The 243,793-nt window shown below is 33.0% G+C and overlaps 3 protein-coding genes and 2 long non-coding RNA genes across 17 annotated transcripts; 3 read left to right on the top strand and 2 right to left on the bottom strand.

Moving 5' to 3' along the window:
* Positions 1 to 28,061: 28,061 nt before the first annotated feature.
* Positions 28,062 to 53,152, bottom strand: LOC143222669 (uncharacterized). 9 transcript variants are annotated; one of them, XR_013012410.1, is made up of 8 exons: positions 46,485 to 47,186; positions 44,854 to 45,072; positions 44,293 to 44,495; positions 37,296 to 37,491; positions 36,647 to 36,784; positions 36,309 to 36,453; positions 36,051 to 36,106; positions 28,062 to 31,620 (listed from the first exon to the last, which is right to left on the bottom strand). It is a non-coding gene; the product is annotated as an uncharacterized LOC143222669 (long non-coding RNA). The 9 variants fall into 9 exon arrangements; XR_013012408.1 differs by having other exon boundaries at positions 36,051 to 36,453; XR_013012409.1 differs by lacking the exon at positions 28,062 to 31,620 and having other exon boundaries at positions 34,229 to 36,106.
* Positions 47,462 to 51,281, top strand: LOC143222670 (uncharacterized). The gene is made up of 2 exons (XR_013012415.1): positions 47,462 to 47,521; positions 50,978 to 51,281. It is a non-coding gene; the product is annotated as an uncharacterized LOC143222670 (long non-coding RNA).
* Positions 53,153 to 57,663: 4,511 nt separating the features above from the next.
* LOC143222672 (phosphoribosyl pyrophosphate synthase-associated protein 2) lies at positions 57,664 to 98,887 on the top strand. Of its 4 annotated transcripts, none has more exons than XM_076449488.1 (11): positions 57,665 to 57,957; positions 61,215 to 61,267; positions 61,895 to 61,961; positions 64,270 to 64,442; positions 65,925 to 66,040; positions 74,755 to 74,842; positions 78,074 to 78,193; positions 86,945 to 86,986; positions 93,090 to 93,160; positions 94,185 to 94,331; positions 97,313 to 98,887. In XM_076449488.1, the coding sequence occupies exons 1-11, from the start codon at positions 57,884 to 57,886 to the stop codon at positions 97,469 to 97,471; spliced, it is 1,110 nt and encodes a 369-aa protein (XP_076305603.1). In that variant the 5' UTR covers positions 57,665 to 57,883; the 3' UTR covers positions 97,472 to 98,887. The 4 variants fall into 4 exon arrangements, with proteins under 4 accessions (XP_076305604.1, XP_076305603.1, XP_076305605.1 ...); XM_076449490.1 differs by having other exon boundaries at positions 57,761 to 57,957; positions 64,372 to 64,442; XM_076449489.1 differs by lacking the exon at positions 86,945 to 86,986 and having other exon boundaries at positions 57,664 to 57,957.
* Positions 98,888 to 114,858: 15,971 nt separating this feature from the next.
* Positions 114,859 to 197,521, top strand: Pms2 (mismatch repair endonuclease PMS2). Of its 2 annotated transcripts, XM_076449487.1 has the most exons (24): positions 114,900 to 115,190; positions 115,660 to 115,738; positions 116,996 to 117,189; positions 129,355 to 129,441; positions 134,371 to 134,473; positions 136,133 to 136,235; positions 142,684 to 142,853; positions 150,087 to 150,165; positions 152,131 to 152,231; positions 154,905 to 155,004; positions 159,525 to 159,609; positions 159,720 to 159,799; positions 160,379 to 160,445; positions 171,778 to 171,848; positions 172,792 to 172,879; positions 173,742 to 174,620; positions 175,275 to 175,380; positions 179,284 to 179,320; positions 181,080 to 181,210; positions 184,148 to 184,317; positions 185,074 to 185,111; positions 186,384 to 186,488; positions 196,527 to 196,562; positions 197,380 to 197,521. In XM_076449487.1, the coding sequence occupies exons 3-24, from the start codon at positions 117,039 to 117,041 to the stop codon at positions 197,443 to 197,445; spliced, it is 2,853 nt and encodes a 950-aa protein (XP_076305602.1). In that variant the 5' UTR covers positions 114,900 to 115,190; positions 115,660 to 115,738; positions 116,996 to 117,038; the 3' UTR covers positions 197,446 to 197,521. The 2 variants fall into 2 exon arrangements, with proteins under 2 accessions (XP_076305601.1, XP_076305602.1); XM_076449486.1 differs by lacking the exon at positions 115,660 to 115,738 and having other exon boundaries at positions 114,859 to 115,190.
* Positions 197,501 to 237,029, bottom strand: LOC143222674 (cytosolic Fe-S cluster assembly factor narfl). Its single transcript, XM_076449496.1, has 11 exons — positions 236,875 to 237,029; positions 233,631 to 233,723; positions 226,842 to 226,999; positions 221,245 to 221,363; positions 219,868 to 220,002; positions 214,262 to 214,398; positions 206,311 to 206,422; positions 205,778 to 205,850; positions 205,422 to 205,559; positions 203,144 to 203,301; positions 197,501 to 197,817 (listed from the first exon to the last, which is right to left on the bottom strand). Exons 1-11 carry the CDS (start codon positions 236,938 to 236,940, stop codon positions 197,576 to 197,578), a joined length of 1,431 nt encoding a protein of 476 aa, XP_076305611.1. The 5' UTR covers positions 236,941 to 237,029; the 3' UTR covers positions 197,501 to 197,575.
* Between the last annotated feature and the right edge of the window lie 6,764 nt (positions 237,030 to 243,793).

A 243,793-nucleotide genomic window follows, 5' to 3' on the forward strand; every position in this document is an offset into this window, starting at 1 on the left:
ATACTGGTACATCTGGATCTTTATTAGAATATACACTTGTACTTCATATGAACATCATTACAATACTAGTGTTAATAGATATGTATCATCATTAGAATATACCCTCGTACTTCACATGACTATCAGTATGAGTATGAGAGAAGGAATTTGGCTAAATTAATTCCTTGTACTTCAATATAAAATTCCCTTGTCGTATTTCTATAGCAAATTTTCAAATAAACATCAACTTCTCTGAGGGCTGTCATGTAAATCACTTTAAATACTTACTTAAAGCTCGGCACTTTTATATATATCCTTCTTCTAGAATAATCAAGTCAGTTCAAACCGTTTATTTTCAAGGTTTTATTGTTAATACTTCATTAATGATGTGCTTGCATATATTAACACTTACAAAACAAATTAAAAATACATCAAGCTGCAGTTGAAAGTTTCGAAAACCACTGCATGTGTAAAGTCACAGGAACGTGTCCGAAACTGCTATACCAGCGAGCATTAAGTGATAGTTTTAACCCCAGGTCTATTAAAGCTGTTAAAGTCGCCAGATTTTAGTGATGTTCTCTATATACTGATTTCATCAACGTTCTAAACGTTTCCAGGAACAAACATAGTTCCAGTTCTGCATCCAGTCGGAGTTCTGGATTTTAGTACATCCCACAAAGAATTTCATCCAAACCACTTGACTGAGAGTTTTTGGTGATAATAACTTCCTTTTATCTCATTAAAGTTATAACTATCAATGTAGAGAGAACACTACATGTGTGAAAAAGTGTAAATTTAAAGAGGTCAACTTTCGTGAGGAAACCCAACTTGGTCAGTTTTAACATCAGGAAAATCGTGAAAAACACAGCAACGTCGAAAGTTGTCTATATCTCTGTTTGGGACTTGTAAGAAAAATTATATGTGTACCAAATCTTATTTACATTGACCGAAATACGGTGGAATAATCGTCAAACAACCCTAACATTATGTTCTTTGTGACATATTGACCCCCTACAATTAATAAAAATAGGTAAGTCCATCATTCGTGTTTGTGGCACCTGTAATAAAGTATCATTGTGTCAGATCTCATGTAAAGCTTGTCAAAAGTCCCCCACTCATACAGCGCTCGGTCTACGAATTTACAACGCTGAAATCAGGTGTTCGATTCCCCTTGTTGAACTCAGCAGATAGCCCCGATTTGGCTTTGCTATAAGAAAACACACACACACAAAACTTGTCAAAATACTTCCAAGTAACTGAACAAAAACTCCATCTTTATTTTCTTTTTTTTGAGCTCTAACCTCTTTAAAAAGCCTCAAAATAGGAAACCTAATTTTTTTATTTTTCTTATTTGTATCAATGAATTGGGCGCATCAAATTTTTTTTTTTGCAAATTTTTATTTTTAGTGATGTAAATATGACTGCAAACGAGCCCAAAATACACATTTTTGGGTTGTTTGACCTTAGATCCCTTAAAATCCTTAAAAGGCCTAAAAGAAATTGAAAAAGGTGTCTGGGCGTATTGGACCACAGTATTATCTTACAAAGTTTACGTGATGAAATATAAGTTTGGGTGAGTTTTCTATGTGAATGAAGATAATTTTCAACAGAAAAAACGTTGAAAATTTGAAGAAAACAAAAACAACAAAAGACATTAAAAAGTTATGCTTTCAGCCTTTATTGTTAGCAAAACGACTTTAATCAATCAATGGTGGAAGGAAAGTGTAGTGAGTGTTTAAAATAATACACCTAGAATTTACATAATTTACACCTAGAAGGAAGCACTGAACGTTGAAAGTAAACCATGCAAAGCTTTGTGGGAAAAACAAGTGGTACTGTTTAATCCATTAAGGGTTTCTAAAATCGTTAAAAAGTAGAGTAAGAAAAGATGGAGTACAAGCAAGTAAAGATAGGTTAATACCTCTCTTGACTTACGTACGAACAAAATGGCAACAAAACTGTAACTTTTGTTTGTTAATAAGCACATAACTACCCATATGGCTGTAAGTGCCCACTGTACGTTTCGAAACCAGGTTTCTTGAGTATTAGTTCTGCAGGCATACCGCTGTGTAAATGATTGACTTGAAACTTTTTATTTCACATGAATACAAAATAGATGTTACATACTGAACTAGAAATATTGTATTAAAACCACAAAGGCGCATAGAATAGAGACAATTTACAATGAGTAACAAAATACTTTAGGTTCACAATCACGGAACAGTATTCTTCCTAATAAGTATGCAAAAGTTATGGAAATAATTTTTAGACGTTAGAAATTTGGGAAAACTTGTGAGTCAGAAAAAAATGAAAAGGACAAATACTGAGAAGTAAAAACAGAAGAATTGAGAGCGAAGTAAGGGAGTAGAAAATGGTAAAAAAAAAACTGTATATTGACCATTGTCGCTGAAGCTGTGCTGTTATAGTATTGCTGTCGAAACGGTTAGAACAGAAAAAAACTAGAATAATTTTCGGAGAACTGCTTGAGGGTATGAAAAATTATCTTATTTCTTGTAAAAATGTGTACTTCTTTTTCAGTCTCGTAAATAGAATATAACAATATTCTTTAGGTTAAGCAGTTTCACTTACATAACGAGTCCGGCATAGTTAAGTGGTTAAGGCACTCGACGTATAATCCGAGGTCTGCGTGTTTAAATCCCCGTGACACCCAATTGCTCGCCCTTTTATCCGTGGGGGCGTTATAATGTCATGGTTTCTATTAATTGTTAAAAGAGTAAATCAACAGCTGTATCTTTGTACAAAATTGATAAACAGAATAAATTATTTATATTTTCAGAGTGTACGTTAACTTCTGGAAAAATATGTTTGTTTGTTTTTTTAATTTCGCACAAAGCTACTCGAGGGCTATCTGTGCTAGTCGTCCCTAATTTAGTAGTGTAAGAGCAGTGTAAGACTAGAGGGAAGGCAACTAGTCATCGCCAACTCTTGGGCTACTCTTTTACCAACGAATAGTGTGATTGACTGTCACATTATAACGCCTCCCCGGCTGAAAAGGCGAGCATGTTTGGCGCGACGGGAATGCGAACTCGCGACCCACAAATTACGAATCGCACGCCTTAACACGCTTGGCCATGCCAGGCCAGAAGAATGTGTCACATGTGATTATATTTTAAGTTTATATATATATTGCAATAGTTTTTTTCAAGAACAATTGCTGAAGTTTCCGATAAAAAATACAATTGTTAATAATTGGTCTGTATCTTACATTACCAATTCATCAGTCTCGCTTCTTTTGGTCTTTATTCCTATTAGATTTGTCGTCCAAACGCTTAGTGTAAAAGACCCTGTATTAACATTCATATTTTCATTTGCTATCTTACTATCCTTGCGTTAATTTTGTTTTACTGAATATATGTATGAATGTTGTATATTTATCGATTTTAATGAATTAATTAAGTGTAAAACAGATATTTTAAATTGTTGTCATATAGCAACAAACTGATCCACAAAAAAATAAAAGTGAGAGCAGTTAGCCTAAATCATCCGTTGTTACCAAATATGTGTTTGAACATTTGGCCGAATAAAGAAATTAATTGTCACTTTTATAAAGCAACAGAACAGAGACAAACTATTGTTTAGCACTAAGAAGCCCAACAATAAGCCAATATTCTATATTTTACACGTATAACAGCGCTCATGAAAAAAAGGTAAGTTAATGTAGTTAACTCGGAATCACACACTGGGTTATTACCGGGTTTGAGCTGTAAAAAGATGCTTTTATGTTTAGCTTTAGCATAAAAAATGTTTTATTTGTGTTTCGGCTTATGAGAAAATATATTCAGGGTGCGTAAAACAGAAATGTACGTTTGTTCACTAAAGTTGTTACAAAAATGCTTGTAACACTTTGGGACCATCGATACATTAAAAGAGCAACAATGAAAACAAGTAAACCAAGAGTCTATAGGTTCGACATTAAGGGTAACTATACATCGATATCCCTTTTGCAACAGTGTGAGAATTTCCAAACAAACAAAATAATATTTAAAGATATAAAAACGTCAAACTTCTTTTCCAGCAGTAACACCAGGAGAGAACTTTTTACCACATACAGTTATGTGTTTCTGGTGCAAGGCATGGGTTTTATATTGAAACTTAACAAAAAATAATGTATCTCTGGAAAGTTCTCTTGTCTTTTAGTGGCACAACGATATAACTACGAATTTCCAACGCTAGAATCCGGGTTTAGATACATGTGGTGGGCATAACAGAGATAGTCCATAATGTAGATTTGTGCTTAACTACAAATAAAGAAGAACTAGAATATTTTTATATGGAACAGAAATATATTTCCCGAAAAACAGAAGAAAAAATCACGTGATCCTTTTCTAGCCTTTCAGAACCTTCTTCTGATAGTCATAAACCATCAAATGTAACAAAATATATAAAAAGAAAGTTGTCAGATGTTTTTGAGGTACACGCTGTTCACCTAAACACAAGTAATTAACACATTTTAAATATGTCATCTTGCTTGTTGTTCATTTGTTGGATTTCTCAAAAAGCCACGTCAATGCTATCTGCGCTAAATCTGAAGAGACAGCCTAGAGTGAAGGCAGATAGCTCTTCTATGTAAAGTGTTTTCTCAGCCCAAACGAGCCGTTTTTGCATATAAATAGAAGGCAGATAGTGCTCATTGCAACCCTATTCCATTTCTTGTCTGATCAAACAGTAGGATTTGACCTTCACTCTTATAATGGAAACACGTGCCCAATGTGTGGAGCACAGCTAGTCTGGACGATGTCTAAATGAATATCACAAAACATTCGTTTCAGACATCGTCATCATAACCACCATGGGTCATTTTACTACTTATAGCAAGGCTAATTCATTATTTTGTTCCTTATGGAAGTAAGATAATATTCAAACGACTGTCATATCTATCAGCTTTAGGCCCTGCAATATATATATATACATAAGTGTTTCTTTAAAGTAAACTGTATGACAAACTACATTATTAGAATACATAAAAGTAAGAAAGAAATAAACGAAGAGACGAAAGTAACAAACACAACGTTCAGTCAGTCAGATCATTATGGTGAAATACAAATATTGGTTGGATTGGCTCAACAGGTTGCTCTGAGACGTTTGAGTGTAAATAAACATGAACTTCATCATTATAAATATATATATATACAGATTGAAAACGTACACTAATATACATTTACTGTGTTGAGCCCAAACAACAACAACAAAAAACAACTCAAAACACCATAAATATAATTAATTAGAAGATATTAAACCTTCATTTCTCAATTGTCGATGTTTTAGAACACGTTATTCAAAAGATGTATTCTATCATTTTAAACACTACCTCACGTTAAGCATCATTTTAATCACTGTCTATGAAAAAAACAAACAAAAAAAAACATCTTTCCCTCTGGTGGCTCAGTAGTAAGTATTCAGTCTAATGACATTAAAAACCAGGTTTCGATGCTCCTGGGGTGTAGAACACAACTTGCCATTTGTAGGTTTCGTAACAATCAATCGAATAAACCCAATTATCATATACTTGTATTAGTGATATTATGTCTTTTAATAATGAACTTTATTGATGAGCTCTGGACTGAGTGAAACTCGTCGTCTTCAATAGATACGACCGAATCAGTGTGATTTGAATACTATTGTTATATATCCTTCTAACTGTTGAAACTTTCTAAAGGACTAACTATAGAATATAGTATTATAAGTGTGATAGGTTTAACATTCATGTCTGATGACAAGTATATTAATTATAATCATGCTTTGCTAATAAATAAAAACATGTGAATGTATAGATGGCGCGTAACTGATAATTTTTTTATGAATTAAGTCTTTGGTTAATAAGAAAAAACATATATGTCCATCCATGTGAATAAATATGTAATGAAACGAAGAGTTTCTAAGTACTTATGTAGGAGAGGTAAAACGATGAACAGGTAGTTATGAAAACCAGTACTGATTGTGAAGATAACAGGATTTTAGCAGATATATCATGAACGTAATTTATGCAGGAAGAGGCATCAAATGGGGGGTGGGGGTAGGTAATGTCGCGCTTCCTGTATTTCAAATGAAGCTCATTTGGTATTTACATTTTTATGTATAGATGAAAACAAACATCCAAATCTATCCAATAAAAATTACCAATTAACAGAAACGTTTGGTCTAGTAGAAGAAACTGCATAATATAATTTATGAATTACTTCCTTCCCCCCACATAGCAGTAAAATTCGATGCTAAAATTGAACTATATTTTTATAAAAACCAAGACCGACACCTCTAATGATAGTTAAGGGTCTCTACGTGTTATTAGTGTGCCCTGAGATATATCAGAAGGACTTTCAAGTTTTTGTTTGATTATTTGTTTGTTGTTAAACACAAAACTGCACAATGAACTATCTGTGCTCTGCCCACCACGAGTACCGTAACTCGGTTTCAAGAGTTATAAGTCCTGCAAACATACCACTATGCTACCTGGAGATGGGCTTCTAAGTATTGACAGAAATGTCCCTATACACTGAAAACAGAATACAACCACTTAACCAAGTAACTGGAACAAAGAAGCAAGTTCTCTGGATTAGATCAGATGTATTCTAGATGTTGTAACACTTACAAACCTTTATCAACTGCTGTAACACAGCTAAATAATAGGTGTAATTAAATGTTAACACGTGAGGCAGTAAAGTAAAAGTTTATCCGAAGAACTGTGGCACCATACATGATCAGAATATTGGAACAAGTTGTATACATATATGTAGATGCTGTCATTTTGAGTAAAAAAGACAACCATCAACTGTTCAACAAGAAACAAACTGTGTGATTAAACCATGTCTCATTGAGTTGGTTATCAACTTTCAAAATTTAAATGGGTCGATGATTCAATGTGATATGTTACAAAGAACGTTATCGTGTTTATATAAAAATAGATATGAGGTTTGAAAGAAAAGTATTAAAGTACTTTTGTTGTAAGGTTATGTTTTATTATTAAGTATGTAATTAATAAGTAAATACATATGTACTTGTGTAGGGTTAAGTATCAGTTTATGGTTAAGTTAAGAAGTGGTAGTAAAAGTACTTATGTAAGTATTTGGTATTTTCAATCCTGATGACATCTTATACAATACATGGGTGAAAGAACTAGGATAGATCCCCAAAACTTTAGTCATAGCTATCACTGGCTTGTAAATGATTACTAGATGAAGGGCAGCCAGACAGTAGTAACCGCTTTCCATTCAGTTACTCTTAACCGAATATTGGGATTGTATGTTTCTATCAAAACGTATCACAATTGAAGTTTTCAGCGTTTAGTAATATGTCGTAACATGAACCTTGGATCTTCCAATGCACAAGCTGATCTCTAGGTCGTAACCGGCTCGACCTCAAGCAGGACTAAGTATGACTGTACGAGTCACATGTGAATATTCAGATATTTAGAGCTAAAAGATTAATAGTGGTTTAAAAGTATCTATGATTTTGATCTGAACAGTATATTAAAAATTGTATCAAGCGAGACAATTTATCATTTTATAAAAAAATCAGAGAATTCATTTACGTGTGGCAGTTTCGGAAGTGATCATAGTTTAATTTGATATGCAACTTATAATAAAAAACAAAATATGAAATATCATATGCATATATATGAACATAATAAGTACAGCTAATATGAAATATTTTAGGTTTAACATTACACAATACACATGCTGTTTTGGTTGACATAACTTTGGCATTAAAAAACAATGTCACTTGGATATTTTGAAACGTATTTTTAAACAAAGTTACTACAGAATATTTTAATAGTAACCTTATAAAATTAGGTTATTATAATTATTTTATACGTTCTGTGTTCCATGATTCAACTTTATTGTCTCTTTCTCGACATGAACAGAAAGGCCTAAGTTCGGCTACTTCCATAAAATTTCGACTTTCTAAAATGATGTGTTGTAAACATCTTAAATGATTATCACCTGAATTATATAATTTAGTGTAGGTATACTCACAAAAGCACCGACTACAGAAGGTACTGGTATAAACACATAATAACTTATTCTTAGGAATTATTTCAGCACACGTTAAGAACTATGAAATAAATTTATTTAATTTCTGTAGTACATACCTAACTATAGAAAGTATTAATACTAGAAATAACTGACCTTATAAGACCAAAATATTGTTCATATTTAATTAAACAATCAACGTTTCGCTTTACAACTTCTTCAGGAGCGTTTACCAAAACACAAACCGAAATTGGTAAAAAATAATAATTTATTGTATTGATGAAACAAATTTAACTTATTTTTTAACAATGAATACAACAGTCGCTATTGTTGTGTACAAACTCACAATGTTTATGTAAAAACATCATTGGAGCAATAATCATTCATCAGCACTGTAAAAACAACTTTTTTTAATTAAAATTGTTTTTGATAAAAAAGGTTAGTAAAAATGGACTATTTTAATAATGTACAGTTCACAAAAATTTGATTATAAAGTAAGCAATATTTTGACTTAATATATGTGTGTGTGTGTATATATATATATTATTTAAGTGCAAGTTAGCTTTTATACAAGTTGAAGAACATGTGATAAACCAAGCAGCCTGTTGATACTTAAAACTTTATTTATTGTTCACTTTATCTTGTTTTAACTTACTAAGAACAAAGCTCTTTACATTAACAACTGCTATTATGTGAACTTCGTTTCTAAGCTGGCAAACACAATTATAATTTATTACACTTGTTGTAAGACATTAGTATTAGATCTATTATATTTTGTAACGCTACATTTTTATTCGGTCTTTAGGGGGTTTAAAGAAGAAAAAGAGTGTATAACAGTATTTTAACCTTGTTAAATCTAAATAATATTTATGTGTGTGTGTTCTTATAGTAAAGCCACCTCGGGCTATCTGTTGTGTCCATCGAGGAGAACCGAAACCCTAATTTTAGTTTTGTAAATCAGAAAACTTACTGCTGTCCCAACGAGGGAAAGTTACGTTTCTGACCGAGATGGATTAAAATACACTAACTATTGAACAACATCGAAGGTAATATTTCTGACAGAGATGATTATTACAAGTCTGTCAAATGGTTAATACCTTTCAAATGTGCATCATTTAATATGGAAATGATAACTCATCGAATTCTCACCGAAATATCATGTCGTTTTACTTATTATGTATATAAAATCTGTAGTAGAATATTATTTCTCTATTCACTGTTCCACCTTTTAAGTTAACAAAAGTGTCATAGAACTACCCTGCTTTATTTCTCCGAGCATTGGTGTCAAGTATTTGTAATCGAACAGCTGCTTTGACCCCATTCCTGCACAGTTGACCAGAACATCAAACTGTCCAGCTAGCTGTGATTAAAAGTAATTAATTCCGTCAATTTATCCTAACTAGTAAAACATTATGCATCCATAAATGTACAGAGTTAAAAATAGCTAAGAATGATAACACAGTTAAACCTAGGATTAAAAAATAACTCACGGAGTTATCATGATGACATTTAGAAGCTGAATATTGAGTAACATATCGTTGGTTTGTTGGTTTAATCCAACATTTGTCACTTGCAAGGTGTCTTAATTATCTGCTGTTTAATCTCTATTCAGAGTAAATTTCGCAACATCCAAGGCAGCATGGACAAGAAGGACTTTCGCCTGATTTTCCTTTACAACTTGGACGAAAAGCTACCGAAACTACACAGGAGCATCAATCAGACATTCAGCCATGGATCTGTTACTGAATTACAATTCAGCATTGGTTTCAAAGGCTTCGACACGGAGATAAAAGTCTTGAAGACCACGAAGGTTGTGGAAGGAAGCCATCCTTAGATAAAAACACATTAAGGGAAGCAGTTGAGACAGACCTTTGCACAACAGTACGTGATTTAGAAAGGCCAACACAAGCAAATCAAGCATTGCCAACAATCTTAGTACGATTAGAAAGACGAAAATGTTGGATAAGTGGGTTACGCATGAACTAACTGAAAGCCAACAAAATCGGCGTTATAAGATCTGTCAAGGATTGCGTTCCAAAAATTGAACGAATTGGTAATCGAGGTTCTGCCTCATCCACCTTATTCCCCAGACCCTTACCTTACAAAATTTAATTTTTCAAGCACTTTGACAATTTTTGAACAATAAATGCTTTCAAAACCAAACAGCTGCAGAAGAAGCTTTCAGGGAGTTCATTGGCTATAGAAACTCTGAATTGAGCAGCAGGGACATTAACAACAAAAGTGTGTTGAAGCAAATCGCTGTTACTTTTATTAAAGCATGTTTTACAACAATGATTTATACTTTTTCAAACTTCGCAATTCAAAAACGGCATTTATTTCCGTACAACCTGATATAATAACTTTATTCGTAGAATATAAAAGAAACTGATAGATATAACAAGGTTATCACCAGGATGAAAAAATACTAACAGTTATAATAGAGTATTCCTCGGCTGTAAAATAATTAATAGTTATAATAAGGGTTCTCGTAAGATAAATAATGGCTACAATCATGATGTGCTAAAAACACGTAGATCCAAGAAGTCTTGATAAAACTGAAATAGAAACCCTTATTACGCGAGCGCTTTTGAGAGGTGGACCTTTCTTCTTCATGAGCACTCTGGGAATGCCCAGAATAATTGAACGAGTAATATATGAAGATTTAGTTTAGTAACATCATAGAAAGATATTGGATTACCAAGCTAAACACTGTTCAACGTTTCTGAATTAATCTAGATCCAGGAATCAGTGATCTCCGGCCATTAGTTTCATCTCTCTCACTAAAATAACTTTATTCTTCACTTACTTTTTAATGAAATAATTCTTGTTTTTAAATTGATTTATGCAAACATATCTTTATTAATCACTCTCCAGGTGTTATCTATACTTTTTTTACTTAAACACCTAAACACAGTTCTTGAAAACACACACATATTTTATCTATTCCAAAGTTACAATATCACCAACACCTTTTTATATACAGTATCGCCATCAGCCACACAGCACGGGAAATGAGACGCTTACAACACTACACAGAGAAATAAACAATTCCCGGAAAGTCCGATGACCGCTATGACGTTACTAAACTAAATCTTTATATATAACTCGTTCAATTATAATAAGGGTTTCTTTTTAAGTTTTACTGGCTATAATAAGTTATCCCCATGATAAAAAAGTAACTAATAGTTATAACACAGATATTCCTGAGCTAAAATGTAACAATTAGAATACAGTAATTTCTTATATAAAAATAATTATTATCTATTGTATAGTTATTGTTAGGATAAAAGTAATTAATAGTTCTAATTTTGAAGAATGCTTTAAAGTAAGTATGTGAAAGAATGAAACAGTTTTTAATTGTAACATTCAACTAATTAATGTGATTAATTATTCTCTTTTTGTAGCTTTCGTGTTAAGATTTAAAGAAATATTTTTCTAGTTCAGACTGTAATGATAAGTAAGTGGTAATAATTTTAAATATTCTGAAATAGATAGGGAGAGTGTTGATAATCTAGTTTTGTAGGTGTCTGCAACTTTCTAAAATACAATCTATTTCCATTTTCTATTATGAATTATAAGTCGAATAGCGATGATTGACATTACACGTAAGTCACTTTAATTGATGTCTTCTGAAAACATCTTAAGTTTTTGCTTGAATTGGTAAGTACAACTGCACTCAACTGTGTGTTTATTGATGCTAGTGTTGTACTGTATTTCTATTTTCTGAGTGCCTCTGTGAAGCCGTCTGGCGGTGGAACCAATGTAATCAAGTTTGCAAATTATATGAGCATAACGAATAGAAATACACTAAAATAACAATATAAAAATGATATTAAGAAAAACTTTAAAGAAATTATCCACAGGTAGAGCTTAACGTAATCTTTAAAACCATAAAGCAAACTAAAATTCATATTTTCTCTTAAAGTTTTCCTCCAGAGAGAACTATTACTAATTCACACCAATAGATAACACTAAAGCATGAATATGTTATATTTCAATCAGTCAGATGATCCAGTTTAAAGGCGAAGCCGATGTACAGTACTATCTCTATTGCATTGATAAGATCTCACGTGACACACATGTAACTAACTCTACCTATTAGAACTCGCTTGCTATTTCGAGTTCTGCTCAACAGTTGGTCAAGCTAATGTTTAGGGATGCATGCAAGCCAATTATAGTATCCCATAAAAAGTAAACTAATTTTCTGGAATGGAAACAAGGCTATCATAACACCCACGGAAATATAAAACTAGTAACAATAAAAATAATTGCCACTAATAAACAACACAGTCAGATTGCTAATCCTCATGTTTATTAGTGATCTACAGATAACTGTCCAGTAATATTGTTTGTATTGTTGGTTTCATTACATCATGATCTGTATTATCTGAAGTATGAGTTTCGGTTTTATATATTTTGTAGTGTGTGTTGTTCTTTATAATAGATATACTTTATCTGCAAAATAAATATTATATCATCAAGCTAAAGTTATGTTATTGAATTACAAATTATCTTAGCTGAGTACATAAAAAGAGAAACTAACAACTCATATTATTTTCTGAAATTTAGTTCAGCGATACATGAGCCTACACAACTTCATCAGCACACAAGATACTGTACAGTCACTTTGAATATCATAAACTTGTATTTTTAGATGGATCTTATAATAGAAATTCAAAACGCTTCAAATGAAGAAAGTTAGTGTAAAATTCTTTACTCATAAAAGGTATTGTTGTCTGGTAAGCAATTACCAACAGAGTTTGTTACCATGTAGAAAACGAAGCCTATGTTTAATTCCTTCTTAGTTGTATTCACACACGTTTTCTAACTTTAGAGTTATTGTGCAATAAAAACTATTATTTTTATTATTGCATATATATTTACCTATGTAAAAATGTCAACTTTGTGTGCGTAGTGCGAACACAGTGATTGGTGATATTGGTTTCATTTTACATATTACAGAAACACTATCACCCCTAGGAAATGCCACATTCCACACAGAATTAGGTAAAGTAATATGCCATAAAATACTTATAGATCACTGGAAACTAACACTATTATAGATAAACGTAAAAAAGTTCAATTTTCAAGAGAAATATAAATCTGGACTTGACAAACAACACATAATTAGGTACGTAATAAGTTGTTTTATGAACAATAACTTTAACTATATCTGTCGTATATCCCTACCCTAACAGCCTAAGAAACGCTCCAGGAAACACGAAACAATTACATGCATGTGTTATTTAGAACAAATTAGTTGGTAAATAAGAAGGTTTTTCTGTCCGGCATGGCTAGGTGGTTAAGGTGCTCGGCTCCTAATCTGAAGGGCGCGGGTTCGAATCTCTGTAACACCAAATATGCTCGCCCTTTAAACGATGGAGGCGTTATAATATAACGGTCAATCCCACTATCTGTTGGTAATAGAGTAGCCAACTAAATTGGCAGTGGGTGATGATGACTAGCTGCCTTCTATATAGTCTTAGACTACTACATTAGCGACGGCTAGCACATGTAGATTGCGCGAAGTGCAGAAACAACCAAGCCAAGTTTCTAGGAAAAGCTCCGCTGACGTCACTGAATCAAATAAGTTCAAAACTGATCGAAAGTTGCAATTTTTCGTGATTATTTATTTATAACATAAATCTAAACTGTTTGTGAGGTTGAAAGGTTGAACTATGTAACTTTGTAAAATATATCAGAATAAACAATATAGCCATGTGTGTTGTGATATAATATTGTAAACTCTGATAAAGTGAAAAATCAATTATTTTTTAAAATTATATTTACACTAAAAATACTTGCATTTATAAACAACAACAAACATTCGTAACGTAAAGATTGATTCATAATATAAATATATAAAAATATAACTTGTTTGAATCACGCACAACAACAAAAGGAAATCACAAGGCCGGTGATGCTTTACAACTTAAATAAAACAAGACATATATATCGAAACGCAGTTTAAAAGACACCTTCTAGCATCTGTTTGCCACCGATAAAACTTGTCACAAGAAGCATATAAGTCTCTGCTAAATTACTTGTTGAATTACTTATCAAACGGTGAGCTTTTCTGACTAATGCATCACCAGCAGTCATTATTCAGAATATCGTTTTATAAGGTGTGTTATTCAAATACCTTGTTTTGATGTCAGTTATGTTTTCATGGCAAGAGTAATAGGATTTACACTTCCTATGATTTCCAAATATATGGTAGGGTGCATTTTTTAAATATTCCTTCAGCTCCTCTAAAGAATTACTATTTTGTGCATTATGGCGAACAGCTCCATGAGCACATTTTTAAAATCTCAATATTCTGTTTTTGCTCAAGTGTTTGCAGTTTTCTGCACTTTTTCCTGCTACTTGGAATAAAGTGTTTGTATATAGTCTTACAGCATAATTAGTGTACTCTATTTTGTCTACACTTCTGTCATAAGACACACAGTCCATATTTTTTTCTACGTACCACACTCCTGTCATAAGACACACAGTCCATATTTTTTCTATGTACAGATGAATCACCACCACCAATCATTTTCTTATATCGGAGCTTATGCATCTCTTCTGACTTTTGAAATCCTTTTACAATTATGTTAGACTCCATTGTACTAGAAGACTTGTTCCAATTTCTGTAACAAGTATACTTGATCTATTCTCCTTTCCTTGCTTGTACATACACAACAAAATTTATTTCTTACATCTGAGAACAATAGTTTTTTTGTCTTTTGACCAGTAATAACAGCTATTCCTGAGTTCACTGTGTATTTGTATCAATAGCATATCTTACTTCATCCTCCATCAATATATGGAGCTCCATCCATGTCCACATCATCAGCTTTTATAGCAAGATGTTTTTATTCACAACCTGCTGTTATAAGTTGCTTATGAAGCAGTGATTCCCATTTCTAAACCAAAAAAAAAGCTCATATTTAGCAACCAACTTCATCAAATCGTTATGTAATTTACACTGTTTAGCTTATGGACAAAACTATGACTTGTGTATATGTACATGTACTTCGACTCTTGTTATATGTATGTATACGAGGTCTGTTCAAAAATACGCGGACTGTTTGAATTGCGCGGCTCCAGTTGGTTCCAGGGGAATCCGCTTGGTGTCGCTAGGTTCGCACAGATCAGCTGATTACGACGCCATTTCCCGATTGCAGATATCTTCATTTGTGTATGAGTTACGCGGTTTTAAGTGAAGTGCGATTTTTTGGCGGATTTCAGAATGAATGACCTGAAGAAGCAACGACTTACTGTGAAATTTTGTGTTAAACTTGGAAAATCTGCGACTGAAACTTTTGCTATGCTTAACACGGCTTACGGTGATGTTGCTATGAAGCGTACGGCATGTTTTAAGTGGCATGAACGTTTTAAGGATGGTCGACAGTCCATTGAAGATGATGAGCGTCCTGGACGTCCTTCCACGTCAACTGACGACCCACACGTCGACAAAATCAACACCCTGGTGCGAGAAAATCGACGTCTGACTGCCAGGGAGCTTGCTGAAGAGTGTGGGATATCAGTTAAATCTTGTTACGAGATTTTGACCGAAAAATTGAAGATGCACCGCGTTGCTGCGAAATTTGTGCCTCAGAACTCGTGAGTTTTTGGCCAAACACTCGATCCCTGTTCTTCCCCACACCCCCTACTCACCTGACCTTGCTCCTTGCGAGTTTTTCTTGTTCCCCAAACTCAAAAGACCCTTGAAAGGAAGAAGATTTGAGACGATTCCCGAGATTAAGGCAAATGCGACGAAGGAGCTGGAGGACATTACAAAAGAAGCATACCAGGACTGTTTAAACAAGTGGAAACACCGTTGGGATAAGTGTGTGCGTTGGGGAGGAGAGTACTTTGAAGGGATCCCAGACCTGTAACTTCTAAATAAAGTACATTTTGTTTTATGACGTCAGTCCGCGTATTTTTTGAACAGCCCTCGTATTTATATCTAAACACGTAATAACGAACGTATACAAAATTATGAACCTTTCTTCTGTAGGTGGAAGGTGAGAATAACTTCTTATTTATCCCTGTAATGATAATAGGTAGAAGTGCAGAACTCTTTGTAAGTAAAAAGATCAGACCAGATCGATGCAAAAGAGTAGTCCAAGAGTTGGCGGCGGATGGTGATGACTAGCTGCCTTCCCTCTAGTCTTACACTGCTAAGTTAGGGACGGCTAGCGCAGATAGCCCTCGTGTAGCTTTAAGTGAAATTCAAAACAAAGAAACACACTCTTATAGAAAATTGTATTACTTAAAAAAAAATTATGATTTTAAGAGTAAATCATAAATATTATTCAAGTAGTTAATCTTTTAGATGTGAGTCTATTTACAATTTATTTTATTTTATGACATCTTAAAATTACCACAAAATTGCATGTTTAAAAAGTATTACATTGCAAAATCGAAACAGATTAACAACTCATATATGATAATGAGTAACTATGTATAAAAACTAGACACTTTAACCACATAGTTTTTATGCAATAACTGAATTTCATGTTGAGAAAATAACTTTTTAAACATTCATTTAATAAAAACAACTATTCAATAAGTAGCCTAATTTCAACCTGTAATTAACTCTTTGATGCAACATTACAACAAAACTGTGATAGTATTTTACCTGGCAACCATGAACAGCGTAATGAACATATTACCGTTTTTAGTTCGAAAGATCTATTGAAATGTTATTAGTTTTGAAGAACAAAATGTTTGATACATCTAATTGTAGTCATTAATCTCTGTATGGCACTATGGAATGCAGTATTTGTCACATAAGTTACATATTTGAATAATCTTTAATTGAAGCGCCCTTTGTGGTTCAGCGGTATGTCAGCGGATTTACAACGCTAAAAACCGCGTTTCCTTATCAGTGGTGGGCAGAGTACAGATAGCCCATTGAGTTGCTTTGTGCTTAATTCAAAACAACAACTTTAACTGATATTTTAATTTAAATATTGATACAATATTTATACATTTATAACTACTCAATTATAATTTCTATGTATCATGAAACATTTATTAGCGGTCTTATTATGGTTGATGTCATAGAACTTACTAAGACTTGTATTGGCAAAAGAAATTGCAAAATTTCGTATAAATTTTATTTGCTTTTACCTAAATTTTAAGTTGAAATCTCAGGTAAGTGTTGTTATTGTTTATTAAATCTAAACTACTTGAGGTGATACTGCATAAGGCCCGGCCCGGCATGGCCTAGCGCGTAAGGCGTGCGACTCGTAATCCGAGGGTCGCGGGTTCGCGCCCGCGTCGCGCTAAACATGCTCGCCCTCCCAGCCGTGGGGGTGTATAATGTGACGGTCAATCCCACTATTCGTTGGTAAAAGAGTAGCCCAAGAGTTGGCGGTGGGTGGTGATGACTAGCTGCCTTCCCTCTAGTCTTACACTGCTAAATTAGGGACGGCTAGCACAGATAGCCCTCGAGTAGCTTTGTGCGAAATTCCCAAAACAAACAAACAAACAATGATACTGCATAACATAAACATGATTATAATTTCTCAGTTCAGGCGTCTTTCACACAACAAAAAACAATAAACTTCACAATCGTTATTGTTAGTAAAACGTTTTTCCACCTAACAATGTTACGTCAGTTCATGACGTCATTCAAACAAGAATACTTTGTGTGCATAGTAACACTGATATTTCACTTAGAAACAAAACAGAAAGTGAATTACAAAGCGTACAGTGCAGAGAAAATTCAATGGCTAATTGCACTCAATTATTTTATATTTTCGGTAGTTTCCTGCTTGTTTCAGGTTTTAAATTAGTCTACGAAACTGAACGTGGTTGTACTCTAACATTATTTTGTTCAAAACAAGCTTAAAAAAGAGCGAGAGAAGAACCAGTTATTTGGTACTCAAATCTCAATGAACAAGTTATTAATAGTGAGAGAACGCAAATAAAATACAGTGCCGAATTAGTGCTAACTGACGTGCAATTTGAAGACGCGGGAATTTATACATGCAAAATTCGTGAAGGTGAATACAAACATGATGTCAGAGGTAAATTCAAAGTTTCTTTTAGACCATATTTTCATTTATTAAACGATACTAATTTAACAGAAATAACATCTAAATCGAAATCGCCCATCTTGCTTTTAATTTTCTTTCAGCTATAACCTCTTCGTTTGATATTTCACTCACCATGGTATTGATTTAAAAAATAATTGCCTGTGTATACGTAAGATTACACTATGTAAGAAAATTTTTACCTTTTCTTGTTCCTGGGCACAAAATGTTATTTCCTAATTGCTTATGCCTAAAGTAAATGGAAAAGATCTATTCTTCTCTTCAAACTTTGCTTTTGTGACCTGGGAGCGTATAACGAAAATATGATGGGAGAATATATTTGGGGGCTGATATGTGAAAGTGATTTACATTACAGTCGCAAATCTCGAAAAACTACTCACTTCTAAACATTTTTGTATAACTTTAGAATAAATACATGTACATCTTGATTTATATGTTGATTTATTCAGACCTTATGTTAGTGAAAATGTTCAAATTTGCCCGTTTTTAAATGTGTATTGACTACAAATTTATACAAATGTATACGTAGGATTATGATGACAATAGTATCACTTTTAACTCAATTATTTCACAATAAAAATTTTATATCAATGTGTTATGTTTTAGTAAACAACCAAACCGGATGTTCATACAAAGAAAAAAGAAAATTAATTCTGTCATTAATTATCGTTTGTAAAGCATTTGAAATATAGTTTAACTGCCACTAAAAATTCGATAACCAATATTTTATCAAGCTTACTGTAGGTTTGTGATATTTATTTGTATTCATTGGTTAGAGGTATGGAATTCCTGATTTTTCTCTTACAGAGCTTGGTAGTTAACGAAGTTAAAAATAAACAAGATATTCTCTGACAAATTAGCCTTAGGAATCTAAAGATTTATAAATGTAAAGATATCTTACTGATACACTACACTTTCAATCGGTTTAAAGTTTCTGTATTGTAGTTTCAAACTGTTAATACCACTGCCGTTCGATCTTCTTTTTTTTTTTTTCTAGGTTAGCTCTATCCCCGCTAGTACAGTGGTAAGTCCGTAGTGTAAATCCGTAGGGATTTACAACACTAAAATCAGAGGTTCGAATCCCCTTGGGGAGCTCAGCAATAGCCCGACGTGGCATTGATAAAAGAAAACACAAACATAAATAATTTAGCTCTACATTTATTTTTACGTATACAAATTAGATATTTTCATTCTAAACTTCGTTCTTACCATAAACGGATGTTTCTTTAATAGTATAAAGTTTTGATTGAGAGTGCAGAGGCTAGTGAAGCCTAATAATTATGTTTAACGTCACATTTGCTCGCAAAAATTTCTGCCTCATTTTTCTCAATTTGCTCATTACTGATTTTAAGTCAGTGGTGTGCGAAACTCTCGTTTTAGGAGATTACTTTAATGTTAGAATCCGTTAGTCGGTCTCATCTATAGCGATCAAAAATATTTTTTTCTTTGCGCGTTGTAAAATATATATAGGATGGGTAGAAAATGTTTAAATTGGCGAAGCAATTATATTACACGCCCGATGATTTAATGTTTAAACTGGAATAAATGCGACTAAAGAATTTCTTTGGTTTAAAGGAATTTTAATTAAAACTTCATTTGTTAAAACTGGTGTTTTCTTTTTTGAACTGATTCTCTTCTCTTGTAGTTCAATATTTTCAAATGACTTGCAAATACGTTGTTTTTTCGCATTCTTTATGAATATATTTAAATCCAAGTCTTATAAGTATGTGTTTAGTTCAAGTATAGTGCATATTTACAAAGAAAAATAGAAACAAAAACTCACAGCTTAAAATCGTGTAGTATAATCTACTGTACCATTTAATCATTCATTTAAAGACTTTACGATTATAGACTTATAATCAAAATGATAAGCAACCAGTTTTGGACTGACAACAGATAAAGTCAGTTAACATTTAACATTAAATAACTATGTTCATGGAGTTATTGTTTCAATGAAATAGTCTCCCCATGGGACAGCGGTAAGTCTATGGATTTACAACGCTGAGATCAGAAGCTCGATTGCCCTCGGTGGACACAGTAAATAGCCCGATGTGGTTTTGCTATAAGAAAAACTATGTGTGCTTGATCATTCGAAAAGCTTTTCATTCTCTACAGTTAATTAGTAAGTTAAGTTCTTGTTTTCTACTCTAAAAAGTTATCAAATCTATTAGACAAAAGTGAAAGAAGATTACCTCACACTTACAGTTTAAGGTCCCTACATATAGTTGTCATTTTTCCATATATTACACGTGGATTGATATTAATACAGCTACAATAAATACAGTTTTATGTAATTTGTCTAAACATTTTCAAGGTATCTCTTATTGTAGCTGTACTAATATCAATCCACGTGTAATAAATAAAACCTGATAACTATGTGTAGGGACCACAAATTGTAAGTGTGAGGTAATCTTTCGCTTTTGTTTGATAGATTTGATAGCTTACTTAGAGTAGTTTGTTTGTTTGTTTTGGAATTTCGCACAAAGCTACTCGAGGGCTATCTGTGCTAGCCGTCCCTAATTTAGCAGTGTAAGACTAGAGGGAAGGCAGCTAGTCATCACCACCCACCGCCAACTCTTGGGCTACTCTTTTACCAACGAATAGTGGGATTGACCGTCACATTATAACGCCCCACGGCTGGGAGGGCGAGCATGTTTAGACTCGGGCGCGAACCCGCGACCCTCAGATTACGAAGCGCACGCCTTAACGCGCTAGGCCATGCCAGGCCACTTAGAGTAGAAAGCAAGAACTTAACTTTTTATTTGCGGTCACATACAGTGCTTGTACTAACTCAGCTAACTCCGATCTACTGTTTTTTGCTGTAAAATGTAATTACTGTCAATTATTCTGAATTTTCTCATTGAAAACAAACATCTCAGCTCTTGTTTTATATATTTTATTTTGTTTTTCTCTGACATGTATTAATATATTAGTGATACTTACCAATGATCTGGATACTTCTCTGATCATGGTATTCAGTTGGTTTAGTCAAATAATTCATATTATTCGTTTGTTCACTTACAAAGTAAATAATTTCTTTAGGGATTTGTCTCTGCTGATCGAACTGTTGTTACTGCACCAAATAGGAATTTTAAAATACTCCTATCGACGTTAGTTAAACTGTATTTTTATCGATTTCTTTAATAAACCAAGACGTTATCTTTTATATCATTTAATAATAATGATAATTGAACTGTCTTATCTTGATATGATAGTTTTTAACAACCTTCGTGTAATTTCCTATCAACACTAACTGCGTTACTCTTAGTACTCTCAGAATATTTTATAAATTATAAAATCTTATAAATTAAAAGTATCATCTTCAAATTATAATACATCGAACAAGATTTATTAAAATTTATTAATATAGATATAAAAGTGTATCTTTATGTTGGTTTAACATGTGTTTGCTCTTGTATTACATGGAATTATTTCATTTATCGTCTAATGATGTTGGATTCTCTATTTGGAATTTAAATGTTAACTGTAGTATATTTATTTGAGTTATAGTGTTAAATTTAAAAAACGTGAGATTCTGTTTTTTGTTTTACATGAATGTTGTTTTGAGTTTTGGGCTTCTTTCTCCGACGTAAAATACGTGGAAGTTACCATAAAGTATTTTATAAATGATATTAGTATTGTATTTGCTTTATTTTTAGAAGAATTTAGGTATTTTGTTTATTGTATTTGGGGTTTTTGACTGGGTAAGTATCGCGTTGTTGACTGAGGTTTCTCAATATCATGGTTATTTCAAATATCCTTCCTCATTGCTTTATAACCTAAAAACGTCGAATTCAGGGGCGTAGATTTTTACACCCGATGGGGGCGGGGATGATTTTTGCAACCATTTATGTGGACTGTTCAATTTGCAAATTGATAATCTTTGATTATATGAACCTGAAAGCTGTAAACATGCAGTCACAGAGTAATCTTGTTGCCACGATACTTGGATATATACTTAGGCCTACTGACTGATACGAAGTTACGAACTATAACTTAGATAGAAAAGCTTAGACGCACGTCTATATTAAAGATTACATTTCGGCCTAATTATGTGATTCGATTGGTTAGAACACGAGAATTTCAAGAACAAACAAAATTTGTAGGCCTGTAATGCAGTAAAACAATTCAACAGACCAAACTGTAGGGGGAAATGATTGTATGCACCATACCCCCCACCTAAAATGAAGGGGGGATGTATACCCTCCACCCACACTCTAGGATCTACGCCCCTGGTCAAATTGTATATGACTTCTGTAATAAAAAGCTCTAAATTACCCATTGTAGAATGTCTGCAAAATTTATTAGCTTCAAGTGAGTTCCTCAGAAATATAAATGCATAAAAGAGATTCTTACAATAATGTTATAAGTACTTACAAGGAATTATTACTTTAGAGATAACATGAAATCAGTTTTTCTTAATTTTCATGAGAGGAAATGTCGATGTTGGAGTGTGGTATGAGCAGGAATAAGTATTGGTAAACATATCGACATATAATTACTTTAAATGTTACCATCAATACTACACTTTCTAAAGATAAACCCTACGACCCTTTGTTCGTCCATATACTGGTCCAACTAATCGGGACTCCGATAATGGGTGATATTGCCCAACTCCAAGGTGCTAAGTGGGTCGACATATTATTTGAAGATGTTGATGTTGACAGCTATAATATACTCTTGGAACATGCATCACATTCCACCAGTTGATGCTAAAGATTCCCCGAAAAGAACTATTTCAGGGTAGTGATGAAGACGAACTCGTAATCTTATCGGTACTCGTGTAATAAACGTACATGATTAGTTTCATCAGTTAACTCAGAAACTAATAAAGAAACAAAAGTCTACTGTTAAGAAACTGTGTTAAAGTACGACGCGTTTTATTTTTCTCACGAAAAGTAACATTTATGTTGTTATTTTACAGAGTTAGTCATAATTAATATTATAACTAGTACGTCGTGCTCATTGTGAAAACCTTAAAATTCCAACGGTAACACAAAACTTGCTAAAAATATTAACGCTCTGTTGTTTTACGCGGTTTATATTCCAGCCGAGAACCTCAACTGCACTCGAGGATACCGAAGAGATGCTGACAGGTGCTGTAAGTATATATGATACTCAATTACTTTAAACTGTTCACATTAAACACAAATAGAAGAAAGACTTTTAAAATATGGAATTTTAGTTCAACAAATACGTTTTTTGATACTAGAGACGTTGTTAGAACAATAAAAATTAACACTGGGTAAATAAATGCTTAGCTATGTACTTTTAACACTTTTAGATCCATGTCCTCCTGGTCACTATGACAACGGATTCCAAACTTACTGCCTGCCGTGTCCAGGAGGGACTTACATGACATCTTTTGCTGCTGACGCCTGTGTAGCTTGTCCTGAAGACGAAATTACTGATGAAGAAGGGGCTGATAATAAAGATCTTTGAAGAAGTAATGGAACAAAAGGGTTTTAAAGTTTCCTTTTATTGTTTCCTTAACATTTTAAAAATGTTTATTTTTGTTCAAATAGATTGTTATAATAAGGCATTTCTTTATAACTATCATGGTTTTTAATGCATTAAAAGGCTTTGCTTTTACTGGGAAATCCTACTACTTGTTTTTAAAGATGGGCTCAAACATTTACGACAAATAGCATTGAATAGCTGTCTTACCACCAGTGTATCATTTCAAAATTAGGAACGGCTAACGCTGAAAGCCCTCGTTCAGCTATCCGAGAAATTGAAAAACAAACAAATATAACGGTGTCTCGATAGCACGTCTGTGTGCGTCACATTATTACTAAAAAACGTAAAGATATTTAACTAAAACAGTGTATGTCCCAAAACATAACTTAAATCTATCTTTAATATGTTTATTTTGTGTACATAATGTCGTTTTTGTAATAAAATAAAGTAATTTGTCCAAATGCAAAACAAATATTTTAATATAAGATTATAATAACATTGGTTTATCAAGACGTTTGTACCGTCTCATAAATTCTGAACAAAACTATTAGAAAGAATTGTTACCAAGTAAGCGAAAAACTTCATGAGCACTGACGTACGACGTTCAGTGTTTGTGGTCGAAATGGTATCGTTCTTTATTTGGGAAATTCACAGTAAAGAGAAATTTGTAAAAATTACTGTTTTTAATAGTGTTATAAAACGCAAAAACTACCATTCAGTGGATACGATTCGATAGCAAAAACGAATTATGTACCATTAATAGTGAAGAAACTAATTATAAAACTTAAAACAATAAGTGAATAGCGATCAAACTGGCTTTATTAAGTAGTCAATGGAAAGACAGTTTGTTTAATTTGTGTTATATATTCTTACAATTTAAGTAAATCGAAGTTAATTTAACTTAACTGTATCATACTGAGTTGTATAATATGTGAATTATCGTAAAGAAAATGTCGAGATTTTTCTTATATCGTCTGATCACGTGTGTTTGGAAGGGAAAGTTAGTAGGTTTCTTGATATATTGTCTATTAATGTAAATATGTTGGAAAACCTGACTGATTTTATGTTATATAACTAGATAATTGTTGTTATTACATAACTGTACTACTTGTCTACTAGTAAGGAGCTCAAATAATATAACAGGCGTCATTTTTCTTTGCTAATTATCTGTTTAAACTGTAAAGAAAATAATATATATATATGCAGTTGGCAAATTGTAAAGGTTGTTATCAATGTTTAATATGAAAATATATTATAAATGTAAGAAATATCATATTTATTTAATTAAATGTTTAATATGTTAAATCAAGTTTATTTTTAGTTTAAAGAATTATACATTTTCTTATTATTATTAAGTTACATTTGAAGTTTTCTTTCGGTTTTTTGTAATCGATACAGTGCGTAAAACCGTTTTAAAAACAACTCTCTCTCTCTTAAGATCCAACTGAAGTGGTTCTGAAGGCAACGTTCCCCTGGGCTTCCAAACCTACAGTTGTAAGATATCCTTGGTGGATGGAAGAGCTAACACTAATTTCGATTTCTGTTATTGCTTTGTGGTAAGTTACATGTTATCTTCCAGTTCTTGATAATTAAAGTATGTGGAACAGGGGTGAGAGAGCATCTGACCTCAATACCCAATTATCTTTTAATTGAATAGTAGGTTTGGATATTTGAAAATGTCAGGTGTGTTCAGTGCCCCTTTGGTAGTTAATAATTGAAAACACTAATATGAACCTAGTAAAGCTGAATATGTTTAATTAACCTTACGAATGAGGTCAAAATAACTTTTCTGTTATAGTTAACACCACTCACCAAACTTCTATATGGTGATTTATCAAGTGTTTTTGTAGATATGTTTGCTTACGAAAAAAAACAACAAAAAAGACAACTATTTGGAGTTAATCTTTATTAGTTGTTTATGTAGAAAAGTGTAAGAAAAAATCGCGTTTTTATTCCTCATTTATTTTTTATTATTATTTTATTGTTTAGCGTTCTTTGTTGTTCTGCAACGCGAATGAAAAAGCCCGGGGCAAATGGAAAGCCCTGAAAAACCGCGTCCACGGGTCTTGTGAAGTTTTTGCCTATACAAAGCTGGAAGATCAGGCGCTTGAAACTGAAAAATCACCCCTAGTGAATTAGACATTTTGGAAGCTGTTTCAATGATCCCTGAATGTGAGAAGGCCCCGACAAATAAGTTTAATAAAAGAGAAAATAATATGTTAAAGCAAAATCATACAGAACCAACCATCTTGCAGACAATACATGAAAATTACCCTGTAGAAAAGAAAACAGAAAAAGCGGAAAACGTGAGCAAGCCTGCTTCAGGTTCTGATAAAACTAAATCAAAGAAACGAGTTAGGATAATTGTGAATGATGACAAACCTGAAGAAACATTAAAATCTGATTCACTGACAACGGTTCGTATACGTTTAAAGTTCTTTTTCTTTATAGTACTCAGTATTATACAGCATAAGTATAATAACAAGGATGTGCTCTTAATATTAAACTTTCACTTCGTACAAGTTTATTTCTACCTACATATAAATATATATTGCATGGAGCAACTGAAGTATAATGGAATTAATAGTACATTATTAATGTTAATGTTAAATTAGTTATAAAATAATTACAACTATTCTCATATTTAATTTCTGTGAATATCTGACATCTTATTATCTGTATCTGGTTCAAAATTCAATTGATTTCTCATTCATCTTACGTTTATGATTAATATTTAGAAGAAGTGAATTCATATTTTTAGAGTTAAAAACAGTTCACTTTAATGTAGTGTATACTATGTCAAACTGTGTGACCAATATCATATCGATGTTGCATGCTTACAATAATTGTTAAGAGCCTGAGCCATCCACAGTTACAGAAAAACATGCATTCAGAGTCATTTGAATAATATAATTCTTCTTCCAAAAGAGACCTATATACTTCTGATGTCCGAGTTCGATACTACTGAGGTCTGATAAGTCTGTATCCTAGTTTAACTGATCAATCACCTCTTCTTCAATATTATTACATGTGGAAAGACAATTATCATCCATTCAACTGAAGCCAGAACCAAACATTACAATATATGATAGCATAAGAGGTACTTCCATTGCTATTATGTATAGCCTTAATGACATCTGGAAAACATAAAGGTCAGAGTGTCCGTTCGTGATTTTTCACTTCCACACATACTTCCACTAGTGATATTAAAGTGAGTTGTGTCTTACTATAACTATAATATATCTTTTGTTGTTAATATTGCCAAGTTTCTTGTGTTTTTAACTGTATGTACACTGAAATGACGATCTGTTGTAACTACAAACATCAGATTCTGTTTTTAACAGTTATCACATAATTGCTGCGAATCGTTAGATAACAGTAACTTACTTAAAATGTGGATTTTATTCTTCTTAGTCCAGTACCAGTGTATTTGTACCATTTGGTTACAAGTGATTCCACCGTATCTTGTTAATAACAATTTGAGACATTTTACAACAGTGTTTCTTTTTATAGTCAGCCAACTTTCATTGGTCTGATAGACATTTAGTGAAATATCCAGTTGTCTTCTTTTGGACTTTACTAAGATTATTGAATGTTTTAAAGTACTATAAACTCCATGATTTACTTCAGTGTTACAACTATGATAAGACAGTTTGAAAATTCTTTCTCTTTATAGTCATTTGTAGTTCAGATAACATAACTTTTCAAGCTTAATTTATATAGCAATGAAATTAGAAGAATAACTAACATTTATTTATAACAGTAGATTTATCTTGTTTTAGCAAATTAGTATTTGTGAACGTACAAAACATAAATGTAAAACATTATTTAAAGCTATTGTCTGCTGTATATTACTTTCCTCACTATTTGTGACAATGCTTGAGATATATTTCGTAGTTTCAAGAAAACGTTTATCAGATATCTGAAACCAATTTCATAATTTACAATTTTCTTATAAACACTTATTTGGTTTTACTCATATTATAGTAAAATGATTGCCATGTATAGAATAAATTATATATTTTAAAAATGTTTATTAACTGATTATTGTTATTAAAACATTTTTTTCGATTGATGAGTGTTGCCTCACTAATTATGGTTTACCTCTTCAGGCAAAAACACCAGCTTCAACAGAAGTAAAAGATGATGAATGTATCCAGAGCGAGGTGCCAAACAACATCAGGCCTCCATCTACTAGACTTATCTACAATGCTGATACAATTATCACTGTAAGACTTGGCAGTAAACCAGAATATTACCAGAGACACGTTTTTATTGCTACTGAAAATGCTGAAAACCGAAACAAATTTATTATTGGTAGAGCTTCAAAATTAACACCCACGTGTCAATTGAAACGTTGACAAAACAAATATAAACTTATTGTATAGAAACCTAAAAGAATAATCAAATTAAACACGTTAACAGCTCTCACAAGATTGTTTTACAAGAGATCCGAAACTGAAACCAAAACCCAAAATTAAATAACCCATGAGCTGCATACAAGCATACCATATTATAAAGAATTACTTTGCTTTATCTTATAAGTTACTATTTTTTACATTTTACTCAGTGATATAAATAATAAATAAAACACACTCATGAAAAACAAAGAATATAATATTCACCTGGGTCTTCTCTTTTTTGCTGTCAACTGTCATGAAACTTAAGCTCACTTTTTAATGTACTAAAGGTATTGATACAATCAATAATGCTTTTATGTAATTAAATGATACAATAAGAACAGAGAATAATAATACACGTGCTTCTCAAGTGGAACCGTAATCATGGCTGGGTGACCAGAGCAGTTTAAAGAAACGAGGAATTGTCATGTTACTGTTCTATGATATTAGGCATTCTTTATTTATAACTTTACATTACTTTGAGTGGGTAAAACATATGGGTTTCTTCTTAATTCTAACTGATGTGTAAAGATCGCTTTAGAAATTTTAACTTCCATTTGAAAACAATACGCACCTCACTTCAGATATTTCCTTATTGCAGTTTTAGGAGGATTTTGTAACAATTTCACAGATGTAACTATCCAAATCACAAATGCATATTTTATTTACGACTTCTGGCGCAATTTTAGGTTGAACACAAATTTCACATATCATATTTACAAATCTGCAAAATTTGACCTAAAACATAAAAAAAAACTAAAGTAAAAAAACACTGAAAGGAATTTTAAAGATAAAAGACTCTTAAATATAAATTATAGAAGTCTACCCAAAGAACCAATAATACAGAGGAATCGAAATGAAAGCCAATCATATCATCAAAGGAAGAAATCATTGGCCAAATGTAAGAGAATAACTCACCATGAACTAAAGCTCATGCTTACCCAGCAGTTATAACTGATCTTGAAATCCTACAACTTGTATCTGACCCACTATTTACTTACACAGAAATGTCTTCAACTGCCACATTAACTCTGTCGAACAAGGACTCGCTCAAAATGAATGAACATGTGACCACTTTGTACTCAATTAAAAGTATAGATTTAATATCACTAGTTTTCAAAATAATGTTTATTTTCATAAAATTTGGTAGACTTTTAGAAAATATAAATCTTTCACATACAAAACGTTGTTTTTTTTGTGAAGTATTTTTAATAAACTAAAATAAAGATCTGTCCAAAATATAATGAATATTTGTTTTGAATAGTCTGTGTGTAAAGTAATTTTCATGTTAAGATTAAAAATTGTTTTCCTTACCTCATAAACCCCAAATTTCCTTTGTGTAATCCCTAAAACTTCCTAAATACATTTCAACCATCTTTCAAGAAAAACTCTACATTTTATCTATTACGTTTTCTACCCTACTTCAAAATGGTCAATTTCACCAATCTCATAAATACCAAAAATTAAAATAAATCTAAATTACTTTTTTTCTTTTTAGAATTATTTCAAATTGTAATATGAAATTACACTTGTATGTCATAGGTAGCTTTAAGCTCATTACAGTATACATATACTTACAATTAAATTTTAAACTTCTGTCCTTTCAATGACTCTAGGATCTAGCTTCTATTTGTGCCATTATAAGTTGTATCACTCAGTGCACAGGCAGCTTACATTACGCTATTGAATTACACTACCCATGAGCTGCTACGAAGTATTTGCATTCTTACCTTGTAAAACATTTTTTATAATATTATTATTACTATTTATTTTACCTGATCTAATCTTAAATAACCTCAAAATATCCTTATTTTCACATTTAAGTTCCTTTTCTAGCATTAAATGAAAAATAAACATGAAATAAAGTACTTACTCAATCTTCTTTTTCTTGCTGACAAATGTTGAGGTTACTTAAGCCAATTTTTTTCATAAATGGGTTAATAAAATAAAATAAATATTTGTCCATTAATATAATGTGTATTTGTTTTGACTAATCTGTGTACAAAGTAATTTTCACGTTAACACACTTAAAAATATTCCTCATTTCAAAAATTGTAAATTTCCTTTGTGTAACTCCTTATAGTTCCTAAATGCATTTGAAGCATATTTTTCTCAGTAAAACTTTATAGTTTGTCTGCTATTTTCTCTACACTATCTCAAAATGGAATCGGTCAATTTGACGGACCTCATAACCACCAAAAATGTTAAAATAAATATATATTACCCCTTTTTTTCTTTCTAGAATAACTTCAAATTGTAACACAACAATATTTGTTTTTCCCTAATAGCTCGTAACAGGATACATCTATTTATAACTACATTTTACTGCTTTATTGTCCTTTGAACCATGTCTAACTATGGTCCATGTCATTGTATGTTGTAAATCACTTGGGGCATGTACAACTCATGTTATGCGATTGAATTATGTTACCAATGAGCTAGAAGATGTAGCTTGTATGGGTGCCTCATAAAACATGTTTATTATAAGTTATTTATTTTTTTAATCTTATGTTATGTAACCAAAAAATATCCCAATTTTTACATTTTAGTTACTTCTATAAATATAAATAATGAATAAGAATGAAAAACAAGAAACAGCATACTTATCAAATATCGAAAGGAGTTAACCGTAATTTTTCATACTACCCATCGTTCTGCACTTAATAATTTTGATTTAATTAAATAATGCCCAAACAATATAGACTAATAACATACAAAGAGTAAACAAATTCCCTTATCTCTCAAAACCTTATTTGGCTTTCTCATCCAGCAACAAGAGTCATTACAAATTCATCCAAGCTGGTCATTAACATTTTCATGGTAATGATATTGGTGTGCTGAGTGAAATTGACATTTAACTGTTCAGAAGATAACTTTATACATCATTTCTTAAATGAAAATTGTGAATTTCTGTTGGCTACAGGTGATGTATACAGGAGGTAGACAAAATAAAAGCAGCTCCCCTTGAAAATGTTAATTTGTTAAATCTTTTATAACAGAAAAAATACATAAAACTACATGTTTTTAGAATGCACTCAGAGAGGTCTGTTCAAATACGATCTCAAATTCCAATTTTAATACTGACATTCATAAATACCTAAACTTTTAATGATTTTAATTACATTTTCTCATAAAAAGTGTTGAGCACCTGCTGTAGTTTCTTAGATCTTTTTTTATTCCAGTTAGCCTACTCATTAGGCTTGGTAACAGCAGTTTAATCTGTGTCATTTTTGTTGAACAGTAATTGTTGTTTAGAAGTGGTACTAACTGTATGTCTAAAGTTTGTTAAACAAGAACTGGTGTACTTATTTTTTTGTAAGTCCACTTTTTGATTTTAGCAATTTTTCATTATTACCTAAATATTCAAGTACACCTTATAAATAAAATTGTTTAATACTTTTATAACTTTTTTTAACAATTTTGAACAGTTTATCACTTCAAACCAGGAAAGAATCCCCAAATTATCATAGGTTGTTTGCTTCTTCATATACATATAAATATTTACACACATACACACACACTTGTCTGTATAGTAACTACAATAGTTAAATGTTTCCAGTACATCAACTCGTTAATGAAAAAAAAATTCCATATTAACTTGAACCAGTGAAAGCCTAAATATGTACCTTTCCTCTCTTCCAACTCAATATTTTCATCATCTTGAACTTTTCTAGTTAAATCCAATTTCATGTTATGCCTTGTCAAATGGCAGTGAGAATCTCCATCATTTTACTCCTTCCTCTTTCAAGTGAAACAGATTAAAAATAATAACATTATATGGTCCAACCTCACTTATGGGAAAATTTAGGAAACATTTCAAAATAGGATCTAAATACAACAAAGAATCTCGCACTGAAGTGTTAAATTTTACTCAAAAGAGTTACACTCAAATGACTAAACAATTCATGATCTTATCAAAAATAAGTTAAACCTCATTACAATGCTTTGTGAGGTCCATATATATATATATGTGTATAATATAACCAGCTCTCATAGAGATTTCACAATATTCAAAACACTTGTAAATATAATTTAATTTCAGTAACTTCAAGAAACTGAATTGATTTTTACCACACTTAACAATGGTTACAATTATCTAAGTCTGAGATGGGTAGCCTCGATATTTTGAATTACTTCCACATTGTACTACAGCCATTTAATAACAAATTCGTATTAAAAATCATATACTCTTCACTTGCTAAAAACATATTTGAGTGTGCCCTGGTGGGATACCAGGAAGTCTTCTGATTTACAACGTTAATATCAAGGGGTTCTATTCACCTTGGTGGACACAGCAGATAATCCAATGTGTCTTTGGTATAACAAAACACAACTATATATTTCTCCGAGTAGTAACACATATTGCTTGGTTATATATTTTCTTTACTGATAATGAAATGTATGTTTTCGTCAGAAAAATAACTTCACAAATAAGTAGATGCTCATTTTGTTACATGCGCGTGCAGGTGCTCATTTTGGTACAAAGTTTCTTGAGCCGCTTTAAAGCAGCATTGATTCTGGATTCTTGTCTTCAATGTTAACCATCTAATAATGATGATGGCAGTAGAGGTTTAGTTTCTAGGATAATTCTTCCAGCTACAGCTTTCTCTGTATTCTTGCCAATTACGTTTAGTAATGATGATTCGATAATGACAATACTCCAATTGTGACCTCGACAGGTTTTTAAGCCCACAACGTCCTACATCAGAAACATGTTTATTCCTAATAACGTAGCGATGATGATTAAATGTAACTAAGAAAAGCAAGTTATTTTATTCAAGCTCAATAATAATCTCATACTGTGTAAGCAATATAAGAGAAGTGTATCTGGATCACTTATTGCTAATATGTTAAGAAAGATTAAAAACTGATTTAATTAATACCACGACAACTTTTAATGCACAATAAGTGGCTCTATCTCTCTATTCAGTAATTGTGCTCGTTATAGCCAAGTGGTTAAGGCGCTCGACTCGTAATCCCTGTCATACCAAACACTTTCAGTCATGAGGGCGTTATGTGACAGTCAATCCAACTGTAAAAGAGTGGCCCAAGAGTTGGCGGTGATGACTAGCTGCTTTCCCTCTTGTCTTACACTGCAAAATTGGGGTCGGCTAGCGCAGATAGTTCTCGTGTAGCTTTGCGCGAAATTCAAAGAGAAACAAACATTCTAAGGGATATTTTAACAACGTCAAATACACATTAAAGTGCAGCAAACAGGATGCAAACGTGAGTTGTTATAATCAATGTAATTTTTCAAAGTCTACGTTACTGTGTTGTAAATTTTACTACCGTCTCAATAAAACAATGTGGAAACTAATTTAATAGAGTGAGAATTGGCCCGACATAGCCGAGCGTGTTAAGGCGTGCGACTCCTAATCTGAGGGTCACGGGTTCGCATCCCATGCTCGCCCTTTCAGCCGTGGTTAACCTTATTTTACATTATCTTTTAAGATGCATGTACAAATTATCATTTATATACTGAATAAACCTAACCTAACATGTGAAACTGAGAAAACAGTACGGCTGTGATACATTTCTCTGATGTAGTCTCGGTGGTTTATGATAATTTTTTGTTCTAGTTTCACTGTAGTTACCCATACTATCACAATTTTTTTAAAATTTCTCCTGTGGACAAAACTACGTAATCAGTGCAGGCAGAAAATAAGTAATAAAGTGTGCTGATTTAACAAGTCTAAAATGTATTGTCCAATTAACTTAATAAAGTTATTTTTAATATCTTTTATGATGTATTTAGTTTATTTACACTAAGTCTTTGATAATAAGCATATCAATTTGTAACCATGGAATAAAACCTGCTCATTTGAAAACCCATGATTACATTGTTCACAAAACTAAAGTGTTAGTTAAACTTAAAATGGTAAACTGACTCTAGTTGTTAGTCTTATTCTTGGATTTTACTCATTATTCAAATAATGTCACAGTTAATAGTGATTATAAATATCTGCTGGCAATACTGTTAACAATAAGTTATGATAAGATAACCCTACAGTTCCAACTACAAAATAGAGATATGAGATGTTTCAATACTAGTTAAAAAAATTGTTAATGTTATTATCATACAGCAAATCACTTTTCATTTTGTAATGTTAATAAAGACTATACACATGTATGGGCTCATTGCATAAATATAAAGCTTACATAAGAATGACAATCAAAGTGAATAAGTTGAAACTGACTGAAAGTGAGTTTCATTAGTAAAAAAAGGGGCAAATATGACACATGTTCAATCTTTTTTTTTCTAAAAACTATACACTGTGAAATTTAAGGGGTTAAACTATTTTGGGCAATTCCCTTCTCTAAACATTCTTTAATGACCACATCCTCTGTACATAAATCAATGCCATTTATTGATACAAAATACTTAGACTTACAAAGAATAATTTTTTTCTTTAATTTTACAACTTGACCTTTATATATATATAAAAGCCTTGAAATGATTTCACAAAATTCATTGTAATTTCACGTTATGACAGCTCCCAAAAGCATTCAAGATATCCCATATGTCACAAAATCCAAATGTAAATGAAGAACAAGTTAGCAATCATGAAAAATCAATTAAGGATATGAAGCTGAGTTAAATACTCATAATATCTCAACACCTATTAATAGGAAAAGTGGAAATAAAGTATTTGTCATAATCTGGATTCTGCTATGGACAGACACAAACTTGTAAAATGTATATTAAAACAAATTTTTGAATTAAAAGTTCAAAACTTAGTTCATTTTAAAATAATTTTAAATACAATTTTTAAAACATTACTTTGTCATCTTTTTAGAAAAGGGTGGGGGTTGGAAGTAACTTATGGATGAATTATTGAGGTGAATTTATTATTATTATGTTCTACTTTAGAAACTATTGGAACTTTTATGGGTAGATAATGGAAGAAACATTTGTTAAAAAGACATGTAGGGTAGTTTTATTTTATTTCTCTTTTTTTTTATATCAGTAGAACTTTCAAGGATAAATGACTTCCCACAACTGGTTGTAGACAGTGAAAGGCAATAGAAGTTGAAATGTTGTGGATATAAGCACTCAACTCTGCATCATTAACTGATGTTTCATGATTGCTAACTAGTTTTTTGTCTGTGTTTGGATTTTGTCTGACAGATGAAATATCCTGACACCTTTGGAAGCTGCCACAACAGGCAATTTCCATTATGACTAGAAATTACAATAGACTTTATAAAATAATTTTAAGGCTTATATTAAGTTCATTACTGTTTTACAGTGCTGATTTTAATTGCCTACTAATGACCATATACGTTTACTCATAGCAAAACAACATTGAACTATCTGCTGTGTCAACCAAGGAGAACTGAACCCCTGATTCAAGCATTCTAAATTTAAAAACTTAACCTGTCCCACCAAGGGACTGTTAAAAACTAATATAATTAATCTAATAATGGTTTTGAATCTATTTCTTTCATTTATATATAAAGTAACACTTGTTGAAAACATTATTCTGTCAATTTTTTCAAAAGAAGTGTTGCTTGGTATTTCATTAGAAAGTAGATTTAATTGTAAGTAACTTTCATTTTGTTATGAATTCAAAATTTTGAAGCAAAGTAGATGCACAGATGCTCATTTTGTCACATCTGAGGGCATGTCCATAAATTTGGAGATGCGCACACAGGTGCTCCTTTTGGTAGATTCGTGCGCACGTCCATCTTTTGTAACAAAAGGGGCACCTGCATGCGCATGTACAAAAATAAGCACCTATTGTGAAATATATGTAAAAACAGCTGGTTTGGGTTGAGAAAATTTTTTTTATGTAGAGGAGTGAACAACGTTTCGACTTTCTTCAATTATCGTCAGGTTCACAAAGAAAGAAAGAGGCAATCAAATATCATTTCTTAACCTCAAAATTACAAGAACTGATACACAATTTAAAACAGAAATCCACCAAAAAATCACCCATACTGAACTATACATTCCTTGGGACTCAGCACATGAAACAAAACAAAAACTCAACATACTACAAAACCAAATAAACACAGCCATAAAACTACACTGACAAACACCACACCAACATTATTTATAAAATACAACTCAACAGCTGGGTGGGTGCATGAAGTGTTGTAAGCATGGATAGTCACAGATGCTCAACCTCTCTTTCTTATCAAAGCCAAGTTAAATGTTTTTTACTTACCTGAACACCAACTTAGTTACCCACAAGAGTTTGTTGGAGCTTTTTTCATGAGATAACTGTCAAAAACAGAGTTAACATGTATTAAATATATATATATATTCAGTTTAAATACAATTTAATGCCTCCTGACAAATATCCCTACTACTAGTCATACACAATAATTTTTATTATTTAATAAATTTAATGATTCACAGAGAGCAATATTTTCAGTTCTCAATTGCTGACACTCTGTCTGTAAAGCTTCAATATCAGTCATACTAAGATCAGTGTGTATGGAGATCTCTGGCTATGTCTGGAATTTGAGGTCCACCTTCCTGTTCATCAGCAACTTCCACACAGTACTCAGCAGGAGCAGAAGCAGACATGGACAGCAGAGACTGGTCAGTTTCACTCTGGGACACCACTGAAACAAAATGAAAACTACTTGTGATTGATTTATATATATTCATGTTCATTAAATGATTATCAGAAACCTAAACATAAAGTTACAATGGACATTTTTATATGAAAAAATACTCAAAAATCAAACACATCATAGGTTACTGAAATAAACATTTTTTATGGTTTTAACAGAAGTTTAACAATTAAAAACCAACCACATCTTCTTCGCTTTTTGGAGGCTGATCTTCTGTTGAATGTTTCCAGAGTGACTTTTGACTTTTTCTTCTGTGCAGAAGACACATATTGGAACTGTGAAGGAACGTAGTCTGGGGAAAGTGGGTCATCACTCTTACCTGTAATACAAAAATAAACATATTACATAATTTTGTGACAATTAGCTGATTTCATATATATAAGTTGACAAATAAACAGGTGCCAGTATATAATAATATATTTAAATAACTTGCAGCCTAATTTTTTTTATTTAAATAGAAGTGAATAACAATGAACTGTTATTGATTAAAGAAGAAGACTGTAGTCCAAGAGACAAGAGTAACCGAGTTGTTTACATGAAAAGTAAATTTTATATAATACACAGTCGTGATGCATGTTAAGCTAAAAAATAATACAGGGATAGAATTTTATAATTTTTTTTGTGACCTGTCATGAACTATTTTGTTTCTGACCGTTTATGCAGCCCCCTTTTTCCCCATCTTTATAAAATTAAAAGAATATAATATTATATATGTACAGCATCAACACAACTATAGAACGATTGTATTTCGTTTCTGGTTTCAGATTCCTCCTATATTTGTAATCTAAACTATATATTTATTATCTCCTGCAGAAATAGCAGTTACTTACTCAGAATGAAATGGTCTCTGCAGATACGACTCGCGCTGGTAGGCTGCCAACCTTCTGCCTTTACTGCAGCAATCCATCGAGATCTACGCTCAGGATCCGTCGGAAAACGGCGAAAGCTCTTTCCTGAATCTCAGTCTTGTCTGTTCTGACAACCAACAGCTACGCACGTAGTCACCATGGTCAAAATAATTCAGAACTGTAATGAGAAACAAACTGCTGACCAGCTAACTGAGGCGCACTGATGCGGCATCTAGCCTACCATCATGGAGGCATAAGTTTATATCACGTGATTGCGTGACGTAACTGCAACTCGTCTATTAATAAATATATCCAACATCTAAGCACGCTCTCTACATTTCTACACTCAATTACACAACCGCCTTCGAACATGTGGTCAGCTATCGGTCAGTAACCATTTCTTTCTTTGTGAACCAGACGATGACCAAGAAGGTCAAAATGTTGTTTGCTCCTCTATATAGTGCTTTCTCTATTCATACCAGCCGTTTTTACATATATAATTTTCTCTACAAGTGGCTTTTCTCATTATCAGATGTGTTGTTTCTTTTCCAATTACCGTTAAGTTGCTATTATACAGTGACACTTAAATTTCTTTGACTATCAGTTACTGCACTTTGCACGTGTGGTAATTGTTGAATTATATACATTTATTGAAAGAGCAGTCCTAGAGTTGGAGAGGGGGTTGATGACTAGCAGCATTCCCTCTAGTCTTACACTGCTAAATTAGGAATGACTAGCATAGATAGCCCTTGTGTAGATTTGGGCAAAATTCAAAACAAACAAATTATAAATACAATGTTCAATGGAGTGCCAAGAGATAGAAAGTGAGTTGTTTCACGGTAGAATGAGTTAAAAGATATAACATAGATAACTAAATTTGCAGTATGCCTTTGTGAAGTATTTTGATATCTGTTTATTATCGTGCTTATTATGTTACTTTGTACAGATAAGTTGATATATTTTGGGTTAATTAATGTCTTTTGTTAGGTTAAGTGCAAAGCTGTGTGCACCAGGGTATCAAAACTGGTTTTTAGTGTTTATAACTGTGCTACTAAATATCAATAGAAAAATCTGACTGGAGGCAAATAAGATTTATAAAATTATTAAAAATGTACAGAAAAATTACAACAAGATTGACAGATTCTAATGACAGAGTTGAAAAGTAAAGCAATTGATAAAGTTAAAAAGAACATCAGTAACAGAATATCTGAAAAATGAATTATTAATATGAATACTAAATCAACAACACCTCTTTCTGCATTGGCTCAGGAATTTCAGCCTGGAATGCCTTCTGCTACAAAATATGAAATAGGAGAACTTATTTGTTTACACCTATTATTACCAGTGCTGTGCAACTCTTTATTGAAAGATCCTTCTGGACTACTCCAAACATAGCATTACTACATTTAGCCCCACAATTTAGCTGGCCAGTTCAGTATCGGTCAAAAGAGAAAGCTAATGCACTATGATGGAATGGACTATGAGAGTCATACTTAACACAGTTTGAAATAATTTCTAAAATGTTCACGTGGAATAGTGAACAACAAGCCATCCATTATGCTGGCCACTTAAAAGGACCAGATTTAGACAACATTGGATAGCAACTACAAGTTTAGAGTACTGCACAAGAAAAGTGTATCTAGGACAAAGTTTTGGAATATAGTACAGAGTAAAGAAGGAAGAGACCTTAGTCAAACTTGTGGAAAATATGGAAATAATTACCTACATATCCTATCTTGATGTTCCTCATAAAATGTCTGATTTCAATTTATAGATAACATAGAAGAAGGTGATGTTAGTAGCAGACTGAAGCAAAATAGATATGTCTTTAAAGGAAGTTCTGCAGTTGGCTACAAAACTATAATCCATTAAAGTTGCAGATGAACTACTAAATGTATCATACAAAAGTTAGAAGAATATGAGATCCTGCAGTATTTAGACATCAACTCTTCCTAGAAGAACTGAAAGGCTTAGTTAGATGGATATATAAACCAAATAGAAGAAATAAGTAACAAAGGTGTTTCAAATACAATTTAAAGATACATACTGCTGAAAATTTCAGATAAGGAACTGTATGGAATGAGAGCTCTGAAAGAATACCAAAGAGGAACTGCAGGAACTTAAGATGTTGTTAAGGCAAAGAGACAGAACCCAATAAGATGAAAGTATCAACATAGAGCTAACAAAACATCAATGAAACAGAAATTAGCTGATTTATGAGATGAAGTTAAGGGAGAAATACTTCTTACACTACAAAGAAAATATCATTATTTTAGGAAAATTGTCCATGAGCTAATTAACGAAAATTCTTGTGATACACTGGTTCTACCCACAAATGTTCATACCAAATTAAAGTGAGATGTTTCTTTGAGAGATAAAGAAAAAGAGGGGATTGGTAGAAACAGCATGTGGACTAGTTCTAGCAAAAGTAAACTGGAAGTGACCTTTAGAGTAGAAAGTTTTTCTTTGCCTTATGATGTGTGAGTAACTGAAATCAAGAAAAAGTATATATTGGGAATTGACTTCATGCCGAGATATGGAAGTGAGGTCAGGCTGTTGTCTAATAGTTTCACTGTCTAAAACTAGAGAATATCTATGTAATACATGGTAATTACTATATGGGAGAATGAACTTCCAGTGGAAGCAAGGATGGTTCTTATTGCAAAACCAAGAAATGAGATATTCATATCAGTAGCTTAACAGGAATAATTCTCTCTAATGACTGAAGTGTAATGGCCAAACACTCTAGCATGGTAACTGAAAACTTGTTCTATTTCATTTAACCTAATAAAAATTACAATTGTTTCATATAAACTCTTTATCTTGTTCAGTAATACATAATAATATTTCACGTTATGTCATCCAAACCTACCACGTTCCTAACTCAGCTTTTATTTTTCTTGCCTGGTTCTAATCAATGAATAATTTTCCAACATCAAGAAAATCTACCCTGTCAATATATTCATTCTGAATGACTTAAGTTCATTTAATATTTTATGGTGTATTAAACAATTTAATTAAACTTTAATTTGGTATATTTTAATAATTCTTTACTATTAAGAAGTCTCCAAAATAGATTATTTTTTTGCATATTTATCAAGATACTTTACAACAGTCTAGAATATAAATCAAATAATTCACAACAATGACTGTGATTCTTTGAACAAGAAAATGCAACCCATTATTATGCAACAGACAGGTATTTCATAAAATTCTAGAAGGATTAAAAGGAGCTTACGAACCCATCACGGACGTTCCTTCCAACTCCCAGCTATAACTACACTTTACTACTCATGTATTCATTCAATCTTTTCTTGAACTCAGTTAAATTTTCTTCATCCACTACCCTTGAAATCAGCCCATCACAAAAATAAGCACTGTGTTTGAAAAGTGATTCTGTCTAAACTGCAGACAACTCCTATGTTGCCAAAGTTTGAATGTGTGCCCTCTTATCCTATTGTTTTCACTGTTAAACACAAATACATTTGATAGATCTGTATTATCAATACCTTTAACAACCTTAAATACTTCAATTAAATCCCTACTGTCTTTAGACCAAACAAAATCAGAGATTTCAGTCTCTCATCACAGGACAATCCCACCATCTCAGGTATCACCCTAGTAGCTCTTCTCTGAACCCTCTCCAAGAATTCAATGTCCTTCTTGAGTAACATAGCCCAAAACTGTACACAGTATTTTAAATGAGGCCTTACAAGTGTTTTATACAGTGAAACAATAATATTTACTGTATTGTATTCAATATTTCTGTAGAAGTTACTAAAAATCCTATTAGTTTTATTGCTAGCTACAATACACTGTTTATATGATTTAAGTGAATTTTTACCACAACACCAAAAATCTTCTTCAACCACAGTATTTAATGTATTTCAGTTTAAAATGTAACAACAATTTGAATTTTAAAAACCTACATCATCTTACATTTTGGATAGTTAAACATCAAAAGACAGTTTACATTACAATGCAGCATCTTTGATATAATTAGCCATTCCAAAAATCTTAATGCCCTCTTCAAACTTCAAACCTTTGTTATTCATTACAGAGTCAATATCATCAATATAAATCACAAACAACAAAGGACCCAACACAAAGCCCTGAAGAACACCATTTACAACAGTAATCTAGTCAGATATAACTCCATTTCTTGCTACTCTCCAACCAATTTTCTAACCAGTTTAATACCATTTCCCCCACACCCATACAGTTAGTTTTTATAACAAGTCTTTTGTTAAGCACTTTTAATCAAATGCTTTCTGAAAATCAAGGTAAGCTATATCCACATTATTTCCTTCATAAATTCTTGCATTAACATTCTCAAAGAATGTTAGAATGTTTGTTAAACAAGATATTCCCTCAGTGACACCACACTGGCTCTGACATTATGTCAAACTACTTTAAGTGATTCTGCAATGCACCTTTAATCACAATCTCCAAAATCCTTCGAACCACTGATGTAAGGCTAACTGGCCTATAATTGCTCGGACAATGTGCATCACCTCCTTTAAATATTAAACTAACATTGGTCAACTTCCAGTCTTCTTCCACTACTTAATGATCTATAAAAACTATTAGCTAGTCATTTAAAAATAAATTCTTTACATTCCTTTAAAACTCCAGAATAAAAGTTGTCTGGCCCAGGAATTTAACAGTTTTGAGGTTTCCCAACTTTTAGTACAATTTCAGAAAGAAAAATTAAAACTCTTACTTCAATACTTTTCGTACTCTAGTTGAGGCATAACACTTTAATTTTACTTTATAAAAACTGAAAAGAATGTATAATTTAACAAGTTTATGATCTTATAATTTTCCAAGATCAGCTTCCCACTATCACTTTTAAGATGCTCAATCCCCATTCTAACATTTTGCTTACCAATCACATAAGTAGAAATTCCTTATTGTTTGATTTTAATCTCTCAGCCAATGCTCTTTCATATAGAGATTTTGCTCTTCTATTTTCCTTTTTAACCTGTTCTCTTGATATCCTACAGTCTTCCAAGTCCATATTATTTACAGTAAGTTTGAATTTCTTGAATTTTTATGTTTATCAATAATATGGTTTCTTAAGTCTATACTAAACCATAATGGCTTGTTCTGCTTTACTGCCCTATTTTTTCTGTAGGGAATATGTATGTTCTGCATGCAAATGAATGTTTCCCTAAATGCTTCCCATATCTGTTCAAGATCCCAACTTTTAGTCCAATCTGTGGATGCCAGATCATGTCTCATTCCATAAAAATTGGCTTTCCTGAAATTTAGAAGCAGGGTTAAGTCGTTTTTAAATTCTACAAGCAGTAAAATTCCAAACCTAATAGTGCAATGGCTGCTTGCACTTAAATGCTCACCAGTCACAATTTCTGTTTATCATATTAACATAAGATGATAATATCAAATCTAGCTTCCTCATTTGTAGGTTCTGACACCAGCTGGTATATAAAAGTATTTATAAGTTTTCAAAAAACCTATCCCCCTCACTGTCAAACTGAAAATTCTCCAATCAATACCCCTAAAATTAAAGTCTCCCATAATAACAACATCTTTTTCAACTACCATTCTGATCTCATTATACAGTTTCTGATTAACTTCTACATTCTGATATGATCTATAACAAATCTCAATTACAAGACTTTTCCATCTATATCTACTAACTCTAATCTCAATTGACTCAACCTTATCATTGTTTTCTTTAATATGATCCAACTCAACAGGATGCAATTCACTCCTCACATATAAAGCTACTCCCCCCCCCCCCTGTTTTTCATACTCTATCTCTAGTAAATAATCTGTAGTCTGGTATTTTGAAAAAATTCCATAATCAAAGTTGTTAATATCCAACCACATTTCGGTGATACCCATAATATCAAAATCGTCAGTTTCCACAACTGGTTTATTTCTAATATATCTAGCATTGCAATAGCAACAATTAGTTAAATATTTTATGTCTGTTGTACATGTTTTCCTATCAATTATATTTCTAGTTTTACTAATATCATAGCCCACACCTCTGTGTAACCCTAGTTTAAATTTTCCACTAGAGCTGAGTTAAGAGCCTTTGCTGACATGCTAGCTCCTGCTTTTTTATGTGTAAGCCATACATTCCAAAAAAGATTAACCTTCCCATTAAAACAACCCTACAAATTTAGCCAACCTATTTTTTCATCCCTACATATTGACCAAAGCCTGGCATTCAAGCATAGTGGCCTATTTAGTACCTTATCCACACAATTTATTCTTGACAATATCAAGCTGACACCTTTTCTTAAATTATACTCATCAATAAGCTCTTTAGATCCATTTTTCCTTACATCACTATCCTCAACATTAACACTAAAACTGTGCTGCTACTAGAATCCTTAACTATCTGGCTGTATCAACTTTTTCCTGTACCTCCTGCTCCTGGATAACATAAGCGTTTTTTTTTTTTTGCTCCTATTTACTACGCACACTACTTTTTCTAACTAGAGATTTGTCTACAACTATAACTTTCCTATCCTTGACAAAAACATATCTTGTGATCTCATCGGTTTCCCCTAGTACTTGTAAATCTACAAAAACTCCCAGTTATGTAAAAACTACACAATGATTTACCCTAAACTGATTAAAAATAATAATTCAGTTTTGAAGTTTAGCTCATGGTAAATCTATAGAGGAGCATTATAAAAATGATTAATGTTAAAAATTATTTGTTGCTTGATTAATTTATTGCATGTTATATTTTACAGAATAACAGTGTATTTTGTGTTTAACCACCTGTGAAACATTATTTATTGAGATTTCATGAAAGTTTCCATCTCCTTATTTAATGAACATTAAATTCTGTGATGGTTAAAAATTAATAACATTTATTCATATAAGACAAAAATTAACTACATAAGAAACTAATAAAGTTATTTATTTACTTAGTTCACCACATGACAACGTTTCTAAATGCCAGAAGGGCTTTCTGTAGTGAAATGGTACTAACTCTTAACTTTAGTGTACTTTTGAAGCATCAGCCTTCTTTCTCTCCAGATCTGCTAACTTCATTCCCACCTCTTGCAGTTGACCTTCAAACTGTTTCTTCTTACATTCATTTTCTTGTTGTGTTTCTGTGATGGTTCTGAGTTCAGCAGTTAAGTCATTATTACCACATAAGTTGGTAACAATTTTATATAATAAATACATTGCCTGTAAAATACAACAGGGGCTTCACTACAGTAATGTCATTAACGTTAATAAATACAAAGTAAATGTATATGTTTACTTTAACTTTCACAAAAATACTTAAACTTTCTCAATAAACAATCATCAGACTAGAAGATTAAATCTTATTGCTATAGTTAAAAAACTATATAATTAATTGATTTAAGTGTTTCAATACCTTTAAAATAAAAAGTGAAATGAATGAATAAAAATACGAGATAAAATAGAATTTATGTAAAAAACTCAATAAACTTAAAATATTTATTTACAAAAACAAGGTTTCAAATTTCACCTTTGCTAAAGAGAAACAAGGTACTATTTCTCATATTAAATCAAAATGTACCTTACTGATGCTTCCAATTGGTCATTAGGTTTTCTGTGGCATGATTGTGTTTCTGTCAGATAGCACTTAGCTGGATTTCATGAAAAGAAGATTTATCCTCAAGTTTTTCTTTTCAACATTCCAACTCTTGTTCACATTTTGTTTCAAGATCTTACTGAGTAGCATCTATGTTCAGTAATGCCAGCAGCTTATTCTTAAAAACTTCCTAATGAAACATGTCTGTAGGAAAAAAAATCTTTATTTAAACTTGTATTAATAAGTGGAATTCTTTGTTTATTCTGTCATTGGTATGAAACTTTGGTGGGTACAATACCAATCAGTTTCATTTTCATAAGATCAATAGTAATGATGAAACTAATAAAAACTGACAACTGATCTTGTTGAAAATAAATAACATCAAGTAGTGCTTGTATCTCTGTGTTGATAACTAATAGTAGAGCTTCAGTAATTTTTAAGTGCAGTAATTTATAACAAGCATATGTAAATATATTCAAGTACTTATACTTGGTCTGGTAATGCAGAAGTCATTTACAAAGTATTTTTACAATTCTCTCTTGTGGCAGTACAAAACACTAATTTTTTTAATGGTTTGAAATGTTTTCAAAACCAGGCTGCAGGGTACTGACATCCATAAAAGTTGCCTACTGCTTCATTTTATGTTGCATTATAATCTAAACAATAGCTAAGTAGAATTTTAAAAAATTAGGACCATGCATTTTGAATTAGTTATGGCTTTATAAAATTACAATGTTGCAACAATTTATATGAAATATAAAGTTTAATAACAAAGAATTGTTAATAAATAAATTTGCCTACATTGTAAAAGAAGTTATGTTTTCTAATTCCATATGTACTGTGAAAACTATACCAACCAGTAACAGTATTCTGTTTTAATTGTATCAGTAAACATACTAGAATCCCTTTCTCTTATTTACATCATAACACCTAAACACTTGCTAGTAGTCTTGAATCACTGTGATGTTGATTTTTATTTAATACAAACAAAATGGTTATCCATTAATTTTTAGATCTTGCTACATCAATTAGTTATGTCCTAAATATAAAACATTAAATGTTGAGATACATTATGGTGAAGATAATTAGGAAATTGGATTCAGTTAATATGAGGTAATGTTAAATGTCAAGATCCATTATGGTGAAGGTAACAGGACAAAACATGAAAAGTTGAGAACTAGTGTGGTGAAGGTATGAATTAACTACGATTCAGTTACTTGGGGTACATAATGGTGAACTGGGATTCAAATATTTAAAATACTCATAATAATTACCCATCTTCCTTTTTTTCAAAAAGTAATACATGTGAAGTGAATGGAAATTTAAATATCATTAGTGATTTTAACCATTGAAACCACTGAAAAAAAGAACAAAAGCAAACTGTGGAATATCTATTTGTGTTGTTGAAAACAAAGTAATGTTATTGTTCTGGGAAGGGAGGGGGAGTTTCACTTTTAAGCTTAAGTTACTTTTGCTAATTGCCATTAAGCTTTTCAAGATACAGCTTTTACTATTTGGAGAGAAAGACATTCATTGAACTTTATAAAGTAAAATTTAGACAACCATAATGATAGTGGTATGATTACAGCAATATTAAGAAAATTTTTAATACATACAGAAACACAGCAAAAAATTGGCTCAATACATCGTTTGTTTCAGAATGATGCCTTTTCCTTGTCTAACGCAGGGAACGAAACACACTGTTTGAGTTTTAAGTCTAACCTATCACCAAGACAAAACATTCAACCCACGTTTAAATGAACACGATAGGGCCTTTATAACATGTATTCACAAATTGAAATTAATTTGCAGATATCTTACGTGAACTTCTGTATTAATGAATTGTTGAAATGAACTCTCGAAAGTCGTTATCTGAACATGTTCGATAAACATTGAAAGAAAGATAAAGTGGAAAAGGGATAACTTTAGAAAGTGCGCTGCATATAAACAGCGACTTATGAATGACACCACCAGTAGTTAAAGAAGAGGCAGTATCTTGACATTCATCCTTGTGTAGTTGCCATAGATTGTGTATTATGTTTATATGCCCCCCGCCAGTACAGCGGTATGTCTTCGGATTTACAACGCAAAATCAGGGGTTCGATTTCCCTCGGTGAGATCAGCAGATAGCCCGACGTGGCTTTGCTATAAGAAAACACATAACATTATGTTTATACTCATATAAGAAATGAATATATATTTCTTTCACGCCCTAACAACTAGAAACGGCCTCGAGAGGAAAATTGTACCACTGAATTAAAATAATGTGGAAAATAAACTTTCATTTGTATTTCCAAACATTAAAAAACTTCAGTTTAACATCTATCAACATCTTTTTGATTTATTCCATTTTATACATATAAATGAAAGTCACGAATTTTTATTTTAGTTTTAAGTTACAGTTCCAACGCAACTAGTAATGATTGTGAATTTATTTATTTATATGAGTGTTATATGGCACCCTTAGCCACAAAGCTGGAAAAGCACAATAGTTTGAAATAAAATGGAAACAATTTGCTCTTCTAACTTAAGTAAAGAAAGAGTTTTTATTGATTTTAGCCAATCGCTGTTTCACAATCTCGGTTGTCGTGATGTATACCATTGCAACTACTTACCTTCCAAATACCACAGTCTACTGATGAAAACGCGTCATGTAAGTTTTCCATTCTATCTAAGTGTTTAAATCATAGAGGAATTTATTTCAGTAAGAATATGGTTTCAGATATATGAACTAAACTGAGAAGTACAAACTCACCCGGGGCCTGGCATGGCCAAGCGCGTAAGACGTGCAACTCGTAATCCGAGGGTCGCGCCCGCGTCGCGCCAAACATGCTCGCCCTCACAGCCGTGGGCGCGTATATGTTTCGTCAATCCCACTATTCGTTGGTAAAAGAGTAGCCCAAGAGTTGGCAGTGGGTGGTGATGACTAGCTGCCTTCCCTCTAGTCTTACACTGCTAAATTAGGGACGGCTTGCACAGATAGCCCTCGAGTAGCTGTGTGCGAAATTCCAAAACAGACAGACAAAAACAGACAAACTCAACTGATGATACGATATTAGAAGAAAAGACGTTTGAGAACAATTTCTGCAGCAACTATAGAACTTTTGTTTTTTCAATTTTGAAAAGAATGATTTATTATTTTGTATTTTATTTGAATTACGAGGCTGAATTATGATAATAGAATACATATTATTTTATGTAACAAGATAATGTACGGTTAGATAAGTCATTTCACTTTCGAACAAACGAAGTTTCATTTTGCCATCAAGACCTTTGCTTTCTTAAAATCCAGTATGCCCCGAATGGCACAGTGCAGAGGCAAACTGTGTACTTTGTTTTTCGAATCAAAACAAAAACAAAATTTGTAGTTTTAAAAATATACAATAATCGGTATACGTTTTAAAACGATTTAGGAATAAATAAAATCAGTATTTAAAATCTACAACAAAGACAGGCATATCTAAATATTTTTTAAAATCATTACAGTGAAATGTTTTGAAAATTTCATAGTTGAGAATCCATGTTAATATCACATATATACGAGGTCTGTTCAAAAAATACGCGGACTGACGTCATAAAACAAAATGTACTTTATTTAGAAGTTACAGGTCTGAGACCCCTTCAAAGTACTCTCCTCCCCAACGCACACACTTATCCCAACGGTGTTTCCACTTGTTGAAACAGTCCTGGTATGCTTCTTTTGTAATGTCCTCCAGCTCCTTCGTCGCATTTGCCTTAATCTCGGGAATCGTCTCAAATCTTCTTCCTTTCAAGGGTCTTTTGAGTTTGGGGAACAAGAAAACATCGCAAGGAGCAAGGTCAGGTGAGTAGGGGGGGGGTGGGGAAGAACAGTGATCGAGTGTTTAGCCAAAAACTCACGAGTTCTGAGGCACAAATTTCGCAGCAACGCGGTGCATCTTCAATTTTTCGGTCAAAATCTCGTAACAAGATCCAACTGATATCCCACACTCTTCAGCAAGCTCCCCTGACAGTCAGACGTCGATTTTCTCGCACCAGGGTGTTGATTTTGTCGACGTGTGGGTCGTCAGTTGACGTGGAAGGACGTTCAGGACGCTCATCATCTTCAATGGACTGTCGACCATCCTTAAAACGTTCATGCCACTTGAAACATGCCGTACGCTTCATAGCAACATCACCGTAAGCCGTGTTAAGCATAGCAAAATTTCAGTTGCAGATTTTCCAAATTTAACACAAAATTTCACAGCAAGTCGTTGCTCCTTCAGGTCATTCATTCTGAAATCCACCAAACGAAAAAATCGCACTTCGCTTAAAACCGCGTAGCTAATACACAAATGAAGATATCTGCAATCGGGAAATGGCGTCGTAATCAGCTGATCTGTGCAAACCTAGCGACACCAAGCGGATTAACCCTGGAACCAACTGGAGCCGCGCAATTCAAACAGTCCACGTATTTTTTGAACAGCCCTAGTACGTTGGTATAAAATTAAGATAGAAGGTTTGCTTAAGTTAAATATCCTGCAGAAAGTAATTATTTACTACATAACTATTTTGTTTAATAGTTTTTATAGAATTCAATAAACCACACAAGTACATCGAATAGATACAGTAAGGTCTTGTAGAAATATTTAAATAATTTAAGTAGTTAATTTTCCAAGCGGGGGGGGGGATTAACGCTTAGTGACTCCTCTTTGTCTCTTTAGATATACATAAACAGTTTTTATACATCCAATGTCTTTTGTCCATAATATTAAGAAGCGGAACCCCTCATGCCCAGTGTTTGTTGTTGTACTATAATCCTATGTAAGGTAGGAAAACATTTGTGAGGTTTACATTTATATATATATAAATTATGAGGTATCACCGCAATAACGTAGTGTTACGTGTTACAATTTGAAATAACCTATAACGAAAATCTGAATTTATAAGTTAATTAAACGTCGATATGTATCAAATTTATGAGATTTTGCTAACAAGATTAATACACACAATTTTCTTTCTTAATGCAAATGTATTGTAGTACACAAACAACAATACGATTTATAATTACGGTTTTGCAGTTACTTGTTAAAATAATGATTTATATACAAACATTTACAAACTTCAAACAATATGAGTGAGTTATCTATCTGTTATGAAACTGAATACCTTATACGGTTCACGATGAGCGAATTAATATGAGCACAATTCAATGTGAGCTAGCTAGTTCTGCGTTCTCCCCTTCCCCCGCTGGTCACACGTCGACTTTTTCCACCAATAAAGTTATATATTGATTATGTAAAACACTAATTTCCGAAGTGAATCAACAGAAGTTAAATGGTTTGTAATGTTCGAAATTTATAAACGTTCCTGGTCAATATATCTGAAGTTCCCAATTAATAAGCAGTAATCACAGTTATAGCTTCCGAGGTTTATAGTATAGTGGTATAGCTTATAGTAAAGCAAATCAATAATATATACTGTTTTCTGGTGCATCGCATTGGTTATATTTATAGGTGTGAGGAAAGTTTCTATAAATTTCAGCTTGCACAACAATATTGACGGAACATACATACACACATATATTGTTGATTCTCGCACCCGAGATCCTTTTACAACTTCAGTGAATAGAAGGGAATTATTGCATTACAGATTCAACAATTTAAGACATGTACATTTCTAAATATAAATCTAACTTAAACACACATCGATTTTAAAATAGATATATCATAGTAGACTTAAATGAGGTGGAAGGTGCGAGCTAGTAACTGTCCAGTACACTATCCTTGTCAAACTCATGGCAGATTAAAGAAACACTATAGCAAACAAAAAAGTTATAAATGTAAAATTATAATGCATGTTCAGCAGTTTTGTAGTGTAATATCTAGGTGTATGATATGTCTTCTACCTGCTTTAGTTATACGGGAATTTTAAAAATCGTTTACTCTGTTTTTAGGCAGTTCTAGTAAAAACACGTGGTCCAGAAGTCATTGAGGTTACCTTCTTCAAGTTGCTTTGTTTGTTTGTTTGGCATAATAGATAACGCCTTTTCTTCCTGTGGTTATTTTGCAGTAATATAATATTCGCGTTGAAAATATAGGTAACTGTAATATATTTTGTTTGCCTAATTTACTATGCCTGTATACTACAGCTGACCAACGCTGTAAGATAAAAGAGGTTACGAGGTGACACTGTCGACTGGTCAAAGAAACTGAGTTTACATGATGGATTTAGACTGCTTTCTTAGTTCAGTTATAGTAGGAGGCCATCGAATGAAGACATGACTCAAAAACAACTGAGATCTATTTCTACAGAAGCAGATCCTGAAACAGTGAAAACTCTGGGATTCAAAACAGACTAGTGGAAGTGTCAACTGCAATCCAATCTGTTTGGCCATGCATGTTGTGATTTCATTTGGTTTTATCGTAGTAATAAAAATTTTGTTGATTTCACAACACTTCTCTTGTGTCCTAATTTTATCTACACCAAGAAATTCAGTCAAATTATTAAACAAAGTACTTCACACCCTTTCTAGTTCAACCTACTGTTATTAGCGGGCATGTCTGGAATTTGTAAGGAAATGTTTTTAATTTCAAAATACTGTAGTAGCGCTATATTTAACTTAAAGACTTTCATGATAAAACTGCTCTAAACTAAACTATCATACTAACCATCGTTACAAAAGTTTATGAATCAAAACACGTCATTAGCTATAAATAGAAAAACTCTGTAAACTATGCCAACATAGTGACTGTGAGAGAGTTTGTTTGTTTGGTTTGTTTCTGAATTTCGCGCAAACCTACCCGAAGGCTATCTGCGCTAGCCGTCCCTAATTTAGTAGTGTAAGACCAGAGGTAAGGCAGCTAGTCTTTAATTTTATCTCTTAATCCCTTTGTGAGGGAGCCAGGTTTGTTTGTTTTTTTACTTGCAGCTACCCTTTACTTGCTGTAAAGAATATATTTGTTTTGAATATTGAAAATACTTTCTTTAAAAATTTTTCATATTTGCTTAGTTTCTACAAATAATTAATCTGCCCAATTTACAATAGATAATTATTTTTTTTACCTCTTCAAGAGTTCTTTTTTGAAATTTGGAATCAAAATATTGTTATTCCTGATTTCCATATGCAGCAAAATATCAACCGTAATACAGCAACAATCACTTGCACCTAGGTGTTCTCCAGTTTCCACCCTCTCAACCATTTCTATATTAGAAGATAACAATAAATCTAAAATAACATTATTTCTTGTAGATTTCCTTGACTAATTGGTAAAGAAATCCATCTTTACAGTTTTAAGAAACCTTTCTTCCTCATAGTTTGACTCTAGCATTCCCCAAATATGTCTGAAATTAAAAATCACCCATAATTATGACTCATTAACACTGAAATCTTAATCTTACTGTAAAGTTTCTCGTTAATTTTATCAGTTTCATCTGGTGGTCTGTAATAAATTCCTACTAAGAACTTTTTCCCTTGGTATCCACTAACAGGACCCAAATGACTGCAGTCTCTTTGCTATTATCTTTAATATTTTCAAATTCAACAGGATGTAACTCACGTGTAACTTACATAAAAAGCCACTCCTTCCTCTCTTTTTACTACCCTGTATCTATTAAATAACCTGCAATCATATGTTTCAAAATTCATCTACATTTAATAATGTTTCAGCTATTCCAGTTTTATCAAATTTTTCTATTCCTACCAGTGTCCTAAAGTAATCTGTATTATTTCTTATACTTCTAGCATTGCAATAGTAAAAATTACTAAAATGTGTAAAATTAACTCTTTGACACAGATTTCCTATACTAAACTTTCCTCTACATGTCAGTTTTGTTTCATGTAGTTTATATTTGTCTTCACTACTACTTAGTCCTAGTTTAAAACTTCCCTTACAGCTGAGTTTATAGCCCCTGCAAACATGCCAGACCCCTTCCTACTCAAGTGTAAACAATCCATTCCAAAATGTTCTTTCCTCCTACTGAACTGACCTCACAAGTTGAAACAGCTAACCTGCTTATCCTTACATATTAATTTCAGCCTAGAATTTATCCCTAGTGACCTACTCAAAATTTTATTCTTATAATTAATTCTTGGCAGTATCTCTGACACAATTAATTTATGGCCTTTACCTTTAAATGCTTTCATCAAACCTTTATACTTATTAACTAGTTCCTTTAACTTACTCTTCCTTGTATCGTTAGTCCCTATGTGCGCAACAAAGTTTGTGTAGTTGCCAGTCCTCTTCATTATATCTCTTGTTCTGTCAAGTACGTCTTCCACCCGTGCCCCAAGGTAGAATAATCTAACATTTTCCTATTTGTCCCGCAAATTCTTCTATCGTCATGCCGTGCCAAGGAATCATCTATAACTATAATCTCCTTAAATTCATAATCCGTATCCTCCTGTATTCCTTTTGCTTTCCCTCCCTCCAACAGTTCCTCACCCACATAAGCCAAGGGCTGAAATTTGTCGCTCAACAGAATAGAGTTTTTAAAATTAATTCTACTACTTTTAACCACAATACTTCCATTTCTAACTCTTTGATTATTATTGTTAATCTCAGCTGATGCGTTCCTTGCTTAAGCTTCTCTTTGAAGTCTTGCTGTCATTTCATACAGTTTATATTTATACTTATCTATTTTATCAACTTTAATTAGGATAACCTCCAAAGTACAAACTCTACATATCAATTGATATTCTCACTACTAGCTTCCTTACAAGTGTATAGTACTCCAAATTCCCAAATAAAACCCATTCATTGCACTCATCACACCTAACAAACAGAAAATGTTTAACTCCCGAACTAGTCTTAATCACTGTATTATTTGTAGAATTAAAATAAACACTCGATACTACGAGTAAATATCAGTAACCTGTTATCATAGGCCCGGCATGGCCAAGCGTGTTAAGGCGTGCGACTCGTAATCTGAGGGTCGCGGGTTCGCATCCTCGTCGCGCCAAACATGCTCGTCCTTTCAGCCGTGGGGGCGTTATAATGTGACGGTCAATCCTACTAATCGTTGGTAAAAGAGTACCCCAAGAGTTGGCGGTGGGTGGTGATGACTAGCTGCCTTCCCTCTAGTCTTACACTGCTAAATTACGGACGGTTAGCACAGATAGCCCTCGAGTAGCTTTGTGCGAAATTCAAAAAAAAACAAACCTGTTGTCAACACTGTTAGGTCTAAGTATGACAATTGACTAGATGTTAGACTTTATTTATTAAACTACGTTTTGTATAATAACAGATGGCAGGGGAGAAAATGAAGCAAGGTTCCAGCATAGCTGTGGACTATCTCTATAACGATGACATCCTTAGAAAAGGCAGCTAAGGTGTGTAATACATAAGACGCGAGAATACCTTTGTCAACCTAACTGTTCACAGGTAATAGGAATCATGTTTTACAGGCAGGATACATGTGAATACATGTAAGTTTGTACATACAATGCTTGGCCTCTTATCATAAGTTTAATATTCTGACTCTAAGAATTTTAGAATATAATATTTCTGTAATTATGCTGTTACAATTTTAACACAAGCTTTCGATTGAATTTTTTCTAACCAACTGGAGTTTATTTGATCCGAAATTTTCAATTCTGCTTTTGCTGTTTAAAGTTAACATCTCAACCCTATTGGCTATCTTTGTTTTTAACTAGACAGTGTAGGAGTAGGGCTCTTTGACGTAGCTCTAAAGACCAACACAACAGTGGGACAGTAGATGAACACTGGATAATTTTTGTGATGTTATTAATGTTCTGGAATACTCTGCCCTTCCAACAATTGCAGAGGATGACTTTGACTTAGAGAAGCCTATAGATGAAGAAACATTGATAGAGTAGCCCTGAAATCTCTAAGGCCAGTGAAATCAACCAATCCTAGTCCAGTGATGCATTTGAGATAAATGAGGGTTCAGTTAAGCCTTTGAAGCTTACTTTCCAGCCATTAAGCTGGTGAATCCTATGCCAGATCCAACATCTCTAGAGCTGAAATTCAAGTCTAAGATGAAAACTACAGAGAAAGTAAAGTGCCGGGAAACAGCTGCAAGTGTCCCATCAGAGGATATGTCCCATGTAGTTGCGCCTCTAGTCAGACAGTTATCTCCTTCATTCTGATAATACCTTCCTAGAGCTTCAGTCTTCTAGGAGGCCCACAAAGAAGTAGGAAAGTCAACTGACTGTCACCACCAATCCAGGTGAAAAGTTTATATAGCAATAGTAGCAGATAAAGTCAGTGCCTGGGTGTTCACTTCATCTCCCAAATCTTTTAACATCAAGGAACTGCACACAGAGAAGTTGGAAATACCACCAGGCTCGTGAGTGAAATCAAAGAGTAGCTCACAGCCAAGAGCAGGTAGCCGGATAGAAGAAAGCCTGGGCATTATATAAGCACAAAGAATTTAATCTACTGAAGCATAAGGAGCTATTAACACAGTTGAAAAAAGACATGTGCTAACTCCAAAAAAATCTGGTTTGGACTCATAAAACTCTTATAAGAGCGAGAAAGATCAATCATCAGACAGAAGTCATAGTGCATCACAAATCTACGGCTGTTTTGAAAGACTCGCTTTTGGAACAGGTAAGCAGTTATTCAGCCTAACTTGAATATATGTTGTAATGATTTATTTATTTATTTGTTTACTTTCATTGTGCAATTATTTTTTACATGTGTGTGTGTACTGTCTTTAAAATGTTTTTATTTTGTAAACATATATGTATGCTATAGCGACCAGCATTAACGATTTTATTTATTTTTTTATACTTGTATATTTAAAATAATTTATTTATTGGATCTTATTTTTGTATTCTATATGTAAATATTTTTTTAATTGACTATATGTATGCATACATGTAGATGTGTATACTTGTTGGTTATGTTGTTTAATATATACTTTTTATTGTACTTTAATTTTTCATAGGGTTTATTTTTGTTTTATACTTTGTTATTTTTCAATGGTTTAATTGCTATGTGATTTTTAAAAGGTTTACTTGTTCTATTAATTTGGATACATTTTCACAATACTGTAGAAAGTTATTCAATTATATAATTCATTCACTCCTTACTTTAATTGAGAACAGAGCTAGGGTCAGTCTCACTGCTTATTAAGCAGGACAGTTGGCTATTACTTCATTTATTATATCCCAAAATAGACAACTGTATGTTTGTTGGCATATTAGGCTTTAGCCTGAAGCTTCCCTATTACTTTACCAAAGCAAGAGTGTGTTTAAAGAATGCTTTGTATTTAATATTTAAAAACCTGGCTATCCGCTTTTATACAAACATTATCAAATTTCTAAATTGATATTCGATTTCTACCCAGGTGATATGTAGCTTTTATATTTCAGACTTTGTAACATTTTAGCAATGTTTAACATTCACGATTTCTGTAGAGACGTCTAGAGTTTCTTTACTTAAGACTATTTCTTTTAACTTTTAACCTTTGTTTTCCATATGTGAGGCTCATACTGAACTAGTAAGAAAAACTAATCAATATTTCCTTTCATACACACTCTCTCTCTTCAGTTACATACACATACGTCCCCAGCTGGGACCGTAGTAACTCTACGGATTTACGTCGCTAAAATTAGGGGTTTGATTCCCATCGGTGGACACAAAAAATAGTCTTTGTGGCTCTGCTATAAGAAAACACACATATACACGCAGCAAACACTTGCCCATGTTTTTTTTGGTGACTTTTTTGTTAATAAAAATTTTATTTTGTTTTTCATTCCTTTTTCCTTTTCAATTATTTGTTTGTTTATCATTAAGGACAAAGCTAAACAATGAGCTATCTATGCTTTGCCCATGACGGGTATCGAAACCCGATTTTTAACAGTGTGAGCCCGAAGGCATACTGCTATGTCACTAGGGGCCTTTTCAACGAACTCAGTGGAGACCAGATAATAACAGACCAATGTTTTCTAATAAGACTGTTTAAACTGAGTCACTGTGCTCCATTAATTGAAACCGTCTCTTTTAATGCTGTTTAATTTCCACCCAGCTTTTCTTCTTCTTCTTCCCCCCCCCCGTTAGTACAGCGGTAAGTCTACAGATTTACAACGCTACAATCAGGGGTTTGATTCCCCTGGGTGGGCTCAGCAGGTAGCCCGATGTGGCTTTGCTAGAAGAAAACACGAACACTTCTTTTTTTTTTTTTGCATGCTCGAAGTTCAACTGAACAATACCACAGGAATTAGTTGTTATTAGCTCTATAACACAGTACTAACATTTTTTATCACAGAAGCGTTGCTAGGTGCTCAAAAGATTCGGGTTCGGACCCACAGAGTCAGAAAACTTCGACGTTTCAGTATGATATCGATCATGGGTTTCTATTATGATATTTCAATACACCAACTAAGTATTCGGGGCACGAGTCCGTATGCCAGTGTCTAGTGACACCTCTGATGAATCATACTCTGTTAACATTAAAAAAAAATTGGAAAATTATCCTTAACCAATCACGAATTTCTTGTGAGATAGTAGCTACCAGCAACAATTGTGTCATATCTGTGAGAGGTTCTTTAATATATCTTATTGATTTTAAAGACTTATGAATTATTAAGAATAAAATACAGAGATTTAAAACAGTAATTGTGTTTTAAAAATTGTTAAATTCATTGCTTTAAATGTGCTGTACCACGGGCTGCCCGCAATTTGAAAAATATGGAGAATTAAGCTCTAGATTTTAAAATGTAAATCCATAAATTTACTGCTAACTCATTGGGGTACTACAACATTAGTACAGCGGTAAGTTTATGGATTTACAACACTAAACTCAGGGGTTCTATTCCTCTCGGTGGACTCAGCAAAGAGCCTGATGTGGCTTTGCTATAAGAAAACACACCCACACCACATTGTAACATTTACAAACTTCGAACGTTAATTTTACTATTCATTAGAGGGCGCAGAAAAATAGCTTGTGTTTTGAGAAACTCAGTCTTTTCGTGTTGCATTATGGGTATTAATGTGTAAAGCTTGTGATGGAATTATATAAACAATATTAGTTTATTTTTTCAGAAGGGTACGGTTGAATGAAAGCGCGAGTATTGTGATTGTTACAAATGGATCGAGGTTCAAGTGAGATTGTCCTTATAGCTGGGAATTCCCATCCTGATCTTGCACATAAAATAGCAAGGTAAAAAGGAATGTGATATATTACTATCGTTATTAATTAATAAGTATGCTTTTAATGTTATTATAACTAACAGTATAATTCACTCAGTACGTCACGTGGGGTAAATGATTCGGACCTTTACCTTCGTTCGAGTGAACATTTAGTAAATTTTCAAGTTTAACTTCACACGGTTATAATATGTACAAATTTAGCAGGGTACTAACTTTGCTATTAATTTTGAAATTTAAATATAACAATGAAGCACTAAACAGAGTAGTTGTTAAATGTAAGTTAAATTTTTCCTCATTGTTTTAATTTTATTGAATCGCTTAATACATTCATGTTATGAACCTCATTAAATAATTTATGATTTAAATTGCAATGCTCGTGTTACCCAAAACATGAGTTTTAAAGATGTCCCACAAGTACATTTTTAAAAATGTAAAGAATTGTTGATATAACTGGAAGGATATCTATACCCATCAGAGATATTTTTTCATATTTTATTTTAATTATTCTTTACAGCTATAAAAAGTAAAAATAATTAAAACGCATTAAACTTACTAAGCATTAAGTTATATCTGTTATGTTAACTTTTTTTTTCTTTTTCTAATGGACTGCCTGAACCATTAGGGGGAAGTTGCTTCAAATGTTTAAAAGGAAAAAACATAATCCAAACTAAATAGAACCATATATAATATGTGTCTTTAAACTTAATGCAGCAAAATCTTCAAGGAAGTCAAGTCAGTAATACAAATAACATCATCAGGCAAAACTTTCTACAAGCTTGTAACTGGCTGAAAGACAGAATTGAAAACTTGGCTGTAACTGCGACTTGGAGTAATGTTGTTTATTTAAAAAACAAAAAGTTTATCTAAGTTATTAGTATAAACAAGTTCTGCAAACAAACCCAGGAAAACATCATCAGTCACTTGTAACAAATTTAAATCTCTGTTCATCATTCTTTACTAACTTAAAGCTAATTTCACTTCTTAACAATTCCATCAACTTCATTGGTATTAAACGTGTTTACTATTATCTTTTCATATTCCTTATCAAGGACATTATAACAATGCAACACATTGAGTGGAATGCCCTCTATGAAAAAAGAAATTATAGTTTTTTTGTAAAACCCTATAGAGATAACTTGGTAAGGCAAGAAAACATTTTTCTAAAAATTGTGCTGAAAATTCCTAATTAAATGTTCTGTCTTAAAAAAATAGAGATATTATCCAGAGGATTGTTCAGATTTATTTGTGCTATACTGTTGGGACAATAGGCTATGGTTTACCAGCTGTTTTTGTTGGTTTTTTTCCAGCGGTGACTTGCTTATGAAAAGAAATGCCATGTAAAGTAGTGAAAGTAGGTTTTTTACAAAAGCTAAAACCAGAACTGGTGGTTAATATAGGGTGTTTGTTTTACTTGAGGATGAGCGTGGATAGCCTTTGAGGACCAAATGGTCACTTGTTCTTCTTATGTTGTGTTAAATGGAGTAGAAGCATTCTTTGTAAATGTTATTGTAATAAAAATAATATGTTGGAACAACTTGGAAATATTATTTCATCACAACTCCATTAGGTTTAGCAAGTGGCATCTTGCTGAGGTTTGACTAGATTTGGAGTTGGCACTATCCTTCTATTTTGACAAGGCATATTAGTGATCCAAAATTAGATCTGACATTCAAGAACTTTGTGAGATGTAACAATAACATTTTTTCACACACATTGTATTGGTTTGTACAACTGTGTCAAGTCACTCCATGTGAGGCCTGCATTTCTAAGAATGCAAATGCCTCTGGACCTCTGAGTCAAGATGATGACTCACAGCCATGTGCAAGTAATCAAAGGTTTGAGATGTGATGGTGAAGTGTAGTTTTACATGTTTCATATTCCTGTCAGCATCATCATGAAGGTGAAGTGAAACTGATAACCTGTCGAGGCTTAATGGGATGGAAAAGGGGATTTGGATAATTTCTGCAAAAGCTAAAACTAAGTTGTTGCTAGGGGTGGATGGACTCTGGGATAGATGCTTAGCCTTGCATCCAATATGATTGAAAAAACTCGTTGTCCTGTGTGAATACTCCATAGGTTTCTCACAACCACTAAAGCTAGTATACTCAACATTTAAACAAGGAAACTGGCCAGTTTGATAAATAGACATCATGCACAATAATCTTGAATAAAGATATTTTTCTGTAACTGAACATTTTTATTGGGCATGAGTATGTGGCTATCTAGAGATAAGAAAAGGAAGAAACGTCATGCTTCGCATTCTCATTTTTCTTTTCTTTTTAATGTATCATTTATCACATTTTCAATAAATGATAATTATGGTTTTAACTATTAACCTTTTCACATCAATTTTATTTTGATTTTATGGCTTTATTGCTTAACATATACCACAATACATAGTTTATTCTTCCATGAAAGCTAACATGTCACAGCAGGAATGTATTAACAGATCCTCACGCATGGGGGTAATGTACAGCATAAAACTGCATGTGAACCCATGACTAAATAAGTCCTAACTTCTTGCTCTTGAGCTCTTCCAAACCAAATTTCACTTACCTTTTTCAAATGTATTTTCAAACACAAAATGTACATCAGTCCCTAGAAAATAGTATCCCCAAATTATTACCATTTAACTTGCTTTCTAAATGATCTATAGAAATGTTAAAAACATTGTTACTCTTGTCATTTTTTTTTCAATCAAGTCTGTTGCTGAAAACTTTGAAAGGATAACCGTAAGCAATAAGTTGGAGAAAAAACCACAACTCTAACATCAAATAACAATATGGTTTTGAAAATTGTTTTAAACATATCTTTAAACATGATAGTTTTTAAAAAAAAAACTGTGTGTGTGTGATAAGTAAATGGCCTTAATATTTTTTGTGATTGGTAGGATCCTAAAAGTTGTCTGCTATACTACTATAGCTAATTATAGTGTAGCATTATGATTGACGTTTAAATGCATCATGAATTTTTATATCATTTGTATATAAACTATGGAGAAAAAATAAAAGGATTGAAATTTTGTATTCAAATGGCTTGTTAATTGTTCTTGAGATCTTGAGTCGGGTAAAATTAATCAAATGTTGTGGAAGGGGGGGGAAAGAGCAATATGCACATTCACCGTGTGTGTGTAAAAGACTGACAAGTTTGATAAAAATTAAAGATTTTGCACAATGGGAAAGCAATTTTTTGTGTTGTTCTATGCAGCGAATTGACTTCTACATTCAATCTGTACATGAATACTGAAAATATTTTGTATTCTTGTAGCCTACTTGGAGTCAGGGTTGGTAATTGTTCTGTGTACCATTCATCCAATAGAGGTAAGTTTTATTTGTTTTTTAGCTTATTGTAATATGATAGCTTTCTGTTAATAGTTGAACTTTTTTCTTTGGGTTTAACTGAGGTTTATGAATTACATAAACTCAAACAGAATACCATTATCAATTTTAAACATTCGTGACAAAAATAATATGGTTGTACATGTAGGCACCTTCTGTGTTGGATATTAGAAATCTTTCACTATAAAGCAAATATAAACTAATATTAAAATGAAAGAAATGTATAATGTGAAAAACATCATGTGCAACTGCTATAAATACTTCCACTATCTTTGATATTTGTCACCTGTTTTCAAATACTTTTCTTTATTATGCCTCTTGTCATTAGATACGTTCTCTTAGATGCACATTCTTATTACATTTTAAATCATTTGCCTAATATTTTAGCCAGCATGAAATGTTTCCTTCATTTGCCATATTGCTATTAGTTCTCTCCATTTTATGTTCTTGCTTTTAATGTAACTTTTTAAAAATATTTGTATCTGTTTATTAATAATGGCCATTATACTCTACAATAAATGTTTTCTTGAACAAGGTGTTTGTAAAATCCTCTAAATAAATAGTTTTTTATTTAAATCCCTTATGAGTTGTCTCTAAATGCATTTGCAGAAACTGTTGTAGACATAGGTGAATCTGTGCGTGGTAGAGATGTATACATCATTCAAACTGGTTCCAAGTAAGTTGTGCATGTGTATTTTAGCTGTAAATCTGGTGAAAGAAAAAATATAGCTCATTTGGAAATTAATTGAGTTAAGACTCTGAGGTATGTGAGAACATGTGAAATAAGAGTAAAGTGTATGCTTTTATAAGCAAAAATAAATGTAATTAAATAGTTATATTAATATAATGTTTATTCCCTAGATGCTCACTTTTAAAGTGGAACAGTATTTACTTTTAATTTCTATTAGTAATGGCATATGAAATTATTTTGATAGAGCTGTATTTTTAGAAAATTCCATTTTAATTTGTAAATGTATTTTTTATTAATTGGAACTTGTATAAGAAACATTAGACTACAATTAAAATTTCCATCAAAGAATATATATATATTTTTACCATAATTTTTTTGTATGTTGAGATTAGTGGAATTTCTGCTTTAATTGAAACTGTTTGTTCATTGTGTAGCATTTTAGCATGCAAAACATGTAGGTTAATGTTAGCCCTAATTCTGTATAACTGGTGCAGGTAACCCTCATGTAGCTTTGCACAAAATTCAAAACAAACCAATTTGTATAACTGTTCCATGAAGTTTGTGTACAAGTTTTACCACATAATTGGGAAGGTAAGTTCTATATCGTAAAAAAAGTATTGTTTCGTTATTGGAATATAAAATGCCTTAACTGGTGGAGCATAATGTTAAGTAGTAATGTATGTGTTGTATATCACAATAAAACTGATAGTAATTTGTATATACTTAATATTAGCTAGCTATGAACTAACTTCATTAGTTTTCTTAGATTGGTTTTATATTTACTTTCTCTACTACATTGTGTCTACAGTATGGAGCAACACTATTTTATTTATTGGCTCATTGAATACATTGAAAACTGCTTATTGCTTCTTCCAGTTACCTCAAAATGTTTGTAGAGAAAACTGTAATTGTAAGAACCCATAAATGGGAAGTGGGGGGGACAATGAAATGTTAAGGCTAATGGGGAAAGATTTCAGATAGACTACATACTAAACTTAGCTAGTTGTTTTTGTACTATAACATTTAGTATTCTACTGTTCTAATGGTAAATTCTGGTGTTTTATTTGTTTACTTATTTGTTATTCTACATTTTGTGAACATTTTTGTTGTAGTATGGTAGGGTTTTATAAAATTAAGTGATTTTAGCTAAAACCATGTGGCATTAATCATTGCTGACATTTATATAGTGGTGTTGTACTGAGTTTCTTTGGAAAAGGTACAGTGCAAGAGAGAACGGGTTTCCAAAGAAATGTACATTAAAAATGTTTTTGAATAGAAACTGGTTTTAGGGGGTTGTCTATATGAGGTAGGCTATGTTATTGTTGCTTTCATTATTAATATTAGTTACACAAGTTACTTTATTTTAAGTATTTACATATGTATCATTTTAAATTTAGTTCATAATTACTTTTATTATGATGATTTAACTTGTATTATTAACACAGATTTTGTATTAAGAACTAATCTAAGTATCCTAAGCTGACAGAAGTGTCATGTATTATTGGGTTTATAGCTAAAAAACGATGGCTTGCATTGAGTGTATCCATTTGATGAAATCATGCATTCTAATATTTGTGTAAGTACATAAGAATAGTGTTAATAATTAACTGTACTGATGGTCAGGTAGATGTTTAGTTTAAGCCTGGGTGTGTAGCTTTCTCTCTCTGCAATTATTTTATCATCTTTCTTTACTGGGCTAATAGTTTTCCAATAAGCTCTTTAAGATTTTATACTGTAGTTTAACTGACCTAGTGAGCCCTGTTTTTAAATAAAATATCTCTTGCAGTGACATACAACAAACAAGATGCAGTTAAAAAATGTACATTTACCTTAATTTCCAAACTAGTCAAATAGAAAATATTGTTACAAATTATTATCAGTCTTGTTTTTATAATATGTTACCCATAAATTATTAATGTTTCACCATCAGTTATGAACTGCAGGGAAGCTTGATGTTGTTAATTATGCAAGTTTGCCTGCAGGATAACTCCTTTTGAAGGAGTTTTTGATATCGTCTTTACTTGTAGTTCTGAAACATTCACCTCCAGCAGTAAAACTTTTAAAGTTATTTAAGAATATTGTGTTATTGGATGATATTTAATAAACCATTAGTTTAAAGCTAGTTTTTAGTTAATTATATAATGTATTTTGTAACCATTAAAATTGAATATCCATTCACACAAAAATTCACTAATGGAATTAGTTAGTTATTCTTCTGTACTTAGTATTTTAAAATATTTGTTTTTGCAAATTAATATTCATTATATGACTGTAAATAATTGGTATAATATAGGGATATTAACAACAGTATCATGGAGTTATTGATTATGACCTATGCATGCAAGACTTCAAGTGCCCGAAATATTGTTGGAGTGATTCCCTATCTTCCTTATAGCAAACAAAGTAAAATGAGGAAAAGGGGGTGTATTGTTTCAAAACTTCTGGCAACCATGATGTCTAAAGCAGGCAAGTAATATATTTTATATTGTAAACAAAGATTTGGTAGTTGTGGAATAAATGAAGTGAATGATTGTACATTTATGTACAAGTCAGTGAAGCAATGAGTATTCATTTCAGTTTAAGTGAATGATTGTACATTTATGTACAAGTCAGTGAAGCAATGAGTATTCATTTCAGTTTAAGTGAATGATTGTATATTTATGTACAAGTCAGTGAAGCAATGAGTATTCATTTCAGTTTAATGGTTGGTTTTATAGCAATAATGGATTTTTAAAGCTGCTTTTAAAACTAGGAGGGCATGAAATGGAAAATAGGAGCCTCATTTAAAATTAGCCATTAAGCTACCCCATTATCTAAAAACTTCTAAAACATCTAACTGAAATGTTCAAGCTTAAAATTTCATTGTAGTAGGAAAGTATTTACCATTATGCAAACTGTAAATGTAAACTAGTTTATATTCATGGATTTCTTGTTCTACAGGAAACTTAAAAGGTTATCCTGTTGTAACTATAAGATAAGAAAGTAATAAACCAGGTAAAGGTGACAGCATGTTATTTTAACCTGGTCATTTAAAACTACCATGGCACAGTTTTTAGTGTGTCTTAGGCAGGTATAAGAGTTCAAGATATTGTATTATGGCAGTGAATATACTGTCAACTGTGAGGATACTAAACTGGTAGTTTAGTTCATTATAATCAATATATTTTAGTTTTGTAATGTTTTTTGTTTCACACTAATAGCTGTTTGTGCTCCATTTATGAAATGGGACTGTCATAATTTAACTTTAAATTCTTATTTCTAATCTTAAATAATTATAAACTTCTATGCTTAAATATCTTAGCTGCAAGTAGCTTTGTGTGTAGTTAAGTGGACCAATTCTTTTAAAGAATACATATCTAATATTTAATGTTTTATTAATATAAAACCTAAAGTTTATCAAGTACTGAGTAAAGGATTCTCTTTCCAGCTACAAGATATCATACAACCTAACTCTTCATCTTTCAAGAAATAAGACATTAAAACTGTCAGTTCTCTTTACAGTGAGCTTTGTTTCAAAGCAAATATGTAATCTGTAGTTTTTTATCAACAGAAATGCAACAAGTCACTCTTAACCTATTCAAAGTATTTCAGAATCAAGTTAAAATGTTTTTTAAATGTTTTATAATAAAACTAAATTTTGAACATATTATAATTTTTAATGTACAAAATCCATGGCAGTTTATACTAATAAAATGTTATTAGTCACCAATACTGTTGTACCCACAAAATGTGTTAAATTTAGCAATACCAATTGTAAACTATTTAAATTTCAATGCAAAATAGTTATTGTTTCAATGAAAAATTACTAATTGCAACAGTTAAAATTTTCAAGTTTATAAATTATTAAATATTTTTAAAACTTATTTCACATTTAATGTTTTTTTTTCCTGGTGTGTGTGGATATACTTGCTTGATGTTTTTATGCATATATTGATTTATTACCTCCAGGTCTAACACACATCATTACTATGGATTTACACCAAAAAGAGATTCAGGGCTTCTTTAATTTTCCTGTAGACAACTTAAGAGCATCTCCATTCCTTCTGCAATATATCCAAGAAAGTGTAAGCTATATAAACATCTTTACTTTGTTTCACTTTAACCTTTTAGAAACTTTTTCTGAAGCCCTCATCCTGATTTTAGTTTTCTTCTGTTCTTAGGTTGTAATATGATATTGTTTTAAACTCTTGATTTTCTATTCATCAATTTTGAAAGTAGTTAAGTACATTGTATCTTGTGAAAGCTTTCACTTTTATCTACTGCTCTTAACTTTAGCTTAAAACAGTCTGCCAGAGTTTGAACCATTTTTAACATTATACATTCTAAAATTACTTGCATGCATGTGCACTTAATACTTAACCTCCAATTTGTTTATTGTTAAATAAGTTTCAAAATGGAGTATCTGCTTAGCAATTGCACTAGCTTTTTTGTTCAAATTTTCTAAAAGGTATGTACTAAAATATTTGCACCCCCCAATCTTTTAAGTTGTGTTTTAAATACTTGATTGCTATTTGTGTGCACAAAATAGATAGAATTTTGTTATTTTACCAACATAACTACTTTTTGTCATGTAAATAACACCACATTTTTGTTTTAAATTTGATAGGTATTCAAACTAGATCACTCCAAACTGTGAATCAGTCAGGATTTGTAATGTTTTTTTTAACAGACTTGGAAAGTACAACTTCTTAAATATCTAAAATAAAATTTTACTGAAGTTTAATTCTTAATGGAAAAAACATTTCTAGGATCAGTATCATATTTTTAATTTCTTAAGACTTAGCTTTGTTTTATTTTGAATTTAGACTTGATTAGAATAAACACTGTGGCAAGGTTGTGATTATTAGTTGTAACAGTTGTTTTATAATTTTAAAACAAAAACAAACCAGGACTTCATTATAAGATATGTAACAATATTACCTTGGTTTTTTATTTTCAGTCATACTTAACTGAGAATCAAAAGCTGGAGTAAAAAGTAGCATGTTTAACTTTGCCAACAGCATTTATTCATTGGATTAACCCCATTTCTATAAAATCTTAATGTTTGCTATAACTCTAGCTTAATACATGTCTTGATGAAAGTTGGAAAGCTTTTAGTAAACAGTACTAGTTTGTGCACAAATTAAATTGAGGCTTTGAATTGGGGCCGTTATAATGTGACGGTCAATCCCACCATTCGTTGATAAGAGTAGCCCAAGAGTTGGTGGTGGGTGGTGATGACCAGCTGCCTTTCCTCTGGTCTTACACTGCTAAATTATGGATGGCTAGCACAGATAGCCTTCAAGTAGCTTTGCATAAAATTAAAAAACAAACAACCAAAGCTATAAACAGGCTTGGTTAATTTTACTGACCTTGTAATTACAAGATAATGACAAAGGAAAATAAATAATTATTTTATGCTAAAATTGCTACATATTTATAACATAAATATAAATTTTTAGTTTAAGTAGCTCATGTCCCATAATATTTATTTTTTCATATTGACCTTTTTTACTCTTTCATAGCTCACATTACATAACTTGCATTGACACAGTGCATGTCCAATAATATAAAATTGACCTGGTCTTAGCTGTTTTTGTAACATTTTAAATTGTACATTATACATCTAAAGAGATTATTATTGTTTAGAAATAAGTTATGACTTATTTTTCTTAATATATAGAAGAATTAATAAAGTAAAGCAAAGTTATCTCTTCTTGCTGTGACCTTTTGACGTGATTGCTACTGGATGTCAGTTTCTAAGCTTTTAAAATTTTGCACATGGAAGATATCAAACACTTCTTAGTTGTTGTTTTTGTATATACAGTTGAATAACCAAAAAAATTGTAAATAACTGTTGAAACCATAGCATTCTATTTGGTTGTAAATAAACCAGTAACACATGTTTCAAGGAATGTCTTTGAAAGACAGGCTATGGTACGAGAGCATGGTATGTGAGCTAGAATTTCTGGTTTGTACCTCCAGTAAAATAAAAATATTGGAAGTTATAAATTTATATCATGTTTTGGGGTATCAATAGTAAGTGTAATTTATGTTAAAATCAATCTAAAGTTAGTGTAGGAATAATATCTAAAATCAGCAATTCAGATCAGTGTTCAATGGTACAGCCCCTCAGTGTGGATTCCTGTACGTGGTGAGTGGACCTCCCAGGGAAGGTTCTGTTCTGTCTGGTTACCTTCTCTGGGATCTAAACATCCACCCACGTGTTTGCCGTGCGTGGCGACCTGTGAAGGGGAGGAGAGGATCCTGGTTATTGAGGGGTCCAACCCTAACACGCCACTTTAGCCTCATAGTGTACCTTTTCCTGTAGATGGGCGGCCTTTGGGTGGCCCCCCTTGGGTCAATCGGCTGGTCCACTTGGGCTAGAGTCAACCAAGTACCAGTGTTGGAAGTTCTCAACGGGTGTTGTGGACATTGTGCCTGATGCTGGTGTATGGGTATAGTGCTCATGAAACCCTGGCGTTGCTGCATTGTCCTTGCATGACTTTGTAGTGCATCCCCTTGTAGGGCTCCATGGTGGGTGGGGTCAGTGGGTACTGAAATTTTTCCTTTTTCCTATGGATCCTCCAAAAAATTTAAATAAAATAGTGAAAAAACAGTCAATGGGTAAGCGACCACGTCTTGAAGACTCTGAACAGCAATCTTCAACATCAGTAACACACGTACCTGATTTTCTCATATTACATTCTCTTTCAGAAAAACCTTTGGGGCAAATGTCCCCTTTTTTTTATTCAGAAGGGACTAGAGGGACTTGCTGGCTCTCCAAAGTCAGTAAAGAAGCTTTGATCTGGTGACATATTGGTTGAAACATCCACATTCCAACACAGTGAACTCCTCTTGAATTCAAAGGCAATTGGGGATATACCTATTGAGGTTACACCTCATGCTACTTTGAACTCTTCACGAGGAGTTATTGTTGAAAGGGATTTGAAGAACGTTCCCAAGTCAGATATTGTCGCTGGTCTCTCCACTCAAGGAGTTTCTGCAGTGAGGCGCATCTCCACTCGCAAAGATGGAGTTACACTGCCAACAAATACCCTCGTTTTAACATTTACTTCACCACGTGCACCTGCCACCATCAAGGCAGGTTATTTCATTTGCAGGGTTCGGCCATACATTCCAAACCCTTTCCGATGTTTCCAATGTCAGAGATTCGGCCACTCAAAGACATCTTGTCATGGTTCCCTGACATGTGCTCGTTGTGGAGGCAAGGACCACGATGCCTATGACTGTGACATGAACCCACATTGCATCAACTGCAATGGTTCTCACCCCTCTTACTTTCATTCTTGCCCAAAATGGTTGGAGGAAAAAGAGGTGCAGCGTTTGAAAACGATACATAACATTAATTATCCTGAGTCTCGGAAATTGCTGTCCACCACTCCATCTCGGACATATGCTGCTGCACTTCATTCCACAACTACAGTGGGAGTGCAGACAGATTTCTCTGTGCCTCCAAGAGAATCGTTTTCAAAACAAATTAAAAGCATTTTGACCTCCGTGGTTAAAAAGGTTGATGAATCGACTTCCCCACCCATCTCTGTTCCTTCCAACAAACCTCAAGATCCACGTCCTTCAGTTTCAAATACAGGCATTTCTTCTGATACATCTTTTTCTCCCACCACAAGAGACAAAACAATTATTCGTTCGCGTCCTCAGTCACTGGATTCCCCTTCCAATAACAAAAGCCTGCCCACTCGACCCAGGACAGGATCCATGGAGGTTGATAGACCTCCTCCGACTAAAGACAGTAAAGAAAAAAGACGTGGTCGTAAACCGAAGGTTTCTCCAGCCACTTCACCTACCCGTTCTTAAAAATGGCCACCTTGATACAATGGAACTGTCGAGGTTTACGTTCTAATCTGGATGATATCAAAACGCTGATTGCTTCCTACTATCCTGTTTGTCATTTCTCAAAACTGCTGATACTGTCTCCATTCGGCAGTTTTCTCTGTACAGAAATGACAGGTTGTGTGATGTTAGAGTACATAGAGGGGTGGCACTGTTGGTTGATCAGTATGTGCCCACCCTGTCTTTGTCACTCAACACACCCTTGGAGGCCGTAGCCATCCGTGTTTCCTTGGGTCATACCATCACTGTTTGTTCTCTGTACCTGTCCCCTGGAGAGACATATGATCAATCAGACCTTGATGCTCTCGTTGAACAGTTGCCATCTTCATTTCTAATCCTGGGGGATTTTAATGGACATCATCCCCTCTGGGGAAGTGCTGTTATTGATGGGAGGGGTCGATCTGTAGAGCGGATGCTCTCTGATCACAATCTTTCTCTTTTCAATACCGGTTCTTCCACTTACTTTCATGCACCTAGTCAGTCCTATACTGCTATTGATCTCTCGGTTTGCTCCCCTTCATTATTCTCTCATTTTTCATGGAGGGTTGACAGTAATCCACTAGGCAGTGATCATTTTCCTATCCTTTTGAGAGAGACTGGTCGTGGTCAATGCCACCCTACCTGTGTGCTCCGGTGGAAGCTAAATCAGGCAGACTGGTCCACTTTCACTGCTGTCGCAGAACTTGATCCTGCCATCGTAAATCAGCCATTAATAGATGACTGTGTAGCAGCGGTAACTGACTGTATTATACAAGCAGCTGCTCAGTGTATTCCTAAAACCTCAAAACGTTTTCCACGATATCCTCGTCCGTGATGGAATCCTGCTTGCCACTTAGCACGGTAGGCTCAAAAACGGGCCTGGGATACTTTTCGTAGATATCCCACACTTTCAAACCGTGTTGCTTTCCAACGGGCCCGTGCACATGCTAGGTTGGTAAGACGTCAAAGCCAGAAGGAATCTTGGATTAAGTTCACAACTAGCACATCTTCTACCACCAGTTCCAAGATCATATGGGACAGGATTCGAAAGGTTAATGGGCACTACAATTCTGTCCCCCTCTCAATCTTACTCTCTGATGGTCAGGAGGTGACTGATGTCTGGAGCATCGCTGACACTCTAGGTGAAAGCTTTTGCCGGGTATCTAGCACTTCTGCTTGTTCCTGCACCTTCCTGGCCATTAAGACTCGGGCAGAGCAATCACTTCTTTCCTTTCGAACTGACTGTTTCTTTGACTATAATTGTCCCTTTACCCTGGTGGAACTGAAAATGGCCCTTCATTGGTCTGCCAGTACGTCTGTTGGACCTGATGATATTCATTATGACATGCTGCACCATCTATCTCCTGCTTCTCTTGATGTCTTTCTGATTGTCTTCAACCGGATCTGGCAGGAGAATGTTTTTCCTGATGCCTGGCACCAGGCTATTATTTTACCTTTCTCTAAGCCAGGGAAAGATCCCCAAGATTCCTTGAAACTACCGTCCAATTGCTTTGACAAGCTGTCTCTGTAAGACCTTAGAAAGGATGGTTAATGCTTGTCTTGTTTGGTTCCTCAAATCAAACAACCTCCTCTCGCCCACCCAGTGTGGGTTCCGTCGACAGCACTCCACCACAGACCACCTAATTCGTCTTGAAACATCTATCAGAGAAGCCTTTCTCAACCGCCAATATCTTGTATCAATATTCTTTGACATAGAGAAGGCTTACGACACAACATGGAGTTATGGCATTTTGCGAGACCACCATACATATGGGTTATGTGGCCATCTACCCATGTTTATTAAAAATTTTTAAATGGACAGGAGATTCCAAGTTCGTGTGGGTTCGACACTTTCCCGTTCTTTTGTACAGGAACTTGGAGTCCCTCAAGGCTGTGTATTGAGTGTCACACTTTTCAGTATAAAGATAAATGCCATCACTGAACAACTCCCTCTCACTGTTGCGAACGGGTTGTATGTCGACGACTTTCACATCTCATGTCAGTCATGAAACATGAGATATATTGAGCGGCAACTACAAACTGCCCTCAATCATGTACGGAAGTGGACTCTGGCAAACGGCTTTAATTTCTCTCTCTCTAAAACCGTATGCATGCACTTTTGCTGTCGATGGGGTATTCACCCTGAGCCTGAACTTCATATCGGTGAAGTTTTGCTGCAAGTGGTCCCAGAGACCAAGTTCTTGGGGCTTATCTTTGATCGTAAACTGACCTTTATACCACACTTAAAGCAGCTTCGGGTCAAATGCACAAGAGCACTGAACATCCTCCGTGTCCTCTCTTCTACCAGTTGGGGGGCAGATTGCTGTTCAATGTTAAAGGTATATCATGCTCTTATTCGATCGAAACTCGACTCAATGGTCTATGGCTCTGCCAAACCCTAGGCCTTAAAGATGCTGGACCCCATTCATCACCAAGGACTTCGACTCTGCACTGGGGCTTTCCGTTCCTCTCCAGTTCAAAGTATATACATTGAATCTCATGAACCTTCTCTACACATTCGCCGTTTGCAACTATCTTTACAATATACTTCGAAACTTCGTTTCTTACCAAAACATCCCACCTGGGAATGTGTTTTCCTTCCTCGGTGGGCAGTACTTTTTCAGAACAGACGATCTGTCATTGCTCCGTTTGTCCTTCACATGTGGGTGCAATTGGATGAATTGGGTCTGTCCTTGGATAACATTGCAGATTCCACAGGTCAGCCCATCCCACCATGGCTTATTACAGCCCCCAAATGTGACCTTTCTTTCAGTCACCTAAAAAAGGCAGATACTCCAGATTGGAAGAACCGCCTTTTATTCAATGAATATCTTTCAAACAATCATTCCATTCCCATTTATACAGATGGTTCCAAACCAGGTAATTCAGTGGGCTCTGATATGGTTTGCTGTGGTTCAGTAGTTGCGTGCAGAATCCCCTCTACAGCTTCTGTGTTCACTGCTGAACTGTATGCCATATCTCTTGCCCTGGATCATATTGCAGCTGATTAGTACTCCAATGCACTATTTATACTGATTCGCTTAGTTCTATACTGGCCCTGGAATTGCTACACGTTGGCTCACACCCTGTTCATGCTGATATTCAAAACTGACTGGCCCATTTCTCATTAACAGCTACTTCAATCCAGTTTTTCTGGATACCAGGCCATGTTGGTATTCACGGGAACGAGATTGCATACATGGCAGCTAAATCTGTCTACTCCAGCACCATCACCCCTGTGCCTATTCCGTACATGGACTATGGTCTTGTCTTCAAGGCTCGGCTTCGTGCCAGCTGGCAGTCCACTTGGAGTGAGCAATGCGACAAGAAACTTTTTCAAATCAAACCCTATATTGGACTTTGGCCATCTAGCTTCCGTAAAGTTCGGAAGGAGGAAGTTGTTCTCGCTAGGCTACGCATTGGTCACAGTTTTTTAACTCATCGTTTTCTTTTATCTGGAACTGATGCACCAATGTGTAGTTTGTGTAACACTCAAATCACTATCAGCCACGTTTTACTTTCTTGCCATCGTTACAATTCTCAACGACGGCAATATTTTAAACATATTTTTTCCCAGGGTCAATCTGTAACATTGAACAGTGTTATTGGTGATGGTGACTCTGTCCACCTTCATAACATTTTTAATTTTTTAATGGCCATTAATCGTTTTGATCTCATTTAAGTGTTGCATATTTATTCATTACACCTTTTTAATTGTGGTTCCTTTTTTAGTTTTAATCTCTCTCATTCAATTTGACATTGGAAAATGGCCAGAACATTAAATAACTCGACACCAAGACTGGAAAGGCCAACTTCAGGTGACTAACGCTACTGTTTGAACTATTCGTTAGTCGTCCTGGCGAGTTATTATACTTTTGCTGCATATCATTTCACACTTTTACTACTTTACCTTTTAGTACTGGCCATATTGACTCATAACTCGGAACCAGGACTGGAAAGACCAACTTCAGGTGACTGACTATGGTTTTTATACTTACCTGTTAGTCTTCCTGGTGGGTTATGATCATTACCATTCTGCTACAGGTAGTCCTTTACAACTTTGTTGACTGGATGTCAACATTGGTTTTTGCACAATTTTCTGTTTTAATTGCTGTTTTGTTTTTACCTTCATTTGCTTTTACAAATTTTACTCCATTTACTTGACTTTTATCTTTTAACTGGACATTTGTCTACTCATTATTGCAATTTTGCTGTGTCTTTTAAAACTTCTATTCTTTTACATTTTGATAATGGTTGCTATGACACTTAACCCAGAACCAGGACTGGAAAGGCCAACTTCAGGTGACTGATGGTGGTTCTTGAACTTATCTGTTAGTCTTCCTGGCAGGTTATGATCATTACCATTTTGCTAGAGTAAATACCTTACAACTTCTTATACTCTGCTTTCTCTCTTAACGTTGTAGACTAGGTGTCAACATTGGTTTTATACTTTTTCGTTTTACCTTCATTTCCTTTTGTCTTTTACTACTTTACTTTATTTTTACATTTGGCACAAATAGCCTCGCTGCTTTGTGCCATAAAACACTAAATCAATCAATCAATCAATCAATCCCATGGTACAGAGAAGTTGAAGACTGAGAATTTATTTTATATCCTCTTGAATTTAAGAAGTTAACTTAGGTTACAATTCAAATTTTTATTTGTTAATGTTAATGAACTCTGGAATTAATCTGTTGGCAAATTCCAATTGTCACCCAGCTTTGAGTGGTTTGTTAGAGAAGAAAAAATGTCTATGAATGTAATAGCTGTTTTTAGTTTCTAGATTAACATGCATATGTTTATATATGGCTTGATGTATATACACTTATTTCTCCCATGCTCCCAAATAAAATTGTATCTTTTGTAGAAGAAAAATGTATACTTTATTGTGTAACTGAGAATTGGCAGACTGTTCTATTCTACATTTCTTGTTTTTTCACAATGTTAGATCCCAGACTACAGAAATGCTGTTATTGTTGCTAGAAATCCAGGCTCGGCTAAGAAGGCCACTTCATATGCTGAGAGACTTCGTCTTGGTAAGTTTTATTGTGATAAAAATTGCTATGATGATAAAAATAAAATGTTTTAGCATAAGTTTGAACACTTAATTTATTCTGCTTTCTATAACATAATTATTTATTCCAGTACTTAAAACAGTTTCAATGTTTATTTACAAAATACATAAGTTATTACTCATTAAACAAAAGAAAATAAACACTTTTTTCTTTGGCAGTTTTTTTATGGGCAAGATCCAATATTAAGAAAAACTTAATATGAACAACTTTTTAATATTGAATTTAGTCATTCACATTACTTTTTCTAAGTTCTAATAATTTATTAATTAGTAGGTGTGATATTACACACCAAACATTCAACATTTTAATGTTCATAAGAACAAACTGTATTGAAATTGTGAAAAATTTTCTTTTTTTTGAAATGAAAAAGAATATTTAGTCTTAGCTTTGTAATATTTGGTAATGATTATATGATATGGATAGTGGTTAGCTTGTTTAAATTTACTTGTGTATAATTAATACTGGCTCATTGCTAAATTATCTATAGTGTAAACACTTCATTTAATTGGAAAGTATCCAGGTATGTTAATTCAGTGCATCTGTTGTGTGTTTTATTGCATTGCAGAAAACAACCTCTATAAAATTAGAAACTTTAGATGGACCTTTTATGTAGCTTCTGGAAAATTAAAATATTTTTATATGTGAAATATGTACAAATTTGCAGACTTAGTTTAATAAGCTTTGTGATTTATGGTTAAGAAACAAAAATAAAGCTTAATTTGATTTGTTGTAATGTAAATTTCAAATTTTTCTTTTCTTGCAGTCTTGTAAAATTTAAACAAAACTTACAGCTTTATAGAATAAACATGTTTTAATTCAAGAAATGTTACATTCAGTTTCACTGTCCTTACAACCACTGTTGTGTAATTTTTTCAAAATGCCAAAATTGGAAGTAAGTTATTTTTTAAAAAATTTGTAGTAAGATTTTATTTAATGTTTAAAAGGTTTTATATTGAGTTATAAATTTCTTTTCAAGTTTGTTTATTTTTTCCTATTTAAGCCACTACTTTGTTTGATAATGCCTAATGAAATGTGGCCTGACAAAGAGTGATTTTGTTGGCAAAATATAATGGGGTAGGGCAAAATGGTCTAACTAAGCCTAACAATTCTTACTCTGATCTTGGTTCATGAAAATAATTTTTCTAATCAAACTTCAACATGTTTTGAATGAAGTAAGCCTTAAATTATTAGTATAATTGTCACAAGTTGTTCACAAACATTTCTTCTAGCAACATATTGCCAAACTAAGTTTTGATCACTTTATTTTGATTTGTACCCCATTATTTATTAACATTAGAACCATATTGGCTTATACAATGGAAAAGGACAGAAGAAACAACTTTCATGTCTTAACATCATACAATAATGAAACTTTCTTCTACATATGAAACTGGAAAAACTTTTATAACCTGATGTACAACCCCCAACTTCATGAAATTTTAATCCTGCATGCATGTAGATTTCCAATAGGGGTCAAGATTTTCTTGTTTTGTTTACATTTCCCATCACAGGAAACTTTTTTTTTTTTTCCATTCTCAGGGTGCAGGTAGGATGACATGTGTTGCATGCAGATCTGATGCACTGGTGCCATTGGTAGCTGGCTAGTTAAAATAACACCATTATAAGAGACTGAAAAATAGTTTGAGTAAAGTAAAAATGCACATCTGTCAAAAATACAAGTTACTGATATTACTAAAGTATCGATCAAATCTTTATTCACTTTCCTCTGATAGGCCTATGACTGCCCTATTACTCTCAGAAAATAAAATTTGGGAAATTTGCATGCAAACACTAATTTCATTTGAAGCATGCTGAAATCAACATGTATTTGCTGTTATTCATTAACTGGAAACTTCTTTGTTTTGGTTTTTTTAAATAAATACTTAATTTCTGACATTTTTTGTTTGTTTAATGTTTAGAAAACCAACTACATATTTTAATTCAGTGGTATCAGTTACTGTGGAAGTAGGATTTGTCCATCCTTTTGACAAAGTTTAGCTTTACCTCTTTCATCTCTTGATGATGAGTTTGCTTGATGTGACAACAGTTCAAAATTGTGATTGATTTTTGTCAAACTGATAGCTCATTCATTATTAGGTGTAAAGCTCATTACAAATAAAATTAGATTTAAGCGTGGAGTTTTGTCCGTGCCCAAACTTCTTTTAATATTTATTTAATAAAAACATTTACATGTATTTGCATACTCTTCCACTCCTCCAACCCCAGACAATTGTATTTTACTTTCTTTATTATTAATAAAAACTGTTAAATTTTGATTTATGTATATACTTTATTTTTGAGATTAAATAATTACATCCAAATGAATAAACAAAATCATGAGGAAGAGCCATCAGAAACAGCAAATCCCAACCTCTGATTAATTATAACCTTAAACATGTAAGCCATAAACAAAACACGTTAACATGAAACACAATACACTGCATGTTTTTAAAAAGGATCCTAGTGTAGAAGTTATAACATAGGATTATAAAATATATCCTAGGTTTTGGAGGTGACTGTGGAAGAGGACCCACATTAGTGGGGATACACCATCTATCAGTCTTAACCTTGCATTCACTAGTCTTGCATAAGATTAGAAACTAAGAGAGAGATGTGGGTGCACAAGGTCACAACATCCCACATCTATATCACCCTTCACTGCCTGCAGACAGTTGTGGGAAGGTGATTGTTCTCCCAAATTAAAATAAGAAAGATAAAACATAAGATGAAAAAGAAAATAAATAAATAAATAAATAAATAAAAAATGATGAATGCTTGACTACCCAGTGAGTTTCTTCATCATTAATTTCTTTAATGATTGTCCTCCCTATTTTTCTCTGATGCTGACACATTCTGTCATACTTCAAAGTGACAGTGAAATGAGAAGTGATAGCTAAGTATATTGTAGAGGATGTAACATACATCCCTTGAGTATGTCGTACTCCTGTTGGTGAGGATGTTACACATAATGATGTTTGAATCATACAATTTCAATAGGATGGAGTGGAGGGTTTGCCATATATAAAGTATATTTATATATAGAAGGCAGCAGTGAATGGGAGTGGCTAATTTTCAGTACAGGAAAATTATAACTTTGAAATTACAGATTGATAGAAAAAATCTGAAACTGGGTTTTTTCATCATAAATTAGGTAATTTGGAATTGAGTTCAATGGATTGTTTTGTTTTAAAGGAATTGCTGTCATTCATGGAGAGCAGAAGGAATCTGAATCTGATGAGGTTGATGGCAGAAATTCTCCTCCCGTAGTACCTTCTTCCAGAACAATGGATGTTGGTCTCGACTTAATGCCAGGTATAACGGTTCATGATGATTGTATGTCAGGCTTTTAATTGTTTTCACTTTGGCTCTTGTATGTGAAATGTTTAAGGTAAAATATTAATTTATAATCAATGGTAAAATTATGAAAAACAAGATGTTTATGTACTAAATTTTAAATAAGAAATTTATACTCATAAATAAAATAACATTTTAAGTTTGTACTAAAGTGTATTATGGTCACATATTTTATGCATTTAGTCAAATCATCACGTGTGTTTCATTTATAGCAGTTATTTCAGTGTGTATCCTAGCTTTCTTATGTTTTTCATTACTGGGAAAATTTGTAAGAAATTTTAGTTGAATTTTCTGGATATTTATAAATATTATTAAACCTTTCATTTTGAGTAGACTAAAGTACACATGCCAAGACCTTTTTATAGAATTCCATTCAAAATTTAATAAACTAAGTTATTAACATATACAAGTGAACTTTACATTGAAAGTAGTTAAGTCAAATTTTAATACTTATACAAATTTTCATTTCTGAATCTTAAAAGAAAATATTTAAATCTTCAATTTCCTCTCATATGAGAACTGTGATATTTATTTATTGTTCACACTTGTATATTCTGATGTTACCCACCCCTCCATGAAATAGTTTAATATAAGCTACTCATTATAATATAGGTATCACTAAAGTCTAATTTCTTATAGCCTTCAATCATTTTTTTTTTGTATACAGAGGTGTAAAGTAGAAAATCAAACTTTCTTTTCAGAAGTTTCCAATAATTCTATGAAGTTTCATATATTTTATAACCCCCTAGAAAGACAATTTTAAAGTATGAAATGAATGTATTATTACATTGATTTCAGTCCAGAGTATTGTATATTATCTTCAGTGTGAAAAATAAGTTTTACACTGATCACATCAATAAGCTTTGGGGAAATATTCTTAGGGTCTTGTGTCATAATTAGCAACATGAATATTAAAAACATAATATAAATAATAATAAAAAAAGGTAGGCTTAAATGACACTGGCAAATGATAGCTAAAAAAGAATTCAAAGGTAAGTACTGTATTTCTGTTTTTCAATTCTTTTACTTGTTGTTATAAAGGTAAAGTGTAAGTTACAAACTTGTTAACTTTAAAGTTAGGAATAAAAAAAAATAAATTCTCCATGAGATATGTTCTTGAGTAACGGAGGGAGAGGGGGACAGAGAGAGCAGGAGACGGATGGACGGAGAGAGACATTAAACCATAAAATGTGTTGCTGCATGTTTATATCTGTCATGTAGAATAGTGTACTAAACAGAGGCTGTAAAGTGTCTGGTAATTTGTCTAGTAGAATACCAGTACAGAATTGGACCAAAAGTCGTAAGTCATTCATTTGTACAAAATACATACATGTGTAATTGTGCACAAGAAACCTTTTTCATGAATGTAGCAAACCATATCATTTGAGCATGAAATATTCAGAATTGGTGTTACACGAACTGTTAATAATATACTTTCTAGGTGATGTTTCTCTAATTTAGTTAATAGTAAAGAAACAAGAGTTCTCATGGTTTTCCCATTAGGTTTAAAATCAAACTAGTTAAGAACCAAAGTATATAAAGAGCAAGAGAAACAATTATACAAATAATTTTTAGTTTTAAAAAGAAACATTTATTTAATGTTCATGAAATGCCAAGTTATAGAATCTCTTTTGTATATCTATATACAAGACACTTATCAATGTATGGAAACAACAAACTACATTAATCATAGGGCTAAATATGAATTCAAGCGTTGATGCTGTTTTTAATGCTTCTATTAGTTAAACTATAATAGTAATTGCATACAGCTTCTTGCCCCAATTCAAGTATGGTAGACTGCTACCACATGCAAGATTTTGACACAGGATCTGGTATTTTGTTTCTTAAACATAACATGTTTAAATGTTAAAACATTAAGTTTTAAAAAGTATTGGCAGTAATGTCAACAAACTACTGACTAAGCTAAAATTATAAAACTTACAGAATATTTGGTGGTATTGGTAACATTGATATTTATTGTATTTGTGTGTTAAATCTGTTACAAGTACATAAAACATAGGGGAGGGGGATGAATAGCTAGGATGCACACTGTATTTAACCCTTTGACATCCAAGCATTGCATGATACTTTGAAATGTTAGTTTTCTGAATGTATTTATTGGACGTTCTTAGCCATGAAACTTAAGATATTTAGTTCATATCGTTTTCAGTATATTTTTAAATTTTAATTTGGTTTATTGGTAACTTGACAAATGTTATCCTTTAAATTACATACAAAATGTTTATTTTGTTAGGTTAAAAGAAGTAATAGTACTAACTTTTATAAGCTATATAGTGATAATGTCAAGGGAAACACTTCGAAAAAAATGTTTGTCCACATTACCAGAGTGTTTTGCATGAGCATGGTATTCTTGCACTAAAGAAGAAAAGAGAAACAAGTATGTTAGCAATTTCTGTTGTACTTTCAAAACATATGTAAATTATTGTATAAGACAAAGAAGTAATTTAATTTTATAAAATGGGGAAAAACCTGCTGTATTAATTCTGAAGAAATTTTACTATTTTCCAAAATTATAAATTTATCTCCGTAGGGCAAGTTTTGAATATTTCTGAATTTCACAAGATATTAACTGACATATTTATTTAATAAGAAATGAGAAGTAAATGATAAAAACATTAAAGTTCAATATGATAGTAACTAAAAGGGATGAGTTCATTCTTTTTGTATCTTGGTTCACTTGTGTAAGCTGATTTTATGGAATTATTTCTCATGGAAATCAACTTAGTTTGTTAACTATGCATGTAGTTAGATTTTTATTTCATATATTTAAGTATAGTTTAGATCATGGTAATTTTAATGTAGTGTAACTTCTCCATTGCTATATTTATCTCTAAAATAAAATGATTATATTGTACACGTTTTCATCAGTTTAGTTCCTATTTAGCTACTTTGTTTATTTGAGATTATTTTCTGAACATAACTAGTTTTCAGTTGCATAATTCATTATTTAAGTGTACCTGATTCTTTAGCTAATTTCTGCCTTTTATTTTCAATATTGTGTGGGATTTATGTAGTATTGCCATAAGTTTGTGCTCTGCACTTTGGTGTTATGTATGCATTATTTGGTAATTTTAGCTCCACATAGTAGGTGATGTTGAAGAGCTGCTTTAAAATTAGGAATAGTTAGTACAAACAAGTCTTTTTATCTTTATTTTTTGTACTATCTGAAAGACAATATTAAATCTAGACTTAAAAAATTTATCTTAGGCTTTACATGCAAATGAAATTTAGTTAAACAAATTTCCACTTAGGTCAGTCAAAAATGGAGAATTTCATTAATTTAAAAAACAAAACAAAAACAGTCTGTAAAATAAGAACAGTGGTATTAAATAATATTACATGTTATGTGTAGAGTATATTTTCAGATAAAGTACTAATCTTAGGTTTTCTTAAATAAATAAATTACTATTAATAGTAAAGAAAGGCAAGAATTTAATTACATAAAGCATCTGTTAAACATCTTGAAATGCTAAGATTTCTATTTTCAGTAATCTAGAAGTACAAAACAAACAAATGGTGATTTATAATATATATATATATATATGATGTAATTTGTAATATATAATAAGTAAACAATTTGAATACAAAAGAGTAGAACAAGAGAAAAATAAATGTAGTGCAAATGAAAGTTTTTTTTTTATGTTGCAATAATTTAAATGTTTCTGTAAGTAATACACATTCTTCATTTGATTACTGTTGTTTGTTTTGTATGTCTAGAATACTGAGGTGGAATATTGTAGATTTTGAAATGTTTAAGTGCTTAATGTCTTTTTTTTATTAATAAAGTGCTAAACCTGTATGCAAATAACATGATACATTATTAATTTCATTAAAATTAACCAGTGTTCTACCATCAAAACTTTCTGCACTTATTACTGTTAATATAATATATTTTATACAAAATGTGAAATGTTTCAACTAATTGTTTTGACTAATTCTTTACACTGAATAATGCAATAGGTAGGAAATATATGATTATCAAATAAGGTGCAACATTTGGACCCTGCCAAAAGTGAAAGATACAAAATTAAATTGACAGTTAACATTTAGCTTTTAGTGTTTGAAAGCTCATGAGATTTCATTTAGCTGCTGTTTTAATTAGTACATCTTTGTTCTATTTTTCAGTGTATCATGAGCAGTACTACTGCAAATGAACCACTTCCATTTTTGATACCAACTTTTAATGCTGTATTGTTTGACAGTTTGTTTTTTTATTAATTAACATATTTCACTTTCATTTATATACACAATAACATGGTATGTAAAAGTGGCTGAGATTATTTACAGAAGGAGTGAGGTCAAATGGGTTTGTGCACTGTATATTTTAAAGAATTTTCTTGAGTACTATTGTAATTCTAAAAATGAAGTTACATACATAGCACAACATGTCTCTAGAAAAAAGTGCTGTTTCAAATTTCAATGTTGAGCAAGGCATTTTTAAGTGGTATTAGGTTTTTTGAATAAGAAACTAAAACTATATATTATGGGACATTTTGTGTGACTTACCTTTTTAAATAGCTGTAACAAAGTTACAAATAGACACATGGGAAATTTGGCTTCACTGTATAGTTCATATTTTTTAAATTTCTTGCCTTTTTAAAACCTAAAGTAGCTTTAGGTGAGAGCAATACAATAATGATGGTAATAAGAGCAAATTTCACATAATTTTATTATCTTTGTATTTTTGTGCTGGTTGTAGGGCACCAAGTATTTGTTTTATGCACTGCATTAAAGCCTTGATACAAGTACTCTTTAAAATTCAGCTGGTGTTCTTATTTAAAAAAAAATATTACAAGATAGGCCTGGTGTTGCCTGAAACTTGTCTGTGGGTCTCAAACTACATGGAAATAATAGAATACAGGTAAAAATTGAAGTTATTTGTGGTATTTCATGTTTTCATATGAACTAACTAATGGTTTACATTTTATCTAAATATAAAATGCTAATGATTTTACAGTAGTCAATCTTGGGTATGATTTGTATATCTGCCATGATTAAAAAAAAACTGAAGTTATTTAGAGCATCAGTAACCATGAGTAATTGAGTACTAGCTATGCCATTCAATATTGCTAAGGCTTAAGCATAATGGTTTACATGCTGTCTAGTGTAAATGGAAGGAGTAACTATGACTCTAAGGTAGCCAGATGCCTTTTCATCTCATTAGTGACATGCATGAATGGATTAATGAGATTCCCACTATCCCTATCTACTATCTAGCAAAACCACAGCCAAGGGCTTGGAGAAATCAAGGATTACATAGCAAATTGATATTATGATGGTTAACAGGTGAATAAAGGTAACTTAGTTATTTTTTGTTTTATATAAAATATTCATTGATCACATTTGGTAAATAGAACATGACATATCTATTTCATAGAACAGTATTGCTAAGGCTTAAGCATAATGGTTTACATGCTGTCTAGTGTAAATGGAAGGAGTAACTATGACTCTAAGGTAGCCAGATGCCTTTTCATCTCATTAGTGACATGCATGAATGGATTAATGAGATTCCCACTATCCCTATCTACTATCTAGCAAAACCACAGCCAAGGGCTTGGAGAAATCAAGGATTACATAGCAAATTGATATTATGATGGTTAACAGGTGAATAAAGGTAACTTAGTTATTTTTTGTTTTATATAAAATATTCATTGATCACATTTGGTAAATAGAACATGACATATCTATTTCATAGAACACACATGACATTATTTTATACATATAAAATATGACAAATTGACACTAAATTCATTTCATTAAAAACAAAAAATCCCCACCATTATTTGTTTTGCCCAGTTAATCAGGGTCACTTTCAATGTTCACGAGTCTTAAAATTTGATATTGATGAGTGTTTTGTTGTTGATTTTCAGTGTGTGAAAGTAAGGGGAGATGTTTACTTTTTTTAAGCTATTATGTTACAGTCCATCTTTGTACAAAAATATAAATTTATTTAGATTAAAATTTTAAACTTGTGAGAGGAATTTGTTTAAAAAACTTTTAAACTTCAAGGAAATATTAGGATATGAAGACAACTTGAGGTGATCAGAAACTTTTGTCTTCACACTGCACAATGAAATAGTTGAAGATGACAATTTTTGATTTAGCCACTAGGCTTAGTGATTTATTTGTTAATATTTGCCATATTTATATACCAATCAACAATTTAACTACTCACTAGAAGAGTAGCTTATGTACTTCATGCTTGATTTGACATCATGTAAAATGCTCATTCTGACTGCTGATTGCAGGTTAGTTTTTTCCAGCTTGCATCATAGTTTCCTTTTAATGACCAGTTGTACATGACTCATTAGAACACTTGTATGTTAACTGGTGTTATTCAAGCACTAAGAAAGTAGATATTAATTTTTGAAGAATATTACATAAAATATTAAGTTTGCAGCTTTTATATTAATTTTTCATTGTATGATATGGCATATAATCACTTGTCCATTGAAAACTTCAATGTGCATTTAAATCATTACCTATCCAGATTAAAGTATATATGTGCACTAAAATAAATGAACACTCATTGACCCCAACATATTTGTTTTTATTGAAATGAAGAACAGTCACTATAGAGAAGGTCATTATCCAACCTTCTGCCCCAAAATCATTGTTATATGTTGCATCTGTCAGGAAATCATTTGTGAGGTTAGATCAACATAAAATTGTTCTAAGTACAGGTGAGAAAAAAAAAAGTATCTGAAAGGAAGTCATTATTGGGAAGAGCCGTGTGATTTTTTTCCAGTTGTAAATGCTGTCTTCAGCAATATGGCAGCTAAATTTTGAGCTTTTTATTCTTTGCTTACTCTGTAAGACTGGTTTATACAGTCCTCATATGTCTTTAGGGTGAAGCTTTAAAAATAATTTTAATCTCTTTTAAAGCTTGGTGAGAGTATAATGATTTGCCAAATTATCACACATGGAGCTTAAGAATTTGCAAACATTTTATTTGCTATGTGGAAGATAAAAATTTGTCTTAACTGTCAGTTCTTACTAAGTTCATGCTCACAAACTACCTCAAGGTATACTCTTGCAAATTTGCCAATGAGGCAGTGTTGTGAATTGGTAATGATTATGGTATTTGTAGGCACAATTTAGGAAATTGTTAAATAAAAGTGGCTGTACAGTCTACATTTTTTTTTTTTTTTTTATCCTGAGATGAAAAAAACTGAATGAAACTTTGCAAAGCCGCTCCTTGCGCCTCTCTTTCTCCAACTTGTACCTGTGCCTCTAGAAGCATAGTGAGATCGTATTATCAATAAACGTTAAGAACAGGATATGCCAGAATAGAAAACATTTATCCTGGAAATATCTCCCTTTATTAATACAGTCCAGCTGAATTGTTGTAATTAAGTTAGAAACATTATTTATGTGAGGTAGTTGTAAGATAATTTTTGTCTTGCTTCTCAGATTGATAAACCAGTATTTTGCAATTCAGCTGAGATGTATGATTGAGACAAAATAGGCTTATCAGATTTCAAACAATCTAGAAGACTTCATACATCAATAATCACATTTTAATTTTTGAAGTTTTTTTTTTTTATTTATAAACCATTAGAGTTGCTCTTCTAAATTAGGATTTGACACTCATTTGTTTAAGAAAATATTAAAACCAGTAAAAATAGTAGTTTTCACCAAAACAAAATCAAATCATTTAATTGAATTTCTTATTACAGCAGCATCAAGCCCCATACATTAGAACCAAATGAATAAGGAACTTGTGATTAAATTCTTGTCTCTGGAAGAGCTGATGTGTAAATAACCTTAGTTGGAAGCTAAAGAACATTTACAAATTTTAAAAAATATTTTCACAAAACATAATAGGACTTCAATAGAAAACTATGCCTTTTATGTAACTTGGTATGTTAATGCCACATTTTGTTTTTACTCCAAGTTTACCTTTTGTTCTGTATATCTTAAAATAACTGGAGTAAGTTTAACTAAAACAAGAACACAAACTTTTGGTAATGCAACCCATTTTCTTATTGAAATGGGTAAGAATATATATATATTTGGAATCATATTAATTATGTGTTTTTTTTTTTTTTAGTTTCAGCTGTATCTTTTGTACTCTTGCATAATTGAACTGTTATAATCAGGCTTATTATTGGCAGAGCTTTGTGGATTGTTCTTGATGACAAAAAGAAAATGGTATTAACTTTTTCAATATAATTTTAAGTTTAAAGGAATTATTATTCCAAAAATTATTGGTATTTTGATATAAGAAACTTACCTTTGCTTTTATTCTTGACGGTCACTTATTGTGTGTTTTCAACACAGCATCAAGACAGGGGAAAAACTTTCTGTGAACGTGTAGACTTTGTTTTATAGACTAATTGGTTTGTATGTTTTATGATACGTGTTTTAATTTTTTTTGTAACATGCAAATTAGTTTCAGACTTGGATGTCACTGGGTTAAAACTTGTTCTGAAATGATTTTATTGCACACTATGTAATTTTTTTCTTAATCACATTGTTAAATTTCAATTTATGTTTGAGTTGAAAAATTGTAAACTGTAAAAATTCTTACCTATGTTTAATTTCACAAGAAATGCAACATATTTGTTGTGTAAAGTGTAAATACTGTAAGCATGATTTGAGCTAAATATACTCTACTGGCTGGGGTTGGACCAGTAGTCATGTAATTTTAGTCATGAGGCTGATCTTTTTTCAAACTTTCTGCAGGCCAGCCTTGTAAAAAGGACTGTGATGGCAGCAGAATGGTTGGTATGTGGTGAAGTATTTTTCTGTCTGCAGCACAGCACTTTCTTTCCTCTGTATACTGTACTGTCTTGCTTTCTGGCTTTCAGATAGCATGTTAACTACAGTTTCTGGTTAATGTAGACAAATTTCTTATATGGGATTTATCATTATTTTAAATTTATTCACAAGTCATGTTGCATAATTTGTTTTTATTCACAAAATGAATTTAAAAAAATCACTCTAGAGTCTTGGTAGTTTGATAGCTAATTTTATTTTTCAGAATTTATAAATTTAATTATATAGAAAAACATACTCCTGTGCTGAGATTCACTTCTTTATGAACCTTTAACTTAATTTTGTAGTTATTATTTATGATGTTACTTTAAATACTACATTGTCATGAAAAATTACAAATATAAATCAAATATTTAAAAACTTGTTGAAAGACTGCACATGAATACTCTGAAGGTAAGTTCTCTTATTTTTGGGTGAATTATTGTGAAAGCAAGATGGTATGGTAATTTATGGTACTTTGAAATTATGCTTATTCACCCACATTGTAGAGAGCCATAACTTTTCCAAAGTGTTGTGATATGTTTATGCACTTCTTGTAAACAGTTAGAACTCTGTCATTTTGTAAAAGTTACACAAAATTTTGTAACTGTCTTTACAACATTATAGATATTATTTGGTTGTAATGGTTTCTTAATTTCCACTATATTTCTCATGGTCAGATGAAACTAAACCCACATGGGTATATTGCAGATGCTCAGGGAAAACAAATGGATTAACAAATATTTAGTTTTTAGAAGTGCTTTAATGACATTCAGTAGAAATTAACATGTATAAATATATCAGTCTGTTACAAGTACTTAGAGAAGTGAACACATTGGTATAAATAATCCTTTTTACAGATGTATAACTTATACTTAAGGAAGATTGACATGTAGGGTGGTGTTTACTAACTGCTTTCCCTCTAGTATCTCCCTTAAGTTAAGAAAAGTACAAATATCTCTTAGTTTTGCTTAAATTTAACAGTGACCAGTTAATCCCAACATTTCATTGGTAAAGAGTGGCCTAACAGTTTGTGATAGGTAATACTAAGTAGTTACCTTCTATTTCATCAATACAAAATTAGGAAAGTCCAATTCAAATAGCTCTCGATTAGCTTTGCGTAAAATTTCCAAAACAAACTTGTTCAATATCAGTTGTTCTTTACAAAATATTATGTCATCAATAAATGATTCTATCTACCTGCTTTGATTAAGTATAGTCTTTTATTTGTTTATGTATTAGAACTAATAAAATATATAAATTGTGAAACTATTAACTGGGAAGTGCAAGAAATGTTTGTATTGTCATAAATTCATGAGGAACAAATGCAGAACTTAGTTTGTCATTCATATTAATTTTATAGTTCTTTTACACATGATTAATAGTGTTAATTAAATAATTGATGGTATTGTTCTATATGACTGTCTGGTGGCTGATCTATTTCCCAAACTTTCCTCTTCTAACTTCTTGCTCGGTTAAACTTGCCTAATGCATGATGCTTTTTTATTCTTTTAGTTTCTCATTTAGGTTTACTATACAATAAATTTTAATTCCTTTGTTAATTATTTACTAAATAATAAAGCAGGATATTAGGATTAATTTATAGTGATAAATTTCTAAATTATTGCATTTAAATGTTTTTATTTGTATATCAACTTTAAAAAAATGTGTAAAAGAATTAGTGTTTGTCACTTTAATAATAATTAGTTTTGAGTGTTTTGCATTAAATATTGTTTAACATGCTTGTTTAGCTAATTATATTTACCATATGAATTGTGCATTGAAAAGTAATAATTTAATGAATTGTTAAAATGAACATTTTTCTTACATTACTGTTTATCTTATTATTTTAAGAAAAGGTTTAGTTGACATAAATCTTTTACGTTTTTAATTAATAATTGTCACATGTTCCAGTATTTATATTATCTGGCTTTAATTCTAGTGAATTTTAGTATTTTTCAAATAAAATAAAATTAGTGATTTGATTCACCATTTGATTATATCTGAGTATAAAGGTATTAAGTCTTAGCTAATGGGAAGTGTCTTATTCAATAACAATAGTTTGTTGAGGCAAAATTTAATATTCTGCATGAAACTAAATATATTGCAAGTTTTAAAGTTTTGTCTGTATACCTACTGTTTATTTTTAGTTTTATATTTATTAGTGCACATATTCCATTAACATTTCTTTAACTTTTGAAATTGCTTGGAAGTACTTGTTAAACTATGATTTTTCATTTTGTGTCAGTAAACTTTGAAAATATTGGAGTCTCTAATGATTTGAAACATTAAAATCAATAACTTAAGGGAATAAGAAACTATCATATTTATTTAAGTGACTCTTAACACTTCATATTAATAATGAAATTCAAATCTAAAGGTGTATACATGTTAATTAAGGTTTTTTCTTTGTTTACTAGCATGCAAAAATGTTTTTTCATTATGTTTTTAGAACACATTACACATACTTCTGTATGATATATAATGCTCCACTGAAAGGAAGTAAAACAAAATAAAGATATACTTGTAGATAAAGGACAAGACTGAAATTAGGATCAGTGAATAATTTATATCATACTGTATGTAAAGTTAACTGGATGTTGTAAAATCTGTAATGACAGAAAAACAAAAGTTTACCTATATTGATATTTCAAGAAAAACTAATCATTAATATAAAGAATGTGAATGGATTTAACAGTAAAATTAGACTCCGTGTGAACTTGTTTGTGCTAAAGTTAAAATGTTTTTCTCATTTTAATGTTTAAACAGTCTCTTCTGTTGGCTATCTAGCTTTAAAAGATAAAACTTTTTAAACAAAATCTGATCCTTTTTGTGTGGGAAGTGAAACTGATTTGAGGTAAAAACACTAAAAATTAAACCAAAAATGATTTAGATACTGAAAGGTTGTTTTTGATTAATAATAATAATAATGCAAAAAAAAAAAAAAGATGGTACTTGTTGGAAAAGTGAACTTTCTCTTGATTTCATGTTCATAGCATATTATTGATCCTAATTTATATATGTTACAATTGGATGTTTTGATACCATAAATACATAGTAAAGAAAAATCCACATTAGTTATAATGTTCTAGAGTTTTGTTTAGGGAAACGTATATTCTAATTTTCTAAGCTAATGCTACATTCTGAAAATCCTATTTTTAATGTTTATAAATGTTGAAATAAACATTTGAATTGCTAAATGTTATTCTGAAATTGTTCAAGAAAGACTGAAATTTTTTCTTCTGTATTCAGTTATTTCAGTTTTCCTTAAAATTGGTTTATTATCTAATTTTTGTCCCTAATCACAAATTTTACACACTTAAAATTCTTAGGTTTACTATAGTATATTAAACCTATTTAGTTTTTGAAATAGAATGTGGCATATGTATATCAACATTATCTCTATAAACTTGTTAAAGCAATATATTTTGTTTTTAAAAGAAAAGTACCATGCTATAATAGATGAGTACTGTACACTCAATGTTTAAATAAATACCACTTCACAGTGAAACTATTGTTGAAAACTGCAGGCACTTCAGTTAACAAGGCAGGTGCACTATAAAAACACAAGTTATGAAATTGTTCTTTTCAAGCCAAAGAAATTGAAGTATAATAACTAGATTATGATTGAATCATAAATGACTAAACTGGAGCATTCCAGTCTTTGTAATTAAAATTATGCTGTTCTGAATGTGTGTGTGTGTGTGTGTGTGTGTGTTGCAATATCTGAGTAGTTTTGTAAAATCAGACTGTAGTGGTATTTCTTTTTACTATTATCATCATCAATGGAACTAATCTCAGGTTATGTTAGAACACTCAGCATAATGAGACTTGCTTTAAAGTCTTGTTCAAAGTACAACATGCTAGTTTTTGTACTTGAATTAGAGAGCTTTGAACTGGAACTGGTTAGTTTACAAATGATAGTGAGCTTAAAGTCATCAGTAAAGTTGTATACAGCATATACTGATGACTAGAAATTTATCCATAAATAAATAATTAAAAAAAAAAAACAAATTTAGTTTTCTACATTGTGTATAATCTTCTTGTTGTGGAAACAACTAACAAGAGTTTACGCTTTACTTTTCATACATAAATAATAAGAAGCTACACTATAGTTGTATTGAACTGCTGCAATTTATTTATATTTTTGTAAGTCTAAAAGCATCTTATTCATTCTAAAGTAAATGTAATAAACACAAGATATTAAAACGTATGTTTCCTGTATCAGGAATGAGACTGTTTTTCTCTAGTAAATAGTAAGGTTCTTGGTAAAACCAGTTAGTCTGTGTCCAGTCTAATGGCTGTGTTCTCTATTCAAGCCACTTAAGGCTTCTTGAGTTTGTCACAACATGATTCTTCTATATCTGTTCTTCAGGATTTAGTACAAGTCCATTTGGTGGTACAAGCACATTTATATACATTATTTCAATAACACATTGAAACTGATACTTTAAAAGCATCTAACATTCAAGAGTTGAAATTCAAAATTGTCTGGTACTTTATTTATTGTAGAATCTGATCTTTACATCTTTTATCTGGTACTTTAAACAAAGAAGTGAAGTAAGAGGTCATTCAGAAATGATTTCATGATGCAGTTAGGAAAGTGAGGTTATGTTTGAGAGACCTCTTTAACAACTTTAAAATTATAACATCAAATATGTCCAGAGATATGTTTGCATTTTGTTTTGTTAAAATATATAAAAAGTTTGAAAAATAAATCATTCAGTAAGTGGATGTGGAAAACTGAAGTTGTGTACTGCATTGATTATAAGAGTTAAGAATTAAGTTTTTTTTTTTTTTGTGTTTGCAAGGTGTTAATGTTGAAAAAACCTGAAATTCAGTATTACTGAAATAATACAGATTAAGGTCTGTAGGTGGAAAATGAGAAATACTACAGTAATTATTCTTGCATTTTACCAAGCTCCTTTATAGTTGAATGTGTAGATTTAATATTTTTCAAGATAATGATGTTAGAAGATTGGATTTGATGGTTTATGGTTATATCACATTGCCATAAGAAAAAGAATTATGCTTTGCACTTTGTTGCTGAAAAACCTTATAAGGATAACAGTTGTATTCTACTAGTTGATTGAAATATCTCAAATTTGCAATGGATACTGTTACCTTGCTACATTTCCTCTTGTCCATTAGTTCAAATTCAAACAGCCACCACAGGTAGCATTGGCATTACTTTGCATGAATATCTAAAACAAAACTTGATATTTTATGTCAAATGAAAAAAAAAATTATTTTGAGGTCTTTATTAAAATGTTTATGCACCTGTAATTTATCTTTGCTTTGCTGACCAGTGCACAAGTTTTAAATAATAACTCTCTAAACTTGTATGTTTTAATCACAGTTGGTTCCTAATTATGGTATAAATCATCATCATTGTGGTTAATTGTATAGTGTAGATCAGTGATTCCCAATATCCCAGGAGGACCAGCAAATTTTGATTCCTAAATTTCATGATTGTTGTTGGACAATATTAACTTTTTAAATATAATTTTGTATTATAAAACAGTATACTTCAGTAGATACAACTTAAAACGTTTTTCAACAAGCTGAAATCTCCCTTTTGACTGCAGTTTGAAATCACTTGTTTAGATCACAGCAGTTCAAGAACCAGCAGCTATAGATGAGTTTTCGATGGATTGAAAATTGTTTCTTTAAAACTTCAGAAAATCCAAATGCAAAAAAATTATTAAACAACAAACTGTTTATAGTTTCTTCAAATATGACAGACATTGTTAAATACAAATATTTCCTGTTAAAGATTCCATGAAGAATAATGATGCATAGTTCACTGAAGCACTTTTATGAAACAACTTGTTTATATTTGCATAAGAAATGGCTTGGAATATGTGATTACTAGCTTAATTCAACTCTCATCACTAATATATTTTGGCTACAGTGTGGTGTTGCATATATCCTAAGTAAATTATTGTTCTTGTTGAAGTTAGAAATAATTTCTAGTGTATTCTTTCTTAGCTGCTATTAGTTTAATGTATTATTGAGATACATTGAGATGATTTAAGATTGAAAACATATTTTAGTGTTTTTTATTGTGCAGTTCCTGCAGCAAAGGAAAAACCCCCAATCAATGTTGTTGGAGATGTAGGTGGACGAATTGCAATCATGGTGGTGAGTTTTGTAGACTGCAAGTGAAATTGTTATGGCTTCTAGTCTTTTTGTTTCTGTTAACTGTGTGAAAAATGTTTTTCTTGTTTTGGTATCTTTGGAAAAACATAGTACAATATTAAAATATTGTCTGATTGTCTTCCTCTGTTGGCAGTGTTATTTTGTACAATTCTTTTTTTCATTAGAACATTCACAGTTGTGTGCTCTTCCTTTATTTTGTCTTAAAATATGGCACTATGTCCAATACCAGTTTAAGGAATTAATTGTCAAAGATAAGAGAGACACTTTCTCATCTACATTTCTTTTATGTTTCCATTAATCCAAATATAATTTGCTGTAAAGATACTTTACAATATCATTCACAAAGTAAAGCAGGCATATTTTAGATCTGTACCTCTTTTACAATTGAACAGTGCTAGAGGTAAAAGAAATGGAGCTGGGAAACTAAAGACACTGTCTGTGTGTGTAAATATTATGATATTTTATGCACCACATTAAATAATGGGTACTATTTGTTCAAACTTAACCTTTAAAGTTTTTGTTATTGTAAACAACTCTTATGCAGAAACTGAAATTTTCTGAAATTAAACCAGGGGAAAATTAATTCCAGTACACATTAAATATTGTAGTTTACATTCTTAAACTAAGTAGTAAGTGATAGTTATCTCACAATATCAAGCAACATAAGGCTTTGATTTTTTAGTGAAAATGGACATCTGTTAGCTTGCTTTATAAAATGTAATTTATACTGGTGATCATATTTCTGCTCCTGTAAACTTACATTAAAATATTTTATTGTGGTGTTTTCTTTCAAGCAGTTTAAACTTCAGAATTATGTTGAAAATGTAGTTCTGTCTCCAGCAGCACTTATTGTTCCTATTTATTTCTTAAAATCACAAATAGGGAACAGTGGATATCTTATGTGGTGCATATATACATAGAGCAAAAAGTGTATTTGTAGAGAATGTTGAATTTATTTTTATAACATATTTTGAAATGGTAGACTTTCGTTTTTTTATTATTTAAGGATGACTTGATAGATGATGTGGAGTCTTTTGTGGCAGCAGCTGAATTGTTGAAAGAGCGTGGGGCTTATAAAATCTATGTACTTGCCACTCATGGCATTTTATCAAGTGAAGCCCCTCGCTTGATTGAAGACTCTGCTATTGATGAGGTGAGCTTTGACTTGCAAACATGTCACTACAATGCTATGTAAACTGATTTAAGTTTTACAGTGTGACTACTGTGTTTTAAATTCCTGAATAAGTGTATCTGCAAATTACAGATTAATAACTTTAAAATGTAATATTGATGTTTTTGAAAACTTGTACAGTGGAACCTCAACATTAAGAACCACCTTCCAACTGTGTGCAAAAGCAAGGTGCTCTTAATATCAAAAATGAGCCACACAAAGCTAGATTCCACATTGACCATACTAAATTTCTGAACTTTAACATTCCCTACTATTTTATTTGGTGTATGTAAGATGTGGATGTTCACAAGTTGTATGTTGCGAAGATGTAATGTTGTCAACAGGTCGCAGGAGTGAACTAGCTGTTTTTTCCTTTTATTATTGATCAAAGTTTCATAGTACTTCTCTCTGGAGTTTGAAGTGTTAAACATTTCACATTTATTTTTTGTTTATTTTACTGTTAACACCTGAAGTAGAAATCTTCTGAAAAATATAAAACAACAAATCACCACTTATATCACTAGACTTTGTGACACTTTGATACAGTAATCTCAAGAGCAACAAAGAAATAACCCAGCATGACCCTTGTTCTGAAAATACAGTGTGGAATTTACAATCTTGTGTACTATACAAAATTTACAGTAAGAATTACCCAGAGTAATAAGATTGCCATTTGAATCTATGAAAACGTTTATTACAGTTGGGGTTTGGAGCCAATCCTATGTGCCACAAATGTTTGAATGTTGGTAATCTTTCTGCTATGTTTTGAAATCATTGGTATAGTGTATGGGCATATAAAGATAACTGCCCTTTTTGTTGAGTACCCATGTAGATAACAAGACAGTAGATACTGCCCTTAACCCAGAATATTGAGATGTCCCTTAATTCTAGATTTATTTTGGTTACAAAAAGTAGAAAAGATAGTGACAGACAAGATTTGTCCTTAATGACACACAGCCTGTATTTTTTAGGAACCCATTGAACAAGATTTTTCTGTAATTTCCATTTGATATTTGTGAATATTTTTAACTTAAGAAATTTTTACTTTGTACCAACACAATATTTTCAGTGTTTTTGAAACCTGTGATATGCATCCATTTCTTGTAAAGAAGCATGCATGTACAAGTTAAAACAGATTCTTAAACATTACCTGTTTGTCCATAAACTTATAATAACAATACCTAAATATTGTGTTTAGTTAAAATTGGGTTTGTGTTCAGTCAGTAATATCTTTAGTGCATAATGTCCACTTGTGAAACTTTTATAATGTTGTGTTGTCACTGATTAATTACATTACCCTGTGATGCCATGATGTACAAGTTTCTTATACATTCCTTGTACTGGTACCAAGAGTTTAATAGAATGTAGTAACAACTAGTATTGTATCTTTTCATGAGTGAACTAGATATGTTCTAAGGGAGAAATCAAATTGTTGATTTGTGATTTTTGGTCATTTTACTCAAATTTCTGAACTGCATTTGTCAGTAGCATTTATTTCAGATACTGTTGTTATACTAATGCATTTAATATTATTCAAACAACTTGATTTTATAAGTAATAATAATAAAAAAAAAACTTTAATCAAAATTTAGGCTAGTTAGGTTTGAATTAACAAATAAATTCTAAATCTTGGAAACCAAACCAAAATTGCAAACTGAGTAAAAGTACTTACTATTGTAAGTTCAGAAAACAAAACCATATCATTGAATAAACAGTTGAGTTTTTTAACCATTTATCAGACAGACATGAAGGTTTAATGATATTCAAAAATATACTGCTTTTGCATTGAACATTTCTTTATTTGGACATTTTAAATTTTGCAAATTCCTCCCTTAGCTACAATTTGTAAATTCCAAAACCCTTGATTAAGAAATATTTGTAGCTATAACCATGGTATTTTTGTTAATTCTCAGTACTTTATACTTTTTTGTTTTGCTTTAATCTTAAAAATATCCCTGTTCTGCAATTGTCAATTTTGGTAAGTCTTAATTCAACATATTAATTAAATGGTGGAAAATAACCTTTGTGTATTTGAATACTTATTTTTAAAATTCAACTTTTCATAACCAATAATATTAATTATAAAAGATGAAGTCATTTCTATCAATAGGCTTATTACATATAAACGTTTTAAACTGTTAATTAAAGAGGGTATTTAAACAAATAGCATACTCAATAAAATATAATTTTATAGACCTAGATGTATCTTATTCTTTACTGCAACATAAACTCAAAATTAGGCTGAAAGGTCATATGCTAACATAATACAATTCAGTGTTAGCCATTAAAAAGTAAAAAAAAAAATGAAATTCCTCCAATTAAATGGAAAATCAAACCCAACATGTACATTCTGTTATGACAGTGTTTCATTAGACATATTTCTTCAAGTGTATAGTGAAATTGCTAATCATTGTCATTTATTAAAAGTGCACTTTTAATTATCTTAAAATATTGCAATATTTTTGACTCATCATGCTTATCCAGCATGTTAAGTTTAGTTTGACTTCTGTAAGTCACAAGATGGACTATTAACTTGAACCACAGTAGAATAGTAATTCTAGTTCTTTGAATGAAACAGGAAAATTGTTTTTGATAATAATGATGATAAATTGTTAAACCTATGCCTGTATGCCAAAATTGCTGCATGAACTGCTGTTTGCATTTGCACATTTTAAACTGTTTTCAATGAAAGTTCATTTTTGACAGCAATAACTTTTATTTCAGTCATTGACAACTGTTTTTGTTTTTCTAAAAATGGATAGGAATTCTTGTTATCAAGCAGAAAATTTGCTAAGCTTAATGCTTTTTATTTTTTCTACAGAAGAGTAGAACAGAACTTGTTCATTTTTAAGGAGTTTTATTGTTTTAACATATGTTATAGTATGTTTTTGATGGCTTTAAGGGTCTGTATACAAATCATATTTGTGGTGTAAAATATTTCATTTTATGTGTATATTTTTTAGGTTGTAGTAACTAACAGTATTCCTCATGAAGTGCAAAAAATGCAATGTCACAAGATCAAGACAGTGGATATCAGCATTCTTCTTGCTGAAGCCATTCGAAGAATTCATAATAAAGAGTCAATGTCCTATTTGTTTCGTAACGTGACCTTAGAAGATTAGAACACATTCTTTGATTTTTCAAAATTACTCTTAACTGCATTGGAATAAAAACCATTCTAAAGCTGTTATCAAAAAGGATTTGGAAATATTGAAGACCATTTGTAAGATAACATTTGTTAATAATGATTGTCTATATAAAGGTGTTGTAAGAAGTATCTATCTTTTAGAAGAAACTCTAAGCCAGTTTATCTGTTTTTAAAAAGAATACATAATGGTTTTTCTATCACTTTGTTACTACATTGAAGTAAGTTTTTTCATTTTGTCTTAACATAGGAAAGTTAAGTATAAAAAAACATACTTTTGAGTGAAACAAAATGTTTAAGAAATAAATGCAGCTTTTGAAAGGTCAAACAGTAAAATTAATGAAGTTAATGGCATGTGAAACAGGTATTTATTGCTGTTAACTGAAATTAAAATACATTTTAAGAATAGTTAAAATTCTACAGTTGTTTAGATGTCAGTTTGGTTTGAATGTGAAGAAGAGTATGTAACATAATTAGAACCTTAAGGTTATGAAAGTTTTTCTAATTGCTTTAGACTTTATGCTGTAGGTATTCATGGTGGAATTTTAGCTACAAAACTAATATTCTATAATCATCTTTTCTTTTCTGCTTTATATAGTTTTTTTTCTATGGGTACTAAGCATTTATTGAATGTTGGCATGCTATCCTTTAAGGATAAATTAAATAGTAAATACTATATTAAAATCATTTTGAATGATAGCTAATTTTGAAAGTTATTAAAAATGTGACTTTTTTTTTTATCAGAATAGATTCTTGTGGTACTATTTTACATGGATCCATTTAACTATCTAAATTATTCTAGATGTAATGCTTATTTAGACAATGAACTAAAAACCAGTAAGAATAGTCACATTTGAAATATATTTTATTTTAGAAAGCATGCTATATTATTTTAGCCACAAGGATATTTGTGCCATATTCAAAGATTTGAGGGGAAAATTGCTAAGTTTTAGAACTACTGATGTTTTTATTTTGTTCTATTAATCTATTTAACTACAAAATAATCTTCCCTAGTTCTAGATTGCCTTGTCATAACCATATATCAGTTGGCACCATATATTTTTGAATAATATCAAGACTTGTTTTTCTGCAGTAATATGGATATAAGTTTCTTTATATAATGACTGTTTGCTCTGTACATTGTAGGGTAGAAGCCATTTAAGCTAAGATTGTGTATTAAAATCTTAGCACTAGATTATAAGTAAAGTACAAATCAATTTGGTTGCTCAGTAAAATGCATAGTTTTGCCTAATTCTAAAGTTGGTAAAATTGGAATTTTTGTGTTAGTGAATATGTATACTTGATTAAAAAAAAAAAAAAGTAATAAAATGTTTACACTTATGTATCTAAGTGTTGTATTTGTAATAAAATGTTTTTAGCACTTGCAGAAGAACTTTAAGTGTTCTTAAACTTTTTTTTGTATAGTACAAATCCATAATTTTGCCTTAGAAATTAGAATATCAAAACTAAAGGTCTATATGATAGATATTTTTATGTTCACTCAGTTTCATAAAGTATCTTCCTCTTTCTTAAGAAGAGAGAAAAAGATAACTCATTGTATACTTTAAAATCTGAAGGGTAAAAATAAGTTAAGCCAATAAAACTATTCACCACAACTTTCTGGTATGCTTTTGTAAAATTTCTCACATTCTTTATCTCTTGGAATTGTTTTCAATATTTTAATTATTTCAGAGTAGTAGCTTCATAAATTTCAATGGCTACTAAATAATGCATCTTACCCATGGGATTAATTTAAGAGATGGATGAGAGAGGAAGATTGTGGTAATCAGTTGTCATACAGTTAATAACTTAAACAATCACCTAAGCTAATTAATAATTTGTTTTAATTATGACAATAATCTCTTATAGTCTGTTTCTGATGCTACTCTGCTGTCCTCTTTATGAGAAGAATAGATTCTTGTGGTACTATTTTATGTGGATCCATTTAACTATCTAAATTATTCTAGATGTAATGGTTATTACACAATACATAAAAATGTATGGGTTTTCTTGGTAGAAAAGTGTATATAATCCACTTCTCTGGGGTCTTCACCATTATGTTGTGACTGAATTGAATTATTCCAAGTAGCATATAAAGGTTTTGCTTACTTTTTTGCTAAGTTGGACAATGTGATATCAGTTAGACTTAGAAAGCTTCTAATGACTTTCTTTATTTCGTTTCTGGTTGCATTATATTTGTATTACTTGAGTTTATAATATGGCCTTTTATTTTACCTGGCATAACAGTCTGCAGATAGATCAGTATTGCTGTCTTGTATATCTTATGTTCCTGAAATATAACTTGATGTTTTTGTTTCCCTATTATATTGGAGTCCATGTTCACAAAGGAAATTGTAAATGTTTTTTTAATACCATTGGTTTTTAGGTTTGGTGTGTTACCAATATTATTTTGTAGTTCCTGCATACTGTTGTGACATTATGCTGTTTGTATGTCCTCTGTATATCATGAGAGATGTTTGATATAGGAAATATGGGTGAGTGGGTGTGTATATAATTTTTTCCTGCTTAGTTTTGGCATTTATCTTAATTTATTTTTACTGAGAGTATTCGTTGTATAGAAGGGTTGTAGTTATACATTTTTCCTTCCTTCCTTAGCAATTTCTGTATTACAAATTTTGTTCATTCTAGAAAGTAGGCAATGTGTTAACTGTCTTTAAATTGTTGTATTGGTTTAGTTTACAGTTCAACTATTTACCTGTGTCTGTGGATGGCCTGTAAATTTTTACAGTATACAAATTGTCTTGACATCTAGAAACTGTATTAACACAGCATACTTTTTAAACTCCTGTCACCTTCAATCATGTACTCAAAACAGCTGACCTAAAACTCAGGGTCTTGGTGAGATGTATTAATATTTGAGGGATATTTTCAGATGATTTGTTTTCCCAAAAAATGAAATATTCTCATTAATAGCAGCAAGTTCAATCAGGAAATAACAAGAATTGATTGCATGATGGAGGACAGGTTTCTTAAGTAACTTATCTTGGGTGGATGGAAAACTCTCAGCTGAGTTTTATTCCTTAATATTAGCCAATTTTTGTTTTTTCAGTGTTTAACTACCTCTTTGTTGTTCCTTCGATTTGTTTGGGCTTGAAGGCTTAACCTTAAAATATTTCATTGTCTTATTAACAACTATTGATATGGCCAAGTGGTTAAGGCGTTAGACTCGTAATCTAAGGGTCGCGTAATGCGAGCCACGTGAGTGCTATCTATGCTAGCCATCCCTAATTTAGTGGTGTAAGACTAGAGGGAAGGCAGCTAATCATCATTACTCACTGCTAACTCATAGGCTACTCTTTTGCCAACAAATAGTGGGATTGACCGAAAATTATAATGCAGCCATGGCTGAAAGGGGTGAGCATGTTTGGTGTGAAGGGGATTTGAACCCTCAGATTATGAGTCGTGTCTTAACTACCTGACCATGTTGAGCCACAAGATAAGAGAGTAAAATATTAATTATTTGGCAATTCTCTTTCAATTTTTCACAAGTATTTTTCTTAATAGAACTGTTTGAAAAATATATTTTCTCTCACGGCAATTACTAATTTGTATATCTTTTACAGTTTCTTTGAAAATTTACAAAGTATTGTTTAGTAAATAAATTATTGTGAATATTCATTACACTTTTATATAAAACATAATATATTTCAGAGCATAAAAAGTCATTACATATTATTGCTTATTTTTGGTGAAAAGCTACATGATGAGTTACTTGTACTCTATTTTATATCTTTGTAAAGCTTACTATCAGGGGGTATTTTTAAACACTGTACATAGGGTTAAAGTACTATTTAATTCAAATAGCATTTATATTTTATCATTTTGAATGAGCAGTAATGCAATGAGACATGCTTTGAACAAGATAGGTATCATCCTATTAATACACTCTATAGAAAAATTATAAAATTGTTGTTGCTGAAATAACTGCTGATTTCATCCTTTCATAGCTAGTTTAGAATGTTTCTGCTGTCAGGTATATTTAGGTATTTTTAAATTTTTATTTAGATATTCTGTAAGTCGTTATGACATTGTCATGTGATGCCAAAATGTTGTAAACATGGTAATTTTCCTCTTCAGGTAAAGCTAACATGCTTGTACCATTTTGGCCCTGTGTCCATGTTTGTTTATTTGGGTGGAACATTTAAAGGGGTGACACAGATATTTATACAAAGTGTTATGTGTTGGTGGTTTCTTCCCAATATATGCCAGAGATATATGTAGCTTAGGATTATGTTATACTTCCTGGAATCTTTTGTCTGGCTTGAAAGTGCAGTAAAATATAATTCTCGATTGTCTTTACCCTGTTCAGATGTGTGTAGAGATCTCTCCAGCACCAGCAAATAGTTTAAAGTTTATATACATAATGATGCAGAATCTTGCTTCTATATTTCAATTTTACCTTTGATGTTCGAATTCGAAATTATTCTATGTAGTACATTTTTATTGAGGATACTTTAAACTTACCTGTTTGACATCAGGGTACATGAATACTATAGACTAATTAAACGTAGAAACTGATATTGTGGTCACATTATTTGCTGTAGTGGAGCTTATTTCAATGTTCTACTTTTTGCCACTCAGCGATATGATTGCAGACTTGAAACCAAGTTTCGACACTCGTGGTGGGCAGAGCACAAATAGCTCATTGTGTAACTTTATGCTTAAGTTCAAACAAAGAAACAAAATATTCTATTTTTTCTTGACTTTCTGGTGTGCGTAACATTAAATAATTGTAATAATCGAAAGGCATTATTTTCTGAGACCTCGTAGAAAATACAAGAGAAAGGAAGTAAGTATGGTTAAAGTGATGACTAATTTTTAGAACACACTAGAAGAAGCATTAGACACAGCTTCCACTAGCAATGATGAGAGCTATATCTGTATTCTCGTTTTATACTCAGAACTGAGAGGTTGATAAAGGACTAGGAGGTATCAGGGTTGCTGCTGCACAAACTTTAATATCCACATTTCGTAATGAGGATCATAGGGTGACACAAAGTCGTGTGACATATAACAGATTTAAATATCCTGAGACATATTGTGAAATTCTCTACAAGACGTTAGAGTGGTCAATAACAAACCAATGGTGAAAAAGTGATTGCATGTGCATATTGGCTGAAAGTCGACACGAAACTTCATGATGCCATGTAGCAGAATTAGAAGTTAGTCAGAAGCTTTACAAGCTGACATGACATAATTGCTCTGAAACTGCATAGAGTATTTACAGTCAATGTGCAATATGTCAACAAGACTGTGTTTACTTACATATCAGGTATTTATGGTGATGCACATTTAAACACATTGTTATTCTGCACAATATTGTGTCCAAGAATTCTCAAAAATTCTCATATATTCTGACTCTCGAATGGAGGCAAGGACCTCCACTAGAAATACATAGCAGTAGAGAAGCTGATAACAAATAGCTTACTGTGACAGCATTTGCGCATTATACCAATGTGAAAAAGGTGGTCATCAATGATTAAAAAAGATGGATAAGGTGGATTTGGACTATTTTCTCAAACGTTTCAAGCAAATTGTTATTGAAATAGATGTATGCAGAAAAAGAACAGTCCAAAGGGTCTAACTTAAAGTTCGAGCCAAGGACTCTTAAGAAAACTTAGGTAGATGAGTTGATAAAGTTGCATGAGAAGTATTTCTGAGGATATCTTTCAGAAATCACAATGTAAAACTGATTGATAATTTTGTTGAGGTGATGACGATTGTACCCACGCAGCAACACACAAGTTTGAGAGATATATTGTCTCTCATGGAGGCATTTTCTGTGGTGATATGGTTTGAAATGGTCACATCAAACTATGTGCAAAATGTTTATTAGACAAATGCTTTTCTACTTCAACTGTGACACAAATGCAACTAAAGATGACATTCCAAAAGCAACAAGAGTGCAAAGAAATACTCATTTGCAGTGTCTTTCTGCTTGACTTTACACTAATACCACGCGCGTACGCAGGGTGTGGATATGACCGAACCCCTTATTTTTGTGATGTAAAAAAATATGCTTAATATAATTATAGGATGAAATACTCTTATGCATTGGCTTCTGTTGTTATTTATTAGTTATATATCTATAATATAAAACACGTTGTAGATTTTTACTGGGAAGATTTACAAAGTTCTGATATTTTTACGAAGAACTTCATCAATAGAAGACAAGATAGTTTTCTTTATCTCTCCAGGACGGGTTGTAACGAATTTACCGTTATACGTTTATTTTGATACGTACGAATGTTTTAGCTTAATGTACGTGACGTATATTGTTGGATGTATATTGCTGAAGTCTCACCTGTTCTCTAAATTAGAGAAGGTTCTTGAGAGTAAGAATCAACAACATTTGTTTTAAGAAAACGCTAGTGTGTTCGAACTTTGTTGAACGTTTTAGAAACTCACATTAAACTATATAAACCAACGCGCCAGAACAAGAAGAATATTTGTCAGCTACAGTCAGTGTGCTATAGGCTTCGGAAGCTATTATTGTAATTAACGGCTATTAATCGAAAAGCTACAGAATTTGACTAAGAACATTTATAGATTCCGAACACTACAAACCGTTTAACTTCAATGAATTACCTTGGACATTATTATTTCCACGAGGACATTAGATATTGTCGCCAAAGAAAACTTACAGATGCTTCAAGCTTAGCCAGCCATCAAAAGAAGTGCATAGGTTTATCAACAAAGAATTAATTTGCTCTCAATTAACGCCAGTAAAAAATTTAGTTCCAGACCAGATGTAAGACTCGGTATTCTTTTTAAGTGTGTAAAACTCTTGTATATAAACTAGCATTTGCAATGACTATAGTAATATCCGTTATTATGAATTATATTGTTTTTTGTTTGTATTTTAAAATATATTTGTATTAAAAAAGAAAATTGTGTGTATTAATCTTGTTGGCAAATATCATAAATTTAACATATATTAACACTTAATTAACTTCTAAATTAAAATTAAAGCTTCTATTTATTTTAAATAGTAATACGTAACTAACGTATGCAAAATAATAAATCGGAGACTCTTCCGAAAAAATTATAATGCGTAACAAGGCCCTAGATAATGGCTGACTATTTAAAAGAGGCCCGGCATGTCCAGGTGGTTAAGGCATTTGACTCGTAATTCGAAGGTTACAGATTCGAATCTCCGTTACACCAAACGTGCTCGCCATTTCAGCCGTGGGGGCGTTATAAAGTAACGGTCAATCCCACTATTCGTTGGTAAAGAGTAGCCCAAGAGTTGGCGGTGAGTAATAATTATTAGCTGCCTTCCCTCTTGTCTTACACTAGTAAATTAAGGACGACTAGCGCAAATAGCCTTCGTGTAGCTTTGCGCGAAATTCAAAACAAACAAACAAACCTATTTGGAAGTGTACTACAGTGTACCAGATATTTTATACTACTGAATATCTTTGCCACATTGCCACTAAGTTCATGTTCATGTGAACGTTTGACATCTACTTTCCGCCAGTTGAATAAATACCTGAGGTGTACACAAACAGAAGAAAGACTGAGTGCTTTATCTTTAATACATAATCATTATGGCACTGATATCAAGAGTAAAACTGTATTTAAGTTATTTATGGAAAAGCAACGCAGAAGAATGGAACATGTTATTTCAGTAGTGCATATACATACGTATATGATATGCAATGATTGAAATAACTAATATATAACTGTTGTACAGAGTTGTTTAAATTAGTAATATAATTTAACAATTAATAACAACTCCCTATGTATATAGTACAAGACCTTGTTGTAATAAAACAGAGATTTATGATAATTTTTGAGTAGCTTCCCGTGCAGTGTTACAACATATTGAAAATTTGTTGACTTTTCGATGGATATTGTGGATTTTACGTGAACAGCCATACAATTGTTTAAGCTGTATTCATGCAAAATTGCTACAAGATTCAGTCTCATAGCATGTATTTTTTACAACATTTTTGGTGGGAATGATCCCATACAGTAACAGCATGAGCATGCTTTGCATGCTGATTGTACTCCGCACAAAATGTGTTAACTGTTGATCATGCAAATTAGAACTTCTCTTTCAAATACTGTGCGTATGGGTCTGTACATAGTAACATGTGGTATAACATTTATTTCAGATGTCAGGATCCTTTAAAGTTGTACTGTTGGAACAGTTTACTTGCTCAATGAGCATTAACTCGCATTCATAATATTGATTAGGATGTTTAAAATATCTTGTGTTACGGCAAAAACTATCGTTGCCAGTGATGCTACCCAACTGATGAAAAGATGTATTCTGATTTTCATAAGTAAGAACGGAAGAATGTTATATTTATCATGTATTGCCAAGTTAAATTTGAGTTTTACTTGATATAGGTAGCTTGCTCTGATGGAAAGTTAATAATAACATTTATTATAACAATTATAAGTAAACACCGTTTCCTTTGTATGAAGATTAACATTATTATATTTTATGGACGATTCAGATATTGTTTTAATTTCTTATTCATTACTTTTTACTTTCGTTAACATAACATTTAGGTCGTACTATAGGTAAAGTAATGCAATTAGTTCGAAACAGCTAAAACAGGAACTTATGTGTCACACCCAGTGGTACAGTGATATGTCTGCGGGTTGATATCACTAAAAACCGGGTTTCGATACACATATTAGGCAAAGCACAAATGGCCCTTTGTTTAGCTTTGTGCTTCATACAAACAAGCAATAAACTTATGTGTCTTCGTAAATTTTTCACAGTTATCACCTTCCTTTAAAGTTATATTATTCAGTGAGTGGCTTATTTTTTTTTAAATAAATGTAATTCTAAGACAGTTATTCACGTCAACAGTCGAGGTTTCTGTGTTCCATAAATAAGGTATACTGCATTACGTATTTATTGATACTTTCATTAACAGTATTAGTTAGACTCAATAAAATGTCGGATGTTATTGCTTTTTTTTTTAATTTTATGCGGCGTTATTATACATTCACTGTAATGATTGTTTTGTATTTTTAACTTGATATATGTATGTGTATTTAGGACAAATTTAAATTTCCTAAACGCCACCCAATAGCACGACAGTATGCTTGTGGACTTACAATGATAGAAACTGAGTTTCGATACTCGTAGTGAGCAGAGCACAGATAGCCCATTGTGAAGTTTTGTGCTTAATTTCAAACAAAAACAATTTCATATACTGGTCAAACTTCGATAGATATTACCAGGACCATAGTAGAAAGTATCGTTGGTAGTGAAGGTACTCAACTGGTGAAACAGTGCATCATAATTTCGATAAATAAAAACAAAGTAAAAGCATATTTAACTAGCATTGATGATTGTAAGGTTGATTTTAATTTTGCTCCAGGCCCGTCATGGCCAGGCGGATTAAGGCGTTCGACTCATAATCCGAGGGTCGCGGGTTCCCATCCCCGTCGCGCCAAACATGCTCGTCTTTTCAGCTGTGGGGGCGTTATAATGTCACTGTCAATCCCACTATACGTTGGTAAAAGAGTAGCCCATGATTTGGCGGTGGTTGGTGATGACTAGCTGCCTTCCTTCTAGTCTTACACTGCAAAATTAGGGACGACTAGCACAGATAGCCGTCGTGTATCGTGTAGCGGCCCAGCATGGCCAAGCGTGTTAAGGAGTGCGACTCGTCATCTGAGGGTCGCGGGTTCGCATCCCCGTCGCGCCAAACATGCTCGCCCTTTCAGCCGTGGGGGCGTTATAATGTTATGGTCAATCCCATTATTCGTTGGTAAAAGAGTAGCCTAAGAGTTGGCGATGGGTGGTGATAACTAGCTGCCTTCCCTCTAGTCTTTCACTACTAAATTAGGAACGGCTAGCACAGATAGCCCTCGAGTAGCTTTGTGCGAAATTAAAAAACAAACAAACAAACAAGCATCACAACTTGCTGACGATGTAGCGGTGTGGAAAAGTGTCCCCACTCCTTCAATAGCAGCAAAAAACCTCCAACCAGTCCTGAATAGTTTACATGAATACTGCCAGACATTTAGAATAAAACTAAATATTCCCCAAAAGCCAAGTAATATTATTCAGCAGATTAAATAAACTGAAAAAATAGATCCAGACTACTACTTCGGCTAAATTTTTAGGATTAACTTACGATACCAAATTAACGTAGAAGCAGCATACCAACAATATCTAGAACCTGGAAAAAAACAAACAAATTATACAAGAAGTCTGTCAGATAAAAATCAAGGTACATCACCTGACAATATAATAAAAATCTACAAAACATACATTAGACCTATAATAGAATACTCCTGCCTGGATAAACAATTACACAAACTGCAAAAAATACAAAATTCAATCTTAACTTCAGTTTATAAAGTACCACGTAGTACTTCATCCACATTCATGCACAAGTATGCAAACGTAAAGACAATATCTGAAAGACTCTTGCATAATACACTAAATTTTTATAATAAAAATTTGCATAAAATGATTTATTGTGTTATCTCGACAGATACTACGTACATGACCTAAGTACCTCTCTCCTATGAATATATATTTAATAAATATAAACCAAGCTGGCCACCATGCACTAGACGCTTAAAACTAGAATAATATTCATACTTCTTTTTTTTTTTTCATGTGTGTATTATTATTAATGTTGTTGTTTTTTTTTCCAAGAAATATTTATATATTTAAGAATAAATTAAGAAAAAATAAGTAAAATAAAAAGAAAAGTAATAATGAAAAAAAAATTAAAAAAAGAGCAAATCAAGATAATACATGGACATTGCCCTGAAAAGGGCCGGAACACTGAAGAATACTCTGACCCAAAAGCACTACAACAACAACATAGTAGTACCCGACCTGAAAGTTAGGGATGAAGGAAGAGGTCTTGTGCACCTGACTATCCTGGGTATTTAAAGATTCAAGACACCCAAGTACCCACAAAGAAGAAGCGAACGATGATCTATATAAATATCTTGTTTTTATCGGAAATGAATAATTTGTTTTTAATTTCGCGCAAAGCTTCACGAAGATCATGCACTATTTGGAATTGACGTCCATTACTTTAGACTTCCCTTGTCATCCATCCCCAAACATTTTCAATAGGGTTCAGTTCGGGCGAACACGTTGGATGGTCCAAAGGAATCGCATTATTTGTCATGAAAAAGTCATTTGTCCGGCAAGCATTGTGGATTGCAGCGTTGTCCTGCTAAAAAATCCAATCATTTCCACACAAGCGAGGGCCTTCAGTCAATTAGGATGCTCTCTTCAACATGCCAATGTAGCCAGCTGCTGTTTGACGCCCCTGTATAACCTGTAGTTCCGTTGTTCTATGAAAGGAGAAAGCACCTCAAATCATGATGGAACCTCCTCCACTGTGTCGTGTAGAAAATGTCTCCGGTAGGATATCCTTATCGTGCCAGTAACGTTAGAAGCCATCTGGACCATCCAGGTTAAATATTTCTCATCAGAGAATAAAACCTTCGTTCAATTTTCTACGTCCCATGTTTGGTGCTTCTCAGCAAAGTTTAACCGAGCTGTTTCGTGGTGCGGAAGGAGGCGCGGCCTTTGAAGACGTTTACGGTTTTTAAAGCCTCTCTCTCGTAGATGCCGTCTTATTGTTCTTGAGCTGCATTCTGCGTATGTAAGGCGTGCGACTCGTAATCCGAGGGTCGCGGATTCGCGCCCGCGTCGCGCTAAACATGCTCGCCCTCCCAGCCGTGGGGGTGTATAATGTACGGTCAATCCCACTATTCGTTGCTAAAAGAGTAGCCCAAGAGTTGGCGGTGGGTGGTGATGACTAGCTGTCTTCCCTCTAGTCTTACACTGCTAAATTAGGGACGGCTAGCACAGATAGCCCTCGAGTAGCTTTGTGCGAAATTCCAAAACAAACAAGCGTATGTTGTCTGTGATAGGTTCTGTGATTTTAGTGCCGTCGTTCGCCTTGCCCGTTCCGGGAGTTTGTGTTGTTTTTTACCGTGTACTGTATCGTGTTCGGCTTTCTCAGTGAATCGTGGTCGTGTGTTGTGTAATATCCGTGCAGTTTCGCAGTGTTGTTGTTGTGTGTGTGTGTGTTCGCACAGTGTAGGTAGGTATGGCTACGACCATCCGGCCGCGGTCTATCCGCTTTGTGGTACCCGCGGCCACGCTATCCCCGACAGCGGCATTCACGGCGTTTATGACCGCAGAGGTCCCTGGTCCAGCAGGCGACGGGAGACTTTCCCTTGGGCGACCAACGTGTGTCTGTGGAGCCAGCTGGGCAGAACATAAAATGGGTCACCCTCCAGTCGACCCTCTATGAACTGTCCCACGACGTCGTCAAGAACGTATTATCGGCGTACGGGACTGTCAGGAAGGTCGAACATGAGGCGCACCAGTTGCGCCATAATGTGTGTACCGGGAACCGGCGTGACTGTATGGACATGAAACTGCCGGTCCCAAACTTCATTGTAGTGAAAGGGTTCCGGGTAATGCGTAATTACCTAGACATGCGACGACTGTGTCGACGCTCTGGCCTCGAAGGCCATCTGTTGCAGGCGTGCCAGACACCGCAGTGCGAGGTTTATCTGGCCTACGGACATCTTGCGACTGCCTGTACTCTCAAGTGTGATGTTTGTAGTGGTGGCCACACGACCTCGCGATGCCGGAGGCGTGTGGAAACTTATGCTGCAGTGGCTGCAGAGCCGCCGACGGTTGCGTGGCCCAAGAGGGCGAGGGCAAAACGGGCGGGAGCGGCAGCTCTTCCACCAGCGTCGTCTGCAGTGATGCTTGCCCCGGCGGCTGCCGTGTCCAGGGAGGGTGATTCTCATACCCTAGAGGAGGACCACGTCTCGCTCGTCCAGGTCGTGGAGGCTGCGTCCTCTGGGGTGGAGAGTGGCACTTTGGGTGCCGTTCAGGTGGGGGTGCCTCTGAGGAGGCTTTGGCACGTCCTTTGGGCCCTGGTTTGGATGAGGCTCCTGTGAAGATTCAGGGCAGACTGGGTGTCTCTGCAGCATCCCCTGTCTCCCTGGAGGCTCAGGCCTCCCTGTAGGGTGGTGTGGGTGTTGGAGGCTATGCGGGCGCCCACGATCCTGCCACCCCTGTTACTGTTGGGGTGGGTCCCTCTGAGGAGGGTCCTGTCCTCCCTGTATGTGTTGGGGTAGGACCCTCTGAGGAGGGCTCTGTCACCCCTGTTCGGGATGGGTCGATGGGGTTTGATGGGGACTCTGTGGAGCCCATGTCTTCCCCTGCTAGCGTGGTAGTGGCTGGGGTCCTGAAGGACCCTCGGCATTGGCTCTGGGGTTCGTGGATGTTCCAGCTCCCTCTTTTGTGGCAGTGCAGGCTCCGACCCCGACACTGGACGAGCTGCCATCACCCGGCTCGTTTGCCAGTTTCCTGGACTTCCCCTGTCTTCCCTGTCTCTCTGGACTGAGTGAGGACAGTGGGGAGGTGTGGGGGCCTTGCAGCCCCGTTTTGTTACCGGACTTTGGGCTGGATGTTCCTGTTGTACAGCAGCAGTGGTCAGATGTTGGCAGCTGTAGCTGCAAAGAGGCGGTGGGGTCTGGTAGCCTCAAGAGGCCGCTCGCCCCCTGCCTCCATCAACTCAGTCAAAGCAGCAGCATTACTGATTTTTCCCCTATGACTGGTTGATGGGTTTTTCTTGCATTACTCTAAACATCCAGGGGATGTGTAGCATTGCTAAGCAATTCTACATGTTCTCTCTCTTCAACTGCTTTGTGATTGATGCTATATTTTTGCAGGTGACCCATTTTGCCTCTCAGAGGGACCATTTTTCGTGTTCTTCTCGGAACCCTGTTCGTGTCTTCTGGTCGTTTGCACTGCACGTTCGCGTGGGATAGGGATCCTCTTCCATCCACATTTTAATGGGACTATCCGTGCATCACACAGTGATGCTGAGGGGCGGGTGGTGTACGTTAATGTTGTTGCTGGGGGTCGTAAGATTCGGCTTGTCATTGTCTATGTACCTGTCCGGCCTGGGGAGAGAAAGGCCTTCTTCTCGGGCTTGGACAGGTTCATGGTTACACAGGCCGATATCATCCTTGGTGACGACTTCAACTGCATTTTGGATTCTCACCTCGACAAGATTGGGGGTGATCCTCTTTCTGGTGATCAGTGTACAAGGTCTCTGCATGCAGTGCTGTCAGATTTCAGCTTTTCTGATGACTGGTGTACACTGCATGGGTCTGCTTTTGTGGCTACCTGGACCAGTTGGGGCGTTTCTTGTCGCCTTGACAGGTTCTATGTGACACCTGGCCTTCAGCAGAACCTCGGTGGGGCTGCTGTTCATCGGGTTGGGGATGTTTCGTTTTACGTGTCTGACCATCGGACGTTTCTCACCACATTCCGAGATTTTCTCCCCGTTTTTCGGGGCTCTGGTGTGTGAAGGCTCAACATCTCCCTCCTTGCTGAGTATGAAGTTGGTGACGATTTGATTGCCCTTGTTCGGGAGCTCTGTTCTGTCGAGTCTGTCACTGGATCTTGGTGGGCGGGTCTCAAGGAAGCCTGTGCCTCCTTGTTGCAGCAAGCTGGCAAGCGGCATTCGCGAGCCAGCCACCTGGCCTTGTGGGGCAAGCAGGACACCTTGGCTGCCTTGCTTCACGGCGGACTGACGGATTGCTGGGTCCTCTAGAACATTGATACACTGCATAAAGACATAGGTTTGGACTATTCCAAACTGTTCTCTGCTGTGAGCGTCTCTAGTCTGATCGAATCACTTGATCCCAGAACTACCATTAGGGTTCTGCTGTGCAAGGCACGGGAGATGGCTAAAACCAGACACATCTCCAGTCTGGTGTTGGAGAATTGTCAATCTTCATCTAACATCTCCAACATTCTAGATGCGTGCTTCGGCTATTACCGCCATTTATATTCGGCTTCACCCGTGGACGAGGGGTTGTGGGATGACATTACTCGGTTTTTGCCCTCCCTCGACCCTTCCTTTTACGACCAGCTGGTGAAACCCATCAGCTTGGGTGATTGTTGGTGGGCCATTTGGTCCATGCTGCTTGGAAAGTGTCCTGGGCCAAATGGACTACTGATGAAATTCTACCGCCACGTGTGGCATGTTGTCGGGTCATATTTCGTCAGACTTTTTAACACCTGTCTGACCACGGGGTCTGTGCCGCCGGGAATGCTGGATGGGCTCATTACTCTTATCTGTAAGGATCCCACCCAGTCTGAAGATCTTTCCTCATAGCGACCAATTTTTCTTCTGAACGTGGATGCAAAGATTTTTTCTAAGGTTCTGTGTGCCAGTTTGGGTGTAATTATGCCTTCCTTGGTTCACTGCACTAAACATGCAGCGTGTGGGGTAGACGTATCCAACAAAATCTGGTGCTTCCCAGGCATTTGTTCCACTACATCATGGATTGGGATATCCCTGCTGTCTTTGTGTCCCTCAATCAGAGCAAAGGTTTGGATTGAGCTCACCACAGATTTCTGTGGTTCGTTCTGGGAAGTTGTGGCCTTCCTCTAGTTTTGTCCAGTACGTGCAATCCATGTATGCGACTGCTTCAAGCAGGCTCTTGGTTAACGGGTACCTGACATCTTCCTTTCCCATCTTACAGGGGGTTCATCAGGGTTGCCTGTTGTCCCCATTGCTTTATGCATTGGTTATCAAGTGCTTGCTCTCTCATCTGTATCACTCGGTCTTGGTGCGTGGCCTTCAGATGCCAGGGGGTTTGAGCATGACTTACGTCGCGCATGCAGACGATGTGAACCTGTTTCTTGAGAACTTCACATCATTAGCTTCAGCGTTGGCCATTATCCATTGATACTCTCCGGCCAGTGCTGCCCAGCTAAATTTTCCCAAGTCTTATGTACGGGGGTTTGGCAAATGGGCCTCGTCTGCCAACTCCCCATTTGGTCTAGACTGGACCTCCTCCCCAGTCACTTGCTTTGGGGTTTGTTTTCTACTAGGCCCCAGGGTTGCTTGGGAGGGGGTGGTGCAGCATGTCGGTTCGACAGTGCACAATTACTGGTACTGTTCTGTTAACCTGTTTGATAGGGCAGAGGTGGTGAGGAGGCAGACACTGGAAGAGCAGCATTGCACGGGCCATTGAGTGCCATGTCTTTGCCTTCCTGTGGGGTGTCAAGCCTTAGGCTGTGTCTCGACTTGCCTTGACAGTGCTGCCTCACAAGGGAGGTCTGGGTATACCATGTGTCCAGACCCAGTGTCTTTCTCTTCTTCTGTCTACTACCTTTTGCTGCCTGTCCTCGAAGGGTCATCCCTGTTGCTACCTCACTAAATTCTTGGTTGGCACGGGTCACAGGCTCTTTGGTGATCCACTGAGCCTGCAAACACCAATGTGTTTTGACCCTCCTTCCTGGCATGTTGCCGCTGCTCCGGCGATCAGGCAATGTCGTACCGTGTTGGCCGACGTACCGACGGACTCCCGTTCCCTCTACTGCCTGCTGGTCCCCAAATGTACCCATAGGATCGAGCGACACCACCCTGCTCTCCCGTGGGACGTTATTTGGGGCCACGTAGCGCTGCACCATGTTGGTAGCTAGCTCCAGGCTTTCAACTGACGCTTTGTGCACAACATCCTTCAGGTGAGGGAGCGTGCATATCTTTGGAATTCTTGTGCGACTGAGTTGTGTCCCGTGTGCCACACTCAGGTGGAGTATGTCTTGCACAGGTTGGTCCTCTGTCTGAAATTTTCTTGGGCCGACCACTTGAAATTCTCGTTTCGTGTCCGTCAGGGTCTTTTTTAGAAATTTGCAACAGCAGTTTTACTTTGCCCAATCTCACCAGCGATGGCACGTTGAGAGAAACCTTGCTTTTGTAGCTCAACAATTCTGCCACGTTCAAACTCTGTCAACATTTTAGCCTTTGCCATGTTTTTACCCAATGTAACACAGGAGATGTCATTGGGAAATGTTGACAATGCCAATGTTTGAACACAAATGACTAAATTTCGTTACGTGTTTACCGATTAACGCTTCGTTTCAGTATGGTCTTAAACTTTTGACCAACTAGTATTTAGGTTAATTTCATAGTGTTCACATTTTCCCTATTAAATGCTGACCCGGCATGGTCAAGGGTGTTAAGTCGTTCGACTCGTAATCCGAGGGTCGCGGGTTCGAATCGCGGTCGCACCAAACTCCATGGGGAGTTATAATGTATGGTCAATCATACTATTCGTTGGTAAAAGAGAGTAGCCCAAGCGTTGGCGGTGGGTAGTGATGACTAACTGCCTTCCCTCTAGTCTTACACTGCTAAATTAGGGACGGCTAGCGCAGGTTGCCCTCGAGTAGCTTTGCGCGAAATTCAAAAGACAAACAAACCCATTAAATGCTAAAAAAGTTTTTTATTTTTATTTTCCCTTTTCTTATTTTTATCTTTCGAACAGCCTTTGTATATTGATATTTAGGAGTTTTTGTTGTTGTTTTTTTTGTGGTTCATATCTGTCAAAATTTTACCGGAACTAGTAAGATGCTTAATAATAAGTAACCGGGAATTTCGTCTGTAAATTGAATTTGTAATATTCGTTGCAGATTATGTAAGGTAGCAGTAAAAATTGCGTTGTTTGTAAATTTCTATCTCTATTTGTTATGACGAATATTTGTAGTATTTCAACCTATTTTACTATCATTTTTTTTTGTTGGCAAGAGAATACGCCAGAAATATAATGCTGATACTACTGAGGATATCCAGCTGATGAAACAATGCTCCTAACAGATTTTCTCAAACCAACAATTTATATAGGTATTACTGTTAATTTTCTTCTTTTTTTTCGTATTTTCATTTATGTAACTATTGTTTGTATTTACATTAATGAAATTAGTGAATTAGTAAAGCTTACAGAATCCATTAAGTTTTGGGTATTTTTAGCTATGCTGAGAATTCTGAGGTACAATTTGGGAAATAGCCTTTAATAATAAATAATAATAATAATGGCCTTTAGTAAGGGCAAGACATGTATCCAGTTATGATGCTTGGACCACTTATTGTAAAATATTTGGAGCACACCCAGAAGCATTAATGAAGAAAATTTTGATATAGTGGCAGATAAATCACTCTAGCTGTTAATTTAATGCTCTCCTAGTAATAGAATTTGAGGATGCATTTATAGACATATTAATTAAAAATCTTATTGAGATAATTATTTCATTGTACAAATCACTAGTTAAGCCTTGCTTGGAATCCTGTTCATGGTTTTCTTCTCTTATCTAAGGAAAGATATTGACATATGTGAAACGGTTTGGATAATCCTACAGATTGAATGGTTAACTGATAGAAAACAAGAGTAAATGGTGATGTTGCTGAATTTTTTATCTTATTAATCCTTTTGATAAGTCTTTTGATTCATTGTACTATTTACCGAAGACAACAGGACAAGATGAAATAAATTTAAGATTTTGAAATAAGGGGCTAAGTTCCAGTGTACAGTTTATTTTTATAACAGTGTGAGTGGTTTAAAGAATGATTTGCCATGAGCAATAATGGAAACTAGCACTACACAAGAGTTTGAAAGGGAAATCGATAACTTTCTAAAAATAAAGAGTGGAATATCTTTTTTTTTTTTTTTTTTTTAAAAGGGTGGATGTGCAGGGAAAGGCTAGAAAATTTAAGTTGTCCCTTGTAGTTCATACATCACCATATCAGTTTAGAAAAATCTGGATTAATAATAAGTTAAGAGATGTTGAGAAATCATTTCTTCCTTTTGCCCACAGATTCATTAATCTTGCAGTGATCATTTAGTTACTAAAAATAACAGAAAATGTATGCGAACATTATTTTGTTAATAATTAGGAAGTAACTGTAATAGACTATTATGTTGTTTTTTTGTTAATTAGAAAGTGACTGTAATGGGTTATTACAGGGTTCACATCCCTGTCGCACCAAACATGCTCGCCTTTTCAGTCATGGGGTGTTATAATATGACAGTCAATCCCACTATTCATTGGTAAAAGAGTAGCCCAATAGTGGGTGGTGGGTGGTGATGACTAGCTGCCTTTCCTCTAGTCTTACATTGCAAAATTAGGGAAGGCTAGGGCAGATAGCCCTTGAGTAGCTTTGAAAAAAACATATTATTTAATTCCAATACACTTTTTTAATTCTTCTTCTGCATTTGTCTATTTTGAAATGAAATTGAGTCTGTTACATTGTTGTATGTGAAGAGTTTTTTTAATCTTGACTTAAGAGTAAATATGTTATTTATTTTTCTTAAAGTCTGTGTTTAAGAAACTTTGTATGTTGGCAGTCATAGTACTTCTTTTCATGTACATGTTTATTGTTAAATCATAACCACCTAAGCCCAGAAATTCATAATTAACATTCAGTGAGCAAGCAGCCTGTGTAAATGCTAGGTAGGCATGATATTAAGGTTACAAACAGCAGATATAATTCTATTGTTTGTGAACATTTTTCATGTTGCATAATTGTGAAAAATGAAAAATAAAGGATTGGTATTAGGCATATGTCTTGGAATTGTAACTGTATGGTTTATATTTGATTGTATTAAATACCTTTTGGGCATATAAGCTGAAATGTGCAGTTTATTCTCTTAGGCATATAAAACTATTGTGATCAACGTAGTAAAGATCTTATGCAATGGCAGAAGAACTATCATGTCCAACTAACATTCGGCATGTGAATGGTGTTACTGTACATAAAATATGCTCTGGGCAGGTAATTCTTAATTTAGCAACTGCTGTGAAAGAACTTGTTGAAAATAGTGTGGATGCAGGGTCTAACAGTATTGGTAAGTATGCTCAAGCTTTATTTTATAATTTAATTTTTATGAGGAATGTACAAATAGTAAAAAAAAGCACACAATAACTGGATAATGAAGGTTAATTAATGTATCAAGGTTAATTATCAACACCCAAAACAGAACTATAAAGTTGTGAATTTAACTAACAAAGCCAGTACTAGATTTTTTGTTAATAACTGATATGACTATTTTAAACAAGTCAAGTCTTTGTATGACTTGTGTGAAATTAGAGGTAGGAATATAGAAAAATAATACTAAGTTATTGACTGTGGAACTACGAACATTCCCATTAAAATTAAAACAAGTGAGAAAGTATGTGGACTTATTACAAGAAGAGATAGAATGAATTATTTATGAGTTATATGCTTAGTTTATTATTTCTTCTACATCACCATATAAATTGCTTAAAGAATTAGAAAAAAGTAACATGTTCAATATATTATAAAGCTTGTTGTTTACTAATATTGGATTTTAACAATTTCTGTTTTTGTGAATTTAAATATATTTGTCATGCATACATTACTGTATTAGAAAGGAACAAAATTATTCAAGAAATGTATGGTCATTTATAACATTTATTTTGCCTCAAGTCATAATTAAGTAAGTAAGTCTTTAAGATCTATATAAATTTTCAAATTATATAGACACCATAACTGTGATGGAACTTTCCTTAACTCTTAAGGTAGGTATTTGACTTGTGTATTGTTGCATTATAAAATCAAAAATTGTAGACCTAGTTTCTCTTTAATATTTAGGTATGCATTTTACTTTGATATGAAGATTGTTATAGTTTTTACATGTGAAGATTGTTTTGAAGAGAAAGTCCAAATCAAGTTTAAGAAAAGGGTGCTATCATGTACACAATAGTAAATGTATTGGAAAATTTTAAACTTGTTTGTTACTTAATCACAGGAAGCAAAATTTGAGTATATAAAAAGTGGATCAAGTTTGTTAGAAGTGTTAAGATGGATATTAGAGTAGAAATTTAGACCTACTTTGCAGCTGGGCCAAGATGCAGTAATGTGAGATGAAGCAGAAGTGACATTAATGGGAAGTAAGCGATTTAATGCTCAACTAATGTGAATATCTACTGTTATTGCTTTGATTTCCCTCTGTTCTGTTTTTTTAACTTTATTGCAACTATCAAATTAATTTTAAACCTTTTTATCTGTTTATAGTAACTCAGAATTTTGGACTAAAAACTCAACTACAGTTGGGAAAATTATAAAAATATTGAAATACTGGGGGAAGGGTAAAGACATTGCCAGCTCTGACACCAGTGTGCTCACAAAATGACAGGAAAAGTACTTGACTGATTTTAACATAGCTTAGAACACATTTTTATGTTTATGTAGATACAGTGAAAGTGGAGGTTTCATATTGTTTCACCTAGAATTTTTACACAAATTACATATGTTTAAAATACCATATTGATTGTATCCTCTTATTTTGTAAGTGAATTTTAACCAAATTATAAATTTAAACTCTCTGTGGATAGCTTGAATTCATCCTTTGTCTATCAGCCCTTTTGCTAGTGCTCAGTATAGTATACTTGAGTTTGTATACATATTTGCACACATTAAGTATTTACACTATAATTTTTGATACAGCATGAAAATTTTCACAAAATTTGATGGACTTTCAGTAAAGATTATAAGTATTTTGTATACAAAACATTAGATCTTTTTAATGAATGTTCTTACTAAATAATTGTTTGTCAAAATGGAATCTGATTCATTACTATTCTGAGTGCAAAGTGTTTTCATGATTGATTAAAAAAACAAACTATTCTTCTCTTCATCCCAAAAAATCTCAAATATTATTTATGTAATCTCTAAAACCTGCTAAGTAAATTCCAAATGTTTGTTTCAGTAAGACTTTATATTTTATGTTAATTTCTGTACTCTAACGGTGTGGGGTCTGCCACTTGACCAACCTTGTAAACATCATAAAAATTAAGAAATAAATATAAGTTATGCTTTTTTTGTGCTAGAATGACTACATGTTATAACACAAAAATACAAATGTTTAGTCTAAATAGCTTGAGTCTTGTAACTGTACATGTTTACATATATATTTATTATCTTTTACCTTGTTGACCTTTTCATAATGTCCAGCTAATGTTGCATAACTTGCATTGATGAGGTACACATGCACTCATTATTTATCCAGTAATGTGAAACTGACTTTTAGTTTTCCCTGTCTTGGCTGTTTTAGTAGATTAGTATTTTGTAATATGCAGTCACATTTCAGTTATTATACATTATATGTATATAGATAATTACTATTCAGAAATAAATAATTAAACTTATTTTTCTTAAAATGTTGAACAATAAATCAAGAAGTAAAGCAAATAATTATCACTTCTTGCTACAACCTTTTTACTTTATTACTGCTGGATGTAAGTTGCTAAGCCTTTTAAGATTTCACACATGGAAGATATCAAACAAATTTTTTTTTTGGACTTGATATAAACCAAAAAAGGAATAATTTTCCAAAACTGGGAAGAGGTGAACAGGCCACTGTGTTTCATTCAGTACATAAGCCATATCTCAGCAAATAAAAAAGATATGAGATTCTTATTTTATATTCTAGCTTGATAATATTAGTAATTTGAGTTTCTAATTTGTAGACTTGGTGTTTTGACATCGCAAACATATAATTTTAAACATGTGCTGCATTTAATATATCACAAGATTTACCAAAATCTACATTTGGAAATGTTCTTTTAGTATTTACTTCTAAACTAAGAATTAGCTCATAAACAGCACTGAAGTTTGAATTCTACTCTTCAATTTGATTCCAAACTTATTGACATAAATTCATAAGATAACAGTTCAATAAAATTTTGAATGCAAGTCTGTAAACATGATGACATGGCCTTTGACACTTGACCCATTGTGAAAGTGTTAATCTTATTCTAATGTTTTAAAATGGAGACCTACTTGCAGCTTTACTTATGTATGTCTGCTGCATGTATGGGTAGATAGAATTAAAACAAGTTTAAAATATTTGCACATGCATTTGAATGGCATATTTATTAATCCTAATTAACATTACTTCTTTTTATTTGCATTAAAATTTGGATCACTTAAAATTGTATTTCGGGTAATTACTTCTGCTGTATATGTGGAAATAGGCCTCCATTGTTATTTCTTATAAATAACAAGTAGCTGCATTTATTTAACCCTTATATAGCAGGAATTGATGATGGCTACTGTTTAACAGTTAAAAACATTTTCCCTTTGTTATTGGTTGAAAATGTCTTTTTTTCTTTTATCTTGTTACAATAATCAGATCAAATAGCTGATATCTCGCTACATTGCCAAGAGTAGTTTCAAAGCTGAAACATTGAGTGAAACTTCCATCTTTCATGCATAAATGTAGACTGTACTTATGATGTAATCATAATTAGTCTATTCATGTCTTTTAACAGAAAGACAACACATTCTCCAGTGCAGTAAACCCATCAGCATTAGCATTGCAACACAGGCTTTTTTTTTTTCCTTTGCTATTGCTTTGTTCATGTGTGTGTGTTTTTTTATGAAGAATTAGCAGAATTTTTTACTTATTATTTTAAACATTTTTCAATGCTGATGAGAAAACCTACTTGTAGAGAAAAAAATGTGTGTAAAAATGGCTGGTTTGGGTTGAGAAAATTTTTATGCAGAGGAGTGAACAATGTTTCGACCTTCGGTCATTGTTAGGTTCACAAAGAAATAAAGAGGTTACTTGATGATGACCGAAAAAGGTTGAAACGTTGTTTGCTCCTCTACATAAAAAGTTTAAACATTTATTCCATTTTATTGTGTGGTCTTTCTTCTCTTGATTTTTAGAAGAAAAAAGCCAAATTAAAACATTTCAGTCAGAACATTTATTCAAATTATTTTGAAATAGATGATTACATTTTAATCAAAGTCTTTATATTAGGACATGTTCTAGTGTCAGTGCTAAGGCTTATTTGGTAGCATTATTATTAAATATTTAAACCCATTGTATGGCTTGTTTACATCTTTTGCCATGACCTAGGCCTGCATTCTTTAGACATATTAGGACCTTTGTTATGAATTCTAGCCAATCAGTAAAAAGTCTGTCCTGAGGTCCACTGTCTTCTCTTGTTTCCCCCCTCCTTTTGGTGGTCTCTCAACCCTACACAATCTTGGGTATTCCCCTTCCCTCTCCTTACCTGTACTTAAATCCTCTTGAAGCTCTCAGTGATAAGTTTAAGAGTTTATAATGTTCAAGTAATTGTCCAGTCTTCTCATCACAGCCCATCTAGACATCTCCTTTGTTGATTCTTCTCTTTAACAACAGAGGTACTTGCTCTAAAGACCTGTGATTTTTTTGTACTAGACTTCCTGTTTCGGGCCCAAGATTCAGTTGTCTGCCTATCACGTTTTGAAAGCTTAAGCCCTGTTGGCAGATTTTATGCATTGCTTAGACAAGGCCCTTTCTATAAAGTGATTTCTTTATCCTCTAGTATTTTTAGTTTTACTTCCACTTTTGGAGTTTTGGCTTCATTGCCTTTTGAACTACTTTCAATACTTAGTTCCCACAGTTTTGGTTTCAAAGTAGTTGACAATCTCTTTTTGTTGTGGGATACTTCTGTTAGCTTATATCTTTCCACATTGACCTCTTGGGTTACATGCTTCACCTGATTTTCTTTTTTATGTATGAGTAATGACAATTTTCTTTTTTTAATGTCTCCTCCATCAAGTTTATAATATCCTCTTTTCTCTATTTAGCTTTCAGTGCTTCTTGTATGAGATATTGCAGACAGGAATGTTGACAACCCCAACACTTTTGTAGCAGGTAACTTATATTGTGGTTTCATCCCCCCCCCCCTTCAGTGTGGATTCCTATACATGGTGAGGGGACCTCCCAGAGAAGGTTCTGTTCTTTCACTTTACCTCCTCTGGGATCTAAACATCCACCTACATAGTTTGCCATGTGTGGCAGCCCATGAAGAGGAGAAGAGGATTCTGATGGTTGAGGAGTCCAACCCTAACAAACCACTGTGGCCTTGAATTCCTGTAGACACGCAGCCTTGGGGTGGCCCCCCTTGGGTCAATCAGCTGGTCCACTTGGGCTAGGGTCAACCAATTACCAGTGTTGGATGTTCTCAACAGGTGTTGTGGACATTGTATCTGATGCTGGTGATTGGGTATAGTGCTCACAAAACCCTGGTGTTACTGCAGCATCCTTATTGAGCATTGTAGTGTGTCCCCTTGCAGGACTCATGGTGGGTAGGGTCAGTGGGCACTGAAATTTCCTTTTTTTTATTATGGATCCTCCAAATAAAAACTTAAATAGTGAAAAAAACAGTCCATAGATAAATGACCACATCTTGAAGATTCTGAGCAGCAGTCTTCAACATCTGTAACACCTGTTGCACTTCATTTGCTTATACAACATTCTCTTTCATCCATTGAGTTTACTCCCCATGTTACTTTGAATTCATTACGAGGAGTTTTTGTTGAGAGGGATTTGAAGAAAATCCCCGAGTAAGAGATTCTTGCTGGTTTCTCTATGAGACATATCTCCACTTGCAAAATGGAATTATGATGCCGACCAATGTCCTCATTCTGACATTTACATAACTGCATCCACCTACCACCATCAAGGCAGGTTATCTTAATTGGATGGGATAGCCATACATTCCAAACCCTTGTATGTTTCCAGTGTCAGCAGTTTTGAATCATTTTCAAATAATGCACCTCTTTTTCTTCCAACCACTTAGGGCAAGAATAAAAGTAGGAGGGGTGAGAGCCATTGCAGTTAATACAATGAAGGTCTGTTTCACACTCGTAGGCATTGTGATCCTTGCCACCACAATGAGCACACTTCAAAGAACCAATGGCTCTCACCCCTCCTACTTTTGTTCTTGCCCTAAATGGTTGGAAGAAAAAGAGGTGCAGTGTTTGAAAATGATTCAAAATGTCACTTACCCTGAGGCTCGAAAGTTGCTGTCCACCACTTTATCTTGGACAAATGCTGTTGCACTTCATTCCACCACTACAGTGGGAGTGCAAACAGATCTCTGTGCCTCCAAGAAAATCGTTCTTAAACCAGATGAAAGGTCTTTTGAATTTCGTGGTTTAAAAGTTAATGAATCAACGTCAACACCCATCTCTGTCCCTAACATACATTCCAGCAAACCTCAAGATTCACTTTCTTTGGTTCCTTGTACGGGCTTTACCTTGGGTACATCGTCTTGCATCCCAAGATGCAAAACGATCATTCATTCATGTCTTCAGTCACTGCAATCCTCTTTCAACAACAAAAACCTGCCCAATTGACCCAGGGCAGGATCCATGGAGGTTGACAGACCTCCCACAAATAAAGACAATGAAGAAAAAAGATGTGGTTGAAAACAGAAGTGCTCTCCACCCAATTTACCTACACATAAATAAAATGGCCACCCTGATACAATGGAACTGTCGAGGATTATGTTTATGACATCAAAGCACTGATTGCTTCTTACCATTCTGTATGTCTATCCTTACAGGAAACATTTCTGAAACCTGCTGATACAGTCACCTTTCGGCAGTTTTCTTTTTACAGAAAAGACAGGCTGTGTGATGGATGAGTACATGGAGGGGTGGCACTATTGGTTGATCAGCATGTGCCCACCCTGTCTTTGTCACTCAACACATCCTTGGAGGCCATATCCATCTGTGTTTCCTTGGGTCATACCATCACTGTTTGTTCTATCTACCTGTCACCTGGAGAGACCTATGATCAATCAAACCTTGATGCTCTTATTGAACAGTTGCCCTCTCCTTTTTTAATCCTGGGGGATTTTAATGGACATCATCACCTTTGGGGAAGTGCTAATATTGATGGGAGGGGTTACTCCGTAGAGCGTATACTCTCTGATCACAACCTTTCTCTTTTCAGTAGTGGTCCTTATACTTATTTTCATGCACCTAGTCAGTCCTTTACTGCCATTGATCTCTCAGTTTGCTCCCTTTTACTATTCTCCCACTTTTCATGGTGGGTTAACAGTAGCCCATAAGGTAGTGATCATTTTCCTATAATTTTGAGAGAGATTGACCGTGGTCGATACAACCCGACCCATGTGCCCAGGTGGAAGCTGGATCAAGCAAACTGTCCCTCTTTCACTGCTATCACAGTGTTTGATGCTGCCATCATCTGTGAGCCATCAGTAGACAACTGTGTGGCAGCAGTAACTGACTATATTATACAGGCAGCTGCTCAATGTATTCCTAAAACCTTGATATGTTTTCCACAGTATCCTTGTCTGTGGTGGAATCCTGTCTGCCACATAGCATGGAAGGCTCAGAAGCTGGCCTGGGATACTTTTCATAGGTATCCCACACTCTCGCACCACATCACTGTCCAGCAGGCCTGTGCACGTTCTTGGTGGGTAAGAAGTCAAAGATAGAAGGACTCGTAGAATAAGTTCACAAAGAGCATATCTTCTGTCACCAGTTTCAAAGTCATATGTGAGAAGATTCGAATGGTCAGTGGGCAATATAATTCTGTCCCACTCTCGGTCTTGCTCTCTGATGGCCAGGAAGTAGCTGATATCCAGAGCATTGTTGATACTGTAGGTGGAAGCTTTTTTCAGGTATCTAGCACTTCTGCTTCATCTTCCACCTTCTTAGCCATCAAGACTCGGGCAGAGTGATCACATCTTTCCTTTCAAGTTGATTGTCTCTGTGATTATAATTGTCCCTTTATGCTGGTGGAACTTAGACTGACCCTTCATAGGTCTGGCAGTACATTGGTCAGACTTGATGATGTACACTATGAAATGCTGAGCCATCTATCTCCTGCTTCTCTTGCTATTCTTGCAATTGATTTTAACTGGATCTGGCAGGAGAATGTTTTTCCTGGTGACTGACACTAGGCTATTGTCCCACCTTTGTCTAAGCCTGGGAAGTATCCTAAGATTCCATCAAACTATCGTCCAATTGCTTTGACAAGTTGTTTCTGTAAGATCTTAGAGAGGATGGTTAATGCTCATCTTGTTTGGTTTCTCAACTCAAACAACCTCTTGCCCATCCAGTGTGGGTTCCAATGACAGCGCTCCACCATGGACTACCTGATTCGACTTGAATTGTTGATCAGAGAAACCTTTCTTGAGTGACAATATCTTGTATCAATATTCTTTGACATTGAGAAAGCTTACAATACAAAATGGAGGTATGGCATTTTGCGAGACCTCCATTTATGTGGGTTACGTGGCCATTTTTATTAAAAATATTTTAATGGACATGCGATTCCAAGTTTGTGTGGGTTCGACAATTTCCTGTTCTTCTTTACAGGAACGTGGAGTCCCTCAGGGGTGTGTTTTGATTGTCACACTTTTCAGTATAATGATTAATGTCATCACTAAACAATTCCCTCTTACTGTTGCAAATGGGCTCTAGGTCGATGACATTCCCATTTTATGTCAGTCGTCAAACATGAGATATATTGAAGTGGACCACAGCAAATGGTTTTCACTTCTCTCTCTCTGAAACTGTTTGCATGCACTTTTGCTGCCAACGGGTATTCACCCTGATCCTGAACTCTGTATCACTGAAGTTGTGGTACCTGTCATTCCTGAGACAAAGTTCTTGGGGCTTATCTTTCTCTGTAAGCTGACTTTTATACCACACATCAAGCAGCTACAGGTCAAATGTACAAGAGCACTTAACATCCTCCATGTCCTCTCTTTTACCAGATGGGGAGCAGATTGATGTTTTATGCTACAGATATATCTTGCTCTTATTCGATCGAAATTCGACTATGGATCACTGGTCTATAGCTCTGCCAGGGCCTTGGCTTTAAATATGTTGGACCCCAATAATCATCAAGAACTTCTGCTTTGCACTGAGGCTTTCTGCACTTCTCCAGTTCAGAGCCTCTACACAGTCTCATGAATCTTCTTTGTATCTCCGCTATTTGCAACTCTCTTTACTAAATGCTTCTGAACTTCATTCCTTAACAAAGCATCCACCTGGGGTTGTGTTTGTTTTTCTCGGTGGGCCACACTGTTTCAGAACAGATGATCTGCCATTTCTCCTTTTGGCCTTTGTATCCAGGCACAGTTGGATGAATTGGGTCTGCCCTTGGATAACACTGCTGTATCCACTAGTCAGCCCATTCCATCATGGTTTCTTACAGTCCATAAATGTGACCTATCTTTAAGTCATCTTAGAAAAGCAGACACTCCTGATTAGAAATACTGTCTTTTATTTGCTGAACATTTTTTTGAACCATCCTTCCATTCATATTTTTACAGATGGTTTGAAATTAGGTGATTCTGTGGGCTCTGCCATGGTTTGTTGTGGTTTGGTGGTTGCGTGCAGAATCCCCTTTACAGCTTTTGTGCTCACTAATAAATTGTATGCTATTTCTCTTTTCCTGGATCAAATAGAAGTTAAGCAGTACTCAAATTGCACTATTTATACTGACTCGCTAAGTTCTCTACTGGTCCTGGAATAGCTTCACATTAGTTCTCACCCTGTTCTTGTTGATATTCAAAACCAACTGGCCCATTTCTCTTTAACATCTACTTCTATCCAATTTTTCTGGATACCAGGCCATGTTGGTATTTGCGGGAATGGGCTTGCCGACACACAGCAGCTAAATTTGTTTGCTGTGGCACTATCACTGCTGTGCCTGTTCCATACATCGACTATGGTCCTGTATTCAAGGCATGGCTCTGTGCCAGTTAGCAGTTGACTTGGAGTGAGCAACGTGAAAACAAGCTTTTCTAAATAAAACCTTCTATTGGACTTTGGCCATCTTGCTTCCATAAGGATTGGGAAGAGGAAGTTGTTCTAACTAGACTATGCATTGGTCACAGTTTTTTTAACTCATCATTTTATTCTATCTGGGACTGATGCACCAATATGTTGTCTGTGTAACACTCAGGTCACAATAAGTCACATTTTAAACATGTTTTGTCCCAAGGTTTATCCGTAACGTTAGACAGTGTTATTGGCGATGGTGACACTGCCCACCTTTGAAATGTTTTTAGTGTTTTAAAAGCCATTAATCTTTTTAATGCTATTTAAGTTTTTGAATTTGTACATTAGATCTTTTTTAATGTGATTCCCTTTTAAGAATCACAGTCCATCTTGTTCGATTTGAAATTAGAAAATGGTTGTAACGTTAAATAACTCTAAATCAGGACTGGAAAGGCCAATTTCAGGTAACTAATGCTACTGTTTTAACTACCTGTTAGTCATCCTGGCAAGTCATTATTAAAATATTGCTACAAGTATTTAAAGTCTTGTATTACTTTACTTTCTGTAAATTGCTGTAACATCAAATAACTTGAAACCAGGACTAGAAAGGCCAACTTCAGGTGACTAATGGTAGTTTTTGAATTTACCTGTTAGTTTTCCTAGCGAGTTATGATAATTACAATTATGCTATGGAAAATCCTTTACAACTTGTATTACTGTAGTTTTTCTCTTACTGCTGTATATGAGATGTGATAATTTGATTTAATGCTATTTATATTTCAAATTTAAAAGTTAAAATTTGCCTTATTTTACCTTAATTTCATTTTATGAATTTTAATAATTTTACTTTAATTTTAACTTTTTACTGGATGTTTGGCACATTTAGTCTAGTTGCTTTGTGCCATAAAACACCAAACCAACCAACCAATCATTTCCCTCGAGTTGCCATTCTTGAAACTTTCCAATCTCTAGTGAGGAGAGTTGTTGATTATTTTATCTTATCTCTCTCATCACCAATAGAATACATTTGTGTAACTTACTGGAGATGATAGAGCCCACCATGAATCTGGTGATATCCACAGGTAATGCCTCTCTCTCCCAAAATCCACAATGAGTGAAAGGTAACAGAAAGCATCTTTCAGCTGTACTTCATTGAAAAAATTATTGCACTAGGTTTAAACTTGTTCTCACACTTGACTAGCCTGTGCTGTTATTGTTCTTGGTAACCTGTTGCACAGTCTATCAGTGTGGAAAAAGATACAGATTATTGAAAATTCGTGTTAAGTATGTGCACCTCTCCATTTTTTTCCTCTAAGTGAGTTTTTCCTCTCTTATTCTTTTGGCTGAGTAACAAGATAACCCTTTCTTACTCAGTCGCGAGCCACTTAAGATCTTTATGAAAAGAGAGAAAAGGGTAATATGTATTTTTTTTTTTTTTTTGGGAGACTAACAATTGATTCAATGAAGAACATTGATGTTGTAATCACAATTTATTTGGTTAAATTGTGGTTATAGGTAATAAAGTAATCTTGGAGGATAGCAAATCTTATTTGCTACCACATTTTGGCTTCTGACTAATTATATTTTAGGTTTTAAAGTGAGCTGTTTTATTTTTTGAAATAAATGCTAATTTTTGTAATTTCAAAACAAAAATTTTTTTCTGGAACTGTTTTCATGCATTTTATTTTAATAGAAATGTACAATAGAATAGTAATATATTTTTGCTGATTTTAAATAATTTTGTATCTTCACAATTTTAACTTCAGTTAAATACAATGTCAGTGTTACAATTTTATTATTATTGTGTATTATGTACTTATGCCATTAATCTTCAGTGAACCCAGTATAATAATGAAAAGAAAATATTAAGTATGATAGTATGAGGTGTTTATTAATATAAACACAAGGCAAAGTACTCAGCCCCTAATGTTCAGTTATCCTTACTGTTTAATGGTGATGGTTAAAGCAAATGTTATTTAATATATATATTTTGGTAGGGTTAAATACTTTTTTTTAAGCATGTTGAATTTTTTTCAGGTTTTTATTTTAAATTACATATTATTACTGTAAAATAATACAATAATTAAGTTTCCATTAAGAATAGGCTTTATGTGTAGAAAATTATAACTTGTGCATTGACATAATATTTATATAGATTACTTAGCACTAGCTTCTGAATTACTACACACAAATTTTTATCTCTTCATATACTGTACAGTATTGTTTTAGGATGTTGCTGTTTAATGTTTATTGCTTTGCATAGTCCTGTAAAATGATAATATAATTTAAAAACTAATTTTGCACTCTTTCATTAAAAAATCTAATCAAAATGCAAAGTGTGCATTTTAAAGGTTTTATTGAAAGTCATGAAAATTAATATACATTTTCAAGTTTTATAAGTGGCAAATAAGTTAGTGTTTACTACTGAAAATAATATTTTTGACAGAGGTTCGACTCAAAGAATATGGTAGTGAACTTGTAGAAGTTTCTGATAATGGCTGTGGTGTTCATGAATCAAATTTTGAAGGGCTGAGTAAGTATGATACTTTATTTGAAAGTAGAAGTAGGATATTGAATATACATGTGTGTGTGTGTATATATAGAATATTAATACTGAAAAGTAAAATAAATCAAAAGGAAGGATTGTGTTAAAAGTAGCAAATCCAAACCTCTGACTAATGTTTGTTATAAACAAAAGCTAGCCAAAACAAAAATAAAAAAAAATGCTACTGCAATTGAAAGGATCTCCTTGGTACAGGCTGTAATGTGGGATATAAAATGTACCCTAAGTTTTGGAGATGACTGAAGATGTTGGACCTACATTGCAGTGGGAGTACACCTTCTATCAGTCTTAACCTGTGTTTACAAAACTCACATGAAGAGTAATTAAATAATAAAGTAATCAAAGGAATAGAAATTAGGAGAGCAAAATGTGAGTGCTCAAGCTCACAATGTCTTACATCTATATCACCCTTCATTACCTGCAGACAGTTGTGGGAAAGTGACTGCTTTCCAAAGTAAAGAAGAAGAAATAAAAAAAATAAGATGCTTCCACTTGGTGGTGAGTAAGTTGAACTTACCTCCTGAAGTTGGCATTCCAACCACAATTATTATTGTAAGACACTAATTAGTAAGCCAGTACATGAATGATACTAGTATGAAGGGTCCAAAACAGGAATATAAACTAACTAGTATAACTCCCAACCACCACCCATTAGGTCTACTGCAACTACCAATTTTTAGACTTTAAACACGTCTTAATATGCAATAAAGTGCCAAGCTGTTTAGCTCTTAAACATCAGGAATGGTGTAGGTAGTAGCATCAGTTGATGATGGCTGCAGTTTAACGGTTAAATGACCTTATTCCCAACTAAAAGTAGTTATCAAAAACTTTTAGTAAAATATTCTTTATATTTATTTAATATACTCTTATATTTATCACAGAATATTCTAATAATTGTATTTAAAGTTTCTTTATTAAATCCATTAAATATTAAGTTTTTGTATTAATAATGGAATATTGTAATTTATAACTAATTTTACAAAATCTGAATAATTGTGAAGTTATAATGCTTATAACACAAGGGTATGGTACATTTCTATTGAAAGAGGGTAAGCCATATATTGGAAGAGCAAAATATATTTTTTTTATCAAAAATGTTTATATTCATATCACTATCAATTATTTTTAATTTCTAAATCTAAACAAGGTTCCTCTACATTTTATATTGAAGTGTTTTCAGTTTCTAATTCTACAGGATAAATTGTGTTAATAACATTATTTACTTCATTTTATTCTTACTTCAAATTATCTTCAGACACTTTTCAGGATTGTACGCTCCTCAGCTTGCTCTTGTAACTGTATTTTTTCTTCTGTATTATACCCCACAACTTTCAATACTTGGCCTGATGCAGACCTTCATTAACAGTTCAAAATATTCTCATCTAAACAGGTAGAACAGTCCATAAAATTTCCTTGTCCAGAACAATCTTACAAGTTATTTTAAGACTGCTTTACAATTATTCATGGAGTTTATTCATCATAGTTTATAATGGAACATTTGATTTTGTTTTCAGTCATAATGTATTGGGTTGCTTTAGTATACTGTGGATGTATACAGTTGGTGATGTTTATTTCTTACACTTGTATTAGTTAGACTGATCGTATTTTCCTTGTGTGTTCCAATGTGGGGAAAAGACCTTCATTAATGACTCATTACATCACTCTGCCAGATGACTGCGTCACTACCTCAGATTGATCAGAATTGACTGAACGAGCTAATCTTCACATTTTTTTTTGTCCTTTTGATATTTTCCACTTGTTAGAGGTTTTTACATTCTTGGTATACAATATTTTGAAAATAGCTTTCAAAGTAGGTGCAATTACAGTAAGTACTTACTGCTTCTGGAAACAAGTATCTTGATTACTTTATGATGATTTACTTTCTTGTTCTGTGTTACATGTCCTGTGGTTTCATTTCTTCCATACAAATAAGAGGGATCTTCATGGTTTTTTTCCAAGTTACCCACACCTGAAGCTGGCTGCAATAGAATAATATTAATAGAAGATACATGACACACAGGAGCAACTGCACAGGGCAAGGGAGCACTTGCTTCCCTGGAAAATCAGAAATATATTTCTTTCTTTCTTTCTTTATTCATTCAGTGTGTATATTATATATACAATATAAACATTCATGCAAGATTACTAAAAATTGTTAATTTAAAAAGGTAAAATAAGGATTGTGAAAAAGGTATGAAATAAATTGAATCAAACTGCAAAAATTATATTTTTAAACCTTACAACTTGGGAATAATAAAACGTAAGCATATAAGGCTGGAAAAAGTGTTTACATTACTTCTCAAGCTACAAATCCTTATTATGACTTGAGGAAATAATGTTGACACCATTTTCATCCTTGTTAGTTTATCTTTTTAGAGCCCTTAACTGTAGACTTGAAAATATAATCTTTGCATTTTGATTCAATTTTTCTATATACTTTTTGAAGATTTCCATTCCTCCTTTTTCAAATTAACAATTTTTAATAATCTGTTTCTTCAGTTTTTATGTCCATTTATGGAGAATATACTTTAGGCTACATATGTGTGTATATGCATTCATTTTAATGTTATGTTTTTTAACAGTGTAATGTTGCATTGGTTTTTTTCCACACTAACCTTATTCAAAGTATATAACAAATGTGCTCTAAAGAATGAACAGATACACTGATATGCAACTACAACAAACATAATTAAAGTAACAAAAGGTGAGCAGCAAAAAAGCAGTCTTACCATAACTTAACACTCCTACAAAAAGTGGGGCCTAATAGGCCCCAGAGCAACTTGAAAGGTTATTAATATTAGGCTAATAATTTTGTATTTAAATGAAATTGCCATTTAAATCCATTAATGCATGGATTAACGAGATTCCCACTGTCCCTATCTACTATCTAGCGAAACCACAGCCAGGGAAACGGGCTTGGAGAAATCAGGACTAGAAACGTCTTTTCGTAGGAGTGTTAATAATGTTTCTTCTAATATAATGTAACACAGACTAATGCAATGTAAACAAATGCAATGATGTGCTTACTTTGTTAGGTCTACATGACATGTATAATTTCTTTAACAGCGTGCTGTGCATAAGTGGTTACTAGAATAAGGTGACACAATGTATGCAAAATAGAGAGTAGTGATACACTTAACATTAGTTGCCACTCAGGAACATTTACAACTATTGCCTGAACACCAACTATTTATACATAACAATAGATGTATAAAATAATGCTATATCTGGTGGTAATAAATAATGAATCCACACTCAAAATATTTTCCAAGTATAAGAAACAGTAGGTTGAATCACCACTGTCATATGAGTAGGAAAAACAACTATAATAATTGTTTACTGTTAAAAACAACAACTGAAATATAGTTGGCAAAATCAACATAGAGACAGAAAACTTTAGTATTGATAAACAATACTGACTCTAATAATGATATGCAATAGCAAAATTGGGAACCTTTCATAAAGTAGTTTCCAGTTTGTGGTGTAGTTTCTGATTAATGTGCATGCTAGGAAAAGACTGAATTTTTTGATGGCAGAAAGTGAAGGACTTAGACAATTTTGCTGTGCAACAAAGTTGAGGGCAATTTTGTTTAAAACTATTAACTCATATTTTTTGAAAAATGTCTGTGCAATTCCTTCTACAGAAAATATCATTTGCAATAATTTTATAGTGGAGTCATAATAGGGATTTCTATTTTGAACTGTCGGCAGTAAATCTTTAATCTTGTTTGCTATTTTATGCAATCCCTATTTGTAGGTTTTAAATTGTTAATTTTTAGTTATGTTTGTTGCTTTTGTAATGCACAGCAATAGGCAACTATATAATTAGAGTAAGAAACAACCCTTTAAACATATACAAGTTTTTACCAGCAGAAAAACAGTTTTTCAAATAACACAAATATATTTAAAACATTACTTTAAAGCTTTGTGTCTTTTGAAGTAAGTATTTATTGAGCCAGATGGCATTGTGCCTGAGGTTTTGTGTAAATGTGTTTACCATGTGTTTAGTAGAAAGGCATGAAAACATTACAGCTATGATGTACTTATAAGCACGTAAATCAATTTTCAGTGAAAAATAATCACATTTTAAATACGGCATGGACATTTGTATCATTTTTTGGTGTAAAATATCTAGCCAGTTTTGTTGTAGATGTGTAAAGCAATAATATTACTAATAATAATATGAACAAATGGACAAATATAGATTTTAGATCCACAATTATAAAATCATGCATTTAAAGACGTTTGGTATGGCTATTAAAACTTTTAATTGAAATAAAGTACAGAACAACATTTTGGCTTTCTTAGTTCATCTTCAGGTTACCAAAGAGAATTTGTGGATTTCTCATCAGCATAAGTTTTACAATCACTTATTTTGCTTATTCTCAACATTTGGATTGCTTAACCATTGAAAAGGAAAATTTTGAGAGTTGTGTCCAGAATAAATGAGCTTTTTAAGGTTGTTTTTGCCTAAATGTTCTATTGGAATTTTGAGTAAATTTTTTTTATTTGATCCATAATATGAGCCATTGTTGTAGTTCATGATGTAATACTATTTAGACTTTGTCACATCTTCCCCCCCTCCCTGGAAATATTCCTGTGAATGCCCATGACAACATGTATCTAATCGCTTCAAAATAGATTCAGAGAGATTTGACATATCATGTAATATTAATAATTGATCAGTAGAAAATATTATAAATTTTAGAAAGTACAAATATATATCTTTCCTGTTAGAGGGGGATAATACTGATAAATTGTGGTATATGTAAGATAAATTTTTGTGTTTCATTGTAAAGTAAATGTTTTCTTACTAAACATAGTGTTTAATAATAATCTCTGAAGTATATTCTTTAATTTACAAGATATTGTGAGAAAATTCTAATTGTTTTGCTTCAGCTTTGAAATATCATACTTCTAAAATTTTGGAATTTGATGATTTGGCAAATGTTGGGACCTTTGGTTTTCGTGGAGAAGCCCTCAGTTCTTTGTGTTCTCTCAGGTAAGGACTTTGTTGTTGAAGATAAATATCTTGCCCCTATGATGGTAATATATGCAATCATGTTATTATTTTTCTATTTAAAATATAATTTTAGGAAATATTTTTCCTACTTTAGGCTTGAAAAGATAAATGCTTTCACTCCAAATTAGTGTTGTATGTGTTTAATAAACACAATGGAATATTATGAATCGATGAAAAGGCCTTGAAATTTGCTTGGACATAGGTCATATTCATTTTGTTCTTTAGGAATCAGTCAGTTCTAGAAAAGTTTCTGCACATCTTGACAAATCATTTGATTGTCTTGTGAAATTAATTATAAAAGTAAATGCACTTCTTGAACAAGGTAATAGTTATGCATAGGTAGAGTAAGCAGCTGCTTAGAGCAGTAATTTTAAGAAACATTGAATGAAACTGGCAACAAATATTTGATGAATTATTAGTTAATTTTGTAATGCCAGTACACCACAACCAATTACATCAGATCCTGATCACTCAGAAGACTGATCATGTAATTAATGATTTAACTAATACAAAGGCTTCATTTCTGGAGTGAACATATAGAGAGATAGGAACAAGAAAAAATATCCACCTATGGCAGCACTATATCTTGATATGGTGCTGTATTTGAATGAAGTAGTCTGATTATCATATGAAATTCCTCATGTAGTAAATGTAGTTTTTGGTTGAACTAGTCCAATTGTCATGCAGAACTTGTCTACTGAGAATCTATAACATAGTTACTTTGTTTCCAAGACTATTAAGATGGAATCCAAAAGATAACTTTCCATGATGTGATATTATTGTCTTTTTTATTGTTTTTTGGTTTGTGGGTTCTCATAAATGTTATCAAATAATCAATTCCAGAGAACTTTTTTGAGGCTGGGATACCAAATAATTCACTTGTTTTCATCATATAGAATATAAACTGCTGTGATGTTTTTCATGTACTTTGTTAAGCAATTTAACACTTGGGATGTTTTAAAGCAAGATTTTATAGTAACTTCACATGACTATGAAGCTTTGTTTTTTAAGTACTAGTTCTAGAGGCTGCTCACATGCTCACTTATACTTTGTACAGATATCTGTAAGTTTGCAAAATATATTCTAGGTGTGTATCATTTGAATTATTTATACCATTATTCATTGGGTACTGAAATTTTTTCTGTGTGAATTGAAAAACACCATTTCTAGCAAGTTCTTACAAATTTGAGGTCTCGTTTTAACCAGCATATCATACATAAATCATTTTGTAATGATTTAAAGTAAAAACTTCAATCTTTTAGTGTAGAACATAAAGGCATAGTTTTTTAAAGTTGTAAACCATATTTACACTGCAATAAATCCCCAATTTAATGGACTTGCTTATTTTGAAACATATTAATTTAATTATCTAAAAACTGTGTGTGTGTGTGTATATGTCTAGAGGCACAGTTACTGTTCTTTGGGTCATTTTCTGTGTCTTTGCATGTATTTATTATTTCATGCTTAGCATAGTCTCTGTTTAAGGTTGACATATTGTTTTATTTATGTAATGTTTTCTCTGTTTCACATTATAATGTACACATTTTGTAGTTGTGTTGAATATAATTGTATATTTTATCAGATGTATATTGTTTTCAAGCAACCCAGTTTACAGATTCCATATTCTTGTTGATACAGTGATGTGGTAATTACAACTTGCAACAAAGATGCATCTTCTGGAACAAGACTGGAGTTTGATCACGATGGAAAATTAACAAAAAGAAGTCCCTGTTCTCGACAGGTAGTAAAACACTTCATGTGTGACAGATTTTTCACGGAAGCCATATAAAGTTGTGCTTTTAATGTGTTATTGAAACTTGATTGTATTATATATATAACATAGACGCACAAATTTTATGTAGTTACTGATATTGTAATTTTTCAATCATGAGTTTCACTGTATATAAGCTGCATCTTATACAAGTCAACATTACAAAATAAAACTTATATAAACTGTAATTGTAGCATAGCTGCTGTTTATATAAGTATATAAAATTAAAAAAACAGTGTGACTTTTGTATTTATTATTTTCCAACAAGTTTTTTAGGGATAATGGAAGACAACTACACATACATGACAGCAGTACAGTGATTTCAAATGGCAGTTTCTCTAATGGCATGATGACGTTTTTTGAAAAATTATCACTGGAGGGAAATTTGATACCATGAGCTAAACAAAAAAGACAACAGTGAAGTGTGGGTTATTACTGTTCTCGATGTTTCTCTCGAGTGGTCACAGTACAACAATATCAGTGTTATGATGTTGTCAGCTAATGTCTCATGTAATTTAATCAAAAAGTTGTCAGTGGTATAAAATTTAGTGTTTCATCTGAAAAATTTATACATTGGTCACATTTGTATAAATTGCATGATATAGTTTTGTAGACAAAATAAGTGTATGAATCATAGATTATGGTTGGAAAATCACAGTAATTGGTATTATAGGTGCTACTATGGGAAAAACAGTAGTTTTGGTTTTAAACAAGTACAGTTAGCTCTTGCCATTTGTGAGAAGTAGGTTTTAGAAACTCCCACAAATGCCAATATCATGAATAACATTATATACAGTGAGCACATTTTATAATAAAAATCAGTGGAGAGTAATGCAGATTAAAACAACATTTAAAGAAATATAGTAATGTAAAATATCTTAAACTAAAATATTTTTCTTAACCTTCCTTTAATAATGATAGTATTGACGGTGATGTTAAAGATGATGATGATAATGAAGTTTTTGGTATGGTGGATCAGCATTCATCTGGCAGGTCATCCAGACAGCTTGTGGATGATGAGATAGGGCTTGCAGACGAGTTTGTGGTGTGGCAGAGGAAGCAGGCAGAAGACTTGAATAGGTTACACAGGATAGTCTGCACAGAAATATGGTGATAAGCAGCTATTTAACAATTTTCTGTTGGCTTATATAAATCTCCCAGGAAAGAATCATTACAGTCTCAATTTCCCTCTTAGCTTTAAGGCTGCATTCCAAGGAGAGATCATATTAAAAAAACTTTATTGGTGAGTTGTTTGGTGCATCTGATCTCTGCTGGTGTTTATAAATCTAAATTTGATTTTTTGCTTCTTCATATTCATCATCATCATGATTATTGTCACAAGTTTTAAACATGTAACTCAATCAGTTCTTTTCTTCCTCTTGATATGGATTTCTGTATGTGGTTCTGTATTCTCAGTTTACCTTCTCTACAATCTGAACATCCTTCCACCCATGTATTTGTTGTGTGTGGTGACCCTTGAAGGGGAGAAGAGGATCCTGGTGGTTGAGGAGTCTAACACATTACTTTGGCCTTGAATTCCTATAGACAGGTGGCCCTTTCAGGGTTAATCTGTTGGTCTTATTGGGCTTGGGTCAACTGAGCATTAGTATTCAATGTTCTAAGTAAGTGTTGTGGACATTTTGTCTGATGCTGGTGTTTGGGTATAGTGCTCAAGAAATTTTGGCATTGCTGCAGTGTTCTTGTAGTGTGTCCACTTTTAGGACTTCATGGTGGGTGGTGTCAATGGGCACTGAATATTTCTCTATTTATAATGGATATGCCAATCCTTGAAAAAAATAGTAAAGAAAAACAAACTTACAGGTAAATGACTGTGCATAGACAACTCTGTTACACAGTCACCACCATTATAAGATCCTGTATCTTGATTTTTTAATTTTTCATTCTTTATTTGACAAATCCTTAGGGAAGATGTTTCCCTTTTTTCATTTAGGAGTGATTAGAGGAGCTTTCTGGCTGTCCCAAGTCCATCAAGAAGCTACGTTTTGGTGGAAAGATGTACACCGAAACACAGCGAACTCTTCCTGAATTCTAATGCCTTTGGGGATATACTCATTGAGATTACTCCTCATGCTACTGCGAATTCTTCCTGAGGAATGATCATTGAGAGGGATTTGAAGAACATTCCCAAGTCTGAGATTGTTGCTAATTTTTTCAGCCAAGGCATTTCTTCTGTTCACCATATCTTCACTTGTAAGGGTAGAATTATGATGCCTACCAGTCAGTGATGACGAGAAACCCACTTGTTGAGAAATTTATATGCAAAAACGGCTCGTTTGGGCTGAGAAAACACTTTACATAGAAGAGCGAACAACGTTTCGACCTTCTTCGGTCATCGTCAGGTTCACAAAGAAAGAGGTAACTGACCGGAAGCTGACCACATGTTTGAAAGGGGTTGTGTAACTGTGTGTCGAAATGTAGAGGGCGGTATTAGATGTTTGAATATATAATTTTATTTATTATATTAATATAGGTATAAAGGCGTTCCTTTATATTGGTTTATTTTATACGCCTTTATACCTATATTAATATAATAAATAAAATTATATATTCAAACATCTAATACCGCCCTCTACATTTCGACACACAGTTACACAACCCCTTTCAAACATGTGGTCAGCTTCCGGTCAGTTACCTCTTTCTTTGTGAACCTGACGATGACCGAAGAAGGTCGAAACGTTGTTCGCTCTTCTATGTAAAGTGTTTTCTCAGCCCAAACGAGCCGTTTTTGCATATAAAATGCCTACCAGTGTCTTAATTTTGATATTTATATCACTATGTTTGCCTGTCTCTGTTAAGGCAGGTTATCTGAACTGTAAGGTATGACCAAACATTTCAAATGTTCCCAATGTCAGCAGTTTGAACATTAAAAGGCATCATGTCAGTGTTTATTGACATGTGCTAATTGTGGTGGTAAAGACTGCAATGCCTACGAGTGTGAAGTGGAACCTCACTTCTTTAACTGTAGTAATTTCCACTCTTTTTATTTTCATTCTTACCGTAAATGGATGCAGGAGAAATAGTTACAGCATTTCGTACCATAAGGCTCAGAAGTTATTGCTCCCAATTCCATTTTGGACATATGCTGCTACAGTATGTGCCATTGCTACAGTGAGAGAGCAGACAGATCTTTTTTGTGACTTCATCAAAGTCATCCTTCAATCATGTGAAGAGTCCTATGCTCTTTATGGATAAGGTTTCTAATTTTATCCCTCTCTTTATAACCACATCAGGTATCAAAGCCAAAAGGAATCTTGGATTAAGTTCACGACTAGCATCTCTTCCATCACTAGTTCCAAAATCATATGGGACAAGATTTGGAAGATTAATGCAGTATGCCTCCCATCCATTTTCCATCTTGCTTTCCAATGGCTAGGAAGTTGCTGATGTACAGAGCATTGCTGATACTCTTTGTGAAAGCTTTTCTTGTGCATCCAGCATTTCTGTGTTTTCCCTTGCCTTCATGGCTATCAGAGTTCAGGTGGAGTAATCACCTCTTTCTTTTCAGGCCAATCTTGAAACAAACAACCTTTTCTTACCCACCCAGTTTTGGTTTGGTCAACAGTGCTTCACTGTGGACCACCTGATTTGACTTGAAACATCCATAATGAAAGCCTTTCTCAAAAGGGATCATCTTGTTTCCATGTTCTTTTACCTTGAGAAGGCCTATGACACTATATGGAAGTATGGTATTTTATGAGACTTCCACTCATTTGGGTTGCATGGCCATTTATCTATTTTAATTCAGAACTTGCTATTGGACAGGCAATCCTAAGTTTATGTGGGTTCCACACTTTCCCATTCCTTTACACAAGAACTTGGAGTCCCTCAGGACTGTCTTTTGAGTGTCAGACTTTTCAGTGACAAGATTAATGCTATTACTACACAATTGTATGGGCTCTGTGTTGACGACTTCCATATCTGGTGTTGGTTGTTGATCATGAGGATTATTAAGTGGCAGCTTCATACTGCCCTCAATTGCTTGTTAAAGTGGAATACAGAAAGCAGTTTTATCTTTTCTTTCTCTGAAACTGTTTGCATGCACTTTTGCCACCAACTGGGTATACATCCTGGCCCTAAGCTTTGTCTGTGTGATATTCTTCCTGTGATCTCTGAGGCAAAGTGATTGATGATTTTCTTTGACTGTAAACTGACTTTCATTCCTCACATGAAGCAGCTCCATATCAAGTGTGTGAGGGTACTGAACATCCTCCGTGCCTTTTCTTCAACCTCTTGGGGAGCAGATCGATGTTCTGTGCTCAAGATCTATCATGTCCTCATTTGATTCAAACTGGATTATAGGTCTCTAGTCTATAGTTGTTCCAGGACCTCAGCCTTGAAGATGCTGCACCCAATTCACCATCTGGGGCTTCTGCTTAGCATGGGAGCCTTCAGCACTTCTCCAGTCCCATGAACCTCCTCTTAACCTCTGCTGATTGCAATTTTCTTTGCAGTATGGTTCTAAACTTCAATCCTTACTACAGCATCCCACCAGGGGTGGTTTTGGTTTTTTCTTTGCTGGGCTATGCTCTTTTGGAATAAATGGTTAGCCATTCTTCATTTTGGCTTTTGGATCTAGGAGCAGCAGGTTGAATTGGGTATGTTCTTGGACAATGTTGCTGTTTCCACTTTTCAGCTCATCCACACATGTGACCTTTTGGAACTTTGTTTTTTAACTTGATTTATTTTTGTCTCTTATAGTATCTTCCTTTTGTATTTTTACAACTTGTTTGGCACAAATAGCCTCATAACAATGCATCATAAACCATCAATCAACCAACTAACAAACTGGTCAGTTCTTCCACTTCTGTGTTCTCTATATTCTCAAACCACTTTCCTCCAACTTTACCAGTTAACTCCATGATCTTCTTCATTTCTTCATCAGCTAATGAAAATTATAACTGAAGTTATTGACTGTCTCCTTCCACAGCTTCTTACAACAGGCTTTAATAGCTGATAGCTTGACTTGATCAAGTAACTCCTTGATGCAGTCTGTGATGTTGTAAGCCTTCCAACACTGTATGATATCAAGTGTTTACATCATCTTTCATTGCATAACGAAAAACAGATTGAAGGTGCACCATGTGTTGTAAGTTTTGAATGTAGTAATCATGACCTGGTCGAGTGGCTGGATGACAGAAGTTATGTTGGGTGGTAGGAAAAGCACTTTCACTTTGGGATGGTCAAACTGTAAACCAGATTCTTGGCTTGAAGAGATGTCCAAGACTAAAAGTACCTTGAAAGGTAGGCTTTTTGATTCAAGGTATTTTATAACTGAGAGATGAAACAATGGAGAGGAATGTTCTTGTTGCCACTTTCTTCCAAAACAAGGAAGTCTCATCTGCATTAAACACTTGGTCGGGCTTGTAACTGTTTTATTCAATTATCTTAAGAAGCTCTAGTGAATAATTCTGCACTGCCTTGTGGTCTGCTGTTCCCAGTTCACCATCAAACTTCACATTTACATATTTCATACTTTACTTAAGTTCTCAAACTATCCTGTACTAGCAGTAAATGAAGTAGCTCTGTGCCTCACCACCGTATAATTGTGCAAACTAAGAGCTTTTTTGCTGATAACCAGGCTGTTCACAGGCACTTTCCTTTGTACCATATCTTCAATCCAAAGATTTTCTCAAATTTTTTTTATTATTATTGAATCACAAATCTTGCAATACACTTTTGCTTGGATGGGACTCTTCCTGTGGTGATATCTTTTTTTTTTTTTTTTTTACTGTAATGTTGTGCGGACTATCAATGCAGCAGCAACACCTAATCTACTACCAGATGTATCTAGTAATTCAACTTTTTTTTCTTTTGTTTCCTATAACTTTTGATGCACTCGCTGCACTATAATTTGATTTTTTTCTTTGTCCCATTATTGTAAGAATGGATAAACACCATGGTTAAACAAAGATTGAGAAGACTTGAGATGCTGTGGTGCATAGTATAAGAACATGGGATGTGCAAGAAAGCACAGTGCAAGCCTCACACCAGTTTTGGGAGTTGACTATGGTTGTATTGCAAATACTTTAAACCATGATTGTCAAGGAATAACTGTATTGTGTTCTTGAATAAGTAGTATTGATGAATTTTTTTTCTTTTGAAAATAAGGTTTGCATTTGACAGTTTTTGATGGAGAAATGTTTTTTGCAATAATACAAGTATGTGATGATGTGGTTTTAGTGTATTATATTTGGATGTGAGTTTATTCATCAATCTCTCAAATTTTTGAGAAGTTGTTATTATCATCAGAAAAAAAGTATTCATAAAAAACATGAAGTTGCTTCTACTTTTTTTTTTTTTTGTTGGCATGAAACAAATATTTTGATGTATTTTTCCTATTCATTTATTGTAACTTTCCTTGATTAATGCATTAAAAGAAGTGTTGTTGGTTCTTCAGGTGGGCACGACAGTCAGTCTTCAAAATTTGTTTTCTACCTTGCCTGTACGACACAAGGAATTCCTGCATAATGTCCGACGGGAGTTTAATCGAATGGTTCAAATACTCACAGCATATTGCTTAGTCAGTACAAAAATTCGAATTACATGTATAAACCAAACCAAGAAAGGGTGAGTTTCTTATTTTATTAGTGTAATGAGTAATTTAGTGCTGGGAAAATGTCCAACAAGAAATAAGTTACAAAGAAGTTTGAATTTTAAAAGTATCAAAAATTATACTTGAAATTTGTAATAAAATATTAAAAATAATAACTTTATTTTTTTATTTGAATAAATTTTGTTCATAATGTTAAGCAAGGAGTCCTTTGTAGTAAAAAAAAGATTCAAACATTTATTCAATAGAAAAATTGAAGAACATGTTCTATTTTACATTTTGTAACAGAAAATTTATTTTGTTAATTACATTTACCATTTTATAGGCATAATGAGTTAGAATTTAGAATATTCAACTAGTTTTTTTATCATCAATGACCCCTGGTGGGATAGTGGTAAGTCTTCAAAGATATAATGGTAAATTCAGGGGTTTGATTTCCCTTGGTGGACATAGCAGATAGCCAGATGTAGCTTTGCTGTAAGTATACACACACACTTATCAAAAATCATACCAAATAAGATGTTTTGGAAGTGATAATGTTATAAATATTTTTTCCAATAAAATCAGTGGAATTTTATAAAAAAAAACACACCCAAATCTGTAGAATTTCTATCAATCCTTAAAAGAAGTAATTTCTAACAGTAATTCTTTTAGGAGTCATTTGATTTTAATTCATTGTGGCTTTGTTTTTATAAAATTTTGTTTTCAATTTAATTGTTATTTTTAACAGTGAAAAATAACTTCAAATTAGGTGAATTTGCTTTTTGAACTTAAAAGTAATGCAAAACAAGTTTTGTGGGGTTATAACATAACCAAATCTCATATTAGGTTTTCTAATAAAACATAATATAAATTTTAAAAATGTTAAAATCAATGCAAGGTAGTTGCATTGAATAAATACTATAGTACAGATTGGTACAAATTATGGACACTGTAACCCAAGCAAGACTTATTGAACCTATGTGTTTTTCTAAGATCCTGAATGATAAGGAGTGAAAAAAACAATCCCTTTCTTGTGTATTGGGTCTCCTCAGAGCCCTTTTCTAGATACATGTAGTTTGTTTTGTTTTATTTATTTTTGATTTATACTTTCCATTTTCTAGGACATTCATGTTCATTTTATGTAATTTAGTCTGCTGTTATCCATATCAAAAGAGTTAGGCATTTTTGGTGATAAAAATTGGCAAAAATTCTGTTCATAATATATATTTCTACTTACGATTTCTGCCAGTACTAGCCTTCTTTTGGCTATTTTTACAGTTTAACTTGCCAAGAGGGATTCTTTGGGAACAATTGAGAATTGATACATTTTGTTCTGTTGATCCATTTCTCACATATTTTGTTTACCCTAAGCTGTGATTTGTTTTTTTTCTGTGGTTGATTTTATTCATGTCTAATAAGTTTTATGATGAATGGCACGGAGGTGAAGGTTGTAGTTTTTCACTGTTAAATTAATTAGAGAATTTTGCAAACAAATTCTGTTGTGTAGAACTTTGTTTGAAATTACTAAGTTAACATGAAATACAAAACTTGTTTCTTTTATGGCTTGTTCAGTTTATGATATATTTTACCTTTTTTTAATAAATGTTTTAGGCTGAATTATTATATTACTTCATAAACATTTAAATACAAAAAGTACCATTCTGTTTTATGTACTAAATGTTCATTTGAAAGCATTGACATCTAACATTTAAACCATTTATAAAAAAGAGAATAAGTTAAAATTCAAATTAATTAATGTGCATCATATTAAAAAAAAGCTTGCTCAAACAATCTAAGGTATATTTTGCTCAATGTTGTTAAATGAAACAAGAAGAAATGAAGTTAACAAAACATATTACTTTTTGGACATGATTTAATTGAAGTTGGGAAGCTGGCATAGCCAAATGACTAATGTGCTTGGACTGTGACTCCAACAGTTCTTGGTTTAGTCAGATGAGAGTATAGTTACTTCTAGATGCTTTCAACAAGCTACTTACCCTCTAGTCTACTAGTTGAAAATTACAGACTGCTATGTGCAAATAGCCCTGTTTCAAAATCTTTGCCCCTTGATGTGGATTCCTGTACGTGGTGAGGGGACCTCCCAGGAAAGGTTCTGTTTTTTCAGGTTACCTCCTCTGGGATCTAAACATCCACCCACATGTTTGCCATGCGTGGCAACCCATGAAGGGGAGGAGAGGATCCTGGTGGTTGAGGGGTCCAACCCAAACACACCACTTTGGCCTTGAATTCCTGTAGATGGTTGGCCCCCCTTGGATCAATCAGCTGGTCCACTTGGGCCAGGGTCAACCAAGTACCAGTGTTGGTAGTTCTCAACAGGTGTTGTGGACATTGTGTCTGATGCTGGTCTTTGGGTATAGTGCTCACGAAACCCTGGGGTTGCTGCAGCATTCTTGCTTGACATTGTAGTGCGTCCCCTTGTAGGGTTCTATGGTGGGTGGGGTCAGTGCACACTGAAATTTTCTTTTTTCTTATGGATCCTCTAAATAAAAATTTAAATAAAATAGTGAAAAAACAGTCAATAAGTAAACGACCACTTCTTGAAGACTCCTGATCAGCAATCTTCAACATCTGTATCACCAGTTGTACCTCATTTTCTCATCCTACATTCTCTTTCAGAGAAACCTTTAGGGCAAATGTCCCCCTTTTTATTCAGAAGGGGCTGGAGGGACTTGCTGGCTCTCCAAAGTCAGTAAAAAAGCTTTGATCTGGAGACATATTAGTTGAAACATCCACATCCCAACACAGTGAACTCATCTTGAATTCAAAGGCAATTAAGATATACTTGTTGAGGTTACACCTCATGCTACTTTGAATTCATCATGAGGAGTTATTGTTGAGAGGGATTTGAAGAACATGCCCGAGTCAGACATTCTCGCTGGTTTCTCCACTCGAGTTTCTGCAGTGAGATGCAGATGGAGTTACACTGCAGAAACTCCTTGAGTGGAGAAACCAGCGGAACCACGACATGGCGTCTTTGAGTGGCCGAACCTTTCACATTGGAAACATCGGAGAGGGTTTGAAATGTACGGCCGTACCCTGCAATTTAGATAACCTGCCTTGATGTTTCCAATGTCAGAGGTTCGGCCACTCAAAGACACCATGTCGTGGTTCCCTGATATGCTCGTTGTGGTGGCAAGGACCACGATGCCTATGATTGTGAAACAGACCCACATTGTGTCAACTGCTATGGTTCTCACCCTTCCTTCTTTTGTTCTTTTTCTAAATGGTTGGAGGAAAAACAGGTGCAGCATTTGAAAACAACTCGTAACATTACTTATCCTGAGGCTCGGAAATTGCTGTTTACCACTTCATCTCAGACTTATGCTGCTGCACATCTTTCCACAACTACAGTGGGAGTGCAGACATATCTCTCTGTGCCTCCAAGAGAATTGTTCTCCAAACAACTGAAAAGCCTTTTGACCTTCATGGTTAAAAAAGTTGAAGAATCAACTTCTACACCCATCTCTGTTCCTCCCATACATTCCAACAAACTCCAAGATCCACATCCTTTGGTTTCAGATACAGGCATTTCTTCAGATATATCTTTTTCTTCCACCCCAAGATGCAAAACAATCATTCTTTCGCATCCTCAGTCACTGCAGTCCCCTTCCACCAACAAAGACCTGCCCAATCGACCCAGGGCAGGATCCATGTTGGTCGACAGACCTCCCACAAATAAGGACAATAAGGAAAAAAAACTTGGTCATAAACAGAAGGGTTCTCCAGCCAATTTGCCTACACGTCATTAAAAATGGCCACCTTGATACAATGGAACTGCCAAGGTTTACGTACTAATCTGGATGACATCAAAACTGATTGTTTCCTACCATCCTGTATGTCTTTCCTTACAAGAAACATTTCTGAAGCCTGCCGATACAGTCACCTTTCGGCAGTTTTCTCTGTACAGAAATGACAGGCTGTGTGATGAACGAGTACATAGAGGGGTGGCACTGTTGGTTGATCAGCATGTGCCCACCCTGTCTTTGTCACTCAACGCAGCCTTGGAGGCCGTAGCCATCCGTGTTTCCTTGGGTCATACCATCACTGTTTGTTCTCTCCACCTGTCACCTGGAAAGACATATGATCAATCAGACCTTGATGCTCTCATTGAACAGTTGCTGACTCCCTTTCTAATCCTGGAGGACTTTAATGGACATCATCCCTTCTGAGGAAGTGCTGTTATTGATAGGAGGGGTCGCTCTGTAGAGTGTATGCTCTCTGATCACAATCTTTCTCTTTTCAATACTGGTTCTTCCACTTACTTTCATGCACCTCGTCAGTCCTTTACTGCTGTTGATTTCTCGGTTTGCTCCCCTTTATTATTCTCCCATTTTTCATGTAGGGTTACCAATAATCCACGAGGCAGTGATCATTTTCCTATACTTTTGAGAGAGGCTGGCCATGGTTGATGCCACCCTACCCATGTGCCCCAGTGGAAGCTAGATCAGGCAGACTGGTCCATTTTCACTGCTCTCGCAGAACTTGATCCTGCCATTGTCTGTCAGCCATTAATAGACAACTGTGTGGCAGCAGTAACTGACTGTATTATATAAGCAGCTGCTCAATGTATTCCTAAAACCTCAACACATTTTCCACTATATCCTTGTCCGTGGTGGAATCATGCCTGCCACATGGCACAGAAGGCTCAAAAACGGTTCTGGGATACTTTCTGTTGATATCCCACACTTTCAAACCTCATCGCTTTCCAGTGGGCCAGTGCACATGCTAGATGGGTAAGATGTCAAAGCCAGAAGGAATCTTGGATTAAGTTCACAACTGGCATATCTTCTACCACCAGTTCCAAAGTCATATGGGACAGGGTTTGAAAGATCAGTTGGCACTACAATTCTGTTCCCCTCTCGATCTTACTCTCTGTTGGACAACAAGTAGCTGATGTCCGGAGCATTGCTGATACTCTTGGTGAAAGCTTTTGCCAGGTATCTAGCACTTCTGCTTGTTTGTCTACCTTCTTGGCCATCAAGACTCAGGCAGACGTTCACCTTTTACCTTTGAAACTGACTGTCTCTATGACTATGATTGTCCCTTTACACTGGCGGAACTGAAACTGACCCTTCATTGGTCTGGCAGTACATCTGTTGGACCAGATGATGTACACTATGACATGCTGCACCATCTGTCTCCTACCTCTCTTGGTATTCTTCTAATTGTTTTAAACTGGATCTGGCAGGAGAATGTTTGTTTTTTATGATGCCAGGTGCCAGGGTATTGTTCTACCTTTCTCTAAGCCTGGAAAATATCCCAAGATTCCTTCAAACTACCATCCAATTGCTTTGATGAGCTGTCTCTCTAAGACCTTAGAGAGGATGGTAATGCTCATCTTGTTTGGTTCCTCGAATCAAACAACCTCCTCTTGCCCACTCAGTGTGGGTTCCAACGACAGCACTCCACCATGGACCACCTAATTCAACTTGAAACGTCAATCAGAAAAGTTTCTCAAATGACAACATCTTGTATCTATATTCTTTGACATTGAGAAAGCTTATGACACGACGTGGATGTATGGCATTTTGCGAGACCTCCATATATATGGGTTACGTGGCTATTTACCTATTTTTATTAAAACTTTTTTAATGGACAGGAAATTTCAAGTTCGTGTCGGTTCGACACTTTCCTGTACTTTTCTACAGGAACTTGGAGTCCCTCAGGGCTGTATTTTGAGTGTCACACTTTTTAGTATAAAGTTTAATGCCATCACTGAACAACTCACTCTCACTGTTGCAAACGGGCTCTATGTCAATGACTTTCACATCTCATGTCAGTCGTCGAATATGAGATATATTGAGCGGCAACTACAAACTGCCCTCAATCGTGTACTGAAGTGGACCATGGCAAGCGGCTTTATTTTTTTTTTCTCTAAAACTATTTGCATGCACTTTTGCTGCCAACGGGGTATTCATCTTGATCCTGAACTCTGTATCGGTGAAGTTTTGCTGCTTGTTGTCCCTGAGACCAAGTTCTTGGGGCTTATCTTTGACTGTAAGCTGACCTTTATACCACACATTAAGCCATTACGGGTCAAATGCACAAGACTACTGAACATCCTCTGTGTCCTCTCTACCACCAGTTGGGGAGCAGATGTATGTTCTATGTTAAAGATGTATCGTGTTCTTATTCAATCGAAACTTGACTATGGATCACTGGTCTATGGCTTTGCCAGACCCTCGGCCTTAAAGATGCTGGATCCCATTCATCATCAAGGACTTCTACTTTGCACAGTCATCTTGAAGTGAGCAACACGAAAACAAGCTTTTCCAAATAAAACCCTATATTGGACTTTGGCCATCTTGCTTCCGTAAGGATTGGAAGGAGGAAGTTGTTCTACCTAGACTACACATTAATCACAGTTTTTTAACTCATCATTTTCTTTTATCTGGAACTGATGCACCAGTGTATAGTTTGTGTAATGCTCAGATCACTGTGAGCCACATTTTACTTTCTTGCCTTCATTACGACTCTCAATGACGGCACCATTTTAACACTGTTCGGACCCAAGGTTTGTTCGTAATATTAGACACTGTCCACCTTGGTAATGTTTTTCGTTTTTTAAAGGCCATTAATCTTTGTAATGTCATTTAAGTGTTTTAAATTTATACATTAATCCTTTTTAAATGTGGTTCCCTTTTAAGAATCACAATCTCTAGTTCGATTTGAAAAGCAGAAAATGGCTGTAACATTAAATAACTTGACACCAGGACTGGAAAGGCCAACTTCAGGTGACTGACGGTGGTTCTTGTACTTACCTGTTAGTCTTCCTGGCGGGTTGTGATATTTACCATTCTGCTACAGAAAGTCCTTTACAACTTCTCTTACTGTAGTTTCTCTCTTAACATTGTAGACTGGATGTAAACATTGGTTTTATGCTATTTATGTTTTTAAATGCTGTTTTGTTATACCTTCATTTCCTTTTATTAATTTTACTACATTTACTTTATTTTTACCTCTTTTTCCGGACGTTGCTTTGTGCCATAAAACACTAAATCAACCAATCAACCAACCAAAAATGTTGCAAAAAGTTAACAAAACTGTACTTAGCTATGCATTGAAACAGAGGTAATCATGTTAATTTCACTTCTGACTTGTTATATATTAAAGTTTGAACTTCATTTCAGATATTTGTTTCTCTAAAGCTAAAGTTGTATTGTGTTATAACATTTTAAAAGAATTTATTTAAAGTTTTATGGGGTCCATTTTGTTTCTTAAGAAATTTCATTTTGTTCTTATTTCAGCAAGAAAACAGTAGTACTTTCTACTCAAGGTAGTAGTACAGTTAGAGAAAATATAGTCAATGTTTTTGGTGCTAAACAGGTAAATGTAATTATACTTAACCAAATATTTTAGATATGAGTTAAAATGCCAAACTTTTATTCATAAAATTTTAAACTTGTGTTAATTATATTGATGTAATAGGTTATAATGCATTGTAAAGTGAATTATATTTAATAGTAGACTTATTTTGTTGACAAAAAAGAAAGCCTTGTCTTATGCTGTATTATTAACTCTCACTTCAAAATTTTTTTGTTTATAAGACACTTGGTTATTTTGAAAATTTGGAAGCATTTTTAATGTTTTTATAATACTAATTTAACATTCTTTAAATTATTTCTTAAACTTTAAGTCAGGCAAACAAATGACAGTGGCTTTTAATTATAATAAATGCAAGGTAATGGAGATGAGATATCGTAATATAAGTTATAAGTTTGATTATACTAATTTTAACTGTTATGGAAGAAAAGGATCTTGGCATTTTTTGTCAGTCACTTAAAAGGCTTTCAAGAAATGTTCTGTTTCCAGTGGTACAGTATATATATGATTTTATGTTCTATCTATATAAATATTGAATACAAGTCTAAAGAGGTTATCATTTCATTGTATATTTTGCTGGTTAGGCTATATTTCAGTCTTGGGATCCTTAGTTTAGAAAGGACATTGAATTGTTGTAAAGAATTTAGAGGACTACTGTGATTATACCTGGGATGGAAAAATTATCACATAATTACAAGATCTCTGAAACTGTTTTATCTTGAAAAAAAAGAAGTTACAGAGTATCTGATTGAAGTTTTTAAGATTATTAAAAGAACTGATAGTGTTGATGAATCATCTTTTTTGTACTTAATGGTGAGAATGGTAGGACTAGAGATCACAGATATAAATTTTAGCAAGGTAGGATTAATTTTCAGCTAAGGCAGCTTCATTTATCTAACAGAGTGTTTGGCTATTGGAATGGATTGCCTTTAGATGTAATGGATGCAGTCAATTTGAGGAGTTTAAAAGAAGGCTTGAGAAATATTTAAATGATGACATCTAACTTCAGATCCCTTGCTGTTGTCAAACTATATGCACACAAATATGCATAACTAAAACAGAGCTTTATAAAATAATTGTAAATCACTTGCAATACAAAAGAAAAAATGAAATATCTGCCATAGTTTAGTTAACACTTATTGTGGCAAACAAGTCAACAAAATTTGTTTGTTCGTAGTCAGGCACAAAGCTACATGGGGTGTATGTGCTCTACCCACTATGGGTACTGAAACCTAGTTTTTAGCATTGTAAGTCTGCGGAGATACCTCTGTGTCACTGGGGTGTCAGTTTACAAAGTAAATTAATTTATTATTACAGTTCCTTTTATTCTAGATTGGTAAATATACCATGTGAGCACTAAAGTTAGAAATATTTTAGCCCAATAAAATTCAAACTCCCAGTTTGCCCCTGAAGAAGAAAGGTCCATCTTTCAAAAGTGCTTGGATTATGGGATTTCTATTTGATTTTAGTCCAATAAAAATCATTTATCAATAGATGAAAATCAAATATGCTAGGTTAAGCCTTGCTTTAAAGATACAGTTGGTATATTGAAAGAGATCAATAAAGATGGTGGACTTGCAAAAAAAATAACTTTTTTGCTATTTTACTACTAAATATTAGAAGCTTAGCTTTTGAAAGTTTAACATAATTGCAAGGCTTTTAGAACCAGCAAATGCCACTGAGAGTCTATCAAGGATATTAATCAACAGCATGCAATCTAACTTGTTACTTTTGTAAATAAAAAGCTCTTCTCTTTAACAAACGTTTATCACAATGCAAGGTATACAAATAAGTAATTAAGTTCCCAGAATTGATAAGACTGAGAGAAGGGTTTCTGTTTTTAAAATGTACAACTAAACTGGAAGTTTACACCTAAATTAGAAAGTGTTGAAAGAATGATGTTATTTCTCATTCATGTGTTTACGTTTTATTGTAGTTATTTAACAATTAGCATTTTAACTTCTTCAGGCTGCTAGTTTGTTAGGCTTCCAGCAGGTAAAGCCATCTGAAGAAGTTCAAGAAGAATATTCTTTATCATCATCATCTATGTCCAGTGCTCTTCCATTCAGGTAAAACAGATGTTGTCATTTTTTTTTTTATTGTTTTAAAATAAGATTCATAAATTTTATGTGGCAAAGATCCAACTTAAAAATGCAGAACAATATGTTGTTAGATATGTTTAACTTTTTTTTTAAAGTTACACGTACTTATACTAGTCTTAAGATAGCTTTTGGGGTTTTGGCTGCTTGTCCTCTGATGTGACAGCAGTAAGTCTACAGACTTACTATGCTAAAATTGGATGCTTGATTCCCTGTGGTGGATGCAGAAGATAGTCTAGTGTGGCTTTGCACTAAATAAACAAACAAGGTTTGGCAACAATTGGTATTAACTTCTGATTATAGCAAGCTATTTACTCAAAGAAAAAAATTAACACAGTAATAGGTATAACTAGTTAAACATTATTTTCTTGCATTTTTACTCATTGAAACCAGAATGCACTGTTTTATCAGTTGGTTACCTTCGTTGTTAACAGTATTTTTGGCTGCAATTCTTGTAAATAACTCCTAAGATTTGGCTACCTTAGGAGAGTTTGTTTAGTATATTATAATGAATCTGCAAGTCTACAAGAAGTTAAGGTACTTGTACTTGTGATTGTTTTGAAAAGTGAGAAATGATTGTATTTACCAGTTTCAATAATTTTTCAGGATTTGACCATGAAAACTTGTCATCAGTAACCTTAAAGTTTACAAATCATATTTATTTATAACTGAAATGCAATAGAAATACAATAGTCCTTGTTAGATATGACTGACCTATCTGCCATGATAAAAAAATTTGCATATGATAGGAAGTTGTCATTTAAAAGATCAATAACCAAATAATGAATAATGAAGTTCAAGCTGTGCCAGTTGCTATTTCCAGGAATTGAGCATAAAGATTTATGTACTGGAAAGGTAGTCAGATAGCATAGCAAATTGGTATACTGTATAACAATAATGATGGATAACAGTTCAATAAAAATGACTTAAAATTATTTTGTGTGTGTTTTATGTAAAATAATTTATCAATCACAATTATACCATAAACATCCATGTGTCACATTTGTATTATGTGCATATAAAATATTACAAACTGATGCAAAATTTAGTTCATAAAATAGCACCCATCTTTGTTGAGCACACTTAATGCAGTTGCTTTCAATGTTTATAAGTCTGGCAGTTTTTATATCAAGAAGTGTTTGTTGTTAGTTTTCAGTGCATGATTTTAGTATCCGTTTATAAAATAACATGCATTAAATGTCCAGAAGTCTAAATCAGGGAAGCAAGAAGAAAATTAGAAGCCAGATTCACCAAACATAATAAAAACATCCTTTATTTATCATCATTGCAACTAAAATATCCACAGTATACCTATACAAAACACTGTGATTTTAAACAAAACACCAAACATTGAAAGCTTCATATTTTAATTAAACAAAACAGATCCACCCTAGACCAAAATTTTACCTTGAAAATTGAGTTGTTTGGTTCCAGCTCTGAAAAAAGACCATTCTGCAAATTTAAAAGAACCAGCAAAGAAATAAGAATAAGTATCTGAACTAAATTATTACTAGACTTTAGTCAGTATTTAATAAGTTAATTCCTTTTGAATTTAAATACTACATAAAATGTAATATTTTGCATTAAAACAATTTCAAAATGACTGAAATTTTATAATTTGTGTTTTGCTTATTTTTTTTGCTTTTGTGACAGCTTTGGTCTACACCAACATTTATGTTACATTTCTGTATCAACACTTTAGGTGTCATCCTTTCTTCAAAGCAACTTTCTGTTCTCAACTTTTCTGATTAGTTGAGTCTGACACCCAACAAACTACAAGTTCATAATCTTCACACGCTGGCAGTAAATCCTAATTAAATTACTTAATATCTAGGCCACTATCTCAAAATCTACTACATTCACTATAAGAATAAACCATAATTCTGTGAAAAGGGTGAAGGCAAACAACAGTTTATGACCATTCCTCATTACCTTTCAGAGCTTGAAGGCTTTTAAATCAAAATACATATGTGTATGTATAAGGAGTTTGACTTGAATGCCACAGGGTACTAAGATGTATATACTAAGCTGTGAATCTGTTTTTGGTCATGTAACCTCTTTGTTCCATACTATATACAAAGAAAAAGTCATTATAGAGAGGTAATTATTTCACCTTATGCCCAAAAATCACAGTTGTATGCCATTTGTGAGAGGACAAATTAATGTAAAATCATTCTGTGCACAGAGGAAAGTTGTATTTGAAAGGAAGCTGTTATTGGGAGGTATCATATTCACCAGGGACTACTGCATGCCTTTTGATTTACAATCCACATACAGAAGTCATCTAGCATTTATTCATTCTGTCAGTTTGCATAATAATTTGTTGATAACAATAGTTACTGATGGAACATACTTTAGGTTTCCATTTTGAATTCCTGTATACATCATTTACCATATACAGTATCAGAAATTAAAATTTATGAGATTTCAGAGGTTACTTAAAAATGCTTCATAATGTGTATATTTTAATGGCATATTTAAGCAGAATATTTAAAAGTGAATGACAGAACTGTAAGTTTGTTTATTTTTTACTGGCCTAGTGTAAAAAGCAGTTTGTTACTTGGAGAATCTTGAAGACAAGTGTACAAAACTAGAAAAATATATATATTTACAAAGAAATATATGTTTTTTGTTTGTTTGCAGACTAGAAGGTTACGTGTCATCTTGTCAACATGGGCTGGGACGTAGTTCTCCTGACAGACAGTTTCTTTTTGTTAATGGTAGACCTTGTGATCTCCCCAAGGTGTGTGCAAATTTTAGTATAGATAGTTGTAATTATTATCAATTTCTAAATGATAATGGTCATTGGTGACTTTTAAGTAGGGTTTTTACTTCTATGAAAAAGTATTCATGTGACACAACTTGGAACTGCAAAAATTAAAAAATATTTATTAAATTCATGTGTTTCAGCTATCCTTTGGTGAGTTATGCAGCATTTTAAGATATTCTACAGACCAGTAATATCTATAGCTGGAACCTTAATACTTTCACAACTGTCCTTAGCATTGGGAAAAAATTAACAAACTAACGTTTTGGGAAATACATCAGTTATGAAGTAGTTGAAGCCTGTAATGTAGAAAAATTCCAGTAGTTAGAAAATCATTCAGCTTAGAAAACTGTATATGATTATGTAGTCTCAACAACAACAACAACAAAAGTTGAGGCATGAGTGACTACCAAAACTTATTTTCACAAATTTCTTTTCAAGAGCAAAACATGTAACTGTATTACAGCAACATTTGTGTCCACAAATATGTGCTAATGTTAGTTCCTCATTACTATTCAATCATCTGGGGATATGTTTCTTGCTTAAGTCTTTGTCCTTATCCGTTTGTGGAGGGTGGGTTAACCAACTCCTTTCTCCATTTCCACCTGCAATTTTAAAGTTCTAATGAAAGATATTAAATGTTATCTATGAGTTGAAGGAAATGTATATAATGTTTTAGTTTCTGACAGTTGATATAATTTTATTGTAAACTACAAATCTTACAGTTAACAGTGATCTGTTTCTACTGTCTTTTTTTCTTTTAAGTGAAAAAAGAGAAATATTGACCTAGGTGTGAATGAAGCACAGATGTTTGAATCAAAGCTAATTTTGGTTTGAGTAATAGTTTTGTTTTTACCTTTTGTATGGCACTGTTTTAACTGAAAGCTTTTCTCTATTTGAAGTTTAGCATAAAGTTTAAAATGCACATTTATAACTATGCAATAACTTCTAGCAGGAGAGTTGCCAAAATTCTACAATAGTAATTGAAAATAATAAGTACCCTTAGTTATGAATAACAGGCAAACTAAAAAAAAACTTCTATGACAACTTAGTTCTAGGTTGAGTATTCCCTCTTTAATGTTATAAATTAATATAACTATTATAAGTAACTGAAATACATATTATTTACAAATAATATAGTAAGTTACAGAAATACAAACATCTTATATTGTATGTGGCAAGTTCCAGCTAGATGCCCATGGGAAAACAGTCCAGCCTGTATGAATATATGACCACTAGTGTGACTGGCCAAGTTCTACCTGTTTCAGTCCATCACAGAGCTAAAGAAGGTCCATAGTAGGTCAGCAGCAGTGTTCCTCTAAGTTGTGACGATATGTGAAAATGCAGTAATCTGGCATGTATCAGGGATATAAAACAATAGGATTCTCACATATTATTCAGTTAGTAATAGTTTCTTTGTGTGGAAGACATAGGTCAGGCCTACAGTTTGAAGAATACCATGTCCAAATATAAGACAGGAATACATATGCCAATGGCCACCCAAAAATTGATGGATAGAAAAGTAGAGCTCAGAGAAGTTTGTACTCTACTCAGTATAAATAATTATTAAAGGGGACATTGATCAGCAGTAATATTATGGACTTACAGTACAAAAATTTGAGGTTCAGTTCCCTGTGATGAATGGATTACAGATAGCTAATTTGTATGGCTTTGTGCTAAAACAAACAAAAATTAAGGAATCCCTATTAAACAGTCAGACTTGGAAGGGGGTTGGCTTATAAAGAGAAAAAATAAAAGATGGCCAGTTATTAAAAGTAGAAAGAAAATTTGATCAAAGTTTACATATAACTTGAAGAATGTTTTAGGTAACAAATATAGTTTTCAATCTGTTTTTGTGTGAAATACTCTTAGACTTGTGTTGAGAGATGTAAAGTTAAGATTATAAAAGTTCTTTACATCCTATAGTGGGCATGTTAATTACTGGTTTTTACTGAGTTAACAGTTATGTCATGGTGAATGATTCATCCAGCATTTTAGTATGTAAGGCTAGAATAAGGAAAACTCTTTACATTAATAAACTAGTCACTGCAGAATGTAATCTTTACTGCATCAACAATCAAGTCATGGTGAATGATTGACCCAGCATTTTTGTGCAGTTAAGTAAGATAAGTAAGAAAAATTAAATATATAGGCCTATTTTGGAGTATATAGTAAAGAAAATTATTTATATTCTGTATTGAAATTGTTAATTATGCAATTTATACTGATTAAATGACCACATAGTGGAAAACAGTTGACTCAACATAGCTTATATAAAATTGAATAAAATTATAAGTTCAAAAAATGCCTTGAATAATTTGTTGAAAGAAAAAAGCCTCTTTTTCCAAAGGTTTTATGTTAGTAGTTGAGCTCACTACTAAATTTTCCAAGCTACAACAAACAACAGATTCTAAAAAATTCAGTGAGTTGTGATAGGTAAATGTAATAGCGTATTTCTCTTAAAATGTTTGTGCCTAGAAATGGGAAATTTATAACTTTAAAATTAGAGTATTCTGTTTTATTGTCAGACATGAAGGATAGAGTGTGACTAATACATTAATGTTTAAATTGAAGTAGTATGTTTCATTTATATTTGTTCAACTTTTTTTTACAAGTACTGGATTTAACAGTCAGGTATGCTTATATATGCTAGGAAAATGTGATAGGTTTCCTGCTGCTGTGTCATCATGTGTCTGTATGCTTTATTAATTTCTAAAACTTTATGGTATTCTTCATTGAAAAGTTGTTTGATGTTTTGGTATTAAAGTTAAAAAAACCAAATAAACTGCAGGTTATAGACTCAAGTTAATACCATCCACTGGTGTGTATTGTGTCAATTTCAAATGTGTGCTCCTTATCATACAAATGTGTTAAGGTAAAAAAATTGAATTGCATGATTTAATTCAGTGCAAAAACAGTGATAGTTTTTATTGTGAGTACCATAAAAGAAGACTTTATGCAAATTATTAATTTCCCAACATTTTTAAAATGTCTGTTAATTGCAGTTTGAAGTTTTTTGCTGATTTACTGATTTCTTGTTAGGGTACACAGTTATAAAGGTTGCTGATATTGTTTAGTGTAGTAGTTTTATAAGTATAATAAAAAAAAAGAGTAGGCTTATGTTTCATTGACAGTCAACAGCAAATAAAAACACAAGTAAGTACTATATATTGTTTTTTTGTGTATTCTTTATGCAAATGTAAAAATTAGAAACTTGTGAGGTTGGATAAGGTTAGATTAGGTAAGTTGAGAAAAACATCCATGAAGTGTACTTGTGAGAAGCTCAGATGTAATATGATACAATAATGTGAAATGTACATTCACAGAGTAGTTTATTACTGATATTTTGGGATATTATATGTAGTTTAAAGGTCAGTCAAACAATAAAATTAATTGTAAGATGATGTATACTTCATGAGCTTTAAGATATTTAGGATAAACAGTTGGGGTTTACTGTTACAATTTACTGTCATCCTTAAAAGAAAAAATAAGGTAATTTAGATTTGTTTCCTAATTTTATATGGTAGTTATGAGATTAATCAAATTGATTGATCTTGTATAGAGCTATAATAGAAAAAGTACATAAAATATAAGATTTTTTGAAGAAAAATTTGATGTTTATATAGGAGATTTTTGATGTTATGCATATAAAATTTGAAAATTCTCAGATGAAGAAAAATATTTTTCATGAAAATAATTTGTACTTGGGGCAGTCAACACTTTGACTCCATATATGTTTATAGATAATATATATATCTATAATTAAAAATTGTAGTTTTTTTTCTACAAAACACTTGTGATATTTACTGAAAGCTTACCAAATTCCATGAAGATACATTATGCACTTTAAGAGTTAAAGTATGTGTATTGTCTTAGTTACATGGTGATTACAAGTTTGTCTGAAGTACGTGAACCTGTTGCAAAACAGTTAATATGCTTAAGACCTCTATTTGTTAAAATAGATAAATCTTTTGTGAGTTTTTTTTTTGGTTCCAGCTTTATAAATCTGTATTTATAGAATAACTTGTGAAGATTAGGAATTTTTAGAAGCTTTGGAGTTATAATATTCTTAATTGTACTAATTGCAAATTCTTTTAAAGTATTATGTTGTTTGATAATGTTGTATGCATTTGTTTTAACATGAGCAAAAATAGAATTACCTTGAAAACTTTGAAAGTTTCAGCTGAGCTCCTTAAAATGTGTAATAATAATATAAAATTATTTTGCAAATAAAAACAAAGCTATTGGCCACCTTCTGTGCTGGTATTATGACATTCTTTTATGAAAATATTTTAAAACTTCTTTACAATCTTTTTATTGAAGTATTTGTGTGAAAATAATAAGTGTAACCTTTTTCCAAAAACTGATTCTGTTGAGAATTGCTATTGATTGCTATTCTGTTTTTGTCATTTTTTCCTTTTAAATATTATTTTATAAAAGTGGCATTTGACATTATGGTACATACTGCCATTTAAAATAACTTTTTCTCATTTTAGGTAACAAGGCTGATTAATGATGTGTATCACAGCTTTAACAGACATCAGTATCCTGTTATATGTCTAAACATTTTACTGGAAAAAGGTAAATAAACAATGGAATATCTCAGAATTTTAAAAAATGTTTTCTTTATTAAGATTAACAACTTTCTTTGTTCTCTCAAACTTTTTATTTCATTTTTGTCTGTGTTTTAGAGGAAGTGGATATAAATATAACACCAGATAAACGCCAAGTGTTTGTGCAGAATGAAAAACTGCTGTTGGCAACAATAAAGGTCAGAAATTTCTGAATATGTTTAAATTCTCATATGTGTGGTGTCAAAGTAAGATACATTTATAATAAAGTGATATCTTGTTGTCATTTTATTAGCTCTTGTGAGGCAAAAACATTAAAAGTGTAATGAACTTTGTGGCTTTGTGTATTTTATAGTGTATCAAGATACTTTTTTGTTATTTGCACAACTACAGCATAAAATGTAATTGAAATATAGAATTAATAACATTTTATTTGATTAAAAATGTTATTTAACTGTAGGACACAATGTAACCTTGTTAATGATTGGTAGAGCATGCAAGAGTTAACTTACAAATGTACTTTCATTATGGAAATGTAACCTGTTTTGTTTATAAGTATTACTTTTAAAATTATTACATTCCTAAATGGAGCTGTGCTGTTCTTGGCTTAATTAAATTTTCATACTTTTTTGTATGTATTATTACATGAGATTAACAAATTAGATTAGCACATTGTATTTTCTGTGTGTACATCTATTGTGTAGACTCTGTATTAATAATAATTTTGAATAGAGTACTGAAAAAATCTGTAAGGTAGTTTTGAATATTTTTTCTTTCAGACTTCATTATTACAGTTATATAGTCCACTTTCTTCTATGCTTGAACAACAAGGATGTTCTTTTCAGAGTAAGTTGATTGTGTTGTAAATCTGATCTCTACCTGTTAGGATGGGAGTTTTACCTTGTTTTTTTTTTTTTAAATATGCAGAAATATATATAACCAAAACACCAACAAAAGTGACCTGTGGATATGAATAAAAAACACTGAAATATCAGACTTTTTTCTTTTATTAATTATTTCTACTAGTTTTATAACTTCAAAGGTCACTTTTCAGGAAATAGTTTTACTGAGAATATAACAAAAAAACAAACACTGCTTTCCTCAAAACATAACTTGTGTAAATCAAATACATATACTTTCCCTTGGAATCCTTGAAGTATGGAAGTAGAAGATAGATATGTTCAAAGTTTACAAAAAAATTTAAGGACAAAGAAATTTCAGTAGCATTGAAAGTATGACATGGAGGAAGAAGAGAGCAATTATAAAAATTTCCATCAATTTTAGGAAATATGATAAAATTCCAGAAACTTGGATAAATGGGATAAGAATTTTTTGACAATGGTTAATTTAACAAAAACTAATTTGAAATAAATCATCAGCAAAAGAATTAACATTTTCTCCCACAAATAAACTTAATGAAATACAACTAACAGAAGATATTTGCATATGTATGAATTCAGTAGGAAATTAAAACTTAAAAAATATTTTTTGAAGGTTCAAATAAAGATGAATCCCCAGTAAAAGGTAAATTTTGATCCTGTTTAAGGAAAAAACCTGGAATTACAGTTAATTTGTCAAAAAATTGAATTGTATTTCATTACTGAAATTCAAGGGAAGGATAATTTAACTTTAAAAAGAGGGGAAAATTGCTCAAGAAACTTAAATTTTAATTTAATATGTCAAAAAAAGCAGATAGATAAATTATGGGAAATAATGTCCCACCAGTTTTATAGTCAGATGGTTCATGAACATTTAAATAATATAAATATTTACCAAAAAATGTGAAGTTTAACTAAGATTCATAACTTTCATAAAGAAAAATAATTTAAAAAACTGAGTACTTTTAAAATCCATAAATTAAGAGAGATTAATGAATTATTGTTGGAAATAAGAAGTAAATACATTCATATTGGAAAACCTCTCCATATTTTAGAAAACTGAATGTAATTACAAAATTACTGAACATTTAAGTAACATTTTGGACATTTTATCTCATATTTGAGTATTATAGGAGAAGATTTTGAATTTATTAAAAAATTGCCAAAGAAATGAAAATAATTATTTCTTCAGATGTAGTAGCTCTGTATCCAAGTGGTGGACAGGACTACAGACTAAGATATTTTCCAGATAAATTCAAAAAATTAATTCATCCCAGGTTTAATAAAGTTTTTATCTTAAAAGGTTTAGATATAGTTATTTTTTTTCCTCATAAAGAACAAATCTTTTACCAAATATCTGGTACAGCAATATGGACAAAAGTTGCTCCAGCTTGTGTTAATATCACTATGGTGTTGTTCAAATTACAAGTACTCAGTATACTACCTAATTATTTTAAGGTAATTTTGTAGCTCACATAAAACTTTGTGGAAAAGGTTTTTAGATGAATTTTTTGTAATATGGAAAAATACTCATGGTATTAATAAATTTGTTGGAATTTTAAATTTAAGAAAGAAGGAAATTAAGTTTACCTTGAGTAATATAGGTTTGTAAAAAGAAAATTGTAATTCTAATTTTTTTTATAAATCCACAAATTCTCATCAATATGAACATTTTTTAGTAATTATCCCAAATATATAAATTTAGATATTTTTATATATCTTTCAAGTACTTTGTTGTTTGATTTTCAATTAAGAAATGAAAAGTAATAGATTACTAGAAGTAAACAAATTTGTATTTCAATGGCACTATCTAGAGAAATTTATATTAAGATGGTTTGAAATTGCCAAGAGTAACTTTTTAATAAAAACATTTATACAGAGGAATTAGTGAATAGAAAGAGAATATTATATCTTTTGTTGCAACTAATTGTTCAGACATATTAATTTTTTATTTGTTAATACACAATTAAAACAAATAATTGATGAAAAACTGAAAGATGTATTAAAAATAATGAAATTATTTTATCAAGAAGCCAACTAAATAACTTGTATAGATTATTGGATAAATCTTAAAAAACAAACAGAAGCAAACAAACAAAAAATTATTATAAAAAGGTATCTTCAGTTGTGACAGAAAGAACTGTGCTTTAGATAATTTAGGTTATGAAATGTATCAAAACAATAGAGAATAATAACAAAGAATTGTTTTGATAATTTGTTTAATTGCAATTCTAAGAACATAATATTCTTTTAAAATGTGTAAATTGTGAATTGTATAGTGGTGAAATGGATAACTTAAGGTAAGGATAAATTTATATACATTTCTGATTGAATATCCTGAAAAAAGAACTATTATATGCTAGTAAACATTTTAATTAACGTATCTTGAGAAAAATCTAAAATTCTAAAGAACCATATTTTCACGTTTTCTCTTTTGGAAATGTAGAATAAAACATAAAAGACTAATTTTTAAAAATGTTTTATAAATTGTTCTAGTGCCATAGATAGTTGTAAGATAGCAGAAGTAATTGGTTGTGTAAAGTGAATAATTTACTACAGGCTACAGAACAGAAAAAATAAGTAAAAATATGAAATTACAGGATAAATGAAATGCATTTCCATTGTAATAATAAAAATGTATGTAATTGGAATAAAATTTTAATTTGAAAAGAAAACTATATTGCCTAACTTTATTTATTTTTAGTTAAGCATTTATTATATACTTAATTTATACATGAATCTATATTTGTGCATTTGGAAAGTATATTTATTTAATTTAGATTATTATGTAAAGTTGAAGAGCAGTATTTATGTTTTTTGTTATTAGATTCTCAGTAAAACTATTCCTTGAAGCCACAAAACCAATAGAAAAATTAGTAAAAGAAAGAGAAAAAAACTGAATTACCAGTGTTTCTTTACATACATTTACTGTATGCAACCTGCAAAACTTTTCTGCTAGTTTTCATTCTCTTTGCTTGACATTTCATGTGTGCTGTTTAGACTGTACTTTCTTGCAGGCATTGTGTTAGATTAATAAATCCTAGTCTGTTTAGAAAAAAATTTATGTTGTTAGACAACTTGACTTAATAAAATGCACATACTGTAAACAACACAGTAATGGTATGTATAATAGTGTACAGAGTAGAAACCAGTTATGAACATTCAGTGTATGACATGGTTTTAAATGATCTTCAAACTTTAGTTATAAATGTACACATTTATATGCATCATCACACTCCATATACTATTTACTCTAAATTACCAAACCACCTTAGTATGGTATTTTAAGTAATACATTATATAGTAACACATGTATACAATGTAAATGTACTTACAGGAAAGCTTTCATGTTAAGAAAATTTGCACCTATAACTTTCTGATGTTAAACTTTGTACCCAGTTAAATATACTTGCTCCAAAATATTCATATCTGTACATACTATATAAACACATTTCTAAAAGTTTAAAACTTTGTAAGTATTTTACAGTTTTATAAAAGTAAAATGCAGTCACTTTTAATATTTTTAACATGTATCATTTAAACCTTTTAGGTGCTTATACTATTTAAAGTTATATTCCAAAATATATTAACCACCCACTGACAATAGCTATTCTTTGACTTTGTCTACCTAAGCATTGGTATTGCATGCTTTATACTCCTGTTAAATGGCCTTGGCAACATTTGATGCCCCCAGCAGCTAAGCAGTATGTCTGCAGACATATAATGCTAAAAACTGGGTTTTGATACCTGTGGTGGGCAGAGCACAGCTAACCCATTGAGTAGCTTTGTGTTTAATTCAAATCAACAACAATATCTGATTTGCAAATTTCTCCACCCTCATCAATGAACCTTCTGTTTTGGTACTGTATATAAGCATCTCACTTAGGTAATGTAAACATTTTTTTCTCAATAAAATGTTTGTCCTCTGACAAAGTGCTATGCATTGTCCCATTATTAATTGCAATTTTTGTACCATCTTTTGGATTGCAGTATAATTATAATTAAAAACAAATTGATAAAATTGCAGGTATGTCAGTAAGGTGGCTAATCCATCCTTTACATACTTCTCCTTTGTTGTATAATGTTTCTCTGCTGAGAGTTGGAGACATTCATTTGGCCTGGGGTGTTTTTTCCTAGGGCTTCTGAAATTGCCTTTTTAGTTGATCCTGGGAAAATTTTGGATTATTTTTTCTAACACTTCATTACCAAGCTTTTTATGAGTCTAATTTGTATCTTATTCCTTTTCTTCAATTAATCATTTGGATTTGTGAGATTTTGGAGCTTTTCTTTGTCTCCTTTGAGTGTTCTTCCCTTGTTGGTGGTTGGGGGGTGGACTATTTAGTTTCTCCTTCTTGAATTTTTGGTTCAGGTTGGGAGATTTACTTTTTTAATATGTAACAAGATAGTTACATATTAGATTTTACAAATCTAAATTTTTGGACTATTTAGTTTCTCCTTCTTGAATTTTTGGTTCAGGTTGGGAGATTTACTTTTTTAATATGTAACAAGATAGGGGGATTTGTACCCACTTTTGTCTGTTTGCTTGCCTTGGTTTTCACCTCCTGGTGGAAGTATATTTTTTGGCTGTTGACATATTGATGTCATAAGCTGGTGTTCTTGGCATTTTTGTAGGACTTCCTTCTCTTCTTAAATCCTGCTATATTCTGATAGGTCCTTTATTTCTAAGTCTGGCAATTAGAGAAGGAGATATATCCATCTCTGGAATATTTTTGCCATCTGTTTCTCATCTCTGCAATCGATTGTAATCTGATAATTTGTTTTGGCCTGTCAATCCTGGGAGTGTTGTGTGACCCACTTTACATCTTGACTGTGTATTGATTGGGTTCTTTCAGTTTCCCTTGATTTTACTTATTTCTTTAGAGGTGGATTCTTAAATATCCATTTTGCTTATTTTGGTCTTTACATGTGAGATATCGTCTGAGCCAGATCTCATGAGATTCAGCATTTTTTTTTGCTGCCTCTGTTATTTATCCAGGAGAAGGTAGTTTATGGGCTGGTATTCAGACTTCTCCCATTTCTTTTCTATCTCATTCTTTTCATGCTCAGTTTTTAACAACACCTGTTGAATTATAAGGAGGAGGAGTTACTTATTTTTTTTCCAAGGTCCCTTATACCTTACTTTCACTAGATCCCATTTTGTGATGAGTATTGCCCAGACTGGTGTGCTTCTCTCAATCCATTCCACACTAGCAAAAATTTAATTATTCTTACTACTGGCAGCAACAGGCTCGATAGAAATGTGCTGTTCCATAAGACCATATAGGCACTTACCAAAGGGTATTACCATATTATCTTGGACTGCCACTCATGGACTATCATGAGTAAAGCTAAAGGAGATCTTACTCATCTCTGCCAATCATAGGATTCAACAAACCTGGATTGGTTTGCTTTTAAAAAGTTAGGGAACTTTATTCACTTATTGAATTGTTTCCAGAGCACTGCTCCTCAGAACTCTCTAAGTCACATTACCCTACAGATTCTACTGTTGAAACCTTTGAGTTCTTACCAGTTTTCAGTCAGAGGCTTTTCCTTTAGAGTGTTCAAGTGTTCTTCCACTCTTGGAGAAGAGGGTGAAGGTGGGGGCCATCCTGTTTGAGTACCTAGATATTATCCTCAAATGTTGGTAGGAATGGCACCTGTCTCTGTGGAACCTAATCATAATTTGTTTTGGATTTGACATAACTAAAGCATGCTAGACTAATGCTTAGATAGGCATAGTTGATGTCAAAGAATAGCTATATTGTTAGTGGAGGTTGATATTACTGGAAATACATTTTTAGCTTAGGAAAAAGTCAATTTATGTTGGGTATGTGAATATTGATGTTATAGTGATTCCAACATATTAGGACTTTTTAACAAATACTCAGAAATTAGGTTTAGAAAATTAATTAGTCCATGTACTACTGGTCAGTTTTCTTGTCTGTGAAACAAGCATCCATTCAAATCTTTGTACATGTTGAACTGGATATAGAGCATACTTAGAATTTAATAGAAAATGCTTTTGCATTACTTAGATTACACAAAGGTTTAATATTAAAATACACAAGACCATGCACTGTAAAGCATTCATCAAAAATAATACTAGTGACAGAGTATTCACAAATTTGTGTTACTTCTGAATGCTTTCTTTAAAAATTATTGCACATTTAATGTGTGTGTAAAATTACCTTGTATATCATAAAAGACTTTTTAAAGATTCAGAATTGTAAGATAATACAAGTAAATAGCAGTTTGAAACAAATTAGCTTCTTTCAGTAATTTTATCAAAGTTAATGTTATTCCCAAGGCTTATTTGTTTCTTTAGTTTTTTTTTAACTTTTTGTATCTACAGAAATGTCCTCAGAAGTAATAGCCACTTACTCTTAGCATTGCTAATACTACAGATAGGTGTAGCCAAATTAACCTTGATAGTATATAATAAATAAGTTAAAAACCTGACCTTAAAATGATGGTTGGTATCCTTATATTTCAACTGTATACTGAGTTTTTCTCATATACGTGAGAAACTGAAAGACAGTCACCTGACTCACAAATAACTTATTTTTTTATACTATCCTTAGAAAAACATGCCCACTAACAAAAGAACAATTTTATATTTAAAATATCTGTTATTAAAATGAATATGGTTCATCAAAAATTATCATAAATATTTAAACTGTTAATAATTTTTAAATTATGAATTTTTTTCATCTTAGGTACTATTTAAACAGGTTGATACCCAGATAGTTTTTCTATAATTTTTGACTTCATAAACTCTCAAAAAGTCTGAAAGTAGTTACTGTCTTTGTTATCATCATCATTACCAGTGTTGTTTTTCATTAATACATATTTGTGTTACTCGTAGAGTTACTTAACAGTAGCTACTGTCTTTGTTATTATTAACAAGCCACAAATAGTATTTTCATGATCTTTGCCTGTATTTTCCTTTTTTATCATCATTTTTATGCATGAAGTTTAAGCTACAGTTTTTTTTGCAGGTATTATGTCTTGGATCAACATTTTAAAAACTTTTCCAACTTGGGAGTGGCTTATTTTTATAAGTTTTCATGAGGCCTAGTCTCCTCAAATACCTAATTAGATATACTGTTAATACATGGTTAAGTCTCAACATCAAGCTGGAAGCAACAATCCTCGATTATAAAATATACAAGTGTTTTATAGAGCTACTGTGTAATATATATACTTTATTGTTATTTAATCCTCACATTAATTGTATATTTATTAATGCTCTTTTATGAGTTAACTTACTTAATGAGAAGGATGATGCTGTTTTTCATCACACAGCAACTTCAAATCAGGATGAAAAGAAGTCAGTTTGATCCTTAGATCTGGTTGGACATTTAATCTGTTCCTGTACTTGTTTTTTTAAGAAAACCGATGTTGAGAAGAGACTGATTTGCATTTATAAGTTGGACAAGGGAATAAGAAATCTCATGTTTTTTCTGGTACCTTTGGATACTCAGCATGACAGCTCAGCCAAAAATTAGTTAACAAGACTTGATTAATATGGTCTTTCAGTGCAGTGTCACAGGACAGTTCAATAGCAGAATCAATTTCTGTTTCACTGAGTTGTAATCCTTCATCATTTTCCATGTCTACCAGTAAAAGGTCTTCTGATCCACATTTTACTGCTGTCAATTGGATGAAAATATTCTTCCAAGCATGATTTTAGCCCGAAAAGATATTCTTTGATTGATGAGGAAATCTTATCTGGAATATTACCTTCTTCATCTTGGTTTTGTAATTCTGTTAAAGTATAGAAAAACTTATAATTTCTCTTCTTAACTCAGTGTAGCCACATGTTAATGTTTTTAATAGTTGCTTTTACCTTTTCCTGGACTTTAAAAATATTTATGTTAGCACCTTGTAAATTTAGATTTTAAGCATTTAAGAAGCCAAAAATGTCACATAAATAGGCCACCATAATTAACTAATGTAAATTATGAAACCTGTTTCTAAATTTAAATATTGCATCCTTTGCTGATGGAGCATGTTGCTCCAAAAATAAAATAAATCTATTTTTTATTTTATGTGTCTTTTCAAGACATTTCTTTTTGATAACCACCAAACTTCACAGGGTAATAGGAGATACTTTTGTTCACTTCCTAATTTTTTGCACAGAGCAGTAAAGACTGGAATTCAATGATCTAGGTTTTTAAATATTGTTTATCTATTTCACACCTTTTTGTGTAGATAAATTCAAAAGTAAGGGCATTTTCTTCATAGCTAACACCTCTTTGTGAATGCTACAATGCATCCATCCACAATTTGGTGCCACTGCTTGGATCCTCTGGAAAACTCCTGTATGGGAACCTGCCATGGAGTGAGCACCATCAGTACTCAATCCAACACTTTTTTTTTTCCAATGAATGCCACTCTGAGTTATAAAATTGAATAAATTAAAAATTTTATCGGATGTGCTTTTTGTTGGAAGTGATTTATAAAACAATATATTTTCATGAATGGTGTCCTTTTAATCATATCTTACAAAGCACATTAACTTGGCATTATCTGCTATCTCTGTGCTTTTATCCACTTGTAGTGAAGAAAAAAGTGACTACAGAGAACTCTACATATAAGAGTTTCTTCAATATTTTTTACCATATCCACAATTCTAGGTTTCACTGTATTACTAGATAGAGAAGTAAATTCAACTGATTTTCTTGTTTTTTATAAACAGAATATGTACTTATTTTTACTGAAGGAAGTATTAACGTTTCACCATTAGTATGTGAATAATGCGTCTTGGTTATTAGTTTTGATATTTCATATGGAAAAAACTATTTCATATTTATTACCTATGAAAAAATCTGTTGGCTTACTCAAGTATTCTGGATGTCTGGTATCCAAGTGGCATTTCAGTTTTGATGCTTTCATGCTCTCATTTGATAATGTTGAACAACAAAGAACAGAAAGTGGAAAATCATTACTGCTACCACAACTTATAAAACCGTACTTTATGTGTTCACAATATTGTTGAGTCCAATAGGTCTTTGCTTTCTTTTCTTTGCTAACAAGCTGCATATCACTTAAACGTTTATAATTAGGCATATTATTTTCACTAACTTTAGTTTCACTAGAACTAGGTTGCATTTGTGCATCACTTGAGGTTTTCTTGTATGATGTATGTTTTTTCAGCCAGCTATCCATATTGGAGAGGGGTTTTCTTAAAAATGAACAACTATAAAAATATTTTTAGTTGGTATAAACTAAGTCACAAACAATTCTCTCTTCTCAAAACAAACTGACATTTCTAGCACTGGCCACTAGCAACTTGTCTGTGGCACCTGGCACTACCAGACATAAGAAACTGGTCTCACGTGCCTGTCAATTTCCATTAACAGAGTAAGCAAATTTAACACATTTGGAATAACATTCCTGAAACTTTGGTGTCAAAGAACTGGTTAACTTCATAGAACAAATAGTCCTTTTATGTGGGACAAAATGCCTTCTTTGATCTTACCTGCAGACAGGAAGATCAGCTTTGACTCTGCAGGATACGTGTCTAACTAACATGGGGTTTAAATTTATAGCATTTCAAAGAATTTCAAGGTTATCAACAGAGTAAAACTTAATCATAGGCTCTCTAAATTGCACTAAGTAAGAACACTTAAATTCCTAAGAGACTGAAGGTATAAAGGCAACCATCAACTTGTGAATTCTATAGTTTCATAGCCTTAAGCATAAACTTTCACTTTTCCCTCCTGTTACATTAGCTTAGTTGAAATACTGAGAAATCCAAGTTAGATGAAATGAAAATTTAAATTATAATGTGTTTGAAAATATTAATTTTATTAGAATATATTTATATTAAGTGGTTTAATTACATTTTTCTTTAACATACAACAAGGGCTTGGAGAAAGTTTAAAAATGGCAACTGGTGGTGAAAAGGTTGAGATTAATTTTAATTTTTTTAGTTTTCTGTGGTTCAGCATTTTTTTTCATGAACCAGTACCGGGTCATGGACCAAACTGGGTAATACTGGGATCAATCAGTCTTGGTCTGGTTTATGTGAAAAAATTTTATGAGGTCAGACAAGCAAACTCACATAAGACATGGAATAATAGTATTTATAATAATGTACAGAGTATGAAACAGTTGTGAGCATAATACAGTTTTAAAAGATTCAACAGAAAATCTTGCAGAAACCAAAGAATAAAGCATACTAAAGGAAAGAGCAGGTAAAAGGTGTTTACAGCAGTCTATGAAACAATCAGAAGCTATGTTATTGCAAAGTAAATGTAAAGTTGTAGTGAAAGTAAACTTAGCTGATTGTTTTAACAAAGTGACAAGCATATGGTTTTGAATTAACTGTGTTTGCATATTTTAGTCCTAAATAAGCTGAGAAAGTCTATGGAAATTGTATTTAGTGTATTGTTCATATATTTTTAGTAAATTACATGTTGGTTAAGTGTTGTTTGCATGAAATAAGTTGTAAATAAAAAAACCAACAAAGTTCAAGTCCAAGCCAGTTGTCATATGAAGACAACATTATGCCATTTTGTACCATACTCATTATATTCAGAAGTTTGACAAGCAAAAAAATAGGGTAGGTGATTCTGACTTGAAAAGCCAATATGCAATCTGAACTCCTTGGACAAAGGCCTTTCTAATATGAGATTTGTAGTGTTTGATCAAAAATTTTGTGATAAAAGTTATGGACAGACAAATGAAAGCATATTAATGTAAATTTTTTTGTAAGAATTGTTGGATTATTACTTTAAAAATAATCTTAATTATTGCTGTGTATCAGAAGTAAAGTATTAAGTAAAAGACAAGATAGTTTTTTTTTGTAATAGTATTTGCTTATTTCTGTATTTTATATATTATGAATCTTTTTAGAGTGATGATTTTCTGTTTTAACAAGTCATCCTCTTTTTCTGAGTCTCAATATCACATGCTTTACTTTAAATAAAATTATGTTAAACTGATATTTTGAAAGACCTTTCTTTTTTTGAAGCATGTATTTTTTTCCAAATTTAAAATAAATATCTTGAAAGGATGTAAAATATTTAATAATTATATAAAATTTTATTTTGTACACTAGTCAAAAGAATTTTCGTTGAGTATAAAAATAGCAAAAAACTTGGTTTCATTTTATCAACGTTCATTTATGTATATTTTTGTAGCAGTATAAATTAAATTTGACTATCTTGTTTTCTATAGATGATTTTGTAGACTGGACACAGAATGTTGTTTATTTTATTATTTTTGCATTTTAATCTGTTTTCTATTTATTTATCTTATCATGTTCTGATTTTCTTATGTTCCTTTTGTAGCATCAATAATATCACATGTACAAAACAAAACTGATATTGGTATGGAGACACCTCCAAGTGATGAGAAAAAGGTGAACCTTATGTGACTTATTCTTCATATTTTATTAATAGTGTTAGATATATTATGTAAAGTACACCAAAAGAAGGCTGATGAAGAAAATATTTTTTAAAGTCTTGTAATAGATGTAGTGATTTGATTTCATTTTATATCAATGTACACAAGCTTTTTACAGTAACACAAGCTTCTTGTGATAATATTATTATTATTACTTTTTATGAAGGAAGTTGCAATGTACACTTTAAAAATTCCATAATGGAGCCATTTAAATGTGTGTATGTGTGTATCTTTACAATTTTAGATGGCAGACTCAAAACATTGAACAACTGTTTAAGATATTTGAACATTCACTGCAGTTTTGGATTGGAATCATGTCATTTCTGATTTAATAAATTATGTTGCCCTTCTTACTTGTAAAACTTTTGTTTATAGATGATGAAGAGGAATTTTTAGTTTTCATGCATTTTTGAGTAACACCTGAAGGTTTTTACAAAATCTTTTATTATTTTTATATACTCTTTGATCAATTCAAGCACAATCAAAATTTCATAAATAGTTAAATGTACAAAAAATTAACTTCTTTATCCATTTTGTGATGGGTAGGTCTAACTGCATGTGTCATGGTCTTTAAGTGAGTTGTTTTCAAAATTTAATTAAACTACTTGTTTATGTTATGCCAATTAATACAGCTTAACACTGTTGCTAATATAACATAGTTTTTACTTTAATTAATTGTATTTTATTGTTGTAAATCATAAACTTTAAGAAAATTTAAGTTTTTTATTCCACCAAAAAGCTTATGCTAATTTGTAAAAAAAACCTTGAAAATATAGTATGTATATATATTAAAATACTTGCAGCTTTCAAAAATAATTACTTAAACATTTTGGAGTTAAGTATTATTTGAGTGATAATTTTTAATTACATTTATTTAAACTCATTTCATTGTTTCTTAGAGAAAGTTAAACATTGGTTTGAAAAGGTCCTTTTCAGTTCCTGATGAATCTGCACCTCAGAAAGGATCAACAGTAAAAGTCTACAAATGTAAGCTCTAAAATCAGTTTCTTACAATCACAGAAAATTTATTATTGTTTTTATTTTATTGTTTTTATAGTAATAAACACTTGTGACTTATTTGGTTAACTCATTTGGTTTTAACTTTTTCTGTGCTGAAATACTATCAAATGTTTGTTCATAGATTTAAGGAATTGTGGGCTATTAGGAACTTATCTTTTACCAATATTTCCAACAATTATCTACAAACAGTTGTTATCACTGGCAAGGCATTGTGCTTATAGGTTCAGGGTACTGTTGACTAGTAAAATATTAAATGTTTTTCCTTGCTTTATTTTTTGTATTTTGTACCTATGTATGTGAACTACAGTTCTTCATTGTGTATGCCAGTAGCTACATGTAACTTGGGTTGAATTATTGTCTTAGATTACAAATGTGTTAATTTTGACTCCTTTATGAAAACTATTTCTTAGTGAATATAGAAAAAAAAGTTAACATCCATTGATAGGTAAATGAGATTTGGTTCTTTCTGTACAAGTTATTAAATGCTGCTTGTAAGTTTGAGTTTTTTATTTTAAACTAGTGAAAAAATTCATTTCTAATTTTTTTGACAATTAATGTGATTTTACTTAAAATAAAAATTTCCTACAAATATTTCTTATGTAACAATATGAAAAATTAGAATGAGTAGAGAGTTGGGGTACATATCACTTGACCCCATTACGTCATAGGGTGATTGACAAACCTATAATCAGTGTTTAAGTGATTTAATTTTTTTTCATTTTTCAGAACTATTTCTATATTTAATTCAAACTGTTAGTGAAATCATAGTAGTATACAGAATTAAGTAAGTACTTATTTGGATGTTTCTAATAAGAATCTTATTTTATAGTTGCACGTCTTAAAGCACCACTATCATCATCTGAAGTAAATTCTCTTAAAGTAGAAAGTTCGGTAACAAAGGAGAAAGAACTTAACACTACAGTTAGTGAAGATAAAGTGTTTCAAATGATAATGACTGAAGAAGAAATTCATGACAAGGAAGTGGGTGATCATATCACTGAAGATATGGCAGATGGTATTCCATGTACCACCAAAGAACTAATACCAGTGTCTTCTAAAGAATACTCTGTTGAATCAGGAAAAATAGATGTAGCAAAAACTGTTCAAATCTCTAGAACTGAAACAGATTTATTTGTTGGTAAAGTTTGTGATAAAAGTTATGATGGTTTAGAAGAAAATGGATTAAAGTTACCTCTTTGCAAGCAGTCTCAGAGTTTAGAAGATGCAGTCAATAAATCTGTCAAGCATATCACTTATAAAAATGTATTTTCTGAATCCATCTTGAAAGCAACTTCTCTTCAGGATGGCTCATCTATTTATAGAAACCAAAGAACTATGAATAGTCCTTTGAAAGAGCTTTTATGTCATAAAAGATCATATCAAAAGAGAAGCACAGATAAGTTAATGGGAAATTTATTGTTAAATCAGTTCAGACACAGATTAGACTGTGGTGTTCACAACATTAAAAAAGAACATTCATCTTCATTGCATACACTAGATGGGTATCTCAAAGTTCAGAATAATTACAGTGAAGCTGACAGACAAGTGTCACAAGCTCAGTCATCTGTAATTTTATGTGAACGAGATACTTCTGTTGCAGTTTGCAATTCTCCTGAAGTTACTGTGGATGAGCCTCAACCAGTTCACAAGAAGAAAGTCATTTTGCCTTTTTCTTTAGAAGAATTGAAAATAAATATGAAGAAAAAAGGTAGAACAGAAATCATATTCACAATTTATAAAATGCTTTATATATGTTGATTAGTTATTAATATATGTTTTACTTGAACTCAACCTACTTTATGACCATTGTCAAGAAATTGTTTATTAGTGAGGTGGAATTTATTAATAATTCTCTGTTTTTCAGTTTATGTGAAAAAAAGGTTCAGCTTTGAAGCACATATAATATAAAAAGTTTGCTGTACATAGACTTTATATATAATTTATTGACAGCTGTGACAACTGTAATATTTTTACCATATGAAGAATGTTCACTTTCCAAATGAGCGGTGAGCAAAATGCCAAAAACAACAATTACATATTTTATATCAATATGCTGAAGAAAAATCTATAAGCATTAACAGTTGAGTTATTTACTAACAGGACTAACAGATGACAGAATTTTCATAATCTCAATTGATTAAATGGAAGTTACTAATTGGATGAAGACGATTAGAATTTAGTAATCATGTTTTGTATGACTATTAAATTTATGATAATGCGTTTTGGCAGTGGGTCATACCAAAGACAATTGATGGTTGAATTCTTACAAGATTTTTCTTGTAAGGTAAGTAGAAAGGAGCAATGATAAGCTTTCAAGTATTTCAGGATATCTCAATTATTTTGTATGTTATATTTTTTGTAGAACAGAAGGTGGATGAAAAGAATGAATGTGAACATCGAAAGTTTCGAGCTAAGATTACTCCCTCGGATAATCAATCAGCTGAACAAGAACTCAGAAAAGAATTCAGGTATTTTTTATGAAGATATCATAATGAAACATCATTGTATAGTTCAACATATTTCACATCTTGTTATATAATTCACAAATGGCTTTAGAGTTTCTTAGCAGATTTAATAGAGGCAGTTGATATGAGCTGTAGTTGTATTGTGGAAAATTTTATAATTGATGATAATAATTTTCAAGCAGTTTTGTTTTCCAATTCAAGTGTTCCATTCTGAGCAATTCAGAATAATCTTTTCAAATTCATTAAGACCAATAAACATTTCTTTAAGGTATTGTAAAACTATGTAAATATTTGGTCTATCATAGAAATGTCAGTTAGAAAACTACCATTTTTGTACTTATACATTTATTTTGTGGGAAAAATGTTAAAATACTCACAGTGCTCCTTTTTTTACAAAAGTTCATTAAACTACTTTACTATCAATATATGCCAATAAATGTAGCATCAAAATGTAATTAATAATTCAGATTTTGATAAACCGTGTAAGTTTTAGTTTCTTAATTTTGAAAATAAATTTTTAAATAAATCCTTAATATCCACTTTTATGTATCACAAAAAATTTCTCTGCTCTCAGTTGTAAATCTTAGCATTTCTTTAAAATATGCCTGAGTTAAAATGATAATTTATAAATCTATTGTTGCTTTACTGAGTTATGTGCCATAAGCTGAATCTTGCATGCCCCTCCAAGCATATGCTTGATACAATTGCTGTTGAATTATTTACAAGTAATATAATGGAAAGGTTTTAATTTATTGTTTTTCCTATGAAATTAACTCATATTGTGATTAATTTTGGGTAATTCTACATTAATTTCATAGTTTGCTTATCACCCTTATTCCCTCAAGTAGATAAAGAAATTATTTTAATGCTCATCTAACTTAGCTTAAGATCCAGTCAGATTGTAGTAGTCTTACAGTATTGTTTTTGCTGTGTGTTGATATTTAGTATTGTAAATTGCTGATTTGAAATAAATAAAAAAATAAGTAAAGTTGTAACAGTGCCCCAACAACAACAACAAAAAAAAGGTTATCTTCCATCAAGATTTTGAGAACAAAAAAGGTACAAAATCCTCACAAGTGGTAAATTTCTTTCAGAATGGTATAATTTCTATTTGTTACTACAAAATTGACTAAAATGTGAACATTAGAAGCTTAATTTATATAAGAAAAATGAAATAAAAACAAACTTGGTAGCACAAATGTCTTACGAGCACACCATTGTGTAATTTGACAAAACTTGCTGGTAGTTTGACACTATGTTTACACAAAGTTTCTTTGCTGTGATAATTCACTTTGACATTACTCTAATTGATAGTAAACCAATAAATCTAAATACCAAAATATTTTATTTTTATTAGCTATGGCGGTAAGAATCATTAGTATGTAATTGTCTTAAACATATGCAGTTATTCTAGAAAGAAACAAAAGGTAACTTACATTTATTTCATTTTTTTTTATGGCAGTTACAAGGTCTGTCAATGGACTGAGCCTATATACAGTGTTAGGATAGAGAAAATAGCAGATGAGCTTATGCAAATAAAATTTGAAAGTTGTAAAATGTAAAAGGAATTTTAATCTTAATATAAAAAAATCACATTTCACTCAGCCTAGTCTGTGTTTGATACTGCCTTCATAAATTCATACATAAATCATTAGTAAAAATACATAATTACAAGATCTCTCTTTCTGTGTAAAGAACTGTGACATTTACTTAAAGCTTGGCAAGTTATGTGGAGAAACTTACTACATTAAAAGTTCAGTTATGTGTAGTTTCATGACCTAGCCCATACACAGAGTTAAGTATGTTTCTGTGATTTAAAGACATTTTTTAAGGATTTATTTATAAATCTGTTGTAGAGGAACTTCAAATATTATGTATATTTGAACATGTATTTAAAAATAAACTGAGAATTTGAATTGCATGTATATGTTAACACTTGTGCTTTCTTGATACATAGTCTGACTTTATCAGTGTTATTATCTGGTACACCATGCAGTTACATAATATTATGTCACTACTGTTGAGATCTTTAACACATAATTACAAAAAGGAAAATTATTTTAATTCCTCATTGAGAAAGTATAACCTATTATTGTACACTAGTAGATAGATATATACTTACAGGCTAAGAAAGTGAAGGTAAAAGAATGTTTATAACTTGGTGTGATCAGAACAAGGCTGTGCAAGGTAAAGCATGTTTGTAACATGATATGATCAGGTTAAGAGTGTATTAAGGTAAAGTATGCTTAAGACATCTTGTGTTCAGGTTGATAGTGTAAAGGATGAAATATGTTTACAAGCCAAGGGTGTGGGAAGTAAAGCCTGTTTATAATTTAATCTGAAAGCAATTTTAAGCTTGGGTGAGCATTGTGGGAGAGTTATTATTTGGTTATTTGGTAAACTGAAATATGTTTATGTATTTTACAATGAAATTATTTAACATATATCAGGCTGTTGCATATGAAATGTCAGATTTTTGTGTGCAAATATGAAACTTGATTTGTAGTGATTGAGAGAGAAGCATTGTGGTAAATTTATCAGAACATTGTATGTTGTCAGGTTCATTTACATATTTATATTGATTTTTGTCACCATGGATAAAATTTATATTTATGTAATTTTCTTGTACCAGTTCAAGCTTGGTCACAATACTGCAAGAGTAGCTCATGATATCAGTCATGCATTTGGTGATGGTACAGCTAATGAGTGCACAACAGAGCATTGGTTTAGGAGATTTCACTCTGTTGACACAAGCCTTGAAAACAGGTCTTGGGACTGCCTTCAGACAGGCATTAATGAGGAAGAATTGAAGGCTTTAGTTGAATCAAATACTTACCAAAGTATGATAGAACCTGTTAACAAACTTAATGTTCATTATTCAACAACCTCCTGATATCTTGAAGCAATTGATCAGGTGAAAAGTTCAATAAATGGGTACCCCATGGGTACAATGAAACAAGAGAAGTTGAAATTCATTCCTTACTCCCAACAAAATCAACCTGTTTCTTCATAGAATCATCATCTCTGATGAAAAATGAATTCTTTACAACAATTTACAATGATACAGATAATGGCTCCAGAAAGAGTAAGCACCGAAACATATCCAAAATTGGTTTTTAACCTGTAAAAGCTTATGGTCAGTGTTTAGTGGTTATCAAGAGGTGTTATTCAGTATTTATTCTCAGAATCAGCAGAAACAATCACAGCAGAGAAATATTTTTATTAACTTAAAATTATGCATAAAAAGTTGTCACGGAAACATCCAGCAATAACCACTCACAGTGGACCCGTACTGCTTTGTGAAAATGCTTGACTTCATGTATGGCATGCAATTGTCCAAAAACTAAATGAACTTCACTATGAAGCTTTACCTCATCCACCATATTCACCACATCTTTCCCCAACAGATTATCACTTTTTAAACATTGAACATTTTTTAAAGGAAAGACCGTTTGCAAACCAAAGGTCAGTTGAAAGTGCCTTTGAAGACTTTATTGCATTAAAGGACATCCAACTCTTTAAAGATGATGTTTATAAAACTTACTACTCATTGACAGAAATGTATTGAGTCTAAAGGAGCATGTTTTGGTTAAATAAATTAAACAAAAAGATGTACTTGTAAACACATTTCCTTTTAAAAATTGGGCATTTCATGTGTAACAGCCTGATACATATTAAAACATTTTTCCTTCTTATGTCATCATCAATATGATTTTCTTTTTCAACTCACTGTATTTAAAAAAAAAAGGTTCATTTTGTGACGTAGGAATATAGTGTTTTTGTTTTATAGAATTTATGCATTTTTGTGAATGTGAAATGCAATTATATTAAAATTTCTGTGTTTAATATTTCATATTAGTTGCTTAAAAGTTGTATTGCTTCACATATATCACTTTTTCTTTAAAGGAAAGACATGTTCAGCCAAATGGAAATTTTAGGTCAGGTATGTTGTTTAACTTCTTGCTTTTTTTTGAATCAGATGTTTCTTTGTTGAATTTCATGCAAAGCTACTTGAAGGTTATCTGCTCAGAATAATGTTTCAGTATGATGTTTTACTGTATTTAATTTCCAAATTTATGCAAAAATAAAATGTATGAACATATATGTAAGTACATACACACACACACACAAACTGTTGAATCCATTATTTGTAATGATGAAACTTACCAAAATGATATTTTGTATGGCTATCATGTTTTGCATACTATATATAATTATATTTAATATTACTCTAGATATATTTTTTGTTGTTAAATAAGTGAAGTATTAGAAAAAAAAGAAATGGGTGTTTTTTTATGAAATTATGAAGGAAAAATTTTAAGTAATAAGCTTGCAAGCAAAAAAAATAAACTTGTGCTTCATGTATGATGTATGTACTAAAAATATTTAAGTACTGAAACATTGTATAGCAAAAAAAAATTATAAATGGATATAAAAGGGATTTAATCCCTGTGTCAAATTCTTAAGAAAGGTATGTTTTAAGGAGATAAATCCTATAAATAATGTTGTTGTATTATGCAATTGGACGTGAATTAAAAATAAATGTGCCAAGCAAAATATGGATTTGTTCTATTTAGATTTAAAATAAACAAGTGTAAAAACATAAAATGACTATTAATAAGATATTTCTGTACACAACACATTTTGTATAAATGCCTTGACTTCTAGATAATTGACATCTTTGACTAAAATATTGAGATTTTTTCTTGATCTAATTCTTCATAAAGCAATGTCATAGTGAATTTTTAAAATTCTAATAGTCTTAGCTTGCTCTTACCTCCATAACAGTATCAGTTCTTTTTACTCTCCTCTAAAGTGTTAAGAAATACTACCAATAACAGAAATGATGTAATATTTTATATCCATAGTGGATAAACGTATTTTTCACATACAAAATATATGTAAACTTTAGGCTCAATTGTAAATTTTCAAGCACCTGTGTTGAAATGGCTGAAAAAATACACTAGTTATAAAATAATGAATCCTTAAAGTTATAGTATCAAGAATTGTGAAAACAACTATCGTAATGTACTTTTTTGTACATTCCTTGTGTATATATGTCTAAATTGCATTTGTATATAATTTGAAACCTGTACTTATTCTTTTCTTCATGCAGCACATTAGTTTTAGGGAATTTAAAATGAACATAGTTGTAGGAACGACTATTAAAATTTATCGATATAAATTATTTTTGGGGTAAATTCTTGCATCATGTATGAAGAGCATTAAAACTTTCGGCCCAATTGTAACTTTTTGGGCATCTGTTGGAATTTATATTTCAGTGTAAAAGGTTGTTCTGCTATTTATAACTCCTGCATGGTAAAGGATTATCTTAATACTTTTCCTTGCATGTTTGTTTATGTCACTGATATAACTGTAAAATTAATGTTATAAACTTCATAGTTTTGCACTAATATAGAACAATACACATTAAACATTGTCCATGTTTGCACTCATATAAACTTAAAAGTATCAGTGTATAATTAACCAGTAGGAATATTGAGTTTCCCTCTGAGTTAGTATGGATACATTCATGGAATTTAGACACACATGTAGATGGTTGTTTTTAAATTATTGTTTGGGTAGCAGATTATGCACACAGAATAGTAAAGTAGTTAAAAGGTACTTGTGGTTTAACATTCAAATTTGACTTTCAGAATTAATTTATATATTGAAATGTTTGATAATGTAACTTATTCTAGTTTAACCTGGGATTTATTATTGCCAAACTTGGAGCAGATCTTTTCATCATCGACCAACATGCTTCAGATGAAAAATATAACTTTGAAATGTTGCAGAAAAAAACTATTTTAGAAACTCAAAAATTGCTTCAGTAAGTAAAACTCGTTCAATTTCATTATTCGTTTTACTATGTCTAGTATGTATAGAAATTAAGAACCTCACTGTTTATATGTTTATAGTTTGGTTACTCTTAAAACAGTTTCACTAACAAAATATTGTAACTTTGTGATTTAAAGCATACAATATCTTATATATATAGTGGTACCTCGGTTCTCGAACAATTCAGTTTTCGAACATATTGTTTGAGAAAAAAATGACTCGGTTGTCAAACATAAACTCGGTTCCCGATCCCCCGAAATAACCCGATTGATGACCCAAACGACCCTTCGACCATTTTCGGCTCACGCCAAGCTTGCCCAAAACATTTTACTTGCACCTGTCGCTCAGTCCACACCCCCGCTAAAATCTGCTGTGAACGTTCTTGTTTTTTTTTTGTTGTTGTTTTTCTAAATATTCTGATTAAATAAGCCACCATGGGGTCAAAGTAGGATAATGAAAGCAGCAAACCAAAAAGTTAAGTTGTTAGAGCCACAGTAGAGGTGAAAAAAGATATCATAGCATGTCTGATTTTGCTACACAGTTTGGTATGGCGAAGTCTACAGTTTGCACCATTCTGAGAAATAAAGAGGTCATCAAAGGAGCTGATGTTGCAAAAGGAGTGACAGTGCTTACGAAACAAAGATCACAAACAATGGAAGAGGTAGGAAAACTGTTGTTAATTTGGGTAAACGAAACACAGTTAGCAGGTGATAGCATTTCTGAGACCATTTGTGAGAAAGTAAAGCAGTTGCATGCTGACCTCCTGAAAAACACCCTTGGAATGAGTGCTGATACAAGTGATGCCTTTAAGGCTAGTAGGGGTGGTTCGAAAAAATTTAGGAAGAGAAGTGGCATGCATAGTGTGGTGAGACATGAGGAGGGTGCCAGTTCTAACAAAAACGCTGCTGATAAATTTGTTCGGGAATTTAAGGACTATGTAGAAGCTGAGGGTTTTATTCCCCAACAAGTGTTCAACTGTGATGAGACAGGCCTCTTTTGGAAGAAAATGCCAAAGAGGACCTACTTCACCAAGGAAAAGAAGTCACTGCAAGGACACAAGCCAATGAAGGACAGGCTAACTCTATTGTTATGTAGTAATGCAAGTGGGGACTTAAAACTTAAGCCTTTGCTTGTGTACCATTCTGAGAACCTGAGGGTTTTTAAGAAAAATAATGTCCTGAAAAGTAAACTAAATGTCTTGCGGAGGGCTAATAGTAAAGCATGCGTAACCAGGCAGTTTTTTTATGGAGTGAGTCCATGAAGTGTTTGCCCCAAATGTAAAGAATTCCCTCACGGAAAAACAGTTGCCACTCAAGGCCCTTCTTGTGATAGATAATACATCTGATCACCCACCAGTCTTGGAGGATGGGTTGGTGGAGGAGTACAGTTTTATTATGGTGAAGCTCTTGCCCCCTAACACGACTCCACTCATTCAGCCCATGGACCAGCAGGTCATATCGAACTTTAAGAAACTCTACACCAAAGCACTGTTTCAAAGGTGTTTTGAAGTGACCTCGGACACAGTGTTAACCCTCAGAGAGTTCTGGAAGAATCACTTTAATATCCTCCATTGCTTGAGGATCATAAACAAAGCCTGGAGGGAAGTGCCTTTGAGGATCATGAACTCAGCCTGGAAGAAATTGTGGCCAGACTCAGTAGCAGATAGAGACTTTGAAGGCTTTGAAGCTGAGACTGTTGTCAAGGATATTGTCTCACTAGGCAAGTGTATGGACTTGAATGTGAGTGGTGATGATGTGGAGGAGTTGGTGGAAGACCACAACACTGAGCTCATCACGGAAAAACTCCAAGACCTTCAGAAAGAGCAGCAACAGAAGGCAACTGAGGAAGTGTCTTCAGATGAGGAGGAGGGAAGGGAGGATGTTCCTAGTTCACTAATCAAGGAAATGTGTGGAAAATGGGAAGAGTTACAAAGTTTTGTGTGAAAATTTCACCCTGACAAAGCTGTAGCAAATTGCAGCATAAACCTTTTCAATGACAATGCCATGTCTTACTTCAGAAACATTTTAAAATGCAGGCAGAAACAAACCTCATTAGACAAGATTTTAGTGAGAAATAGGTCCAGTGAGTCTCAAGCAGGTTGTAGAGGTGCAAAGAGACAGAAAAGAGAAAGAACTCCAGAAGGAGAGTTACCTGACGTTTTTATGGAAGGTGACTCCCCTTCCAAACAATAATAACCCTCCTACTCTCTACGTTCCTCACCACCTTTCACATATACCATCAACTCTCCTCAGCACAGGCAAAGTGCAGTTAAATTTTCATTTACAGTTTTTTTATTGTGTTTATAGTTTTTGTGGTTGACTTTGCCTGTCAGTATTATTATACAAGTATAAATAAGGAATATTTTTACTTAAAAGGCTTCATAATGCATTATTTTTGGAGGTCTGTAACGGATTAATTTAATTTACAGTGTTTCTTATGGGAAAAATTGATTCGGTTTTTGAACAGCCTTTTGGAATGGATTAAGTTCGAGAACCGAAGTACCACTGTATTTTGTTTTTTTAGTTACAACTAATTTTAGATAATTGCAAAATGTGGAGGAACTGAAAGTGTCTTTTATTAAGACTTCTGAATGTTTGTCATAATAAATTTAAACACATTAGTATTATTCCTTATTATGAATACAAAACACCTTTTCAGAAATGATTTCAAGCCATTATAAAGAAATAATGATGATTAAATGTTTGGATATTTCATTGTTTACAGTTATCTGTTTTTTCCTGGTGTTCATTCAATTTTTATGGTTTTGGCAATACTGTTGCTATATGATAAAGCAATATCATATATGAATGAAGGTGTACTATAAGAAAGATTTTAGTCAATGCTCTTACTTTTTTAAAAGTCCTGTTTATTGATGAGTATAAATATTACTGAATTTTATTCAAAAGTTAACTGCCTTCACTTTCTTTAGCCCTCAAACACTTGAACTGACAGCCTCTAGTGAAGCTACACTTTTGGAGAGTGTTGAAATCTTTCATAAAAATGGTTTTGAATTTTACATCAAAGACAGTGCTGCTGTGGGGCAAAGAGTTAAACTTATTTCTGTTCCTGTCAGTCGAAACTGGACTTTTGGGAAATCTGGTAAGCAAGCTATATATGCATCTCTCTCTCTCTCTCTCCACACACACTGACAGTGATAAGTGCTTACGTTATTGTAGATAAAACATGATCACAAAGTGCATCATTTCAAGTCTATATATCTATATGATGCCAGTTTATTTTAATTCAAAATAGGTTTATGCATCATTTTGTAAAATATGTTTAATCAAAATGTCCTTATAATTAAATATTTCATGTATTATGCATACTCTTCTTTTAGTTAATATTTAGAAAATACCAGATACTTGTGGTTTGATCAGTTAAATTTATCTTTACATTTTTGCAGTTTTATAATGTACATATAATAATATTTTTTCAGATTTTTATGGATAAATATTTTAAAATACTCATTTGACTTGTGTCTTGGGGTTAGACTACTTAATATTTATAACCTAACCTAAGCAGAAAAGAAAAGTTTATTGTAGTTTTTTAAAGTAGTTACTTTGTGTGATGCTTTCTATTTTAATGTATTTTCTCTTTTTTTATACTGTATCGTTGGTATAAAGAATACCTAACAGTGAGAAAATGAGAATGTTAATCCATAATTTCTTGTATTTATTACATCTCTTTGGCCTTTATTATTCTTAAGTTGTATTAATTTTTAGGATTACAAAAACTGATTATTTAGTTGTCAGTATGAAAATAAAATTTAAATGTTAGCAGACATCTGGATTAGGTTTAATATTTTTATATGATAATGACAGAGTAGAATAATATAGACCTTATTTCTTATTACAGATATCGATGAGTTGCTCTTCATGCTCAGTGATAGCCCTGTAAGTTGACCTTTTTCTTTAAATTGATATTGAAACTTGATTTTGGTGCTTCTTTCAGCTGTTTGAATTTGCAAAAGCATTTCAGTACTTACATAATCAGGATTGTATAAATTTTAACTGCAGTGTAATTGTTCTTATTAAAGATTATTGTCATTATTTTTAAATAAATGTGATTAGTTGAAAGATTAATATCATTTGCAGTTGGTGTTGGCTTCACATAATGAAAATTGAAATTGCTGCCAAGTGTGAGTTGTTCGTCTCATTGCTTATTTATAGACATTTTATTATTAGGTGGTCCAGCTGAGTTCTTTTACCAAATTTCAATGAAGTGGATTAAGCCAGTTCCTTACAACAACTTATAATGCTAAGAAAACCATACAGATAACTGATTTATACACATGTTGGGGCAGAAGCAATCATACAGCTTTTTAATTAATACCTGTTTACTCTGAAACAAATAATAGTTTGGTTTCAGTTGTCTGCATGGTATTTTTTTTAATATCAACGGTAAAGTAACTTTTGCTTTGCCCTGTATATAGATAAATATACATTGTTTCTATTTATTTAATGGTCACTTCAATGTTAGTATAACTTGTATAAGGATTTATTCAAGTATACTGTTGTTGTAAATTGTTAGTATATTTTAGTAAAATGTAAACCATACAGGTATTGTAATAACTACAAACTGTTAGCTGATGTTTCTGCAGGTCTTAACATTTTATGTGTTGAATATTCAAATATATTTTAAGTGTATCTAATGTTAAATTATGTTTCTTTCATTGTGTGACTTTTTTAATCTTGAGAGAAACTGTATTCAAATATAACATCATATAATACAATGATTTCTGTTAGGTATCATTAAGTATGGTACTTCTTAGTATGTAGGAATAATCTAAGAAAAAATTACTGCTGCATTTAACTTGTTACTCTATGATTTTTACAAATAACAGCTAAAGTAGAGTTGTAGCCTTATTTGAGCACCTAACTGCTATTATTTTGTGTTTCACAGCTTATGAGTTTCCCAGTATCATTGAACAGTATTGCTAAAATGGAGAACTTGGAACTAGCTAAAGAGTCAGTGTTCATCTGTCTTTTCCCATTCTAGCAGAAAGGTGTGAAGTTTCTGCAATGGCTTTATCAGATATACATTTGTAATTATCTAACTAAGCCTTAACATCTGCTTGGTATATTATCATAATTTGGAAATTTATTAAATTCAGTTTTAGAATGTTAAAGTTATCACCATTTCAGTAAATTCAAGCTATGTTTCAGGGAGTTTTGTGTCGTCCCTCGAGGGTACGTCAGATGTTTGCTTCACGAGCTTGTAGAAAATCAGTCATGATTGGAACACCATTAACTATTTCAGATATGAAAAAGGTAAGTCTATTTTGGCTTTGAATCAAATTATAAAAACAGAAACATCTGAAATGATCACTTACACCCCCTACTATACTGGTACAGGTATGTTGATGATACAGTTGCAGGATTCACATCTACAGAACACACGCTTTGTTTTTTCAATAATGTTAACTCAGTACACTGCAACATTAAGTTCACCTGTGAACAGGAAAAAACTAAGCAAATACCATTTCTTAACCTCAAGATCACTAGAATTCAAAACAGAAATCTACAAAAAACACCACCCATACTGAATTACACATTTCCTGGTACTCTACACATGAAACAAAACTCAACATATTAAGAAATCAAACACAGCCACAAAACTATGCTCACCCGATAAAATTAACGATGAAATCAACAAAATAAAACACTTCATAAACATCAACAAATTTCCTCAAAAAACTGTGGAAAAAATTATATGTACACCTAAACCAATAATAAATCCCAAGATACAAGGAACTACAAAACTTTGTACTGCTGCATACCATATGTTCTTGAGATCAGTGAAAAAATTACCAATATTTGGAAAAAGCTTATAACAAAACACAACACCAACATAATTTATCAAATACAATGCAACAATTGCCACACCTTTTATATTGGAGAAACAGGCAGAAAAATGGAAACTAGATTCAAAGAACACAAAAAAAACATCTTCACATGTTTTTGAACACTGCAAATCAAATAAATACAGTATAACTATAATTCAGATACTAAGTATGGAAACAAATATAAACAAACTCAAAATCAAAGAAGCCCTAGTTATACAACAACTAAAAACAAAATTAAACTAATATAAAGAAACATCTTTATACCTATACTAATTAATAACCTAATGTCCAACTGCAACGCCCCCTACAATCCCGTATCTGTTTATACCTTTGTCCCTGAAATGTGACCAGTAATAGTCACTTGCAAATTCTAGCAGGTAGCCCGATGTGGCTTTGCTAAAATAACACACACTTGCAAACTCTTTCTTTCTTAACCTTAATATAACCTAGGAAGGTTGAAATGTTCTTTCCTTATCAATAAAAGTGTTAATACCCATACCAACTGTTCTGAGATACATTTTTATATCAAGTTGGTTTCTCATCAAGAATTTTGTCTGAACTAATTAGTGTTTTAGAAGTAACTTGCTTTTAAAACATCAGCGGTTGTCACTTCTTTTGATTTCACAAAAACTTCTGAAATTTATAGCACATTTATTACCGTATTCAAATTTTTTGTCTGATAGTGCATACATGTATCTGAAACTGTTGCACACGTTTTGATCAAAACATATAATTTTTTTTACAGCTTTTTCTTAATTTTAAATGTAAAAAGGGGCTATTGTTGTAACAGGAATTTGTGTTTGTTAATTATCAGTTTACAGTTGAAAAACAACTAATACTTTACATGTTTATTGTGGAATAAAGAGCAGCACATGGAATTGCACTTTTCATCTTAGCCAGTTGTTTTGGAATCATCTTTTAGTCCATTTGTGTGCCTCATTCAAATTCAGTGTATAGGTTCTGCTTTACAGTTTAAATTGCCAAATATTGAGTTACTTTTGTGCTTAGGTATTTTCATTCAATTTTTTCATTAAAAATGATGTAATATTTGTAATGTAATGAAACATCACTGATAAGATTTTTAGAGTATTTGAATATCCCATACATCAAAATACTGTAAAGAAAGCCCAAATTTATGTAATTCTGCACACATTTTTATTTCCAATGGTTGATTTCCAGTTAATGAAACTGTACTGGCAAGTAGGCTTTATTGCCAAGAAGAGTGAGATGGTTGGCATGGAAAGTTTTTTGGTCTTGAATGTCACAGAAAAGGCTGTATGACTGGTTCATATTCAAAACTTGGTAAACACTTCATTGCAGTGTGTATATTTTTTTTAAAAACTGAGTTGCAAGTTTTTTTGTTTTTGAGTAAGGTTGGATAATCACCCTCCAAATTCTATCTCAAGCTAAATAATCTGATTCTTAAATATTGGAGATACATAGTAACCTCTGGTTTTAAAGTCTCATCTGTATAATGTAGTTTGTTTTGCACTTCCTACCTTTTATAGTAGTGGGGCAGCTTATATGTGTACAGGTGTCATCTTTGCTCTCAGTTGACATCTGGTTTGTTGACTGATTCATGGGTGTTCCCAGAAATTTGTGTGTGTTCCATTTATGATAAGTAAACTAAGCTTTTATTTATGTACAAGCTTCCTTTACTACTCATAATTTTTCATGTACAGAGGTTACTTTTCAATTATAATTTTTCCAACTTTTCCTTCTATATATTTATGTAACTTTGTCTCATAGTGAGATGTTAAAGATATTTTCAGTATCTTTGCTGAGTAGCTTCTAGTTTTTAATTTGACACCATTTTCAGCCATGATCCTGTACCATGTAGAAGAGAGTACTAACTGATTTTCATCTTTAAACTTAAATATTTGCACTTCCATACTGTTATCAGCTTTCTAACAACTAAATTTTTCCCAGATATCTTGACTTCTTCACAAAAATAACTCTAAGTAACATAATTCTTTGAGTTCTTACTGTATTTCCACTTAATAGATTAAACTCCTTGATCCAGTCTGCACTTGCATGATTTTCATATTCTGTTTGTTTATTATTATTAGTGATAATTCTACTTCAGAATCTGTTCTTCTGTGTTACACTCTGTAGTTTAATTGTGAATGTAATTTCTATGCATTTATTTTATGCTATGTGACTCTTATATTTCAGTCTATACTAAAGAGAAGGTGGTGGTTTAAGAACCAAATTTTTGTTTCATAATCTCAGTTGCACTCTGTAACCATTCACCTACATCAGATCTACATCTTAAATATGGTATGCCATTGTTGTGTACTATCTTACAAAGAGTTTAGTTTGTATGGAACTGTTAGAAACATTTTTGAAGTCTATATATAATTTAACAGTAAAGGTTTTTCCCAACTGCACACCCCTCGGTGTGGATTTCTGTACGTGGTGAGGGGACCTCCCAGGGAAGGTTCTGTTCTGTCTGGTTACCTTCTCTGGGATCTAAACATCCACCCACGTGTTTGCCGTGCGTGGCGACCCGTGAAGGGGAGGAGAGGATCCTGGTTGTTGAGGAGTTCAACCCTAACACGCCACTTTGGCCTCGTAGTGTACCTTTTCCTGTAGACGGGCGGCCTTTGGGTGGCCCCCCTTGGGTCAATCGGCTGGTCCACTTGGGCTAGAGTCAACCAAGTACCAGTGTTGGAAGTTCTCAACAGGTGTTGTGGACATTGTGCCTGATGCTGGTGTTTGGATATAGTACTCACGAAACCCTGGCGTTGCTGCATTGTCCTTGCATGACTTTGTAGTGCATCCCCTTGTAGGGCTCCATGGTGGGTGGGGTCAGTGGGTACCGAAATTTTTCTTTTTTCCTGTGGATCCTCCTTCAAAAAATTTAAATAAAATAGTGAAAAAACAGTCAATGGGTAAGCGACCACGTCTTGAAGACTCTGAACAGCAATCTTCAACATCTGTAACGCACGTACCTCATTTGCTTATATTACATTCTTTTTCGGAAAAACCTTTAGGGCAATTGTCCCCCTTTTTTATTCAGAAGGGACAAGAGGGACTTGCTGGCTCTCCAAAGTCAGTGAAGAAGCTTCAATCTGGAGACATATTGGTTGAAACATCCACATCCCAACGCAATCAAATCCTCTTGAATTAAAAGGCAATTGGAGATATACTTATTGAGGTTACACCTCATGCTACTTTAAATTCATCACAAGGAGTTATTGTTGAGAGGGATTTGAAGAACGTCCCCGAGTCAGATATTCTCGCTGGTCTCTCCACTCAAGGAGTTTTTGCAGTGAGGCGCATCTCCACTTGCAAAAAATGGAGTTACACTGTCAACAAATATCCTCGTTTTGACATTTACTTCATCACATGCACCTGCCACCATCAAGGCAGGTTATCTCATTTGTAGGGTACGTCCATACATTCCAAACCCTCTCCGATGTTTCCAATATCAGAGATTCGGCCACTCAAAGACATCCTGTCGTGATTCCCTGACATGTGCTCGTTGTGGGGGCAAGGATCACGATGCCTATGGATGTGACATGGACCCACATTGCGTCAACTGCAATGGTTCTCATCCCTCCTACTTTCGTTCTTGCCCAAAATGGTTGGAGGAAAAAGAGGTGCAGCGTTTGAAAAAGATACATAACATTAGTTATCCTGAGGCTCGGAAATTGCTGCCCACCACTCCATCTCGGACATATGCTGCTGCACTTCATTCCACAACTACAGTGGGAGTGCAGACAGATCTCTGTGCCTCCAAGAGAATCGTTTTCAAAACAAATGAAAAGCCTTTTGACCTCCATGGTTAAAAAGGTTGATGAATCGACTTTCACACCCATCTCTGTTCCTCCCATACGTTCCAACAAACCTCAAGATCCACATCCTTCAGTTTCAAATACAGGCATTTCTTCTGATCCATTTTTTTCTCCCACCCCAAGAAGCAAAACAATCATTTATTCACGTCCTCAGTCACTGGAATCCCCTTCCAATGACAAAGACCTGCCCACTCGACCCAGGGCAGGATCCATGGAGGTTGATAGACCTCCTCCGACTAAGGACAGTAAGGAAAAAAGACGTGGTCATAAACAGAAGGATTCTCCAGCCACTTCACCTACCTGTCATTAAAAATAGCCACTTTGATACAATGGAACTGTCGAAATTTACATTCTAATCTGGATGACATCAAAACACTGATTGCTTCCTACCATCCTGTTTGTTTTTCCTTACAAGAAACATTTCTCAAACCTGCTGATACAGTCACCATTCGGCAGTTTTCTCTGAACAGAAATGACAGGCTGTGTGATGGACGAGTACATAGAGGGGTGGCACTATTGGTTGATCAGCATGTGCCCACCCTGTCTTTGTCATTCAACACACCTTTGGAGCCCATAGCCATCCGTGTTTCCTTGGGTCACATTATCACTGTTTGATTTCTCTACCTGTCCCCTGGAGAGACATATGATCAATCAGACCTTGATGCTCTCGTTGAACAGTTGCTGTCTCCCTTTCTAATCCTGGGGGACTTTAATGGACATCATCCCCTCTGGGGAAGTGCTGTTATTGATGGGAAGGGTCGCTTTGTAGAGTGTATGCTCTCTGATCACAACCTTTCTCTTTTCAATACTGGTTCTTCCACTTACTTTCATGCACCTCGACAGTCCTTTACTGCTGTCGATTTCTCGGTTTGCTCCCCTCTATTATTATCCCATTTTTCATGGAGGGTTGACAGTAATCCACAAGGCAGTGATCATTTTCCTATCCTTTTGAGAGAGACTTAGCACTTAGCACGTAAGGCTCAAACACGGGCCTGGGATACTTTTCGTAGATATCCCACACTTTCAAACCGTGTTGCTTTCCAACGGGCCTGTGCACATGCTAGGTGGGTAAGACGTCAAAGACAGAAGGAATCTTGGATTAAGTTCACAACTAGCATATCTTCTTCTACCAGTTCCAAGATCATATGGGACAGGATTTGAAAGGTTAGTGGGCACTACAATTCTGTCCCCATCTCGATCTTACTCTCTGATGGTCAGGAGGTGGCTGATGTCCAGAGCATTGCTGATACTCTAGGTGAAAGCTTTTGCCAGGTATCCAGCACTTCTGCTTGTTCCTCCACTTTCTTGGCCATCAAGACTCGGGCAGAGTCTTCACCTCTTTCCTTTCGAACTGACTGTTTCTTTGACTATAATTGTCCCTTTACACTGGTGGAACTGAAAATGGCCCTTCATCGATCTGCCAGTACATCTGTTGGACCTGATGATGTTCATTATGACATGCTGCACCATCTATCTCCTGCTTCTCTTGATATCCTTCTGATTATCTTTAACCAGTTGTGGCAGGAGAATGTTTTTCCTGATGCCTGGCACCAGGCTATTATTTTACCTTTCTCTAAACCAGGGAAAGATCCCAAGATTCCTTCAAACCACCGTCCAATTGCTTTCACAAGCTGTGTTTGTAAGACCTTAGAAAGGATGGTTAATGCTTGTCTTGTTTGGTTCCTCGAATCAAACAACCTCCTCTCGCCCACCCAGTGTGGGTTCCGACAACAGCATTCCACCACGGATTACCTAATTCGTCTTGAAACATAAATCAGAGAAGCCTTTCACAAACGACAACATCTTGTATCAATATTCTTTGACATTGAGAAGGCTTATGACACAACATGGAGGTGTGGCATTTTGCGAGACCTCCATATATATGGGTTACGTGGCCATTTACCCATGTTTATTAAAAAATTTTAATGGACAGGAGATTTCAAGTTTGTATGGGTTCGGCACTTTCCCGTTCTTTTCTGCAGGAACTTGGGGTCCCTCAGGGCTGTGTTTTGAGTGTCACACTTTTCATTATAAAGATAAATGTCATCACTGAACAACTCCCTCTTACTATTGCGAATGGGCTGTATGTCGATGACTTTCACATCTCATGTCAGTCGTCAAACATGAGACATATTGAGTGGCAACTACAAACTGCCCTCAATCGTGTACTGAAGTGGACTATGGTGAACGGCTTTAATTTCTCTCTCTAAAACCGTATGCATGCCAACTTTTGCCGCCAATGAGGTATTCACCCTGATCCTGAATTTCATATCGGTGAAGTGTCTCTGCCAATGGTCCCTGAGACCAAGGTCTTGGGGCTTATCTTTGACTGTAAGCTGACCTTTATTCCACACTTAAAGCAGCTTCGGGTCAAATGCACAAGAGCACTGAACATCCTCTGTGTCCTCTCTTCTACCAGTTGGGGAGCAGATCAATGTTCAATGTTAAAGGTATATCCTGCTCTTATTCGATCAAAACTCGACTGTGGATCAATGGTCTATGGCTCTGCCAGCCCCTCGGCCTTAAAGATGCTGGACCCCATTCATCACCAAGGACTTCAACTCTGCACTGGGGCTTTCCGTACCTCTCCAGTTCAAAGCTTATACGTTGAATCTCATGAACCTTCGCCGTTTGCAACTATCTTTACAATATTCTTCGAAACTTCGTTCCTTAACAAAGCATCCCACCTGAGGATGTGTTTTCCTTCCTCAGTGGGCTGTACTTTTTCAGAACAGACGATCTGCCATTGCTCCGTTTGGCCTTCGCATCCGGGCGCAATTGGATGAATTGGGTCTGTCCTTGGATAACATTGCAGATTCCACAGGTCAGCCCATCTCACCATGGTTTATTACAGCCCCCAAATGTGACCTTTCTTTCAGTCATCTCAAAAATACTCCAGATTGGAAGTACCGTCTTTTATTTAATGAACATCTTTCAAACAATCATTCCATTCCCATTTATACAGATGGTTCCAAATCAGGTAATTCAGTGGGCTCTGCTATGGTTTGCTGCGGTTCAGTAGTTGCGCGCAGAATCCCCTCTACAGCTTCTGTGTTCACTGCTGAACTGTATGCCATATCTCTTGCCCTGGATCATATTGCAGCTGAGCAGTACTCCAACTGCACTATTTATACTGACTCGCTTAGTTCTATACTGGCCCTGGAATTGCTACATGTTGGCTCACACCCTGTTCTCGCTGATATTCAAAACTGACTGGCCCATTTCTCATTAACTGTTACTTCTATCCAGTTTTTCTGGATACCAGGCCATGTTGGTATTCGCAGGAACGAGCTTGCAGACACGGCAGCTAAATCTATCTGCTCCGGCACTGTCACCACTATGCCTATTCCGTACATGGACTATGGTCTTGTATTTAAGGCTCGGCTCCATGCCAGCTGGCAGTCAACTTGGAGTGAGCAACGCGACAACAAGCTTTTTAAAAATAAAACCCTATATTGGGCTTTGGCCATCTAGCTTCCGTAAAGTTCGGAAGGAGGAAGTTGTTCTAACTAGACTACTCATTGGTCACAGTTTTTTAACTCATCGTTTTCTTTTATCTGAAACTGATGCACCAATGTGTAGTTTGTGTAACACTCAAATCACTATCAGCCACATTTTACTTTCTTGCCATCGTTACAATTCTCAACAACGGCAATATTTTAAACACGTTTTTTCCCAAGGTCAATCTGTAACATTGGACAGTGTTATTGGTGATGGTGACACTGTCCACCTTGATAAAGTTTTTAGTTTTTTAATGGCCATTAATCTTTTTGATCTCATTTAAGTGTTGGATATTTATTCATTACACCTTTTTAATTGTGGTTCCTTTTTTAGTTTCATTCTTTCTTGTTCAATTTGACATTGGAAAATGGCCAGAACATTAAATAACTCGACACCAGGACTGGAAAGGCCAACTTCAGGTGACTAACGCTGCTGTTTGAACTATCCATTTGAACTACTCGTTAGTCGTCCTGGCAAGTTTTTATTGCACTTTTGCTGCATGTCATTTAACACTTTTACTACTTTACCTTTTAGTACTGGCCATAATGATACATAACCCAGAACCAGGACTGAAAAGACCAACTTCAGGTGACTGACGGTGATTCTTATACTTACCTCTTAGTCTTCCTGGTGGGTTATGATCATTACCATTCTGCTAGTCCTTTACAACTTTGTAGTTGTTATTACACTTTTGCTGCATGTCATTTAACATAACCTGGAACCAGGACTGGAAGGACCAAAACTTAGCAAAGCAAAAACTTAGGCATTGGATTTTTAGATCCCAGCCCAGGCAACTTTATTGCCAGACCCTGATTCGGGCCGTTTGAGTTCATGTTCATATTTACTTTGACTTCTGCCTTTCAGGACGGGACCTGGCCGTTCTCTCCGGTGCTGCCTTTGCTTCGGTCTGGGATAACATTAAGAGTGACCTCCTTCACCCAAAAAAAAGAGTCAAAAATTATTTAAGAAATAAATAAATAAAACTAAACCTAATGACCTTTCACGAAAGGGGACAAGAGGAACCACAACGTTCCTGAACACCCCAGTTGGAGAGAGAATTCTTACGATTTTTCTCTCTCTAAACTAAACCCCTGCCACGTTAGTTTGCGTTTGGAAAGACCAACTTCAGGTGACTGACGGTGGTTCTGATACTTACCTGTTAGTCTTCCTGGCGGGTTATGATCATTACCATTCTGCTACAGGAAGTCCTTTACAACTTTGTAGAGTGGATGTCAACATTGGTTTTACGCCATTTTCTGTTTTAATTGCTTTTTTTTTTACCTTCATTTACTTGACTTTTACCTTTTTACTAGACATTTGGCTACTCATTATTACGATTTTGCTATGTGTCTTTTAAAACTTCTATTATTTTACATTTTGATAATGGCTGCTATGACACATAACCCAGAACCAGGAATGGAAAGGCCAACTTTAGGTGACTGACAGTGGTTCTTGAACTTACCTGTTAGTCTTCCTGGCGGGTTATGATCATTACCATTTTGCTAGAGCAAGTACTTTACAACTTCTTTTACTCTGCTTTCTCTCTTAACATTGTAGACTAGGTGTCAACATTGGTTTTATACTTTTTCTGTTTTTCAATGATGTTTTGTTTTACCTTCATTTCCTTTATTTTTACCTTTTAACCGGACGTTTGGCGCAGAGAGCCCAGCTGCTTTGTGCCATAAAACACTAAATCAATCAATCAACCTTCTCTGAAAACATGATCTACTGTCTTCTTCATCATGTTTAAGAAGACAACATTAGCGCAATCACTCTCTAGTTGTTCCATCTGATGAGCTGCTTGTTTTCTGAATTCTCTGAGATTTCTATTCTTCAGACCTTGTTGGATATGCATATCTGTTACTTTTTCCATCACAATATCACTTCGAGACTTGATCTTTTTCATGTGAATATTATTACTACGTACAAGTCCCATAATACCAAGTTAATATTTAAATAAAAATGTGAAACATTTTCAACAATGCTGAAGTATAAGAGGACTGAGTAGCTAAAGGAATGTTTTGGGGCTTTATTACAGATTTAATTTGTAAGTGTAAAAAATATAGATATTATCTCATTCATAACTATGATTTATTTGGAGTTCAGTCTTCAAATAATTTTACTGTATCTTTTGACGTTTTCAAAGTCTTATCTTATTTCAGCTTGTTTCTCACATGGAAGAAATAGAACAGCCTTGGGTAAGTTTTTTACATTAACAGCATTATAGATACTAAATATACATTAAGTACAAATGTTATCTATCCAACTAACTGTACATAGAAATCAAGCATACATGTAAAAGACTTTATTATGACACAAAACATGATGTAATCATAATGCTGTTCTAATGCTTCTATAGATTGTGATTTATTATTAGGAGATAAAAGGTCTGTGTCAGTAATTACTCAGAAAAATCTTTAATCATGCAAAAATGTTCTTTAACAAGGGCCTCTGGTCTCAATCATTATTTCAGAATTATAGGCAGGTGATTATCACAACAAATGTTTGTGTTTAGGTTTATCTACTTCAACTGAGTTTTAGAAACATGGTTTATCTAAAAAAGGAAAAACGTTAATACTATTTATTCAAAAGCTCTGGTAATAACTTTGTAAACTAAAAGATTTTTGAAACATTTCATTAACTAATAATGGGGGTGTAGAGGGAAGAGGTATTTCCTAAAATTAACTGTTGTTAGTAACATATGCTTAATTTTATAATTGACTAATCAGTTGGAGATTTGGATTAAACTTAGAACATAGATGCTTGATAGAGTTTACTTTAATAATAGATAGAAGATTTTTTTACACCATATTTTATGAAATCCAAGTTCTGTAGCAATTCATCACTATTGTTTTTAAGTAAGAACTTCATATACATTAACCAATAACATTTTGGAAAGATCTGTATTGAGAATAAGTTTCAAAGTTTACTTTTTTATTTTTTTTTCTTGTTTGGCAAATTCACTTTAATTAATACTACGAATAATGATGACCAAGATATGCTTTATTACAATAGAACTGTCCACATGGCCGCCCTACAATGAGACACTTGTTCAACCTGAACATTCTGAAGAATATGTGAAGGTTTCAATATTTTTCTTATAAAAGACTGTATATAAAAATAAAGGATATTTAAGTTCCTATTACAAACACTTTAATTACTGTTTTGTTTATAATTATTTACAAGATTATATAGAACATAGAATAATAATTTACCATTTAATAGACAGAGCATTAGATATTTTTTCTACTGCATGATACTGTGTATGGAGTAGTTTGTGTGTCTTTTCTGTGTCTGTTCCACCCAACCATTCCTCATACAACTTGCATATCATGGCATTTTCCTCTGGTTTACTGTTCTTCAATGACTTGTATAGCTTTTCAACCTCAGCAAGTAGATCCTTCACTGATTCTTCTCCTTCTGGTTTGACCTGAGCTCCCCCATTAAGACATCCTGGTGAAGGAGATGAATAAATTACAATTAATGTTCTTTGCTGCTAAGTTATGTAGTGTAGTTTATCGATTGTTAACAAACTACATTACTGAGTGCTGTGATAAAACAAGCATTAAATGCATCTACATGGTATTTAGCAAAGTATGATAATAGAACTTGAACATTTCAGCTGTGTTTTCTGAGGAGCTACTTTCTTTTTACATAAATAATACTAGCAAACGAATAACATATACTCCAACTTTTCAAATAAAAACTACATTTTCAAGATGAAGATTAAATATAAATGTATTCATTATGGCAGTGTAAACTTTTGCTTAACTTATAGTAATATGTCAATAATTATCCAGGTAAGCAATCAGAGTTACTAAATACAATATTAAAGTTGTTTCTTCTGGGATCTTCACTTTTTGTTTATCAGACATCATAATAATAGTACTTTTATCAAACAATGTAGTGGAAAGCTCCTGTTAAAGGAGGTTCTTTAATCATAGATAACTGTAAACAAACTCTGCAGTAGTAAAAATTTGATATGATGTTTATCATAAACCTTGTGTTCCTGATTTAGAAGAATAACAACATACAGCCAAACTACCTTCCAAGCTCAAATTAAGATATGACAATACATGGTAAATATATATGATTAAAAAGACTTGTACAGGTCTTGATCCTTTCAAAGTAAAAACTATTCTTTAAACCTGCTTACAATGTGGAAGGCTCTCACCTTCATCTGATATTTATGAAACAGTTCTCCATACACTAAGCTACAATACAATTTCATCAACAGATATGCAATATATATATACTACTGTGAAGAGAAATGTCATTTTTATGTTACAGACAGATTTTAAATTAAATTCATTTTTAATAGTGAGAAAATTGACAAAGAATGTTGCATGACATAACTGTTTGTATTAAATTCAGTATTCAGTTAAACATCTCTTACCTATGATTTTTCAAACTTCAGTTGGAAATGTAAACTATAAATAATCACAAGCAAGAACCTAAAATATAACCTCCTACATTCTTGATTTGTTTGGCATATCAATACATTTTTCAGACGAACCAGATAAGCTGTTTCTTGTACTTCAAAGATTGTGTGCTAATAAAACACGTTTATGAACAACAGGAAGAAAAAATTTTCCAGCATGCAGTTTTCCACTTGTTAAGCTAAAGATGACCTAAGATGTGTGAACTGTTGTCATCTATTTTAATAAGTTGAAGAGAACTGCCTGATTTGTGTTCAGCAGAACAGTAAAACAAGTGCTTAAACCTGTTAATAGCTTACAAAGAAAGCTAGATTTTGAATCATTTGAGAACATTCTACTCTGCTGAATGATATATATTTTTTGTTTTAAAGCTTATTCAGCCCTGCAAAATAGTAAAGCTGTACTTCATATATTTTTTTTAAAATTGCCACTCTCAAGTGAAACTCTGACCTTATTTTTTATTGTAAATCTCCACATTTTGAGCATTTGTAAAACAATGACTGTTACCATCAAATCTATGAATACTGGTCTTTTGTATGTAACGTATACCAAGAGTAGGGCCAGAAATTTGCTCCATACCCATATCCCTGTAATGGTTTCCTAAAAGTGGTTATGAAGCTGATTTTCCTAAAATATTACATCAAATTTTGACCTAAATTGCTCGCAGAATACTGGAATCTGAATGTACTGAGCTCAAATTTTTACTTGTTATAAATAATAATTCACTTGCAATAAACTGCTTTCATGTCAATAAAATCATACCTGAATGTGAAATTGCTCATTTTTAAAATTGAATATATACATTATTACTACAGTTGTATCAGTCCTGCAAATTCCACCTTTCACCATGTAATATTCAAAGCTATACTCTTATTTGAAAATGGCTTCAGAATGGAAAATTTTGTTTGAGGGGCTATTCACTCTACAGTACCTTAAAAGGCACAAATCCTATTTGCTTCAAACCCTTTCCTTGGTAAGAACATTTACTTTTCTCCAATATATCCAAATATTACACATGCTAAGACTCCATCATTTAATAATTTTTTGAAAAGAAGGCATGCTGCTAGCTGTAGCACATAATCCTACTACATAATATCTCGACTGGATTAGAAAAATAACTTCTCAAAAGGTTTTTTTCATAATTTTGGAAATTTGTTGTTCATTATAATGATGCCAAAGGACACGTTCAGTATGTGTATGTGTGATACATCAAAATGTAAAGCTGATGATAATGCTCTTCCAGTACCTGCAGGAAATTGTATAACCAACATGGACTTGATGGCAAAACTTGTATGTTCCACAAGTTACACAGATGACCTAAGTGTCCAAATGCTGAACCATTACACCAGTACTTGGAAAATATCTATGAGGAAACTGACATTTCTTCTGATGACTGAATTCATTACGGTTAATGGATCACACCAGTCAACTTTCCTGACCCAGCTTAAATAGAAAATGTACCCAGAAGAGGCTGTTATTATTTTGGACTTTGCAGAAAATTTTAGTTTTACAATTCAGGATTCAGCACAAGGTTTTCATTGGGATAACTCCCAGGCAACTCTTCATCCCTTCATGATATATTATAAAAACAGCAGTAATACCTGTCATGTTAGTATGTGTGTCATGAGTGATCACTTACAGCATTGACACAGCTGTACACTATTTTCAGTAAAACACTCTGACCTTTTTGAAAGGAATATGTCCTGGCATCAACAAAGTACACTACTTCTTTGATGGTGCTGCATTACAGTATAAAAACTTCAAAAATTTTAGTAATCTTGTGTAACACAAGGAGGATTTCAGACTTGAAGCAGAATGCCATTTCTTTGCAACAAGCCATGGAACAAATGCATGTGATGGCAGAGGGGGTACTATTAAGCATGAAGCAGTAAAGGTAAGTCTTCAGGCTGTTACTACTGGATACATACCAGCTCCAAAGCAAATTATATAATGGGGGCTGCCATAATCTACACAATGTGCAGTTGTTCTATGTTCCAAAAGAGGATATACTATTCCATGAATCTAAGCTAAGCCAGAGACTTGAAAATGCCAAAATAATCACTGGTATTCAAAGCCATCATTACATACCAATTTCAGATAGAACACTGACAGTTACAAGAATATCAGGAGATGACACGTCAATCGTTGCCCAGATTTTGAAAACACAAGCTGTACTAATAGTAGAATCTGGGAATTTAAATGTAATCAGTCAGAAACTGTGCAACCTGGGTAAATTTGTTTCCTGTTTGTATGATGGAAAATGGTGGCTAGGATCCATTATTATGAAACATCATATGATAACTGTAACATATTGGTAAATTTCATGCATCATCATGGGCAGCAAGACCAGATACTTGTTTGGGTGCCTTTGCAAGAAGTTCTGTGTCTGATATATCTTCCAACAACAAAACAGTACAACCTGTCAAAAAAGGACAAAGAATTTCTGGAGCATTATCAGTGTTAATCTCTCATAGTACCATTGCTTCTTCAAAATATGTAAATATTGTACATTTCCAAAAACCAGAGATTGATCTTCAGAAATTTATAAGGTCCAACATCATGTAATTTACTATTGATGAACCTCTTTTGTTTTTGTTGATGTTATGCAATATTTTCAAAAAAATATTAAATGATGAAGTCTTAGCACATCTATAATTTTTGGACATATTGGAAAAAGCTTGGAGCAAATAGGATTTGCCCCTTTCAAGATACTGTAGGGTGAATAACCCCTCGGAAACAGAATTTTGAAGTCAGAAAATGGCTTTGAATATTGTATGCTGAAAAGTAAAACTTGCAGGGTTGATACAACTGTGATAATACTATGTATGTTCAAACTTTTGTTTGAAAATATCTAAAAGTGACCAAGATATTGAATTTTTAAAATTAGTAATTTCACACTTGGGTGTAAAAATGGATACCATCCATTGAATCAACTTGCAGTATGATTTTATAGGCATGAAAATATTTTATTGCATGTGAAGTATTAAAAATTTCAGCTCAATACATTCAGATTCCAGATTTAATGTATAACTTCAGAAGAAAAAAGAAAATCAGCTTCATAGTCATTTTTTAGGCATTCACTACAAGCTACTGGTTGCAGGGATATGAGTGTGAAGCAAATTTCTGACCCTACTCTTGGGATACATTACAAAAGAACAGTACTCCTACATTGTGGTAATAGTCATTGTTTTACAATGGCTCGAAATGTACAGATTTATGATAAGTGCATTTGGTAAATTTCATACATCTTTATGGCCCAGGTCAGATTTTTGCTTGAGAGTAGTGATCTTTAAAAAGTCATATTTAGAAAACTATTTGGAGTACAGCTTAAGTTTATTACATGGCTGAATAAATCAAAATGAAGATTTGTTTGAATTTTTTCAAGAAAATCTTTTCCCAGTTAATGTCAAAGTTCATTTTAATGCGTGAGTTGGCATGGAATGGCCCACATGTAAAAGCTAAATTAATTGCTTTCTTGACACTCAACAAGGCTTATGGAGGAGTCTCCAATTTTTCTCTAGTGCAATCAACTATTAAAAAATAACTAAAATGTGGAAATTATAAGTTTATTAATTTAGTCTACATAACTTCAGTAATATAAAAATCACTAGCTTGAGCATGATGTGAAAATGACACTCAGATCAGTTGTATTTAAGTGAGTTTTATGGGAAACAGTGCTACTGCTGCAATTTATTGCTGTTGATAAAAGTATTATTATTCCAGTGGGTAAGAATGTCAACAGTTGTAACTTGCTGATTAATACTGGAGCAAGAACAAAGGAGAAGAAATATAATTTATTGTATGCTGATGATTTCTCTACTATTAATAATGAGGAGAAAGTAACAGATAAATGTTTTATGAAAAAATATTTTTTGAGGAAGTCCTAAATTAATGGAATGTAAAATTAAAATTGGAGAGAAGTAAAAGTATTTTTATTCTTAGCATGAAAATCACCTTTAACTCTGGCACTTCAGAAATTTATAAAGCTTTTGTAGATGTACTGTACTAAAATATTGTTTATTTTTTATATGATGGACTTAGTTTACTTAAAGCTTGCAAACTTTATTGAAGTTCCACATAATGCAGAGTTATAGTTCAAGGATAGTGAAACTAATCAACTTTGTTTTTATAGGGTTAAGGGAATTGTGTTGTATCGAATAACAAATACAGATGAAACTGTAAAATGGCATCATACCTAAAACTTGTATATAAAGAGTATTAATTATTAATGTAAAAAGAAAAAAGAGGAGGTTGTGCACAAAGTAGAAAACTAATAAATTACTTCAGGAGGTAACTTCCTTACAGGATTAATTTACTTAATTTGCAAACTCATGCCCTACCTGATGGACAAGCCATAATTTCCACAAAATGGTAAGGGCACTTGTTTCGTTTGATTTTTTGTACCAAGTTCTGGATATTTCTGAAGCCATTGGCAGTTGCAAACTTCAGAACAATAGCTCCATCCTTCTCTAATGTTAATTCCTTAAAGTCTTGATTTCTAAAGAATAAAATAATTAAATACCAGTAAACTGTAGAATCAACTTTGTATACATTACATAAACAGAGATACAATTGTTTCTTATACAAGAACGTTTCAGGACTATACTCTTAGAACTTTCAAAACAAATCTACTGTTAGATAAGCTTATTTTTATCCTTTTATAGATGGTTGCTGAGTCCGTTTTACTGTATGTAAATATCTAATGATTATAAGTTTGGCCAAAGGTTATGCTGTAATGTTGATCTATACAGTAAAAATATTGGTAACTTTATGAATGGTGTAAGAAAATAAACATTAAACTATATTACAACTAGAGAGTCAGAGAAAGGTCAAGAGGCTTAACAGGTGAGTTGGTGAATTATTATTCTACATACTTTTAGGCTTACTAACCTAAAACATAGGTGCTCTTGTACACAAGATGCATAGACAAGTACAGTGGAACCCCTCTAAAGCAGTCACGTTCAGGACTGAGACAAACTGGCCAAATTAGAGGGGTTCCACTGTACATAATTAGAGATTATGTAAACAAAACAAGGGACTGTGATTGAATGACGCTTTCAAGGGGTGACTGAATCTGAGGGGTAGCTGCTTAGAGGGGTTCCATTGTAATACATTTAATAAAGGTTTGATTAGTGTGAGATTCCCGTTTTAATTGTAATATGTTGTAAATTATCAACAACACTGTTTTTGTAAAGTAACAGTGCAAAAGATTTAAGAACAAAATACGTAGTTCATTAAACTACATACGTACAGTTGCATACTGAAAAAATATTAACACTGTCAAAAAGTGATTCACCTTTATATTAAAGAACAAACTTGGCTATACACAGCAGATATTGGAATATAAAATATTTTGTTTGTGTGTGTGAATATATATATAATTCTGTAATTATCAGTTACAGTCATTGCTAACAGGCAATTTAAATCATCACTTTTAAACAGTAAAGAATTTATAATCATTTAATGTATTTCCATTCCTGGTTGGTCATCTATAGTCATAGCAAATTAAAGCTTGTAGTGATAGTCCTAAAAAGAATTGGGGATATCCCATCCATCAAGCAAAATCCAGAATGTTGAAGTTAAACGTGTGACCATCATTAAAAACTAAAACAAGGGTACAGAGGTGAGTTCTAAAACCCACAACATCTTGCCTCCTACTGTCTGCAGCTAATTGTTATTTAAAAGTAAAAGCAGAAACACCCAAAAAGTTTACAGTATAAGGGTGGTGGTTTGGAATTCTATACTCGTATTAAATAGTGTATACATAATTTTTTATTCAATATTTGCATGAAAAGTAATCTATTGGTAGAATATCTTAATTTAAACTATAATACTAAATTTCTGCAGATTCGTATTGAGTATTTGGTTTTAGTTATATTTATTCTTAATTAAATGTACATTTAATACATTCTATGTAAAATGTCAGGACATCATTAATATTTGTTGTTAGGTACTTTTTTTTTGGAAAAAAGCAATTTAACAGAAAAATAAGTTCCATATTGTTCAAATTGCACACTTCAATATGTCAACAGGAGTAGTGATAATGCACTTTACCCATCATGTTCTGTTCATCAAACTCATGTTAACAATTTCACTTTTACATATTTAGAACACCTCCATTATACAATGCCCAAAATTGCTTTTCAGCTTTAACTATAGTTTTGAATACACTTAGGGTAATGGTTATCAATAAGCACCACCTTACTGTCTTGATATATGAATGAACAATTTAAAATGTTTTACATTAGAAGTATCTCGGGTAAGATTGACATATCGGTGAAAACTTAATTTTCAGTATCTGATTATCAAACCTCACACACAAAACAACAAAATTAGGAGCTTATAATGATACTGTAGCTGACATTTAACATTCATTCTTATTTTTACCTAATTGATGTTGATATCAATTTCATTATTTCTACAAGCATAGAGAATAAGTTACTGGTTAGAAAATGCTTCATTGTAGTAGGTGTATCTGGAGAACAGAATCAGTATGTTGGTAAAAAAATTTTTAGTTTTACACTACTAAACCTCGTATACAAAAATACCTATAAGGATTAACTTGTGTTTGTGCTTGAGCTCACATTGTCTCATATTTAAATAACTTCTTAAACTTACCTAAGAGTTTTAAATTTAAGATCTGTAGAGTATTCTCCAAATAGCTCAGCAGCTGCATAAGTAAAGACATGTTCACAATACCCACCAGACCCAGAGCCAAAATGATTGGTTGGATTGTCATCATCCAAACTGGAATAACTGTAAAAGAGTTTGTAAAATAATTTATAAACACATACATATTAAAAGTGATTATGAGATTTCCAAGGAAACACGAGTAAAATCCAGCAAAATGTAATCTTTATGATCGGCAAGCATTATTTGTGATTTATCACATAAACTTAAAACAATATACAAGAAACTTATGTAAGGAATGAAACTGATTAAATATGAACATCATGAATGGCATTGTGACTTACAGTGTATCTAGTTCAACAGGTTCAATGTCTGCAAGAGAAATGCTAGAAGCTTCTAACATTGATTCTACTTCAACTGTAAACAAAGGAAAAATAACACTTTTCAGTTACACAGAAAATTGATAATCAAGGTTAATTGTTTTTTTACAAAAATAAATAAAATTCAAAATGAAAGTACTTTGCAGCATATTGAATTATTTGAGAAAATTTCAAATTGAAAACTAAAGTTCCATTGTTTTTACCTTAATCTTTGTAGTCTTTGTATGTGCACTTGTAAATGTAAAAATATATTATTAGTAAGAAATACAAGAGCAATTCTAATTTGTTTGTGCATAATTTTGAGAAGAGCCTGTTTTGTTGTGAGAACTAATTTTTCATAACTCATATTTACCTTTTTAAAAATAAAAACTGGAAGATATTGCATTGAAAAAATAACTACCCAAGCAGCACCCTTTTAATGAAAGTAAGAGAAAGTGTAAGACAGTATTCAAAATAACAAATCTGTAGATCTGTTAAAGTCAAGATATACCACTTACTTGAAGTAATAACACAATCTACATCTCTCGTGGAGTACAGATCATTGTAAAAATCTTTTCGTGAAGCTTCCAGTTTCTTATCATAGCAGGGCATGACGGTAACATGGTAAACCTAATACACAAACTATGATGTAAAACAACTGAACCTCCAAGGCAACTTTGAAGAAAACCCAAACACTGCTGACAATTCTTAATTCACTTTCAGAAGCAGAATGTAAGTGGTTGTATATGACTGAAATTTATTATTGCAATTACCCCAATATATTATTATTGTAAAAAATTAATTTCCATTTTATTACTTCAAGGTAATTACTTACTAAATTATCCCTTGCAAGTCCTGCTCTTGTTAAATTACATTTAAAGAAGCAATGAGTACACTACACTACATCATGAAGTCTTTACTATTACAGTAGTCTGCCATAATCTTTATACTTAGGAACTTGTAAGTTGTTTTAGTTAAAAGAAATCCTCAACAGTGTAAATAATTTGAAGTCAGGGTATACAGAGAAAGTATTAAACAGAAACAACTTCAACTTCCTGAATCACAAGCAAATAAAACTTTTTATTTATTGTATATTAATTCTCACTCAGAGAAAACTACTTCATTAATGCTATATATGACTTCAACATATGTGGTAAGTCTAATTTAAATGCAAGTGTAAACATGTCTATATAAAAACAGTTATAGGGTAACCTTGGTTATGGAGTAGGAAACTTTTAGGCCCAATTACTTTTGTTACTATTGTTTGTTAGAGGTATAATTTCAATAAACTGAAAAAGGACTGTTACAACCACAGTAATTTGGATTACATAGCCATAATAACTTTAAATATTCTGTATCTCCTATAAAGTAACATATACAGTGTACATGCTTATTTTTATACACTGTATTTATAATTTTCTGTTAAGCCACTGAAATTGAAGAGAGACATTTTAACCTTGTTTCTTTCTAAAGAAAAAAGAATAAACTGACTACAAGAGTCAGTTGGTACAAATTTCCTTTCCTTTCAGTCACAAAAGATCAGAATACAAAAAATAAAAGAACTTAAATTCACTAACTGTACATATATCCTTATTAAACAACAACAAAAATCTGGGATTCAGTAATATACCTATGGCCAACACTGCAAAATTATATATTACACTATGAAATCAAGAAATAGATACTTCATATCTTGGTTTAAGACTCTCTTAACATGATATGCTGGGCATTACCACAATATTAAGGCTGTATACACAGACTTTACCATAGAACCATCATGATATCAATTTATTATAACCACAGTGTCCAACATAGTCCAATTTTAAACTTAAAATGTTTTTGAATTAAGGTTGTTTTTTTATTCAAAATGTTGGTGATATAACAAAAATAACCTCTTTAATAAATGGAAACTAAATTAAGAAATTAACAAATTTTTTTTGTACATTTCATTTTATACTTTCACTACACAGACTAACAATAATATTAGGTTAAACGTTTGTTGCTATACACTCCTAGCAAAAGGCACTAGTTTTCCTATATTTTAGAAGTTGTTAATCTAATTGATGTACTATGGGGTGCACACCCTCACGGTCCATTTAGTATGAGTGCAAAATTTCAGGTTTCTAGGTTCATTCCTCTTGGAAGTATGGTTGTCACACACAGACATGCCATTTTATTGTTATAGATTACCAGCATGGCACCATGACTGTGTACAAAGTATTAACACATTACTAGTAAAAGTACCAGATTTTGTGTGGGTTATTAGGTTGATATATTCTAGATGAATATGTCAGTGTGTATACTGAACACACACTATCCTATAAAAATTAATGGGACATCTCTGATTGCAGGAAAATGGGTGAGATATACAAACAGATTGGACAATTTGGCCTATAAATGTGATCCATAATTCATTTACAAGTCATTTCAAACTTGTATGCTGAATGACCTAACAGTTTCAGAGGGGAATGATTGTTGGATATTATTTGGGAAAAATGTCTGTGCAAGCCATTGTACAAGTTGATAACTTGCAATGTACTGAAGAAATGGAAGTCCACTGGTGATAATTAGCCCATGAAATGACCAGGTAGGTGTAAAATGTGAACCAACTAGAATCAACGTGCCTTGAGAAGACTTGTTACCTCATTTTGCTGTCAGATCCTAAAGAATTTGTGTTTGGAGATTCAAGCAGCTACAGGCAATTTTATAAATGTTTCCAACAGCTGCATGCCAGGAATTTTCATGGAATAGTTGTGTCCCGCAAGCCAATGATAACAAAAACAACTGCATACTATCGACTGACATGGATAGTGGGTCAATGGATATTTGTCCAGTGGAGCTAAACACACACACTCTGATGGAATTGTTTGGGTATGGAGAATACTTATTACTTAAATGTGTTGTCCCAATAGTGAAGTTTAGAGGTGGTGCTTCTCATGGTATGTACTAGGCTCACTAGTTGCAGTGCATGTATCCATGAATGTCAAGTTCTACACTGATGTTCTGACCAATTCTTTGTCCTACATTGTGGGTAATTTATGGTACTGGCCTTTACACTTGCCAACATGATAATGCTTCATGCCACAAAGCAAAGATTGTAAATGCATGGCTTTAAGAGAATAACATCAGAACATTGCAATGGTCAGCACAGAGCCATGATCCAAACCTAATAGAACATCTTTGGAATGAACTAGAATGCAGAACTGTGGCAAGGCTAAGATAGTCCTTTTCACCAGTGGAACTTACTAATGCTTTAAAAGAAGAGTGAAGCAAACTACCATCAGCTTTATACTAGAAATTAGTAGACAATCTTCCACAATACAAAGAAACAGTCATTAAGTTCAAAGGTGGGCTAACACACTATTAATTTCTTAGCATAAAGACATTTTATTCATAACTACCAGTGTCTCATGACTTTTGGTACGATAAAGTATTTTAGCATAGAAGAATAGCCAAAAATCTTTTAAACATTTTATTTCCCAAAACATAAAAAAGTCATTAAGGTAGAATAATAATAAAATTTTTATAGATTATTATTGATGCCACCATATATGTCATGTTACCTAACCTCTATAAAAGCCGATGTGTGTTATCATGTCACACTTGATTTATCAAAGTAAGAGGAGTCATAAAAACTAAACTGCATTTATCCAAATAGATATAACTGCTCATTATTAATTTAATGGTGGGGGTGGCAAAAGATGGCCATGAAAAGGGTTGTCATTAAACCTTTTAAATGTAGTGAATATTGGTATGATTTAAAAAAAAAATTAATAAATAAGCATAAAATAAAGACATAGTGTGAGATAACCTAGCCTAGAGCTAAGTGCATAAAATCTTTCATTCAAGCAAATAAAAATATTGATCCAATTGTTTCCAAATTTAATCAGACTCAAGATTAAGAAATTATTTTTTCTGCTTTGTAGTTTTATACATTTCATTTTATAATTTCAGTGCATACATTAACAACAAATGCTGCATAAAATTTATTACCACATTACCATTATGATATTGTAACTAAGCTCTACAACAGTACTGTAATGATGTCTTGTCTAAATAAATGGTTGAGAAATACAGAAACATAACATTAATTTATACTTTGTCACACATCAATAGCAACAAATAATTGTGTTGCAGTGAATTCATATTTACACTGACACCAATAATGTATTCCATTATTTAAGGCTCCCATCTGCAGTTTGGATATACATGATATACACGTTCAGTGAGCCATTAAGGAACTGTGGTACTAAACTTGGGTAATATAAGTAAAGAATGAAACTTGTTAAATTTGTATGACAGCAGACCCAATGTATTTTTTTATTATTTGGCACCTTACAAAGTGTTGCCTATGTTTAATGTCTACTAGCTTTTATCAAAGATAATTTTCTTACAGCTAAATAGTCATAATGTTCACATTTTCCTAAACTGAAAATGTATTTCCAATAGATATTTACCTCTTCTAACAAAAAACTTTTCTTGACTTACATTTCCATCAGTGGTGCAAATGTTTGCTTTCCATTAGCCTTGATACTCCCACTTACTCTCATGTATATTAACAAGAGACATCTGCATACTAACATGCAAATGATCATGCAGCAACCCTCCACCAATAGGAGTGCAACACTATCATAACTAGTGCCCTCATTATAATTGCTGCCTGCACTCACTTGGAGATTATGCAGATCAAGTTAAACTACATTGGAAGTGGGGAAGACAAATACATTTTCATTTCAGGAAAATGTTAACTTTTCAAAAAGGCTAGATGATCCTCCTTTAGGAAGCACCTAAAAGAAAACCATGGGGTGTGAGAATAAACTAAAACCAACATACCTATGGGAAACTGAACCACTTTTGAGCTAGGTATACTCTTTACCCTTTACAAATGTGTCACCAAGAGGGTGGAGCCCTGTTAAAAAAGAAGGGATCCTGGTATAGAGTGTCTAGGGTGCATCAAACCATAATTAACAGTTCACCTCAAGTACGGGTACTGGCAGGGAAGAGGAACCTCCCTACCAAGCACCACCAGCTTCTGCTCATGTGCATCTCCAACACAACCATAACCATATCTGCCAGAAACAAACATCCAGGTGATGGCAGGAAGGTGGAGAGCCATGGTGATGGTGCATCTCCAGTCCAACACTAGGTTGTATAGCAAATTTATTATCTGCTTCACAGTAGGAGGAAAGTACCCAGCCAAACACATGTGGCTGGTCCTGCTACAATCATCACCATATCTCTCAGAAACCAATGATCAAAGTAAAGTAGGAAGAGGGGCAGCAACATGGGGATGCATCTCTGGTCTGTCACCAAGCAGTATTTTGGATTTATCATTCAATCCACAGTAGGAAGAAAGTACTTTGCACCACACAGACTTATGCAACTAGTCTAGCTCTAACCCTCACTAGGAACCAGTTTTTGGGGGATGGTAGGAAGAATGATATCTTAACTGGAAGGGCAAACTGCATATATTGTTTACAGAATGTATCATCCATCACCTGGTGGTACCTGACATTGTACATCAGGTCTGCAGTCGGGGTGCATCAACACCATCTACACTGACGGAAAGCAAATGTCATATCCTCATTTGAGAGTGGCTAGGAACTGGTAAGTGGCAAGAATTCTCATACTCTGCCAGGAGAAGGGGAATGGAATCTGGAAGAATGCAACATCAGAGATAGTGCAATGCTTGCTCAATGGCCTTATTTTGAAAACCATACAGGTTCCATGATTGATAGTATACAGATCATCAGAGAGGGGCAGTAATTCCTGTCTGCCTTACTCAAGTTAGTATGTAAGCAGATGGTCTAGGGTAGGCATTTTTATGAAGCAAAATACTGCAAGGCATACCTACCAGTAGTCTTGTGAAACACTCCATTTCCACAGTGGGCATACAGATCTTACAGTCAAGCAATACTAGTCACTGAGCAGGATCCAAGTACGAGATAAAGATCCCTGCAAAGAAAAGGAAGATAAAAGGAAGACTTACCTACTCAAAGGCAATATGTGTTGTACAAACTGGCAACTGGAGGAAGAAGAAACCCCTCAGAACAAACAATAAGCAGCTAGTTTGTAAAGAACATGCAGTAAAGGTATGGAGAGTGGTCCACAAACTGGGACCAATGAAGTCCTACAACAGACAATGAAAATAGGCAGCTCGGCAAAAATAATATGGAGAAAGGGATGAATAAGCCAGGTGAATCAATTAGCAAATCTCATCCACAATGATAATTGGATAATAATCAAATAACTGAGGAGTCCAAGGAATGAACAAATGGGAGCAGTTACAATGGAAGGAATCAGTAAGCATGTCATAACAGGAGAAAGCCCTGATTGGGAAGAGAAGGCAAATAGAACTGGAATGGCATAATTGTGATAGGGAAAGAAAGGAGATGGGAGTGAAGGGGAAATATCCACTTGAGCTGCCAAAGTATTGGGCAAAAAGGACAATTTGGGAAAATTCACATTAGTAAAGTGAAACAGTTCTTTGGTACCCAACCCATGAAGACAAAGAGAAAAAGAATGATGCTAAATGCCACAACAAAAAAAAACTGTACTACCATACCAGGAATCAGACAAAAGCCATTTGCAAAGATGTAAAATAGGAATGAGCAGAAAATCCATGCAGGGCTGAATAGGGAAAGGAGGTGACAAGTAGAGGAATCCAACTGGAAATTACTGTAAAGCCATCCAAATTGGTGCTACCAACAGAACCCAACAGAGACCATTGTGGAAAAAAAATAATCAGAAAAGCAGACAGATGGGAAGGTAAGCAAAATAAGGTAAAGACTCATCTAATTCAGACTGAGAACAACCAATCCTCCAGCCACAGAAAAAACAGGAAACCAACAGTTTCTTATTATATTAGTGAAAAAAGCTTTCAGATCCAGAATACTCCACTGGACACAGCTCCCCAAATGTCCATGCAAAACAAGGAACAAGATGGGCAAACACCCATACCATCCTATAGTAAGGAGTCGAGGAAAGTTCCAGTGAAAAAATATGGAATGAACACACAACCCCTATGTACTAAATGAAGGAAGTCAAGATGTAGGAAAGAAGTTAATGTGTAGGAATGCATATGATACAATGACCATCATCCACAAACCAGGAAGAAAACCCAACTAAGGTCTAATTACGACTCTACTGTGAAACGTGGGAGGACCAATAAACAATTCAGAGTCAACCGAGTAGTGATAGAGCACTAGTCCCCTAATATCTAGGAAACAACAAACAGACTGGAATAAAACCTTAAACATAAGGAACTCTGCATTTGATGGCATTGTTGCAAAGCAAACCTCAAACCCCCTCTTGAATACTCTGAGAGGAAATGGAAACCACAGGAGTAGAGAGAATTGATAAAGAACCATACTAACTGTGATCACCTCAGAACTTAATCTGTGTCAAAGATCGTTAAAACATTGTTGTACCATGTCTGATGAATGTTTGTGTATATTGTAGGGAAAGCCAAACTGAACCACCTGCAGCATCCAACATGTGGAAATGAACCCCAAACCATAGCTTTGGAAGTCTGTAGACAAAATGTTGTCCCATTGAAGGGACACAAGTCAAGTTCCCTCATAAAAATATTCTGAACTTGAAACAATTTGGAGGCGAGAACCAAAAAGGGGAAGGAACAGGGAAGAGAGGGGTGTGGGAGAAACAGAAGGCCAGGTAAAGTTATGCAAGAAAACTAGCCATGACTTGGGCACCTGAGATTGAGGAATGTCCCAAAAAACCTCCTGTTGCAGGCACTGAATTAAAGGAGGTCCAATCCCCACAAATTCAGAACGATCACGTGCCAGGGCATGGCATCCAAAGTATGTGAGGATCAAGGTGTGTGTTTACCCTCAAATATAACTAGGTGCAAAAATGACTTGTGTGCTCAGTTTCTGGAGGGAGATATAAAACACTAAAAGTAGAATTATGCATTTTTAAGGAATGGAGTTTACTGGAAAAAGAAAGAGAAGTTTATCTCAAAAAACTTAAAAATGTAAAAGTTTAAAAAAATTATAGCTGAGAAAAGAAAAATTGATGTAGTTGAAACATTGAACTGTAAACTCGAGCATTTAAGCAAAAATATGTTTGAAAACACGTCCTAACAGTAAACAGTAAAATTGTCAATTAAAAAGTGATCATGGGTTGCAAGAATTGAGAGGGCACTAGTTACAACAGAAGTAGTGTCACACTCCTATTGGTGGAGTGTTTCTACATGATTAGTCATATTAATAAATGTAGTGGTATCATGGCTAGTGGCAAGCAAAAACTAGAATAGATAGAAAATAGTGTGAAGAAAAGTTGTTGTAAAATGAGGCAAAATTTATCCATACATCTTCAATAACTGTACCTTAACGTTAATACTACTATGTGAAACCTGACACTTAAAAGAAAACAATAAAAGCCTTTACACTGTGCCCACATTAACAATTTAATTTCCACATTAGAACTGATGCTGACATGTGTACACACCTGATTTGATAATTTCCCTAGCAATGGACCAAGATGATATTTCACAAGGGTGCCCATCACTTGCTGTGGAGACTTTACAGTACTTATATATGGTAGAATGTAATTCCCATGTGTCTTTTCTGCATAACAAATCCAGCCTAAAACATACAAATAAACTAATATTTTTAATGAATGACTTTTTATTTGTCAGTATTGAACTATACAGCTCATATTCTTTATTTTGTTGATGCTTGGACAATATTTGAAAATTAAAACGAATGTTAATTATAAAATGCTAATTGAGACCATGGTTACATTTATCTTTTTGTTCACTGAAAATAATAAAGTTCACTCATACAAAGTCACAATTATTATTATTAAAACTTGGTAGTCGTTTGGGTTTTGAAGACCTTTGAGGGGAAAAACCCTAAAGGCAAACACAGGACACTCAGAAACTGTTGTTTCTCTTCAGTCCCACATGTGTATAAGGTAAGATGTGTTGTGAGGAGAGAGGTAGAAAAACATTGAATAGTGTATGTCTGAATATAACAATAAAATAGGAGTTGAGGAGCAAGAAAACTGGACTGGTACACTGTGGATGGAATTCATCATGATCACAAACAGGGAGACCAAGGCTGCAGCAGGTCACACATTCTTAAAGGAACTGGTGACATAGAGAGGGATAGAGAAAGAGAGAAGGGAAAGAAAAAGAATAATATAGGGAGAGAGAGAAATGAAAGGGAAGTGGAGAGTAACAGGAAAAAAAACAGTAGGTCTTTTCAGGGCCAGGGTGCCTGGGATCTAAAAATCCAATAGCAAGAAATTAGATGTGGGGAAACCGGAGAAAACCACTTTCACTGGGTGGATGCCAAAAAATCTACCCACCCAGTGCCCAACCTGGAATGTAAAACATTAATGGCATATAAATGGGTAACACTATATGGTCTGTTTCATCAATAAAAGTTAATACAGGTCACTGTGGTTAGTAATCCAGTTTAATGGTGAAGTATACTTAGCCCAGGCTTGAGGTGTGTCTGCCAGTCGGAATAATTGGCGAGTTTAGGGGTTTCTGTCAGTAGCTTTAGTGTAGTATCGTTTGGCAAGTTTGATGAATCGATCCTTAATTGATAAGAGTTGAGTTAAAGAACTAAGGTATGCTGCAGGAGTGTAGTTAGGGAAGCAGTAAGCGATTTTAATGGTGCAGTTTTGCAATATTGAGTATTGTTTTTCAGTCATGTTACATGTAGCTGCATTATCATATTCGAAAAGGGGTCTAATGAATGCTTTGTATATTGCAAGAATGATTTTGGGGAACAGCCTTTGTTTGGGCCACTAATACATTTCAGAAAGAAAATTCTATTGCTTGCTTGGGTAGCAATTTTCTGAAAGTGTGGTGTCCAGGATAGGTTATGAGTCATGGTAAGGCCTAGGAAAGTGATAGACTTTGTGAAGATACCAGTTTTATTGAGGTTAAGTTTAATGTTTTTGAATTTTTTCCTGAACTTAACTTTTCTGTGGAAGGCGATGGTTTGTGACTTCGAGGGGTTTAAGATGACACACCATTTATTACACCATTGAGATACTGTGTCAAGGGTTGCTTGAACTCGTGAGACTGCAGTATGGGGGTTGCACGAGGTGCTCCAAATAGCGATATCATCAGCGTACTGGGAGATAAGGGTTGAGTTCAGTGAGGAAAAAGGTATGTCCTTAACATATATATTATAAAGTATTGGACTGTGTACAGAACCTTGAGGCACACCTGCATTTAAGCTGAATGGGTGATACAAAGACACAAGAAAACATCTTAGAAATAAGTAGCTCTATTATAAAAAAAAAAGGTACAAATAAAACATGTTTAAAATTATAGTTTCATAAAAAAGGATATCATATGGTAAAAAATTTGTAATTAGTACATGTACTTTATTCTAAAATAGTACTAGTTATAAACATTAAATTATAGTAATCATATAAATAATTACACAATTGCTAAGTCAAAGTGACCAGAATACTTTCCATGTAATGCTTCTTTCCTTGCAGACTAAAATGTATTTTTTAAATGCATAAAGCAGGAAGTATACATTTGTAAACAGCATGATGTATGTAACCATATAAAACTTCCCATACCATTATACAATTCATGGAACAAACAAACTTTAAAAAAACAAACAGATCTCATTTATATTAAGCAAGATATAGAAATATGAATACTATTTTAAATTATCTTGTTGAAAATATTGAGAAACATTTCAAATCACTCCAACTATCCCAACAGTCACTGATAATTACAAGTTTAAACTAACACATTTTCTGTCCTATCTTTATGAAAACAAGTCTAAAGAACATCACCACTATAAAACGTGAATTATTACACTATGTAACTAAATATTTACTCTTTCTAGTTCCTGGGCAGAAAGTGTTATTTCCCAATTGCTTATGCCTAAAGTAAATGAAAAAAACCTATTTTTCTCTTCAAACTCTGCTTTTCTGCCTTGGGTAATGAAATTTTCAAATTCACCCTTTTTCCAGAACATTCTAAATAGATTCAGTTCTGAGAAGTTGATAGAGAATTTTCAAGAACTTTCTAGAATGTTGTAGAATTTACAAAAATTTTCTAGAATGCTGTAGAACTTACAAGAACTTTCAATAGTAATATATATACAGGGACTCAACTCTCACCACTTCAGTTTAGTTCTAGCTGCTTAAGTGAACACATAGACCTATCTAATTTTATCAGAGATGACATCAAGAAGCTGGAAGTATTCTTCAGACACATTCTGCTAGGTATGTGGTAAATTTATCAAGACAAGAGTAAAAAAGTAGTCTTTGACAGCATCTGCTAAAATGTTTGAAGCCTACAAGGCATATTTCGACATGCCTGTCTGGAATTAAAACAAACCCTGGGCACCTCATTTTACCTGCGAGCACTGCAAAAAACTCTAGAAGGTAAGATGAACAATTTTTGCTTGATTGACTAGTAAGATTTTATATTATACAAATTTTAGATCTTTTAAAATTTAAATATCTTTTATTTTCCAATAGTATAGAAAAATATCACATATAAAATATTGTGCATAAACCTCTTACACATTAGTTGTGGATGAAATAAATATATTCTTCATAATAACAATTTTATTTTGCTCTTTTGCAGGATGGTACAAAGGAGAAAGAGAACTATGAAGTTCACTATTCCAAGAATTTGGCATGAACTTACTGACCACTCAAACAATTGCTACTTCTGCATGGTGGACCCTTTCAAACGTTGGGCTGGCAAGAATGCATCTGCTATCAAGTATCCAAACATTCCATCATTCATCGCCACGCTGCCCTGAGCTCCCTGTACCCATTCCGCCAGAGAGAAAGCACCCATCCTCAGAAGAGAGCAGCAAATCAGAAGAGGAGGTAGATGTTGAAGATCCAGGTTACAATTTCAGAGGTGCAGCTGGTGAGAGAAACCTATACTACCCCAACCAAAGAGACCTCAATGACTTGATCAGAGATCTTGGTCTAACAAAGTTGAATGCTGAGCTTTTGACATCCAGCTCAAGGAGTGGGATTTGTCAGATGAAAGTGTGGAAGTCACAAGTCAGAGGAAGTGTCATCAACATTTTTCAAGCAGCTTCACTCGTCAAGATGGGCTCTGCTTCTGCCACAATGTATCCAGTCTGTGTGAGGCAACTGGAATTGCCTGTAACCCAAGACTTCTTCCCTAAATTGTCTGAGGCAAAGGTGAAAGCTGATGTCTTCGTTGGACCACAAATAAAGAAGATCCTGGAGTGCACAGAATTCCCCAAAAAGCTCAGCAGAAAGGAAAAAAAAATTTGGAGCAGCTTTGTTGCAGTGGTTCGAGGCTACTTGGACAATCACAAGGCTGAAAATTATGTGGAACTGGTTGAGGCTCTGGTAAAGAACTACAGCAAAATAGGCTGCAGATTGTCCTTTAAAATCCATATCCTTGATGCTCCTCTTGATACATTCAAGGAGAACATGGGAGAATACTCACAGGAGCAAGATATACTAGACTTTGAATGCTGCTACCAAGGAGCATATAACAAAAACATGATGGGAGACTATATTTGGGGGCTGATACATGAAAGTGATTTACATTACAGTTGCAAGTCTCAAAAAATTACTCACTTCTAAACATTTTTACTCATTTTTGTATAACTTTAGTATAAATACATGTAAATCTTGATTCATATGTTGTTTCATTCAAACCTTATGTAAATGAAAATGTGCAAATTTGCCTGTTTTTACATAGAAAATAGGCTAATTTCTATATTTCATTATCCAGATCAAAAAAGCAAAGTTTGAAGGGAATAATGGCCATTTTCTGTACTTTTACAACATAAGAAATTAAGAAATAACCCATACTATCCAGGAACAAAATTTGTGTTGCATAGTGTTATATTTCACAATGACTTGTGTAATGGACACATATTTAACATAGTTGCACATTAGACAACAATTATTTGCATACAACAAACTACAAGTAAAAGAGACATCATACTGTAACAGAAATTCAAGAATAACAGATGTTTCTTACTTCAGGTTTCTCTAGAAACACCTAGTAATATTTGTCAAAAAATGCAGAAACATTCATGAACGTCAAACAAAAGATTTCAACGAAACATGGAAATACTATTAACATAGATATTTCACTGAATAATTTTAAGTATCCTCACTTGTTTCTAATGAAATTTTCATGAGATATTATAAAGAAGTCATTCGTGAGTGAATGTTGTTTAACAAGATGTAAGCAAGACCAACTTGGATAAAAGGTAATATTGAATAAATTTTTGTGTCCAAGAAAAAAATGAATATTTTGTTCAATTTTTTTGTCTGTTGGCAATTCATCACAAAGCCACACAGTGGAATGAATATCTGAAATGTGTCGACCAAAAGTATTGAAATCCAATTTTTAAGGTTAGAAACCAATACACATACCACTGAGGGGCAGTTTTTATTCACACATTAATTTATCCTTTATTACTTTTTAACTTTCAACTGATAAGCTTGGAGTTAAATGCACCAAATATTGTTCATAAAAATAAACAGTTCAATCTTTAAATCATAAGATAATACTTCTAGGCAAGTTTACTGCAAGTATTTAATTTAGTCATCTGGTGGATTAATTTTAGATTTAGTAACAAAATCTGATATTATATTAATCCATAAAATGTGATAGCTTTAGTATATATCTAGCATTAGCAACATACCAAAAATATTTCCTATGACTACTGGAATCAAATATCTTACTTCTAAGTTGAAATTCATAAGTACTTGTACTACCCTGACATTTACTAGGAAATTTGGAGGTACAAAAACAGAAAATTATATGTTTAATCAAAATTAGTATGAAATGACATTGTAATGACTGTGTATTTAATTCATAACTTTTTTCAGAATAACAGCTTTTATACACAACGAAGAATTTTGCAAGCTATTCCTCTATAATCTCGGAGTTTTTACTTTAAAATAATAGCATAAGTACATTTAAAATAGTGTAAAACAACGTTTTATATTTTTCTTATATTAGCATATTTTTGTACTCTAATTGAGCATCACAGGTGATGTCCATAATCAAAACAATTACATACTCTTCAGTTTAACAAACAATTACTTAATACCTGGACATGCTGAGGTCAGAAGAGGTAATGATCCAGGTTGGATATCTTTAGCTCTGTACTTACGAACAAACTCCCGTTGACTCTCAATTAAACTGAAGTTGCGAGAAAATGTTGTATCAAACACGTAATGGACTCCTGTAAATTAAAAAGTAACAAAAATGTTAAACAAACAAAAATATGTTTATTAAATTGTAAATTACAAGATATGTAGTAAGAATGTCATTAAAACCTTTTTTTTGCATCTGTTATAAACATGAATAGAGAAATGTGTGTGAAAATCCATACATATAAATGAATCATTACTATTAGATAGACATTCAAACTCAAATGTTGAAAATAAAAATACTAGCCTAACAAAATTAAAATATGAGGAAAAATATAGGAATGATTCAATTTTTGAAGTAGATGTGAATTTCTGCAAAACTTAAGCTTGTATTGAAGGTGTCATTTTTTATTTTTCTTTCTTTCTATATTCATCTTTAATTTAACTATCAAGCTAACCTAGTATTTGTTCTTTTTGTGTGTGTGTTGTTGTTGTTGTTTTTTTGCAATGTTTTCCTGATTTTTGAGGCATTTTGGTGTTATGGTTCAGTTTTGATATTCCATCATAAAGCAATGCACCACAAATATACAGTGCCAGTAACATAATATTTGTGACTAACTCAAGGCAGTACTACATAAAATTCAAAGTTGCTTGTCTACAGTTAGATAGCAGAAAGTAAAATGACTTCACAGTAAAACCATGCTAGGTCATGCAGCAATAAAGCTAAATGAAAGAGCTGATAAGTTTGCAGAAGAAACCGTACAGTACAACAATATTGGCTGGGTTTCAACATCTTGAAAGGCAAAAATAGCAACTATGAAAGAAGTCCAATGAAAATCAAAAGAAATGAGACTACTAGTAAACAAAGTACCATGTGATGGAGCAAACAAAAGTTCAAGATGGGGAATCAATGGTATCAGTAAAGTAACTCAATTTTACCTCCTAAAAATGTTAACCTGAAGATGATCTAAGAAAACATCATTATCTACTTTATTTTAATAAATGTTTTAATTCCCAAAACAGCTGAATAATATCATTTGCCTTCACTCGAGGGTTCTTAGAAATATACATATAGACATAAATACAAATATCACTTAATGGCATAAGGCAATTTCAGAAAATCTTAGGCTTGTGAATATTTACCACAACAAAAGTAACTTTGCTATTGCTCACCATACACTTCACAACAATGAAGGAAAACCTGTAATTACTAAAAAATGCCATATTCTATTACTTGAACACTTTTTTCACTATAATCAACAGCAACAATAAGAAAATAGCTTGCATATCTCTTGAAAACAAAATGCGAACGATAAGCCATAAAAATCACCCACCTATACCCTTGAAAAATCCTGTTAATCTTTTTGCTGTTTCTGGAATAGTAAGTTTGTATTTAGCAGCTAAAGAAGCTCTGGCTTGAGGTGATATGGATACCACTACAGTTTTTGTTTTTCTTCTTCATTCATCTGTATGCAGAAAAAAAATCAAAACAAAACTTATGCAAAGAAGTACACAATGAAACGTCATATATTTGTGGTAATTACCTGTTAAATTCAGAGTGATTTATAAGATGAGATTTTCAAAGTTAGACAATTATTTCAGTTTAAATTATGCCTTCCCTAAATGGAAATATATGAATATTTAACATTTAAAACTGATATGTATAAGAGTATCTACATGTACACACACACAAATTACGACTGGGTTTATAAAGATATTTTTTATACAAGCTGCTTAGAAAGGGAATAAAATATGTACATTGGACAAGTTTCAATAATGAAAACAAAAACATAGCTCTAACTAACTTTTACAATTCTCGCTCTCCAATTCACTGGAAACCAAAAGAATGAGCAAATAACTAAAGACTGACCAGCCTTTTGAAAGCACTCATTAAAACAATCTAAACTTACAACAGTAACCATATGCCCCTTAACATTCATATGACAATTAGATTGTTTATTATAAATGTTTTGTAACATCATAATACATACACTTCACCAAGTAAAAAATATATCATACTTATAACTGACAGAGAACAACTTCCACTACTAAAAACATTTGTGTTTTTATAGCTTATACTTACTACTATCACTAATCATATCAGTTTCCATTTCCAATCTTATCAGTACCACATAAGGACATTAGAGACTTAAGTAAAACCTAACTCATCTGCACATCCCAAGGAGAAGTCTTTGAGATACTGTTTTGAGCATGTTCTTATTATTTCTGTAAATAAGATCAAACTGCTTTTTTTTACATGAAGCCTTGCCAACCTATTATATAAAATTATAATGACCCATCTTACTATACTAAGATATCTTTAGAGAAACTTCAAGCTATTTCTTAGAATGTTAATATTAACATACTAATGATGTGCTCATTCATGTCATTCTAGGCTGACCACAACTGACTTATATATATCTAATTTCACATTGGTAACCTGATAGGTGATGCAAAATTAGAACAATATTTTGATTAATATGGGAAGTAAGTAGTAAAACACTACTAACACAATCCTTTTACATTAATTAAATATAATTGTTCACCTTCAACAATATTTTTTGAATATAGAAAACAACTCTAAAAATAAATAAAAAGGTGTTCCTAAAAATTTTCATCATATCCCTTTTATTTTGATAAAATGAAACACATGCCCCTTAAACTGAATAACTTAGGAATAAGTGAATCAACTATACTATCCACCGGGTCATGCTAGGACTTTTCTTTAAATTCAGTGATAAAAAGATTTATGTTGGTTATTTCTTTTAAGATATTACAGCATTTCTTTAAATGCTCTTTAATGTATCTCAGAATTCTACCTATAAGAACTGATAAGTCCTTGGTCATTCTTTTTTAGCATCAACAATAAGTCAGTGTTCATGTGGTGTTTTATGTAATTTAGGAGCTTGTAACAATATTAGGTACTATAAGGTTTTATTGAATCCATACTAAAGCCTAATAAAACTATTTCGCATTTATTTAAAATTCTTTATTGGTTTTAATGTCTTTATACATCTTTTTATCTAGAGATTTTAGATTTTATTTATGTTAAACCCTATTTCTCTACATAATTTTGCAAGATTTTTTTTAGACATTAAAACAAAAATTTTAGAAACTTTATGAGCAGGGGTGATAAAGAATTGTCTGAGTAAAGAATCTATATAGTAAGTGATTTCTTTATTATTCATAACATATTCACTGTAAACTTCTTTTATGCAAGTATTATAGCGTATCTAATACGGCTTGAATTTTGGTTCAAATAATATTAGATTTTTATAGGTTCTCTTTTTCATATCATTTATGTACAAGTATACTGAATGACCTACTAATTACTTCATTTTATAATTCCAATAAATTTTAGGACATTTTTGAAAGTTAGGACCTTTGCCAGCTAAACTTTACAAATTATCAACAATTACTGTCAATACATTATCACAGATTCTCCATGATGATGAGAAAACCCACTTGTACAGAAAATTATATATGCAAAAATGGCTGGTACAGGTAGAGAAAGCATGTGGTCAGCTATCGGTCAGTTACCTCTTTCTTTCTCTTTGAACCTGACGATGACTGAAGGAGGTCAAATGTTGTTTGCTCCTCTACATAGTGCTTTCTCTACCCATACCAGCTGTTTTTACATATATAATCACATATTCTATGGCAAATAGCAGTTATAAGGTGAATGTTTAATTTTACAAGTGTTAGGTATAACTGAAGTATAAAAGTATCTCTAATCTAAAGTTACAATTTAGTTCTACACTGCTTTAAGCTATATGTTTTAACTTAGATGTTAGCTAGAGGGTACACAATGTTCAGATCCAGTAAATTTGACTAAGATCTAGACATTGGTACATCAAAGTAAATGACTAAGCAGAGAAGTTAGTGAAGTATTCAGATCATTATTAGTTATCACGTATCCAGTTACTCAAATAATTAGCCATGAAATTGTACAAGTTTATTTGTATGTTAATCTTACAAATACTTAACCTACACTTATGTCTTAGTATCACCAAATAATCTAAAAGAACTCAACCAACAAAAGAAAATCTTTCAACAATAAAATCAATTGAACTATAGCCTAAGCTTTATCTTTACATTCATTAAATGTTGTTGTTTTAGGTGTAGCTGATAATAAATAGCAAGTAACAGCGAGTTGACATTGCTCAAAGTTAATAACATCTGTATTTGTATTTGATTGATTAAAGGCATGTTTATTAACTGATAACCCTTGTAAGATTAGAAATAAGACTATCTTCATAAATTTCTAGGAAGTCTAATCGTAAACTTTCTCGTGTTTCAGTCCTGTTTGTACTGACTATAAAACCAACCTGTAATAAGTTCAGAAGAATAAATATGAAAATAAAAATCTTAGCTTCATATTTAACTCAATCATTAAGCCTACAGATTCAAATAGTAAATAACTTTGTCCACAAGTTTAATACATAATCTATATAAATTTTCACAATGTATGAATTCTGATAGTTACACTCACAAAATCTTCAAATGTTATCCTAAATGTTGATATAGAGCAATTTAACATGTTCTTTTTTATTGCTCAGAACTTCTTGGTAGAAGTAAAGAATAGTGCAATAATATGCCAATCATGCTATGTTTGCTATATTCAATGGCTACAAGATCTTTTGTGCAGTACCAGGGCTCTACAGGGCATTTGTGATATGACAAACATACTACTGATTGAAAAACTGTTTCTGCTGTTTAAAGATTTTTAAATTTCAACTACTTATCTAATTTTGCATTCTTACAACTAACCAAGTATACAACATATTCAGTGTCACAGTGCAAATCCCCTATTATTAGATAATAACTGTTTTGTTTGTGGAGGTGTTGCTACAAGTTAAGCAGCTCCTATGGAATCATGTTTTAACAACTGAATCATTAAATCATGGGAACAAGAATGGTCATATATACGAAAACCATGATTAGAAAGATTTACAATAAATGTATTTGTATCACAACTCAAAAGCTAATATAGGGATGGAAATAACATCTAAACTAGACACTTCAGAGTGAAGTGTCATGCAATACAAGGAAAAGATTTATTTAAATACTTCCTTTTTAAATTAAGAAATTAAAACTTAGATAACATAAAACTTGAAATACAGACTACATGTTAATGCCAAGTTTATTGACAATAAAGTAATTTAACTAAATTTTAAATTTAACTCTTTTAAAAGGTTATGACATGAGGGTTGTTGATCAACCCTCATCCAGAGCATTAATATACATTATTTTATTTACACTGTACCTGTTTTGTCACTCACCACATGTGAAAGATAGCGCTATTAAGTAGTACAAGTGTATTAGATAATATACGTGAATATTAAAGATAATTCATTGGAATTAGAGCCTATTATAATGTATCAATATTTAGGAGGTGAAATACATATTGCTAGGTTTTAAATGTCTAATGGTAATTTCATTATTCACTTTTCTTAATAATATAGTAATTAGTGATCTAGATATCTCACATTTTGTTACATTTCTTATACTGATATATGATGAAAGATGGGAGTGGAATGTCTACTTCAGGAGATAAGTTCTACTACCACCTCTAGTAGTTAGTGGTAACCTATTTTAATTTTGTATCTTTAAATTTCATTTTCTTGATTTTGTTTAGTTGAAATCAATGTACCTCCCCACAACTGACTGCAGACACTGAATGTTAGTTTTAGTGATGGAGTGTTGTGAGTTTGAGCAATCAGTGTTTTGTTTTCTTTGTAGTTCTTATTTTAATTTCATGTGAGGATTGTGAATAGAAGTTAAATCTGATAGAAAGTACTTCTTATATAGTGCAGATTTCTACTTTTGCACAACCTCTCAGTAAAGTCTTTTTCACACTTCCCACATTGAAATCTGTACTGTAATTTTATTTTTAGTTCTGCATTTACAATTTTTTACTCAGTCATCTGAAATGGTTTAAAAATATCATTCAAAGGTAAGAATGTTCTAAAATTAACACAGTTGTTTATATATTTTTTATATTCAGACACATACATAAGTGCAAAAACTATATCAAACATAATATTCACAACCTCAACATTCCTATCACTGTGGCATTTTACCATAAAACATATTCTACCACACTTAAGTCAATTCTTTACTTATATAGTGTGGATTCAAAAATGAATGTACAACTCAAAGACAATTGATTACATGCAACATTTGCAAACTAAAAATAATATATTGCACAATTTACATTTTAGATTGTTAATCCTGATTTTCACAATTTCATTGTAAATGTTTTTTAAACAGTTTATGGTTTTTGATGTTATAGTTACTGTATAATTTGAAACAATACATTATATGGAAGAGTTCTATGCAAAAATTCTCTTTGAATGAATAGATCAGTAGTTATGCAAAGCTTAAATTTGCTGGATTTTACACTAATTTACAATTGTTTCAAACATTTCTACAAACATTTTCAAGTCAACTTGCATATTAAATTTATTAATTTATTTCCTTGGTGCTGTCCATAGATATTACATCAATTCTAAAAAAAAAAAATTAATGAGATTTGAAACAAATGATCATTCACTGGAATGTAATTTAGAAATGTAAACCTTTTTTCTCCGCAGTTTATTAATGATTCTCTTACTAGTCTTTAAATGTTTTTCACACAATCAGTAACAAAGAAACTGTGTTTGTTATTGACACTAACACAGATCAATTACACACATGCAGTAATTATTGCCAGCAACAACCTACACTGTTCTAAAGATAGTTTTTAGTTTTATACAATCTTGCCCTCTGCTGTAAGAGTCTCTTCATCAACATCTAAACACACAACCATGTAGTATTTTCATAGTACCATTACCATACATAAAACAGAAACATATACAGTGTATTTCCACATGTACCCAAACATAATTAATAATATACAATATAGAAAATATGCAAGCTTGGAAACTGCACCTCCTTTAGTATTCTGTTTTCTTTCAATACTTTGTTCAATTCTTCCTGACTTTGTTGGGTTATCAATACACTCTCTGCTGAAGTAATACATCCACTACAAGCAAGGCAGTCATTCAGTGTGATCTTGGCTTTTTTCAGTTTAACTTCTGTACCTCCCTGTATTGATAATATTACAAAAGAAATTTTCACATAATTATAAAAATGAACAATTCTTACAGACTGCCAAACACACCATACTACTTAAAGAAAAAGGTTCAGAAATATGGAAATGACTATAATTAATTTAAAGTTTCAAATTCACCAGTCTTAACCCAAGATTAATAAACTATAATTTGTCACAACCTGAAATTTTTGTCCTTGGAGATGAATGAATACAAAATAACCAATGCATATTTCAGTACTGTAACAAATACATTAGCACTGCACTTCATATACTGCACCTCAAACTACTACATAATCTAAATTATTTTAAAGTGATAGAAAAGTTTCTTCAAATTAAACCTAATGACTAAACAGAATATAAATACAGACTAATAGGTTGATTCTCAAAAGCCTCTAGTGGTATTAAAGTGTTTGTACTATTCAAAGCAACTTTCCTTGACTTCTTCTTTATCATCCAGTTAAAAAAAGATATGTGACATATCCTAGAGAAATTCATTTTGAGATTCCAATTCAATATGATTTCACTTTTTTTTTGTAATTAGATTTGAACATTCTTGTGAATGGCTAGTAGCATGCTTAAAAAAAAAAGTGGAAAACTGATAATTATTGAGAAGTTATCATCTGCAAGTACAGTAATATAATGATAGTGTATTTGTTACCCTAATTCCTGTGTGTTTCTTTGTGCATATCTCGAAATCTAATAAACTAAATTACATAAAAATTTTACACAAGATGGGTAGTCAGTATAAAACAGTCCTCTCCAAATTTGGACCACTTTGATATTTTTTTTTTTTATAATGGGTAGACAGGGCATTTTCACAGTTTTGGGTTAATAACTGTAAGGTGTGATGTGATTTGCACTATATTTCATGGGCACATTAAGGTTGAGACTCTTCTTCACACTACAATAACTGATCTGATTTGTTGATCATCTTGGAGCTGTGAAGAATCTTCTTGCACTGAAAATGCATTTCTAGCAGGTACTTACTTCCAGTCACACAAAACTGGCTTAATCTTCTTTCTGCTCTCTAAGCACTACTAACAAAATTTTCATGCTCAGTGCACCATTCTGTGTTCTATATACCCCACCAATTTTGCACTGCTACTGACCATGTACACAGCATGTGACTACTCTCCACCAATAACAATAATATTGCACAACCTATGTTGGTGTAGCAAGCACCCTCTACTTTTCCTGCTCAATCCTCACTTTCTAGAACTGGCAGGATCTCAGTGAATAACACTGGCAGTGGGGAGGAAGGATGTGAGAGGGAGTAAGTACCTAATGGAAATACATTTTTAGTGTAAGAAAATGTTAGCTTGTGATTTGGTCTTACCTTTGCTCTCACAAAGCTAGAATCCCACACTGCAAAGATGGAGGGGCTAGTGTAATATTGTGATTAGGATATATGGACCATGTCATATATATATATATGAACCACAACTGTAAGTAAACAGAGTGTCATATGTCAAGCTACCAAAATTATGAAGAGAAAGTAAACATGTGGCTGAAACAAGATAAACACCCAAAACCACCATACAAGCAAGAAGTAAAGTACAACAAATCAAACTCAGCATTACCTCCACCCAACTGCTAGAACAGAGTACTATTTAACTGGTATTAGAGCATTCAGAATTTCATAAAGGATATGGAACATGCACTCAATCATAGGAACAATGTACATACATCCTGTTACTGGTAATATAAGGCAGCCAAAAATACCCAAACTCAACCACAGGGGTAGGAAAAGAACCTCTAGCAACTAAAATTAATGCAAAGGGGGCCTCTATTACACACCATCATATAAACAAGGCAGTTTAATCCCAAATCCAACATCACAAGGAGGACCTCACATACACTGGTCCTGTTCCAACCAATAACTGTCCACTGGGGAATAAGCATCCAAGGGTTGGTTGGTTTGGTGTTTTATGGCACAAAGCAAATAGGTTATCTGCACCAAACATCTGGGAAAAGGTTAAAATTGAAGTAAAATTATTAAAATTCATAAAAGAAAACTGAAGTCAAACAAAACAAAGTTTAATTTTTCAATTAAAAATGTAAATAGCATTAAATACAATTTTTACATCTAGTCTACAGTGGTAAGAGAAAAACTACAGTAATAAAAGTTGTAAAGGATTTCCTGAAGCATAATTGTAATTATCATAACTTGCCAGGATAACTAACAGGCAAGTTCAAAAATTAGCATTAGTCACCTGAAATTGGCCTTTCCAGACCTGGTTTCGAGTTATTTGACATTATGGGTGTTTTTAGAAAGTAAAGTAATACAAGTTTTAAAAGACTTGAAGCAAAATTTTAATTATTATAACTCACCAGGATGACTAATGGGTAGTTCAAACAGCAGTGTTAGTCACCTGAAATTGGCCTTTCCAGTTCTGGTTGAGTTATATGACATTATGGCCATTTTCTAATTTCAAATTAAACTAGATGTACTTTGATTCTTAAAAGAGAATCACATTAAATAGGTCTAATGTATAAATTTAAAAAACTTAAATAGCATTAAAAAGAGTAATGGCCTTTAAAAAACTAAAAACATTTCTAAGGTGGACAGTGTCACCATTGCCAATAACACTGTCTTATGTTATGGATCAACCTTTGGACAAAATACGTTCAAAATGCTGCTGTCGTTGAGTTTTAACAATGGCAAGACAGTAAAATATGGCTTATTGTGACCTGAGTGTACACAGACAACAATTTGGTGCATTAGTCTTAGATAAAAAAAATGACAAATGACCAATGTATAGTTTAGTTAGGACAACCTCCTCTTTCTGACCCTTATGGAATCAAGATAGCCAAAGTCCAATAGAGGGTTTTATTTGAAAAAGCTTGTTTTCACATTGCTCACTCCAAGTCAACTGCTAACTGGCATGGAGCCAAGCCTTGAATACAGGACCATAGTTTATGTATGGCACAAGAACAGCAGTGACGGTGCCAGAGCAGACAGATTTAGCTGCGGTGTTGGCGAGACCATTCCAGTGAATACCAATGTGGCCTGGTATCTAGAAAACCTGGATAGAAGTAGATGTTAAAGAGATATGGGCCAGCTTGTTTTGAATAGTAGTGAAAACTAACATGAAGCACTTCTAAGGCCAGTAGAGAACTAAGCAAGCCAATATAAACAGTGCAATTTGGGTACTGCTTAGCTTCTATGTCATCCAGTTCAGCAGTGAACACAGAAACTGTAGAGGGGATTCTGCGCACAACCACCGAACCACAACAAACAATGATAGAGCCCACACAGTCATCTAATTTTGAACCATCAGTATAAATAGGAATGGAAGAATGGTTTGAAAGATGTTAAGCAAATAACAGACAATATTTCCAATCAGGAGTATCTGCTTTTCTCAGAAGACATAAATATAAATCACATTTGGGGAATGTAATAAGCCATGGTGGGATGAGCTGACCAGAGGATACAGCAGTGTTATCCCAAGGACAGACCCAATTCATCAGACTGCACCTGGATATAAAAGCCAAAAGGAGCAATGGCAGATATTCTGTTCTGAAAACGCATCACCCACCAAGGAAGGAAAACACAGCCCCAGATAAGCCAATAGCCCGGCACAAGGCATCAGGAAAAACATTCTCCTGCCAGATCCAGTTAGAAATAATTAGAAGAATAGCAATAGATAGATGACACAGCATTTCATAGTGCACATCATCAGGTCCAACTGATGTACTGCCAGACCGATGAAGGGCCAGTCTGAGTTCCACCAGTGTAAAGGGATAATTATAGTCATGGAGACAATCAGCTCAAAAAGAAAGAGGTGATTGGTCAGCCGAGTCTTGATGGCTAATAAGGTGGAGGATGAAGTATTAGATACATGGCAAAAGCTTTCACCTGGAGTATCAATGATGCTCTGGGTATCAGCTACTTCCTGGCAATCAGAAAATACGATCGAGAGGGGGGACAGAATTATATTGCCCACTGACCTTTCGAATCTTGTCTCATATGACTTTGGAACTGGTGATAGAAGATATGATGGTTGTGAACTTAATCCAAGAGTCCTTTTGGCTTTGACGTCTTACCCACCGAGCATGTGCATTGGCCTGCTGGAAAGAGATGTGGTTCTAGAGATGGGATACCTACGAAAAATATGTCAGGCTTGTTTTAAGCCTCCCGTGCCATGTGGCAGGCAGAATTCCACCACAGACGAGGATATCATGGAAAATGTGTCGAAGTTTTAGGAATACATTGAGCAGCTCCTTGTATAATAGTCAGTTACTGCTGCCACACAGTTGTTTATTGATGGTTTACAGACAATGGAAGAATCAAATTCTGCAAGAATAGTAAAAGAGGGCCAGTTTGCTTGATCTAGCTTCCATTGGGATATGCGGATCGGGCGGCATCAACCACAGCCAGTCTCAAAATTATAGGAAAATGATCACTGCCTCGTGGATTATTGTCAACCCTCCATGAAACGTGGGAGCTAGTAGAGGGGAGCAAATTGAGAGATCAATAGCACCAAAGGACTAACTAGGTGTATGAAAATAAGTAGAAGAACCAGTATTGAAGAGAAAAAGGTAGTGATCAGAGAGCATACACTCAACATCAGCACTTCCCCAGAGAGGATGATATCCATTAAAGTCCCCAGGATTAAAAAGGGAGATGGCAACTGTGCAATGAGAGCATCAAGGTCTGATTAATCATAAAACCCAAGGAATCTCAAATGGCTACAGCCTCCAAGGGTGTGTCAAGTGGAAAAGATGGTGACCACATGCTGATCAACCAACAGTCCCACCCTTCCATGCACTTGTCCATCACACAGTCTGTCATTTCTGTACAACGAAAACTGCTGAAAGGTGACTGTATCAGCAGATTTCAGAAACATTTCCTGTAAGGACGACATACAGGATGGGAGCAAGCAATCAGTGCTTTGATGTCATCCAGGTTAGAATGTAAACCTAGCCAGTTTCATTGTATCATGGTGGCCATTTTTATTTATGTGTAGGTGGTTGGAGAGCCCTTCTGTTTACAATCACATCTCTTTTCTTTATTGTCTTTATTCAAGGGAGGTCTGTTGACCTCCATGGATCCTACCCTGGGTCGATTGGGCAAGTCATTGTTGCTGGAAGAGGATTCCAGCAACTGAGGATGTGAACGAAACATTGTTTTGTATTTTTGGGTGGGAGAAAAAGATGTACCCAAGGAAATGCTCGTACCCAGAATCAAAGGAAGTGAATTTTGGGGTTTGCTGGAATGTATGTTAGGAACTGAGATGGGTGTTGACATTAATTCATCAGCTTTTGTAATCACGAAGGTCAAAAGACTTTTCATTTAGTTTGAGAATGATTCTTTTGGAGGCACACAGAGATTCGTCTGCACTCCCACTGTAGTAGTGGAATGAAGTGCAGCAGCATACGTCTGAGATGAAGTGGTGGACAGCAACTTTCAAGCCTCAAGGTAAGTAATCTGAGGGTTGTGGGTTTGAATCCCTGTCACATCAAACATCGTCCTTTTAGCCATGGAGGCACTATAATGTGATGGTCAGTTTCGCTATTCATTGGTAAAAGAGTAGCCCAAGAGTTGGTGGTCAGTGGTGATGACTAGCTACCTTCCCTCTAGTCTTGCACTACTAAATTATGGATGGCTAGCACAGATAGCCCTTGTGTAGCTTTGCAAGAAATTCAAAAACAAAACCTTACAAAAAAACAAACAACTACCCTAGAATCAGGGTAGTTGTACTAGTAGCAATGTCAATTATAACAGGAATTATTGTTATTGATACATTAAAAATTGTGTATCCATACTACTCTCTTATAGTTCAGTAACAAGATTCAAATGGGAAAAAAAAAATTGTTAAAACAATTGAATCCATACACAGTAAAATAAAATTGTTGAAAAAATGAAACTTAAATAGCAAAGAAGCACAAACAAAAAAGAATGTGTCTGAACGATGCTGTACCAATCAATAAAGTGAGGATTAAGCAGGAACAGCAGAGGGAGATAGCTGCACCAATACAGGTGGTGCAATAATGGTGGAAAATGGCTACATGCTATGTAAATGTTCAATAATGGTGGAAAATGGCCACATGCTATGTAAATGTTCAATAATGGTGGAAAGTAGTCACATGCTATGTAAATGTTCAACAGTGGTGCAAAATTGGTGGGGCACTTACACAGGTGCATTGAGTGTGAAAATTCTGCAGTGTTACTTAGAGGGCAAAAAGAAGATTAAGATAGCTTTGTGTGTGAGAAGAGGTAAGACTGTATTGAAATTTGAAATTATCCAAAATAAATGTATACAACCCTGAAAAGAAGTGGCAGGGCAAGAGTATGTAATATTTCTGACTGCTCTTGTTGAAGTATGTAACTATAACTAACCAACTATAACAAATTTATGAATATACTTCGAAATTTTCGAAACTAATAAAATCTCAAACATTATAACTTTGTTTTATGCTATGGTTTACATTTTTTGCAATTATTTTATCTAAAGTAAAAGCTCAATGACCCAAGTAAATTCAAATAATCATGTTCTTACACAACAGTGCTAATTTATAATAAAAACTACAGTAAAATTAAGAATATTATCAATTATCTAGAAACATTATCAGTGTTCCTACTTTTGTCATTTTCTTATAACTGATGAAAAACAAACTCACCTCAGAAATTTGCATATAATTTCCATCTTCACCGATTTTAATAGCTGACGTCTTCCCTGGCTTTTTCTCAATTTTCACTGGCTTGATACATTCCTATGGGAAGGTAAGATATGTTTAAGTACTTTGAAAAATTTTAATTATCAGTGCAAACACATATAAGGTCATAGGATGATTCCATAAGTGATGCCGTGTCTATGATGGGAAGTGAGAGTGGTGTAACAGTCTGGCTCCTGAAAACTAGAAGGTTTTAATGTATTCAAAATGCTAAGATTCTCCTTCATTTAAGCTATTTTTGAATAAAAACAATTATTTTTATCTAAATGTATGTTTAAACTATTGTAGAAAATACTTAAAACTAAAACACAGAATGTTTTACATATAAAAGAGAACATTCTCTATAAATACAAGTATATATTACTTTTACACTTTCTGAAAGCTGACAAAAATTTAAACTTGTTTCATTTCCGTACCCCATAATTATACATTACTGATAACTACTGGTAAATAAAAAACAACTTCATAAAATTCAAATGTATTCTCATGAATTTTATAAAGCTGTGTATAATAAAACTTCAAGTTTTGACAACAGATTAAATTAATTGCAAAAACCAAGTTTTCCCCACCTTGCAGCTGACATAAACTGCTTAATAAGTCACTGCCTCAAGATGGCAATACTTAGGAGTGATGTGAAACTTCCTTATTGGAAAAAACTGTGAGATTACCACCAGAGTCCAAAATGATTTTGAGAAAACAAATGCAAGACTAAGAGTAACATAACTAGAACTTTCATAATTCAGTGGATTTACTAGAGGTTTATAAATATGCAAGCACAACACTGAAGAAATGGAACAGTTTTGAGAACAGGTACAAAAAATATTGGTAGCGTATAATGCAGTCCTCTAAATTAGATGGGACATGGTTGGTTGAGAAATAATATAATTACATTTCAAATTAAAATACTTAATTTCACCAGAAAAGTTTTGAAAATTCTCTAATATTTACAAACTGAAAAGATGAATTATGAAAAGTCAATAATAATGTAATCAGTTTGGCTCATAAATTCTTTTGTTTGCTATCCAAAATAAAGTATTCAAAACATTTGCTTGCATAAGCAAATATTAGAACACTATCTACAATTTTGAAAACACAAAATTACTTCAATTTATTTAGATAACTACAGTGAAGCTCTTAATACTTAACTTGTGACATATAATCATATTTATAGTTTCAGTTTTATTCTACTAATTACTGATATTAACAGGACTAGGAAAAAGTTGTCAATTACTGTAAGATTTTTTTTCCTCCTTATTTCTGGTATTCTATTGAATATACTGTTCTTCTGGCTTTCAAGAACTTACAGCAGAAGTTAGTTCCCAAATGTATGTAACATAGTAAAATAGGATGATGAGAAACTTGTCAAAACTTTTAAGTAGATATTTCAATTTATTACACTAAAAATCAAGCATATCATAAAAAATTAAATTTGCTTTTATTACAAAATAGCAGATTTTAATTTCACTTATTCAGTGAATCCCAGATATTTGTCTTGTCAGTACTTAAGTGTAATGAGATATAAACTGGAATATAACAAGGTGTTCTAGATGTAATATGTAACATTTTCTTTGCAAATTGCAGTTTTAACTGTAAAAGTAATCAAAACGTTACTGTCTACAATAGTTCATTTTTCATGTAGTAATGCACATCAAATAATACTTTCTTGGGTTTAACCCATTCCATGCAATTTGTTTAGTTTTCTTAGTATTGTGAAATATGATTTACAGTGGTTAGTTATTCATTCTAACAATGCTAATAAATATAAAAAATTATTGTTATTACTTGATATTTGATTGCATACAGGCCTGTGCTTTCTCTGTAAAGTATTTTGAGGACTACAGAACAAGTAGACATAAGTAATTGGAAAAAAGAAGGTAGACTCCAATCACACTTTTATTTTTCTAAAAGAGTGGTTGTTTTATGAAATAAATTGTCAACTGCAGTAATATAAGCTTCTTAAAACAATAAAGGAAAAGGGTAAATTTCAATTTTATTTTTCCAACGGTGGATGTTCAAACATAGCTTTGCAGGAACAAATGGTTCTTTACTGTTCAAATGATATGAGAAGTATTATCACTTAAATTCAATTTTTGATTAAAGTTTTATATAAAATAAAAAGGGAAGGAAAACTTAAAATTAGTTTCATAAGATAAAATATTTTCAATATAAAAATTTCCAATTAAAGTTTACTTTTATATTGAAAATATTTTATCTTAATAAAACTTTAATTAAAATAAAATACAGAACAATGTTTTGACCTTATTAGATCATCTTTAGGTCAACAAAGATGGTTTGAAACAATTTTGTTTTAATACCCATACCAGCCATCTTTAGAATACATTTTTAATTCAAGTGGGTTTCTTGTCATTATAAAGTTTACATTTAATGATTCAGTTGAAATGGCATATTTTATTTCAAAAAGTGTGAAATATTTGCATCAGAAACAGTCATTATCCTAATAAAAATAATGCAGGATATCAAACACTGTTTTAAAATCCACAAACTTAAGAATTCACATCCTTGTTTTGAAACTTGTCCACATCCCTTATCTTGTATTATTCCATAATTAACAAAGTATTCCTTTTACTTAATAGTTTTAACCCTAGATAATACACAATAATTAAATGTTATTCATAATTTTAAATTATCATATGCTAAACAATTTAAATAGTTGCAAATTAGTTTACATAATATACTGTAACTATCATTACAAACTAAAGCATCCACACAAAGGTTATTAAAATTACCCTGACTGTGTTAAAAATTATATTTTAAAATTAAAATACTATTACTAGTATTGAACAACTTAAATTTGTATTTAAAACATAAAATATAAATGACAAAACGTTGTGGATTATTAATTTTATTTTTTCTGTCTGAAAGTTTCATAGTAGTACTCCTACTGGTAATACTGTTTAGTTGTAAGAAATCATGAGCTGGAACTTTGTCCCTCACTGTAGTGTATAGTATTGTACTCCATCTTACTACAAATTACTACAATTAACTCACAAGTGTTACATTTCTATGCTTAAATTATATTAAGTTACAACATAAAAACTGTAAATAGAAACACGTGTATCAAGACCTTTAGGCTTTAGTTTACTTTTGCGAGTGCAAGTTATATGACACTAACGAAAATTGTTAATTGTATGATATGTTACATATTACTGGAACGTTATTAAAATAATACCTGTGAAGGATTAATAAAGTCATTGAGATCTGTTAACTGCAAAACACTGCTAAAACCTTGTGCCATTTTTCTTCTGTTAAATACTCTGTATCACTCGTGACATACCATTTCTTAAGCCATAACTGGAATAATTTAGTGCCCTCTATCACATTGCAAATGATTTGTGAGAACTCGAATGCTAGCAAGGGAAAAAAACAAAACTGTTCTCTATAAATGCTAATTAATGAGCTGTACATTTTGGGCAACAACAATATCCAGTGTCAATTTCTAGTGTTTTCTTATAGCGAACCTCTGATTTTAGCGTTGTAAATCAATAGACTTACCACTGTTCTCGCGGGGTCTCTCACCGATGAACTTAATGTTTATAAAATGATCTGTCTGTTTGGTTGTTTGTTGATAAACAGTAAACATACAAAGCTACACAAGGTGTATCTGTGCTGTACTCACCGCTGATATCAAACATTAAATGTTTTAACCCCCATGGCACAGCAGTATGTTTACGGACTCACATTGCTAAATATCGGGTTTCGATACCCGTGATGAGCGGAGCACAGATAACCCATTGTGTAGCATTGTGTTTAGTTCCAAACACTTACTAACCTTAACTGTGCGGCCGGGCATGGCCAGGTGGTTAAAGCACGCGACTCGTAATCCGAAAGTCGCGGGTTCGAATCCCCGTCCCACCAAACATGCTCTCCCTTTCAGCCGTGGTGGCGTTATAATGTGCAGTCAATCCCACTATTCGTTGGTAAAAGGAGTAGCTCAAGAGTTGGCAGTGGGTGGTGATGACTAGCCGCCTTCCCTTTAGTCTTACACTACTAAATTAGGGATGGCTAGCGCAGATAGCCCTCGAGTAGCTTTGTGCGAAATTCAAAAACAAATAAACATGGGAAAACGAAAATTTAGGCCTGTCTTCTTGTAGTTTTTCCCATAATTAGTGTTCTGCTTTGATGCGTTCTTCACATTAAATGCTTTATCCATTTGTTGAATTTTTCTCAACTATTTAAAAGCTATTTGTGCTAATTTAAAAGTGATAGATTAGAAGAAAGGCACCATGAAACGTTATCTACCTCAATTCTTGAATTATAATTCACCAACGTTTATTGGCATTGACTAGAATTTTATAACGCCCTTATGACTAAAAGTGCAAGGATGCTTTATGATTGAATTTGAGCCTACGACTATCAGAATGTGAGTCGAGCGCTTTAACTATTAGGCCATGCCAGCTCTTGACTAACACGATATCCAACGAAGATATTTATCCCGAACTAATTCTTAGTTTTTTGAGTACCTGATTCACGAGAAATAAGTTAAGAGACTGAACACAATTTAAAAAAAAAAAAAATAGAAGGAGCGTTCTTTATTCATTACATACGAACACACAGGGCCCGGCATGGCCAGGTGGTTAAGGCACTTGACTCGTAATCTGAGGGTCGCGGGTTCGAATCCCCGTCATACCAAACATGCTCGCCCTTTCATCCGTGGGGGCGTTATAATGTGACGGTCAATCCCACTATTCATTGGTAGAAAAGTAACCCAAGAGTTGGCGGTGGGTGGTAATTACTAGCTGTCTTCCCTTTAGTCTGCTAAATTAGGGACGGTTAGCGCAGACAGCCCTCGTGTAGCTTTGCGCAAAACTCAAAACCAAACGAGATATCAAGACAAAACTAGTTTAGACGCTATTTAATCTTGTACCAATCAGCATTTTCTTTTATTTCAAACTTGAGTAAAAGTTACCTGAATCATTAATTGGTTTTCAAATCACATACAGATTAAATGTTTTGCATCGTATTTGAAAATATTTTATCTTAACATCTTTAAATATCTCTTTATTAGTTTTAGTTTTTCAGCTAAAAAAATAAAATTTGTATAATAGCTATTGTGGACCTATCGCAGATAGCTCCTTGTTAAGATTAAATCCACACACAAACACAGATTTTATTTATTGAATAAAACCCACCACCAATTCTTGGACCACCATTTAAGGACAATTCAGGTTGTGGCAAAAAAGAGAAAAAGATTCAATGTGTTGTTGTTATTTTTTATACCAAAAGCACTTGCATAAAATTCAATATGACCATCATGATTCATTTGTTAGATTCATGAATTATCAGTTTGGTAAATCCTTATATATAGAAAATGATAAAGAGTACTGGGACAAAACATCAGTTTCACCATCCGTAACTGTTGAATCATTAACGATAATAAGATAATTTGATGCAAGAGATATTTTAATCGGTTAACGCGATCTATATTTTCAAGCTTTTGTTACTGTTTATGGATAATATTTTTCAGGCTATTTTGTATTAGTGTCTAACCTCACTTACATAGGCAAACAAGAAAGGTTAGATATTCTTGGATGACTTTTAGTTGGGTAGAGAAAACTCTGTAACAATGAAAAATCACTACAACATTCATTTTGCTCAATAGGTTGTTTGTTTTATAGTTAGTTAGTTAGTTATCACCAATTGGATTCCATCTAGGAACATAGGGCCGCAATCGCTTGCGGATTCTTCAACAAGTATTTAAGTGAGTAGGCTTGTTTGTTTTATGCAGGTGACAAACCTTTAGAGGTTTACTGGACAAACTATGGATGATCGTTGGTTATCTTTGACCCGCCATTTATTGAAGATTTGAACTGGGATTTCTATTATCATTTTTATTATTATTCGTATTATCTATGTGTTGGTATACGTGACGTTATCAAAATTAATATTGTAAAACATTGAATGTCAGAAAAATTTAAATTATTAAGTTTTTTTGTATAATATGTATTTTACAAAATTCTGTGTTAACTTTTATTGATGAGTAAACGAAATCACACCCGCAAAACAAAAATAACACGCTTAACTAGTTATCCCAGCTCTTGTATAACATACCGTTAGATAACGCTACACGTGTGTCAGACAAGAGAGGATGGTATGTCACCAAATATGATAACATCATAGTTCAACAAACTGTCACCAGAATGCAAGTTCTTACACCGACATGGTGTCGTATTTCCAGAAGATGTCATCAGAGGGTGCGTTTCTAGACTGCCGTGACTGAGGACAATGACGACAGAGTTCCACAAAGTTGGGCCAGCACAAATTTGATCAACATCGGTATCACTAATACAGTCAGTTTAAATCATTAGTTTATTAGTTAATTATGTTTCCTTACCATGTAACTACACCATCATTAAAAACGATAATATCATAGAATAATTAAAATTTAATATTTGACTTTTAAGTTAAAAATTTAGTGATAAATTATTTATGGTAACATGATGATAATAAAATAACCTGGACATATTTCTTTTCAATAATTAGTTATTTTTTTCACAATAAATATTTTGCAATATGACCTACACAAAACAACACCATAAGATTTTGGGACAACATTTTAGCTATTTGTCTATCTCGGCTGTTCCATCCTCTAAACTACATTAAATAATTTTTTTTTTTTAAAAGCCAGCCATTATCATCCATATATTTATTAACCTTTTTTCAAACTCACTAAAATTTACCATCTCTACAACATCCGAAGAGATTTCATTCTAAAGACCAACCACCCTCTCATTAAATTGAGACTTTCTCAGCTGAAGATGACTCCAACCTGCCAAAAGTTATATTTAAGTCTCCTAGTCCTATTATTCTCGCTGTTAAATATGAAATAAAGATGTTGCAATAGTATGAAATCCCTTTACAATCTTAAACACATCAACAGATCCCCTAAATTTGACTTAACCAGTGACAGATCAATGGAGTTATAACCTCTAGACTTTTGTTCAATATGTTTTTAGATACAACCTAAAATTCGATTTGTCCCGCCTTAAGCAACAGCTCATTGCTTAGATGGCTTCAGAAATTGATCAACCATTATACCAAGATCCTTTTCTTTCATGACACTATTAAGGTTATTTCCTTCCAAATTATGTTTACAATTCAAATTATTAAAACCCACATGGAACATCTTACATTCATCATTATTAAAACACATGATCTAAATCTTTTTGTAAGTCAGTAACATTCTTTTTACAGCCAACAAAGCCAATAAATTGGTGTAATTAGCAAATTTAAGTAACTTATTGACCATTTTTTGTTATCTATCTCATTAACGTAAAACAAAAAGAGCAATGGTCCTAAGACTGAGCCCTGAGGCACCCAACTTACAACATTAATCTTGTTTGACTGAACTCCATTTGTAATAACCCTTTGCTCTCTTTCATCAAGCCACTCTTCTATCCATATAATTTACTTATTCCCCACACATATAGAGATAAGTTTCTTTGCAAGCTTTTTATGTGGCACTTTGTCAAATCCTTTTGGAAAAATCCAGATACACCCTTACCCTCATCTATACAAGCAGAAACTTCCTTAAAGAATCTTAAAAGATTTGTAAGGCAAGATTTTTTAGTGAAACTATGTTCACTATCCAATAAAATTTTAAACTTTATTAAATGACTTTGCAAAGCATTTTTAATACAATTTACAAATATTTTCCCACCATTGATGTAAGCCTAAAGGATCTATATTTGCTGGAACAATTTTTATTACTCAACATAACCACATAAAACACCCAGATACTAAATAGGGAAACAAATATAAACAAAGTTTTCCATAAAAAGGGCAGGAAAGAGTACAAGAAACACAGGATGTGTGATTGTAATTTGGTGAAAATTTCAAACAAAATTATGTTTTTATATTATTTTCCTTCCAAGCAAATCATACTATAATGGAATTCTTGCTTATATGATACTGGAAAAAGTTTTTTTATTACACGATAGGCAACCTACAACTTCGCGAAAGTTTTATCCTGTGTGCATGCATATTTGCGATAGAGGTCACGATTTTCCGTTTTGCCTTCGTTTCACGTTACGGAGAACTTTATTTTTCTTGAATCGCAGGGTGCAAATATGACGTAATGAATATGTTACACGCGAATCTGATGTACTGGTGCTGTCTGTATAAATATAACATTACTGTTTATTTTATGTCTATGTAATTACATCGCGGGGCTTAGATAAATCTTCACCAAAATTGGTATGGAGGTTCACTGGGTCCGTGGAGGGATACATACAAATTTTCAGTTCTGCGTTTTAAGAATTTTATGGGGAGTTTTTACATTTTTTACCATTACCTCACTTTTTTTAGATGGACCATCACCAAATGGGGTAAGGAGATTCACTGAGTCTGTGGAGAGATGCATAAACATTTTCAGCTTTGCATTTTGCGGATTTTATGGGTTTTTTTAGTTGTTGTTTTTTTACCGCTACTTCGCCCTCTGTTGATGGATTATTACCAAATTGGGCATCAAAGTTTGTTTGGTCCGTGAGGAAATACATGTAAATCTGCGGTTTCACGTTTTGCACTTTGGACTTTGTATGGACGTTTTTACGTTCTTTACAGTTACATGTAAGAGACAACCTTTCATTAATCATGAATTTACATAATTTCCGTCCAGATGACGGCTACTCTAGCTAGTTATAATAAAGGAAACTGACTTCTAAATTCAATGCTCTTGCTAGTTAGAAAACAAACAGTAATCAGATACATGTAGTTAAACTTTTCCATGATCCTATAAATATTTTCTCCCATTAAGAGAAGATGGTCAATAATAACCCTTGAATCTGAGTACGACAAAGGGAGAACGGTTCCCCCTGGTGGTAGAAATACATACAGAGACTAAAATGTCATTCAGGGCATTATTATTTTAGTATTATCCCTTTCTTGTGAAATTTAAAAGGATTTGGTTCGGTTTTATAATTGTTAGATTGTTTATATTTTCAGATTTAGTAATAAATTAAATATAAAAATGTTAGTTTTTTATCATATCGAGCTGAGTGTAGTCCTTGTTTAACGTGACAAACTATGGATCTGAGAACCCGCAATTTGCACCTTATTACTGCCAAAATTTAAAAAAATATAGAGCTCTAAGCTCTTAAGAGTGATGATCAAATTTAAGTATCCAGTTAGAGAAATGAAAAAGATGGCACTGGGTAGTGTTAATTAGTTGTTTTACCTTTTGTGTATTGCTGTAAAATTATGGGCTATTGTGGATATCTTTGTGCAAAATTTCATACAGGAACAAACTGCATAAATTTTGCTTAAATTTTCTACATACACTACAGTTTTATGCCTATCATCATATAAGTCGAAGCTTAGCACTGAATGTATTTTCTAGAATAAGATTAAAGGAGCTCTTATTGTCAAAAGAAAAAAAAACAAACTATAAGTTATACGTGATAAACTTAAGAATTATATAAATATATATATATAAACGTTCGTAGCAGATTAAAGCATTTTCACAAACGTGTCACTAAAAGGGTGAAACCAAACAAGCTAAAAAACAAAGGAATGTTTTTTTTCACAACCATATTTCGGTATTATTACTAAAATTTACAAATTGTATGATTGGAGGAATTATAAAGACACATAAAACTTTAGAATATCTTCATCTTAGCTACGTGAAAAATATATAGGAGTAAATAAAACACCTAAAAGTGTAGAAACTAGTTTTCTAGACTTGTTTCTATATATATATACATATATACACACACATTAGTTGTTTTCTGTACTCTATCAGCAACTTTTTGAGTCATGGATTGTTTTTCACCTTTAAGTAGGTATATGATATTAAACAGTGATACGAATAAAGTTTTTTCACTGGTCTACATAATGAGTACGTTAGGCTAAGATGTTTAGTTTTAACAATAACTCCTGTGCATTGAAAATGTTGACATATTTTAAAGGAATGGGTGTGATTAATCTTATTTCTCATATGATCGAATCTAAACAACTTAAAATCACAGTGTCTCGGTTTGTCAGTAAGGATAAGTAAGATATTATTACCGTATAAGATATTATACGGTAATAATATCTTATTATTGTATTCAGTTTATTTTCTATATGTTAAAAACGTTCAATGATTTTTATCG

This window comes from Tachypleus tridentatus, chromosome 8, assembly GCF_004210375.1.
Source record: "Tachypleus tridentatus isolate NWPU-2018 chromosome 8, ASM421037v1, whole genome shotgun sequence".
Classification (NCBI taxonomy): domain Eukaryota; kingdom Metazoa; phylum Arthropoda; class Merostomata; order Xiphosura; family Limulidae; genus Tachypleus; species Tachypleus tridentatus.

Excerpts from the sequence above, each read along its gene's own strand:
- LOC143222672 (XM_076449488.1), top strand. The coding sequence starts at position 57,884 with ATGGATCGAGGTTCAAGTGAGATTGTCCTTATAGCTGGGAATTCCCAT. Across the intron at positions 61,962-64,269 it reads ATCATTCAAACTGGTTCCAA|GGATATTAACAACAGTATCA; the intron begins GTAAGTTGTGCA and ends GGTATAATATAG. Across the intron at positions 86,987-93,089 it reads TGATGGCAGCAGAATGGTTG|TTCCTGCAGCAAAGGAAAAA; the intron begins GTATGTGGTGAA and ends TTTATTGTGCAG.
- Pms2 (XM_076449486.1), top strand. The coding sequence starts at position 117,039 with ATGGCAGAAGAACTATCATGTCCAACTAACATTCGGCATGTGAATGGT. Across the intron at positions 155,005-159,524 it reads GACCTTGTGATCTCCCCAAG|GTAACAAGGCTGATTAATGA; the intron begins GTGTGTGCAAAT and ends TTCTCATTTTAG. Across the intron at positions 159,800-160,378 it reads TGCTGTTGGCAACAATAAAG|ACTTCATTATTACAGTTATA; the intron begins GTCAGAAATTTC and ends TTTTTCTTTCAG.
- LOC143222674 (XM_076449496.1), bottom strand. The coding sequence starts at position 236,940 with ATGGCACAAGGTTTTAGCAGTGTTTTGCAGTTAACAGATCTCAATGAC. Across the intron at positions 227,000-233,630 it reads ATTATATGCAAATTTCTGAG|GGAGGTACAGAAGTTAAACT; the intron begins GTGAGTTTGTTT and ends TTATCAATACAG. Across the intron at positions 214,399-219,867 it reads TCTGACCTCAGCATGTCCAG|GCTGGATTTGTTATGCAGAA; the intron begins GTATTAAGTAAT and ends TGTATGTTTTAG.